Below are 213,421 nucleotides of genomic sequence, written 5' to 3' on the forward strand. Positions count from 1 at the left end.
CGCACTATGGTTGGCATTTACACTTAAATGTACAAGTTATGGTAACAACTATCCCTTTTATCTAATAAACTGACTAATGCATTTCCGATAGGATAATCTTTTTGAACAGTCTTCTTCATTATGGGCTATTGCAGTTCAAATCAATTGTGTAGTTTCCTTAATTTGGCCTATACGATGTGACTGTGCTGTCACATTCACGAGTGTTGCTGCAATCCCATCCATTTCATCTCATGGTTCCAGTTTTCCAAGGATTATAGCTGTCCGATTTGACTAAGCACTGACGAAAGCTAGCACAGAAAATGCATCAAACCGGCGACTTTCCAAGTCCAGCAAACAAATCCAAACTAAAAAATCACATGATAAGCGCGTACCGCTGCACTCTAATACCATTTAGATGAGTTTGACTAATCCTGATCGCTAATCGTTCAACGATACGGTTGTTGCTCGAGCCTTCCACCGCATCGTTGGCATTCCAGCACCGGCAACATCGACAACCTGCCCCCTGGCAGCAACACAACCGGTCCCCGGTGCAGCAACGTGCGCATGTGTATGTGTGCGTGTTGTGCGTATCACGACCGAACAGAACGCCCGTGTGGTAGGTATGAATGAATGAATGGAACATAAACCCCGGTCGACCCTCGACGCTGCACCACTACGTCAGCAGTTCAGTTAAGGGTTCGGCCCTGAGACGGAGAGCCAAAAAGCTCGCCCAGCAAAGGCGAGAGAGCCAACACAAAAACGCCTGTTTGACAGAAAACACACATCAACAGCAACATATTAAACATATTTTGTGTTGTAAGTTAGCTTACGGTTTTGAGTAGTTTTGCTTATTTCGATGGTGAGATCAATCTTCAAATCTGACCCGGCCAGAACTTTGCAAGGAAATGCTCGAATTCAGGCTCAACTCGTAACATCCGGCGGTATAAACTGTGCGGTAGGAAAGTTCAAAATACCTTTCATTCATTAGTTTCTCCCTCTCCCGCTTCCCTTACCCACGTTCCGACCGCCCGTCCCTTCTATTGCCGGGGCCGCACACGCATTCCGGTTCGTTCATTCTTGAACCGAACGGAAGAAAGAAGTGGTGAAAAAGCGAAAAAAGACACACACCAGCAAACCTGCGAATGAAACGGAGGCACAACAAACCCTGCGATGAGCTCGAGAGCAAGCGAGCAAGTTAGAGTGCCAAGTGAAAAGCCTTAGCCAAGAGGGTCAGTGGTAGTCAAGGGTGTGTGGTTGGTTTAATATTTTTTATTAAAATAATTAATAATGCGATGAGAATTAATATGGCGAGGAATTAATAACACGATGAGTTTGCTATCTCAGCTCTTAACCAACTGAAATAAAAAAAAATTGGAGCTTTTTCATAACTTACCAAGAATTAAATGCAAAATGTGTGCTTGGGTTCTAAAATCTCGATGCGCCCAATTGAACGGATTTTAAATGACAAATATGCATAACTATTCAAAAACTTAATATGGAGAAATGTCACTCATTTAATTTCAACGAAAAACTATTAAATTTCGAACGTCACGGGAAGAACGGTTCTAGTAAAATATTTAGCATGTATAGAAGAATATTGGACCAGCTGCTGTCTACCGAACGAGAAAAACTAGAAAATAGAACAGAGAAGCTGGGAATCTGAAAACAAAAATATAGTTCTTTGCCTATATTTCTTCGAAAGTACACTAATTTTTCATAATAAACTAAATTAAATGTAATTCTAATGTAAAAAATGGAGTAGTAGAAATAGAAAAAAGAGAAAGAGTTAGATTTTCCCATCCAATTCAGGAACGCAGGTGAAGCGAAACTAGCTTAAATTCACACAATTTTTTATTCAAACTAATTGAACTTTATTTGACGCTTGGCATAATGAAACGTGCTCTATGTTCAAAATTTTTCATTCAAAATTATCTAAATTTAGTGCAATATTTAAAAGCCTAAGGACTTCGAGTGCGTAATAAAAGTATCATTAACTAAATCTACATTCAAACGAAAACGTAAGGTATAATATATAGTTTAAAATTTTGTACATGGTTATGCTTGATATATTTCATATAGGTTATAATGTGATGTAATCCGTAAAACAGCTATGTCAAATTGACGTCAAACATACATTTATGTTAAGCTCTAAGAAACTAACTTGTTTTGGTGCATTCAGAGAGATCTCTTGTGTTTGTTGAACAATCTACCATAAAGTTTTAACACATAAATATGCATTCAATTACGAATGTTTTGAAAATAACTTTACTACCTATACATCTTCATCCTCAGCTTCTTTCTCAACAACCTGCGCCGAGCTTCCGAGTTACCAACCACTGGCAGCGACGAAGAAGAACGCGTGCAGAAAAGGGAAAAAGGTAATAAAAGAGGGGGAAAAAACAACCACGAACAGCCTCGACCGCCCTGAAGCACACCGAAAGGGAAGCCTCAGCAGCACCGGCCCGGTATACGGCGTGCCAGTTTGAAGAAACACGTCGTCGAAGACGGTCAGTCATACACGTTCACCGTTGGTTCGCGCGAGCAAACCAACCAACTCCGCTTTTTGCGATCGCCGGTCGGTTTTGCGCGTGCGTCTGCTTCCCATTCCCGCATCTCGAATTCGCTTTTGCGCAACACGCGATCAATCGCAATAACCGACTCACACAAACGTATTGATCTCCATCATCTCGCGGTGCTCCCTTCAGTGCAGCAGCAGTGGTGTGTGGTTTGTTCGATTCATTCAATCGACTGTGTGCGAAGTGCTTGCCCCAAAACGTGGGGTGAGATCGTGGTTTCATTCATCGCGCGCTGCTTAGTCATTTGCGGGTCGCGGGACCGCGCGCGCGAGGAGATAGTGATCGCGAAACGGTATTCGATCTGGAAAATAAAACCCGCGGCGGTTCCAGCTTTTTCAGTGTGCAGTGCTTTTAGTGTGGTGCGCAAGTTCCGCCAGTGAGTGAGGTGAAAGATTTAATTGAAAATCATTCAATCAGCAAAGGTTATCGCGTGTGTGCCCCCCCGCGTTGTGTTAGAGTGTGCTTCTGCCCGGAAACGGTCGGTTACCTTATCCGCGATTCTATCGCCGCTCCCAAGCCGAGGTTAAACTTTGCGTGCTTGTGCACATTCGCCTATCTCTAACGCGCTTCCCCCGGCGGCTTCAAAAGCAACGAACCCGACCGAACCGAAACGGAAACGGAAAATGTATCATTTAATGAGATTTCCTTAATTTATGGATTAGAAAAGTCAATTGTTCGACGAGGTCTGCCCTCGAAAAGCCGCCTCCATCGCGTTTGAAGCTTGCGGCGGAGGGGCAGTAAGTGCGTTCCGGTGCGTTTTGTTTCGCGTCCTGCGACTCACCCTCAAAAACACACCCCCACCCCCCTCCCTCCCCCATTTCCGCGGGCGGTTTGGACGCGGGAAGACATCTTGCCGGGAGTGTATCGGCGCGGCTGGAATTTCGAATGTGTACCGCGTTTCCGTCCGTTTCGCCCGAAAACCACAGGCACCACATCGCAACCACCACCATAGGAGCGGGCGGTGCGGTGAATGGCGTGCAGCCATAAAAATTGTGAAAAGCTCATTAAAACAAAAGCTTGCCGGCGCGGTACACAGCGCCAGGCGGAAGCCAGCGTGTGCGTACCCGTGGGAGCTCCCCCGAATATCAAACTCAAGAATCGACTAGAAGCCTAGCCGCCGAACAAGCGTGCCCGGGCCAAACAAGCGAACTATTCGGTGCTGCGTGCGGATAAAACGCGCTTCCCCCAAAACTCCTCCAGTCCGGCTCCCAAAAGATGCTGACGATCGTCCGCCGTGGTCGATCGTGGGGCTTCCCGATGGGGCATTCTTCGGCAACTACGCAGCAGCAGCTGCTGCTGCTCGCGCTACTCACCGCCGTCAGCGTCATCGTGCATCCATGTAAGTATTGCTCCGTCTCTCCAACACAAATCTCCCGCTTCCGCTCGATGCGTCTTGCGTCAAAGCTCGTATCTCGTGCCAGCATCTCATGCATTTCAACGGATGCATAATGCACAGAAAGCCGCCCGCACTGCTGACGTCTTTTCTGCCGCCGACGAGTCATTACTGCTTGCAAGAGCGGGGGGTTTTCCATTCATCTCATGCGAGAATCTACCGCCCCATCTGGCGGTACCGCCAAGTGCACCATCGTCTCGAGCGCCAGTTGACGCGATGACTAGCCCCGTGCGAGGTGCACTCACGCATGATTCATGGCGCACCTTTCCGTCCGGTGGTGGCTTTTTAGTGCCAGCGAAGGGCGATACAGAGCTTCCCCGTTTACTCTTTCCCGCACACAGCACCACGATCGCTTGGCCAAATATCGCTCACTCACGCGTGAGCCAGTTATGACGTTTCACAGCCGCCACCATTTAGCACCTGCACGCTCGAAAGCTTTGGCCGGGAACTACAAAAAAAAAAAAGAAAACAGGGGAACGAAACATTCCATCGGTGCGCGCTGAGAAAGCTAATCTAATCATATGTTTGACATACCGTTTAACGCACAGATGCTTCTGGAGCTGAGCGGAGCTCGTTTGGAGGCCGCTGGCTGCAAGGGAACGTGGAGCCAGGACGAGTCCACGAGCATGTGGAAGCAAACCCGGGCAGCACCATGCTAATGTGCTATGTGCCGATGGGTAGGCGGTTATGGCGAAATATCAAAGCCACTAAAGGCAAACGCTTTGAAGCGATGCCGCACTTCCTTTCATGTTTTTCGGGCACGTTCGGGTGCATGATGAGGGGGGTGTGAGAGCGGAAACTCGCGCTGCCACGTTCTAATTCAATTGCCACGCAGGGGAGAAAAGGAATTCGATCATTGCCAGCGACTGCACAATGAGTTCCGGCTTTGGAACCGCATGAATCATTAGAGCGTATGCAAAATGTTTCCAGAAGAATTTCTCACTCCACTCACTAGTTTCTATGTATTCCTCTGTTTAACACACACTCTCCTACATGACTTTCAAAGCCCTCTTTAAAGGCATGGGATTTGAAATTGATTGTTTTCTATGTGTCAACGATGCCAGTGCGTTCCGGTGTAAATGGTGAAACCCTGTAACTGCTCGCACTTACATCGATCGACATCTCCCCATGGTGTGCGGTCGGTAATCAATTTCCTTGCCGCATTATCGCACTCCCGCAGTGCTTTCAATCAATTAAAAGCTACCCCCATATGTGTGTGTGTGTGCAGCGTAAGGCGATTGGGTCGCGCGGAGTGTTGATATGATTCACGCCACGAGCCGGCAGAGTGTCCTCGTGGAAACTAACCGCCCGAAAGTCAATATGTAAATTCGATCCCGGACATTACACACACACACACGCGGCGTTGCACCGAAAGTGGTTCACCTTCAGGCGATGGCCAAAGGCGGGGGGGGCTCTATCGTTTAAGTAATAGCTTCGTTGCGCTGCGGCAAAAGAAGACTGAAAAGGAAAAAAAGGCATTAGAAGACTTGAGGTGAGTTTGTTTGTCTTTTTTGTAGTCCTCCTCGCAATCCCCCTCTCTCTCTCCCCGTCTGTCTAAGCGGCTGTGTCTTTTCTGCCCGATTCGTCGCCTTCAAATACGCCTCCGCACAGCGACGGCGGAGGTCGGAACTTAAAGCGATCAAAAGTGCAAGACAGCAAACTGGAAATGATGGCGGAGAGGAAAAAGATAAAAATAAAATCCTATATAAACATACACACCCAGCGACACACACACACACAGGGCCGTTGGCGTGCTGGTGGAAAGAATTCATTCCCACGCACCGAATATGCGCTCCGCGGTCTCGCGTGGCTGGAGAATGTCATCCTTGCGACAATGCGCGCGATCGATCGCGAAGCAGGCACGGACAGGCGCACAGACACAAAAACCCACGCGCGCTTCGCAAAGGAATGCAAAAAGTCAGTCTCACTTACAACAACAACAAAAAACAAACCCCCATTCTTTCACAAAAAGCTTTAAGCCAACAATAACAACAAAACTAAACGAAGAAACGCGATAATAATGCATCTCAATGCGCCCCAACGCGAATCGCTGGTTCCTTCTTTTCGCCCGGTTTATCGCGACATCGTCGTCTGCGGCAAGGACCTGTAGGATGTCGCCGCCGCCGTCGAACCGGCTAAAACCCACGCGCGGCAACGCTCACACCAAGCGCGCGACAAGCTTTCGAGCGTTCGAGCTCATTTATCACACGCCACCGTAGTTGGTTGGGGATGATGATGGTGGTGGTGGTGGTGGTGCGACAACGCCTCGCTTAATGCCAGAGTAACGAGCTCAACACCGGTCAGTTGCCAGATTCGCAATGGCTAAAGCACAGCTCCAAGCAAAATCAAGATCCGCCAGCTTCTCCCGGGAAAGTTGTGCCCGAGCGGCTTGTTTCCCAACCCTCTGGAGAGAAGGTATGGCAAAGAGTCGTCGTCGTCTCCAAGACGTCTCGGACATTTGCGGACGCGAGCAGGTTCGGTGCGTAGGTGTCAAAAGCTTCAAAGGCAACGGTCGATTAGCGGTTTGCTGCTGTTGCTACGGTTCGATCAGATTGCGACATTCGGTGGTCACTCGGTGATTACAATTCTCCCCAAGCGACGAACGGATTAAGTGAGTTGAAGTTAAAAAAAACACCGAATCTTCGTCTCAACAACATCCACTGGTGCACAACAACAGCAGCAAAAACCCGGCTACTACGATCATTTTTTCTTTGGTTTTTCGGGGACCCCCATTTCTTCGCTTATTAACGATCCCGGCATGCTGCTTGGTTGCGCTGTTCTTGCGTGCCCGACGCTACGCGAGTATCATTGCACGCAGTCAACAACGCGGAACCATTATTAGAAATGAAATCACACAGCCCTCGCCCGGGACGGGGAATGATAACCCAACTGAGCAGGCGAGGGGAAACAAAAAACAATCGTACATTCCATTCCCGAATTAACGAACACAAAAACCACGAAAAGTTTGGACGTTTTTTTTTTGTTCATCGCCCCCGAGAATTCGTCCCTCGCCCGCGTAATGATTGCGCAAAACCGTGAGCTGCTTACACGTGCGTGCTACCACCGTGTGCAAACCGTAGCACCAGCCAGCCACCGGCACAACATAAGTGCGGATAATGTTGGGCTTCCTTGCGCGGGACTATTGTTTCGCGCAGGTGACAATTACGTGCGATTCGATCGGTTGGGAAACGGGCGCACAACTGCGCAAGAAAATGCCGCATCACTACAAAACGGAACCACGCGAACACACGAAAGACCAAAAAACAAACCCCAACATACGATCATGATCGTGTGTTTGCGTGTTTTGTCGCGGTTTAAGACATTGTCGTCGGCTGTCGGTTGTGGTTTCGATGTCAATCCTTCCTCTCTATCTAAATTCACCCCATCGGTGTGTGGCGCATCTTCACGATCGTGTGTTTTTGGTGCCTCTCAATCTCGGACACACCGAAACGACGGGCCCCGTGCCCGTTGAGAGCGGGGTGTGTTTTCTTTCAACCCCCTTTTTTGTCCGTTTCCATCCAGCTTTTGCTATTAGCTGTTTGGTGGGTTTCCATCTAGAAGCTTTTTGTGTGCGAAGCTTTTAGGCCGCGCGTATTACTGTTATTAAATATCATTACGATTAATTTCGCTTATTATTTCATTCTTCACCTATGCCGGACGAAATACCGGATTACATCCGCATCTGTGCAGAGGCCTGGCTGGCTGGATTTTCCCCCCTCGGGTCAGTTTCAGCAACCGCCATTAGAAGGCTCACGCGGGGAACTCGGCAAGCATTTACCGTTCCCTCACACGCTCCGAACAGTGCCGAACGGCGCTGGCCCGCTTCCCGAATCACGGGCCCAGCGGCTGCCTGCGAATAAAAAGCTAATTCGGTTGCTAATGGGCCCCCGCACGCCCGAAAAAGGGGTGGAATGTGTCGATGCGCTTACGGCGCAAGGGTGGTGCTGTCTTGTCTTGGGGAGTCACTTTCTGGCCCTATTGCGATCGTAAGGCGCATTCTTTCAGCACCCGGGGTTGCGCACGGCCATTACCGAATAAAAGACGCTTTTTTGTTGTTGTTGTTAGAGGTGCCGGCTGCCGACGGACGACCGCGACGACGACGACGATGTACTTGTGTGTGTCCCCTTTCAAACAGTGCGCGTCTGTGGAATTTTCGGTGAACTTACCTTTTTTTAACCGAAAGGGTACCCATTGCCCCCCTCCCCCCATCTCCCCACACATACATACCTCCAATACTAAATAACGATAATTTGCCACCCGTCTCGGGACACCCAGCAGCGGCGGTGATGATGGTAACTGAATTAGGCACACTTCGACGCTGGACCGCGACCGGCTTGGCTCCCTCAGAAGAGCCCGCCCGGCCGTGCTCGCGGGGCTGTGGATAATTCGGGTGCGACTTAATGATACCGATACCGGATGGGTCCCGCGCGACTGATCATTGCTCAGACCGGGTGGCGTTGATGCATCATCATCATCATCATCGGCATCCGTATCGCGGGACGCGACTTTGGCTGCACATTAGTCGCGGTCTTCGCGCGAGATTGATTGAACCGCCACCGCCGTCGCCGGCATCGCCGGGATTCACATGGGAAAAACGGAACGAGATTAGGAAAGGGGAACCGAGCCACGGTCTTCACCGGTGCCTCATCCGATCTCACGTTCGCTCCATTCTATCGGGCTGACCATAAATCGAGGGCGCACTGGACCGAGGAACCATAAGCGATTAAAAACATTCAGCCCGCCCGCATTCCTGCCCACCAAGAGGGGCTGAAGGGGGCCCTTTTTCTCGGTTTGATACGATTCGGTCGATCCGGTTCGCGGTTCGATTGAGTGCTTCCTCTCTCCATTTTATCCAAGCAAGTTCCTCATAGATTAACTCACGGCTTTGATGAGTGGCTTAGAGGACTTGTTCTAAAAATAGAGAACCTTCACTTCCGAAGTAACACCGAAAAAGTCTGTGCTTTCAAACAAAATCATCGAATAGCTCCGATCTTTCTTCAGTTGTCGACATTCCAAAAATTCAAATAAACAACAACTAAGAGCATCTAATTATTAGTCACATCTTCTATGACATCCACTATGGTTCCAACATAAAAACACCCCAGAACAACACACCACCTACAAGGGTTTGCCGACAGACCCTCGGCAGCCGGTCCCGAATCAATCGGGCTTCCTTTGTTCTTCTCCCACCCTACCATCTGGTTATCAGAAGCCGAAAGCACATGAAACCGATGAAACCGATCGCCAGACACACAGGTTGAACCGCGTGTGGTCCCCGTCCGTCCGTCCGACCGGTCGCGATGAGATTGCCCTACGAGCGACCGTCGATCGTCACCGTCTGCTTAGAGCGCCGCCAGATGCCACCCAGCGTCAGTGTCGGCGGAAAACATACAAACGAAAGGTAAACCCGCACCCAAGAACGAGCGAGCGACAGTGTCTTGCGCCCGCGTGACCAGCTGACGTTACGCGACGGCAATTAAAATGTCATTTCAAACCCAACCTGTGTGTGTGCATTTAGGTTTCCTTCTAGTGATATCGAATTCCTGCCATCATCAACAGCAGCGGTGACGTAATTGAAACCAAAGACCTGCAGCACGCGGCTGCAGGACACGCGCCCGCGCACCGACAATCTGTCACAACCGAGCGAAAGTGATCCTTGCGACCTCGCATGTCAAGGATTTTTACGATCTCAGTGCAGTGCACGTAAAAGCGGCATTTTAATTTCCCCCTATCATCCAGACGCACCACATGCTGCCGCCGTCAGTGCTTCCGGAATGGAGGCTTCACCCGGTAATGCGATCGTGGTTTTGTTCTGCGGAAGCCCCTCCAGGGTGAAGATGCCGTAGGCCAAGAGTGGGAACAGTTGGCAGTAATTACCCGCACACACACACATACGATTCACTCATATCAATTCCATTTTGCACCACCTTCTGCCGTTTAATCGTTATCGATCGCATCGAACGATCTAGCATCCCATCGCTCCCGTGCGCCAGCCGGTGTGGTGTTTAACCGTCGACTTCCGTTTGCCACCGTAAATCAAATCCAGCTCCTGCGAGTGAGTTCCTCGCGTACGAGGGGCAACACAAGAAGCCTCATTTCGGGCACCGTATGCATATGCGCAAATATGGCCTCTCCCACGGGCGTTGGCCCTGGGGCTATTTTCGATCCATAAATCGGTTTCCGGCAGTTGCGCAAAAAATAAAAGCAATCGGAAATGGAAAATTACCCCCCAGGCCCCAGGCTGGGCTTCAGTGCGGAGATTTTGCCGCGAGTGCTTTCGGGGTGGTTTCGTGCGTACGCTGACGATGGGGAGCGGCGCGGCGCCAGAACATATGCCGGGCATGTAAATTCCACGCCAGCAATGGTTGGGCGAGGCCAGAAACAAAACAGCAATCACAACTACCAAAGCCATTCTACACACCCCGAGGTGATGGATGAGTCCGGTTAATCAATCCTTGCCCTGGTCGGCGTGCCATTCCAAAGTGGCGTAGAATGCAATCAGCAACCTCCACCTCCACACCGCCGGCCCCCCAATGGATGAAAACATCACTTGTCGCCAGCCGACCCGGAGTGGCAGAAGACGAACCCGACGAAGCATCGTTGCAAATTGCTTTACCACGCGCTCATTCCGCCCGGTGTTGGTGCCTCGGGGCCCAAGAAGCGCCCCACAATTTGCCCTTTTTATCAGTGGGCATGAAATAGTGGCGGTGCAAAACTAACCGCGTCGGCCACTTTTCGCTGGCCGATACGAGCAAGATTTATTACTTATGATCGTGCGAAGACTCGGGGCGAGGGAAGCGAGAAGCATTCGCGTTCGTGCACTAAGAGCGTTGACAAATCGATTCGCAATCATTTACCACTGTGAATGCTGCATTAATTCACCACAACGAAACTAGTTCAGGTGATACGTGCCTATTTCTTTTTCCCAATTATGGAGATAGACATAGGGAGTGTGAAGGAGCGATTTAAATCCACCAACGAGCATAGCATGGAAGGCGGATTTGCAGTTGAAGGAGGGGAAAAGCTCCCTCCCACTAACAGCCATAAATATCATTCCACATCTTTTCGCGCGGGTTTCGTGTTTTGCTTTTCATTTCTAAAATGAATTCCATTACAAACGATGCACCTTCATCGTCGCCCGGCGCTCTCGAACCCGTTGGCGTTGTGCATGGCTATTGTGCTTTGCTCATGCTGCGCTGCTCCCCTGTCCCCTTTTTTCTATCACGTAAAGTGCATTTCGCAGAAAGTGTGGAAACACAAAAAAGGGCAACACACAGGTGCACACACATAGGTGAACACACAGCCACACACGCGGTTTCGTTTTGCACGTGCATCAACTTTGCAAAGCACACACATGTGCGCCGGCCGCCGTTCGTGCGCGGTACGTTTGGTGGTGGTAAAATGGCAACAAGTACACACACACGGGCCAAGGAACAAAGCTGCCAACTAAAGAAATTAAAGTGTGAGAAGCTTAATTATAAGGCTGCACTAGTCCACGGGCGACGCAAATGGCGAGGCGGGGGCAGGCAGGCTCGCGGTTTAAAAGTGTCATTTAAAAGGGAAACATGTCGTTACAGATGACTGACGTATGCAGTCCCAATTATTGTTACAACCAAGGCACGTTACACACACGTTTGCTACGCCAATTTGTACGTCCACGATGGCCGGAAATGGGAAAACCAAGACCGTGGTGGCGTCGGAAGGCTCCACTGCTCCGCTACGCTTGTTTGCTTGCGCTCTTGCCCTGCAACTACAACCACACCACAGTTTGTCATGGTAACATTACTCTGTTCGCGGGGACCCGGGAGCTACTTTGGTGTTCGGTGTGGTTGAAAATTCGGGCAACACCTTTCACTAATTATTGATTGACCTTTCCGTGTCCGTTCCTGTGTTTTGGGTGCTTTTTTTGTCTCTTCTTTTCACCCGAACAACTTCCTCTCGCCCAATTTGGAGCGAACGGCGGTAAAACGGTGTCCCTTCAAGTATGCTGACCGGTGCTGCTCCACTTTCATTGGAGACAGCTACAGGACAGATAGCGTCCGAACCGGCCAAACGAACAGGTTGCATCAGCCGCTGCCGTGCGCTCTTTCGGTTTGGTGTTGGTGGCCCCAGCCCCCCAGGGCTCACGAAATTATGTGAATCCGAACCAAATCGGCCGAGTGAGAGCGAACTTGCGAGATGAAACGGGAACAGAAACTAAATACAAAAAAACAAACCCTCCGAGAAAACATCGAAATTTGATTTCCTGTAATCAATTCCGAACCTTATCTGGTTCAGCGTATCTTCGCACCGGTGGGCTCACCTTCCCTGTCCACGTCCTCCCCCCGGACTGGCGGAGTCCAAAAGGACAGGAAGAGGAGCACACCGCTCCCCTTCTACGATCGCGATGGAAGAATATTAACGACCAAATGTACGCGCTTGTGTGTGTGTGTGTCCATCTGTCGACTGTGTGGTCATTGGCCCCGCAATGCGAACGCTTCCTTGCCCGCCGGGCTCGTCCTATAGAGTCACACACACACGCGAGGTAGGCAATTAATAACATTCCAATTTTGCCATCCTTCTGCACACACACACACAAACAACGGGAAAGGAGGACAGGACACACAGGCCGGTCCGCGCAAAAAGACAGTTCCCCGGTTTGCGTTCTTGCTGGCAGCAGGTTCTCGCGCGAATGGAATTTCCTCCGTTTGCCGTTTCAAAGGGGGTGATGGGAGGAACGGAGGACGGAAGAGGAAGAAAAACGACCGAACAGACGACGGCAACGAAAACGCCAGCTCCACCGGCCGGAGCAAAAGGATCTCGCCACCGGAGACAGCTGCATCTTGCCGTACGCCCTCGGGTGCGCACTTTGCCCGGGCCGGGAACGGGTTTGCTGCCCCCGTCAGTGTGTACAAAATCGAGCACGAAACATGCGTAACGTTCTGGGGAGGGACGGCAGAAGAGGTGGGTGGTGTGGCGTGGAAAGGAAACGCCCTGGCACAGGTGCCCGAAGGCACCGAATGGTCGAAATAAAACGGTTTCAAATGCGAAGCAATGCGTCGTGTGCCCGCGTGCGCGCGCTCTCTCGCGCAAGCAAGTCGTTTCGTGACCATCGTGCCCAACATTACGTGGCTGGACGGGAAGCCCACAAACGCGAAAGTGGGCGGAAGAGGAGAGGGGAAAGGCAAAGAAAACGACACAACCGAGCGACATTTAATTTCTGTTTCTGCATCAAGAAAAATGAACGCAAAAAGAAACAGAGCAACAAAACTCGATCGAATCGAATCGAGTTTGCGAAGAGAGCCCAGCATAGAGCGTGTGCCAACGTGCTGTGACAGTCCCCCTGCCTGATTCTTGCACGGAATGTCGTGTGCGTTTTGGGGAAGATTTTCTTCTCTTTTTTTTTGGTCAGGACAAAATGGGCAACCTCATAGCAAATTGTCGGATGCGAGCGTGTTGTTGCCACCTGCAAACGGATGAATTCCAGTCCAATGATGAATTCTACGAAATTGAGTCCCTCCGATGATGATGCTGTGGCTCAGGCGATGGACCAAAACACCAGAAACCAGATGATACAACACAACACAACAGAAAAAACATAACTATCAACAAAGATGGGCCGTGGAAGGGAATGCCGACGACATGAGACAAAACGAGAGCAGAACTCAATCCAGTAAAACCTGAAAGGGAAAGAGAGAAGCGCAAACGTCGCCTTCGTCTAACCGAGCGACCCAAAACACGCCAAACAACGGCCCGGGCCACTTCGATGAGTATGAATATAAAAATTTCGGAACCATAATTACTGTTATTAAAGCAAAGTAGTAAAGGATACATGGGGAGTGCTCCGCAGGCGCACTGCCGCGGACCTGCTCTCTCACACCGTGTCGAACAAAAACGCGCCGGCAGATCGGTGTACGAATAGACGCGAAAGGTGAGCTTCAGTTGCTTGCAACCGGTTGTGGCTGCTGATGCTGCTGTTGCTGCTGTTGCTGGAACCTAATTATCATAATAATATTCACTCGATCTTTTCTTCTTGCTCGGCCGAGTTTTTTTTTCAGTTTGGGGTTTGTGCTCATGTCGAACTTTATACTGCCGCTTCCCTACCCTTTTTGTGCGCCCGGATGCTGGGCGCGCGCTGGCCGCTTCTTCGGAGAGTTGATAGCTATTCATTTTGCCCACCACCATCCTGCCCTGCATTCTTTCGCACTCATTTTGCTACCTTCTCAATACACTTGGATGCTGTGTGTAGGTTTCGTCCGGGACTTTGCTGCAGATGCGAGCAAACGATGCGACCAATTCTGGCAAGCTTCCGTTTCGACGGATTGGCTTGGCACGCTATCAGATCGGCACAGGGATGTTGTGATACGCGCCTGCCCAAGCTGTTTGCTCGTTAGTCCTGCCCAGCTGTGTAAGTCGATAGCCGCGTGGGGGAAGAGGGACGATTACAAGGCCCCGTGATGTGTGAAGGAAGCTGCCCCTGCACCGAACTCATTCGCTTTGAAATGCTCGCTCTTCGCTCGATCGCCACTTCGCGTGCATGCCAATCATGTGCGCAGAAGCCGGCCACGGCCACAAGGGCACAAGGGCGATCATTTCGCTGCTGCACGGTTGCACCGGCTGCTGCATCGGGCCCAATCCAGCGAGCAGCGATACTTGCTGCGTCATCGCGCAGTGCAAATGAGTGCCAATCGGCTGTCGCCTTACGTTTATGCTGTTTGCTGTGGCGCTCGGCCCGGGCCCACTGACTGCGTGTTTGGTTTGTGTCCTGGTGGCGAGAAGCGAGAGGCGCAGGAAAAGCCTATAATTTCGACGGCTCGATCGCGTCAATTCCGTGCGCTTGATTTATGCTCGCCCTCGTATCGATCATTGTGCCTCCGGCGGGCGATCGACATTTATCGTTCACCTGTGCTCGCATCATTGCCCGGCCCGGTATCGGTGGCGGATGCTGCCGATCGCGGTGAAAGCAACGAAAGATGAAACCCCATCATCAGAGACCCCAACTGTTGTCACAACGCACCCTCCCAGTGCGAGCTCTGCTATCGCTCGCTCCATGCCAATAAAGTGCCCAACTAGAGTGTGCCCCGAGCCGATCATCAAACGCCGCAAAAGGGCGAAAGAAAAACTCGAACACTCATACACGCTCCAAACAAAGCCACCAGCAGGGCGCGATCCGCCAGCGGGCAGGCCGCTACTTCCCAGTCCCATCAATCTCGCCGCCCGACGGGTGGTAATCGGATCGGAGCATCTAGCACCGGGGCCCCGGTGCGGACAGCGCAGATGCAATCGGACATGTTTACCTACTTCGCATTATTGCTTTTATGATCGCTTGATTGAGCTCATAAAAATCGAAGTTTTGACCCTGAATATAGGATTCCCAGCTCCAGCAGCAGCGGACAGGAAGCGGAATAGTGAGAAAGCCAACCCCAAACTAACAGCCATAAACAAAACCAACAACGGCACCCTGAGATCTGGTGTTTTCTTTTCTGGTTGGCGATGGCGATCTGATGTGGAACTGTTCAGAAATAAATCTCTACGACACGGTGAGTCCGCCGAGTCTGACGGCGGGCGAGCGGGAATGAAGTTATGACTTCCTTCCTGCATCACTGCTCGGTGTGTCTTCTTCTGGGTAGAGGCGGCTTTGAAGGATTGATGTGGTTTTGCCACCGTCCGATCGGTCCTACGTACCAAGATGACGTTTCCAAGGGTAGACAAGAGCGAAACCATCAGGCCCATTTGCAGACGTGTATGAGTGTTGTATTGAAGGAAGCAATAACTCGCACACTGCTCTGCAAAAGCCGGAAAACGAAACTCAGAGCCAGAACCATCCCGTAGCCGTACTCGATCGTGCGTAACGAACCGATCCAGTCGGGCTTTACTTTTGGGTACATCCAGAGACTACGAAACTAAAATTTGCGAACCATCGATGGTGGTTTGCATCCGGTGCGACGCCTTCAAAGCACTAATCTCATTTCGGGCTCCGGCTACCATAAGAGCATGACCTCAAATCTTCCCCAAAGTCGAACACCTTCCCCGACACGAACGAGCTCTAATTTATGGAGCAAAGTCCGACGGCTGTCCAGCGAGCAAATCGATTCCCTCGGGTTCTCATCCATCGAACCTAGCTCCTAGGCTGACAGAGGGGCAGTAAAGCGGAATGTAGGCCAAAGAGAGAAACTGGAAGTCAGGCCTAGCTATTGCTACTCCGCGGACGTGTTGAGCGTCCCAAGCCCAGCGGCTCATCAATTACGGACGCAAGCGATTGGGGCTGACCAAAACGCAGCTCTCGCGCACAAGCACAGCACAGCAATTGACGCGTCGCCTAACGACTAACGACGGCGATGCCTGTGGGAATCTCCGGGCGAGGTTCCAGGTCGAACGAATCCGATCCGGGATGAAGTACGCGTCGACCGGGTGCTTCCCGTGCACTAATTTACATGGTTCTCGGTGGACTCGGACAGCGTGTGTGTGAGTGTGTGTTTTTTCATCTCCGTTTTAAACGCGAGCTCCCGCTAATGAAAGCAGAGGCCCCGTTCGTTGCAAGCTGCCCTGTGCCCGGTGTACAAAATGGCCTAATGATAGTTGCGCAAGCCCCCCCGCCTCGAGACAGGAAGACAAGCTTACTGGGCATTTTTGCGCTCATCATCGGTTTGAAGACTACGGGAGAATACAAATATCTTCTTCCCATGAATGGTCGGCAAGCAGCGCACAGCCTCATCGTTGCTGTACTACGTGGACAGAACACCAGAGACACTGGCAATGAAGACATTCTCCAGCAGAGATCCCTCCCTTCAGTCTCTTTCGTCGTCTCTACCTCCCTGTCTCTCTCTCTCTCTCTCTCTCTGCTTTGATCAGACCACATGTGAGGCTACCTATCTTCGGACAGATTGGACAACATTGTGCAGATCGTGGTACTTTGCATACGATTACTGTCGATCAAACCACGCGAAAGCACGCGCCCGCCGAACCTCAAGAACCGGTGGTGCGCATGAGCTTCCAGCTTGTTTGCTTTACTTTGTCGAACGTCGAACGCAGCTCGATCGAAGTCACAATCCACACAGAACTGAGCATCCGTCCCGCTGTGCGACGGATTGTGCCCGTTGCTCACAGCACGGGGCATACTGCTACACACCTTGTTTTGTGTGCAGTGTGTTTTCCCCTTTGGAGGTTTGGGTTCATGGCCCGGATTGTTGCAGTTTTCGCCAACATCGCACACGACACCACGATGACACCGGGCGAAAAGATTGGGGAAAAGAGGTGATTACTTCAGCCTCTGCCGCTCGCACAAAAGCTCATAATGGGTGAGCAATGACCGTTTGCTCGCCTGTTGCCAAGCGGGCAAAACGGGAGTGGTTCCTGTGAGGTTCACACGGGCGGCCGCTACGAAATTTATGACATTTCTAAAGCTTAAAACGTCAAAACATACACCCCAAATCGAGCATTCACCCCTGCACGCCTTTGGCCGGTTGCTGAAGCGGCCTGGGAAGTACGAGGGGGGGTGTGGGTAACCAGTTCCCATTAGTACCCAACGCCAGGTGAAGAAACTACACCAAACCGGGCAACCCGAAAGACAAAGGTAAACACAATAAAGGTGGAATTTTTCCCATTACGGTTGTTTAAGATAAAGCTCAAGCGTACGCGCGCCCACGTAACCGGAGCGGGCGGCCCGCATTCCGATTGTGAAGCCGGCTCTGTGCGTCCCCTGCCTCTGTCACTATGGGCGGAGAGATGTCAATTTTTAGTTTGATGTCTCACATTAAAGCCGAGCCCGATCAACCTTGAGCAAATATTGTAACACGCCGTGAAGCAGATAACACAACTCCCCACACACAGCGGAGATCTTATCGCCTGGGAAGGACACACTTTCCTGTCCTGTATACCGTCACACATTTGCGTACGTGTGTGTGTGTGTGTTTGTGTGCCTCTTGGAAGTTTATTCGCCTGAGAATTTCAACAAGCAACATCAAGCTCAAGTTACAATCCAGCACAAATCAGCTCCAAATGAACCCCATTTTCTGGCTTAATATTTGCACACACTCTTGCCCGACACAAGACAACGCCCAGCATGAACCCTCTGGTACGTGTTTGCGAATTTTAAAAACCTCTCCAAGACCGAAGAGGAGCATATTTAAAGTATGGCCAAAAATCCCTTCAGCTAAAGCGTCCAAAAGTGTCCGATGACGGCTTCCGATCAAATATGAAATCGGATACTTGATGGTTCAGGTTTTTTGTTTCGTCCGCTTTTTTCCCCAAAAGGGACTACCGCACGCCCAAGACGAGCGTTCCCGGTACGGTATTGCACTTCCCAGTATTGTCCCAATGAGCCCTTTCCGTGCCGCCGGGAGCATATTTTTGATGGGTGAAACATTCTTGCGGTCGATTTTCCCGGTCTGCAGCACGTTGGCGGTGATGGTAATAGAAGAACACAAGTTGGGAGATTTTTGTCCCGTGGTCGTCTGAAAAAGGTTCCTGAGTCCTTTTTGGAGCGATAAATCAAAGCGTCGTCTAGTTGGGATCCGATCCGATACCACCAACTTCCGGTAATCGTGCCTTTTTTTTGTATTTGCTGCACAACTCTCAAACAAAAACGTCCCTTGTATACCATTCCACACTTCCAAAGCCGATGACATCCGTTAACGCGTTTCATTAAAATGAGAGGTGCAGGGGGACTTACCCATAAAGCAATCCTGATCGACGACAATCAACCTCCCCATTACATCGATGAATTTTATTTCAATCCTTTCCGTTCGGGTGTTTCCTCAACTACTCAAGCCTCCTTCCATTTATTCTTCTTCGTCGGATTACAGAAGCTTCCTAATAATCCATTGGTGAGGGTATTTTAAATTAAAATCCTTCCACTAGAATCCACCCCCTCAGGGCTGGCGCAATGATTGAAAGATTGATTACAAATTCGTTACCATCACCATTAAGCGAAAGGTTTCTTTCAAGGTTTTTTGTTGGGCTAGCTCGTTGCGTCGTACTTTTCCAACCATTCACACAACCACTTCGCAGTGCCACTCGGTGCCGCACGGGACCTTACCGGAATGTGGTTTTGGTCCGTCTCGTCTACTCGTCAGCGCCTACGCGCTATCGCCAAAGCAAAACAACAAAAAACCGTTGCCGTAAAAGACTTTTGAAGAAAGCTCCTACGCGCACTGTTCAAGTGGTCCTTGAGTGTCAGGGAGCGCACAAGACGAAACAGCAGCATGCGGAAGAATTCTGGTGCATGGGGGGAGGCCACCAAATAACAATATCACCCGCTTTCGATCGGGCAGTGGCGTCAGCGTCGTCTGGAGGATGTCGTTTTTTTTGCTGTTCTTGCGGCTGTGTGCCGTACTACTGCTGTTGTTTTCGTGGCACATCGTACCTTACCACCAGAGTGCCTAATTCGCTACCGCATAATAGTCGCTGGGTACTGCCGCTTCTGCTGACACTTTTGGTGCCGGTGTAGAGTGTTCGATGAAGGCGAGAGCTGCGAGAAGAGCACTTGCGAATGTCAAACTGTTGATTCGACGAAGAGGGAAAGGATGGAGGTGCAGCAGTGCGAGCTGAAAGGGTGAAGATGTCCTCAAGTCTCAAATAGACCGCCAGGGAGCAGGACGAGCGACATCCGGCATCTCAATTGTGCCGCGTCTGGGACGCATCATTTTTATTTTTAACTCATCGCTTCACAGAGCGGACGATCGCATCGTGAGCCTTCTTTTTGTCGTTTCAAGTTGCCAAACTGAGCAACGAACGAATAAATAGATCCCCCTGCGCGAAAACCGGAGATGCTGCAGCAGTATCACCCGTTCGTTGCCTCATCGGCGAGAAATTCGGTACCGGGCTCTAGGTGAAGACGATACCCAGAGTCCGTGGAGTGTTTGCCGAGGGCTAGATGCTGGGGTAATTTAATACGAAACTGCTTCAAGAGAGAGACAGAGGATGTTGCTGCATCCCAGCCCAGGTAACTCTACACCGACCGTTCTGTCCGCACGATGAACGGGTTATTGCTTCGTCGTATGGACTATCGGCTTTTGCGACAAACTGACACCAGCCTGGGGAGGGTTTTTTTTGCATAAAAATACGCATCCCCTCAACCACAAGCAAGCAAAGCCAAACTGCACCAGAAAGCCACAAGGGCACGCACCACCACTAGAATGTACCTTTCTGGTTAACACACAAGCACACACGAAAAAAAGAATACCTTCCTTGCGAAGCATAGTTTTATGTTTCCGTCCGTTCGGCTGGAAGCTGGACCGAGAGCAAGTGCCTGCGGGGAGTGTGCGAAAGTAAAGGGCTACGATCATTAATGCGTTAAACCTCGGTGCTTCTTGTAAGCGAGCAGCACCTGACATTGTCCGGTTAATCAGGGCTTTGGTCCCCCCCCCCCCAAATCCGAGAAGAACGAGCGGCCGGGAGGATCGTGGAAAACCGGAGAGCCATAAAACTGGACCTGTCAGCCTGGAATACAACGGAACAACGGGACATCGGGGGAAGGGGCAGAGGGTCTCCCGGGTACGTAGGATGGGTTTCGCTCTAGTCGTTAATCTTGCGCACTCGCTGTGCTTCCGGAGCGTGTATAAAACTCGCGCAAGTCCGAGAGGCGGACGCAGAGCACGTAATGCGGAAAATGATGAAACAAGCAGGATAAAGGCCGGAATGGCCTGTAAATCGGCTACTTAGATCACGGGGTCCGCATTTCGCGAGCTCCACACCAACCGTGAGGTCGCGAGATTCAACGTGCGCTCGTAAAATGTTATTATCGACTTCCAAGCGAGAACCTGTTCGGCGTCTGTACCACGCGCTCATCCCGGTCGCCGTGCCGCCAGAGCTGGGAAACGTGTGCCCGAGAATGAGATGATAAATAAATCTTAAACACTGCATCTTACGGGGCGGGTGGACGGAAAAGATCCATCGGTTTTTAGCATAGCGAGCGGAGTGCAAAGGGAACCTGCGCTGCACGAGACACACACTTGCCTGCGCCCAAACATGGCTCATATCTGATTCGCATGCAATAAAACGATGGCCAATCGACTGGAGGAAGGTGCCCACGGAACGACACCAATGTGGTGGCCAAGCTTTCGACCGGCATTCCATCGATGGGCCGGGGCCGGGCCGCTCTTTTTCACTGGCCAGTGCAGAAGGCAAAAGAAAAACCACACCACAATTACACGATTTGTACGAACCGGGGGCGAATATGCTTAGAATTTCTGTACCTGAAAAGCTGCTTCAAAGAGGTGCGCTCCAGTTTCCCCTGCACTGGCACTGGCATTTGCTCGCTACCTTCTCTTGACTCTTTTGTTTTTCCCTGGCCAGTAGCAAAGAAAGTAGCATAAAAAGGCGCAGAGCGCCCAGTGTCGCTGGAGTGCTCGGTGGGCTCGGTTGTTCGCGGGTACAAACGATAAATAAACATGTACACCCACCGCAACACCACCCAACCAGGCGGCCAAGGTTTCTTCGACTGCTTATCTTATTACTTTTCCCCCCCACTACGAGAAAGACATTCCACCCAGTTAACCGACCGATTTGAATGCTGGAGTTCCGCTGCAGATCACACACCGCCGGGCTGGAGAGCGAGAAAGCAACTCACCGTGAGATTCGTCGTGGAGGTCGATATGGCGGTCGAAATGTAACATATTAACAGCGACAGCATTCAAGCATAGTTTCGTGGACCGCTCTCTCTCTCTCTCTCTCTCTATCCTCCCACCAGAGCCACACACGCGCGGGCGTACGAGGGCGGCCGGCATTTCTTTCGCACTATTTGTACTATTCGCCCGTTTGCCCGAGAAGAAGCCATAAAGCCGCTCACATACCTCCGGGAGGTTGAACGCTCTCGGCTGCGGAGTGCAAAACGCGAAAAACGGGAAAAGAAAGCACGTTGTTTCCACTTTTTTTTGTTTTTGTTTTGCCGTTGTCGCTGTTGCTGTTTGGACTCCATCTCGACCGGAGTTATGCTTCGGTGCGCAAAACAAACGCAGACACACACACACGTATATCTTCGAATAAGCTCACCTAATCTTATCCGGACTGCGAGAATCCACCCCACAACCACCGAGGATGCTTAGCAATTGCCCTGTAGGCCTCGGAAACGCCACAGGAAGCGCACGTATACGTCCCCCCTCCTTTTCCCTTTCCCCTCCACCTACCCAGCTTGATTGTTTTCCGATTCGGTTTTCGGATGGCAGTGGGACTGGAATGCGATGAGCGAACGAAAATATCGGAGCACACAACGGCTTATACGAGCGACTGCCGCTGCTGGCACATAGAATTGTGACTTGCTGGATCGTATGTTGAAAGGCAACCAGCCCACCACCACAAACCGTGAAACCTTTCCCTTTACATGGCGAGAAAGAGAGAGAGAGAGAGAGAGAGAGAGAGAGAGAGAGCGAGGCCGAATGTTGCCAACCGTGGGGAGGAAAGCTAGGATTAGTCACGCCGTGTTTGGTGGGGCGAGAGCGCGCGAACGCTGCAAAGGAAATACATGCGCTTACCATTTAATTCTATTAATGTCTATCGAAGCATATAATTAAAAAATATTCCAACTGCCCCGCGTTCGCTTCCCATTGAGAGCTGGGATGGATGTGATCGTGTATCGGCTGGATCGGCCATTTTTACCGCATCGATCGATCGATCGATCGTTGGTTCGTTCGCCGCTGGAATAATGGTACCGAGGGGGTTGAACGAGCGGCTAGAAATGGCCGTGGCACTGGACGGATACACACAAAAGCTCCCAAAAAGCGAACGAACGAACAGACAACGATCGCGATCGCTAAGCTCTAAACGGTGTTTTTCGATCATCGTGTGTGTGTGTGTGTGTGAGTTTTTTAAGGAGATTTCCGTTCGCGTCTTGCCGTACGGCGCAGATTAAGTCGTGCGTCATGTGCAGTCGCATGAGTTATTGAAGAAGCCGGCTTGGCTAACGTTCTTTTGCCTTAATTCACCCCTGCGATGTCTTCATCTGAGGGTTGGGGGGGGGGGGGGGGGGGGCAGCAGCAAAGGGTTTGGGGTGGGTTTTTGGGAACGGAAACCACACTTTGAGCATTTCGACGACAACGTCCCGAAAAAGGAAATCGAAACTGTTCACAATGGGCACATTTGCCAACAAAAAAAGACTGCGATCCGAGCGAAAGCTTAAAGCTTGATAGAACGACGATCGATTGTTGACCTTGTGTCGCGATCGCGGTTCATCCCACCGGGCGCAGCTTCTTTTCCCCCGTTTCGGACTCGCTGCTCTTTTGGGAGTGCAAAATTTGGCCCCGAAAAGGAAGGCAAACGAATTAAAGGATCCCCCGGACGCCGCTGCACGTTCGCCTTAACTAGCCCGCCCGGCCAGATGAGCCTTTCAGCACAAGCGCCACAAATCATCTTCCAAATCATAAGTGGCCTTCTTGGCTCGCATTATTGCTTCGCCCGTTCGCCGTGGCCCCGTTAACAACAGGGCACCAGGGATGGACGCATCGATGATGATGATGATGATGAGGATGATGAGGATGAAGGATGAAAGAGCCTGCACGCAACGTCGAAAATTATGTGGTTTAGGCAATAGAATACACACACACGCGCACCAAATCCCAACCAACTGTGGTTCTTGCCTGCGGGCTCCCGAGACTCTCTAGCGTAATTAGTTCGTAAGAAACATAAAAGCACTAGCACGAAACCGACCGAAACCGATCGGAGGAAATGGAAAAAGCAAGCCCAAACGGCACCACCACCGCCACTTTCCTCAGACAGCAGCTGTAAAATGGTTCTCCAATCTCCGCGCAAGTGCTTCAGCCTGGTCGAAGCGATGGTACGCCCAGGCTGGAATGTGGATATGGATTTCCTTTCCGTGCCGTGGTTTCCGCCCGGCGCGTCGCACGCACGATCGAGCCTCACAGTGGTTTGGATGGTTTAATTGTTCCAATCGGCACCGGGCCTGCTCCATTAGTGGGCTCTGCCTGCTCCAAACCGCACATCTTGGGCCGGATATTGATTTTTCGAACCTTTGGCGTGCGTTGCAACTGCTGCTGTTGCTGCTGCTGCGCACCACCCATCTCTAAGCGCTGCAGCGCACGCCATCATCCCACTTGGTCTACTTTCTTCTGCACCTATGATACCTCCTAAAATGGATAGGCAACTGTGTGCTCCGCTTTATCGCAAAACCGCCCCAACAGCAGGGTGCAAATCCGTTTAAGGAGCTGGCCGGGGAAGGGATTGTCGCGATCGCAAGTGTCGATTCGCACACAATTGCTCACGAGCAGCCGAACCACCAGCTCGCGCACCAGCACCAGCGCCTTATTCGGCGTGCACCAGTTCAGCCCAACCGCGATTAGATCTCGCGCCTCGGGAGTTGTGGTTCCAGGCCCGGGCGACCAACCCCATCCAGGATGATGACGGCTATTGCGGGGACTTGCTTTCCCGCCCGGTGGTTGGAGAAGAACAGGAACGGCATAGAAGTGGATATAAGTGAACGAGATCTCGTCGCGATCGTCGTGCTGGACGGCTTTCCTTGGAGTCCGGTTTCTGAGATCTTTTTTTTACTTATTTCAGCTTCAGCTACGACCACTACACGCTCGACACTTTCGACTGGCGTGATTGATGATTCTAATCTGCTCACTTAAATCTAACATCAAATTAAAATTAATCGTATCACAATAAACATTTATTCGTCGAACGAACAAGCCCGTTCGACGCAAGGGGCTGTTTTTGTGAGGCTGCTTGCGAGCGATGGTTATGCCACACCATATATAAGTTCCTTCCAGTTCCCGCGATCCCGAACGATCGGGCGACGACGGTGAGAACGGGCGAACCCGCTGGAGTGGCTTAGAGTGCCTCAGAGAGGATTTTCGGCTTAGCGTGCTCGCCCGCAACATGACAATTGGATTTTAGCCGTGCAAGGTTTTACGCGGCCTCGAATGACAAAACCCTCCAACGCTAGGTGCGACACAGAGGGCCGGCCACGCCACGATTCGCCAACGCATTAGTGCTTTTGAAAAAATAACATGTTCCAAGTACCAGCGCCATTTCGGAAGAGCGCACGAGGATTTGTTTTGTGTGTTGTGCTGTTTGGCGTTTTGGCTGCCTTTTTTTGCTGCCTTTTCATCGCGCGATCCAACCCCGGGGATGATCGCGAATTGTTTAAACTCGTTCGCGCGAGATTTGATCCTCACTAAGCTCTTCCTCAGCCGCTTCACTTGCAACCCTCAAAGCAAACAAGGGTGCCAATCGTTCAATCGCGACCCGATCTGGCGAGCGATTGGCGTGCACACAGAGTTCCATCATCATCATCATAAAAAAAGTAAAATCAACCCAACAACACACCCAAATAGAGAAAGTTACGCCCCACGGGAGGGCAGGAAAGGTGATTTTAGGGTGAAATAAAACCTCGACACACACACACACACGCACATCGTCAGGCATTAGATTCGCTCGGAAATTAGATGATCTCTACCCGAAAATGATGCGCACTAGCCTGCAAAGGGAGCGTAATTTCCCGTGCGACGACCTGAATAACACGTACGTGTTGGTTTATTTTTCTCCCTGCTTTACTTCTATCAGCCAGGAAGAGCATGTTGTGGTAGTTTTGAAATTATTTCATTTCCTTCCCTTGCCATGATTTTCCCTCGCCCCAGTTGGCAGCAACATCCAATTAACAGCATACAAGCATACTTTTAACTGAATGATTTGATTTGGATCTCTTTGGCGTTGGCGCACACGCGTTGGGACCTGGAAGGGATAGTGATCGCAGCAGCATTGCAGCATCGCAGAGGCTTCCAAACGTTTGGAAAGAATTTGGTACGAACAGTGGACGAAGAACGAAACGGTTTATTGCGCTCGTTGACTCGGAAATCGCGTCGTAAAGCACCGCGGCGTCGGACAACGTTTGATAGAACGCTTAGGCTCTATCGGACTGAGAAAGGCGACGAAAGCGACGGCGATGATGGCTTGAACGGAACAAGCATGATCAAGCAGGGAGTTAGTTAGGAGCAGGTAACAGCACTCTCCGCATGTGCCTGTGATTGCTTGATTAGTGGCGGTGGTAATTTTAATCGAGATGTTTTTCAACCTCACCCAACTGACCCACCCGAAAAGCAAAAGTTCACCCCAAAAACTGCAATTTGCGATTCATTCATTCAACAAGCTCGATCGGCGCCCATACCCACGGGTTGCCCAACGCACCGGTTTTACCAAATCACGTGAAAAGTGGCACTTGCTTGCGTCAGTAATTTTCATTATTTTATTCCACCATCCACCTGCTAAATCCGCCCGATTACACCGAAAAGAAGGAAAGAAAAAACAAAACCTTCGCGCGGTTCATTTATGATTGCGTGGCGTAAAGGTGCGGCAAGAAGGGGCACCGGCACCAGCCCAGAGATGAAGGTTTGCACAGAGTTGCAATTTAAGTAGCAGTGGTATAAAACAAAACTCAATCCGGCTACACCAAAACAACAACCAGCCGACTTCCAGCCGACTTCATCAATATTAACCTTGTAGAGCGTTTTTTTGCATTCGACACGAAACACACATAAATAGGCCAAAGGCAGGTTTGATATGCGCTTTCCAAAGCATAATTGAGAAAAATACAACACACGCAACAACAAAATAATAAAAAAATACTCCACCGCGAGGGGCCAAATTTGCAACCGAAACAAGTTTGGGTTTGGCGCAACTTTTGGGAGCGCAAGCGGTGCCACTTCCTGCGCGAGTGCCCGAAAATCCGATGAACCATCAATAAATGGTGGAGATTTTTTATCAGAGTTCACTGAACGCAACCGCTCAGTTCCGATGGCGGAACATCCGGTGGAGGGTCCACGAAAACAAAACAGCCTGCGTAAAGCAGGAAGCAGCGAACTATAACCTTTCCCCAGACCTCGGTGCGCGCCATAAAGCTCGGCTCATTAGCGCATGGTATGCAGGCGCGTGTGTTTCCGGTCGAACGGCTGTGCATGTGGTCGTGATCGAGCGCGGCGCGGGAACTTAGGAAACAGTGTCCTGGGTGGCCACCGTGTGTTTGGCGGCATAATTGCCAGAACGAAATGATAATGCCAAAGACTCTCACTAGTCCACGCTTGCGAAATGAGGTCCCTCTATGACGTCTTACCCAAATGGAAGCATCAAGCGCCTCTCCAGCAGATTCGAACCATCTACCCAATGCTCAGGAAGGGGACGAAGGATTCTTCGGCTTTTCGGCTATTTCGGGACGTTTCTTTTACCGGCATCCAAACCGGCCTAATTATAGAGACGTGAGGGTGCCCGTTGTCGTTCCGCAACGAGCTGCTTATTATCCATTCGAGTCCTGGGCGCTTCCTTACCTTCCTAACATCGAGCCCCAGCATGGTTTTTCTTTTCTTAACATTCACTTTCGGTGCCGCACCACCAACAGAGACATTCGTTTCGTCGGAGGCGCCTCCCATACGTTCCAGAGCGGTTCCACAAACACTGCCGCTGCTGCTGCTAATGCCGCCGCCTTCGTTTGCGGGTTTTGAGCTTTCTGACCGACCCGAGCCCGGGAATCGATCTAATTACCGGGTTGTGCGCGTCGTCGCAGCACCAAACAAAACCCGGCGGCATTTTTTATTATTTATTTCGGCCGCTCACCCGTGCAGCCCAGGAGAGAAGCATTCCGGTTCGGCTGTGTTGGTCATTTTATGATTGTTCTTGGTTGTACTTTTCTTTCTCTCTCTGTCTTTGTCGGGAGTGTTGAGCGCCGCTGCCGTGGGTTTTACTTCCCTTCCGGAGGTCCATGACGATTCCTCGCACGTTAATTGCGATCGTTTTGTTTTTGTTTTTTTAGTTAGGCTCGGTGGAATGCGGTACGGTGTTTGTGATGGCAGGTACAATGCGAGTTAAACCCCTGTGCATGGTCAAGAAGGGGATTGTAGGGTCTAAAATTGAGATATTATTCTAGCATTTAAGAACCATTACGCCGAACGGCCGCCTTTACGGATCGTCTAAGTGGGCTCTGGGGACGGAGTCGTCGGGCAACTTCCGGGCAACATGCTATCAAATGATATTATTATACGGGCTTGAAACACACGCAGGGCAAACGACTTCCATCTCTATTTCGGAGAAGCAAAGTCCTCCAAAATGCATCTCCCAAAAACCGGAAGATCGGCCACGGTAATGTGTGGTGAAAGCAGGTCCTTTTGCATTACCTGCTCAATGTCTCGAGATGACTTGCAGATGTAAGATCCATACCGATCCATCCAACAGTCCGATCGCCGGTAGAAATGCATCACTGCTGCAGGCTGATCGATGAAGAAATAAAGCTAGAAAAACAGCAAAGAGCTCGAAAGCAAATGGGCTTTGATATGCATTTCCTTCTCTTCGTTCCCGCTGGGGTCAAATCACCTTGCCCACGAGGGTGCTCCTTTGCCATCGACCTTTTCTTTCTTCTGTTCTCCCTTTCCTCGATCGTCGGCTCGATTTGGTTTCTGCTCGATTTTAACACGGCCAAGGCGGAGAGGGTTTTGATTTCAAGGTTTTTGTCCTATGCCTTATGAATGGAGAGCATTTTCTCCGCCGCCGCTCGAGGAGGATTGGAATTTGATTGAGTAGCAGCAGCAGCAGCAGCAGCATCAACAGCAGCACAACACAATAAGCAACGAAAGTAATGCAAAGGGAGAAAAACAATCCACACACACTTTAGGAATACAAAATATTGAATGGCAACCAACACACGGGGCGAGAGTAATGCACCACCATCTTCGCCACTTCTGGGATGGTTGCAACCGCAGCACCAGCAAACAAAACATTGCCAGCCAGCCATCGGGCGTATCGTAAGAAAAGAGGAAACAACAAAACTATGCACAAAGCAAAGCCCACGGGAGAGTGAGTGTTTGAGGATGAGTTTCCTATTTTCTATCCGATTGTGATCGGTTCGTCAGCGATGAAGATGTTTGCAAGAAGGAAGATGTTGGCAGGCGATCGCCGCTCGAAAGTCCGCTGTCTGTAGCGAATATCGCTACTAGCGTGAGCCCCAGGTAGCAACCAGAGCAGAACCGCTACCGTACACACCATCATTTCGATCCGATTGAACGGGTCCCGGGGAAGAAACAAACAGTCTGACATGGTTTTAGCTGCTGCTGCTGCTTCCATATCGCGCCTTTTGTAGACTAAACGGAACTCTCGTTTGATCACTCTCACGACATGCACGCGTGCGATTGAGATGCATAATTTTATAGGCAACATGGCCGTTTTGGCTTTTACGATCTGTTTGGTAATTCAACGCTCAGGGGTCTCAGGCTATTTATGTAAGCAATCTTTAAAAACAGATTGCACCAGTGCCGCAACCATGGCCAAATGTACCTTCAGTGGTTGCTTTTTTTTTTTGTTGGTTAGTCATTTGCGGCAACTTTATGATTTATTGTCAACCAGCACCGAGCTTCTGCGTGTCCAAAACGTCTATTCCCATGGGAAATGAACAAAAAAAAACTGGAGGGAGCTGACCAGTTCCTATTTCCATCCGCGCGATACATTTAAAGTGCAGCATTATTTGTACATCTCTTTGCGCCAGGTGGTGCGCGGTTGCGGTGCGAACATTATCCGCAAAGAGCTTACCATTTAAGCTGGGGTCCTCCCGCACGCCAGTTCTCCATTCGCACGACCCCCACCCGACCCAATGCACTTGATGGATGCGAATTCAGCGTTGCAAACGCGCGGCATAATCATCTTCCGGGGGGTCGAGAAGGTGGCTGGTAGTGCCCGAGCATGCCGTGGGGTAGCTCATCAAGGGTTGCAGAAGTCGGCCACTCCGGTGGAACGCAAACTGAAAGCAACTCTTTCTTCAGCGAGAAGGTTGTGGTGTGGAGTTGGAGAGAGAAGAGAAAAAAGCGCAGTGTTGATGATGTTCTGCCGACGGTGGCAGCGATGGTGGTGATGTATTTATTTGCTACTTTGTCCCGATGAGAGGATAGTGCCTCTGCACTTGCTTTTTTTTTGTCCTGCTTTATGGTTCGTTTTTTGCTGTCCCCTGTGCAGTGCAGTCGCAACACATTCCATTCATTTGCTGCGAACTTCAGCCGTTTGGGAAACACCATTCGCATTTTACAACAATTTCCCGAGCTTTTCACGGACTGTGTGTCCCCTCTTCTTGTGGGCTCCGGTTCTCGCAGCATAAATCCGCACTAAAAGTCACTTGGCGGAAGACGGCAGTAGGAAAAAAACAGGGGAGAGATTGGAAACCTCTTCCAAGGTGTTTGTGTTCGTACCCGTCTGCCACCGAATAAAACCGACACAAATCGTACGGTGTCTAGGGGCCCCGGAGAAATAATCATAAAAAAACAACTCCCCTCGCTTTAACTCAAGGGGACTAGGGGGGAAGGGTGTGGCACACTATAACGAAAGATATTAACGAGAAAACAAAGCAAAGCCCCGACTGCATTTAGCACCCGGGCGATCCACTTTTCATCGGTGCCAGCCCTTTTGCACCAGCGCCAGATTTGGATGTAAAGAAAGCCCTTCCCAGGGGGTGCAAACAGGGAGAAATGGCTGCAAACATGGAATGGAATCCGAAAAGAGGTCAGTTCGGGAAAATCCCATACCCTAACCGTCCCATCCAGCTAGCTTTCCCTGGTACATCGTGTGAGCAAACAGCAACCAAAAACGAACAAACACACTGGAAACGAACCTAATAATAAACAACATCTGAATGATTGGTTAATTTTCTCATTTGTCTTCCTGATTTTTGCCTTTTTTGTGTTTGCTCCCAGCCCGCCGGCGTTTCCGCGCGCGACAGTTTGGAAGTAGCGCTTCGCTCGAGAAAGAATCGTGAGCTAAACTCCCGTCGACGGTCTCCTTAAGCAGCAACCGAAAAACCCAACCAATCGTCGATCATTTTCCACTTGATCGACGATCCATCCCGCGTTTGCGTTGGACGCGATGATGCCGCGCGATCGGTAGACCACCAACCAAGTGAAACAATTTGTAAGCCAACTGCACCGGACGTTACCAGCCGCGGAGCACACGGTTAGAGACGGTCGCACGTACGTGGCGTTTGCCTCTTCCCGGTGCTCCATTGGACCGATTCGGTCGGTTCGTTGTGGTTTTTAAATATTCATTGTTTCTACTTCCTACGGTGATCGTAGTCAGTCGAGCGACTCAAATTATGTTTGCTATTGATTGATTTTAGTGAGCCTCACCGCAGGTGGGAAATTACAACTTGTGGCTTGGACGCTTACACAACAGCGGCAGCAAGTGCTCTTAGATGTGTTCTGCCAGACGAAAAGGGTGAAAAACTACATCACCTCAACAGCGTCAAGTATATTTGCAAAAAACTTAACAACGGAAACCAAACAGAGCAAATGTCAAGCGTACTTTAGTTGTAGCCGCGAATTTGCCGCAAAGTGTAACATCCGCACGAAAAAGGAAAGTTAATTAGACGAATTAAACGTGCCGAGAGAGGAAGCTGCGATCGTGTTGTTCGCTTTGTCCGTATCACACGCCATGCTCCTAATCGCCATCGTTCGGAATTCAATGTGCCAATTATTCGGGGCCACGATCCAGCCGGATGGTTTCGGGAACGCTCGCGGCCACCATTAGGTGATGTTCCATCCGCCGGCTCACCGTTATACCGATTTCCTCCGATCAGCCGGCCAACGGAGTACGAACTTTCGGGACGGAGCAGCAGCAGGGAAGATAAGAAGGAAGCGGAGAACCATCAGACAAGAAAAGAAAGGCCCTGCAGCATGGACGAAATCTTTCATCCATATATTTTGGTCAATCAACCTGCCGTGGACTTCCCGTTTTTCTTAGCACCCAGTTTCGGTGTCGAAACGAACGGCTCCGATTCAATCTCTGTTTTCGCCCTTTCGCCCATTTCTCACAGCCGCGCGCTGAGGATCGTCCGGATATTGCCGGAAATTAATTCAGTTCTCAGCCGGCTAATGATGGGAAGCCGCGGGACAATCCGCGAATTCTGCACCCATAAAATATGTCAATGAGTAACGGGCATCCGTGTGCCCGTGTGAAAGGCCCACCATTTTGGAGAGTGGGTTGGTCTCGGGACCCACCCAACCCCGAGGTCAGCATCAGAACGACGACGTTACCTTAACCGCGGTAATGTTGAAGTTGTCTGGAGCAAACCCTACGATCTTGACTACTTGCTCTCGGACTTTCGGCGAAGTGATCCCGGAGTTGGAAAGTTTTAGAATTCCAGCACGTGTGGACATTGTGAGAACGCGAAGGTGCGCCACGCGACGGGAAACAGCGCTCAAACCCATTCGTGTGACAGTTCGGGGCAATGCCTTGGTACGGGTGCAATCGACAACCACTAATTTATCGTCCCGATCGGCTCTTTTACGCAGACCACCAGCCGCGTGTCTTTATTCCCGTTGCTCTACGAGCCGGGACACATCATCCCGAGGTGCTTAGAGGGGTGTGCTTTTATCGCCGCCACTCGATCGATCGCCACATTGCGATGGGCATGTACCGGGCATGTCTCTTCTAACTTTCCATGCTTGTGCCATGTTTTCTGGAGTACGTGCGCGCGCACCCCTGCGTCCCTTTTTGTCGGCTTATCGCGCGACACCGATCGTATGCAGAGTACGGTCGCTTTCCAAGCGCACCAAACAGGAAACCTGGGAATGCAGCACACGGCGTTCCCGGGGACCGATCGTCTCTTCCGCGCCGCCCGAGCAGCACATTTCTTGGAAGACAAACAAGGTCTCGCCTCATTCATATCCCTTCACGACAGCGCGCATAATCTTTTCGGTACCTTCGAGCGGGGCGATGGCGATTGCTGCGGTGCCAGCAAGGCTCGACGAGCGCCTACGCAAGAAATTCCACCTCACGGACGGGTCCCGAACCACGGGCCAACGTTCCGGAAAGGAAGGGCGCACAAAACAGAAAGCAAGCCGGGCAGGAAAAATGTCTTTCCATATCAGCTATTCGGGAAAGCAAACCGAGAGCAAAAGCAATCGTAGCAATAAGAGCGTGCGCGGTGCCGCCCGGTTGGTGAATGCAGTCCGCGCCGGGAATGGGCTTGTTTATTAAAACGTCGTTACAACACCCCCTGTGGCCTCACCGAACCGCGCTTCTTCGCCCGTGGTGATCATGTCGCTCGGCCACGGGCAAAGAGTGAACTGATCGCGCGCCTACGCAAAACCCATCACCACACACACACACACGCGTGACAAGCCGAAGAAGGTGTGTACATCACCCCAAACAAACGCGGAGGCCCACGCCGATGCGCCAAGACCCACTGCGATCTGGCATCTGTGGCCCGCGTGTCCCGGTGAGAGTACGTGGTGGTGAATTATTGTTTCGCCATATTCAGAGCCCTGAACTCAAGAACCAATAATTGGCGAGGCGAAAGCATTACTCATCACGATCGCATTACAAGCAACCAAGCGCGGAGACGTCGTCTGGTACCGCAGTGCCAGATGAGCTCAACTCTTCCTGGTTGCGGCTGGCAGAGCTCTAGTTTGGCGTAGGAGAGCTATTGAATTGATTTAAACTAAATCCACTGTAACCGGTGCGAACCGAGCGGCCCTAGACCATCATCTAGCTGCAGCAGCATTCCTTCACACAACACGTTGGGAGGAAAAACCAATCAATAATCCACCGAACCGAAAGCTCATTGGCCGGGAATCGGGTCTGCCACTACTGTGACGAATCCATAATAACTAAACCCGTGGCCGCGCTAGGGGACAAGCGCTTTTATTTGATCACAAAACCAATTCTCACGCTCGCGCCGCTCCGATGTGTTTGTGAGGCTTATGTAAAAGGGGAGGAAAAATTAAGTAGTTCATCTTGAACCGTTCATCTTTGCTGCCCGCCTGCTAATGACAGCATTTAGAGGCCAGCAAATGGGGAAGAAAAACACAGTAATAACTGTTCAGGTTGGTGCATCTCCGCTCCCTCCTCCGCTGGAGGTCGTTGGCGGGTCGGAATCTAATTAATCGGAAGAGCGGTGCAAAAAAAAATGGAACGTCCACCTCCGAGCGCCAAACTCAATTTCGATCCAGACCCGGTCGCGATCGTCGTTCGCGTTTTTGTGTTGGGCAACTTCGTTTTCGTCTTCGCCCCTGCACATACCGACTTCTTGTCAACAGAAAGGCCTGCTCGCGCGCGCGCACACGATGCAGTCCCGTAAAGTTGATTTAATTAAGCCGATTGCCACCTCCTCCTGCTTCGCGGACGGTTGGGAAGTGCAGGGAACAGCGCGCGATCGCTCCAATGCACTCCCTCTCTGACTTTCGCGGCCTGCGTTAGAGAGCTGTACTGCGATCGGGAGAACGCATCGCCGGGTGGGATGCGATTTACCTACCCAACCCTCCGCCTTTTTTTTTTTGTTGCTGGCTTTGCCGATCTCATTCCGAGCGCATCGGTATCGTTAGCAATTGCAATTCGCAATGGAAAACAGGGGACGAGTTAGGAGTTTAGCGCACCGTTAGTAGCCGATGGCCGCCACCGCCGCCGCTGCTGCTGCCACGGTCGCTGCCAGGTGTATTGGGCCATCAACAGCCGCACTCGATCGAACGATCGCGCAGCCATTCACCCGGGGGCTTTGGGTTGCCGGCGAGCGTGGCGTTCGCTGGGAAAGTAACGAGCCGCGTTCGAAGCTTAGCTCGGCATCGGCATCGTACGGGTGATGATGGTGATTAAGCGGTGCAGCCTAAAAGGCACGGCTTCGCTCGTTTGCATCAGCCGAACGGTGCAAGTGCAACCGGCCGATGCTTTCCATTTCGTTGCACCCAGCACCATCTCCGGCACCCCCTTTGGGTGGTGTGCTCCGGTTAGAAAGAGGATCCGTACCACAAACACTCACTGGACCGTGGGGATGGTAGGGGGTAAGTGGGGGAAAAGGGGCAGTGCAGAGTTGACGCGCATCTCTCTGCAGTCTCTAATTGCCATTGTAGCAGCAACAACCATTGGCTGCCCTGAAACCCTACGCCGTCCGATCGTTCACCCGTGTACCGTCAGCGCCACTCGCAGACGACGAACTCCTCAGACCATGAAATTGGCAACCGAAAAGGACAGCCGATGGCGCTTTTCCCACCATTCTCGTTACGTTTCGCTTGCCAGCTTCCGGTAAGCCACCGGCTCAACGACAACCTCCTGCTGCCAGCTAACGTAAACGATCAGCATCTGCCGGCGAGCAGGGAAGACGCTACAGTTTCAACGCGGATGCATTTCGTTCCGTTCCGCCAAGTGGACACGTCAGCGTGCTTCACGGAAAGCTTCCAAACCACTGCCGTGCACCAAACCGACACTAATTGCGCTTCTTCGTCGCTTTCTTCTTGCCTTTCCAGGTGACGCTTCCTGCTACTTCCCGTTCGAGTTCCAGGGCGGCTACATCACGCAGAACACGGTCACGCCGGAGGGTGCGGTGCGGTACAGCCGCGTCAACATCACCGAAAATGCGATCCCACTGTGGGGCATGTGTCACAAGCGGCGCGACAACAACGTCATCCTGATGACCGGCTCGGAGGAGGCGAGCTGCTATCGCTGCTTTCACCTGAAGCTCGTGTCGAAGAACGTGCTGCGAGTGCTGGCCGCCGACAAGGACTACCTCTCCAAGTGTCACACCAACGAGGAGAAAGCGCTCGCCTCCTGTCTGTCAGATGACGACCTTCTGAACGAGGCGAAAAACACCGAAATCATCCTTTACAGTAAGTCCACCACTGCCAAGCTTCAGCTTAGTCTCCTCAGATCGTTGGATCAAGATTTTAATCCCTTTCCCTCTCTCTCTCTCGCTGCTCCCGTTACAGAATTCCACGAGTGGGACGGTGCAGAGGTACGACAGGAGTACTGCCCCATCCACGGCCGGTATCGCATGACGTACAGCGTCGATAGCAGCGACACAGCGGACGCCATCGAGTGTGATTCGGTCGAATCGGAGGTTGACAACTGTCCGTCCGGATCGGCGTTGAACTTGCGCTTCCGCAACTGCGCCTTCCCCGACCGGGAGGTAACGTTCGAATGTCTCGGGCACTGGCGCGGCTTCGGCAATCGCAACTATCTCGCGCTGCTCAGCACGGGCAATGAGTCGCACCTGGGGCCCAAGTATCGGTGCGCCACCTACACCGAGAACCCGAAGACTGGCGAAATCGAGATCTCGTTCAGTCGCGACTCGACCTGCCGCGCCATCGAACGTCAGTACGTGCGCCATCCAAACTCCCGGTACACGAACGGCAACGGCATCGGAAGCGAGTACCATCACGAGGTCCTAACGCTTCGCCCAATGCCGCTCGAGTTCGGTCCAGTCATACAGTACTGCAGGTAGGTCGCCTAGTGCAATCACTCATCCGTCAGCTAATAGGTAGAGCTCAACGAATCAACTAATGTGAATTTTGTTGTGCAATTTATTCTGCAGCTTTCCCAGCTGGCTAATCGGGCGCTGGGAGCACGTGGTCGTCAATCAGAACCAGCTCATCTACAAAGACCACAACACCTTCAAGACGTACACGATGAAGTGCGTCAAGAACTACACCAACCACGACTCGAACAAGTACATCGTCTACAGCCAAACGCAATGGTAATTATTTCCACCGTTCACTCGCTCACTCTCCCCGAACAGGGAGGGGAGGAGTTAATTGCAATCTTCTCTGGAAGAGATGGGGAAAATCAGTCATCGAGGCTTGCGAAACTAAATTAATTATCAAAATAGATGCTTCATTATTTCAAGCCGAAAAGCTGCTTTTTCTTTTCCCGGACCTTTCCCTAGTTCCTCCCTTTCCATCGTTAGCCTTCATTACACTTGCCGCTGTGATCGGCAAACGCTCGATCGCTTACGTTCCCCTTGGGGCCAAACTCCATTAGCAGCATCCCGCCTCAGGTGCGGTGGTGTGGCCTAGTAGTACACAAAAAAGTAGCATCAAATTACCACCTCCGTTCATTACACGCACCTCATTTCCTTTCATTCGAAACCACCCCACGAAAAACCAGTGAAAGTATACGATCGTTTCGCAAGCTCCTTCGCCCTCGCCGCTTTTGTTGTTTGCTTGCCTTTGTTAAGCGAACGGCATTGTGCATCGAACCAGCTGACGCAGCCGGCCCACGTTACTAATTCTCGCCCGTTACTAATCATTTTGCTTTCCTGCTCTCTCTCTTTCTCTTCCACAGTGGCGAGGAGATGTACCAGTGTTTGAAAATCGAACGGCGCGATACGAATGTGTTCGAGTTCCAGATAAGCAGCCGCCAGTCGGCCAACTACACTGCCACGATCTGTAACGATTTCTACTTCAACGACGACCGGTGGCTGACGCAGGGCCGGCTAGACAGCAACGACATCGTCTCGCCCTGCCCCATCATCGGCGAGTTCTCCGGTATCATCCCGGACGACGAGGGCCTGTGCGCGAAGCTGTCCTCCGAGTGCGAGTCCCAGGACATCATGTACTACCAGATCTCGGCCTGCGATTACGCGAACGAAGTGTATGAAGGTAAGTGTGATCTTCGGAGGATTAAGAATTAATGGAAAACAGCGATACTAACAGCAACTCCCCTATTTCTCAACAGAACGCGAATACCGGTGTCTTGGCCAGTGGACACATCGGAACATCGTGTACACGTACACCCAGCGACGGGACGTCGGCACGTACGAGTGCTTCGTCGGCACGATGCTGTCCGATCGGCAGATCTTCATCAAGGAGGCGGGCGAACACTGCCAACGTGACGTCAATCCGCACCGGTTCGGCATGGAGCTGAACAAGGTAGCGCACTGTACGCCACCGCAGGTGTTCAAGTCGCCCGGCCGGCCCACGCACAAGTACTCCGAGGTGCCGCAGCCGACCCAGCGACCAGGGCTGCCGGTGAATGGCGGTGGTGCCGGCGGGCACTCGGGCGTACTCGCTGGTACCAGCGGCAATCACTTCCACCAAAGTTCCTCGCCGTCCGCGGTGCCCAACTCGACACCTGCTCCAGCGTCGAGCGTCCCCACCGGATACGCCGATGGTGGCCAGCGCGGCGGAAGCAGCAATAGTGACGATGGCAGCAGCAGTAGCAGTAGCAGCGGCAACAGCAACGGCGGTAGCAGCGGTGGAGGAGCTGCCGGCGGAAACAACTATCCTCCGTATAAGACTAATTCCAAACACGAACCGGCCTCGGTAAAACCGGGCACCGTCGGCTCCACGGCCGCACATGTACAGTCGCACTATACCTATTTATTGTTAGCAACGTTTATCTGTGTTATCCTAGGTTGTAAGAATATTAGCTGTTAAAACCAATTACCAATTGTACACAAAAGACAAAAATTAAAAAAATGAACATCGTCCTATCAAAAATCAAACAAGGTCTTTAGACTCTCCTCGGTGATCGATCCTCATCCGAAAGGCTATTCCGCAACGGCATATGCAGTAGCTGGAGGTGTGGGACCAGACTCGAAGTAAGCCCGGTACTGCTGCATACCACTCTCGTTAATCTCCTGAAAGTCCGCCATGGTTGCCTTGCAGCCCTCGTACCACGCCGAAATTGCCGGATACTTGCTCAGGTCATGCTGGACCACCTCGAGGGACGTCACCGTCGACACCAGACTGTAGTCCGCCAGCGTAATGTTCGGTCCGGCGGCGTACGGATTATTGATAAGATATCCATTCAGCACTGCCAGTGCTTCTTCCAACTTTTCGAGCTTCTCGCCGCCGGGCGTGGCACCCTCAAAGTATAACGGATAGTAGTAATCCTCCAACCGAGTACCAAGCGTGCCGTGATCGAAGAACAATCGCTGATTAATGATGGCCCGTGTCTTGGCATCCTTCGGATACAGACGACTGTTGGTGCGTCCGTACTTGTCGACCAGGTACACCAGTATGGCACGTGACTCCCACATCGTTAAATCGTTGTCCACAAGCGTCGGTACGCAATGGAATGGATTAAGCTGAAAAAATGATGAAATGGTTGATTGCGAGCACTCACTCACGGTTTACACAGCTCGTAGTTTGTTCCACTTACCACAGTAAACGTGGGTCGCAGTTGTTCATCCTTCATTAGATCAACGAATTGCAGGTTCAGGTTCAGCTTCAGAGCCTTGGCTACCAGCATCACCGAACGGCAGTAGGGCGAGGCGGGATGGTAGTAAAAATCCATCTTCACAAATCACAACATACACTACACGTCCAGCAAAGATTCCAACACGACTGCGTGCAAAGGCGATTGCCTTACCGGCCGGCGTACGGTAGTGGATCGCCAGAATCTTATCGCACAGGATTTACAAACGATGACACGTCGATATCGATTACGTACAAAGTTAGCGGGAAATGATAAAAGAAATACCTCGAAAACCCTGAATATCGCGGCGACTGCCACACGGGTCAGCTGTGATAGAGTTTCATGAATGTGTTAGCCTTTGCTGTTTTCCTGCTCCATCCATTTTTGGAACATTGTAACGGCACGCTGTGTCAGGTCGGTGTAACCCGCAATCACTTCCTTGCACCGCTCGTACCACCGCCGAACAGCGGCATATGGCGAGAGCTCAAACTTCAGCACCACCAGCATGGAAACGGTGCACACGAGCGAATAGTCCGCCACAGTAAGACAATCCCCGGCCACGAAGGCACTGTGCTGCAGAATGCCATCCAGCACGGCAACCGCTTCGATCAGCTTTTGGCGATCGGTCTCTACCGGTGTGGCCCGTTCCAGCACGACCGGGCTGTAGTACACAAAGATACACTTGTACAGTGTGCCGCACTCGAACAGCAATCGCTGGTTGACGATGGCCCGACGCAGCGGATCAGGCGGATAGTAGGTGGTTCCGGCCGGTGCGTACTGCTCTGCCAGGTAGATCAGAATGGCACCTGGCTCGCAGATGGCCACACCGTCGACGACCAGCGTCGGTACCGTGTGCTGTGGGTTGATCTTCTTGAACGCTGGGTTCACATAATCCTTCCGGTGCACGTCCAGACTGATCAGGTTGAACTTTAGCTGCAGTGCCTCACCGAGCAACAGTATGGCACGCGATGGCGGTGACAGGATGTTGTAATACAGATCCATGCGTCGTAGGAAGATAAAACCGAACCCACAGAAACCTCGCACGCCTTATTTATAGGGCAATGGTGGCCAACTAGCGGGCGGATGATGGATTATTGCTGGGCTTGTTATTAGAGGCTACCGTTATTAGCAATTGTATGGCATGTAATTTCGGCGAGCTGTACAGATAGCGGCTCGGCGTGTTACAGTGCATGTAGCATTTCTGTAACTTTTATGCTGAAAATATCGACTACTTTACGGCCAAAATATCAAATAATCAAACTGCGAAGGATGGCTAAATTCATTTGAAGGCAAATCTCAGAAGTTAAAAATATTCCCAATTTTATTCCATTAGTTGTAATCTACCCATTTCTACGAGTTGATTTGCTTTATGTACATCAGTCCCCCGGACCTAGTTCAATTTCCGGCAGTACCGAATCAAAATCAATCAGTGGCGCGTTATCTCCACATATTCCGCGATAATGATTTCTCTGCCGTTTGTTTGTTTCTCTTGTCCTCTTTATGCTTTTTTCACTCAACCACTAGAAAACTGCTCAACAAGCGCGAGATAGAATGTACGCCGGGGACGCCACTTCACATTGATGAGTTCACAGTCACCAAGATAGGTCCCGGTTTTTCATGTTAAATTTTGTGACCGCTAAGTCATCACCCTTGTAGCGTGTTCGTTAGGTTGCACAGTATTAGTGAGATAACTCATCACGAAACATGTCTTCAAATCAAGATTCGAGCCTGACAAAACGTTTCGCCAAGCATTAGTCAGACTGGGGCAGCCGGCGCTTTCGGTCACTGTGCGAAAATGGAGCTCTACAGCGATATCGTTTCACCGCCCTGTCAGAATGTGCTCCTGGTGGCTAAGAAGTTAGGCATTGCGCTTAACATCAAGAAGACAAACATTATGGATGCAGCGGACGTAGCTGAGTTGACAAAGGTAACCAATTGCCCTCTGCTGAAAGGTACAATAATCAATCAGTGAACTAATGATCACCGATCTTCATTCAAGGTCAATCCGCAACATTTGATCCCAACGTTCGTGGAGGACGACGGGCATGTGATCTGGGAGTCGTACGCAATTGCCATTTACCTGGTGGAAAAGTACGGCCAAGATGATGCCCTCTATCCAAAAGATCCCAAAGTGCGATCCATTGTAAATCAGCGTCTGTTTTTTGATATCGGAACGCTGTACAAAAACATTCTAGCCAACATTGACGTCCTGATCGAGAAGCAGCAACCTTCGGCCGAATTACGCGGAAAGCTGGAGCAAGCACTTGATCTTACGGAGAAGTTTGTTACCGAGTGTCGTTTTGTTGCTGCCGATCATCTTACGCTAGCTGACATCTTTATGCTTGGTAGCATTACTGCCCTGGAATGGTTTAGGTACGATTTGGAGCGTTATCCCGGCATTCGGGGATGGGTTGAGAGAGTAACGGCCCAATTCCCCGATTATTTCGACTTTCACAAGGAGATAAGGGAAGCCACTAAGCAGTACGTTGCAACGCACTGTCCGCATTTGGAATATTAGAATTTGTCATAAAAAGGAAACAAATACTCAAACATGATGTTTATAGATTCAAATGTTCACAATAAACTGGCGAAGTGAAACAAATGTGAGCACTTATACTCTTTTTTAATCGGTTTATAACAATAGAAAGAAGCTAAAACGATGGAAAAATAATAATTTTAACTAGGCCATTTGCAGTTCTGGCAATCTATTTTCTACACAATCCCTCGGTCAGCTATCTATGTAATTAGGCAAAAAACCGATAACACGTCCGATTAAAACATATCGATAGATTACAGACTGATAAAATAAATTGATAAAACAAATCTGTGTAAATGATATGGCAGGCAAAAAACACAACTATTTGGCACAACCTAGGTAATGGGTTTAGGGCAGTGCATGAAAAACTTTAGGGTAAAATGAGATAAAAACTGTGCAAATGAAAATAAAAATAGGGAGCCAATTTATTTTGGTAAACTTTGCATCACCTCTATGCATCTTTGTTTTACCTCTATCTTTAAATATCAAAGCTGCTTAAGAAACCTTTAATGTGCTCTGGTTAGGCCTTGAATATGCTAGCATCATTTAGATTCCTCCCACTATCGATGGCTGTTCGAGAATTGAAAGCATTCAGCGCCTCTTTACCAGGATTGCTTTTCGTCGTTTGTTTGGTGCTGCCTCATTACTTCCCTATGAATCGCGATTGCAGTTATTTGGTCTTAACTCCGCCAAGTGTTTTATTGGTGGCCTTTTAGTTTCAGTTACTGATGCTGATGCAGATTTACTCTCGTCTATCATGCTGTATGTTCGCTTTCGGGCTCTTAGTCCACGTGATCCTCGGTCAATTGAGACTCGTCATACACTATATACAGGCGGTCCCCGAGATACACGGTTAATGGGGACCGAAAACGGCCGCAAAATACCGCGTATCTCGAATTTCCGCGTAAGTCGAATCTCGTGATTTCCAGCTAAAATTTCACTAATTTTCGTGTAATTTTGCAAGTAGGGGGCGGTTTTAGTCACTGTATGAATTATTTGATATGATTCTGACTGAATATAACAGTTTTAATCCTTTTGAAATAGTTTTTAACATTCGATCGAAACGGAAATTATTTGGCAATTTACAATTGATGTGTCAAATCAGTACAATTTGGTCAAAGAACTGTCAAATTTAGAAAACCGTGTATCTCCGAATCCGCGTATAAGAGGTACCGTGTATCTCGGGGACCGCCTGTACTTTCAATGATCCTGTTCTATCCTATTTCAAGTTGTTTAGCCACTTTCTATCTCTTTGATTTCGACTCCTCTCTTAACTGTTTCCGTAATCGTCTTATTTCTTCTAATTTCTCTAATTCTTCTTCACAGTTTTCTTTTACTCTCTTTTTGTCTCAAAGTTTATGATAGGCTCTATGCGCTCTACCTGTGTTTTTTCTCTTTTTTTTCGTTAGGTCAGGCTTAGTTTAGTTAGGCCTAGTATCTTATGAATGATTTTTTTTTATTATAAATAAGTTTAAAGAATCCGTTATTAAGCCTTGATGGCGGATATTGTGTTTAAAGGCCGGGGGACATTGTCCGTACTCGCTAGTGTAATTTCGATTTTCACTAGCGCATCTGGCGGTGGCTGGTGGAAACTTTTTTTGATCATCGAGGGAATAGTTAAGCCGGATCTCAAAAATAAGTAGTTTTCCATCGTTTTTTGTCATGAAAATGGATGCAATGCGTGCAGAACATGTGCATCTACCTTATACAAAACTTTTCTCGTCCGAATTAAGTTAAAAACATAGAAAAATAACATATTTTCTACAGCCGCTCCAAATTGTTTGGTAAAATGCTTCGGTCAGCCGCCGCCAGATGCGCTAGTGAAAATTGAAATTACACTAGCGAGTACGGGCAATGTCCTCCGGCCATTTGAATATTTGAACTTTTAAATGATTTTTAAAATTCAGTCAAAAGGAATTTTACCTTGCATTTGTCAATTGATGTGACAAATTGGTACAATTTTCTCAAAGAATGGTCAAATGAGAAAGATAAATAGTTATTGTTCAATAAATTTGTGTAGAAATTTTGGTCATTTCTGTCTTTTTAGCGATTACACACATTTAACAAGAATACAGGGACGGTCTCGTGGTACAGTCGTCAACTCGAACGACTCAATAACATGCCCGTCTCATGGGTTCAAACCTAGAATGGACCGTCCCCCGTAGCAATGATTGACTATCCGGATGCGTGGTAATGAATTAAGTCTCAAATGCCTGTATAGACCGGCATGTCCGCGTAGAACATTACGCCAAATAGAAGAAGAAGTAGAAACAAAAATACAGGTAATCTCAAAGATGTTGGAGTTTGCACCGACGCCTTAGGCACTGGTCTAATCTTGTTGCGCGCAACATTGTTGCTGGCAAAATGTATGGATTTTGACAGCTAGCGCAACTTTGTTGCATGCCAAATTCAATCCAATTTGATTTTTGTCTGGCAACATTTTCTATTTACCTTGGTCATGGTAATCGGGTGTATCAAATGACACAGCAGCAGTGTGCGTTTTGTTGACATCCACTAAATTTGGATTTTAAGCATTTATAATAAATTTTTTGATGTATATTTTGTTTTTTCAACACTTTATTCAACAAGTGAATGATAAAAAATAAACTCTGAGCTGTTAATAGGCAATTTTTTGACGCTAAACAATGTCAAAGCGAAATGTTGCCAGCAACATTCATAGACCACCTCAGCGATATGTTGCCGAGCAACAATGTTGCGCGCAACAACATTAGACCGCTGCCTAATCTGACAGCAGTGTGAACACCTTACAGTTTATACTAACCTTTGTGTTCACACCTTTCTTTATTTTGTTACCTTGTTTTGTACCATGTAAATATCTTGATCAGACAATAAATGAACTTGGTAGTTGAGCTTAGACCGTCAGCCAGAACGGAACTACTGCGTTTGTTGGATTTATTCCTTTTATTAAGCTTAACTCAACAGGTTATGGGCCCAGTTAGAGGCTAATTGCGTAATTTCTGCTGCATAATATCTTGACCAGTCAGAGTCGAGTACGTGTGTGAAAATTACGAGTGAATTCGGTCGCGCTTCCGAATAGAAATCCACAGTGCTAAGCAGCTACGAGCAGTACCGAATACAAAATGGTGGACAGCAAGATGTCGTTCCCGAAACTAAACGCAACAAATTGGAGCACTTGGAAAGTGCGTATAGAAAACTTGCTACAGCGTGATGATCTATGGGAGGTTGTGGAGAAGCAACCGGAGGCTAAGAACAAAGCAGATGATGTTTGGATGTCCGATAATAGGCACGCTAAGGCAACTATCATCTTATCGCTGGAAGACAATCAGCTCCCATTAGTGAAAAACAAGGAAACGGCACATGACGTTTTCAATGCTCTCAAGAAACATCACGAGAAAAATACGCGATCGGTAAAAGTTTCACTACTGAAGAAACTTTGCGCGTTGAACCTGGCAGAGCATGGTGATGTTGAACAGCATCTATTTAAAATCGACGAATTATTCGATCGCTTGAGTGCAGCTGGAATGGCTCTCGACACCGACACGAAAATATGCATGATTTTTCGTAGCCTTCCCGCATCGTATGATACGTTAGTGACAGCACTCGATTGTTTGTCGGATGACGACATTTCTGTGGAATTGGTGCGATCGAAAATAGCGGATGAAAACCAGCGCAGGATCGAACGTGAGTGTGGCTCAAACAATAGGAGCGACAAAGCACATAGCTCAGCAGAAAATAATCGACACCGTCCTCCCCGTCTTTGTCATTTTTGTAAGAAGCCCGGCCATCTCATGGCAAATTGCAAAAAGAGACAAAACCAAAGTAAGAACAATGGCAACGCGAAGACCGTATTGAGCGATGTTCCTGGAACAGCTTTTGTTGTTAACGGTGGGTGCAGCAACGCTTGGATTATCGACAGCGGTGCCAGTGCTCATATGTGCAACGACAAAGCCATTTTCACCGAATTGAACGAATTTGCTGGAGGTTTTATAACGCTCGCAAATGGTGAAAAGACAAGGGTTCTCGGAGAAGGAAAAGCGGTTATTTCTGTGATTGATGGTAATCAGGAGAAACGGCACATTACCTTCAGTGACTTGAAATATGTGCCCGGATTAGAAGCAAATCTAATCTCAGTAGATCGCCTAGCGAAGAAAAATATGAGTGCGATATTCGACTGCGAAGGGTGCAAAATTATCGACATGCATGGAACCATCGTGGCAACTGGCGTACGGTACAATGGTCAGTACTATCTACAATTGGCGGAGTCGTCCATGAGAGCAGCCAGCGAACAACATCAGAATTGTCAGCATCAGTGGCACCGGCGTCTGGGACACCGCGATTGGGCAGCCATCGAGAGAATCAACAAGGAGCAGCTAGGCACCGGGATGAAGATCATCGATTGCGGAGTGAAACTGGTGTGCGAGTGCTGCCTTCAGGGGAAATCTACCCGAGCCCCCTTCCCAGCTGTGACCGACCGGAAGTCGACGAAGGTGTTGGACATCGTGCACACAGACGTATGTGGTCCGATGGAAACACTAACACCGAGTGGCAACAGGTATGTTATGCATATAGTCGATGATTTTAGCAGATTTACCGCAACTTGTTTACTGCAGAAGAAATCAGATGCCACGGAGAAAATAATCGAATACGTAGAGTGGGTAGGAAATATTTTCGGCAGAAAACCTCGTTTTATTCGTTCTGATGGTGGAGGGGAATTCGACAACACAAGGTTGCGAAAATTTTACGTTGATAATGGAATTAAGCCTCAGTTCACAACACCCTATTCCCCTCAATCCAACGGCGTGGCAGAACGAAAGAATCGATCGATCACCGAGATGGCTACTTGTATGCTGATCGATTCGGGTATGGATAAACGTTTTTGGGGTGAGGCGATGTTAACGGCAACATACATGCAGAACCGCTTACCATCTAGATCCGTTAACAAAACACCGTATGAGCTATGGTGGAATCGTAAGCCGGACTTAAGACACATACGCATTTTTGGTAGTGACGCTTATGTTCATTTGCCGAAAATAAAACGAAATAAGTTAGACGATAGAGCTATAAAGTTGAAATTGGTTGGATACTCCTCAGAGCATAAAGCTTATAGATTTGTGAATCCTGAAACTGACGACATAACAATAAGTCGAGACGCCCGGTTCATCGAACATGAAAATAGAAACAGTTTTGTAGAAGTTTCATTAGTTTCACGTTCTCAAAAGAATGCAAGCGATGACAATGACGAAACGGTAATCGCACAGACAAGCGAAGGGGCATCAGGAGAGGAGGAGATCCAAAACACAGAAACTACAGAAATAGATGAAAATGCTCGCCCAGAAAGAGTAACAAGACCGCCTCCGTACCTTGAAGATTATGTTTTAGAGTACGCAGCTGGCGTAGCTTCGTGTGCTCGTGAAGAACCTTTAAATGTAGAAGAGGCCATGAAAGAAACAGAGTGGCGTGAAGCCATGGCGTCCGAAATGCAATCACATCATAAGATTGGAACATGGGAATTGGTACCCCTTCCTAAAGGACGTAAAGCCATTGGTTCAAGATGGGTATTTAAAATCAAAAGAAATGAGCACGATGAAATAGTTAAGTACAAAGCTCGTGTTGTAGCACAAGGTTATACGCAACGATTTGGCATTGATTATAGTGACGTGTATGCCCCAGTGACAAATCACTCGACATTTCGAACTTTTCTCACTGTTGCTTGTAAACGAAAAATGACAGTACGCCATCTGGATGTGAAAACGGCATACTTGAATGGAACACTAAGCGAAGAAATTTACATGCGTCAACCACCTGGTTTCGCAGTAAATGGGCAGGAGGAGCTAGTTTGTCGGCTTAAACGGAGCATTTATGGATTACACCAATCTGCTCGTTGTTGGTATCGAAAATTAAACGACGTGTTAGCCAAACTAGCATTCAAAGCTTCTTCGGCAGATCAATGCATATATGTAAAGTCTATGTTGTGGGCAGCCGTGCGTGCCGACCCCTGGACTTGCCGTGGCAGTTGCGCTGCCACCGGTCAACGTCCAGGGGGACGACAGTGTGTACACGCACACTGTCGCACACACTAAGCGCGCAAGGCTTAGTGTGTGCCGAGCGCCGAGCAGAGTGTGTACGAAGGCCGATCGAGCAGGAGCTCTCGGCAGGGGCGCTCGGTGCGGCTGGCGCGCGGCCTACGTTTTAAAGTGTTGTACGTTTCATCAGTATTATTATGTATGTTTTAATATGTGTGAATAAAGTAATAAGTGTTTAAGTAAAGTGCAAGGAACACAGTTCATAACAGTGGCGACGAGGATGGGATCCTCCTGCGTAAGGGGGATCCCAGTACGAACCCGCGGACGCCATCGCGATTGGGCACGTCTTTCGCTGCATCATCGTAGCGGCCATCGCGATGGCAAAGGTCCGGGAAACCCGTGGAAGGATTGGGCCGCCGCGACCGCCAAGACCGAGGCCCCCGGCTGCCGTCCCATCAAGGGGACCGTAGAGGCAGCGCTGCACACTCTCGGCGACGTGTGAAGGTCGCCGGGCTGCAGTCCAAGCAACGCCGGCAGCGTCATCGGCGAGGAAGCTTTCCGCCTTGCTGCCGGGCTATAGGCGAGAGCGTCATCCGCCAGGCTGCAGCCCCAACTTCAGCGGGCGAGGGTCAATGCCGCCCTGCAGTTACAACAGCAGTCGTGCCACTGTGTCCTAAGAGGGCGAGGGATCTAAGCCGCCCTGGATGCAGTGTGGAAAAGGGACGAGGACTCATGCCGTCCCGGGTGCTGCTGTGTATTATGGGGGCGAGGTTGTCATGCCGCCCCGGAGACAGCCACAGTGTCTAAAAGAGGGCGAAGGAAAGGCCGCCCTGGATCCAGCACCACGAGCAACAGCAACGCGCAAAGGAAGGGCGAAGGATCAAGCCGCCCTGGCTGCATCGTGACCAAGAGGGCGAGGGTGTCATGCCGCCCTGGTTGCAGCATCATTAGCACCTGCATCAGCACCAGCAGCAACGGGCAGCAGGAACGTGTGAAGGAAGGGCGAGGGTCCATGCCGCCCAGCATCAGCATCAGTAGAAGAGCGCAGCAGCAACAGCAGCAGGAACGGGTAAACGTAGGGCGAGGGTCCATGCCGCCCAGCATCAACAACAGCAGTCCTGGATGCAGCATCGCAGGTTGGAATGGGAGCATCACCGCCGCCGCAAGTAATCGTAGCCGATGATGATCGAGCGCGATTAAAGGTGATGGCGGGGCGGAAAAGGGGTGCCGGTAGCCGTAGGGCAAGCAGAAGCGTTCGCGCCACAGCATCCACCGAATACACCAGCATCGGCCGGGGGGTGTCACCACACCGGTATTCCCTCAGTGGAATATCCCGTGTCGGTTCGACCCCTCCGGATAAATAAAGGGAGAGATGTTGTGGGCAGCCGTGCGTGCCGACCCCTGGACTTGCCGTGGCAGTTGCGCTGCCACCGGTCAACGTCCAGGGGGACGACAATGTGTACACGCACACTGTCGCACACACTAAGCGCGCAAGGCTTAGTGTGTGCCGAGCGCCGAGCAGAGTGTGTACGAAGGCCGATCGAGCAGGAGCTCTCGGCAGGGGCGCTCGGTGCGGCTGGCGCGCGGCCTACGTTTTAAAGTGTTGTACGTTTCATCAGTATTATTATGTATGTTTTAATATGTGTGAATAAAGTAATAAGTGTTTAAGTAAAGTGCAAGGAACACAGTTCATAACAGTCTACAAATAATAATTCAATCTTCTTGCTTGTGTACGTAGACGATATGCTCATAGCCACATCAACAGAAGAAGAATCCTTACTGATTCATAAAGATCTCAGTCGAGAATTTGAGATAGCCTGTTTGGGTGAAATAAAGCATTTTCTAGGCATGGAAGTGCAGCGAGATGGAGGATGCTATAAGCTGAGATTGAAGCTATTTGTCGAAAAATTATTGAAAGCACATGGAATGAAAGATGCGAAATGTTCGAAATCGCCTATGGATCAGGGCTATTTGAAACAACAGTGTGATGAATCGGAACTGCTTGAAAATGTAACAGTATACCGCAGTCTGGTAGGAGGTTTATTGTATCTTGCTGTGACAGCTAGACCAGACATCGCAGCCGCTACAGCCATCCTCGGGAGAAAGTTTGCCGCACCTACCCAAACTGATTGGAATGCAGCTAAACGAGTACTGCGTTTCTTGAAAGGAACTAAAGAGAATTATCTGCGACTTGGTGGTGCTGAAAATGAAGGGCTGTGTGGATACTCTGACTCTGATTGGGCTGGAGACACCGAGAGCCGGCGCTCAACGTCGGGATTCGTGTTCATGTACTGCGGAGGAGCTATATCTTGGGCCAGCCGTAGACAAACGTGTGTCACCCTATCATCGATGGAGGCCGCCCAAGCGCCACAGATTAAGCTTAAACGACTGGAAAATTGAATATCCATAGAAAAAAATGAAAGCTCCACAGCTTCATTGGTTTGATCAATAGATGGCGTATTAAAACTGATTATTATATTGCTATCCTTTTCTTGCAATGTGTTTCGACAAGTTTCATCTTATCATGACCTATATAGCCTTCTAACTTTCTGAGCAAAAATCTATATGAATAGTCGTGTGGTCAGATACGTGGGTATCAACACCAACGACCATCACTCAAATCTCACTTGCTTCAGTGCTGGTGGTTTCCGTTGGAGTTTAGTATTTAAACAAACGTATCGCCGTTCTAGTTCTAGCGATGCATAACTTCAATGTGAAACCATACAACAGTACAGAGGAAATGAGAAAGCTCTCCTCCAAGCGATGAAGCTCAACTGGTTGGGGTATCCCATCGACAGAGAGCGCCACCACCTTTTTCGCTATTTTTAGAATGCATGAGTCGTTTGCCGTCTGCAAAACGAAGTCTTTCTATATTCCGTTTAGGTAGAGAACTTGAGTCGTTTAGAAGCCGTTTAGTGGTCGTTTAGTGGATTTGTGGCACTTGGGCGAGTACGTGGCATTGTCACAAGCATGCCAGGAGACGATTTGGTTGCGAAAGCTGCTTCGAGATTTTGGAGAAAGCACATCAAATCCTACAGTCATCAAAGAAGACAACCAAGGGTGTTTGGCATTCGTGAAGACAGAAAGAACTCATCGCAGATCCAAACACATCGACACGAAAGAACGTTTCGTGCAGGAGTTGGGCGAAAGGAACGAGATCACCCTGGAATATTGTCCAACCGAGGTAATGATAGCCGACATCATGACCAAACCGTTGGGACCGCAAAAGCACGAGTTCTTTTGTAAACTGCTCAATATCGAGTAGTTGTACGATGGAGTCGTCGGTGAGGAGGAGTGTTGGAGTTTGCACCGACGCCTAATCTGACAGCAGTGTGAACACCTTACAGTTTATACTAACCTTGGTGTTCACACCTTTCTTTATTTTGTTACCTTGTTTTGTACCATGTAAATATCTTGATCAGACAATAAATGAACTTGGTAGTTGAGCTTAGACCGTCAGCCAGAACGGAACCACTGCGTTTGTTGGATTTATTCCTTTTATTAAGCTTAACTCAACAAAAGATACCCAGTACCTCTGACACGCGGATTCGGAGTTACGGGGTTTTATAAATTTGACAGTTCTTTGAGATAATTACTGATGTGGCACATAATAGCGAATCGCGGGGAAGTCATATACAATTTATTTTGCATTTAAAAATTGATGGACAACATTGTACGGATTTGTCATATGAACTGTCAAAATTGAAAATTTGCTTTACTCTGGGAAATACTGTATCTCCTTCCTCTAACGACCGTAACGTAATTTATGGAAACACCACATACAAACAAATAAACATAGCATCTTTCATCCTTTCTTTTGTTCATTATTTAAGTGTATTACAACACTCGCTTCAGAAACCAACCATTAGATTGTTTGTGTATTAAATAAAGCTAGTTTACGCTTTGCTTGTTACAATAAAATGTGAAAATTCGTCTCATTTGGTTTCCTATTCGTACGAAGACATTTTGCCGAGCGTTACGAAGCGTTATTGTAGCAACGTACAATGGGCACAATGGTAACGCACGTGCAATAATCACACTGGTCGTTTTTAATATGCGGACTTGCTACATAAAACACATAAACAGTACGATTTAAAACCAGCTGTAAAATGTAATAATGTTCTAAAAAAAAAACAATGAACTGTTTCTCATAACCCTCAGACACATTACACACGTTTTTAATTTGTTGTTCCGATGATTTGAATAAACATGGAAAGCATACAATCTGACCTAACGTCCTTTTGTTTGCAACCTATGTTCGGTACAAGTTATGCGTGTGTAGTGGTGAACGCTTGACAGCATCATGGTCGCGTCAGTTTGTTGGAAAAGTGGTGCGTCGCGTCGTAAAGCATTTTATGACCCGCAAACTAGAGCAGGAAGAGGTGCAATCGTGTTTCAATGTAAAGCAGAATTTGGTTCTGTGCATAAACCCTGCTCATTAGCTTAATTTTGTTCCTTTGCAAGCGGAACAGATCGCGAATCGGTTGCGCCTTAAAACGTCCAGCATACAAGGGGCCAGATTGTTCGCCATTTCGCCAGCTTGTAGGCATCGCTGTGTTTGCCTTCTTTTGTGTGCAATCAGTGTTTGGTGCAAGTTCACTTGGGGTTCCGCTGTACCGGGCGCACACCATTCCCAAAGCGGTACGGGGTAAACCTGTAACAATAATCGACACAACAGCCGGAAACAGCCTTCAACCCGAAACCATGGCGGTGGAATGGCGACGCGATGCCACGGAACAGCTCATACAGTCGTACAAGAAGCATCCGGTCCTGTACGATATGCGCCATCCGCGCTACTACAACAAGACCTTCCGCGGCAAGGCGCTGTCGGAAATCGTGGACGATGTGCAGCAGGTCCGACCGGACACATCGATGAAGGACGTGTTGCGCAAGATACAGACCATGCGAACCCAGTTCGGCCAGGAGCTGACGAAGACGCGCCGCCACTCGATGAACGGTTCCATGTACCAGCCGACGGTCTGGTGGTACGAGAGCCTTAGCTTCCTGCAGAACCACATCAAGCACCGCAGTGTGGACGCCGTGCCCACCATGGAGAACGATGGCTGGAAGTCCGAGCACGACGACAGCAGCTCCTACAATGTATCGATCGTCCGCAACCGTGGTGGCAGCGGATCGCCGAGCGAGATTAACAACGTCGAATACGAGCACTCGACGGACGGGATGGAATACGAGACGGAGGTCCACTACGAAATAAATTCGATCGATATGAAGGACATCAAGGCGCTCGAGCTGAAGCCGATCGTCTCCGCGTCGGTTTCGGCGGGTAGCAAACGCGACGCGCGCTATTTGGATCGCTCGGACCGGAAGGTGGCGCGCACATCCCAAGTAAGCTTGAAGGATGCAAAAATCGTAAATCACCACTCGCCCACGCCCGAGTCGGTGCCGGCGGAGCCGTCCACTGCAACGGTGGTGGAGCTGAAGCCCGTTGCCTCCATGTCCGACAACATCGCCTTTCCGACCGTTTCGCTTTCGAATGCGCGCCATGTGAGCCTGGGCAATTTCGTAGCGTCACAGATGGCCTGCATCAAGGACGATTTCCAGTTCTACGAGACGCAGATGGAAATCTTGAACATCATCAATCGGGGCATTCTTCGCCAGCTGGCAGTGGACAAGAAGAACGCCCGAATTGCCGAGGAAGCTGGCAAAGAAAAGCGGGATGGCCGAGAATAGAGATGATTAGGGACGGCAGGCAGCAGACGAATCTTACGTTTTACTATCGTTAACATTACCCACTGCGCGGATATAGCAAGTTTTTTCGCCTATTCAAGAACTATTTACAGATCCGTAACTTTAGCTGAACATTAAACATGGGACGTTCATAAATCCTTATTTTGGATTTTTGTACAGTAACAGTATGGTGTATTTTTGTTTTTTTTTTCAATAAAGGAATATTCTGATAGTATCACAATCGGTTTCAAATGATAAATCTTTTTTCGTTGGATCGTCTGATGGTAGGTTGTGAGGAGCGGAGGTATCGCCCGGCTCTGTTCAGATGCTTGGTGGAGATAGGTTCGAAAATAGGACGAATAATGTGGCCTCAACCACAATGGGTCAGGGACCGGCTCAGTTCCCAGCACCATTCTTTTCTTCTGCGCCAATCCGCTCCTGATAGGCTTCCCACAGTCGGTCGCGGTAGATGCGGGCAGTTTCCGACGGCGTTTTGGAGGAGAGAATCCCACGCCCCACGACACAGATGTCCGCGCCACGCTCCTTAACGACCCTCTCCGGGCTGTCGTACAGCTGGCCGAGTCCGTCGACGCCTTCCTCCAGCTTGACGCCGGGCGTTAGCTGCAGCAAGCCGGGTGGTGCAACCAAATCCTTGCTCTGGCAGACGATCCCTGCCACAAAGTCGGTGTCCATTTCCGTCGCTATCTTCATCGTTGCCGACGAATACTTCTCGTCGGTCAGTGCACCCTCCGTGCTCATTTCGGCCAGCAGAAAGACACCGCGCGACGCCAGCGGCCGTTCCGCGTGGATCGCCGACTTCAGCCCCTTCAGTATGCCCTGGCCGGGTAGGGCGTGTACCGTCACCAGATCGGCCCAGTCGGCGATCCGGTGCAGGCCACCGGCGTACTGCTGTGCGACCGTGTTGCCGATGTCCGCAAACTTGCGGTCCTCCATCAGCAGAAAGTTGTGCTGCCGGGCGAGGGACTGCAGCGAGCGCACAAACTGCTCGCTAAAGTCGCTGACAATGTCGCAATGCGTTTTCAACAGACAGATGTAGGGACCGACCGCGTCGGCCAGGTTCAGAATGTCTTCGCTGTTGGTCATATCGGCGGCCAGACAGAGCGTGGTCTTCTTCGCGGCCATCAGCTTCAGCAGGTCCTTCGCCAGCGGACACTTGGCCAGGTCGGCCCGGGCTTCGAAGCTCATCCGGGTGCGGCTTAGCTCGTTCACCACCGTCGTTCCGTTCTTCACGAACGATCCGTCGCTGCGGATCTGGCACGCCTCGATGTACTTGGCCACCGCCTTTACCGTGCTCTCCTCGACGCGTTTCGTCTCCAGCATGACCTGCATCAGGTAGGACAGCGTGAACAGCGAGTGCATTCGAACGCCACGCTCTTCCGTGTTCTGCGCACCGCCCTGCTCGCGATCAACCACAACGATCGCGTCCGTCACGACCAATCCTACAAAGGAAATTGTTTAAATACAATTGTTTACACCGTTCGGCACGTTGGTTTTGGCGTGGACCAAAGAGAAACACAAAACACTCACCCTCTGACCGGAGGTCGTCCACCGTCTCCAAGATGCTCGAACCCGACGTGACCACATCCTCAATGATGAGACACTTGTCCCCGGCATCGAACTTGCCCTCGACCAGCTTCTTCGTACCGTACTTCTTCTGCTCCTTGCGCCGTATCAGCATCGGTTTATTGGCCTTAATTGAAATCAGCGTTGCTACGGGCAGTGCTGTGTAGGGCACACCGCACAGATGGGTTCCAGACGTGTTCAGCTTGTTATCGACGATGAACTCCTGCAGCATATCGGCCAGAGTGTCCTATGGATGGAAAGAAACACCGAAAAAAATAGTGTAAAACCTAAACCGGTTAAACCAATTGGCGCCACGCAGCAGCAGCAAACACTTACCATCACATCCGGGTGGCTTACAATCACACGCAGATCGAAGTAAACCGGCGAGTTTATGCCCACCTTCATCTTAAAATCGCCAAACTTGAACGCGTTTATGTCGTACAGCTTGGTCGCCAATTCTTTGCGCTTCGCATCGCTCAACATTTTCACCGCTTTACTTTACACTTCCTTGGGAGAATTAACGAACTGCTTGCTAATACACTCGCCGCACGTGGTTTCTGACAAAATGTGCCAAGTGTGCTTTTCTGATGACTCTTGCTATAAGCGTCACTGGAGGATGACAGTGCGGTTGTGGTGGTGGAGATACCGGTGCACTGGGTTTTTTTTTACGACGGTTGATCTTTATCACTACAGCACACAGTCTCACAAATACAACTCAAAATGTGTGTAATTCTTGTTTGTTTAGCATGGACCCGGATGACAGGGGATACAGATTTTGCTGGTTCTTTCAGCCAACGACGGTGATGGAATGAATGTCAAGACGATTGTAGTACGCCCATAGATCTCCATAGCGACGCGGTAGGACAGGATTGTCCAACTTAACGTGAAACAAATCGATTTGTTTCGCTTGCAACAAAAACGTTCCCGCAACTTTTACATAGACCCGGCCCTTAGCGCAAAACGTGTTCTATATCAAACCGTTCAAAAGATGAACATTTTATCCAACTTGTGACCGTGACTGTAACATAAAAAATTCGTATTATTCGAAAAACAAACATATAGGCATTACAAGAATAATTCCCATCAAATAAAATGTGCCTACCCTGTATGCCGTAACAACGCACAAATACAACCTTTTTCGATTTCAATTCACACACACATACTATCGCGCTTCGGACGCATTGGTGGCACGTGGACGCACCACGAGCCTGTGGCCCACCCCGTATCGTATGCGCGGCATATGGAATGGAAATCGAGTGTAATAAATCCAGAGCGGCATCTACGGCACAGGCAGCGATGAAATGTTTAACTAACCAAGGTGTACTGTAAGCAACAATATGCATGTTCTCAATTCCAAACGCATTTCCAATCTCTTCGTGGATAATGTAAATCATTCTAAATATCTAATACATTGATGTTTGCGGAAGGAAATTTCAGACGTGGTATTATATCGTACATTTGACGTTTCAAACCATTCTACAAGGTCTTTTGATCCCGGAAACCTAAAGCATCACACGCTCACTAATGCGTAACAGGTTAAACCAGTTCGGATATAAAGCTCATCCAGCACATGGTCGTTTTTGGTGGATGAGCAACACAACTCTAAATTTAACATAAAACAAATGCGTTATAAAACAAACATTTTAACTATTTGCCATAATTTCTTTCCTTTCTGGTCGAATAAATGTTTGTTCTTCACGTTACTCCAAAATCAATTACATTACTTTTCAAACGGCAATAGCAATTTTGTTTAAGTTACCCCAATCTAAATGCTTTATTATTTTACACTTTGTGAAATAACCGAATGTCGTTCACTTTTCGCACAACTTTTCAGTTTTTTTTGTTTATTTTGGCGACATTACAGCAGTATCCTCCCCATTCCTGCTGCAAATTATCCTACCCTTACTTTGTTTAAGATTAGCTTGATGTTCCAATCGGCGACATGTGTTGTATATTTTCCTATTTAGTGCACTAATCGTGTCCTCTCTCTCTCTTTCTCTTAGTCAGTACAAAATTATCACTATCGACATGTTGGGTGACGCACAAGTGCATTGTTATATCAACTTACTTAATTAAACGCTACCACACGATATCACAGACAAAGTCGCAATGTGTTTTTGACTTAAGTGTACGATTTAGATTGCATCACTCCCTTCCGAAACATCGTCCGGGGATCTTGGTTTGAAGGTTAGTTTCTCAATGTTGAGCTTCTAAAATCGCTTAATAGCGAACAGGCAGCACAAATCAAACGGTTACCCTGCACCGGGTATCTCATCAGCATCATGAAATGAGCGATTCATCCATCGTTGTTCACTTCTTATCACAATATGTAGGCACAATCAATTGCCTCAATAAAACGTGATTATGAAGGATGTTGCAGTGTGTTTGTAAAATTTGTTTAAAGATTAAACACGTGTGCTTATAGATCAATGTGACTAAAGACTAAACCGGTACAGATGGGGGAAACTATAACGCAATCTTAACGTTGCGTTCGCAGTAAATATCAAACAAGAAGATCAAATAAAGATAAAGTGCATCACTGCTCGCCTCACTATATAGACAACACAGAGGAAGGTGTTAAAAAAGTAAATGTTGCGATAATAATGCTGCACTGCAGCATCCTGCTTCGAAACGCTTTTTGCATTCATCCACATCATGTAGACAAAATCGGTGCTAGAATCGCATCGCAATCGCATAAAGCTAAAAATGGTCACATTTTCCCCATCTACAGGTGAAAAAGGTATGAATAAATGAAAAAACGTAACTACTTACTCATCCCTATGCTCCTTCTGCGTCACCATGGAATCTAAGTTCCACGTCACCTTCGCTTGCACCTCTCGCCGTTTCATTGTGTTATTCTGGTTACCAGTTTGATTATCACCCCCAGTGGGCGTGTATCTTCTTCTCTGATTAGCAGCACTACCTTCTGCGTTCATCGATTCTCTTACTTCACTAGTGTTACCATTTGCTACCGTTAAAGATCGCTGCTGATCGTCCGTGCCCGCTGACCCGGGCTCTACAGGCTCGCGCATTTGCTGGCGCGTAATGAAGCCAACGGCAGTGGCTTTTCCGAAATTATACGTACCTCGCTTATTGGGACCTGCCCCCATTGCCGGCTTTCGTTCCGATGTGGCTCCATCCTGTCCACTGCCGTCCGCGCCGGCAGGCGGCCGTCGCTTTGGACTTTTCGTGGCATTTTTCATCTGCTGAGCATTTTCGTAGTATCGGATTAGCTCGTAATTGTCGTTGTTTTCCTCCTTGAAATAGATCGGTTTGGTAAACTTGTACCCGCTGGACAGGGAAGGGACAGCGCCACTCGCATTCTCCGTTTCTTCATCCTCGTTGTAGTAGGGCCTAAAGATTGGTTCCCGCGAGCAGTCCGCCAGCGCATGGTAGCTATGAGAGAGCAGGCGAGGAAACCGACTGATCCAGTACTGGGTGAATTGGTGCGGTATCGTTCCGAGCGCACTTTGCATGGACGGGGTTAGCTCGTGATAGTGATGTTTCTACAAAAGTGGGAAAGAATAAATAAAAGTTGAGCGATTTTTTCTATAATACACAATTCCCTCGTTACGTACCTTATTCCTTAGTGCACGCAAAAGATCCCGCACGCTGTACCCCTGGTAGCCACGAAACTTTCTTAAATCGGCTGTAATTTCGGCATCCAGATATCGGCTCCAGTCCTCACGCACTACAAAGCGCGCGTTTTTCTCCAGCGATCGCAGCGGTTCGGTCATCACTTCCAGCTTTTCTACCCGGTCGCTGACGTCTTGCAGGAACGCGAGTATTCGGCCGTTGTTCCAGAACAGCGGATGCCTGGAGACGGCTTTGGCGGAGGGTCGCTTGCCCGGTTCCGACCGTATCATATCGGTAACCAGCTCTTCGGCCAGTATCGTGCGGCAGTCGGGTTGCGAGTTTTCTCTCCGCAGCATGCCGAGATCGAACTCGTCGGACAGGATGTTTGCCTGCCGCTTCAGATTGTCGCCAAAGGGATGAAATCCGTCCGATAGCACGTAGTAGAAAACGCAGCCGAGCGAAAAGATGTCCACCGAGGTGGTCGCCCGCTGGCCACGCTGCATTTCCGGCGCAATCCAACCGTCCGTACCGGTCACACCGGACCGGCGGGAGAAGCTCGCCTTGCCGTAGTTGAGCTTTTTGCACAGACCAAAGTCGGATATCATCGCCCGGACGCGCTGCCTGTTGTCGGGCAGCGAGAGCAGAATGTTCTGCGGCTTAATGTCCCGGTGCACAATGCTGAGCGAATGCAGATGCATCAGCCCGCTCGTCGCCTGCCTGAGGATGTCTAGGGCGGATATTTTCTTGCGCAGCAGCCCCACCGTTACCGTGTTGGCGGCGACCACCGTCGAGGTGCCCTTACCGTCCACGTAGTCTTGCAGCGTCGCCGCACACAGCTCCACCGCGATGTACCGGAACTGGCGATCCTGCTCGGTGCAGAAGTACCGCACCACATTCTCATGCGCATCGCTCTCGCGCAACAGCGTCACTTCACGGTCCGCCAGGGTGAAACAGCCGGGCAGGATGCGCTTCACCGCCACCTCGCGCTTCTCGAACATCCCCCGAAACACGAACGTTCCTTCGCAGCCCTTCCCCAGCACATTCTGCGTGTTGAAGTTGATCTTGCCCACGCGCATCTCGCCGTCGCCGAAATCCATCGGCTCGCTATAGGTGCCGCTGCCGCTTCCTCCACTCCCGCCCGAACTTCTGTTCGAGTTGCTCGTTTGCGAACCTTGCTGGCTCTGCTCCTTCAGCGCTTTCATCTGAAGATTGATATAGTAAAAGCCGAAGACAACCAAGCCGAACAGCGTGATGAGCAGAATCGTGGGCAGCTTGTTCGGCTGTGCGTCGAGCCACAGTTTGGTGTCCATGTAGAGCCGGCTGAACAACGCTCTTATAAAGTCTGTGCTGCCCTGCAGCTTCATCGAGTTCGTTTCGTTCGTTTCTCCATATTCGAGCTCATGCTCTCCGTCGTCGTCGTCGTCGTCCGTCGGTACGCCGATAGTACTTTGGGGGCGTTTGGGTGTTTTCAGCTTGGGTAAAGCTACTCCCGGCGGTCCACCGACCAGCATGGTGGATAGTTCGTGATGCTTCCACAAACCTTTCCCCATCGAGGCTGGACCACTTGGCGCGATATCCAGCTTTATGCTATCGTCCGTCTTTGGCGTCTGGTAGTGGCCCAGTATTATAATGTTTTCATTCTTCCCTCCAAGGCGACTGGCTTTCGAAATGAGCCCTCGCCCAGGCCCATCATCTTGATTGTTTTCACTCAATGCAGCAGACGACGAGGGTGACGATGCCGGACGTCTCTTTAGCGGACCACCCAACAAATTGATCGACGGTTCCGAGGGCAGTGTGGCGGTGTTTTTGTCTACCAGCGACGGTATGGCATACAAATTGTTGCCAGCTTCGCCAATGTACACGGTTTCACTAAAAAGATGGAGCTAAATTATACCAAACGAGCTTTGTTATACGCTGCAACGTGTCCAGCAACACTTACAATAGTTTCATGTCGTCAAAATTGCCGCTCTCGGCTCTTTCATTTATCTCCTGCAGCACCTCGTCGGACACGGTCTGAAACGGCACGCTCAGCAGTCCCTCCGAACCGAGCAAAAAAACTGCTACCACTGGGCTGGAAAGATCCTTCTGCCACATCGGTGTCCCTTTGTTCTGCTCAAACGTGGCCGTCAACCCGGACGAGCTGCTAGTAAGGTGTAGGAACTCTGTAAAGGGATTGAGAAAACAAATTAGCTCAGTTTTCAGTTTATTCAATGTATGTACCACTGAGCCGTATATTTTGAACTTTTTTTTTCATATTCAAATAACTATAATTAGTAAACCAACAATTAGGAGTTTAAATGTTGCCTGATTCATTTAATTTGGTTTTGTAATATTATGAAAATTATTCAGAAACATATTATTACAACAAAAAAAACCCCGATGAAAAAATGGTTTCTTTTCGATAAGCCACTCCATTGTGAGCAATAGTACATCTGTGTTTACGCCCCAAAAGATCGATAATAAAGCAATTCAAAATTCATTATGGGAATATATCCACCCCTACCGTTATAAGTAATTGATAAACGCCATTTGCTGCGCCGGCCAAACAGAGAACCTCCATTTCGTGCAAGTAAAAGTGATAAAAGTAGAACAAAAGTAAATGCTTCCATCCGTTAAATGAGCGACTATCGAAACAGCGACACAAACACCAGCGATCGTCGTGCTTCGAGACATTTCTAACGCACATTTCATCGGCGTATGCCACGATGCCCCGATAATGCTGGCATAATTCCACCCCACATTGCCCATTATTGACGCGTGGCTTATGCTCGGGGTGGTTTACACTTTGCGCCTTGAAAAATCCCCCGTACAGTACAATAAAAACACAAAATTCGAGAACACAGCCTGATAAGATGGCAGGTAGGAGCAGCGCGAACCGAACGCGCTTGTGTTTTAGATGCCGGAACAGGCGTTATCGGTCGATAATGGCATCGGAACTTTGTTCGCTTTCGAGAACCTTACCGAAAAAGCGTCTGTATGCACTTTCCATTCAGCAAACACTACTTCCACTCACCGTACTCTTTGGTCAGCTCCGGGGCCATCGAATGAGCCGAATAGTCAAAAAACGTCACATTCCACGGCTTGCTGTTCCGATCGGTAGCGAGACTGTCGTACATCATGACGGTGTACTGCGTACGGCCCAGATACACTGCGCGGGACGTCGCCCAGCCAATCGAGTCCGTGCCGTCGGCGTCTTTGGACGCTGTTTGCGGTGGCGCTCCCCCAAACCCGAGCACCTTCTCCCGCTGGCCTGTTTTGGGATCGATCAAGAACCAGACGTCGCTCTTCTTACCGGAGTACAGGATGCCATCGCTTGACCGGCACGGTGCACTGGCCACCAGCTGGGGGATGGTGTACGGGAGCTTTTTCAGGCCACCCTCGAGCCCATTCATGCGATACAGGCTTCCGTCGCGCGGATCGGGCAGATAGTGGGCGGACGTGTCGGACGGCGCAGGCACACGGATCGCCGGCTCATCTGCGATGGACCAGCGCGTTTCTCCCGTCAGTGGATCGATCGCGGTCAGTCCCCCGCCGAGGGTGGAAAACACCAGCATCGTCTCTTCATCCTTCGCAACGGCTGTGCAGTCCTGCAAATAAGAAAAAAGTGCCTTTAAAAACTGATTTGCCACAAACAGAACGCTGACTGAAGAGAAAATGCTAATGTTTTGATGAAAACACGCCTACTTGGCTAGTTACACGTTGACCTTGCGCCTCATCCGTAGCAGCGATTTTAATCTGAACATGTGTAAAATCATCACGTTTGTTATTTTTGCTTCATTTCGCTTGCACTGCGGCATGGGGCGAAGTTTAGAGTGATTTAAAATCCATTTAGTTGGACTTGCGGTTGGCAATTTCGTCATACAGACTATTATCGTGTAATTTTCTAGAACAATTTTTCCTACAACTTTGTAATCCTGGCAAAATTCATGATTGAACGGCAAACCCATGATGCCGGTAAGCGCATATGTGTGTACAAGTGTGCTTGACACAGCTGTGGCACAGAAATACGTACGGGGCGTGTTGAATAAATTCTTCTACTTCTACCAGCTACCCTACATTACACTACTTCTTCCAGTTTGATATTACGTTTCAACTTTTACATGTTGCCGGTACGACGATTGAACGAAATGACTCATCCGAAAGTGCGTTCACGATTCGGCACTATGCAATCGTGGCACTAGTTTTATCATCTCGCCGTACGAAAACGAATCTTTATGATGCTCCAGCCACTACGCCATAGAAGATTGCGTTTTCGGTGCCAACACAGCAACATCAACTCTTAATCTAGAAGCACGGCATAGCGCAGTCAATCCGCCGGGTTTGTCTGCGTTATCATCGAGCAGTGTGCCTTGGAAATACCCGGCTTGTTGGATTGTCCGGAGATGGGGTAGGTGGCGCTTACCTGCTGCTGAGACAACGAGGAGGGAGACGCAATTTTTTCTTCCGCCGTGGATCCACCAGCCGCCACCAGCAGAAGCAACACACACACTTGCACCTTCCCGTACATGTTGTTTTCTCGCTCTGCCGCTGTCGTTTATCGTATTGTAAGCACTTGGTTTTCTAGATTCTACTAATAAATTGGACGCTTTACAGCGACCTTTGCTTTTACAGTTTTCTTTGCCAATGTTTCCACTGCGTTCGCACGGTGGAGAAATGAAGTCAGTTTTGTTTTGCCTTTGCGTAGGCAGCAGGAAAATAAAGTTGGTCTAAATAATAACACTCTCTCCAGTCTAGAGGCAAAGCACTCGTTCTTCCATTGTTTTCGAGGAAATGTTTCAAGGGCGGCGTTACATGGGGGGCTAGCTGGCCTTTTGTCCCACATTCACACACATTCCCGGGGCAGCACAGTGCGCAATGCAACAAACCACTTTCACGTCAAAACATGCACAATAGAATTTTCGCGAATCATAGTGGCCTGCGTTGTTTGTATCGGACGGCTTGTATTCGCGCACATTGCATCATCCCGCACACAACACAACACTTTGTATTCGTTGTTCCATACTTTCACAAGCCCGCACACCTATGTGAAACGGTCGGACTACACTCGCGACGATTCCGGAGGGTGTTTATTCATGTTCACGGAATAACTGCGTCTTTAAGGGCTTTCGTCTGGCTGTGCCCAACGCACCCACCAGCACGGGAGAATCAAACGGTATGAGTTGGTTTGCTGTTTTGTTGGCTGACACTTCGATGTGTAGATTTTAGTGATGGGCGGGTCGACCTGAACTAGTGATGGGTCATACGACTCCACAAACGGATAGAACCGAGGTCGGGTGCAGCTAGACCGGAATCGATTCCGATCCGTGGGTACAACGAGTTCGGTAGGATCAGTAGGTTCAGCATAGCATATGCTGTTGGGATATACAATGTCCGTCAGTAATACCAATGACGCAACCTGACGTTGCTGTCAACTCACGCGAGGTGAGCGCACCTCTAATTGAACTCATGTATAAATGTACAGCGCCAGTCGCTTCCTGAACTCCGAAAGAGATACATCAAATATATTGAACTCCTCAACCGAAACAAAACTGGTGTTCCACAGCGTTTAAAACTAATATCACATTAGGTTATGGGCCCAGAGCACCTGACTAGTTAAGTTGAGTGATTAATATAGACAATGGATCGTGAAAGTGAAACGGCACGTGTTCCTTTGTTGAACGCGTCGAATTATCCGCAGTGGAAGTTTCGGATGCTAACGCTTTTGGAAGAGCAAGAGCTACGATGCTGCATCGAACTAGAAGCGGATGTAGATTTCGACGAAACAACGGAAGATGCCGCAAATGAAGCAGTGTCAAAGAAAGGGAAAGGCAAATCGCGCGTGAAGAAAGATCGTCGTTGCAAATCCCTGCTGATTTCGAGAATCAGTGATGACATGTTGGAGTATATCCAGGACAAGGCGACTCCAAAAGATATTTGGAATGCGTTACAACGTGTGTTTGAACGTAAAAGCATTGCAAGCCGGCTTCACTTGCAGAAAAGGCTTTTGACGTTGCGACACACTAGTGGTGGTCTACAAGATCATTTCCTTGTGTTTGATCGCTTGATTAGGGAATACAAATCCACCGGTGCAAAGTTGGAAGAAATAGATACGGTATGCTATTTGCTTCTAACGCTCGGATCAAAGTTTTCGACGGTAGTTACTGCAATAGAAACTATGCCAGAGGAAAACTTGACGATGGATTTTGTAAAGTGCAGACTTCTTGACGAAGAAATCAAGCACAGTTCAAAGGAAAGTGGTACAACGCGTGAAACAAGAATAGACGACGCTGCATTTGCAGGGACCAGTACAAAGAAACAGCAAAAGAACAATAAGAAGAAAACCATAAAGTTCAAGTGTTTCGGTTGTCATCGCGAGGGGCACAAGGTTGCCGATTGTCCAGAAAAAGACAAACAAAAAGTGCTGAAAGGAAACAATGCGCACTTGGTGAAGAGTGATGTGTGTTTCTTTGGTGGCGACGCTGTGGAATTCGTGGAAGCAAGTTGGATTGTCGACTCAGGATCATCTGAACACATGTCGAATGATCGGTCGCTTTTCAAAAGGCTTGTTCCCATGAAGCAACCTATGCACATATCAGTAGCAAAAGAAGGCGAAACTATTGTTGCAAAGGAGTATGGCGATGTGAGGTTGTTTGCTTTTTCGGAAAACGGAGAATCAACGGGAATAACATTGAAAGACGTTCTTTACATTCCCGAAGCGCGAGTGAACTTATTGTCTGTGAGAAAAGTGGAAACTGCTGGATTGAAAGTGTTGTTTGCAAATGGAATTGTTACAATAGAAAACAATTCTGGCATCGTTGCCAAAGGTGAACGCCGCGGTAAATTGTACGAGCTAGTGCTTTATCGAGATATTGATAACAATAGTGCGGGTTTCTATTCATGTGGTCGTGTGCCTAAAGAATTAGAGCTGTGGCATCGACGCTATGGCCATTTGAGTGCTAAGAATTTGAGAAATATCATCTCCAAAGGAATGGTAGATGGTATGGAAACAAATGTGAAGAATCCGGGTAACGAGTTTGTGTGTGAAGCGTGTCACGAAGGAAAACAGACGCGGAAACCGTTTTCTAATAGTGAAATCAGGAGATCAAAACGTATTCTCGAGCTGATACACTCAGATGTGTGTGGACCAGTTCCACAGGTGGGAATTCATGGTGAACGATATTTCGTTAGTTTTGTTGACGATTTTAGTCGTTTTACGGTTGTTTATCCCATGATCACAAAGGTTGAAGTGTTGGATCGATTCATGGAATACGAAGCCTTTGTTACAGCTAAGTTCGGTCAATGTATATCGCGATTACGTTGTGATAACGGCGGGGAATACGTTGGACGTGAATTCAAGAACTTTTGCAAGGTGAAGGGAATTCAAATCGAATGGACTGTTCCATATTCTCCGGAGCAGAATGGTGTGAGTGAAAGAATGAACCGTACATTAGTAGAGAAGGTTCGTTCCATGATTAGTGACAGTGGCGTTGGTAAAGAGTTTTGGGCTCCTGCGGTTCAAACAGCAGCATATTTGGTAAATCGCAGTCCGGCTAGTGCACTGGGTAATCTAACGACACCATTCGAAGTTTGGGAAAATCGTAAACCAAACGTAAGTAATTTGCGTACCTTCGGCAGTGTTGTGTTTGTGCATGTACCAAAAGAGCAAAGAAGGAAGTTCGATACAAAATCGTGGAAAGGTGTTTTTATCGGGTATGCCCCTTGTGGATATCGTGTATGGCATTTGGAGGAGAAGAAAATCGTTGTTGCGCGGGACGTCGATTTTATAGAAAATTCGAATTTGAGTGAATTGTTAACATCCTCGCGGTCAAACGGCAACAGTGACGAATTTCTTATCCGTACGGTTTGGGACGGACCTATCAGTGATAGTGATGTTGAAGATGATGTTGTCTCCCAACAACCGATCGAAAATGCCGACGATCCTGATAAAACCCTGGCTGAAAACGTTTACGAAGAAAGTTTCAGTAGTTGTATTGGTGATGGTGAAGATAATTTCGAAGTAAAATCGCCTAAAGTTCTTAGTGAACGAAAACGGAAGACACCTGCATGGCATAAAGACTACAACATGAACTACACAGGCTTTGCATTCAATGCATCAAGCTATGTGGATCATGTACCGACTTCGCTTACGGAAGCGAAATCGTCCGCAGATTGGGAAAAATGGAAAGCTGCAATCCTCGAGGAAATGGATTCTCTTACAAGAAATCACACGTGGACCCTTGAGAAGCTACCACATGGTCGAATACCAATCACTTGCAAGTGGGTGTTCAAAGTAAAGCGCGGGGAATCTAAAAATGAAGATCGATTCAAAGCTCGATTAGTAGCCCGTGGTTTCAGCCAGAAACATGGTTTCGATTACGCTGAAACTTATTCTCCAGTAGCGCGTTTGGATACCGTGAGAGTAGTTTTAGCCATCGCAAATGATTTAAGAATGGTGGTTCATCAAATGGACGTTAAAACTGCTTTCCTCAATGGACATTTGGAGGAAGAGATTTACATGACACCACCAGAAGGAGTTGACATTGACAGTAATCTTGTGTGTCGGTTGAACCGATCATTGTATGGGTTGAAACAAGCTTCGAGAGCTTGGAATGCAAGGTTTCACAGATATGTCGAGAAACTAGGATTTCGTAGAAGTGTGAGTGACATGTGCCTATACATAAAGGGATCTGGGAACAGTAAAGTGATCTTAGTGCTTTATGTGGATGATCTGCTCGTTGTTGGTCATCAGCTTAATGCGGTCAAGGCAGTGAAGCAATCTCTCTCGAAAGAGTTTGAAATGTCAGACATTGGAGAGGTTAAAACATTCCTTGGCATGAAGATTGAACGCGATGTGGAAGGAAAAAGTCTCCGGATAAGTCAGCGAAATTTTCTAGAGAATTTACTTCTGCGTTTCAATATGCATGAGTGCAAGGCAGTCTCAACACCGATGGAGTGTCATCTTCGGCTGAAGAAAGGTGAAGATGCTGAGCGTACAGACAAGCCATACAGACAGCTGATTGGTTGTCTTATGTACGTAATGTTGACATCGAGGCCAGATTTGTGTGCGTCCGTTAGCTATCTTAGCCAGTTCCAGAGTTGTCCTACGGAGGTACACTGGAAGCATGCAAAGAGAGTACTCCGATACATCAAGGGTACGCTTGAGTATGGGCTCGTTTTTCGTGCGAAAGATTCTGCGCCAGTCATCGAGGCGTTTGCTGATGCGGATTGGGCGAATGATCCGACGGATCGACGCTCGTTGACGGGATATCTGTTCCGAGTATGCAGTGCAGCTGTAAGCTGGTTGACAAGGAAACAGTCGACGATTGCGTTATCGTCAACCGAGGCGGAACTAGTGGCGTTGAGTGTGGCTGTTTGTCATGGAAAATGGCTTGTGCGGCTGTTGCGGGATCTGGAGAAAGAACCGGAGCTACCGGTTGTTTACCACGAAGACAATCAATCAACCATTCGAGTGGTCGAGGATGAGCGAGACAGTGGTCGTCTAAAGCATGTCGACGTAAGGCATCGATTCGTGCATGAAGAAATTCAGCGAGGGCAAGTATTGGTAAAGTATATTCCTACTGGTGATCAGATCGCTGATATAATGACGAAAGGTTTGCCTCTATCTGTTTTTCAAAAACACCGAACGAATTTGGGGTTAGTAAGTTCCGAACATTGAGCGGGGGTGTTGGGATATACAATGTCCGTCAGTAATACCAATGACGCAACCTGACGTTGCTGTCAACTCACGCGAGGTGAGCGCACCTCTAATTGAACTCATGTATAAATGTACAGCGCCAGTCGCTTCCTGAACTCCGAAAGAGATACATCAAATATATTGAACTCCTCAACCGAAACAAAACTGGTGTTCCACAGCGTTTAAAACTAATATCACATTATATGCGACTCGGACCCGTGGTTGGAAGGATTTCGTTATGTTCATACGAGTTCGGTAAGGTCGTACGAGTTCGACTAAGGCCTACTGAACTCGTTTGAACCCACTGAACTCGTATGAACTTAATGAACTCGTTGCACCAACGGGTCGGACTTGCATATATTTTGCTGAACCTACTGAACCTTCCGAACCTACTGGAATCAAATTACGACCCAGTTCGCTCCGGTTCACATTTTGATGACTCCGACTCGGTAGGTTCGGGTCGACCTCCCCCCCCCCCCCCATCACTAACCCGTACCTACGTAAACGACCCGGAGTCGTGCAGGTCGAACGTTACAAATAGGATCAGTAGGTGCAATGATTCCGGTAGGTGCAAAAAAGCATAAGCCACTCCCGTTGGTGCAGCGAGTTCAATAGGTTCAATACTCGACCCGAACTCGCTGCACCAATGGGTTGGAGTCGCTTATGCATTTTTGCACACAGTGGCGGATTAAGACGCGTGGAACCCCTAATCGGTCACACAAATGTAAGCTTGGTTAAAGCGTCTAGTAGGGAAATGTTCTCAATCAGAGAAGGATTGAGTAGAAATTGTACTTGCGAGCGTAGTGTGGGTTCCATTTTTGGAGCCCCTCAAGACCATGGGGCCCCATGCGGCCGCTTAGTTTGCTTAGCGCATAATCCGCCCCTGCTCGCCGACTCCAACCTAGCGCACCCGCTGCACAGACGGGTCGGAATCGATTCCGACTGGCTCGCACCCGACTCCGGGTCGGATCGTGACATGAATTGTATGACCCACCACTACTAGATTTGTTGTTCTGTTGCAAGGAATGTTTATATTTTCTGATCTTTTACCAAGCACCGAGTTAGCTTGGACGAAGAAACATGGATCCCATTTTGTATAATTGTAAAATAATTTATCGCATTATTTTAATTTTGCGCATAGTTCTTTCCAACTGTAATTAATTAACTTTTATCTTCCAAGACACAGTTTTTCACATTTTCTTCGTATGGATAATTTCGATGCCTGGGAATTCGCTCCGCACTCAACTCTTTAGCGATGTAGTGTAAACACACTTTTCGCCCCACGCGCTGTCAAATTTCGCTGAGGGTTGTTCTCGGTGGGGGGTGGAAACTATGTTGATGTTGTTGTTTTCCCACTCGCTTGTCGCCGGCTAAAATGTTGCTTCGAAAGCTGAGCACATTTGGCGGCGCAGCCAAAACGTTTGCCAAGGTAGTGCCGACCAACCTGAAAGGTAAAAGTAAAAGTTCCCAAGAATGGCTTACCAGACAGCTGCGCGATCCGTACGTGGAACGGGCAAAGATGATGAACTACAGGTACGGCGTGGATGGAAAAAGCAGCGCCTTTTGCGGATGAAGCTCGGTTTGTAATCGCAATCGCTTTCCCCTTAGATGTCGAAGTGCATTCAAGCTGCTGGAGATAGATAATAAATATGGGCTCGTGAAACCGGGCTACACGGTAATCGATTGTGGTGCATCGCCCGGCTCCTGGACGCAGATTGCCGTAAAGCAGTCGAACGCGGACGGAGGACTGCCAGGCAAGCCCAAGGGCATGGTCGTGGGTGTAGATCTGCTCCAAATATACCCAATAGAGGTAAGGAAAGCGGCAGCGAGGTAACGATACAACTAGCTGACAATTTCCCTCCCGTAGCATGCGATTCTTTTCGGCAATAGTGACTTTTTGCGCAAGGAAACGCAGGACAAGATAAGGGCCAGTCTCGGCGAACGACGGGTCGACTGTGTCCTCTCCGACATGGCACCGAACGCGTCCGGCATACGAGCGCTTGACCAGGAAAACATAACGACCCTTTGCTACGCCGTGCTGCGGTTTGCGATCCTAATGTCCACGCCGAACGCGTCCCTGCTAATGAAGGTGTGGGATAACGGGGACGTGCCCAAGCTGGAGAAAAGCATACTGGAGTACTACAAAACAGTGAAGCGAGTGAAGCCACAGGCGAGCCGGGACGATTCGGCGGAGAATTTCATCCTAGCCCGTGGCTTCGTTGGTATCGAGCGGTGAGGTCAGGTGGCAATAAATAGTTGTTTGCGGTTGTATAAAAACGGACTAGTCATTCTACAGTGAAAACAGTAAATTCGTAATCGTTTAAAAAAACACCAAATTATTTCCAAATTATTTACATTTACTGTTCGAAAAAATCCAACATTAATGCACATGTGTAGCAGAAAGCGCTCCTATCGGGGTAAAACATGAGCACAGGCGCATCGCACGGAGGAAGGATATTTGCACGCGTTTCGAAGCATTTCCCTATTTCCCCTCCAAAAGATGGCTACGCTCGTATATGCAGCGCGCGCTCGCCCGTAGTCCCGGGTAGGGCAGGGGGTGGGTTAGATGGAGGCGCCCGGGCGGCGGTTGCGACGGGCGGTCTGACGACGATGCTGCACGCGCGCAAGTGTGTATGTGACAGCATTGTAAAACTTCACACAGACGATGCGCGTATCGCCGCAGCATAAGTTTTCGGTTGCACGGCGGCGGCGGCAGCAGCAGCAGCAGCAGTCGCTCTGGGTTAGTTTTTCCTCTGTCTCTGTCTGTGTTTTTTCCCGTCACGCAGGCACTTGTGTGGTCTCCATTCTGATTACACCCCAGACAGTGCTAGTGGGTTGAGTGTTGGGTTACGGCGTTGTCTGGTGGCGATATTTGCGACTGTTGTGAGGAGACATTTATTCCACTACCTAGCACCAACCATCGCCGACGAAAACACCCGGAACGGAAAGCAATCACAAACAATACCGAAAATCGCTGTGGCTGACGACATATTTGTGTGCAGTTGGGACGCCTGTGACGCCATCCGGACAAATGTGGTAATATTCGATTGCCGTTTTTTCCACTGTACCAAGGAATAGTGTATCCATCACTAGACGGATTGCTGCGATTGTGACCGTGTGCGTGTGTATGTGTGTGTGTGTTCAGTTTATTTTGGATGTGCGTTACGCGTCACAATCGCGTTCCCTTTGGTTGCCATTGGTTTTCCCACACGACACAACTTGCTGAAGAGAAAACACATTCCCCGTGTACACCACCCTGTGTCGCCGCATTGGGGGGTGATTGGTGATTTTTTGCCTTTGCCTTTCCGTTGTTCAACGACGCACTCGCGAGACGGAGGTGAAACATTGTGAACAGAGTGAAAAATCATTCCTACCGAGGGGGAACCCGTAACTGGTGCTAGCTCTCGCCCTAGTGTGTGTTACTACCGGACACCACCCCCTTAGCTGTACGAGACGCCATTACGGTGCGGTGCTACCTACTAACCGCTCTGTATCTGCTTGAGTGTGTGTGTGTGTGTGCGTGTCTATGTAGTAGTGTGTGTTTGTGGAGCTATTGTTGTATAGAGCAGCGATTACGGAGGAGCGGCCAGAGCCGCCTGTCCCAGGCCGGAACGAGCTGCGATTGAAACGATCCGCTCGTGATGAACTTCTCGGCATTCGGTGGACCTTTTTCGGGCATCCATCAGTTTGCGGCCAAATTTGGCAGCAACGATGGAGCGTTCACCAGCACCAACAGTCCCGGAAGTAATGGGTCGGCGGGACTGGGTGCAGCAGCCGCCGGCAACGGTGTGGGTGGCGTGGCGACGTCGGCCGGTGGCAATATGCAGCAACAGCAGCAGCAGCAGCAGCAGCAGCAAGACCTGAACCGGTACCACGGTGCCACCAATGGAAACCATTTCAATCAGAATGCTACCTCAAGTAAGTGATTTTTCGTAAAAATGTATTAATTTGATTTATGGGATTTTTTGTGGTGGTGTTGGTGGTGGATATAGATGACCCGACGATACACACACCGCACGCATTGTGCATTGTGTGTTAGGGTAGCGGCGAATGTGTCAGCGTGGTGTAATGTGTGGAACTAGGGGGTGGAAACATTAATGCTCGATCTGTGCTGTGGAATAGGGGAAAATCGTAGTGGCGAGACGGCACGATGGTTGTGTTTGATTTTGCTGGGCCCTAATTGCCGGCGGACGGAGATATCGGGTAGTCGAGAGTGAGACGGAGCAACCCGTAGCATGGAATGGAGCATAGTAACCGCTGCGTCTGCAATGGATGGCGGCAACATATTCCGGAGGGGATCGAAGATAGCTAGGGGGATTAATACAGTGAGCGACTGATTTTAGCGAGCATTGGAAGACACCTGCAAGCAGTAGGAAAACGTTAACATAATTTTTTTCTTAATATTAAATTTTTGATATTTTTGGTCAGTTTTTCACAACACAAAATACAAAAATTACAACAAAAATAAATCAATCATTCCATTCAATTACATTCAATTACTTGTCCTTGTCTGAGATTGATGATCTTTATTGAAATGATACAAACATGAAAAGTCATGGTTCATCAAACATGGTTCTTTAATAAGATCTTCAACTTGTACGACATGAATAAAAAAGGGTATTAAATACGCTAAAAATATTTCGTAAATATAGTTGTGGCACCCTGAAGTCTGAAACCTGATTTTGCTTATGCATTACACCAGAACAACTAATGATGGGTGGGTCGACCCGAACCTACCGAGTCGGAGCCATCAAAATGTGACCCGGAGCGCTTCGGTAGGTAATTTTGGATTCCAGTAGGTTCGGTAGGTTCGCCAAAGCATATGTGACTCCGATCCGTGGGTGTAACGAGTTCAATAGGTTCATACGAGTTCGGTAGGATCATACAAGTTCAAAATTCATACGAGTTTAATACAGTGAAATCGCCCTATGATACATCTTCAAGGGACCGTCAGCTTAGAGGAAAGCTGTTGAGGAAAACTAATTAAGGGGTTGCTGTGAAGTATCCAAGAAACCACAGGAAAAATATGGCCTCCTTTGACCAATATTTTTGGTACCCAAAAATTCATTTTAGAGAATCCTTTGCTGAACCTACTGAACCTATCTAACTCGTTGCACCCACGGATCGGAATCGATTCCGGCCTGGCTGCACCCGACTCCGTGTGGATCTGTTAGTGGAGATATATAAAAGAGCTTCGAATTGCTTCCCCACCCACCGTATTCTCCAGATCTGGCCCCCAGCGACTTTTTCTTGTTCTCAGACCTCAAAAGGATGCCCAATTCATGAATTTTTGCCATCGTGACTTTTGCCTCAATGACTTGTGGCACGGTGCGTTGTCTTGGTGGAAAAGAAAATAACAAAAGTTGCTTGACAAAAGACGCTCTGTCTCACAAACTACAGTAGAACGTCGATTATCCGGGGACGGATTAACCGGCGGGTGGCTTAACCGTGCGCATAAATCTGACAGCTGTTCATATACGGACGTCACACGAGGCGTAAACTCAAAAAGTTTACGCTTGATTTGTATGGGAGAGCGTAAACTTCCTGTCAAAAGATTTCAGGGTTGTTTGGCTGAAATCCAGTTTACGCCAAAGTTTACGCTTCGTGTGACGTCCGTAATACGTACGGCGAAAGTTTGCAGCGATAATGAATTGGATATCCAGTTTCTTGTGCAGCTCGGTAGTGTCTAGGGGTATTTTCGAAATTCATTTTTGTTCATGAACAGTTGTTAAATCTACAGTTATTGATTAAAATAATATTCTACTAACGATTAATCGATTGATTCTAAGCGAATTAATAATAAAACTAGTGAATTTAATATGTTTTATATGCGTTTGACATTTCTTGGACCATTATCCGTGCAAATCGATTAACCGGCAACCGTCCGGTCCCGAGCTGCCCGGATAATCGACGCTCTACCGTAATTGACATACAGACGTCAAATTTTGATACGAATCATTTGAAGGTTGGTAGTATATAAAAAAAATGCATTTAATACTAGCGGCGCCATCTATGTGTCAGACCAGGGACTTATCAGCCAACCTGTTACCACTTGTGGGGGTGGCTTTCAGTGACTTTGGATTACCCCCCATAAAAGCTGGATAGTCAGTTCTACGTATGGCGACACGGTCTATTTGGGGCATGAACCCATGGCGGGCATGTTGTTAAGTCGTACGAGTTGACGAATGGAGAAATAAGACTGCCTGACGGCACTAAAGTACGGCTCCGACTGGCTCACAAAATTATTGTTTTTCTCTCAAGTTATTGGACTATTTATAGTGAAATTGTTGCTATTTGATACAAGAAATGTGGTTTTATGTGTCGACATACGTATTGTAGTGTTCTGATTAAGTTATAAATGAATATTCAGCAAAATCAAAAGTGTGTTATTGTTTCAAGTTTCGGCAGAAGCCCACGGCATTGATATGTCAAAAATCAACATTTACCGTGTACCAATTTTCGGCAGAATTTAAAGTAAATAATTATTTGTTTTTCGTGATTTTAAAATTCCAAGCGGACTAGAATAAATTCTGCAACCATAGAATTATTCATAAAAACCACACTTTGATTGTTTAAGTGCTCTGGTTCTCTTAATAATGAAATCTACCGAAAAATTGCGAACACTGCACATTTTCTTTGATATTTTGAAAAATATGCAAGGGAATGATGTGATACTTCGTATATGAATAACAAATGAGCATATCTCTATTTAAAAATATGTGTGGAGACTATTTTCAACGCATTTTTGCGTAATTACACGTTTTTAGTTACCCTGCCGAAAACAGATACACTGCCAAATAATGGTACAGTTACTCTATTTTGCTGAAAAATTTGTCCACAAACTGATGTAATGCCATATCATTGGAAGATGATGGCATAAAACACGGACTTTCATAACATATGAAACAATAAACTAAAAACTTATTGAGAATAGTGACTGGATAAATGCATTTCGCATTCTATCATAGCTCATTATGTATCAGTAAAGTTCTGACTAGATTGGACAAGTTGTCACTTCTGTCGGAAAAGCTGAAAATGCCAAAGCTATAATAGCAATGGAGTAAATGGATATCATAGCCAAGAATGCGAAGACACATAACTGTCCAGAATTCTGCCCTAAATTTAAATTAGGTAAAAATTGGAAAATGTAGGAAAATTACTAAAACAGCAAGTACATAATAATGAAATTTAATTATGGAAATAAAATAACTAACTAACAAACTAACTAAAAGAACATCACCAAAAACTTACTACTGAAAATAAACTAAAGTAGACGATATACTGGTTGTAACAAACTGTTCAGAAAGCCGCAAAACCAGAAAATAGATGAAAATATGAAGTCAGACTTTAGGTTACTGCCACTGTTGAATTCATCTTTATTAGATTTGCTGTCAATTTATGAATTTGTAAAGCTAATTTTTTCTCATATTCTCTCCCTTTTTCTCCCAGTGGTCAATACACCGATGTCTTATGGTCAAAACATGTCCCATCCTTACGGTGGAGGAGCCAATCAGCAAACTAGCAACGATCACACCTTCGGCAATGGAAATGCGTCGATGGGCAACGATCACCAGTCAAAAGTGAGCAAAGGCGGTAACACACTCAAGGTAGATCGGGACGACATGATCAATCAGCAAATTCTGCAGAACGTTAACCAGTCCTGGCAAACGCTGACCAACCCATCGAACACGGTCGACTACTCGTCGCACCTGCTATCGGCCACTCTGCCCATCTCCATCCAGCACTTGCTAAAGTACTCCGACGCGATAAAGAAGGAACCGAACAGCGGATCCGTTGCCGGGTCGGGCATCAACTCGCCCGGCCCGCTCGGTGGTCTGATCGGCGTGGAAACGAACGCATTCAATGTGCAGAAAGACTTGCTGAGCCTGAAGAATGGTTCCAATCTGAACCTGGCCCTCGGCAATGTGGCCGTCAGTGCGGCCGCTGCAAGCCTAGGCCTGAACCACCAACACTTGATGCAGCATCACCAGCAGCAGCAGCAGCAGCACGCGGCCAATGCTAACCACCACACAGATAACGGGTTCGGCAACCAGCAGTCACTGGCGAACAGCATGGCAAACGGGGGTGGCCAAAATGTGGTTAGTTCCGATGCGCACAATTCGAGCAGCAGTACCGTGAACGGTGGACCGGCGGCCAATGGGGAGGAAGCGAACGGCGGGTCCGGCACGGGCAATGGTACGGGAAAGACCAAAACGAAAAAGCAGAAGAAACGCAAACCACCGAAGGAGAAGAAACCGCGCCCGAAACCGGGTCAGATACGGGAAACGAAGGCCCTGGATGGGTCGCCCCTGTTCTGCTGCCCCGAGTGCCAGATGGCGTACCCGGAGCGGGGCTTGATCGAGCAGCACGTCATTTCGCATGCCGTCGAGCGGCGCTTCGTGTGCGATATCTGTAATGCCGCGCTGAAGCGGAAGGATCATCTCACACGCCACAAACTGTCGCACATTCCCGATCGTCCGCATATCTGCAGCGTAAGTTTGGTGCTAAAGCCGGACGTAGACCATTCCAAAGAAATGACATTCGATTTTTATTGCATGTTTTTTTCAGATTTGTCTCAAATCCTTTAAGCGTAAGGAGCAGTTGACGCTCCACGTCGTTATACATACGGGGGAAAAGAAACACATTTGTGGCGAGTGCGGTAAAGGTATGGCCTGTTCCAAAGAATTGATGATGGTTCAAGCGAACGAACGTTACATTCATAACCATCAACTTTAATGTTTCAGGATTCTATCGAAAAGATCATCTCCGCAAGCACACCCGCTCGCACATAGCACGGCGCGTCAAGTCGGAAATGTCTGCCTCGAATGGAACTGGCGGTGGCAGCGGAGGTGGATCGGGAAATGGCAATGCAGCGCAAAACAACAGTACGCTGGCAGGATCCCTGATGGCCACCAACATGCAGGGCGCACCGGTAACAGCCTCCTGAGGGTCGTACAAAGACTTTTGGTAAGGTGTGTGTTGGTTCCTCACTAAATCGATGGGCACGAGCAGCTTCTAAAGGGCACTTGATGATCGCTTAAGTTTGATGAGACGATAAGGAATCTTCATCTTCGTTAGGATTTTGTTTACTACATCTATTACATGATTTGCTGCTTGCCATGCAATTGGACATGTGGAACGCTTTAATTATTTAATTTGCAATATTACTTTTCGTCAAACAATTCATACTCATAACATTATACGAATACATTGATTTATGATTTTTATTAAATTTCGACATCAATGTGCCAAAGAATCGTAAGTGCAATCGAGGAATCAATCACCTAAACCTTACCAAAAGTCACGTACTCCGTACCATAGGGAAATTAATTTCAATATAAAATCTTTTCTATTCGAAGTTCTTACAAAATCAGAAAAGATGATATTTTGAAATAGTTTTCCTTGGATCTAGTCTTGTCATGCTCATGATCAGACGCTATATATTTATGTGGAAACGTGATTCCACGTGTTACGCTACTAGTCAGAGTCGCAGTTCTAAATGGTGTTTCGAAGATTGAACACACAAGTTGACGTGTAAAGCTGAGCCATAAAATGCTCCAAATATTCAGACATTCTGTTCCTATGTCCGCTAACGTACCCGCACATTGCTTTCCTAATCTGCAAAAAATCAAAGTTCTGAACGCGAGCAAATCTCCTTCCATCCCGCCGGCAAGTTGGAAGAAGAGATCCGAGTCTCGAGCCTAAAAGAAGCAGCAATAATTTTTAAATTTGTACGACATTTTTGCGCGTTGAATGCACACACGTTGGATGTTGTGAAACGTTAAATAAGCTACCGGAAGCAGTGCAGTGTATTGGGAGAGCATTTTCTTCGTCAATGTCGGTTTAGTTTTGCGGCGGCACGACTCGGTGAGGAACTCATAATGATGCAAAATGCGATAATGGAGGGCGAAAGACTTGCGATATTGCCAACGGTACAACATAGTGCTGCTGCACCGCAGACAAAGTACACACTATCAGGGAGAGCGAACGCATACAAATGAGATATGATGATAATCGAACGATGAAACGGACACACGAGACTTTAAGGAAGCTGCTGAGCGGAGAAATGTATTTTGTTTATTTTCTTACAGATGATAAACTCGCTAACAGAAGCTAACAGAGCAAACGTATATATTCACCTGTAATGAAAGACAACTATATACATATATATTGTATCTACGTATATACATATTGAAGGTATATAAATATATTTTGTATTCGATATTGGAAAGGAATTGCACCGCAAAGTCAAACGAAGAGAACCGAATGGACGTTGTGCGTTGATTTTTTGTGTTGCAACTTGTCAGAACCATATTCGCACTATTATTAGATGTCATCATTTATCGATTGTATGAAAACTGTACGGAAGATTAGGAGATGTTAAGAACGTATGGTATATTTGCCGGGCAGCAAAGCCACGCGGAATTCAGTTCTGAGGTGCAGGAGTCGTCTGGAAACCTAATTGAACTTTACAAATTATATTGTATTGCACCAGAATTTAAAATGATCCACACGCAGCAACGGTGTTACCAATCGTATCAGCACAAGAGATTCAACAGGTGTTAATTTTTATTTTTCTGCAACAAATACAATTACAAACTACTACAAAACAGTCCAAACAGTGCAAAGACAGTGAAAGGAAAGGCATCGCTTTTCAAGTGAAAATAGAAAACAAAACACACGCCGGTGTGCACATGAATCCAAAGTACAAACGGAACGACTAAAAGAACAAAACAAAATGCAAACATCTCCCCTGACATAGGTACGTCCGCCGACTCGTAACCCATAACCCTATCTGCAAATGCATAAATTATTTAATTACTGTTGCAGTAGTGTTTGACTGTGTTGAATACAATAGATTTACGCAATGACCATATTCCTAAAAGAAAGGTGAAGGCGTAGGATGGCGGATGTGCACGCGCACAGTGAATGGTCCTGGAAAAGAGTATTAATAGTTTCCGTGTTGAATGTTGAATACAGTAGTTCTAGTCAGAGTGGAGGGGAATAAATTCCCAATTAATTCACGTGCTAAAGCTCGTGCTCGAAACTGATGGCAGTATACTACTGAGCAAATGGTGGTGATTTTTAAACAGAACGAAGTTTAACTATGAAAAATGAAACAGTATATACGACGCTAAAGAGGAATACTAAAGATATATAGGTTACATAGGTTTACAGACACAAGTGGCAAGCGGTTGCATTATCTCACACACGGCAGCATCGCTCGGAGGACAGATCGGTCTGTGCGTGTATTTATGTGTGTGAAAACAGCTTAAAAGGAGAAAGTTTACAATCAAACGAATCGAATAAGGGGCGGTAGTACAGCAATGGATTGTGATTAAAGGCAAAAATTGCAACAACAACTTGACAAAAACGATTGCCATACAAAAGCAACAGTGAACGCAAGAGAAACGCATAGATCTGTGCAATATGAAAGGCGCAAACAAAAAGCACTTTATAATATGTGTAGTATTTAGTTAAATGGTGGTACACTTTTTAGTTGATATGTGCATTTTGTGATGCTTTGAAATTAGACCGTCTAATGAAACCAAGGTGTAACGAAAGTAAGGGAGAGTTATAACACACACAAGCTTAGCTTCGTTTTGCAATGAATGGTTCCTTTCGTTCAAGTGAGTTTTGTTTTTATGTTGCAATACTTTTATCCTAGTGTGTAGTGAATATTGGAGGTCGAGCACAAAAAAAAAACAACAAATAAACAAACAAAAACCCAACCCCAAACTCCTAACTTATCAAAAAGACTTCGAAAGTGAATCGGAAACGTAAAAACATCAAACAATCGGCAATGCTTCGTAGCGTCTTCGTGCAAGAGACTAATATACTAAATTTTAATATTAAGGGTGCGTATTTATGCCTATTTATTAGTACATTTTTTATGAGCATTATTCGAAAATGAAACAATCGGCAAACGTGTACACGCGGCCGAACGGCGCGTACAACCATTATATACATACAATAATGATAATAATATAATATATTAGTAATATTAAACGATACACTATATTTTGATAGGCGTCTACCGAGTAAATAGGTTTTACAATTTGGCCCTGGTGTGAAGCGAATACTTCCCAGTCGAGGCTAGTTGCACGAACGAGGATGAGACTCTGAGAAGGCGGAGAAGAAAAACAATCCCAAATCGATTCACCGAACCGGTGGCGTTCCTCGGTAAGAATTAATCAATACTTCTAGTCACGGGTGTGATTAAAAACAAACATGTTTTATTTTATGTTTTTGCTTTTAAAAATTACTTGCGCTTTGCGTAAAGAGACGGCAATATGCAAGCGATAAAGCCGCAATAAAAAATGAAGATATAAATCAAAATATTTTTTTCAACCAATAGAACATAATACACGCGGTTCTGTGTACTATGCATTTACCAATATCAACCTGCCTCGGGAGGCAGATGCGAGGGGCAAAGAACATGTAAAGATTTTAAACTAAATACTAAACACTATCTTCTATTCGATAAAAGAGAAAATATATCTTAACAACAAATGCGCAAACACAACTTGTATCAAACATAAAATGAAAAGGCCACACAATACCGGGCCTTTTTCGATGTTAACATAAGAAGAAACACTACCGTTCGATCGTTCCGCAATAACCCATTCTTCTTTTGCGTTCCGAGTGCACAATCAATCAGCCAGTGTGGCATGTAGCATGTGCTGGAAACGGAAATATCAATAAACGAAAAGGAACAACCACAGAGACAAAGATAAATGCAAGTAAATGCAAAAAAAAACAAGTAAAAACATGTGTAAATCACGTAAGACAGAAAAAGAAAGCAAAGAAGGAATGATATTTTGAACGTTTTACTAATTTATGAACTACTATATTGTACCCGGTACATCGTACTTGTATGGAATGTGAAGCAAAAGTTAAGATCAACAAACACAAACAAAACCAAACGGGCGGAAGGACGAAAGAAAACTAACGTAAAATACATTTGTGCTTTTCTTATAACCGGTTTCTTGTCTTTTGTTGTCTCACGCTATATCACACTTGCTGAGAAAATGGTTTCGGAATTATATTATTTTCTTCTAAATTGATTCAATCATGCGTTCTTTTATATTTTCGTTCATTACAACGTACATGACCCGGGATACTGTGCACTTATCGATAATCATAGCTTTATGAAAGGAGTTTTGGTTTTTTTTTCGTTAGTGTGAATCGCACAATCACAAACGTACGAAACGATGAAATATTAGTTCTGCCAAATAAGTCCAACTTCAAAATTCTTTAGATGGAGGAGATAGCTAATACTTTTTATAATTTGCATGTTTCGATTGTGGTAGGATTTTAAATAGTTTTTTGAAATATTTTAAAGTTTGTTTCATTTCTTTTTGGTGTATTTCGATGACCGTTTGTTTTCTTAGAACTCTATTCTGTGTTGCAGTCAAACTCCAGACAATCTCCAAATTAGCTAGGCAAGGTTAGAAATTGTGCAAGGCAAGAAATTGATAGAGTATGTTTTAAACACGGACAAACCAAACTAGATTACTTTTCGATTCAATTTAGGGCCTATGCTTTTGAAGCACTGATATGCAGGCAAATAGAGATTAACAAACAAACAGTTGTTCACAAACAATTACAATCGCCGTAAGTTAACTCCACACGTATAACAAGTAATAGATAAAATGTCGCCATAACAATGTTTTCCTTCTCTTTTTTTTACTAAGTAACAAGTGCGTATAATTTCCTAAACAATTTGTTCGTTTAGTTTGATCTAATTTACAGCAAGAAGAATAAACGAAAAGGAAGGCAGATAGAGATCGGATAGCAGTGACGTTAACTAGCTATGGCACTACAGAGCAATTTGTTCCAACACGTTTAAAGAGGAAGAAGTTAAGGATCGATAATTGCCAGTAAGTTGTTTTTCGTTTCTCTATCTAAATAAATAGCTTTAAAATGCTTAACAGTTTGATTAAAAACACAATTTAACTAGATCGCCTTGGGACGGGGGCAAAACCGGCATCGTAGATATAGTAGATTATTAGAAACGAAGCGATAGAGAGAGAGTTGCTATCGCGTGGACTGATCTTTTAGACGTTTTGTTTCATTTCCTGCTTTAGACAATGCTTGAATGCTTCCCATCCTTCCGATTTCACGTTTGACTAAAACGAAAAAAATATGAACAAATATTGATATCATTATTTTTTGAACGCTAAAATGATACAGAAAATGGTATTTTTTTTAATCCTTTGCTATTATATACATAACTTTGTTTGTCGTTTTATTTTGTACATGTGTTTACACGTTGTTGTTATACTACATGTACTTCCACAAAGGTTATTTCCCATTTATTTCTAATTATTAAACCTAAATAGCATTTCACTTACCTGTCTTCATATGGTACATTAGCTTTACTTACATTTCCCCCGTCGTTGTGTATACACGAACACGCAATGACATTGTGTGATGAAACAACCAATCATTGTGATATGAGATCGCATGGTGCGTGGAATCGATTCGATCATTCGTGTTCGTGTGTAATTTTGTACAGTGTAAGCTTTCGCAAATGAGGAATTAACAAACACAGAACACCACACAGGTTACAGGAAACGAGTTAAAGTTAAAACAGAACAGAAACTAACAAACAAATATACAATAAGATGGCAGACACATAGGATTGGGGTGTGAAAGATAAATTTTGAAAATGGGGTTTATTAACATAAAATATTGCTTCTATGCGACATAAACATAGAAATGAGGAGTAGGGGTAATAAATCATGGCGACAATTTTGACTTCACTAGTAAACAGCCATCAAAGCATAGGTACTATAGGCACTAATGTACTATTCTAACTTACAAGCCACATAACACATAGATCCTTGGTTAATCTTTTGATGGAAGTCTGGACAGGCGACTGAGTAGCGGAGAAACTCATATTAAATTGTAACTTGTAACATGGCTACGGCTATGTACACAACACAACTCACCAGCATCCATGGGCGTTATAGTTTGGAAAAGGGGACGTGTAATAGCTAAACCCTACGACCAGCCACTAGCGATAGTGTCTCGTGCTATCACTTTGTCCGTGGTCCGGATGATAGTAAAAGTAGAGCAGGTAGCGGCGCAACCTTCGGCAGGCCCGCGAACGCATCTTGAGCAGCTGCCGAAAGTTATCCGCATACACCGTACCCTTCTCGATATCGTCCAGATAGTCCTCGACGATATGCTCGTAGTGACTTACTTTGAATCCACGGTGCACCCGATCCTTCATGATGGCGATGAACTCCTTGTACGAGAGCAGCCCATCGCCGTCCTCGTCGAAGATGGCAAACACGGTGTCGATCAGGTGCGAGTTCAGCTCGGAACCGGTGCAAATTTTCACCGCTCGGGAAAACTCATCTGGCAGGGGAATATGCAAAAAAAGGATAAGATTTGCTTGCCAGCTCGAGCCAAGCGTACCGTTGGCAGCGCTTTACCTTTCGAAATCGGTTGATCGGCGAGCGTGTACATACGCATCGCAATCGAAAAGTCATCCAGATTGTTCAGGAACTGGCAGAACTGTCGGAATTCGTCGAACGATACGCCCTTCTCCTTGGCCTCTCTGTCCAGCAGACGGTCCAGGTAGTTGTCGTACTCATCCGTATCCTTCAAAATACATCCAGAGTTAGTGATTCAGGTTTATATTTCACGGAATGACCCCGGGGGTTGCTTACGAGATAGGTGTAGCGAAGTAGGATTTTCGCAAAGTCCACCTCGGAGATGCGTTCGTGGCCCTTGGAAAATTCACAAAATTCCAGCTCGAGCACCTCGGTCTGTAGGTTCTTCATGAAGTTGTAGAATCCATCGTACTGCAGATCCTTGTCACCCTTTTTTCCGAAGAAATGTATCTGGAGCGTTGTATCGACCTTGTGCTTTCGCTGCAGACCTTGCTCGTCGTCCACGTAGTCATCCTGAAAAGATGGGATAACATTCAGTGATTGGAAATCGCAAATTGGACTTTCCCACCCAGCTGGATGCACTCACATGTTCTCCTGGCTCTTCGCCTTCCTTACTTTCAATGCCACGCTTTCCCTTCCAAGCGAAGCTGAAAATTTTTTCCATCTTTTCGTACCAGCACGTGACGGAGCGTGTGAATTGTAAGCGATGAAAGGAAATAAAAGGATAATTAAATCAGTCCATTAGCAATTCAAAAGCGCGTTCTATTTGTTGCTTTTTTTTGTTTTAGTCCCAAACACACTATACACATGGTTTTGCAGCTTTTCTACGGATTACTTTTACGAATGTAGATATGAGTACGTGCACGCACAGGTTACAGCACAAGGAGGACCGGACGACAGCAATGGACGATCCCGCGACCAATACACATTTCGTACACAACATTTTGGATTTTCCACATGGACGAGGAAAAGGGTGATGTTTTGTACAATAGGCTCGCCACCATATTAAACCCCGGGAACCGATGTCGACATCCGTACACTACACAGAGACCAAACGGACCATATTGCCACACAGGGGGAGGGGGGGCACAGCACAACTATTAACAGCGATGGAAAACCCGAGGATGGGAGCGACACAGCGAACACAAAGGCTTCACGAAACATTCACCACGACGACGACGGGGACAACTTACGATCAACATTTAGCTTTCGACGGAGCAAACGGGAACGCAACCGATGGCTGACTTCAACAAGTGTAGCATGATCGTCTTTCGAGCGAAATCAAGAGATTTAAATTATGGCCAGAAGGCAGGAAAGCAATAAAAGTATGGAAAATAGGAAAATTTTAAATAAAACCAAAAATTATACATGTCAAAAGTGCAAATAATTGAAGGAAAATTCAAAAGGGGAATTATTTAGTTTTTTTTTTTAATTTTAACACTTATTATGCTCGTATAGTATTCACAGATGCTAATATCCGTCTCATTATTCAGGCTTTAGCGTACTAAAAATGATCTTTATACAGACATTAGAAATAGATATTTATAAATCGTCAACAAATAGAAACAAACACAAACACCGGGGGACTCCTTGTACTCATATCGCATGCAAAATGTTCATGCACACAAAGATGTCATTCGTTCGAATGTCATTGTCATTTGTTCGTCATTCACATGATTTATTAAATGTGATTAGTATCCTGCATTTGTATTAAAGCGTATGCATTGAGGGGTTAGTATACTCTGGGAATTGAATTTTTTTGTATTAGAGATAACGTTGAGATGTCTATTCCATCTTAAACATTACCTGAAGTACATAAAAAAGTTATAACCTGTTAATGGGTTCTAAGGACTGAATTTCATGATTTTCAATGCATGGTACTAATGACTTATAGGTGTATCTACCAAGGCATCATTAACAGTATCAATTGTAACTTTCATTGTTGCTTTACGATGCCTATGACAAAAGTAGTAAAGAGATCGGTCGAGTACAGTCGAATTCTGACGAGTCAGGATCTGGATTCATACGAGACAACTTCGCCCCCTTCACCTCTCGTTTGCAAAAGCCGGATTTCATCCAACTCCGAGTAAGTCCGGAATCTGATCGATCCGAATAAAAAAAGCAATTTACCCATCACTAGGTCATACAGTCAGTATTATATCAAATATGTTTAGAAATTTCCACAACTGTCACATGTCTATCAGATATCTACAAGCCAGATTTATTGTATCTTTTCAATTGTCACCGGTCAGTACAAAGATGGCCTTAGTACAGCATCTGGCAACGAAGCCCAAGAAAAGGAAGGACATGTCTTAAGCTGAGAAACTGGAGTAATTTGCTAAACGAAGGAAAACACTCATGTATGTTCAGTAGTGTTAGTTGTCAATGTATTTAAATGAGATAATGTATCAATTAATATTGAGATACATCATATTTTGGCGGATCTCGTGGTACAGTCGTTAGCTCGAACGACTTAGAACATGCCCATCCTGGGTTCAAGCCCCGAACGGACCGTGCCCCCACACGTATGATTGACTATTCTGCTATGGGGGGCAATCAATAAGTCACTGGAAGCCAAGTCCACTAATAACCGTTGTTGTTGTTGTGCCAAGGAAGAAGAATATCTCAGTTTCTATGAGTTCAGTTCTACAAGATAGGGATATGAGATCGTTACCTTATTTTCATCTTGGAAAAGGTTTTAAAAACTTTCCGTGAGGGCTGCCAAGCGTGAAATTGAAGCATTGGTTGTAGAATTGGATTATTCATTAAAGTTTGATAACTTTAGCATACTTTATAAAAATGTATTATTCTATTTTTCCTTAAACGTACATCAACCCAGGTTACATTAGTTTTGATTTTTTTATATCTTAGATTTAATCATAAATTAGGGAGACACTCCCGTTAGTATGCTTTTTGAGGTAGCTATTTACTTTTAAAAGAGTTTTATCTACCACGACAAAGCTAGATACGGAAAACTTTGTACAAAAAGATGTTTCACTATTAAACACACAACATATTAGAGGGGGATCACACACACTCCACACGGGGGACACAGTATTAAACAATTTAGTAAGGAATTTGGTGATTTAGGGAATTGCTTATTGCAAAAGTAGGATTCCTTATATAAAACATAGAATAATAACGAAATAAATATTAAAAAAAAAAACAATATCTCTCTGAGTGACAAAATGTACAAACTAAAATATCAATACATACTTTCACACCATATCAGTTAAAGCGAAAGGTTAAGATCATGTACAAAATAAGTAATAAAAAAAAAACAAACCAAAACGCAAATCAAATCCCAATAAAGGAGCGGAGGCGTGGAAAGGAACTTTGCGTGGAAAACCAAAACACAAAACAATGGCGAAGTAAAACTTACTAATCGTGCCGTTACACCCTTGACCGGCGGCGGTGTTGGTGGCTTTCTTTCCCCCACATTGCCATCATCCCTCGTGCCTGGTTTGCGCTGTTCAGCGACAGACGTTTGTGACTTTTGCTCGTTATCATTTTTCAGTAAAAATCTCGCTTGCGCACTGGTCGAGACAAGGTGCAGGAGCTACGCGACCGCGACGGATTGGTTTGTTGGTTTCACAGCAAGTGTTTGGTTTGATGGTGCACAATTACATGCAGATGCAGATACCGATTGTGTGGGAAAGTTCAAGGAAATTGTTATACACAAAAAGTGCAAGTAAAAACAACATGTGTTCATATCGAAGGTTTTCCGCGGTATGCCACAAGTAAGGCACATCGAATAGAGCGTAGAAAAAAGAGGGAGAGATGAAATTGTGAAGGTGTGTGTAGTTGTGGAAGAAAAATAAAGAAACAAAATTTAATCAATTAAAAAGTGATTTTGAATCCACTCGCACACAGTATTATTATACACTCGATGCCAATTTTTTTTAGTAGAATAGAATAGTAGTAGAAAATCAGTAGTTTTGTCAGTGTATAGAAGGAGATTTAGAAAAACAATAGTTCATAGAGATTTTGAAGTGCATTTGCTGACATGTTATCTAGAAACTAGCAAAAACATAAAGTTTGAATAAATCACCTCACATAGTGCATAGACTTATGCTTGTGATTTCTTTGAATGACGAGAAACACAAATGAGCTTGAGAGCAAAGAGCTTAGTTTATCACAACGAGTAAAGCAACTACATTACATGTACCGGTTCTATGCACACAAAAACATTGAAAGGAAAGGCATTTTGCACAGATTTAGGTTAGAGAAAGGGAAAAACAGGAATAAGAAGGAAAGGAAATTAGAAGTGATTAGGGGTTCACCACAGTAGACACTACAGTATAACAAAGAAATCTCACAGCTTGACGAGTGGCCTCGTCTAGATCACGATCCTTCAGCGATCCTCCGAGCAGCTGTCGAATCTGCGCACGGGTCGAGCGGCCAGGGTTTTTTTTTTTATTTTGCGCGTACCGGATAATCGCGCATACATTGATGAGTGTGTATGTTTCGTTTTTTGGTGCACCGGTTGGTTGTGGGGGTTGATTTTGTTCGGCACGGAATGTGTGAGGAAAGTTGGAGTGGCATACACACAGTCAGGAGCAGTGTTTTTTGTGTGGTTTTGTGCATGAACCCGGCAAAAGGTAGCAACAGGCGGCAACGTGCGAAACAAGTGTGATGCATACATTCGACCGCGTTCGTTGTGTTGAGGTACCACCGAAACAGGATACAATAGACGGAACGAGCAAAGGATGGGTGCCATACATCATTCGAGAAAAACAGTAGAAGGAAGGTGATCGAAAAAAGAAGTGAATTAAATAAAAAGTAAAACAAAAAACACAGTAAAATACGAAAGAATAAAATAAATAAGAAAAACAAATAAAAATATGGCCAATGGAATTTGTTTCCGAAAATCCCAGACGAAAATCACGTATTGTGCACTACACTAGCGCCATCTAGGAGGAAATAGCGAAACCTATCGTTCAAACAATGTGCTCAGCAACCAACGTCGGGAGGGATCGATATTCGGTCGCTTCTGGAATCCCGTTCTGCATCGGATGAAACTGATCGCTCGTGTAACACGAGGTGCTGCAATGATATTTAACGACTGGTTCGACGAAGCACAAATAACTCACCACAAGAAATTCGTCCTTATCCACGCGTTGATTTCCGTCCGTGTCGAACATGTTAAAGGCAATGCGGAAGCCAGAGTGAGGCTCTGTAACGGAAAGAGGTGAATAATGATATGACATACAAAAACAACATAACTTAAGAGGCTACCATCACTTACTTGTGAGCACAGATAGAAGAAACAGATACTCGGTGTACGAAATTATTCCTGGAAATCAAGAGATCAAGTTACTACCAGCGTATAACAGAAATATAAAGTACAAGATAATTTAATTCAAAATATGAAGTAAAAACAATTACAAGTCGCTTGGAAAAAATCAGTTTTTTTTTCCAACTAATTTATTGCAACAAACAGCAAGTCGTCTCCAAAATTTGCAAACGCGACTCCCATTTAATCTTCGTGAGTAAAAGTCTCTTCTTAAATGTTACTCCTTATTATTCTCGCCACCGGGTCAGGTTAAACTAATGCTTCAGCAGTTAATCCGATTGTTTTACATGGCCTGCTTGTGACTAAGGAATTGTGCCGCATTTGAAGGAACGCAGGGAAAGGCAGAAAACAAAACGCACAAGAAGCTTATCGCTCAAAACAGCACGATCGAGAAACCGATCCCGCCCCCACCAAGCTGCTGCTGCTTCCCGAGGTGTGCGATAGCTTATTTTAAAAGTTTACGATAAAGCTACAAAGCTTTTTGTAAAACAAAGTTAGACCCTAACACCCCCGGGAACGCATCGCACCGGCCGTTTGGTTGGCACCGGTGTTTCTTGCTCTTTCAATTGCTTCCAGCTTCGATGTGACACTACTATCGGGGCCACCGAGCGCTACCATCACCGGCTACCATCGCAAGAACCTTTCCAAGCCCTAAATGGGAACATCCCGATAGATGCCCGTGTCGCAGGGACGGCCCACTAATGGCAAGCGGGTTCCGAGTACGGTTCCATCGCCATCGCGTCTGCGGCGTGTTTGGAGCGTTCTGATTAGTATGGTAATCCACTCTCGGAAGATGAAACGCAATCCGTGAGGAGAGACAGTTTGCTGTCGAGTTCGGCGTATTTGTCGTGATAAGGCGACGCGGCGAAGTGACAGGTTGGCGACTCCTGCACTGAACACTGGAAACCGGTGCGCGTTCCTGATCCTGATTGTCCGCTTCACTTGCCATTAGCCGGTGCGAGGTTAAAGAACTCATTAATAGTGATGCCTTTTCGGTGGCTTACCCCCACGAAGCTGTGGTACGATCATCAGGAGCTTGAGGAACTGTTTCACACGTTTTGCTTTTTATGAAGCAATTGTATTTTAAACAATAAAATCCGTAATAAGTTGCAAATAGTCAAATAAATTCCAACAGTTATTACAGCAAAAACAAAAATCCGTGAAGTAGCCGAAAAGCTCTACAACGGCTTTTCAAAGACACCACATTTACAACGCTTGCTGAACGATACACCCCGCATTAGCAAACCATGAAACGAAACGTGTATTATCTTAAAGCGTTCCGATACCTTGCCAATGACGACACATCGTCCTGGTAGGTGTCCGCGGGGCTAATCGACGTTAGCGCGAGGCTCACGACTGTTGAGGCTGTTTGTGGAGACCGACCGACTGTACCTACCTTTGTCCCGAAGGCTGCGGAAAAGCTGCGACGAACCGTGCTTCAACGGTGGCGTGTAATCTTTCAGCTGCTGAATCTCGGCGTGCGTTAATGACTTCCGTTTGAGCCGTGCTGCAAACAGGATGGGTGAAAGAAGGAGAGAAGTGTTGCTGTGAGTGAACAGTGCGATTGCAATGGGCACACCACGCGGGAAAGAAGATGGTGTATGAAATGGGGCGTTGTCCCTAATTAAAAGGACTTCAGGTTGAACAGGCCCCGGCCCCGGCCGTTGTTGAAGATACTGCTGCATTCCGATAGGCAAATAACCCACGCACACATTTCGGATAGTGTGTGTTGTCCTGCCGATCGGAGTTTTTTTTTGTTTTCGACCATCGAAATCCTTTCTAACAGTGTGTGAGGCAAAATTTCGCGACCTTTAACGAGAACACGCTTGTCTAATCTTTGAGGGTTTTTTTTTGTTGTAGTTTTAGTGCGGCGTAACACTTTTTTCATGGCACAGCACGTTCAGACTGCCTGGAAAAAAGAGAAAGGCGTATGCATCGGTAAGGATGAATGGGAATACGTACGTCGGGGCTCCTGTTCGACGACCGACTCCAGAAAGTCTTGTGGTGTCATGTAGATCTGCCCATCGAACTCGACCGAGGCGAACTTGATGAAGCGCCGCTCGCGCGCTGTAAGCTTAATGGCCTTGTCCGCAATTTCATCCTGCAAGAGACGGAGAAGAGCAAATAGTACAACTATTAGAAAACAGTGAGAATGAGGAGGGTGGGAACGGTTTGTTTGGACTTGCTGTTGCTGCACCACAGACCGATGACTTCGTTCCTAGGCGCCACTAGCCGACAGATGTCGACATGTTTACATCTCTGTAGCGCCTTCTTGGGAAGGTGCATTGGAGGGCAAGGTCGCCAATAAATCTTACACTCCTGGAAGAGGTTTATACGCACGAAACGAATTTGTGACGTTCCACCCGGCGCCAAGACTAGAGCCGAGGATATAGAGAGTTGCTCGAGGTACATCGGAGGTTCATGAGGCATTTCTGAATGAACGTCTGGCATGCACGATGAGATAGATTTCTGGCATGCACGATGAGATAGATTAGATTTTTTTTCTTCTCATTCAAGAGTACTAAACGAGCAAATGTGATCGATGTTGGTCAGAAAACGGGAGGTTTCGAATGAGTCGTCATTGATAACTGCGTCATTATCCAATGATGAGTCATACAGGAAAACCCCTCACTAAGAAGTTTTTGCAAAAGCGGTTCGCTCCAAAAGTTTTAAAGGAAATCCATAAATTTACCTTGATTTTTTTCGTTATGGGTAAACCCTTAAACGTTAATAGTGACGCAGACGTGAATAGTCATACGTGACATGCGCCACATCAGCAAATCATACCGTACACTAATTCCTCTACTGCAAAACTATGCCCTTGACACAGCGACCCTGATCTTCCGCAAACCCTTCGCGTTCTGGAACACTTCACTCAAACGAACATCTCTCCCTATTGCGGTTTATGTCTGTTGCCATTACATTATTGCCCTCGGTCCCTCTCTGCCTATAATCTATGATGTTTGCTTACCAAAGGGCCGACCCAACGCAACGATCATATGATCGTGCAGGCAGCATGTGCAATCTATTCTTGCCGATTTCTCTGCCCTATCTACCACCCTTCACCGCTTCCCCATGATGATTGATGATCGATGTAATTCCGGTGATACTCTACAGCACCGTCCAACACCAACATGCAGCACCGTTGGTTCTCGCTGATGGCTTACGTGCATTTTTGCACACATTTATTTTCCGCACGCCGCGTAACACGCTCATGTCACGGGAATTGGATGCGCTCGATGCCCTACTTGAGCGCAGTTTATGGGCGTTTACGATGCCATGGCATCAGGTGAGGAATGTGCATTACAACGTCACGTCACGTGAGGCAAGCATGTCGTCACGAGCCGCCAAATAGTTGCCGGAATAGTTGGCGAAATGTGCCGATCATGTGCTTCACGAGCAATTTTAGATGTACCGTCTGACTCAGGGTTAACAAGGATTTGAAGGAAATTGAATAAACATTTGAGTTATTTGTGTGTATGTACAACACTTCAGAGCTTTGAAATTTTTAAAACGTCTTTTAAAGGCTTTTAATAAATAAATGAAAAAAAAAAAACGCTGCAATGTTTGTCAATGGGCCTCCAGCACTTGGTAATGATGCCCACTCTATTTATAATTAGAGCATGACTTCGATCTACCCCCGTATTCCGTGTCATTGGCCAATGGGTCTGCTATTTGCTACAGATTGTTAATGAACTCCGCATCAAATTGTGGGAAGTGAAACAAGTGGCATTGATTCATGCGGCATTGCTCCCAAGAAGAATGGAATTCAAGCTAGAACCTTTCATTGTCAGCTCTGTACGTATACTCGTACCGACCAAAACCAACTAACCATTCTCATGTTAACTCCTACAGAGAAGGGCGACATTAAAATGAAATCCACCAGATTCGTTCCCAATCAGTAATCAGTGATTGGAAGCGTATCCATCGCAGAGAAATTATCCACAGCAGGTAGTGCACATCGCACGAAGAGCATATGCTAAATCGGTAAATAGGTAGGTGTTGACGTAGAGCGATATAACGATGGAAAAGATCGTCCCGACCATCGTCTACAGCTCCACTAGAATGTCCCGTTGTGCTCTAGAATGTGTACAACGTCACATTCTGCTCCATTGTTCAATTTACTCGATTCGATGTAGATTTAATCAGTACAATAGTTATGTTCATTGCAAAGTGCGCTGATGGTGTATGTTTGACGCCTTCGCGTCAAGAATAAAGGACAAAGGAAGGTGCAATGTATAATAACGTGCAAAATGTATTTGCTACACTATGTTGCTGTATTCTTTAGAACATGACAACATGTCACAGCATTGCCATTTAACAAAGTTTATTAAAAATACGATTCTTACACGTTGCGATGGACATGCTGGACATTGGAGGTCATTGGACAATACAATCTTCTTGCAAAATCGTACCACCTCCGTACAAACTGTCAACTGTTTGATACAAATAAACCCATAAAGCCACACACCTTGTAAGCACGGTCCACCAGCCAGTCAATGTGGAAAATGGCAAAATGGTTAAGCTAGAATTGGGCTCACCAAAACCATTTCTATTCGTTGGATTGCTAATTAACATAGCGAAATTTATGCGTCTGGTCCACTGACTGCGAACCCGAACTCTCGGCCACTTCTGGGCGAAATAGAACCGTAGGAGGGAAATAGATATGTTTTGGCCGAAAACGATGACATGATGACGATGGTGAAGAAGTAGCAAAGTAAACGAGCTTCGGTCGGACAACACATCAAGCGGGCTCCTTTTTCGAAGATTCACGCCAAATTTTCTTTGAATGGCGCGTGGAATACAGGATTTATGTTCGCTATATTGAGTTATTTTTAAAATTACGAACAAATCTTTGATTCTAACCTTCGCCACAACTATGGGCATTGATCAGATAATGCAATTAGGCTTCAAACTTTATTAGCCAGCACCGTACATGGTCCGGCCATTAATTAGGCGTGATACGTCCGCGAACCTGTGCACGAGATTTATTGCAATCCTTTGAACTCGCAAAGAATCTACTGTTTAGTCTGGATTGTCGGGGTTTCTTCAACCAAAGATCATAATTTACACCGCTGCATTGCTTGATGTATTTATTTATCGAACATTTTATGCGCGTTTGGAGACCGCAGAAAAAAACGATGACAATACTTCCTCATCATAAGTTAAATTTATTGCCGAAGCAAAGCAAACCGCGCTCTACAATAACCCTTCTGCCCGTTTACACCCTACAATGAAATCGATGGTTTACATTGCACTTAATATCGCCATTAAAAGTGTAACATTGTCAATAAATAATCCATCTTGCCCAAGAGAGAAAGAGAGTTTGCGTGAGGATGCAATCCTGTTCCGCAATGCCTCCCGTTCGCTTACGCACTCTGACCGTGTTACAAAGGAGCGTAAGAATAATTAATGTTTAATAAACGGTTATTAAATTTAAAATTCCAATTGGAATGAGGCGGAAAATGCTGTGCTGTGAGAAAACGATGTTCAGAGCTAGTGGTTCAGATAGAGACCGATTCCAGCGCTTGAACTTGGTGCGCGTACTTCAGAATGCAATCATTCTTATGCATTGTGCATCGTTTATTGGAGACGATTCATCTACGATACATTTCGCTGTGTTATAGGTTTAATGAATGGCCCAAACCAGCTGGAACCATGTTGTGGTTTCTTCGACAAGGCTTGTACATGGAGTTGTCTTGAATTGAGATGTAAAATCGTTGGTCGATAGTTCTTTCTTCCTTCCTTTTGTTGGACCTTGACACGGGATGCAAACGTGTTCTGCATGCATGGTATATGGCTCTTTCGTTGCCCATTTTTGAAGCCGTCCTTTCACTAGAACTTTCGCTCTCCATCTAGAATGATTTTGCTCATGCAGCCAGCTGGAATGGAATGGTTTAATGTGGATTGTTTGCTATGAGACGTTTAGTTTTTGTGAATTGGGACATGACAGACGTTAGGATGACAGGTTTTGTTTTTTTGACAGAAGGAGTTTGGTCACGTCCAGAGAGAGAAACACAACGTAGGATAAAAATAAAGGAACTCCAAATCAAACATTGGTGCCGTAGTGACCAAGATTGTGAAAATTGTGGAAAATGACGGATTTCAGTTCGGACGAAGAAGCTTTCCTTGGGTTTAAAGATTCATCTGTTAATGAAACGATGTTGCCGGCCTGCCAACCACAGCAACCTATGTCAAGCAAGATGGCGGACAAGTACGATAAGCAAGCGCAGCTAGCCCGTAAAAGTAATGAACAAACGAAAATAGCTGGCAAGAAAGCGCAGAGAGACGCCATCTTGCGTTGCATCGAACGGATCGACAATTTTGCAGAGCGAGCAAACGGCATAACGCAGGAGCAAGCAACGACTCGACTCAATCGATTGGAAAAATGCTGGATGGAATTTGAGGCAATTGCCAACGAGTTGCGACTCTTGGATGATGCATGCCATTCTGATGAAAATGAGCAGTTATATGACGCCGTAGATGAAAATTGTATGCAAATTGCGGATCTCATCAGATTGAAGATTATTAAGCCCCCACCAGTAGAAGCTCCAGCAGTGCGAGTGAAAGAGTCGGCAAGTCAAATGCAAGATAGTATGGGTGAATCAAGCTGCCTTATCAAATTACCAAACTTGTCGCTTCCAGTTTTTTCAGGAAAATACGACGAATGGCTACCTTTCCGCGATATGTTTGAGGCAAACATTCACACTAATACAACTCTAGCGCCTGTGCACAAAATAGCTTATTTGAAGCAATCGTTAAAAGGAGAAGCTGCTAGCCTAATTAATTCTTTTCCATCGACAGGAGCAAGCTATATGCCAGCCTGGAACGCTCTTGTTGAGCGATTTTCGAATGAGTATGTACTAAAAAAGCGTTACGTTAATTCTTTATTGCAGTATCCCGCTTTGAAATCCTCCAGCCAGAAGGAAATCCACTCATTAGTGGACACGTTTGAGCGAAATATAAAGCTTCTGAAGCAGTTAGGAGAGAGTACTGATGAATGGGGTATGCTTATTATCCAAGTTATGCTATCAAAGCTGGATGAAAAAACACACCATGATTGGGAGAAATATGTAGAAAATTCAAAAAAACACAGTTTGGATGATTTAGTGAAATTTCTTCATGTTCAGTCTCGAGTTCTAGATGCTGTTACAGAGGATCGTGTTCAAACCGGCAAATTAAGAAAGACAGTAGAACGACAATTGGCAATGAACGTAACATCCCAGATTCAGATTTGCGTAAAATGTGGAGAGCAACACCTACTTCATACATGCAATCTATTTAACAACATGTCAATTGATGACAAATATCAATTTGTAAGCGAAAAACGGCTTTGCCGTAACTGTCTACGCCCGGGGCACGTCTCTATGGCATGCAAGATGAGATTTCGATGTTCCGAATGTCATAAAAAACACCATACTCTTCTGCATAGAGAACAGCTAAATGGATCGCTATCGGAACAAATGAACGAGTTGAACGTGAACGAATCGAGTAGCACCACCTCGTCAGTGAATGCAGCTGTAACCGCATCGCCAAATCATATATTTTTATCTACTGCGATTATTTTTGTTAAAAATTCTTCAGGAAAGCAGAAACAAGCAAGAGCGTTGATCGATAGCGGTGCACAAGTAAATATTATATCAGAAGCTCTATGTCGCAGTTTGCATCTGAACGGAAAAGGTCGCAGCCAAGAGCTAGTAGGCGTAGGCAAATGCCCGGTATTCACAGCTAAAACCGTTGAAGCGGAAATAGCATCAAGGAACTTCGCCTACAAACGTCGAATGAATTTTTCGGTGCTACCAATGATTACTGGCTACCATCCGGAACGTATCGACACGTCACTATTTAATCGTGATTTTCAATTGGCTGATCCCGAGGCTGGCAATGGCGGTCAAATTGATATTTTGCTGGGCTCAGAATATTACCATGAATTTTTGCAGACAAAGGGCCATGGTACAGTCAAGGTTAGGAAACCTGTCGGAAACATGCCAGCGTTTATTGATTCTGTCTTTGGGTGGTTAGCGACCGGTAAAGTAAAGGGTGAAGCTGATGATAATAAGAGCATCGTTCCGCAGTCGATCATGCATGTTGGTACCAAACCTTCGCTCGAAGAGCTCATTGTTAAATTTTGGGAAATAGAGCAAATTCCAGAAGCCGTTAAATGGACGTCCGAGGAACAAGAGTGCGAGGACAGCTTTCAGCAACAACATGATCGCGATTCCTCCGGGAGATATATTGTGAGATTACCGTTCAAGCACGCTGGAGTGGCTAAAAACTTAGGTGAGTCTAAATCTTTTGCTATGCGACGTTTTCAGCAGCTAGAACGCCGTTTCGACCGAAACCCTGCTTTGAAAAATGAATATGCGGCAGTGATTAGTGAATACGTAAGTCGAGGTTATCTGCAAAAGGCTAAAGGTGATAACGATATATCCGTACAATGTTTCTTGCCTCACCATCCTGTAGTAAAAGAATGCAGCACTAGCACTAAAATTCGTCCAGTGTTTGATGGATCGGCTAAAACAGCGAGCGGCTGCTCGTTGAATGACGTATTAATGAAAGGCCCGGTCATCCAAGATAGTTTGCTGAACCTTTTGCTAAGATTTCGATTGCATCCGATCACTATAGCAGCCGATATAGAGAAAATGTACCTCCAAATAAAAGTCCATTCAGACCACACCCCGTTACAACGAATACTTTGGAGGAGCGATCAATCTCAGCCGGTAGAAACCTATGAGTTGCAGCGAGTAACCTTTGGTTTGTCCCCGTCTTCCTTTTTAGCGACTCGTGTTTTAAAACAACTTGCTCTTGATGAAGGCGATAATTTTCCGGTCGCAAAGAAGGCACTCTTAAATGATTTCTACGTAGATGATTATATAGGAGGCGCCGATACAGAAGACGAAGCCTTGCAGTTGTATGAGCAACTCGTGAAGCTACTTGCGAAAGGAGGTTTCCGCTTACAAAAATGGAGTACGAATTCAAAAATGTTGTTAACGAAAATCAACCCTGCTGCTCGCGCTTCGAAAACTGCTGTTAATTTTATATCTGATGATCCAGTAAAAACTCTCGGAGTCGTTTGGCTACCAGCATCTGATCATCTTTATGTTCAAGCCAACACCATTGAGTACGCGGAGCCTTTAACGAAGAGAAGAATTTACTCCATGATCGCCAGGTTGTTTGACCCGCTTGGTTTGATAGCTCCAATTATTTCTTGGGCAAAAATAAGGATGCAGAAGCTGTGGATTGCGTGTCACGACTGGGATGACCCATTATCGTCAGAGCATGCAGAAGAATGGAAAGGATTTCATGCTAATCTACCCTTGCTATCCGACATCAAGATTCCGAGATACGTCCGTTTGCCAAAATCGACATCGATGCAGCTTCATTGTTTTGCCGATGCATCCGAAGCGGCATATGGAGCAGTCATGTATTTAAGATCAACGGATAGTGATGGACAAATAAAGGTCGAAATACTTGCTGCAAAATCTAGACCAGCTCCGTTAAAGAGAATCAGCTTGGCCCGATTGGAGCTTTGTGCGGCAGTGGTGGCGATAAATTTGTGGAATCATGTAAGCAAATCAATGGGCATGCAAGAAATCGAAACATTTATGTGGAGTGATTCTAGAGTGGTTTTGCATTGGCTCAAATCTCCTTCGTATACATGGGTCACTTTTGTAGCAAATCGGGTATCGTTGATACAGGACATCGGAAAGTGCTGCAAATGGATGCACATTAGAGGTACAGAAAATCCGGCTGATGTAGTTTCAAGAGGAGCTCTACCCCAGGAGCTATTATCGTCCGATTTGTGGTTCCATGGCCCTAGTTGGTTGTCATCACCACAAGAAGAGTGGAAGGAAAGTAAGATGATAGAAGTTCCACCTGAAGAAATGATGGAGCGCAAGAAGCAGAACATAGCCGCAATTTCGATTGATTCGGTGAATTGGGTGAAACGTTTTTCTTGCTATTGGAAGGCACTAAGATTCACGGCATACTGTTTGCGATGGAAAGGGTACAGGCGCCAACAGAATCCCTCCAGAGAAGCATTTATTACCACCATAGATCTGGAGAACGCAAAAATAACGTTCGTCAAAATGCTTCAAAACGTCTACTTTCCGAACGACATGCGAGAATTATCATCCGGAAAACCTGTACGTGCAACTTCTCGTTTGAAATCTCTGCATCCTTTTATCGATGCAGATGGATTACTCCGTGTTGGTGGCCGTCTACAGCAAACTGGGATCGAGTACTCTGGAAAACACCCTTTGCTACTACCAGGAAGTAGTCATTTTGCCAAACTAATAGCAGTCGAATATCACCGCCGATTGCTTCACGCAGGTCCTCGCGCCACGTTGGCTGAAATGCGAAAGGAATATTGGGTGATCGACGGCCGACGAATTGCTAATTCGGTTTGCAAGAGCTGCGTAACGTGCTTTAGAGCAGATCCTAAAACAGTATCTCAACCTATGGGGCAACTTCCTGAATCTCGTGCTACGCCTACGCGTCCCTTCTCGGTTGTAGGAGTTGACTATTGCGGGCCATTCTATCTCAAGCCCGCTCATCGTAGGGCTGCTGCAACAAAGGCATACGCGGCTGTATTTGTCTGCTTTGCAGTCAAAGCAGTGCATTTGGAGTTAGTGGAGGATTTGTCTACGGCGGCATTCCTTGCAGCGTTCCGTCGTTTCGTTTCGCGTAGAGGATTTCCTACTAAGGTTTACTCAGACAATGGGCTAAACTTTCGAGGAGCAAACACTGAGCTAATGGAGTTGCATCGTCTTCTCAACGATCCGCATCATAAGGAGGCTGTACTGGCGGAATGTGCTAGAAACAAGGTAGAATGGCACTTCATACCCCCGCGTGCGCCTAATTTTGGTGGACTATGGGAGGCAGCAGTCAAGTCGGCGAAACGTACCTTGCGAAAGCTTTTTCGCCTGCAACGTCTATCGTTTGGGGAGATGTCAACAGTGCTGGTGCAAATAGAGGCACAAATGAACAGCCGCCCTTTAACTCCCTTATCTGAAGATCCTAGTGAAGTAGATGCCCTAACACCGGGGCATTTTCTCATCGGGACGGCTTTGATGGCGCTGCCTGATAACAACGTTATGGACGTCCCTGAGAACCGCGTGCGCCGATTTCAATTGCTTCAACAGCTAGTGCAGCGGCACTGGAAGAGATGGAGGACCGAGTATTTGTGTGAACTACACAACAACAATCAACGGATTCTTGTTCCTCAGCGTGTGGCTGTCGGCCAAATGGTGATCTTGAAGGAGGATAACGTTGCTCCCTGCGAGTGGCCACTAGCCAGAATCCACGAAGTTCATCCTGGTTCCGATGGCATCGTTCGCGTGGTAACTCTTCGCACACAACAAGGGTTTCTGAAACGTCCAGTGTCGCGCGTATGTTTGTTGCCATTTGAAAAGGAAGAGCAGTACTAGTAGATGTAAATTTAGGAAATTTAGGTGGCCGTAATGTTTGCTATGAGACGTTTAGTTTTTGTGAATTGGGACATGACAGACGTTAGGATGACAGGTTTTGTTTTTTTGACAGAAGGAGTTTGGTCACGTCCAGAGAGAGAAACACAACGTAGGATAAAAATAAAGGAACTCCAAATCAAACATGGATCACACGATCGTTTGATGATCATGTTTGTTTCATTTCACTTTCCAGGATGCATGAGGATTTTTTTCTTGAGTAATTTTATTTGCATATGGAAGAAAAAGAACGCAACCCAAATGTTTCATATCCAATCTTAACTTGGCTGTGTGTCTTTTGCATGCGTTTGAATGAGTTGATTCGTTATTTAAGACAGCAAAGCTAAGTAGTTTTAAAAGAAAAGTTTAGCCGATATACATATTTTTGAACGGAAAACAACAGTTATTTAAATTTTCAATAGCTGATAGATTATGATTTTTTGTTTTTAAATCTTTGTTCTTTGTTTGGGTGTTTCACAGTTTCCGTAAATCCAGTGTTTCCCGTGATAGGTGGTGGAATTGAATTAGGTAGCTTACTTTAATTAATTACAAGATTCTCACGATTGAACTAATCATTGAACTAGTAAATGGGGTTGGAACGTGAATATATCGCCAGTGCAATTACAAATGAAGGAAAAAGCTGGTAGTCTATCAACATTTATTAACAGCCATAAAAATTAAGAAATAAAGAGCACAAAAAACATTGCTGATTGAAACAAGAGCAAGGAAAAAATAATATACAAACAGAAGATGGACCTAGAGATGGCGTTCGATGCAGGGTGAGACAAAAACTGAATCACATCGAAACACGAAAAGGATCGTAAAATGATTCGCTTTTTGATTGGATTTTCTTCCACGTTTTTCAATACAGCCGGCCTTCCTGATTCCATCATTTGCTACAGGGTTTATTACTTATCCAATCACCCCGTGTAGTTCGATAAAACTAACCGAAAGGAAACCGAACACCGAAAAAATATGAAATAATCGTTGACCATTAAAAGGCAACGCAATCTGCCGGTCCGATGCGTTCCAGTTTGATCTACCCACGCACTTGACGGCTAAAATTGACGGCACTTCGAGTGTGTGTTTGCGAATTTTAACCTTCTGTCACTGTGTTTCACATTGATTTAGGTTTTCCTCAACCCATTCGAAATTTTATGTGCTTTATCGGCATTTTTTTCAGTTTCCGCCCCATGGACTCAATCGTAACCGATAAGCCACAGATACTCGGCTAACACAGCTGTTAGTCGGTGACCAAATATCAATAAAACATAAATTAAAGGTTATGAGGATCATCAAGGGGTTTGACCCTTTCGGATATTTCCACTGGTGTCCCTAATCAGTGCTTCCTGCAATTATTAGTGTTGATGCTCAATTTTCCTCGCTACCTTCACCTCCTTCATACAGACCAGCTCGAGCACAGCGTTAATCATGGGTGTTTAAATTAATTGCAGTCATTAGCACACTTTATCATCATCCGTAGCATTATTGCGAACCGTTTAACGTTGATAACACCACCACAGCATCACGCTGAGCGTGGATATCATAATTTGTGATGTGGGACTGTTTTCTCGTTTCTTTTCGAAGTTCCAAAAATTGGAAGTAATCTTGGGTAATAGTTGTTAAGCATTGTTCACAATTAGCACCATTTGAAACGGCCCATTTGGTGATCCTTGTTTTAAGCCGTGCCAGCTTCCTGCTTAATCGTCCGCAGCATCATTAGGCTCGAAAACGAATTGTTTCCTTTTCGCATGGTGCCCACCCGCCCCGCACCGAGTTTCGTTCCTTCGCAGCATGGGATTGCTGAGGCGTGCGCACACGCACCGCCGCTGTTGTCGGTTGGCACGTCATAAATATCCACCAAAGCGGCTCACTTTTGTTGCGTGTTATGACAGCGTTACAATATTTGTTTTTAAAATACGCAGCCCAAGGATCACTGAAGGATCTCTTCATTTTTGCCGAACCGGGGAGAGTGCGACTCATAATTAATGGTCTCACTCCGAGCAGCAGTGCGGCGTCATGCAAAGGGGACGATGCTACGATTAGATAGTACGTACCACTAAAGGGCGTATTTTACACTCCACACGGCGACTGCGTCCCACCACTGGTTTGGACGGAAATAGGATTTTTATTCACTTTTCGTGACCTTCAATTGTTTCGTTCGGGCCCGTTTAATGGATGTCGTTAATGGCACTTCAGTACTTAGGTGTATTAAATTACGCGATGCGCTGCACATTGCTTCGTGTGAGATGAAGGCTGCGCGTGATAAGTAGACTTTACATTATCGATTATTTATGAGCATGGAAAGGGACTTCGGGCCTGCCTGAAGTTGTCACATGAGGTGCTCCGTTCTCTCCGGGCGATCGTTGATGCGATTTGCTGATTTATGTTTTAAGCAGCATTTCCGTCTCTACCGGCCGGGGGGAGAGAAACATCGAGATCTATCCTTTCTCTTTAAGAACAATCTCTTTCCTAATGTGTCGCGTTGCGATCACACGATCCTTCCATTTAGCCAGGATCGAGGTTCCTTCCAGGTAGTTGGGTGCATGGGCAGGCATGGGTGGCCGGCGAAGGATCCGTAGCACTTGAGGCTTTACAGGGCTCAACAGCCGTGTATCAAGGGACGGATGCTGGTTGATGCGGTGGTCATCCATCATTTAAAATTGCTGCTATTTCGTTTCGGCTGCGAAGAAGAGTTATGCAGCGATCGTCTCGCACAAATCGGGCTGAATTTAGGATGAACGACGCTTCACTGGGTGGCACCGTTAATGGTATCCCTTTTTTGGGATGTGCGTTTCGAACACGAGCACGAAAAACGTAAAGCCCTCCATCCGACCGATCAGCTCTGTGCAATCTATCATTTTGTCTCGGTTATGACCCACCCGGAAAGGAAGGATTAAAGAACATGGACCATTAACATAGCGAAACATCAATAGAACGACTTAATTTGTGCATCTTTCATATCGGATAGCGTTTACAATTGTTTACGACGTCCGTTTTTGAATATGTTCTAGGAAGTCAACGATATGATCGGTATTGAGTTGCAAATCCTTTGTTTCTATATTCAATTTGCAGCAAATCTTGGTGGGTGGTATGATATAAAGACATTTTAAGCAGTATTGATAACTTCATAAAATTATCATTAATTAACTATCGCTCGTAATGTTAAAATATTAAATGACTAACATTCAAAACGATATTACTCGTTGACTATAGAAAATCTTTAAATGGATAACTGCCATTGACCTTGAAAACAGTTCCCATGCTTGTGTTCCAAGTATGCCCGACGATTCAACTTCCTAATATCCATTAACGATCTCACAAGCTGCGACAGCTGCACACAATAAATAAACTACACTTAATCCTAGGCTAGACTTCCAGCAACCGTTCCGAATCGATGCGTGTGGAACATCCGTTTTTGCGAGCTTGGGTTGCTCAATTTGCAAAATTGTGCACTGCACGTTTTTTCTTCATCCGAACCACGTCACAAACATCGTCTCAAATTTGCTTAACAAGCTATCAATCAAATGAGTCTAGAGCATATACACAAAAAAAATATTCATTAATTTTAAGAACGACACGTCATCTAAAAATGTCATCAGAACAGTTATCATCTTGCATCGCACACTTTTTGCCCGTACAGGAAGTAGACGAATGTTCAAATAAACCCGTCGTTTCGATGCAAAGCTAGTGGAATTTTGCACCACCGAAAAAAAAAACTAAACCTTTTCTCTTCGTATGACATTGAAACTGTCACACAAATGAGGAACGCGTGACCAGCATGACATCAAGCGAAAGGCTAGCTGTCACTAGTTTTGTGCTATTGCTTTATCAATAGGCGTGCGTTGCGGTGCAAAAAAGAGCACATTTGCTAACCACCATAATCCATTAGCGTAAGTAAATTACGCCTAGCGAAAGCAAGAAGATAGAATGAGTGCTAACTTTTCCCAGAAGCAGCTCTACTGCTTCACAATTTATACGAGAAATTTATGTGCGAAAAACAAAACTTTGCAGTCTGTAGATTGGCGACTTTGCATGTCACAGTGTCTTCAAAAAAACTTTTCTCCTAACGGAATATTCAACGTTCCAATGTCAATGGCAACATATCCAGATGTTTTAGTGGTGTTAAAGTGGCAAAACTGTTGTTTCTTTTTGAAGACCTTGAAGTGACATTGAACTGAACTAAATATGCAGCACAAAACTACAATTTAACGAACATCTTCTACGTGAATAGATCACAAATTGATTTTTTTTAAATCGATCACTGACTCCATTTTTATCCATTTGCACTTCTATTTCCATTTTTATCCATTTTATCCATTTTGCGAAAGAAATAGTTTTATACTCTTACACCCTGTTATTACAAACGATACGCAATGTTATTTCATTAATTTTCCGATAAAATTCTTTATCGTTACAAAGTACAAGGCAAAAAGTAAGACATTTGCTTACACATATTGAAGTTTTACAAACGTGTTTACATTTGACAGAATACATAGAATTTTATTTTAAACAAATAGTAGGTCTATTTTCATTTTTTAAATTAATTTAACGATATTTTTTAGTACGGAGAAAATTTATTTAATGATGGTTCATAAAATTCAAAAAAAAATGTAATCTCACAGGGGGAAGATCCGGGTTGGAATCAAATCCGTCCATCCTTGTATTCAGGTTCGACCTTTTTTTATTCTAATTCATGGTTTGTATATTTATGTTGAAATTCATAGTTGATTCATTTATTCATTAATATAACTGGTAGCGTAACGTAATAAATCTTTAATTATTTATGCAAAACATCGATTGCACAACATTATACAAAGAATCATACTTATTTGGTTACGCATTTTCCACCATTAGAGCAATTAAAATTTGGATGTCATGCGAATTACGCTTGATTATCCGAACACATTGAATCGTAAGAAAATGTTCTTCGTTTCCAAGTCAATTTTCGATTGCTCAAAACCAGTTTCGATGCGATCCTTACTTTTGTTGCATGAATTTATGCTTCGTAGAGTACGAAAGTGTGTTTGATTTCTGAAAATATTATAAATTCAAACATTCAGTAACACGGTAAAGTATAACTTTTTAAAAGAAGATCGCCTGGCTTCAGCTTTTAGATTTTTAACCACAAGTTCTTGCTGCTTCTGATAAACTTTTATCTTTGATTTATAGGAAATGAACAACAATTTTCTCTGCCATTTGGAGAGTAATGGATCTACAGTGTTATCATCGATATTCGTTTGAGTTCCTTTTGTGTGTCTGATTTGCCCAGAACTTACGTTATGCAGCCCATTGCAACCGACACTAACCCGAGGGGCACATATTTTATACGACCAATGGACACGCTACTCAAAGAATTTTCAATTACACCACGGTGCAGATTTCAGTGCCAGGATTCTTGACACTTTCACAACGGGCGACAAGCAGCACCCGGCAAATTAAATCTGCAACCGCAATGGAACGCTAAAGCAAAAAAACTTGAATCGTGATCGCTGTAGACCACCTATTTGAGCAACAATTCTACTTCTCAGGCACGCCCGATCCATCTCCTGACTGTTAACACGTTCCTGGCGTTCTTGATGATTGTACAAATGGTTTACATTCGCTTCAAACCCATTTTGCACAAGAGATGTCTCGACCGGTCTCCTGTCGACAGCTCTGGAACATATCCAGGAGATCTATCAAGGCACTACGATAGGTATCTCGCACAACAGCGGTCCATCCTCTTCCCTGGGGTCAGCATCCAGCTTTTGTACGGACAAAGTGGGATCTTGCTACCAACCATCGAGCCCGCGTGGAAACGTGGATCGTGTCGACAAAATATCCGCCAAACGGTGGGCAGTGGTGGCAGGCAAGAGGAAATTAACATTCGTTATGAGCCCATACATCAACTTGTCAGTGTGCGAAGGATGTGGTGTGCGGCATGGACAAGTGTTGCGAGTCAAATAATGAGTGGAATTAATCAAAAAAGGGTTTATTTTTATTTATCTGCGTGAGCGATTTTTGTCCCTTTTTTTCTGCCAACGCCACCAGAAGAACCATACCTTCCTTCATCGTCATCCGGCTTTGTGTCTCGCGTTTGGGCATTACCTATTGCTTGCGCCGACGCGTCAATATTTTACCATTTCTTTTTACAGGTTTTTATTTTTTCGTCCGGTTCGTAAAATATATCTCGATCATTTCCTGCATAATGCATGAAGCAGAAGCAGTGTAGTGACAGGTTGCAGCCTGCGGTTGGCCTTTTTTCCTGCGCATTATGATTGGAGTGCATTTCGAGTGCATCTTGGTTCCCACTCGGAAACGAAAGGAAGCGCGTTCTGCCTTTTTACTTGCATTTTTCACTGCCTCTTTACCCATTCTACCGGCACGTAGTAAGATTCTTTTGTGGCGCACTGATCGCCTGTGAGAAGCATAGCGCTTCCCGTCCTGCACGGGAGATGGTTGAAATATTTTGACAACTCAATTACGTTCCCGTGCTTAATTAGCCCAGCCCTCGGTCAAATGGTCAAAAGAAATGGGCACACCATCGTAACGTACAGCCGTACTGTTCACGTAATGTGTGAACAGAATTTGCACCTTTGCAGTACAAGCCTCGGTTCTTTCCACGCTTGTTCCTTCCACAACACGAAATGGATTCCTCCACTTTCCCTCGGAGGAACTATATTCACTACCAACTACAATTAATCTTCTTGTAGAGAGCATTTCTCCCGAGGTCCTACAGATGCGGGAATCAAAGACTTAACTAACAACCCATCTGCCCCAAAAGCAAGGCGCAGGAAAGCTGGCAAAGAAAGAACAGGGTTAAAGACAATCAGGGGCTTTGATTAGCCATTTCCGCACCTGAAGAGTGGCCCCGTCCCGAAGCTCACACAAAGTAGTTTAATCCCATTAACCAGTCTGCCTACAGCGCCTCCTGAATGGTATTGCGCGTGTCTCAAATGAAGGCTGAGATGTAGGGAAGTGATCAGCAGACGACGGCGCAAATATTTAGGATGATAGGGCGTTGAGCAAAAAGTGCGAGATCAAAATAATTGGAAAGAATCACTTGCAGACTATTTTTATTTTTTGCAGTAGCTGTTACATTTGAGTTGTTACATTTACAATGGAGTATAAACTTCACTCAAGGAACTATATGTTTGAGCCCAGCACGAAGGTTGAATGTTTAAGAACTTTCATAAGCATCTATTCTAAATGCACCGCTTCCCGACATGGGTCGAATAGCGTCAGCCTGTTTATAGGTCATGAACACTCCTCGAGTTTTTAAGGATTTCTCAGATATGTATCCTACATGACAAGTCCTCTGGCAATATAGTTCCGCAAGAGACAATAACAAAAGGTACCACCCACTACAAAGACCTTGCTGCAGGATTTATTGCTCAATTCTTTGTACAACCTGTCGCTTTGTCGTGTTGTCGCTCCCATTTTATTTCCCTATCCATCTTCGATCTCTGCCAGCACTTAGATAAGCAACAGTTGTATCATTCAATATTTCGGTTTGCTCTATCAACAAGCAACACTAATAAATCTCCGGTGGCTTCCAATTTATCACACGATCCACCATAAATCTATCATTTCCGTGTCATCACCATCGGCCAGACGCCACACCTGAAAGATGGCTTCGCAACCACGTTGGGATGATCATCGTATGGGTCGTGTGATGCCAGCATTTGCCATTCCCATGACGGTATCGCTTTAGCGTTTCGATACCAGTTCGACCCTTCGATGGCTCATTTGGGCTCTTCCTTTTCTCGTATGTCAAATGTCAAACGTGTTGGGTTTGAAACTCGGAATCAAGTGTGTTTCGTTCCGTTCGTTGCCTTCCCGTAAGACCAGCGTTACTACTTCGAAGTCGAAGGAGGCGGACCCACTGGATGGCCGCAAACAAATGAGCTGCTTCCGTTGCGGGACACAAGTGGCCAGCAGGAAGATTACGCAAATTCCTACACATAGAAACAAGCATAGTTGGGCTGTGTGGGAAATTTGACCTTATCCGGCAAGGGCAAGGCGTCTGACATTGAAAGGCGATCATCTGGCAGAAGCGATCACTCCTTGTAGATGGGTATGTGTGTATGTCCTTTACTTCGGTGACATACATCGAAAATAGGCGCGTTCCCGCTGGCAAGTAGGGCATACATGATGCACGCGCTCGGAGCCGATGTTATTTATGTGCCACATGGTTCTACATCAACGCCTTTCTCGTTGCATGTTGCTTGTCCCATTGTCTTCCCTATTGAGACACCCCATGAAGAGCGGCCCATGCCGGTGACCTGATCCTGTATCGTTCAGAATACTGTCATATGGTTTCCTAGTGAAATTGGGGAAATGGAGTCTCGCTGTAGCTTCAAAACCATTACACCAAAGTGGGAAAAAATGATTGGCAGACTCGAGGGATAGACGAAAAGATCCCCACGGCAATGAACTTCCACACCAGGGCAAGTGAGCATGTAAAGGAACCGTATACCCTGAGGTAAGTGAAACATACACATGTGAAAACATAAAAGCGAAAACATTACCGCCAAGGCAACGCCCGAAGGCGCAATGCCGTACCCGGTGGCTTTGTTGATAATTATTCGATTTTAAACTCATTTACACCCTCGCCATAATGCTGACGCTGCTTTCAAGTCTTCCGTCATCTCCCTAGGCCCTTAGGCTTAGTTCTGTCGGTTAAAATACTGCGGTCGCAACTGTTCGCTCGTGTTGTATTCGGTTCGCATCTTAAGTTCCTATTTCAAATTAACGCACTTTTCTCGCTACGCCAGCAAACGCCCTCCAGCTAGCAGAAGCACCTATCAGTCGAAGGACTGGATAATTATGAGCCATGCATTGGGTAATGCATTCCAATGCAAGGGGGAGTTGAGATGACACTTTACCAGACACACCGTAGCCTACTCCTGTTTGGGCAGGGAGAGAATCACAAGGAATTTTCCATTTCTCGATACATTTAGCGTAAATAATGCATGAGAAAGTGTGTGTTTCGTGCGAGTTGTTGGTGTGCTTTGTTCTACGCGACTGTAAACAAACATTGCCACATGCGAAAGGGTGTGATGATACGAAAAAGGATAATTTCTTTGATGTATCAGCTATGAAGAAATTTGGGAAGAGTATCTTATGCCGAATGATTTTAACACATTAAAGTCAGGCGTCAACAAACGCAATGTTTTAAAGCGTTTTTTGAGAAACTATGCTGTAAATATCAGTTTAAACATGTTATTGTAAATTAAAAGCTTATGAGTTCCAGTCACTATAGTTCTAATGCCGTACACATCTGCCATTCTCTCCATTATATTTAGATTATAAAAATGGTTTAATTTCAACAATAATTGAAATATCAAACAAACATCCATAAAAACTCGTCCATATCTAAAAGATACTCGAAATTGCACGCTTGCAACGGAAAGGAATTTTGTGAACTAATCCCGTCAGGGATGAAGAGCATGGGAACACATTCAAATCAACAACCATTTTACGAGCAATTTTTCATCCACAACAACTCAAATATATGTTATTATCAAAATATTTATTTTATTGATCTCATATCTGCCGTTCGTTCGACGCTGCCGAGCCGACCTGCAGCAATGAAAGGTATTTCGCATGCAGAGCAGAGCCCTCATATCTCATAACGCGTTAGTTGCAAAGTTTATCTCATCATACTTTCCGTTCCCGCGGAATGGAGAAGAAAAAAAACCACAGCAACAACCTCCGAAACATCTAACGATATTCCCTTTTTCATCCGTCCCTTTTTGTGTTGCTGCTGCGCCAGGCAAAACTGCACAACGTTGACGATGCGCCGATGGCGGACTATCGTAAAACATCAACCCCGAAACATCGTAAACCTTTGCCTTGGCTCGTGTTCTCCTCGAGCTATCTCCGGTACCGAAGGGCTCCTTTGCATACGTTGCACTTCAAATTTTCAGACATATCTTCAAATGAGTCCACCGTACGGATGTATCCTGCCCCGGATGCACGGTCGTGCACTGCGGCATGTGCACGGACAGGTATGGAGAGCATGTTCCAACCAGCCGCGAGGTCGTGAGACAGTTCGAAGACATCGAAACCTGCCAGCCGCACGCGCACCCAAATCTCAACAAATGAAAGAGAACGGCCGGTAGGCAGATTTGCACGGCTGCTGTGCTCCTTCGCAAAACTACATGCAGCGCCGGGCTGCATTAGATGAAGATGCGCCTCGTGTCGGTGCGAATCCTTTGACGCCCATTCGGCAATATCGAGATCTAACTCGTCTGATTAAGACATCAGAAGCGATTGAGCGCTTCCTCCCCGTGTATGTGTAGCTACTGATCATTTATCTTCCTGCTTCGTGTTGTCTTGAACAATAATGCCGGCCAAGGGGAGCATAGAAAACGCTTCTTCTCGCATGTTTCTCTTAGAAAATGCACACATGCGAACGGGGTGTGCTCTCGTGCACGCAGGCCATCTGCAGATTTTTTTCACACCTCCGAATAAAGATTGCAGCGTTCCGCCTAACGATGTGTGAATACATCGAACGCCCATTTTTATGCGTTTTTTCCTACTACCTGTGGAATCTTACCGCCCCGAGGGTACGGGTAAGTGAGCAGTGCACGAGCTGGCAAGATTTTCTTTGCATAATAATCAACCATCGGTAGGCGTTAATTTTCGTTACTCGATCAGCGCTGCGCGCTTTCCCAATTCGCAAACATTTCCGAGATCTGTCAGGCTGAAGAGCAGCAGAACACTAACTAGTGTGATGCTCTTGTTCAAGGAAGTCTGCTGCTTCTATGCACACGCTTGCTCAGCACTCTCGAGGACCGACCTTGCAATAAACGTAGTTAATTTATGGATGTTTATAAGCATACAAATTACACATTTCTGCCTCTTCACACAAGCGCACGCGTTTCTACGAATTTACTTGCCGGGAAGACATCCGACCTGCACCAGATCACTCTTCTTCGAGACGTTCGTCTGTTGGCGATTGTATGCTAGCACCATTAAAAATCAAGTTCCGCCGGTTTCGCTGAACGGTTCTCAAATTATCTCCACTTACAGCAGAAGCTAACCAGTGTGAGGACTTCTAAACGACTGTTATCGTTAATAAAGCGGACATCGAAATCGAAACTACTCCGGTGGTGGTCGAGGGTTCAAAAATTGCACACCGGTCGGTCGCCAAAATGACTGACCACCAATCACCATTTTGAACGGGACGCCGTTGACTGTGCCACGAAGGCTTTTATATCGTCATTGGCTCCCAATGGGAATGTTCCCGCTTCTTGCCATCAACACAACGATCTGGACTGGATCTCCCGAAACGCCCTTACGGGACGTGATTTCACGAGCTGGGACGAGAGTTTTAAAATTCTCTGTGTGTGACTGTCCCGCTACTAATGGTGATTTCGTTGGCCAATTAAAATATGGACCATCGTAAACAACTCAATAAGCTGGAATAGTTAGTTATCGATTCTTCCTCCAAACCTGCTTGCGATCGTACGAATGTCCAGATCGGGTGATGATGGGCCTAAAACTCGTTACCTTGTTGTTAGTTTTTTTTCTTTTAGTTGCTGTTGGTGTTCGCCTGTGTGTGATACCTTTCCGTTCGAGTTAACACATCTCAACCAATATCATAAATCTGCTCCTATGCATATCGGTGTCGATAGTAATGGACGATGACGGCGGCGGGAGGCAGAAATAAAGATTGAAATCGATTTTTGTAAAGACTTTTTTAATGTTTCGTTCGGTTTCAGATTTTGACGCTATGCAGCCTTCGAGTGATTGTGCGTGTACGTCAATTTTTACCGGAAAAGAAGCCGTGCACGATGTACAACTTTGACACGAGCTGTTGTTTTCTTTTTTGTTCCTTTTTTTGTGAACATTTTTGACCATTGGATGCAAGTGATTTATCTCGATATCGCTCGATCAAACCAGTCTAGACTTCATTTATCTTTTTCTTGGAGTGGAATGAGGTGTGCTCCCCTCTTTTAGCATACGTGCGATGATTCCGGATTGCACGATGCACTTCTGATCTATATCGACCGCCTAAATAATATGGTTTGATGCAGGCTCACGAGCACACCGCTTAGATCGTTTGGTGATGAATTGATAAATGCACCGGCTCGCTTTACACGTCCCAAAAATCGAGCTCAAACTGGTTTACTGGGGCACTTTTTTGGGTGGGTCACGCTTCTCCTTTATTCCATTTTATTTTAGGAGTGCCTAAAATTACACGACACCTGAAATTTGTCAGTTGTTGATTTCGGCAAGGAAGTAATATTTTTTGTCAATGCCAAGTAAAAAATGCCGATATGACAATAACCACAATCGAATCCACTCAACATATAGCCACAAGTATACTTTTTTATGTTTTCAACAGCGATTTAAACACATTGCTAACACCATAAGGCGTCTAGAGCGTAAATGATTGACATCTATATCTATGCAAATATTTCAAAATTGGAAAGAAAACATTTCCACGCCTGGCGCCAAAATATCGTTTCAGGTGGCAAACAACATGTTAACTATGTTTCAGTTCTGCATACTTTACTGTAAAGATGTCAATCACAAGCATGGCGAAAGACTCTAGACGTTGTTAAAAAGAAACAAGTCAAACCACCGCCTTGTTTTTTTTTGTTTTTTGCTGAAACGACATAATCGGATCATAATTAATTGACTTTTAAATTAACCAAACATGTATTAAACGAACTCGTTTGCGCTCGACACGGTGGCATGGTTGTTAGACGTTTGTCTCCGGTTTCAAATTGCTCCAGTTCCGTTTCGATGACAGCTGATAGAAAGGTTGTTTGACGCGAGTGGCCTTTTTACAGCATGCGCGGTGCTGAAAACCATTCTTCAAACATTTCAGCACTTGCGTCTACTGATATCTTGATAATGATCCGTCGCGAAGGTAAGATTTAAGACCACTAGCAGTGAAACGCTACTCAGCAGAACCGGTCATCGGTCCTTCCCTTTCAAACGCACACAGATCGAATGGCCTTCCTTGCTACCGCCAGTCTAGCACCTCTATAGGACGCCTATCTAACTATATCCTCATTGGGTCGGAGCCCTAGCACGCGCCGAACACGGGAGCAGACGGTTCAATTGCGTTTACTTTAATTGAACACCTTTTAACAAACAGCAATTATCACATTATCGCATCGCAACACCGCGCACAATCGATACGAACAACGTGCCGCCTCGTGTTGGAAAGTGAGAAGTGTTGCTAGAGATTGAGATATTCAAATGAGACACGCGATCGGCCCGGCCTATGCACTGTTGGGCCTGGTTGGATTAATTGTGACGGCGTGCACCGCTCGGACACGAAATTGCTATCGAACGCAAAGTACTATTCTATGTTCGAAATACATTTTCAGTAACCTAAAGGCAAAGGTCAATGTTTTGACCTAGAAAAGGATACCAAAACAGTTTCAATGATCAGGTTTGAGTCGATCACCTGATGTAGTTGGCAGTCAATACTCTTTTTAAGGTTTTATTTTCTTAAATTTAACACATAATAGTGCAACAGATAACTACTTACTTACTTATCCGGCGCTACAATCGCTTTGCGATCTTGGCCTGCCTCAGGAGTGTCCGAAACCGCACGCGGTCTGGCGCCGTCGTCTGCCAGTCCGTTATCCTTTAAGGCCGCTTAATGGCGGACGCCTCCACGCCATCTTGCCACGTCAATTTGGGCCTACCACGCCTCGTCTGTCCTTGTGGACGACCTAAAAATACTTTACGGGCTGAGTCGTCCGTTTCTATGCGTACAACATGGCCAGCCCACCGGAGCCTTGCGAGCTGGATACGCTGTACGACAGTCAGGTCGCCGAATAGCTCGTCATTATAGCGGCTCCTCCATTGTCCTTCTACACATACGGGGCCAAGTATCCTTATGAACATCTTCCTCTCGAACGCGATTAAGAGGGTTTCGTCAGATTTAGACAGTGTCCATGTCTCAGAAGCGTATGTGAGTACCGGTACTGTATAGTCCCAGCTTCGCAACAGATTACAAATAGTTATTCTTCATGCAACAGAATTTGCTTTACCCCATGATAGACTACATTTTTTAAGTCCTTACCGGTGTACGAGAAAAATATATACAGAAGGACAACTTCATTGCAATGTGTTATTTAATGTGAAAGAGCAGTTGACGATTTGAAAGCTAATAATTACTCTTCATAATGACATGTTCCTGTGATCCCATTCCATATTTCTAGATAATAGCTATACATAAAACAAAACATATGAATATCAATTCAACGTATAGTAAATAGAACTGTTCGCAGTGCATGATTTTTTAGCCATAAATTAAGCTCAATTATATTCAAGGTAGCAAGAGTCTCGCTGTTGAATGATCAGTTTCAATATTCAATTTTAAACATCAGTTTCTACCAACACGATGTCGTTTCGATCGCATTTAAATCAATCACAATAATTTACACACAAATTAGCGCTAAAAACATTTCGTAAAATCAAAGATAACACGTCCACGGTAGAAGAAACGGTGATCAATGAATAGTGTGTGAGAAACTTTTCGTTCGTTCATGCTTCTATAACAATAAAAAGTTGTTAACAGGAAACAACATCCGCCTATGTCAGATAGCAATCCAGACGAACAAAAAGTATAGCGACATTTGAACCAGACGCGTGTCCCTTCCAAATCGATTTCAAATTTAATACTACTATCAGCTAGCGAGACCTTAAACATATGGAAACATATTGATGAGGGAACTGCATTTAATCTAACACTGCGTTTGACATTTTAAAACCGCCACTTTGAGTCTATTTTGATATCGCTGTCTGCACAGTATAACAAAGCTAACCCAATATTCATTTGTTTTTTGGCCACGTGTATGTGTATGTATCCGCTGGGCTAAGTGAATTTCTGCTTCGATTCTCCGCAATACATGAATCGGAAAGACTGAGATAATAAATCTTCGATTGTGTTTATTAATCAGACGAGCTTACTTCCCCTTATCCACCCGGTTCACCTTGCTTGCTTGCTTGCTGCTCCAGCCAGTGGGTGTGAGAACCGTTGGCTTTGATTGCAGACGACTCCCGAGGGAACCAAGTGCTGTACTGGTGCCAACCACAACGTCGTGCTGGTTTATACAAAACAAAAATTCGAAACGAAAACCAAAGAAATAGTCGACCACCGCCCGCGGTATAACAGTGCGGCGCAGAAGCAAACATAAGTTATAGCGAGTGTCGTGCGGATGTGGAAACATGAGAGAAATTTGATCTCGTTTGGCAAGAGCTATCTCTCTTCTCCACCTGCCATGGGCAGGCGGCTGAAGCTTCGCGAAGACACGCGAACGATGCGTTCCCGGAGCTGCTTGGCGGTATCTAGCAAAAGGAGCAACCCAACACGGCATCTAATTATTGGTCGCTTCGTGGTGGCATACCGTGCCATGCCATATTTCAGCTGCTCAGGTTTCGTTAGCGACGCACGTTTCGTTTATGTTGGTCCGACTCGATCCAAGGGGATCGATGACCACTCCGCCAAATCGTTCGTTATGGCGTTCTGAGCGCTTTATTCTAAGGTAAACGTGTTCGATGATCTTCGTGTGAATCAATTACATACCTGTAACGAGAAAGTAATGAGAACAGGTTGTATTACTAAATGAATATTGAGCTAGAGCTAGAAGTTATACAGAAGAGCAAGTTTATAACTTGTTTTGCGTGACAGTTTCGGTATGTTTAACGAGTAATTTATTCTAGTACACGAAGGACAAGGCTTAATTAGTTGATATCGCAAAATAAATGTTTTATTACTGTTAATTAATGCTTTTAGCGTTGTCAATGCTTTATTGGTTTAACATCGGAGTTTAACGTGTCCCATGTGACACAGAATAAGCTTTGTGCTCAAAATCGATTCGAATTACATGGTTTGTTGAGGCCATGATCGACAAGAAGTCAGTTTGTTCAAGGAACCGAAGTGGCAATAAATCTGGAAACAATAATAACAACAGAATTATGTAGTTTTAATACTATTGATATGCTTTAGTTACGAATCATATCTACCATATGATGTATGAAGTATATAATAAAATAATGAAATACCATACCGTGCACCTGTTTAACATATTTGATTCAATCGAGTGCTATCTATTGCCATACATAGCAAACCCGAAAAATAGCTGGAAAGATAAATAACAGTTTTCATAATTTAAACCGACATTTTTACACAAATTAGCCAGATCTCACTCTAAGGTGCCATCCACTAAACGACGTAAGACACATTCCATTTTCACCACACCTCAAACGACACCAACTTAATAAAAGAGCCTCCCCGTGATCATAGGTCTACCGAAAGGGCGAAACAAGAACCGTACAGGGCTTCCGAGTGTGCCCTCTTCTTTCCGGCAGCCCCAATCGTGCACCATCGTATGATCGTGCCTGATCATCGTATTTATGCGGATCGTAACAATTATGACAGCATAAATTAGCGTAAATTATTGATCATCTTAGACACACACACACTCTCTGCTTCGCACGATGCTAAGAGATCCGCGATGTCAGCTGTTGGTTACGGGTGTGGAGGGCGTAGCGCGATCGGTTCGATCCGGTTAAACTCAAACCATTGACCAGTGCTGAGTTTGGTTTTCCCACTAGTTAAAGATGTCAAACCTACTGCGATCGATCGAGCGAAATGCTCGTGCCGGTAGTATCGGCCACATGCCAGCGAGAAGCTTAACATTGTGGTGCGATATCTGTGTCTTGGAGCTATTTTGGTGGTCTATGGTGGACTTCAACTATCGCGAGAGCTTAAGGGAAACTTTCGGTGGGGCTAGTCGTTCCACGTTGTGTGATCTTGTTTTATTAATCCACAGCTTAAGATATCACCTCTACACTCGTTCGGCCCTGTTTTGCGCGGAAACATTAACGGCAAAATATTCAAAAGAAAAACTGGCGATCGTACCGCCAGCCTTTTGATCGTATTCAGAGAGCTTGCATGTTTCCTATGAGTAAAAAACAACCATAATTGAATTTAAGCTTAAAGTAGTTCAGCGATCACTTTGAATCAATCGGCTGATAAAGAAAAAAAAAACACCTTTCCCATGCTTCAACAACGCCCTCTTTTTCGGTTTCATTTGAAGCCGCGGCTGGAGCTAAAATTTATTGCTTCACATCTGCTTGAAATGCTCGAAAGTGACTTTAGCTGCAGTACTGCCCGCAGCCCTGTGATCAAGTTTTGTTGGTCGGGGAACGCATGGGCACTAATAAATTTGCGTCCTTTTCTATCCATTAGACGCTTAAAGGGCGATCGTTTCCATTTTGTTCCAATAGCATCGAGGTTTGCTGGTGCACTTGCTGCATGATTAAATCAACGGCCTTGTGCAGTTTTGCATGCAAATCTAACGTCAACCGCTTGCAGTTGTAGTGGAGAAGACGGCTCTACTGTAAGCTTCCAGCTGCTGTGCGATAAAGCGATCCTTTCCATTTGTGGTGTGTGTGTGCTGTTGTGCTGGCTATCACTTACCTTAAATAATCTCATATAATACCGCCCAAGGGAGTAATTGCAACACTCTAGCCAGGATAAAACGCGATATCATGGCACTGTCATAGGGACCGACCACGAGAAGTTTGCGTTGGCGTGAACCAGTTTGTTCGTATTTTAATGAGGATATTGTTGAATGGTTTATTTGAAATTTAATTTTAAACTAATTTTAATCTTTATATTTAAGGCCAGATAATTAACATTAACTTTCAATCTTATTTTATTAATTTCGCATTATTTGTAAATCGATGACCATCGTTTCATCAATCGATAATAAATTAAATCCTTTTGGGCAGCATGGCAAGGTAAAAGGAAGATAGTTGCAACAGATACAACAACACAACACGCCGATTAACACCTTAATCATAAACCATCACTACATGGCCACAAGAAGATCTGTTCCATTCAAAAACTTTTTGGAGGAGTGAAATTCTCTTCCCATTGTTAGACATCTCCTTTACTATCGAAGACGTTCTGAGAATATTCTAGTTTCTACTTCCGGAAGTCTGATATGCTATTCAACCATCAACATAATTTCCACAACAATGTAGGGGAAACAATTTTGAACAACATCATATGATCATTTGTCTAGGGCCATGATGCCGTTCGAAAACTTTACACTCAAACTAGCGGCACCCACAAGCCCTTTAATTAACTCTAATTAATTGAGTTATCATTTCCCCTAATCGATCACCGATCATCCCCCAACAGAGCGGTCTAATCGCTTGATCTTTTTTCGGGTGGTCGGTTGTGCCCCACATTGTCTGATCTTGAGAACCCGTGATCTGGTGCGAACCCAACCGAGGGGAGACACAAACATACGCACAGATTGAAAGAAAATAAATCGTGCTAGCAGTCGCGTTCGTTCCACCTATTTTACACCTAATACAACTCAATTGATTCGTCCGGTCACCGGTTCGGAAGACTCGATCAGCCCCAATCGATGCTCGGGTTTGAAAGATCATAACAAATTATACTGCAAACGGGATGCTACGAGCGACTGTATTAGTTGTGGCAACCCAACTGGGGCAACTGTTGATCTATCCAAAAAACGATTGGAGATTTTGGGAAGACATACATTAAGTTTTGCGGGTGATTTGTTGTATTTTCACCCAAAGCTCCACGTCGAAGGAAGTCCATAGGGTCATGCCATATTCCTGCAATGGCTGTAGCAACTGTTCTTCTTGCTGTCTTGCCCTGGAAAGGGAACCTTTTTAACGATTAATACGACAAGGCTGAGCAGAGTTTTGGTTAGAAGGAAAATTTATTGCCACTAATAATCCATAAACACAAAGCGCCAATGATCAAGACCGCGAGAAAAGGAATATCGTTTGGGAGGTGTGCTCGTTTCGGAATCGTTTGATGCCACGATCTGCCTTGCAGGAAGCTGTTTTTTTGTACATCTGGCTTCTTGCGCTCGGGATAGCAGGAAGCCTTTTTATTTAATTCAATAAATAATCCTTCAATCGATGGCGAATCGCGCGCGTGGGCCTTCGAGGAATGCAAAATCGCAACAAACGACCAAAAGGATGGTCATAGCGTGAGCAACTGATTAATTATCATCGCATATTCCGTGCCAACCTTTTCATATGCGTTTTCGGTATACAATGTGAGCGAAGAAGCTGCACGTTTAAGTTCAATATAGGATGCCTGATCCACTATATGTGCAGTCGTGCAGCTGTGGGTGGGATTGCACATTGAAACTGAATTGTGCAATTTAATCTTTTGTATGGGATTATCGCTACTGAAAGCATGAGAAAGCTCCGTCCAGCGTTTATTAACGAAATGCTGTGTCGAAGCTTTATTTTTACACTTTAAATAAATGACCCCTTTTGACTCAAATCACCGATTGTGCACTTTGGTTATCGATTGGAAATGATCTAAATTTGAAGTAACATGCGAGGGCATACATTTCAACTGGGTTGTATTAATACGCCCTGCAGTTGCTCACGACCAACATCACAACATGTGATGCAAATAAACAATAACACCTACACCATTAACCTTCACCCCATGCGAATGCCGTTTTTTTTTCTAATCGATACCTTTCATTTCCGTGAGGCGCCGCTAATTCAAAGGTGATCATACCGACACAACATGGCAGGTTTTCCGAAGGCAGCCGGGAAAAGTGAGGCGATCATGCATGTGCAAAGCAAAGAAAAAGGTTAAACATATTACACTCATTGGTGTGCCTAGTTTTTATTGATTTCCGTATCTGCTTTGAGCATGGAACAATCTGGTGTACCAGAGATAGCTACGGGCTTTCGTGCAGCCTACCAGCACACTTTTTCGACAGCATCAAAACCGATTTTCTCGGTTTCAAGGCTTCCTGGAATATAGAGAAGCGGTATGGAATTCTTTGTAGAGTCATGGACAAGAGGGAAAGCCTAATGTTTTGATCTGGAACCTTAAAGTCGGTAGATAGAAGATCACAAAAATGTAAGTTTGAGGTTGTTGTCGAGTGAAATGGATTAAGATAAGTGGATCGTTTTGGGAGCACATGGTGGGCTTGCAGGGTGAGAAAGATCTTGTGTAACTTACATGTATGTAAATGTCAGTGGCTAGGGGCATATTAGTTACCATCCGCTTGATACCACATTTGCTTTCGTTGCATTTATTAAACGTTAACAGAATTAAGCACTGTGACGGATACCAGTATTAAATCAGTATTAAATCACTTAATAAGGTCATATTGAAGTAAAAAGTATTGATATCTCTTATTCGAATACTTTAAAATAATGACTTTAAACTAAAAATTAAACGGTTTTCGGTGCAGTTTTTCAATATTATTTAAACAAAAAACACCCATCACAATCTAGTCCAATTTAAAGTCAAATAGAAGCCATCCTTCCACCAAAACGCTTCGATCACGATCAATATAATGGAGGCGCTAAGGAGAGACAACCTGCCGAGCACATAAATAAATATTTGGTTACCTTCGATCGGTTCTAATCTGGTTCAAATTCTTCTTCTCGTACCGAACGATGGATCTTAAGCTTTTGGAGGGATGGCACTACATAATGCAAACGAGTCGAAGAAAAAACGAAAAACGATTTACCTTCAAATCCCTGATAGCCATAAATTTAAAGGCCACGAGTCCGATGTTGGTTCCTTTTAAAGAGTAATAACGTTTAGGCACCCAATTTCCAGTCGGTTTTGTTAAGAACAAACAAAATAAATATCAGAACCTTAGGTTGGTCTGTAAGGGCTTCGACTTCGTACCGACATGGGTAAAACAATGCCACCAAACCAGTTCGGCTTGTTTCGATTTACTTCATTAAAATGTTATGACATCCTGCGGTGTTGTTGGCGTAAATTCGTTTCAGCACCTACGATAATGATTGTAAATATGATTAAAACACGGCGGATAACGAAAGACACGGATTAGATCATTCCAGCGACGACCCTTTAATTTTGATTACTTGAGAAAAACAAAATCGATTTGATTCGATTCGAGGATGTGGATGTGACCGAGCGATCAAAAATATACGGAGGAGGGTCATTGACTGCAGGTTTTCTGCCAATAATTTGCAATATTTATATGCTCAATCAATGGATTCCATCGAAATATATTTGCTACCATAAAATACTCAACAAATGCGTTGGTAATGAAACAATGTGTCACGTCGTAAAGATCAAACTGTAGCTTTATTTAACGATCACGGTCGTATGAACACGTTGTACAATAAGATCGAACAAGCTCGAACACAACGAAACATACAGCATCAATCGCAAATCCATACTGTGTAGACTCTTGCCGACAGCTATTCCACGCGGCGAAGTTCTTGGGGATCTTAATACTCAAAACAGCAGTAGCTGCAACGTCTGACGCAAAGAAGCAAGTGAGCAATTGTGTTTCAATCAATTTCCCATTTTAAGCTTGGTTTATTGTCAAACAAGTGGCATATTTTATAGTTCTAAATATTGTTCAAGTTACAGCAATACCAATGCACATGCAGTTTCAGAATCAGGCGAAACACAAAAAAGCCACAAAAAAGAAACATACCAAAAGCTGCGATCCACCCCTGACACCATCACGAACGTGCGCACTTGGATAGACGCTGATGGCGATGTTTTGCCAAGCAAGGAAATTTGCTTCCATCAAAAACCACTTACAAGTAACGACACGCCGCCAAAGATTCGGCTCGAGCAGCGTGCGTGGAAACATGGCTGTAAAAAGGGACTCCGCCGACGCCGACGGGAAGATGGATACGTACACGCGTCGAGAAAGTCCGTCCATTTCAGATGTGATCTTCGTTTGAATAAAATAACGATCAGGCAGCTAACACAGTCCCTCCTCCTTTGCTGCCTAACCGCACGGTTCATCCATTTCGGCCTACGCGCAGAAACATTGGCTCCCAAGAGGATGGTGGCAGTAATGCTAAACCATGAAATCTTTTTTTGTCCGATGCCGCTACGATTGAGCCATTTGGTGCGTGTTTTATTTTATAAAAAAATCAAATTGAACTTGACGGTTTAGATAGCGCATGGAAGCGATGCGGAATGCGCACTGATGAAGTTTATGACACGATGATACGCAATTATGATTCGTCCGCAATGATAGTCCAGTAAATTTTATGTTGTCATAAATTTTGAATAATCTGCGAAATATACATAGATTATAGTTTAAAACATCACACTAAATTTATTTACACTAATTGGAGAGGTACATTCATTCATCTTGTTCTTCATAAAGTTTATGAATGCATCAATTAAATGCAAAAAAAACTTATATTACATTAAAACAAGTGTTAAAAACATGCCAAGTCTTAAAAATATGCACACTCGTTGGTTATTTCCACTTCGATAGGAAATTCATGTGTAAGCTGTTTTATGTACATAATTTCTCTTCTTACCCATAGGATCTACAGAAATTCTTTCCTTACCCATCGGAACTTAACCAGCATCAATGTGCATTAATTCATTTTTAGAAAGAACTTCGATAAAGCCCACTCTACTTACAAAAAATCTAGATCTAATTGATAATTCCAACCGCGCATAGCACAGTCCCATAAAACTTCCACCCCCTGGAGCACTGACTTGCATGTGGTGCATCTTCGGAATGTCCCAATCATTGCGATGCGTGTCTGTTGTCCATGAATCACTGAAATGTATCTACATTCTCATTTCCTTTTTGTCCACCCAGCATCGCACAGGTTCGTCGTAAACCTGTGCACCGTGCACGTTGATCTAGATCTCGCTCTCTTTCTCTTGTTAGACGTCAGATGTCGGAAGACTTGTCCCAGGTTCAAGGTTGTGTGCATTCTCGCACGCTGGTGGGGAAGCCGTGGTTCGGGTCAATAGATTGATCAGTCAATAATAATCCCTTTACGGGTTAGGGATACCAATAGTAGCAGCAGTTACTGGCTCGTGCGGTACGTGCGTTCTGGCTCCGTGTCATTGACATCCGATTTCCAGCAACAGATTGACGGAAGTCGTGACCAACTTTATTCATACCCGGGTTAGATGAGAGTTAAAACCTAAAAAACCGACCCAAACGGTTGTTCAGATAAGGTCAAGTTGATGTGCATTATAAATCTGTCGAGGGCCATCGACAAATCAGTGTCGATCAAAATTACATTTGCGAATTTTTTCGCGGCAACAACGCGCCCAGAACAACTTCTACAAGAATACGCATAAGGATCTTCGTTCTATCACGATTTATAAATTAAGAATAAACTTAATGCAATCCCAGCATCGAGTGCCGTTTTGTGGCCACATTAAAGCCGAGCGGTTTTATCACCTCGAGGTTTGCTACTCACGAATGCTTTTAGTACGCGTCGGCGTTGCACGTCACACCAATCCTGTGTAGCTCACCTTTCGCTCTCAACTCGTTCCAGTTCGGCTTTTTGATACTGATCTGCACCACGATGCATGGCAATAAACAGCATCGATCGTTGTGACAAAAAAAAACTTCCAACTGCTATTCGCTCACCCGAAGGGTGTAAAACTTGCACTTTTATTGGCCAATCTGGTGATACCATTTTATGGGCCCAGTTTCAGAATACCTCTGGTCTCGGAACCGGCAAATCCACCCGCCAGAAAACCCCTCACGTTCTTTGTTGTTGGAGATGACTTTTATTTCGTTTTGCAAAAACATTTTATTTAAAGCACACTTCTTCATTCCCACTGGGAGTGAATGCTAAACGAAGGCGAAAGAAAGCGATCGTGTGTAGGCTCGGCGAGACGGGTAACATGATTCCATTTCGCGAAATTTGCTGATCGACTCGGTGTTGGTGCCAGCATACCATACATGGCAGAGACATGGCAGAACTGTGTCGGTATCGGTGTGCGTTTACCTTGACCATGACCCTGAATTAAAAATGGATTTAAAATCCGCTGCAAACTTGTCTTGAAGCTGGACTTTCCGTTTGAGGGTGGGAACCGTTGTCAAAAATGGTGAACTAACTTATATGTTTTCGACTATTACTATTCAACCATTCCAAATCCTATTCTCACTCCAATTGAGTTTCAGTTCTAAGCTAGCACCTAAAAAAGCATGTCCACCCGAGGGCCGTTGTATCCGATTTCACGGATTTGCACCCACTTGAAAAAAAAATCCTGACTAGAAACCATACGTAGATTATTATTATTTTTTCCACTAGGCTAGCGGGCACGATTATGCAAAAAAACAAACACTACTACTGCAGGCATGTTGCGGGAGTACGAGCAATTTTGCACGTAGACACCATCAGTTTCTAGGCGCGGGTGGCACGGAACAAAGCGGTCAACGACGAAGAGCCAGAGTTCTCATGCAAAAGAGCGGCAATTGTCAAGGGGGCAATTTAATAATACGCAACCGGTTAGTTGCGATCAGTGGACGTATGGATATGATTTATCATCTGCCAGGAAGGAAGGTTATTCCGCGACTGCACTGGCCACGAAGCTAAGTGGACCTGCGGGACGGAAAATCCTCTCCTGACCTTTCGCGGACGTGCGCTTCGTGTTGCGTGCCGAGTACTCGTGTTCGCACCATAGGCGTCTACTTTTGCCATAATCTGACCTGTGCAGCTTCCAAACTGGCAACGTGGTGGATTGTTTTATTTCTTGCGAGAGGGAATGCTCCTCTTTCCATTCCTTCGTGCTTTTATTAGGGAGCAAATTATCCGATTTCGTTGCGTGGGCGATAGAGAGGAAAAACAGGATTAATCGTTTATTGTTAAATTTATGGGACAGCGGCAATGCCAACGACAACGCACGCGCACAAATTGAAAAATTTAAATTAAAAATTAAATACAAACACATTATGATTCAATTAAATTGGGAAAAGGGATTGGCCGATACCCTTATGCTATTGAGATCGATCGAATATCTGTTTATTAAGTAATATCGTGCAATTATGCATTACAATTTTATTATTTCCCTATACGTAACTGACAACCAATTCTGCAACAGTTTATCAACAGTCTATCATGATAAAAAGGTAACGGACACTTTGTTCAATCAAAGAACGCGAAGCTTCCCCATTCGAAAACCAATCAGCGCAAATACATATTATCAGCATGATCAGCAGGAAAGTCGTTATTTATGAACCAGTTTTTACATCCGACACATTAGCCGATCTCTCACAGCTAACTACATAATATCCGAGATGATAATAATGATGATGGCTGATAGTGGGACAGTAATATGCGCTCCAGATATCTCATCACCTCGGCACCATGCTGCTATTGCCACATTCGAATGGAATCCAAAATATTCCTCGCTCGCGGTTTTTACCGCAGACAAGCATAAATCATCGTCAAGTACTTTTAATATCTTCATGAGCCCTTCGCAGCTGAACTAAGCGCACTTGCGAACCACCGAACACACGCGGTCACCCACAAACGGGCCCAATTGAAAGTGATTGAGAGCGATCAATAAATTGCCCAGCGCGATTTCGATCTCCTCTCGTCGCAAGGAGGAGAGCAAGGAGAGACAAGTCTTTAGTCGGGCAGCGTGGTTTGTCGGCTACCATAAATTACCCAGTTGATGAAAACTAGTCGTCGGATCGTCCAGGGCGCCTTTAGGACCTGCCGCGATTGCGCTGGCGTTTGCGCCAAACGTTGCAAGTCAACAGTTTTAGAAGGATTGCACGCACAGCAGCATAGTTTTTCCTCCGTAGTGGAGAGACCATGAGGATGGTCTGGGGGTGATATTGATTGGTGGGTGGTGTTCTAGATAGTGCAATTAAGCTGACCATCCGGGTTTCCCGCTCCCGCAGAGCCCTCCATGGCGAGAGTTTATGGTTTTGGTTCATTGAACCAAAGATCTATAAAGGGATTCGCGATGTAAACCTTTATTTTACCTTCGATGTTGTTCAATACTATACAAATGGGGGTACTTTGCGATTAAGATTAATATGGTAGGTGTTTCTAAAACGATTTCCATAGCATATAATTGAAAAGTTTTTAATGTCATCTCAGATAAGGAAATAAACACCTCCGTAACGTACTACACAGTGCCCGATTTGTGTGACACAACTACGAAACTCAACGGAAACAATCACACCCTAAGGGACTAATCACACAACCTCAGTTGAAGAAAATAGAAAAAAAGACAGCCCTGTGAAAGACTCTCTTTCTCTGCTCACAACCCCGGAGGAGAGAAGGGTGTCAAATGGAAACACCTCCAACCCAACCGATCATTGCTATTTCTCTATTTGCTTCCTTTAAATCAGCGTAAATCATGTCCCCGGTGGGTTTGTTGTGAACGGCGTTAAGAAATTTTGCTTCGGGTCGTGCAACCATCACCACCAACGATCGCTACGATCAAAGACCGTCGAGCGATAACGATCGTGTGCTGCGTTGCAGGGGCGGTTTATTTTCCCAACCTGGCAATTTCCCGGACGCCAGTGAGCTCCTCCTACTTTCCCGCTTCACTTACTGCTGTCGCATTGCTCGCGCTTTTCAGCAACTAGCGAGTGATTGGTAAAGTGGCAGGGAAACGCTTGCAGCACACACGGCGCGTAATAATTTAAAAGGGCCAATGCTACACCCGGCAAGGGGTAATGCATACGCTAGTCGCAACGAAAGTTTCGCAAATGATGGTTATTTTCTGGTGGCGAATAAAAAATGGAAGTGTTGATTGAATCATTAGGAGTAAATAATAAACATAGGAAATTTCACCACCTGATAGTCAATTACTTACTTAAAGTCAATCGGCAAGATCATTATCTTTTTTGAACCGGTTCCGAGGTAGCGTTAGCAAATTTTATTAAATAGTAATAAAGTGTTAGCTCTAACACACCAAATTAGAGAAGGAATGATTTTTCAGGAAACCAACATTTTCACTTTAGCTATTTTGTAACATACCAACTTCTAGCAACTGCATCATCAAATTATGATTTGTTGTGCGTAAATCTATGAAGATAAAAGCAAACCAGTCTTCTCTACAAACGAGGTATTTTTGTATTTTCTTCTTTTTTTTTCAAATTACAATTCGTACGTTCTCACGATCACGACATGAATCTGTTCTAGGTAGCAATTAATTATATTATAGCTTTAATTTCCTCCGGAAGATAATATAGAAGCGTATTAGATGAGCTCCACCCTTGCTAAATAATTGAAAAGGCGTAGCCATGCTGTCCATTATGCATCTGTATTTGCTCACGATTTCAACGCCATTCATTATAATTGAAAATGTGCATCAAAATGACTGAGGCAGACATAGACCTTCCTTAGAGTCCTTCGTTCATGAATCCTTGCGATTACCTTAGACAAATGAATGAATATCAATCTTGACACCAAATTTTATTCGTGATGTTATAAATGAAGAACACCCGCACGGTGCACATGATACAGAGGAAAGGAGAATACGCACTGATGGACGATCTGAAAAGCCACTTTGCACAGGTTGGCTGGCTGTTGCTTGTAAGCTTACCAAACCTAACAACAGCTAGTCACATGTCACGGCTAAACTGCTTGTTCTGAATACGTTACCGGCTGTAGGAGGTGGATGCAAACCGTTCGCCAATGTCCATCCCATAAAACCAGCTGACCAGCATTGCTCCGTAATTAATGGCTGCCGTGGAAAATAAAGTTTTCTATCATTCAATCATAATTGCCTACGCTGCCCGGCCGCGGATTTGACGCAGTCCGATTGTAAATCAGATACTGCGAAACATTCTCCGTGGAATGTTGGAACAAAACGGGCACCTTCAGCGGATAGTTGGACACGCTGAGGAGGTTAGCATATTTTATGATACACAGCACAGCTAAACGACTGAAGGGTGATGTTTTGGGGACGTTTTCGTTACGTATTGATAAAACTGGACAAACTGGTTGGAAGGGAATGTTTCGTGCGGTTTTGCAGCCTTTACTGGTTGATATACATTTTTAGTGCTTGGGGCGATTTATTTTTATATTCAATTGCAAAAATGTATCTTTAAAGAACTTCAAGTGTTGGACCAACCAATATTGTTTAAAATATTAGCCTTTTAAATAAAAACACATATATTACTTATAACATTATATATTTTTGTTAAATCAAGGTGACTTTTGGTAATATTAGGTAAAATATTTAAAAAAAACTACTGCACTTAATCATCCAATCTCCTACATGACACATGCCGCTACAGGTGGGAAGTTCCAGATTGCATCAAGACACCGTGTCGCCAAATACAACGACAAACAGGAAACCTTATTGATATTCTACCAGTCAATGAGACTATATTACTACACTTGGACACATAACTGGAACCCATCGGAAAACCCCAATTAACAAAGGACATCCTGCTAGAAGTGACAACACGTCACGAATATCTAATTATTAATCATTACTATTTGGACTATCCGCATATTGTGTCACACATACTCATGACACATACACATACTCCATGAACAATTTGATTTAATATCACATTATTGAGATTTTTAGAACCTTTTTTGTGAAGAATTCACCAAGCCATTATGGAAACTAAATAAACTGTCACTTACAATTATCATTTCGTTTGCAGTACGCAACAACAAAATGCTTACAAATTATTTGGTTATGCAGCAACAGAACATAGAAGCTCCGTTCCTTTTTGACGGATGAAAAATTGTGACAATTAGTCAAATATCCCAGAACATTCCATCCTAGCGGTAACGACAGTATGGTATCGCGTTGTTGCTCTTACGTATTTTCTGCTCCTGTAGCCCCAGCTTCTTATTTGTTTCTTCTCCCTGCATCTGAAGCGTACCCCTACAAGCCCAATCAGTTATGTGTGAATCCTCTTCAGGAGTTGTTGTTGTGATTGCATTGATCGCTACTATCAGCGATCGTTGAAGGCAGGGATCGGTAGCCAAAAACCCACAGAGTTATTCATGCCATCGGTGCGTAACAAGCGGGAGATACCGAAACCATCACGACAACCGATGGGAATATGCAGGGGGTAGACACAATGAAAACATCGGGAGAGAACACCAGTGCATGATTGATCCTCTGCTGTCAACCGGTTTAATTAGGTGGATTAAGTCGTTTACACAAGGGGTTCCAGCTTGAAACGAGCGGAGGGTAGAAGTGTAAAGCAATCGACCATGTCAGAAATTTGTCACTCTCGTTCTCGATTTCCGTTTCTCGCCATGTCGTGTTGCGGAAACGGCAGCTCAAGCTAGGTTCTGCAGACAAACAACCGGTTGTCTTGATGGTAACCGAACTACACCACTTGTAGCTTTTAGGACGCACACGTCCGGGATGAAGGTTTTAAAATGGAAAGAAATACGCGCTGAAACACACCGGGAGTTGGCCAATGACTGATATGGGAACTGTCTTACGTATTGATCGCAGGAAAGGATAAAGTCCTTCTAAGCAGGAGATGATTTTCTTGTTCAAGGAGCTCCATATACATATATGTGTCGTTCTTGTTCGATAACTTGGCACAAAATACACTATAAGGAGCGTCATAAGGAGAGGGAGGTGGCTAAAAGAAACCACACGACAGGTGTTTTCCACTGCGGAGACAAAAATCGAAGATGAAACCACGGAGGAAAGGAGGTGAAAATGTCGTAAATAAAAAAATGAAAATCTTCTCTTCAGGACTTTTAATCCGATAACATTCTTTAATGGGTGACATTGGGCTACTGTCCAGACATCGATAAATGAGTCAAGTGTACAGATAAAAATCAACAACTGTCAACAAACGAGTTCAAAAGTTTGCTCTTACACTGGACTAACGGCATAACGCTTTGAATCATTCTATGTACATAACAGTAAAATATCTTTACTTAACAATCTTTCCGAATCTTCAAGTGCAGCCTTAAATGAGATCTTTCGCATACCAGGAGAAGCATGTGCCTTGATATTATTTTCTGGTTTATCACCATGCTCATGATAGTTGCGATTTCTTATTATTTCGTATTATTTATTTCATTGCCTTGTCTATATATATTGAGCCCCATTTCTTTCTCTCGCAGAAAAGCTTCCAAACCGCGATTGAAGGTTCGTAACTAAAAAAATAAATAAATCAAAACACCACCGGCGCTTCAAAATTCATATTAGGACTGTTTTGAATCAGGTTCACTGACAGATAAGCGACGCTAGCTATGAATTACTTGTATCTTATCTTATTTGTTTCCACAAACAGCCCTGAGGAAAGAGCGTAAGGTATGTGTTTAGTGGAGTTGTGTTTTTATTTTATGCAAACCGAAGGATACAAAGGTCGATCTGATTATTGGCAGACTGAAGTTTGCAATTCGTACTTCGTCAAGTTACCCAACTTATGTAAAGATAAGAGAATTGGCGCAGTTTGAAGAATGCAAACAAAACTAAAATTCGCTCATTTAAATAGGAAATGAGGTATGTAATGTAACAATAGGAACATTGATTAAGCATATAAGAATTTTGAGAATGTAAGAATTCATTCATCGATATATTGCGCCGAGTGCAACGTTTCATAAAAATAAAAAATATACAACATTTATTAAGCATACCGGACGGAAGTTCATTGACCCATGTAAGTGCACTAGACGTACTTTACATGACTATGCCGAACATAATTGAACCTGACCTACATTAACACACTGTAAACAGATGATTTTTAGAACTATTCCAACTGAGCGACGTCTGTGCTAAGAACTCAATCGCGAGCTCCCCGCGAGCTAGCACTCACTTGCTCACCGCTCACTGACAGCCGCATCCCATACGCGCACACACACCAACACTTTTTCTTTCGCACACAGCTGAGCCAGCAGAACCGTGCCGTATAAAATAACACAAAATACCAAAAATAGATCGAACGGAATCGACATTTACCACTCGGTAACGGAACCATATAAAGCATTAAATACACTTCAACGGAATCAGGAATTGTGGCCGAAAAACGCATCATGAAAGAAATATTCACCAGCCATCACGACCTTTCCCACGATGAATCAGCGAGCAGGTTGTCAGGGCATGATGGGTAAGTGAGGCACACATTCTTTTCCGCACTTAACACTACACCAATGGCACAATTTCTACAGAGGTAACACACGACACCAGCTAACGATTACGGTAAACGACACACGCACTGATAAGAAACGGTTTAGGGATAGCATTGAACTTGACCAGACATCGCATTCCGTCACATTCTCCCCGCAACTTACCTTTCGCAGCTGGAGCGCGTAAACCTTCGGTCGATTTCGGTAGGTCGCTGCGGTGAACGCGAGCAGTCCACCGCTCACCAAACAAATGTACCGCACGGTTGGATGTTGGTACCATTTGCGGGCACTAGAATTGTTACCGAAATTGCGCGACAACACTGTGAAAAATGGATTTGTTTTCGAGCAGCGAACGACACGGTTTGTGTACATCGCCATTTTTTCGCGTTTTTTTTCTCTCTCCTCTTGCGAAAAGTCAACGGGCGGATTGTTTACATTTTTTCTTCAACGTTGCTGTCAATCGTGCTGGTTGCGTTTATATTCCGTGTTTGGCGGAGCAATTCGAATTGAACGTTAAGTGGAACTCATTTACCTCAACCTATGCTTGCGATGTAAAAAAGGTAAAATTTGATAAATCATCAGATTAGAAGCTTCACATGATCTTTGGTAATTTAATTTAATGTTTTCATCAATTGCGTCGTCTTCATGCGCTAGAAATGAGAAAAGAAATTAGCTTTCTTCGTCTTCCACGGGACCGCCTCTAAAACTAGGTTTAATAATAATAATGATATTACCTATTACTCCATTTGCAACATCTATTGTTTAATGCCAATAAACGTCTTCCTCTCATGCTGGGTGTTATTAAAAGATGTTGTAAGTGTGTGTGTGTGTTTTTTTTTTTTCAAAAATGGCAAATAAATTACTCACAGATAACCCCATTGGTCGGCCCTCCAACGAAGTGTGATCGGTTCAGTAGCAGAGCCATAACACTTCCGCTGCCACTGATTTGCGTGAGTGTGAAGCGATGCAAAGTATTTCAACTTCGCTAGGCAATCGCAAACCATACAAAGTAACACTTTCTACCGGTTACAAAACCAGCTTGTTCCAGATGCCCCACAGCTCGTCGGCCCAGTACGGACCACATGAAAAATGATCTCCATTTGGCTGCTATTGACTTTATCAAAATTCAATAAATTAGGGTTTTCAACATTTCTTCCTGCTGCTCTTTGGCGAATGTCTTTGAAAGCTTTGCTTTCCTACAGGAAACAAGCGACTGGCAGCGTGCTAAAAAAATTGGAGCAAACGTTGCGCCTCAACACCTTGGGATTAAGCCAGTTTACTTTATCCTTGACTGCAGCCAATAGCAAAGCATCAGATACGTATTCAGTATGCGACGCTTTCTCAGACGAACCGTCTGTATCGGTTTCTTGCTATAGTGGCTAAGTAATTAGTATTAATTGCTTGACGTTGTATCGGTTTATCATAATCGGCATAAGTAATTAACTATTACTTAGCTTATCGTATTGGAAGCAAGTTTTACAACTCGCGTCATCTGCGTCGATGCGACAGAAAGTGGTCGGGAATGGCAAGTTTTCAAGACCCCCAGGTGGAACGGTACCGTCGCCACATTAGGTGTACTCAGTACCGGTTAAAAACAAGGCACAGTGATCTAGAGATTTGTCGGTTATCTTTAAAGATGCAAATTCATCGGCGATCGTAGAGCTTGCGTATAATAAATAATCGCATTCTTTCTGCATCATTGGAGCACCTCATGGATGGACGTTCTGCAGGGTCCTCTAAATATAATCTGAAAAATTGATATGGCAAAAGGAAGCGGATTATGACAGAGAAATGGGAAACAAATCTGATGCACATGTTTTTTTTTGTATCATCGGCAATAAGAACAGCAATCGCCCGCAAGTGATGATTTACGGTTCATGCCAGCAGGATCGATAACAAGAACGATGAACACCGTGAGAGTTAGTGATCAACACGATATTTCAAGTTCTATGATCATCGTACATCGCCATCGCAACAGGACGAGATGATAAATCTTTCATAGATCTCGAAAATGAGGTGATCTATGTGCAAAACACACCTACACGGTGCTGGTAGAAATAGAAACAAAGAAAATATCGCAGAAAACATGGTTTTTCGATTGTACTAATTGATTTCAGAGAGATAAATTATTTCGCACCCTGGGACACCGTGGCACAGCTTGTTTTGATTGTGCAAAAATGGGTCAGGGGAAAAACAAATGTATCCAGTTTCTATTCATTTTTAAATCTATTGCTAGCATGACTGGCTCGAAAAACATACACAAAAAGCATTAGAGAAAAGGTCATTGAATTGATTTGAACATACTGATCGTATTATTTCATTGATGAATGCGTTTGTCATCAATTAACTAGATTAACTAGAAAATTGCTGCACACCATCATAAGATCTGCACATCCTGTAAACAGTCCTTGAGCTGTTGGGTTAATTAATTATAATGAACCAAAACAAAAAATTACACATTTACAACGTGCATACCGTTATCGCCTGTCGTCGGCGCTTGGTGGCGCATTACTATCCGTTAACAGTTTCGTAACCAATTGTTTCTAAAACACTCACGCACACGCTGAACTATTTTAATCTCTTCCAGCATAAATCACCGCTAATCTAAGGGTTTTTTTGTTTGTTGCGCTTCATTATCAGCTGTTTGTCGGTAGTTTAATTGAAAGCGATCGCATACCTATTTATGGGAGCTAATTTTACGCCCGCTCTGTAGCGAGACTTTGAACTGGTGCACCCTTCGGCTAAACGCCTTAGTCACTGGGGAAGTAAATATGGTATTGTTGTGGAAATATGTTTTACAAGTAATGCATTACATTTCCTGTACAAGCCAGCTGTTAAAGCTGATGATTCCAAATTTCCGTTAAGAAATCATTAACCTTTCAATTTGTTCCTGGTTTCTGCCAATTTAAACTACTACGACGGATGTTGTCTGTGCCAAGTGCTTTCCGCAAACGCTCCTGATAACACCCACAGACGCACGCGTCCCCACTTATCTCTTTCTCCCTTTCTCAATCACTCTCTCTCTCTCTGTTTTTTTCTACACCATTCCAATGTTCATCGTTTGCCAGTTTCTATGGTCACAGTGCTGCGCTTGTGTGTATGCGAGATCGCGTGAAGGTAAGCAACAGTTCGTTAGTGGGTTACGCGAACGTCACCACAAGCTACCGGGAAGAGACGACGTCTGGCACGAACGCGTGATAAGTGGTAAACGTCATAGTGGCGCGAATTTTTCCCCCCACACACACCCTCGTTTCTTCTGCCTTTGGACTGTTTGACCAATCGGTTCGAGTCTAAAATAGGCGTGTGATATTTCAATTTTTACATGTGTGTAATTATAACTTGAGAGTAGTAGTAACAACATTTCCGAAGAGGTAGATGACCAACCAACGCATCTACGCGTTTTGTTGTAGCTCTTAAATTTGCCACCATTTCTGCTGAGGGGATGAGAAAGGCGGGAAAGGTGGATGTTGTTTTAAAGTGTTGATTGAATGTTTAGCTAATGTTATTTGTGTCGATTTCGAGTTAACAGTAAGTTCGTCGGTATCTCGGTTTTGGTTACTTCGCTACATCTCTTTTTTCATCACTCACTTCCATAGCCGGTAAAGAGATCTTTACTTTACGTGCTTTTTTTCTTCCAACCTGCAAACGTACCGTGGGTTGCTATTTGGAAATGATTACTACAGGTAGTATTTCGCGATCTTGACCATTGGGAACCCGGACAAACCGGCATCAGTGGCAGGTGAAGGAGTAATTGACGGGGTAGTGCGTTTATGTGTGTATGTAAAATTCGCACGTATGTGTGCGGGTGTATAGTACCGGTTGGCAGCAGTGGTCTACGTGCCAAACAGCAGCTCCGCCATGGATTCCCTCCCGACGGTGGCTGTCTCCACGCGTTGCCCTGTCGCTCTCCTCACCACACCCCCTTCTTTCTGGGTCGTTTCTACCGTCTTGTTATGATGCGAATCGAAAGCTTGCAGAAACGGCGAAAAAAGTCTCTCCCTGGCACTGTCAGCAAAACGGACAAAATGGCAAGATTATGCGCGCGCGTGAGCCAATTGGCGACACGTGATGAGGGAGTAGTGAAAAATCCCACCACATGACGTCATGGGTAGTTTTGGCAAGTTTTGCACTCAGCTTTTTATCAAAGAGTTGCGCGGTTGTGATGAGTTTAAGCCAGCCGGAAGTACCGTTGGTTGTAGAATGTATTGTGCGAAATTCCAGTTTTGAGATGTTTTTAAAACTGTTGCACGTTTGTGAAAATAATTACATTAAATGATTCATGTGTTCAGCACATGCAAATACGCAAAGTGGCTTTGTAATATGTACAGATTTCCTGTTCTATATAGAGGATATCAGTTGAGCAAGTAGGTGGGTGTATGGTGTATGTAAATTCTATATTTGGTCTTTTTCTCTATTTGGTTTCTAGCGGTCATGTAGCAGGATCTATCTTGCAAGGCAACTTTCGGTAGGTGCGGTTTTTTTTAATATTTCCTTTTTTTTATTATGGCTTTTTGATATATCAGTTCAACGCTAATCCGCCTCAGATAAAGCATACTTACCAGTATATTTCATCTTATTATCAGGCAAGTAAATTAATGGTCGAATGTAGTTGACGGCAACTTTGTTGCTTGCAAGTTAAAATTAAAACAATTTAAAAACACATTGCTACATTTAAAGTTTCCATTCATTTAAATACTCCTAGAATAAACTCTCGCCGGTCTGGTCGGTCTGGTGGTACAGTCGTCAACTCGTACGACGTAACAACATGCCCGTCATGGGTTCAAGCCCCGAATAGACCGTGTCCCCATACGCAGGACTGACTACCCTGCTATGGTAACAATAAGTCACTGAAAGCCAAGCTCACTCCACTAGTGGGTACTGGCAGGCCTTGACCGACAGCGGTTGTTGTGCCAAAGAAGAAGAAGAATAAACTCTTCTTCAAAATTCAATCAATATTTTTAGAATGTCTTAGAACAGATATTATGTTACTTACCGCTTTTAATTGATTTTAAATTTTCTTTCAATTCCAAACATTCAACAAATAAACACATTATTTTCTACCAGATTTCGTATATTTTGTATAGCATTATCGGTCTTCGAATAGTTTTGTTTGTATGTTTTACAATATCAGCATAGTTTAGACTGAGTTTGCTTATGTATAATTTGTTTCTGCATTTCACGTCTCGTTTACGGTAAAGATAATTAGTTAGTTTACATGCCCTTTGACTTCGTGTAGTTTTACAAGCACATTAACTAGGTTTACAAGCTTTCTTCCTTCTTTTCCTTGTAGTGCCTCGCATTTACAATATGATTTAATATTCGTTGTTTTCGTATGACTTTTTTTTTAATTTTTTTTTTAATTTTTAGGTTGCATTTTTATTATGTACAAATACACAAGATTGTTTTCAAGTTGTATTCCATAGATTGTTTGGATTTGTTCGGCATGTAGCACATTTTGCTTCCATTTTCAAAACAATCTTCATCGCTCTTCCTAGCTTACAAAAAGCATATCTTTGTAGACTCTGGTCTAGTGTATGTCTTTTAAGTTTACGCTACGCTGAACGTTCCCTACTTTGTCTATACCGGGTTGGGAAATTACGTGATGTATGAATTGAACGATCTACGACACAGCAGATGGAAACCAAAGCTCCTTTACACGGGGACATTCCATTAGCCGCGTTGACTGTGGTTGTGTGATTAAACAAGTAATGATCTCATATTATCAAAACCATACATTAGTGAACTCTAAAGTCACAATTTATAGAAGAAAAAATAGTAAAAATGTAAAAAAGAGATTAGTATGGTGAAGCAATAACAGATGCATATTTTTTTTATTCTGTTTGCTGAGTGCTGCAAAGTGCTAAGCCGTGTCTCATTCTCTTTCTACAATATTTTATATGGCACTCTGTTAATGGATACTGTTAGGCATTGACTTACACTTGTACTGCATTCATTTCAGCGCAGTTTCTTTTTGATGAAATCTCAAATCAAGATAGAGCTTTTTGGTAGCCCTTTTGAAATCACACAACAAACAAAGGGTAAACAAACGCAACCAAAATGTGCGCAAAACGTACATTATCTACCGATCAGATTAATGTATTGCTGTGATTGGGCTGTGATGATGTGTTAAGCATTATTTCGAGCGACATTAATTGTTGTAAAAGTCGAACAAAACATCTTTCACTATGACTGCTACAAATTAAAAATAAAGCCCGCGATTTCTATAATTATTAAAGGATTAACGTTACTAAATAAGTTATTAATGACTAGAAGAATTTATTATAATGCATTAAAATAGATGAACGAATACGGCTTCGTAGTACGAGCGGGAGCATTGTCGAAAAATAAAACAAATACGGAGATGAAACTAGAACACAACATGTACATGACTGTTTCTGTTGGCAGCTGGTGGATGCGATAGTCTTGCAAAGACTTTGATAATAAATATTATGGCTGGATTTTATAAATTACTTCCATACAAACGTTCGTTTAGCGACCAAGCAATATTATAAAATTGAACGTTCACCGATAGAGTTCCTATTTTTTATACTACCGAGTTTAGGCTTGCAGAAGTGTCGGATTCATTGTTGCTTCCTGAAACTTCGTGTATTATTGTCTATCATTTGTTGAGTGTGGAAACAAGGTCAAGCTTTAAGAATCGTTTGCCTCCTACCACTAGCACTACTAGGACTATTTGGTATAACTTGTTTTCGGTGTCGTGTTCTACTCGTTCGTTATGGGCAGATTTGAGTAGATTTTAGACACTAAATCGAACTCGTTCGACTCGTCAAAACTAATATCTGCGCCATGGGAAAATCGTTTAAATCTTCGTCTAGTCGCTGATCTCAGCTGTCGGTAAGTGTGTATCAAAAGTTGTATGTGTGCGTCTATAGGTTGTCCCTTTTTGTCGCTTAGCCCTCTAATTAGTGTTGTTCGATTTCTGAACTCCTGAGTAAGATCTCGCACAAGATGCTGATTTTGCTGAGTATTGCTACGTCTACGGTGTTGGATGTCAGTACAAAGGTACAGTCCTCTTTAGAACGTTATTTGGAAATATTCTTTAAGTTATACTTTTGCCTTAGCATCTTAATCTGTTGCAAGTTCAAAAGGATAGCCATTGTTGGAGTAAGGCTATCGTCTAGAATCAGATTCATTCGGTTGCGCAGTTCTTTTGTATGAACTGAAATACAGTTCTTCCGAGAGCATTATACGCATGGAAGTTCTGCTACAGATCTGAATATACACAATACGCTTACCACCGAACAAACAAATACAGCATAGATTCTAATAAGTGCTTTGATTTATTTCGAATTTCCTGCTTGCATGAACATATACATCGTGGACATAAAAAATTGAAGCCATTGGGATAAGGACTATCGCTTACTTATAGCGAGTGAGTTGACGGGCAGATGAGTTTGAAATACTATTACATCATACTTATTCGCTAACTATGTACACGCAGTAACAGCAGAACAAAATATTTGCACAATTTCCGTAGGGACACTGGATTGAAGGACATTGGATCATATTTTTTCCTTTGGTCAACCAATCGTTTAATGTATGTTTATCGTGTAACCTACAGTTATGAACGTCATGGAATCCCCTTTTACCAAGGGCGCTGGAAGTTATTATAGCCAAAAGCTGTGAGTGATCATTGTCTCTTGTGTGTGTGTGTTTTGTTTTTTTTTCGAGTGTGATGAGAATTAGCGGCATTGCAACGAAAAGATTGCGTAAAGTAATGAAAACAACAGTGGCACTGTAAACAAAAAGCAAAGCATTGGACATTGGGCAGGTTCTTCGGTGGCTTAAAACATTCTGCAAAGCATACGCAAAGCAAGGTAACAAACAACTTGAATCAGCTTTGGCAGTATTATCTAAGCGATACCGCCAACAATAGGAAAATTAAAAAAATCAGTCTCTACCGTTCCTTAGTGGTTTGTCACCGCGTTTGAATGAGATTTCTCTTCCTCCTCTTCACTAATCATTGCTGCCAATTCGTTCAATGTGTTCATATCACCAATGTTTGTTTGTTAGCGCTTTTTTCCTTTTCCTCGGTGACAAATCATTGCCCAGCTCCCAATATGCACTGTGATGAGGTTTTAATTTGGGACTAGTTCAAGTTTTTTTTTTCGTTTACGTGCCTATTGGTTTGCAGTATACCTCCAAGTCTCCGATCATAGATAGAGCAAATGCACAGTGACACCGTACAGAGCGAGAGGGCTTAGGCTAAGGAAGTTACAACAGGACATTGCTTTGTAGCGGCTGCGTTGCTCGGATACCGAGCTGGTGGGGAGCAAATCATGCCAGGAAGAAGCAGTAGGAGATCCTGGAACTGAAAAAGAAACAGCGGAATAGAGAAGAACAGGAAGGTTTCGAATTAACGCGCGACGCTCATATCCCACGCACAGACGAACAACGGGTACGATAGGTACGATATTAAAATACATACACGCACACACACGTACACCTAAGATGATGAAAAGAAGGAAAACAATAGCACACACCACGATCAATAGCACAGCCACAGGTTATGATGTTTCTGGTGATGAGACATGCGACAATTCATGATGCTACTTTCAAACAGACGCAAGACAATACGACAAACAAAACATGCACAAATCACACAATGTTTTCAACCACCTTAGGGATCATCTTCAGTCACTTGATCTTTGCTTTACGATGTTCCCACATGCTGCTGGTAGGTTGACGTGCGCGAAGAGGAGTGTGTATTGCGAGCTCGTCCCGTTTGGATCAACGCTTTACCAACTTGACGAGAGTTTAGGCATGCTGCTGTTGCTGAAAACAAACATTACTTCAAAGATTACATACACACAGACAAGGAAAACTACTACAGAAAACAGTAGGTTAGAAATAGACATTTCGATGATGAAAAATAAAACTCATGCAAAACAATTATGCAGGACATGCTGGAATTAGATTTGCCTAACGAATGACATATTTCAAGATAGAGAACTTGGGGTACCCTGAACTCAATCAAAACACACATGCAACAACTAGACGACAACTGGTAGTTATGTTCAATATTCCTTTGTCGAGACATCTATCGTGCAGTTGATAAAATAAAAGACGATTCGAACTAACCACAAAAAAACTGAATCCTCTGGAAATTGAATCTATTTGTTGGTTGGATTGAATCTGGTCTATTTGTTTGTATTATGACTTCTTGTTGATCGACGCAAGATCAGGTTAGATGCATGCATGGTGCAAGTTTCAGGTCACAAACGCGATCTTTTACGGACTGATGAGAAACAGGGACATGAGCGGTGCGATTTTTACGTTTCTTAGGATTGTCAAACTTTGGGTAATAAAAAAATAACGCAAGGCAAACGCTCTTGTATCTATGATCGCAAGACGGAAAATGAAGATAGTGGGAGCAAAGACAAAAGAAGAAGAAAATGCGCATTCCGATTTCGCCTCCAGCCGAGGATCATTTCGGCAAGACCATTCGAGTCAAGACTGTCATCTTAGAAGGTACTGTACTAATTCCAGCACACATGTGCCATTCCATAACAATGGCCGCTTTAGCGGAATGCGTCAGAAGAAGTGTGAAATGTAGTTGAGTTTTGCAAAAGTAGCGTCTGTTGGAGTAGTGTTTGATTTGTGTTACTAGTTTGCTTGCTAAAAGTATGATGCTTTTGAGTTTAGTAATCGAACCGCCACGTTTTGTCAGTACTATTCTGGGACATGCATATCGGAGGCATGGTACTGATTTCAGTGTTGTTTTTTTCCTAACTGCCAACGCTACTACCACCTTCCTAAATCACCCACTTGAAGAGATTTTGTTAATATTCTAATGATTTAGAATTTGTTGTGCTTTGTTTGTTTTCGGAGCGAAAGTGTTCTTTGCCCGGCACGCAAATGGTACGATCGGTACGAGTAACTAATGCAAGACACTAATTTGTACGGTCAAAAGAAAGTACTCAAAACTCCATATCATCTAAATCTTCCTCGTCCACAAAGTTGATTGCATGACCAGGAACAGTAAGCATACCTTCGTCGAGGTCGTCCAGCTCATCCACGAGCTCGGCGGACGCTTGTAACGCGTCGTCCATATCGAGCTCGGAGTCGTCGGATTGTTGGGACGTGTCCAGCAGATCGTTGCTTACCGTCGTTGACCCGGACGTCGGCCGTGCTGTCACCAACGGAAACGGTGTCGTGGGCCGCACTGTCCGCGCGATCATCAGCGAGGCTGGTTTTGGATGGCTCAACTTGCTCGTTACTATACTCGCCCCTACCAACTTGATCTTGGCCGGACTGGGTTTGGCCGAATTGCCACCGGTACCATTCCGCTTACCGTTTGCCATTTGCTGCTGCTGATTTTGGGACTGCTGGTTAGGTTTCTTCGGCTTTCGAGAGGGACCACCGCCCGTTGGTCCGGTGTTACCGCCGGACGGGGGCTGTGTTCCATTACGCGGTCCTCCCGGTAGCTTCTTGGTGGGTTTCGGCTTCCGGGCATTTGGTGTTGCTGTGAGTTGGGCGGACGGTTGACCCGGACGGACGGGTCCACCGTTGCTAATACTTGCTATTAGACTATTTGCACTGCTGCTGTTGCTAATACTACTACTGCTGCTGCTGCTGCTGCTGCTACTGCCGGTGACGTTGTTAAGACTGGCTGACTGGTTGGTGCCTGCGCTACTGCTACCTACAGAACTATTGCTACCGCTAGGACTGATACTGCCGCTATCACTACTAATACTACTATTGCCCCGGGATTGTCCCTGGTTGGGGCCTGCCTTCTTCTTACCACTATTTGTACCACCTACGCCCGCGCCTGGTGCACCCGGTCGAAAGCAGTGCTCTCCCGGCACCTCATCTTCCCGACATTTCCGCCGCTTTTTCTTCTTCTTCTGTCGTAGCCCCTCCTTCTCGTCTTTGCCCGCAGTGTTCTGCTGGCCATTCTTCTTACCACCGCCACCACCACCACCACCTGTCGATGTAGCGGCTGCCATACCCTTCATAGGGCCGGCCTGTGCCCCACACACCGGCCTAGGACGCATTTCCTTAGCCGTTAGCTCCACCAACGGTTGGCCCGTTTCGCACAGGTGGTTGAGACCGTGGCGTACGTGGTCGGCACCGAAGAGCCGCGAGATCAGCTGCTCGACCCGATCGTGGGCTACCGTTAGGGTGAGCGCCTTTGTGTAGGTGGCCAGCTTGCCGAGTGTTCGGTTCACCGGGATCTGAATTTTGCGCGGTTGGCCCGTTTTGTTCAGCGCGAGGTAAAGTGTTCGGCGCGCGTTCGAGTGTTGCGTAGAGGAATAGGTGTTGTAGTGATGCTGCTCCATCTGCTCGTTGAAGATACAATCGTCGGTAAATTCCTTCTGTAATGAAAATGGAAAAGAAAAAGGAAATAGTTGCGTTAGATAGAGCAGTTGGCGTATAAAGCTCAATTCAGTGCAAAGTGTGGCGTCAGTCTCGCACGTCTGTTTAGCATCGTAATTAGCCGCATCCGAAAATTGCAGTCCACTTTGTTGTGGCCGCATGCCTTTTAAGTGCACAAGATAATCGAGTTAACGCCATCGACTTAATGTCTTAATATGGCCCACTGTACTGCCGGGCTCTAGCATTGCGGTGCAGTTGACACCGTTTTAATCATTTGCATCATTTCGCGTAGACACGAATTAATTAGAATACATAATTGCTTGTGCGGCAGTGGGCTACGATTGGTGAAGGGGGTTGATCGTTTGCACAGGAATGGAAGGCATATGTCGCCAGTAGGATGCACGAGTGTAGCCGTTAAATGATATTCTTCCGGGATGTTTACTGTCGGTGAAATTCAATCTGCCCCTTTTGGTCAAGTGGCGATCTCGTGGAAGGAATATACCAGAGACGAGACGAGAGAGTGTGATATGACAAGTGCATGTGCGCATGAGAAGGTTTGTTACGAACGTTTGTTCGCTTGCACTTTGAAAACCTTTGACTTCCTTCATGGCGTCTGCTTGTCCCATTCTACGGAACCGACCTTCCAAGAACTCGATGGCACGCTGCTTCGTTTCAAACCAACATGCACTGTAAGTGATGCACGCGTTCCAAGGGCTATCAATGGATTTAAGTCGATTTTCCTATCAGACTGTTCCTAGTTACAGCGATAGGTTTAAATTGTCCCGGACATGCAAGCAACCGTCGCGGACGATAGAATGAAATGGGAACATCGAGAAGAAGAAAGCGAATGGGAGGGAAACCACAAAAAGTACAAATCATCATCTCAATATCCCGTAGCGCATAGGTGTCGGAAGGATCATAGTTTGTGTCCTTCCTTGGTGTGGGATTGAGAGAAAGAGAAGACACGCACTCAGGCGAATACTTTGTCGCAGTACTCGAAAAGGGACATGAGACCGCCCGAAAACCAATAAAATTTGAATGTTTATTGGACAGGTTGATAAAGGGGTTAGAGCTAACACGCAAAGGGAGAGCGAAGTTAACGAGGCGATCAAAGGAAAGTATTATTAACAATCAATATTGGGACATCGATGTCGTTAACGCCACAAAAGGTCGTCACGGGTCCCGAGGACGGATCGTTGCGTATCGTTTCTTTGTCCTTTCTTTTAACGCCATTCCTACACCTTCTCAGTTCCTGCAAGACAGTGTCAAAGCAAGAGCTTAGAGTTAGGGTCCTTGCATTAAGGACTTGTGTTGAAGTTTCTAATCCTGTAGTTTGAGTTTGTGGTGTGAAAATGTCGATTCTTCTCAAGCCTCAAGATCACGATAAAATTGCTCACAAATCGCATGTTATCGAATCTATTCATCCCGCAGAGTGGCATTATCATGTGTCATGATCTTAGATCGGTACCAGATCTTTCGAAATAGTTTTCACACTTTTAAGGACACGTCGACCATCATCCTTTTTGTTGGAGGTAATAGTGATGTCTTATTGAACCGCAATTAATATTATTCCAACCTAGAGTAAACAGTGCAACGCCGACGTTGTTGCTGTTGATCATGCAGTTATTTAACAGTTAATCGAGTAACGAATATGTAGCAGATTATTGAATTTAATTTGATTGCGGTTCAAGATAACCAGTGAGATGAAGATAAGAATTGACGCGTACTAACAAAACATCAATCGATCATGGCGCAGTATTGCTACTCAGCTCTATCATGCCCGGTAGCGCCATCCATACCAAAGGTCAACGTCACCGACTCAGCCCGTCCACCTGATACCGTGCCGGTGGTCTCGGCGTCAGTACAGTTTACAACGCTCGTCTTCTGTACTTCTACTTGCGGTCATTGGTTTCCATTTTCACTTTCAACGGAAGCTGCTACTGTTGCCACGATGGCGGGAGCTAGGCAAATAAGTTAGTTAGTTAGTACGTAAGACTATTAGCTTGTCCATACATAATTGTACACCTTTGTGCGGACTGTGATATCCGCCGTCGTACAGAGCCGAGCGCACTCATTGCGACGAGTTTTATTGCTTAATTTAATTGCGCTTGTTTTATTTGACATCACCGTACGGACGCGGTAGCAAGAGGCAGACGTGCAGGCGGTTATGGAATACAAATTGGTTCTTCTACTGTTGTTCCTTGGACTACCAAGCACACTTGAGCAAACGAATGCATCAGTAGTAATCTAGAATGCATTCTCGACTATCCACCAGCTGTTTGATTGATGAACGCCAGTCGCTTGAGGTAGCCCAGCCGGACCAGTTCCTTGGACTCGGCTAAATACCACTGTCGAGAGGGCGGTGTGCATCGTGCCGGACTCAATCAGGCGTGAAATGATCGAGACAGCAACACATACTAACGAGAACGGCTGGATAGATGGTGGGTCGGATTGACAGATGGTATCGGGTCTGTCAAATGGTCGCATTCTTTTCTCTTTTTCTTTATGACCACCCAGTCTTTGCAGACCACTGGCCAATCGAAAGGGTTGGTGTTGAGCCTTGCCACCGTGTTCCGCTTATGGTACCATGCACAACACATGCCTGTTGTGGGACGGTTAGAAAAAATCCACTACCACCGTACGAAAAGCCTTCTCCTTTACGGAGCAGCATAATGAAGACATAAGCTTGACCGTACCATCCTCGCTAGTTGGGGATGGGAATAAATTACACTCATTTATGATTATTTATTGCGATGCTTTTTCTCGCAGCTAAGTGGCTTAACTACTTTGCGGCTAGAACGGTCAAAAGCGCACAAGCTTTAGAGGCTGCCTAACAGGGTGGACAGGGAAGTTTGTTTTGCGTTGAGTATGGTGCAATTGATGCATCAAAGGAAGACCCTATTGGTTCGTGCAATGCAAAATGCCGTTTCAAGATGGAAAGTAGCATTGTATTGTTTTATTACTATGATGCAAACTATTATCGGTCGATCAACCAGTTACGATCATATACCGAGAAGTGCAAAATAGCATAATAAATAATCGAATGACACGGGTTCTGATTATTGTTTTGTTCTGATTTCTGCACTTTGTGTGCAAATGTATTCGAGAAATCAGTGCATCATTTTGTTTCAGCATTGATCTTTTATTTTTGTGCTCTGTTTGGTCTCTTTATAATGAAAGTTTTATTTGTTCCTTTTTCTATATTTCTTTCGGAACCATTCCTATCAGAAACTAACCCGAAATATTAACACGAAACTACATATCCTTTGCACACCCTTCTATTACAAGCTAAACAGCTTAAAAATGGGGACTTCCGCTGACGCAACTTTCGATGAGAAACAAATCCAATGAGGCAGCTCAATCGAACCGCGTCGTTGATAAAAAAAAATAAAAATCTGTCTTGTAACTGCGACATCGTACCTCAATCAAGATGCATAGAATTGGTTGCCCTTTTTAATATTTTGCTTTGCTGTTTTTTCGCGAACAGCGTGATTAAGATATGTTTCCTTTTTTTGTTCGCAATTTCGAAGACCTTCTGTGACCATTGGGTCTGCTTGCAAAAGGATTACTGGTTGGGGAAATAAACATTGAAATATTGATATGAAATAAATCTTCTGTTGCTTGCTTCTTGTCCGTTTCTTCTTTTGTCTTTGGAGAAAGTATAAAACGACCATCTGAATTGATCAATTTTGGAACGGAATTGGGATTTTATTGTGCTATTCTCTCTTGATTATATCTTCATTACTAAACGAGTCATAAATCTTAAAGCCCTTCAAGGCCAAATGCAATTCGATATTTTTAAAGAAATACAAAAAAAAACAAAAGATTTTACTATCGGTATGCTTTGAGATGCACTTCGCTGATTTCACTCACACCGGATTGGACCTACGAGCCCATGGTTTTGTAGAAACTTGATAACTCCTAAGATAGGAAGGACAAGGTTCACAGGTACTCGGCTAGCTTATCAGCTGCAGTGCGTGAAGCTGACCAATCAATTAGCCACGCTTATGCAATGTTGTGTTATGCGAATGGGAAGATATCGAATATTAGGGCTTGATATTCCAGCTATCACATAAGAGACTTGCTAGGTTTAAGGGCCACAGTTGAACAGACGACAGTGAGTGAAAGTGAATGGGATCAAGCTGAATGGTAGTTTTGTTATGACGCTTACGATTAGGTCAAAATGTTCAAATTTCTGTGTTTAATCCGCTTTGAATACATTATCACGCGACATAGGAGTGGTATGAAATGAGGAGGTAAATTTTCAATCGTAGGACACTTTTGAGAGACTGTAATCTTTGTGATCAAATTAAGTTAACTGTATAGGTAATTTTAAACATAATTTCAACAATTTATAGCATAACCTTTATTTCATGTGATATTGAGGTATTGATATCGGTATACATAGTTATATCATACATATTCTATAATATCATAGAAACTCATTCACGCTTATAGATAAAAAACTACCAGTTTACTAAAAAACTGTCTAGTCATATGTCGAACATTGACTTAGGCTTTCATCTGGTATGCTTTAGATCCCCATCCATATTTGAATAACAAATTTCATTTACGGTTAGCGAAACACAACACAAGAACTAACCAAAACCGTGTAAATGGCCCGTGAAATGGTAACGATCTTTTGTAGTTTGTCCCGCTGATCGAAAACTGGTCGAACGGCTAGCGAAGCGACTCTAGATGCTAATTTACGTGCGTTGTTGACTTTTTGTTTATAATAGCATTTCGGAAAAGGCTAGCGCTGTTTGTTGATAAAGAGCAACAGTGGAACGTAAATAAAAGTGTCACTTCTCTAGTGTCTTGTTTATGAGTTAAGTTTTCCATAGATTAAGGGATTCAAGAATCCGGTTAAAGAAAAGCAAATTCCTATTGCAAAAACGTGTCTTAAAAATGGACATCAAACAAACATGAAAAAATGGCTACCGCAAACTATTGCCACACGTTTCTAACCCGATGAAATTGCCCGACTGCCCAGATTTCCAACCATTGAAAGTACTACAGATCAGTGACGTTTCTAATTGATGGCATACCATTAACGAAGATCGGTACCAGGTCGAACGTCCCGCGATGATAGGAACTAATTCATTTGCAAAACCCGTACTTAGTACAACATGTCATGTTCTGTGTGAGTCCGCAAATACAGTGTGCAGCGAACATTGTTGCACTAAGACTCTTGCTTCATAGATACTGTGCTTGCATAACTTCATACACATTACGCACCGAGGTCTATGTGCCAGTGTCAAGCATCGAATAGCAGAAACATAGGGTTGGTTGGCTGAAATTTGTTGATTCTTTAAATATCATTATTCAAATACATTATTTTATGATTATGTTGTAGTTGGGATTTTCTATTACAAAAACCTCTAGGTTTCATACTCATCAAACATCAAACTATGTCACCATCACAGACAGTAGTTAAGTGCAACTCAAGTTCCACAAAACGTGAGCTGACATACCTGACGCATTATTGCCGTAAATATGAAACCATTCGTAGATGGGGGCAGTGCACCAGTCGATGAGTAAGTGTTGTCGCACATTCAAACGACATCCTAGACACACTTTTTTAGCCAAAAATAGTGAGTGCGGTTGACGAATGGGAATGCCGTGTAAATAGATTATTTTAGGAATATACCAATCGATTTTTGTTTGTTGGTGTGCGATATTTGCGTTTGCTTGTAATTGTTATAATGTGTAAGTAAACCGTTTTTTGGCCTTTTTGGCAAAGTTGATAATGCATGATGTGTTTTATCAATTATATTTAAACATAAAACAACGTATTTCGTTTAATTTCTGACTTATGTTGGTCAAATGTGCTAAAAGCATTTTAACTAGGTTTGAAATGAAATCTACCCAACATACTGAACCTTAACTGATGCCTCTTCAAATAATTTACACCCCAAAGGTCACTTTAAATTTTACAACGCAAACGTAAAACCGCACATTCGTACTAATGGTATCGGAGTCCTCGGCAAGCATCCCGGGTCAACGACCGACACGAGCCGGCGTGCGTAGAAGATTGCGTATGCAAAATCCGTTGAACCATTCTCCACTGCCGGTGCGTATGTCGCCCGTGTTTGTTGTTTCCTTCCCCCTTTTCTCCACGCACGTTTTCTTTTACGACCTATAATACTTCGGGTATTTGGCGGCTCGCGAGTCGCGAAGCCGCACGATGGAGATGCAAAGTGAAAACTCAAATCCTCCACCGGTCATAAAGCAGCGAAGTGAAATCATAAATCCTGCTGCCTCGGTCCGGCAATATATTGGAAGTATCGTTGCGTGATTGGAAAGGTCAAGAATGTGAAGGGGCCTTTTTTCGAGCCCGGTAGATTTGGTTCAAAATGAGGTTTTTATAAAAAATGATAAATAATAGTTGCAGTAACAATAAGTTTTAAAATATATAATGGTGATATCCATGCTATCGGTGTATTTACTGTCATTGAAAAGGCGTGTTGATCCTTTTCCTGTACGATTGCAACAAATAAACAACTCAAGATGTCCTTCAGCTATGTATTTGTTTATGTAGAATACTTCCCTTGGGAAGTGACAGGCTAAAGACGCAACCACTAAATCACTACACACTTCAGCTATACAATTCCTTCAATACGATCGAACGTGTGCGCTTGGAAGTATCGTATCTGAATCAAACGGTCGAATTGACAGTTTGTTTAGATTCGAACCACCACCGAGCAGCGGGAATAGAACGGACAGATGTTTGTTTATATCATTCCTCTGTCTTGTAGTTTGTCTTTGTTGCCACATCTTGCACATATGACAAAACATACACGGCTACCTACGCGATCATGCTTTCTCTGTGGCCATTAGCGATCGGTAGCGCCAATTTTATTGCATGTTTGGTGTGATGACCAGGTCATCGTTAAGTGCTGCCTGTGTATTCTCCCTATCTCTTGCTGTGGAAGATTTGCGTCTCTTTGAACAGCACAGGTGGCGAGAGGGAATGATCTGACGGGAGTGGGTTTAAAAATACATTCATTCTCAGAAGCCTCGAGCTGTTCGAGTGTCGCGTACGGAAAGAATTATGCGGCAACGCGCGTGTCGGTGTTTGCGTACTAACTTGCAGGCAGAAACAAAAAAAAACGCCCACAACAATGCAGGAAGAAAAAGCAAACAAATGACAGATCAAATGTGATGTGGTCTCATGCAAATGCGGAAAAACAGCAGCGACCAATGGGTAGGCGGAAAGGAAACGGACCGCGGGCACAAATTCAAGTTCAATGTCTGGTTCGCGTGCATGCGATAGAAGTAGCGTGGCCGCAGCGTGTAGCCATCGTGGGCTGCTGGCTATCTGGGTTGGTCTCTGATCAAAGCGGGTAGTGTGACATATGTGACCTCTTTGAAGAAAGTACCATCAGAAAGTACCGACATTTTTCTCTCGCTTCATCGTCCACGCAGGGTAAAAGGAGAACCTCCTTGCGCAAGCAACATTTCCTGTTGCGAGTGAAAGACTGCTTACGCAACGGCACGCATGTTTATATTGCGCGTGACTGAATTGTTCGACTGTCGGCTCGTTTCGGCCATAGGGAGGATGGACGGGCGGAGTGGTTCGGGTTGGAATTTGCACAAAAATTTGCTCACACTGTTCGAGAAAACACGCAGTGCGCAGATTTTCATGGGCCAGGAAAATCGAAGATTATTGAACAACTGCTTGTGCGAATTTGCCGACCCACTGCGTATTAGCACGCAAGGTCAACGATCGCATAAAGTGGAATTCGGGGTAAATTGCTATTTTTCTAAACACGAAGCAGCCAAATTATGGTAACCGTGGTTGGTGAGGAGGAAATTACAAACATTCATTAAGCCGCCGGTATGTTTACACGATATATTCTAATTGAATGGCAAATGAAACGTGAATGGTGAAGAGGGATTAATTAGATGAACTTATTTAAAGTTGAATCATATATTCTACGCGTTATTTTAGAAGCCTTTAGGCAGGATTGTGAAACTAGGCTTTTCCATGCTTTCCAATAGCATGATAACAATCAGTATATTTCTTCCCTGTATTAAGTCATCACACCAAACGGTTAGAACGTCACGGTAAGATATCATACCAGAAGCATTCCAGGAGTGTATCAAACCGGTGGCATCTTTTTCTGGGATGAATCGAAATGAGAACGAATAAAAAAAAAAAAAATGTTTAAAAACTTTGATATAATTTATGACTTCAGCTGGAACACGTTGCATGCGATACTTCCCAGGCCACGCGAAGCAGAGAAAGGTTCCGCGCACAGCTCCGCCAGAATTTGTTCCACACTAACGCTCGGCATGGGTTCCTGGAGGACATCGGCTGTTAATTATGCTAGGCGTTTCGTTTAGACGTTGTTTTTTTTTCGTTTTCTACATATTATGATAGGATACATTTTTTTTCTCATTCACTTGACTCAATAGAAAGAATGCAACTGAGCGTTGGAAACTGAATGGTTCACCCATTTCCCCGCACCAGCCCGTCGCTTGCTTCAGCAGCGACAAATCTTTATCAAATCATTTGCATCCCGCGGAAGGCTTTATCCAATGCCAGCCCGAATGGGTTTTTGGGGTTAACCGAGGCCAATGAAAATGGACGGGGTCGCGAAGGGCACACTGCCTTAGAAAAGGAAGCCTGCGGAATGATTTATCGATTCTGGCTTCTCCGGGTGCCAGTGTTTGAGCTGGGCCCGTTGTACCACTGCACCCCAATTCGATGGGCCACCGATGGCGCCATGTACCACACGACGTTCAGGACGTTACAAATGAAGAGAATAAAATGAAATTGAATTTTAATGATGCTTAAAAACTTTAGTGACTTCTGGTACGGCACAGAGCGGAAGGGAGGACGCATAGCACAACTAACAATCTTCCATAGCACGCTTCCCATAGCGTATCAAATTCGATCAACTTCATCAAACCTAGGCTAATGAAATGTTGTTATTGCTCGGGTGCTAAATTAGGTGATGAGTTTAGCTACGATTGGATCGTTTGTCGCTGCAAAAATGAAAAATCGTTCTTTTTTTGAATCAAGGGGAAGGCGGAAAAATAAACATATTCAATAGTCTTGAACATGAAAAAACACACTCACATACTCTCGTTGACGGTACGTTGCATTAAAGGTTTGGTTTGGAAATTGATTAAAGACTCCCTTAAAAAATATCAGATAGTGATGCGTTAATGTGACTGACAAGTTAAACACAGAAACCTCTTATAGCGCAATTCGTTTTCGAAACGAAGAAAACGAAGCTTACGCGAGAAGGCTATAACTTAGGAGAGTAGCAACAACGACGGACAACAACAACAACAAAAAGACAACGTGCCGGAACTGAATGGAACGATTGTATTTGCGGTACATACGCATAAGACTTCGCGCACTATTACTACAACCATCACCGATGCACTTGAAGCGCATCATTAAAACTGGATTAAAATAGGATTACACGTATTTAAACCCAAATAAATCCATCAACATACAGCAGACGAGCGTGCGATAGGGGCCACGTGAAGTGTACCCTACCGAAATGCAGGCCGCACCCTAAGCCTGTGCTTGCCTCTGGGAGTCAACAAAACATGCTACATGCACACACCCAAACCGTAACACAACAAGATTCACCCGGCGAGCCTTTGCACCCTAACGGGCGCTATGAAATGGAAGGGCGCTCAACAAAATTAACATATCAACTTTTCCACTTTTCCCTTCGCGAGGGGCTTTTCCCGGTCCGTTGTGCGATGCATTGCTGTATAGCTGAGGGTCACGGCACTCGATCCCTTCAGAATTTCAATTACGCAGTGTTGGGCGAACAATTCCATTCAAATACGGACAGCGATACGGCTTGCGGTTGCGGCCTGCCACAGGCGCGGAAAGCAATGTCAAACACATGTTTGAATTGTTTAGATCTTTGGCTGCTCCTTAAAAGTACTCGTTTCCCCATTCGATGCATTGAGTGAATTTCGATGGTGATGCTGCGAGCTGTGGAAACATTTCGGGCTGATCGCACCTCGTCCTAGGCAGCCTTTATTTTCTTTTTTTGTGAATTTTTGACTTATAGAAAAACAAACAAATCCTATGTGCGTTGCTCTAGGGGCTGGATTGTACTCTTCAGAAAATGTGGTTAGGAAATGTGTAAAAATCGCTCCCGGAATAAGTTGTATGGCGATAAACTACAAACAAACAAACCGCAGCATTGTAACTGTTCTAGTGGGATGAAAACGAAACGATGTGTTGTTGACTTCTTGTCCTATCGGCACACTTTGTAATGAGAAGAAGAGAGTCTTTGGGCAAGATGAACCCCAAGAGGAACAATACAAGAGTTTAGATTTACGGGGCTATAAAACACCCACAAAAACCGAGTGTGAGCAATCTAAACGGCAATCAAAATTCACTTCTCGGTCTAATTTATCAAACTACAATCCCCGCCGGATCATCACAATACATAAAAAAAAATCTACACAAGGTGGCATTCGCACTATCTTCAACATAAAGCATGAACTTGATACCTTCCCCAGCGAGTTGAGCGTGCGTGTGCGGTTACGTATCGTGTTGCGGATTTGGGAATCTTGGCCGCAGGTCAGACCCAGACGAAAAGCGAACGGTGTGATAAATGATTGAGCGATTGTGGTGGACAGACGTGGTGCGTGAACCATACACTTTTGTCATGACGGCGGCCCAGTTGAGACATCAGTCTGTCAGGATGTGTTAAAGTGGCCATTCGATTGTTTGAAATTAATTGGGCTGTCGGTGAGTCTGTCCAACTTCGCGGTGGTTCGTTTTGCGTGACAGATAGACACCGCCAAGATTTACACACTACACGCACGGACAGTGGAAACGTCTTCATTTGGATTCGAATAAAGGTTCATGCGGAAGAGCGAAGGCTGAAATACTTGCTTCTACGTCATCTACCTTCAAACACTAAACAAAGGCCTCGTCACAAACCTGCGTGTCACGTGGACGTCTAGACGAAATCTGTCTTCGGTTCCTGGAACATAACGGGAGCAAAATTCACTACTGCCTTCTAAGATGCATCATTTTGCATCTTCCCGCTAGCAGCTAGCCAGCTTCTCACCACTTAATTAAGCGAAGATTAATGTGCTTCTTCAGGATGGATCACCGTGTCACGTTTGCAGCACACGCGCAAAGCACGTCCATAGCTAAAACGTAGATCTTTGGCATTTTGACGCCTTTATCCATCGCACCTCCAGCACAGCGTTTGGGGGTTGATTTGATCAAACGGCATGATTAATTGATGCAGATTTGTGCAGGCAGCTCTTGAGCGCCGTCTAACGTATTCGTCTTCTGCACAAAGCCACGGTGCCGGTGGCGTTGGCGTGTTTGACTTAAGGTGTCGCTGTGCCCGGAGCAGTCCGAAAGTATTTTCAAGTCCAAGTCCAAATTGGTCAGTGCTGACAAGAATATCACGGCCAGGTTCAGACGTTTCGCTTTGGTGACAAATTCTTCCCGTGTCGCTTTCAATCGTGTTCGATCGCTGTTGGAAGAAGAAAATGGTGTGTCGCAGCATGCATTCCAAAAATTAGTTTAGCAGCTGTCCCAAAACTGAGCGCGATGCGCTAACGGCCCACGGCATGGCAACCGGCTGGATGATACGGGTGCGAAGGCGTCAACACTCGCGATCGGCTTATCTCAATCTTCTACTTAATTAAATCCATGTTGGGTGTCGCGTTCGATTCCGATCGATTGACACGTCGCAGTCGAGTGGGTTTTGAAGCAGCATCCCATCAATCGCCGTTGAGTGCCTGTAAGCATCATACGATTGTGCTCTGATTCAGTGAACATCCGGAAACGCGACGAACGGTGATCGGTTACCCTTTTTGCTTTGTAGAACATTCAATCAAACTGCCAGCATCACGCACAATGTAGCGAGAGTACCAGCGGGAATGATCGAAACGCGGACGCATTCCGTTGGAAGCTACAGTGTGGACCTGATAAATGTAATATTCCTTCTAATGAACGTAATGGACATCATTTGGTTCGATTTCTTATTATTGCTGGATTCGTGCCTTTGCTTCCAAACTATTCCCGGTGGGAGAGAAAGGTTCTGTCATTCCTTTCTCGCCTTTCGCCGTTGGTCGGGATGTTCATATGACAAGATTAATAACCATTGATTTGGTGGATAGTCTTTCAGAATGCTCGCACACAAATGCGCTCACATACACATCCAACTTTGTGGTTGAAGATGTAACTGGCTGCTGGAGATCGGTTAACCTCGGATGGTTCTTAGCCATCTCTTTTTCGCTGAAAACAGTTATTTTGATAAGCACTTAAAATATGTCCCACAATTTTATTAGCTTCAAACGTGACATGCAAATTTTTTAGCTCATATTGGTGTGTGTGTGTTTTTTTCAGTTTTGTGCTGGCCACTGTCTCATATCATCCTCTTCTACCCAGCCCATACGCAGTGCCGAATCAAACCGGTCCGAACCGACGTTTTGTTATCTTGCGCTGGTGGGTCTTGTCATTTATCAGGCACCATCCGCACGATGCCACTCGGAATCTCGGTCTCAGTCTCTTTCTGTTGTATGCCTCCGATGAGACACATTCTGTGGCCCGTCTAGAGCAGGAACTGGTTCGATTGTCATAATTGATATCGATTACAGCGCGAGCTCCGAACCAGGGCGTTGCGTTGTGATTGCTTTTCTCTCCTTTCACGCGACCGTTAACAGCTTTGTCAAATATTTCGAAGAAAGAGAAAACGGTACTGAACCAGCCACAAACCAAGCCATGGTCTCAAGGTCTGGCCGGTTTGTCCCTGTCGGTTCGTCCTGTACGCATGCGTCCATCCCTTTTGCCTGACGAACGGTTGATCGGCTTTTTTGTACTGTACAGGGGAACAACAACAAAAAACGGAAAAGTGACAGAACTAACGGCCGTGACATGCCGCTCTTGGAGGTGCGGTCGTCGGCTGGCACTTGAAAGTGCTAGAATGTCGCACAAGCCACACTGGGCGATACGGAGCGATAGTGTGTGTACAGGCCAAGCTTTATCAGGTTAATGATGTTAATCAATATTATTAACACTTGTTCCATGTGCAGGAAGTGGATTGATGTCGCGATATGTACCACGCTGGAGCAATTGTCCGCTTCGAAGGTTTACAGCACATGAACGCTTCAATTGCATCGTACTAAATGCGTTTATATTTTTGTGATTTATATCGGCAGACCTATAAAATGTGCCATAGGTTATATATTTCTTAAAATATTACCTACAAAATGTGAGTCATTACAATCACATGGAAACTAAATAAGATGGATCTAATAACCATCTACTGTAGCCCGACCTTTCACTTGCTCTCTGTTTCTTTGATGTGTGTTAAGCCGCCGATGATATTACACAGTGTAGTAAATCAAAGTGGCGAATCGTTCCTTTGAAGCAAACGCATTTTCAGCTTAATTTTGTTCGATCACATGCTGTCATAACGAAGATTTTTATGGTTAAAGTGAAAGGGGCTTAATACATCGATCATAAAACGTTTCTCTTGTTCGTCTGTAACGGGAACATAATGTCCTGAGGAAACTGTGCTACGTTTTGTGCTGGAGATTTCGTCGGTGCCGTGAGCAGAACTTCTTGTTAATCGTGTAGCAAAATGTTAACGTAAAATGTTGATTGAGAATTTTGAGATCATTACTTAGAACATTTAAAAATCAGGTCGATCTGTCCCTGAAAGCAATATCAAAAGGTTTCTTCAATTGAGACCGTAAGCCAAACGGAGATTAATTATAATATTAAATGCTCATTTTTGCCTCTAACCCTCTTTTTACTGTCTTTCGATCGACGTCTCCATTAAGAATATTCTCCATTTTCGATGGCTCTTGTCCATTTCATATGTCTTTGAGAACTGGACAAGGGATACCGATAACCAGCAACCACCGTTGCTGGCTTTAGCCTCGTATTAGTCACGCTAATCAAGTGTAAGCTTAAGGTCCATTTCATTAAACGGTATTCCAAGACGCACGCTTTTAATTGATTTCGATTTCCAGAAGTAACGCTCGCGTGGCAAGTGCCTAACACAATCCGGGACCGTAACATAAGCCTAAGTTTCCCAAGAAACTAAACGATGCGTCGTCCCTTGGTAGTGGAAGGATCTTTTTTTTGTTTCGTTTTGCGGCATAATGCTCACATAAAGATATCAATTTCAATCAAACGCTGGTGCTGCTGCTGCACGGAAATTCTAAGACTAGACATTATGCGCCACTAGCAACTCCAGCACCCGGTTATTGCACTTGTCGCTGGGACACGACTAATGCGAATGAACTCTACTGTTCACCATCGCGCTAGACTACGCTTAGAAGTTGTCAATCATCATTTAAGGGTGCGCCGAATCAAAAAATTGTCACCCTTCGCCGGTGAAGTGCTAGACAATCAGGGGAGGAAAAATACGAAATGCATCCCGTTGGCTTCAAGCGACCACCACCAGAGTACCCAGGAACGGGCAAGCGATATGGCTCATCACACGATTAATATTCTAATCTTCCTGTGTGCATGCCACCAGTTTCCCTCTGCCTTTGGAAGTTACATCTCCAACGTTGATGATCTATGTGCCCGTCCATCCACACGAGAGCGAAAGTTTAGAGAAAGTCAAAGAAGTCGAGCTGGCTGTGATACGAACACGATTAGGCCGTGAAAAAATCAGCTCGATCGGCCAGCAGGGCTGAACCGAAGCTATCTCAACACTAATTCAGAGTGACAGAGTCACTCGACTGCGTTCCGAACACAGCCAGTCACACATTCGTTCCACCAAATGCAGTTTGACGTAGCTGGCGGCATTGTCCTCATCAACGGAGAATTGTTTAAATTAAGCGACTGTCATAACTGTTTCGGTACTTTCGGTGTACCGTTGCAGTCAATCGAGCGAAGCAAATTGATGTGGTATAGCATTTTTTCTCTCTCGAGAAGCCATCGGAAGCTTTAACGCTACAAATTGAAACAAGACATAACAGTGATCATCAGCTAAATTAGTTGTGCAATAAAATTTATAAATTTAATCCCTTTTGCAGCTTAGCGTTCTCAATGGTTCTTGTCGTCGAAAATAACATGGAAATCATCACCGATAGGCAAAGAGAAATATTCATTTATTGCACTTTATACGTCCAAAGAAAGTGAACTCTTTCCACTGAGAGAATCATAATGCCGTTTTGAGAGAATTAGTCATTCACTTTCTATTAACGCTTCATAAAACAGAACCAACGAGTTTTACGATGGCCGTTACTGATTGCCCGAATAAAGCGGTACAAATAATTTCGAGTGTGATGTTTGTAAACGCTTAATTGAATCAATAAAAATGTACATCCCATACGGATCACAGAATAAAATTGAACAGGGCCCTTTGCATGATTTCACCAAACACCAAGCCAACAGTGCATTCGGTTGCATTAATTTATGCACTACGAGGGTGTTCCGGTTGGCTTGCATTAGCTGCAGTTGATAAGGGTTGCCGGAGAATGTTTCCGTGACAGATTTGATTTTTTACGACCGAAACTAGGAGAACGGCACTGACGGTACACATACCGAAGAAAGTATCCCAATTTGTCCCACTCTCAGCACATTTACATTGATGGATTTATCACATGTCTTCGCGAAAGGAGGTTGAGAACCGAAATCAGCTCCGAATATTGTATCAACACCGTTAAGCTGTCTTGACACACGTACCGCGTGTGCGACTGGACCGGAGTTTATTTTATTAAGATGGATGAACTTTCGGACGCTGGAATGGGCGAGAAGTTGAATCGGTTCCGAAATTGTGGCAATTTGTCAGCCACGCGTTGAGTTCGGAAGCATACAAAGCAGAAACCTATCTGCAGCGTAGTTCCCAGCTAGCGGTTCAACAACGATCGAAGCAACTTTCACTTTCTTTCTGCAGTCTTCACCCGCCCGCTGAATGTTGAAGCTGGTACCATCCTACTATTAATGTCCCATTTTTGGACATTAGCCATAAGCTGTCAGATGTTTCACGGTAGTGTTGTGTGAAAATTGGTCAACATGAAGTGTGTACGGAAGCTAATCGATCTTCAATCTGTGTGGAATGTGTTACATGATCAAAATGGGGCTCGAGCAGTAGTCACCCGAAAATCCACTTTTTTTACCTCCCCTTTTAAGCAGAAGTTCAATTATAGTGTACAGCTTGTTTCGTTTGCTACTGCAAAAGATGCATTGTTAAGTCGAACATCACAACACAGTAGAAAAGTGTGTTGACTCTCACGACCACTTATGCAAGACACGCTATCTTTTCGTTTTTTAATGGACACAACATTACATACAACAACACTCATGGAAACTCTCGCCATTAGAAGACATGCTGCTTCTGCAGTAAAATATCTCTTCTTGCATGAATATAAAATGCATGAGATACCAACTACGCACGGCAAAAGGTGTGAAAACTCATTTTCATACCATTTTCCCTCCGTGAGTACCGATAAACAAAGTTTACAAAATTAAATGTCCTTTCCACTAATACCGGTGTAACTTGTGCGCCACAAACAAGACAAGCGCTGTCAAGGGCAGCATCTAAAAAAGGAAGCAGCAAGCGGCTTAACGCACGACTGGGAATTGTGATAGGTCAAAATGACGGTATTAAAAAAATGCTTCTCGCTGTGCTCATACCAATCTCAAACATTCGTGGAAAAGGTCACTGACCTTTCGAGGGGCATGAAACATCCGTGTCCTCTTCGTGTGCGAAAAAAAAAATCGAAGGTGAAAAGGAACCCCGAGAAAAACCAACCTGCAGTGAGGCGGAAAGTGTACCGAACAATCTGCCGACCGACCAGCCGGCCGGCCGGCTTTCTTTTGTCGCCCGAAAGCCGAAACAGGCATGGGAAATCTCGACCTAAAGATAAAGAGCAAAGCAACACGCAGGCGGGCGCCGAAAGGAAAACCGGTCCGATCCTGAATGAATATCCCCAGCGGTGGATGGGTCCTTTGGGCCATTATCTGAAATTAAAACACGCTTCAGCAAGAACCACTCGAATGGGCAGCGTGGCGTTAAGTCGGGTCGGGGACTTCATCAAGGAAGTTTTGGTACGAAGTTGTTACCATTTCTCATGAGTTACTCAGGGGACAGGATCCAAAGTGTAAAGCAGGCTGGGGAAGATGCGCATGGACGTAGAGTGGGAGCAAATTCAGGAATGTCATTGTTTTTTTCTCTGTTTTCTCCCGCTGCGCTGGGATGCTAGCTCCGGCAGGACTCTCCAAACACGGGCCGTGATGTCTAGGGTCCGGAGGCGTCACCAAGGTTTATTGATTTCTAATCGCTCAGGCACGGTATCCTATACTACCGTGGTATCAGACATAAATTAAATCCTTTTTTTTTTTGTTCAAAAATCTTTACAGCCAACAAAAATCAGTGAGATTCAATTCTCAGCTCCCTTTCCCGCGAAGTATCGAATCCCTAAAAATCCCATCGATGAGATGAAAGACTAATAAAGCGTGTTTGGGAGAAAGAATAAACGGGGCAGGTTTGATCAAACATTTAGATTGAAGATAAGCGCCCAATTGATCTCGGGTCGGGAACAATAGAGGCGAATGCGTTGAAAGGCACTTACAAAAACTGTTGGTGGCGCCTCAGCGCGAGGAAAGTAGTCCCGAGGCTGAAACAGCGTTAGTGTCTCGACGGGAGGAATTAATTTAAAGCTACTCAAGTACATTATGTTTAGATACCGAAGCCGTTGTCTAAGTATCTTGATCAAATGGATTTTGCGAAGGTTTTGCAGCAGAATTTCTCTCAGTGAGTTAAACACTTTTTGTACAATCACTTGTATGAAATTCTTCTTAGAAAATATTTTGATTTAAGCGTACTGATATGTTACACAACACTGTGAGATATGCACTGGATTATCCTAACTAACTAGATTGAATATGTACTGGGAACAAAGGGAAAAGCAAATATCCGACAACAGCGTACCATTAGCTCCGTGTAGCGCCACACTTTACCTAATGAACTTCTAATCAATACGAGAACCGGTATGATAATGAAGCCGACTGCTATCGGTGTTGTGTTCCTGCGTTGCATCTTGTCGTACTGTACTTACCGAACCGTAGACGCTACCGCAGGTGTCCATGCAGAGGAATAGGCACGTCGCTACAGCTTGAATTTTGATCTGCCCTATCCCGACGGTTGTCCGCTGTAGAATCGCTGCAATGGTACGGAAAAACGGAGATCAAAGAGGAGTTAGACTAGCATAAAATAAACTGACATCTTGTAACTCATTAATATATTATTCCGAGTACTTTTAGTATGCTACTATATCACCATACCATTTCACTTTTATGAGCTAATCTTATGGTAAATCCAATAAAAAGGTTAGCTTCAATTAATCCCTGTTGAAGAAGACGCGTGTATAAGCTTAGCCTATATAAGCCTCGTCTTCAAAATGTCAGCACAAAAAAGGTGCCGTCTTATCGACCAGTCGGTGTCCAGTGGCAATTCCACTGCACTCTGCTACCGAATACGATTACAGTGCAAAGTCATCAAACGGTGCTACCTGCTAGACGGCACGTTCTCACGGCACTGTGCAAAGTGTGCAGCGTTGTCGGTCACTTGAGTGGAGGTCGTAATTCCCACCATGACGTACTATCCGGATGACGTTGCATCAGTGAGCAAAATGTGAGTGCAGCATGCAGTGGTATTGAAAAAAAAAAACAAACAAACTGCACCAGCGCGATATGGACAGTTACAATAAGCAACAACAAAAAAACTCACAAATACTAATAACCTGCCCCTGTACCGTTTCACACCCATCATTACTCAGCGAACGAATTGGTTGCGACTTTAGGGTAGGTCAGTTCAGTTTACCGTGGAAGGTAGTGTCATTGGAGGATTTTTGGTGCATTGTCTGTTGTTAGACAGCCGGTTTTTATTTCACCCAATGTCACACCCCCGTCCCATGTGGGGTAGAGTTCTTATCGCACGCGTACACAAAAGCGAACAAAAAATGCATTTCCGTGGCGCATGCGCTTGCAGGCACGCGACTTTCAGCAAACGATTGCGCAATCCAGTTGCTTTTTTTTTAAGGGAGGGGAGGGGGGGGGTGAGGGGTTGTAACGAAATGATTGATGGTTTCATTCGCGTAGCACTGGATGTTAAGTGAATTAATCCGATTATGTATACAATGTATAAAATGAAACTCATCACACTCCCATTCACTTTGGGCGGCATAAACGTGACCGAAGTGAAATAATGCAATTGTTTGTTTTAAAATAAAATTTTGATTGATTTGCATGATAGTGTGTTTAATCGTGTCAATCGTCATTAATTGATAACAATGAATCGTAATAATTTGTCCAGTACATCTATACTTTGAAATATTTGTTACTGTTTATCCCTCTTTTTTGGTAATTATGTTTATGTACGACGAATTGCTTAATAAAAGATTTAAATGTTTAATCGATCGAAATTACTAGAACATTCATTTCTCATGGCGTAACATTCACCCACACAAATCCAAAATAATCAATCAATTTCTTAGACGTTCTATTCCTTTTGCTTATCTCATTCGGTACTGCGTGCACCACGCTTCGTTACGTTATGATGCGTTATTTAATTGTTTCTAATAGACAGCTCCCTGATGACGCTATGGCGTCTATGCTCTTCTAAGACGGGTATGAAACTCATGATAAATGAACAACATTTTTGCTGTAAATCAATTGATCGATAGGTCTGCAATATTAATTGTTGTTGATTGATTGCAAATAACCGCAATCGCATAATCGAACGATTCTTTTCAGGAATGTTCCTTCGTATACGCACTGAAAGTTTAAAATAGAAGATCGATTTTTAGTGTTGCTTGCAGAAAGATTCCTCGTTAATCAAGGAGTGGATTTTTTATCGATCTTTAGTGTCATATTTTGAACCATTTAATTAACCCCCGGTGTCACGCACCGATAACCACAACGAATAAACTATGACATTATTAATTTCTTCGTAAATTATTATTCGGCTGTATAACTCGTTTCCCTGCATAAAACATGCACACACCACCCGTTTTTCCATATTTTCGAATAATTATGCGTACACACACTGCACACACTGCATGCACGATCAACAAGCCAAGAAGTCACACACGCACGTAATTTAAAATGTCCACAAATTGATAAATTACTAAATTGCATGTCATTTCATCTCGATCTGAGGCACATTTTTGGACGTACTTTCGCTTGAGTTTCGTGTCGCCTGTCGCATCGGATCGATCGCCAACGGTGTCTGCCTAGTTAGTTTTTTATGGTGGAAACATTTTCAACACACCTTTCGTATGGCTTCCTCCCGTTTCGTTTTAAAATCACATCATGAATCATCAGAACTGATGCATTTTTTTAAAATCCTCTCTCCTTTCACACTATACTCAATTGGTATTATCAGTTGGCTCCATGGTTGGGATATCTTTGCTGTCGGCTGAAAGTATAAGGTCATTCTTCAGGATTGTTTTCGAATAAATCCAGTCCAGAAACATCATAATTAGAGTGCTAATCGATTGCTGCGCTTGAGCTAAAGTAGTTGGCAGCAAATGGCAAGAAATGAAATTGATGACTTCGAGCTCAAGCCTGTAAATCTGACAAATTTATCGAGTTACTTACACGAATCTTTTTCCATTTTTAACTGTCATACCTACAAACTGCAGCAACTAATTTGGAGGTAGCTATGCCTGAAGCAGTTAACAGGTTCCTTTTCTCAAAAGTAAAATGAAAAATATCGCACAATGTCAAAGATCGCATCGCATTCGTTGCTTTAGTGGGCGTTAATTGGTATAAAAGTGCATTAACCTGCTACATCATGTTTAATGTTAAGTTAAGCCTTGTGGCTTGATTCTGTGCAAAGAACTATTGTGTGGAGGCCCAAGGAATGGTATTTTAAGCGTTCCATAAGTGAGTGCATAATCCAAGAATCGATTGATTTGCAGACCTTCAGCAAGCTGGAGGTGAACACTTTAATTTTTTTTTCGCACGATGATACCGACGATTTGTACGATGATGATGATGATGATGAAGGTGCGAAAGATAGTACCAAACAGGGAAACAAAATAAAAGTACGCCTGTGAAACATCCGGAGGGGACGGTGATCAGAGCATACCCAACCGGCCAACCGGTAAATTGATGCCTTCGGCCCAGTGTAAAGGTGCCGTTTAAGCATTTAAACAGCATCGTTTACTGGGTGGAATTCATGTGCAAAAGAAAGCCCGCAACAAATGGAGCGTATCGAAATTATGTAATTATGGCGAATGTCTTACTTCACGCCCAACGAAACAGTTCAAGTTGATGCTGCAGATGCACTTACGGGTGCAATACTTTGCCACATTGCGATCACTTTCCATGGAGTTTATAATTGATTGCTGTCTTTAGTGTAAAAAACAAAAGATGCGTTCTTGTGGAAAGGTTTCAAGTTACTCTGGAGGTTCAAAAATTTCAATTTTGATACTTTACTTTTTTTTATACTTTACTATGTTTCCGAGAACCCCATGTGGGTCAGTAGTTGCTATCAGTTTCAGCATTTCACTGCACTTTCGCACTTTCCTGCTTGATTGAGCAGAGAATCGTAAGATGCTGCTCCTTATCATCAATTCACACCATACACGCGGTGGCAACATTGTTGCAGCAGTTTCCATCCATCCGCTGGTTGGCTCAGCACCTGACCTCAACAGCGTGCGAATGAATGGTGCCAACGGTAGCGAAAACCTACAGTGTACTCATCGTGAGTAATTATAGTGCGATGAGCAATGTAAGACGGAACAGGCACACCGACCAGACACTATAGCCAAGCAAGTCAAGGTATAATGCGTCTTTTCGTACCATAAATCATCGAACCGTGCTTGTACTTACAAGAGACGCCATCGGAGAGAATTCACAATGTACCTCCTTCCCGAACGACGACAAATTTATTCCAGCAAAAGATTTCGCATAAACGCTCAAGTGAGTTGAAAACTCAATTCATGTTTCATCTCTCAACATTGCACCAGAGTAACTATTAGTTGCATCAATTTTCACTGATTCCACATTAAGATTTTTTTTGCGTGTCATCAGTATGGAAGATAAATGATAATTATTTACCACCAATTTCGGTCATGAATTGTTGCTAGCCGCTGGGAATTACGTATTTTCCCGACTTCAAAAGACTTCAAAAAGGTGACCAAAAAGCGATGGGACTGCCTCGTTTTAATAATGTCAATCGGGATGAAGTACTTTTTTGGTAACTGGTGGTGAGTTAACTAACGGAATATCGCGTGAGGTGCATTTGTTTAAAATGTGTTTTTTTTCTTTCTTTGGCTTCCTTCCTGCTCGTTCGCCGATTGATCCAGCCGAAGCAAAGGTGGGCAAGGAATAATTTTCTAAATTACATATCATTTCGCCCAGTCAGTTCCTTTCGCGGCTTGTTTTGTGTACTTTTCCCTAATTGTTCCAGTGCGAGTTCATGCATTAAGGCACGCAAAATAAACAGTGCTACCTGGAAGGCGCTCATTACGTACACCGATCAATTACCGTTGAAAAGAAAGTAAAAAACGTTGTGATCGATTGGTGGGATACAGTGAGCTCGCTAATAATTGTAATCGAAAGGGAAGAAATCCAAATACGGAGATTTGATGTGAGCATCAGTAAATAGGAAAATAAACCAAGCTGGTGATTCTACCAATCGTCAATCTTCGATGACGTGCAAAGTGCGTCTTCACTGATGGTCGCAGATTAATGTGAAGATGCAGCCAGCACCTTAGGCGACAATATCAAAGGTAGATCGTGGTAAACGACCAACCAGTCAGAGATATGCTAATACATGTGAAGGAAATATGCTTGAATACGGTAGGTACGGCGCGATAAAAGTGTATCGGCAAGCATCATCTTCCTCCACATCCGATCAGCACGATCGAGTGCCTTCGAGCATTGTTGGTGCACTTGACCAATTTAACCAATTTACCAAACAAAAACGAGCGTATAACCAGTTCCTTTTCGCTAAGGCTCTTCTTCTCTTTCATTTATTGAGAATTTTTTGGCGGCTCGTTTTGGAAGTCAATAGCTTCGGGGAGCGGGTGTACACTGACCGAGAATGCTTTCAATTGGGTAAGCAGGACGTAACCTTAACCTTTGCATCCAACACTCTTCATGGTCAACGGTAACGCCTGACGCAGCTGATCAATGTTCCTCGTGGACAGATTTTGTCGCCAACGGGTAGCAAAAACGAAGAAGACACGCAACTAGCTGAAGCATGCGCCAAAAATTGAACGCAATAAAATCATTTCACTTTTTATACGGCGCTTAAATATCCTGTAAGTAGCAGAAGGCATTCCAGACCTCAGTAAACCTTCTTGGACGATGCGTAATTGGTCGTGATTACCTTTGAAAGCAAGATTTCATGATCGTGATAAGTGAAATTGGCGCGACGATGGAATTTTCCCAACAGCGGTGGCGGTGATGCCACCATCCACGAAAGGAATTCTTGCTACGTTGTCAGAAAATCTCAGCTGCACGTGTAGCGCATGTTGGCCGTTTATATGTCTGATCTTTTTTCGGTGAGCATCGTTGCGTGTTATATTTTTTTTAAGCATGCGTTGTTTAAGGGGATACAAAAAATTGTTTGAAGATAATTTTAGTGTTTTAAAACACAATAACTGAAAATAAAAATTCATATTGTATTCTTGTTTAACGGCTGGTTTGTTACGACTTTATTACTGATTAATGCTATTTACTTATTCTGGCATATTTTTAACGTTAAAATTATTTTTAACCCAAGCAAATAAGCATTTTATACCGTTTTAGTTCATAAGCCGAAAAATCAATGTTTCATATTTATCCAATATGGATCCAGCCTTCGTATTTTATCGACAAAAAAAATCGTTTTTTTTGTTTTCTTTAAGCTCATAAATTAAACAACTGTCAGTACATTCTCTACGGGGCATGCAATTGATGATGCCGCACTGTGGGTTGAGCACCTGAGACTTAAAGTAAAAAGACTATCGAAAATCGGAGAAATGTAATCGTTGGATTTTTGCTGCCATACAACTGTGAGAAAGGGTCAGCTTGGATTGGATGATTATCGTTCGTATGGAAATCGTAATGAAATAATGCACATTTATAGACATTGCAAATGTTGAGCATTTACAAAATTTTAATTTATTTTATTCCAAGCCATGCTTTTTGTATTTAATTTTTTAGAGGAAATTATTATTTATTAAAATACATATTTACACCGTTTATTTCATGGGAAATAGATTTTAATAACAATACTGCTAAGTCCATCGTGAAAAATGGCGAATGTGTATTATATAAAAATGCGATTAAAGTTTAACAATGTCCATCCCTTTAACAATTTACGTACAAACTTGGATGTAAAACATAAAACAAAACCACAAGATTAATCAAAAACAACGACCAAACGCAATACAGGAAAGAATAGGTACATTAAAAAGAAAACGAAGAATTAACAGTAACAACGACAAAAACAGGTTAAAGAACACTTTCCGTTGTGGACAGGAGAGCAAGGAAATCCCGACCCCGAGTTGGCGTGTTGCAAAATTGAAATTTTAACCAAAAATACCGTTACACAGCATTAAGCCGATCGAAACGCACAGTCAAAGTGGCTTTCAGTAGGAAACGATGCAATCTGGCCGAACAACGTTTCACCGGCAAGGTGTCAGCTGAGTTGTGAGAGGCGTCGAACGTCGTCAAAAGATGGTTAGCATGTACCCCATGAAATGTTACGTTTATTTATTTTAATGCTGCTCAAATTTGAGAAAAGTTTATCGTGTCAGTTATAATGCTATTTTTAAGATTGAGTGTTGAGAATTGTGTTAGTCTAGCGTTTAGCACAAAATTTTGTGCGATAGTCAAAATTCATACAAAAATTTTAAATGGTTTATGAGTAATAGCAGAAATAACATATAATCTTTGGGCTAAGCTACCATACAATCATGACAAAACATGCGCTTAAGACAATACAAAAGAATGCACCATAACATTGTTCTTACGCAAACTGCGCTTTCGCCGTGAGACGCTTATCGGTGGATTATGTTGCTAAATATTGACCCAACAAGATAATCCACCTATGCGCTCAATTATCAACCCACACACCCTATACTGAGCATGCGTTAGCAGCGTAAGGAAAAGAAACGTAAAAGGGTTGAAACGGAATGCACACACAGGCATTCAAAGGGTAGACCGGCGTTTGAGTGGCACTCAACCAGCCATAAAAGGGTCGCTTCACAGACAGCAGTAATTACAACGCATGCAAACAATGCTCAGATTACAGGTCATAAAGCATTAAAATATGTGTCACAACATTTGATGTTTGCCAGTGACTAATATGCACCTTTCGGTTCATGTCAATGGCAGTAATTCGAAGAACTGCGCTTAATTTGATTATGTGTAAATTAACTTTTTACAGAGAGCTATATATATACAAATATTTTGTTCTGGTCAATTACTAACTAAATAGTAAAAGCATGAGGAAACATATGTTTTCATAACTACTTTCAAAACTTACATTTCATGAAATAATAACACTTTTTTTATGTTTCATGGTTTGTTGCAAATATTGAATAATATTTCATAGATCACATTTCACAGCTTAACAAAAGCTTATTGACATCGTGAAGCAGCATGATTAATAATATTATATATTTCCTCTGTATTATACTTCACCCCTGAAAACAACACAAAAACTATTAAATTAATATCATGAAAGATGTCAAAGGGTACCTTCCGTTGATAAACATGTTTTATGACTGTTAGGAAAAGCAGCATTATTTCCGAATCGGGATTCCTTTCTTTTAAGCCCTCTACTCCGATCTGAAATGCCGTAAAGATCATCGCACAACACACACACAAATACGTATAAAGTAGCCGATAATCCAAAAGGCAATAAAATGTTGGATTCTGCTCCCGCGATAACGATGCTTCAAACTATCGTAAGAGGGCTGTTCGTGCCTTCGCGGTTGCTAGTTGATATCACAGCCCGTATCTTGTCAGTGTTTGAAGGTGACCCATGCTTTTGACACCGATCAAGGTTAGGGCAGAATATTATTTAAAGCCAGGCGCCCTCAATTCCCCATCAAAAGGCCTACACCATCGCTACACAACAAACAACGAACGGGACTGCTCCAGTTTTACTCCCGGCACGATTCTACTGTTGCTCCGAAAAATCGACTGTCTTTGCCTGTAACGGTTTAACAACTAATCGACCAATTTACATAGGTAATTAACTCGCAAGATAAATCCCCACGGGTTCAGGTCAGCCCTCCCGGATGGGATATTTTATGGCCGCACAGAATGGGTGGATATCGTTTAACATGCACTTTCGATGCACGGTTCGTCGTCTAGTGTGCAATCGTGGCGAACGCAGAAGTCACCAGAAGCGGCTAGCGTCGCGCTCGTTTACGGTCTACTCCGGAACCGTGAATCAGCCTGTGGTTTGGGAAAGGGGAACTCCGATGTCCACCAATCAATGAGTCGATGAATTTTAAACAGGCAGCACGCACGTCCCCGGATTATGATAGCTTTCAGGTTCGGTTGTAATCGGAAGCGCCTTCGGCTAAGAAAACACGCAAATCGGCGCGTAGCCTATGGTCGAACGGTTCCATTTTGGAAATGTGAGAATCCCACGGGTTCCCGCTGTGCAATCAAAACCCTTTTCCTCAAATGGGCGGCCCGTTTAGGTGATAATGAATGATATTTGGGGTGAAATTAAACAGAAAATTATATCTACTCCCCCATGGCACCATAGTTGGGATTAAGTGAAGGTGAAGGAGGAGCGTTGAAGTTAGAAGCCTTCAGGTGACCCATCTTAAACGGCCAAACCTGAAAATAGACAGAATTGAAGATTTGTATGCAAATCTGCCATTTGATAGCTCTGTGGCCTTACGGCATGGAAAGATGTCTACAACATAGCAATTGTATACCAATATTTGTTCGACAGTTCTTACTTAACTTTCAAAAGATGAATAAAAGATAAAAAATAAAAGATAACATGTAAAATACTGTTGAATTACTAAGTTTATTCTTATGATGTGCCAAACTGAAGAATATATCTTCGTAGAGTATTTCATAAATCTTAAGTTGTGTTTTTGCATTTATATCACATTATTCAAAAACATACGCTCCTATAACAACGAGAAAAAATAAATTATATTTATGTAGATTTAGTGCAATTAGTTTCTTTTACTAGAACCATATCTAATTGATAGCCCATTCAATGCAGCACGTTATCCCAGCATTCTCCTCCAAGTAGATGAACACATTGTCTGTATATTCTTTATGTGCTGATCATTATTTAACATTCCCTGTGGATTTGAATTATATTATCATGTGTGGAGCTCCCTGAAAAAAAAACTGCATCCCAAAAATGGTTTTTTGTTACACGTTATATTTTTTCTCTGAAGTGACTGCCACTTCAAATAAATTCTGGGCTAGGGCAATGAAACGCCAATAACGTAGAACGTACGACGGACACAAGAAACAATTTCTCGCGTGCGATGAGCTTCAAGAACTGGCTATTGCAGGCATCGCAAGTGTGCACGCAAATCGCTGCCCATTTTTACGCACCAGCAAAGCCGCAAATTGAATCCCCGAAAACGCCACAGGACTTTCAAGTGGCCACGAAGGAAATCAATAGACTTCCGATTACCATTCGTTCGGCTCGGTTGATATCGCTTTAGGCAAGCGATAAGAAGGATGCACTTACGATTGTATAATATCTGCGTCTTAACCACAATCGGCTCAAACATCACGTGCAGGACAAAAAAGGCCGAAAAAGATTTGTTGTCCACGTTTTAGTATTATCGCTTCTCAAAAATGCCCCCTTATTTGATTGGCCAGCCAGGGGAAGCACCACAGGCAATCTGGATTGCCGGGTTTCACAGTCCACTTCCTTCCGTTCACATGCGCGAACATTACGGCATAGCAAGCAGGGGGATTATTTTGCGTATTCTCGGTTGCACGCACATGGGTGAGTTCGATGACCAATGGGTCAATTGTGACAAAAAATAATCTCGTCGGAATTTCAAAGTATGTTAAAGAAAAACGTCTCTAAGCCACTCATTGCGATTGTGCGTTGTGTCTCGAAAAATCTAAACTCATATGAAGCCCAGAAGACGCTATGTAACGTAAGTGTCTGGGAAGGTACTTTCGCTATGTGCGTGTGCGTTTACTTTCACGCTGGGAGGAAAGAGTGTGTGGGATACGGAAGCAGACAGGATGTGTTGCCGCGTGACTAGAGAGCTAGGCTAGGAAGAGCAACAACGCAGCGCCACCGAACGATCCGGCGCGTATGATTGACGGTCCGTTGACAGGTCGTCTCGGTCGGTAGGGGATACGACTTCGAGACATGGTATGTGTACTGCTAGAGAGCTGACAAATTTGCTAGAGAAATATGAATACAAACTGGTCGGTTGTTGGTGGGTGGATGGACGATGTATATACAGAACATTTGGAACATATTATTTGGAAAGTTGTAATGATAAAGAGAGGAATATAAAAAAATCAAAGAGTCATGCATGGTAACAACATAAGCTTCGAAACAATATATTCAAACAAACATACTCAAAACTATACAAATATAACCACTGTCAACTGTTCTCCTTCGGCAAAACTTCTCTATACCCAGCATCAAAACTAACTTCTAAGCTCGCACGGACCTAGAAAAGGCCAAATCTCTGCTTACCTTGACGTTTTCCTCACAGATTGACAGATTACATTTGACCAAATAAAAGGCTCAACTTTCATCATAGTACGCCATGCGGTCACGCTAATGATATGTTCCATAACGGAAGTTCCTCTTTTGTGTTGTTCTGAGTGAGTTTGTGTAGTTTTTAGCTAATTTGTCCAAAAATCGCGATCAAATGATGCCAATTCCCTCAAGGTAGGTTCATGTTCATCTCTTCCCTTATCGTACCTCAGTAATCTACCCCACTGCTATACCGTTACCGATGGCAGCTGCAATTGCTCAGATGTTACGTTTTAGACTGAGGGAAGCATCTGAAAATAGACACCCGTTGCACTCAGACTGGCGGAGGCTTGTCTAAAGTTACTGCACCAGTTATGCGCTACTCTTTTGTAGTTACGCATTCTTGCATAACGATACTTTTGCAGCAAGGTTTTGATTTATCGATCCCGCATATTCCAGTAATTTGAGAAGATGTATTTTTGGACCAATTTCATCAATGTTTGCAGTTCCGCATTTAGTTTCTGTCCCTCATTTTCTACCTCCTCATTTTTCATTGTGACCAGCTCTTAAATATCGGCCACAGTTTCCCTACCGCAAGGTGTGACCATTTTTGCGAAGGGAACATAGACGTCGGTGCATCTAAGCTTCTCCGCTTCTCGGAAGCCGTTTTGATCGGGTCGTTATTATCTTTATTTTAATGATGACTGCTCTCATCCACAGAAGTTAATGGAACGTATAATTAAGTTTCACTTTGATCTGCTACACGGGAGTGCAAAGTGCTGAGGGTTGACGGTTTTAATGGAGTGCGATACCCGTTTTTGGAAAGGCGATCGATCGGCGCTGTGGCCTCAAACATTATGTGCTAAAACGATGCCTTTTCGAGTGGTTTCTAGATGATTTAAATTAATTTGCGACTTAATGCGCAGTTAATCGGCGATATCAAAGATTTATAATTATATATATAAAATTGTAATATTACATTATAAGTGTAGTTTGCTACCTTATTTGAATTGATTTATGACCAATAAGTCTATCTAGTCTGCTTTGGTGGTCTTACTGATACTATATGAACAATAATCCAGAACTTCATCCACAATGTCCTTCGACGGGCTAAAGTTATACTGAAACCTTCACTTCAATATAACACAGACCGGCCGCAAATGAGAACATGAACGAATAAAACACAAAATACCGTTACAGATAAAATCGGGAATGTAGTGGAATTTCCATTTCTTCAAATTTTATCTCAAACAGCAATAAAAATGTTAAATCGATCCATCCAAATCAAGCTCGGAAGGGTTGAATGACTTCTTTTTATCGGCGCATTGTCGGCAAGGCAGGTAGGCAGCAAATCTCACCGACCAAAAGAACCAACGTAACCCATAACTTGTTCAGATCCTTTCGAGTCGATTACGTCACGCCAAGAATGTGCGCCATCTAGCGCTGTCAATCGGGCTAACCGGTTGCGATTGCGAAGATCTTGCCCCAATCGCCACTGAGCTGAGTTGTTTTTGTGAGTTTTTTCTTCGTTTATCTAAATCAAACATTTTTGTTTTCGAATGACCCGGATTGATGAAGAGCGTGATGAAAGTGAATTATTACTATCTAGCGTTTCCATTTGATGCTTATGTTTCCCCGCGACGTAAGTCTGTTTCTTTCTCGCCTGCTTCGCAAATCATGATCACATGTGTGTGTTGGAGATTGCAAATTTATAGCTGCCATGGATGAATTTCCGTGGAGGTAGAATTGACTTCGGTGAATGATAAGCATCATCGTGCAGCGTGCTGTGCAGCATACAGCTTATGTCATATTAACAGCAGAAACATTTGGATCATTTAAAAGCATAATCGTTTCACCTGCGATGAACAGGCAAATATTTGCTAATGAGCTGGGCAAAGCGAACAAGCCGGTGAAATCAATCTTATATCCATCACTTAGCGGTACGATTGACGTGCTGATTGATTGGATGGATGTATTTAATCATCACATTTTAAGGGTATTCGATCTGTTCGCATTGTACGATCTTTATAGAGTGAATATTTTCCATGGCAATTAGTAAGCATCGATTCACAATATCATACTTTCCGAAGTCTTTAAATGATCCACTCGCTGAGGAATCGTATAGGCATAACATTTCTAGGTTAATGAGCGATCATGCTTATTTTTTCTTCTCTTCGCTTACTACTACCCTCGCCTATGTCTACGAACTGTCATTGATGCTAAACTGATGAACCATTACACTCCGTTCGCACATCGCTTTCGTCTGGTTGGCCTCCGTCAGCATATGACTATGATTGGAATGATCCAAACCGTCTGCTAGACTGCAGTGCACTTTCGAACGACTGCAGTTCAAAGCTTCAATGCTCCGGCACACATATCGAGAGCATTTCGCATACAACCCCATACTGCTCGTTGTGTCGGGGATAATAATATTTCAAAAAGAATATGATAATAATCTTACATTACGACGAAGCCGTTGGAACAGTGTGGCAGATCCTGAAGGAATCGGGTAAACACGGTGAACGAAGCACATGAGCATCAACTAATACGTTTGTGGCAAACAAGGTGCAACCGTGCAGGAAATTGACTGACGGTAGTAATATCGAGTGAAGACTTCATTTGCAACAATGTAGCGTGAAGAAATCACTCTGGAGGGAACGAGCAGATACACACCGTGTCTGTGCAAGGCAGGAAGACAGAAGATCTGTCTTCTGTCGGAATCTGGTGTGTCGTGTGTGTAGCTGTGTATGTGCATGTGGTGCGATTTTGTGCCTGCGTTCACGCGTAATTAGGTGTGACTTTGGAACGTTACTGCTCCGACCTACAAGAATGGAACCCGAAAACCATATCCTATCTATACTTCCTCTAGTCTAGAGGTGCAAAGTTTAGCCTCACGAAGTGTAACTTTATGCAGATGAAGCTTTCGCAGGCACAAAGATCGTGATCTTGAGGATGGTGTGGACCGGTTCAACGTGTGAATAAATGAGCATCAGTGCGCGTTGCTCGATGTTTGCGTGCTTGCTACCGAACGTAACCTTGAAAGACCGCCCAGCTCACCCTGATGGTGCGATAGCACTAAGAGATTAGCAATCAAGCGATGCGACAAATTTCCTCCGAGACTCGACAGCCCGGCTCGCCGGCGATCAATATCTGTCAAATTAGTTAGTTGATTTTACGTGGGACAATCGAGTTTTACTGGAAGGTAATTAAAACTGTAAACGACCGACCGGATGCGTGAACAGCACTAAAAGAGTGGTATGATGCATAGGAACCGGTAAGTTACCGCTTCCCAAATATGGAGGATAGATGGACCGGGAGGGAGGAATTAACTGTATCCAATAATTAATAACCATTCAACTGTAACGCTGATGAATAACGCGAACGATAGTAAAATATCAGAGTACGAGTGATACGTTTCAGACGGTCAGAATCGAACCTATTTTGTGGATTCCTCCCAACCCAGTCGCGTGCCTATCGCTCGTCTCCGTCTCCTCTTGCACGCGATTCCAATTAGGATGCAACGAATGCATATACATTATTCGGCTTGGCTAATGAGCGCTAATGGTGCCCGAGGTTGGCGCGTTTTAAATGCTATACCCAAAGGTCGTATGAGGTTGCTCGAATGCAGCAGAAAAAAGGAAGAGAACTTCCGGCTGCAACAAAGTTGCAACGGGCGGTAATGCCGACAAAGAGCCTATTTGTTTACGAATATTAAGATCCACTTCACCCAGCGTGAATGTTTTGCTTGCGCTAGGATAATCCTGCCCGATCGCGACCTGCATTTGACAAACGCTTTGCTTTGTAGCACAAATACATGTTTGTCAACTGTACATTCATCCTCCCCGGGTGTGGGAATTTCAATGCGTGATAATCCACTGCCCGTATCTTGGCAAAGCTGCAGTCGAGTCATTGCATTGCACTCGCAACAAACCCCCGGGGGCACCGTTCGCAAACCGATTATTGAGTCATATCTTTTTGTTATCTCAATGCCTTCATTACTAGCGCTTTTTGTACGCTCGGTAGGCTTAAACGACACCAAAAAGAGGAAAAGAAAAAACGTGTATCGAAGCAAATGGAATCAAAACGCCAGGTAGCTGAAAGACTATTGCGACGAGTTCTTAGGCGGATCGGTTTGTGTTTCAAATCACATCCACTCACCGTCACAACGATTGGGGCGGCTTCCGAAGAATGAGATCGTCAAGACCGGTCGTAGGAAAGCATATGCAAATAAACTGCCTCTTTTTCCGCCTTTGCCGTATTTTCCCGTGCATCGTTAAAGCGTCTTTATAATCGATTTTTCAACTGCACCCGCAGATTCTTCTGCCAGGATGTTCAATAACCAGCCCGACCGGGCACAATCTTTGCTTTCGATCAATTTCGATCGATTTGATAACCAAGTGCTCGGCCGCTCGATTGCCGATCACGCGCGGGTCTGGTTTGGCAGACTGGAATTTAAATCGATCCTCATCATCGATCGGATGGAGTCCCAAGCGCTGTAAGCCGAATCAATCGATGGTTATGATTTTGAACCTGAGCGGGTTTCACTTTCCGGACCCGATCTTCGTTTGCTACTTTGTTCCGCAAATGCTTCGTGAGGGCAGCTTTTCCCGCTGCCACCAAACGTTGGGTTGTGAATGAATGTGTTCATGCAGTTGGAGTCGGATTAGCTTGGCACTGGAGTGCGCTGCACAGCGCTGTCCGTTTGGAAACCGATGCGTGGCTTGCGTATGTTTATTTGTGTTTCTTTTTCTTTGCTGCATACGCTCCCGTTCATACTAGCACTGCTCCGACTACCTTGGCTGCCCTGACTGCTGGAATGGGAGGTCATAATGAGGAGCATGAAAAAGGGGACAGGTTTGGGTCCATCAGGTTTCAGCTGTTGTTTGGGGGGTAGTTTGGAAACAGTGGTGCACTGCTCTGCCTGGCGTTCGAGTCGATTGGATAGCAGCTTGCTTTGTCGTTGCATACTTTAGTCTTTCGTTTTGGTGGATGGAATCTCGTTTTTGTACGCGACTGTGTTTTCGAATTGTTTTAAACACAAGTCTCCCTTTCACAGCATCAAAACATACAAGCTGTCTGGTTGCAGGCAAATGTTTTCCGTCACGGGCAAGGTGTTCAGTATTTTTCACCTATCTTAAGAAATACCCAATCGATTGGTTTGCACGTACTTAAGACATTGCAGGGAAGGTTTTTTTCATCACGCAATCGTATATTTTATCGGATTAAATCGCACCATAATCCTATCTTGAGAACCACTCAAAGATGTGTGTGATGTAAATATTGCAAAGCTCGCATCAGAAAACACTTTCTCCAGCTCGCATCCCTCATCATGAAATCACTCATCTTTAATGCCTCTGTTCACCCGAATGCCACAAAGCTCTATCACATTATGCAGACGCATCTTTCAGCAGACCACACACAAACATCAGCGAGCGTGACCCCACTTAGCCTTCCTAAAAAACGTAAGTTTCACATACTCCTACAATGGGAAACATCCTGGGTGGGGATCATCTAAATCGTTCCCAGCTCTGCCTATGGGAAATGACGCTAACAAATGGGTCTCTTTGTTAAAGAATCAAGTAGAACTCTTCACTTCATTGACACTTCTTGGTGCGAGAGTGTCAACTTACCGATGCAAGACGGCAAGGCCCTTTGGGGTGGGGTTTCGGTAAGGTATTTATTATCCCTCTTCCCTCTAGATTAGTTTCGGCTACAGTTACACCCGTCGTTTTTCTCGCAGTGAGTGTTGGCTAGGATGAAGCAAACTATTATCACCTACATCTCACAACTTTGAAATCTTTAGTTACGGAAGTTACGGTTGGATGTGCCCTATGGTTTAGTTACATCGCGTGCCGTTGGGACATTTAATCGGAAAAGGAAATCTATTCTACGGTTTAGTTCGCTGGAATCTTATGTTGGCTTTCAAAGAAATTCAATGTGTCTTAATCGTTCGGGTGGCAATATGAAAATCGATCGCTAATAAGGAAGGCACGAATTACGGTCATCATGTGGATAGTAACGTATTTCAATACGTTACTATCCTCGCTAGATTTTCAAAAACAAAGCTTCGCGTGGCTTTTGCTGTCGATTCTCCCCTGATGCTCTAATCATCCAGCTCTTCGCTTAACGCTTTACGAGCTGTAACCACCTTTTTTTAATAGCCACCTATGAACAGCATTGGGGGCCTTCATCTTATGCGCAACATGGTCGTAAATCAATCAAAACCTATTAAAAAGTTCATACATTTTGCTTCACAAACAACGAGCCGTGGAGTCAAAGACAAAATGCATGCCCAAAATCGATGCATTCCATCGGGAGCTACGACCAACAACTTTCAAACTATATTAGGTGTATTCGACTCCAGTTCCATTTCTTCTGAACTAGCCCATTCAAATCATCTTGCTGGGCTGCTTGCACTTGCTATGCGAAGAGTTGATGACGACTGGTTGGGCTCTGGTAGCACTGTAAACATTCCATCAGTCATCCTAATATCATAACGTTGCTACGAGCTGGCCCATCCCAAGATATCGCGTTACCAAAACGTAGAACCACCCGTGGGGCAATTCGCATAATTAGGAAAGCTATGAGAAAGTTAACCTCACGATCTGAGCGTGCTCCCGGTGCCCTACTAGCGGCAAACAAAGTATAGCTTCTAATAAATTCAGTTTATGCTTGTTTTAATTCATCCGTGGGTCTTAAACAATCGATTCGACATTCATTTCTGTTTTATTAATGTATACGTTGCGGTTGAGGCATTCACGATTTGATATTAATCCATACGATTTGAACCAAAATACCCATTAACCTATGGTTAATAGTCCTTTTTAATTGCTGTTACGATGACTCTAGTCTCTGGTACATAAAACAAATGGTCACAAAAATGAAATGACGCTTGCCTCAAGCTCTCAATACCACCACAAAACGACGAAATAATCACACTTTCACTCAAGCTAAAAACACATGTGCAACTGCACAAACGGCCACTCGATGGATGTGTTGTAAACAAAGTGCAATAAAAAGGACATTAAAGTTAATGGCACGATTATGAGAGCAGACAAACGTTTCGGATGCGCTTCAATTCGTGTGTCTTCCGCGCCACACGGAATAGGCTTTAGGTAAAGTTAAACGGTCCTAGCAAATTCACACCAACTCATTTACCCGGATCGAACTCATGTTTCATGCCTTGAAAACGATTTGTTTTGCATAATGTACGCGTGGGTGAGCGCCCGCCCGACCGCATATTCTTCACTTAACCTAGTGACCTCTGACCCCGACTACCGACTATTTGCATGACCGCAGCTAGTGGTCGGCGGATGGACAATAGAGCTTCGACACTAACGAACAGAATACTAATATGTGATACGAGCAAGCAAAACAAACACCGCCCGAAAGTCCAATTCGGCACACGCAGAGCACGAGAATGAGAGGACGTTGACCGTAGACACTCTTACGTCTACCGCCAGTTGGCAACTAGCGCTATGTGCTAACCACTGGTGCTTGACCGGTCAAATGCTCACATCGGTACGCACAATTTACCCAAACTCAATCGCACACGCGCTACCATCGAACGAACGCGCCAGACGGTAATGTGTGTCATCGAACAGGGATTACTGTTCCGATTTGGGACACGGGTGTACCAGGCCCTCTCTCTCTATTAGTAAATTATGCGGAAGTCATAAATCAGCATGGTTTGCTGGCGTACCGGGAAGGAGGAATGAGTGATGCCAGTCCGGAAGGGCCTGAAAGACGGGATAAAATTGTCCCGCTGGATACTCTAACCTGATTGTGACTGATACAATTTAGCCGGCATGCCTAGGAAGAGCATCTAATGATAAACGTGGTAACAGTTTGGGGCGGCAAGTAATTCGTTGTACTTTCTCTGCATAACAACTGTTATATTCTGGTAGAAAAAAACTTCTCTTGCCAAATGTTTTTTACGTAGCGCATTGACCGATGTAATAAAATAAGTAAAATAGAATTTCTTAATAAACCTATTTATATGGATGGTGCGATATGTTGATCTACCTCATTCAACATTCTAGCAAATCCGATATGAATGAACTAATCGACGACACGCCGTCTAGCACTGCCCTGCGAATCTAGAAATTAAGTGATTGTTTTACGATTTATATCGTTCTAGCATTCCTTGCCCTTGTAGCATGATGCAATAGCTAGATTAATATCTTAAGAATCCCCGCCATTGCCTCTCCATTAACTAACTCACCAGCTCGCGATCTCGTTCTATTCATCTTCTCAAAGTAGATACTCTCTCGTTGCCGATTGAAAGCATCATTATACGATTGAATAAGTTTCACGCGCTCATTTGGCGCATCTCTATCACCATAGGCCGTATGGTGCATCCTGCTGTAAGCCGGTAGCACTTTGCGACGATCGGAAAAGCACACTTTGCGTCTGATCGAAGAAGCGACCGGAGCAAATGTTTGTAGAACAAACAGCGGGTGAGGGATTCAATGAGTTGCTATGTGTGTTTGTATTTGCTAAGAGAGCGAGAGTGGGAGAAGAAGAGAAGGAGGAAGGCACAACAGAGAAACCCAAACAAACTCCCGTCCCGCCACACTATTGCAGCTGTCCGTGATGGATGCAATTTGCAACGGTTGACGATCGGAAGTTCACTCGCTGGAACCTCTCCAGAGATCCGTTTCCGAGGGGATCAGTGGTAGTGGGGGATAAGTGGGAGGTGTGAAAAATAACCAGACAAACAAAAAAACGTGCACACGCGGAAGGAAGGCAACAAAATGTTTCACCCGGCTGATGCACTGTGGACGGTGTGTGCGTGGCGGGCCTGGTGCAGCACGAATGGTGCAACTGACCTACCGCACCATTTTTTCGCGTAGCTATTTTGCATTTCGCGCAACGCGACTCCATACCAACACACACATTCCGTATCCGTTCACTACAAGAAGGGTGTGCTTAGCGGAGGGGTGGTTGCCGCAGATTGTCATTCACACTTTCCGGGCCGCAACGCATATGCAGTCCCGTGCGGGGACAGGGTATGATGCTCTCGGACCGGCAGCGACATTGTGGGGCAGCATAATGCGTGTCTCGATCGCGCTCTTCGTCTCGTTTGACAGACAGAGCGCTGGTGCAGGCTGAGTGAAGCATTCCGTCTGCCCATCAACATAACGCGGTGTCATTTGCTTTGAAAATGGAGCCAGTGCTTTAATTTGCCGGAAAAAAAACCCGGTAAAAGGAGTGGAAAAAGTGTTTGATGTACGAACAAATGCGTTTTGTCACTGGTGACTCCATTAGAGAAGATTCTGGGCCCGGTTTAGGCATGTTTCAGCTCACTCTCACGTTGGTCACGCGTACGGCTTTGCTTATACATTGTAACGGTTTACGGTATGTTTCACCCGCCTGTCGTGCATAGTATGTTCCTTCCAGGATGGTTTCTTTATTCTATCCGTGATCAAATACCGTTCTGCTAGCTCAAAGATCAGCCTGCCGAAAACGGTAATCTTTAGAATGTAATTAAAATTCAAAATAATACACACACTCCATCTTAAAAAGATAGCTTTGCAAATCAGTTGTGAAAACATTAGTGTGAAAGGAACAAACAAAAATCTGCAACCAGCTGCGATGGATGGAACATAGCAAGAAACAAAATTCAACACCAAATAAACTGCACCATCTACGACGAACGAGACACGAGAAATTTGCAAAAGTAGGGAATTTACGAGTCGCTTAATTAACATTGTTTAGCGACCATGTTTGAGCGAAGCTCTTTGCTAAAAACACTGGTTTTTGCGTTGTAATTTAAGCATATTCAAATGCCTTCTTTTATCTCATTGTCGTTCGGCTGTTTTTCTTTTAACTTTTCTTTATTTTGTCAAAAAGGTCGTTGACACAATTTATGCCACATTGCTGGTTTTAATGCAACTGTTCGTGCTGGTCGTATATTCCAGCAAGATCGAAAAAACTCCGGTGTGTTCTCGTTTGGAAAATTGCCTTTAAATTCACTCGTGCATGTAAGATTAGGAACCAAACAACGTGTTGTTTTTTTCTGCACAACAATCAAAACACCTTCTCCTTCTCCGAAAGTGACACCGACAAGATGTCAGAGGGTTGGAAGGGTTCATTCGGTCCTCGCATCACTTTGCCCATTACAAGCAAACCTTTTCCGCATTTCTATCCTCACCTTTCCGGCATCAATCAATTATCGAGTCAGCACAAGATATCAGGTAAATTTCTCTCCATCACCACAAGACATCGAGGGTCCAAAAATCTCCCGTTGCCATTCGCGTTGACAGCGGGATGCAATAATCTGTCCACGATCGGGACTCTGTGTTAAACTATCGCTGGATACAGCGACTAATGCTTTACTGACACTACATCGCTCAAGAAAGCTTCCCTACGTTATCACACGGACAAGATCGCTGTACGAAGTCCACCAGGTACCAGGTCGTGCGGGTGTGAAATAGTTTTTATAATTTCTCACCAAACCACCAAAAACTCCTCGCTGCTCTGGATCATACGCTGGAGGAAACTAGTCTTCCCCAGCATTCCTGGCGCGTGTCACGAGAAATCACAGCTTCAGCCCACCGGGGGGCATTCAGCCAGGCATCTGACTGTACGTTTCGAACGGTAAATCGTTCATTGGAAAATGCATTCCGATCGATTCCGGCCGTCGATCTTGAAGGGCCACATTATTGAGGTTATTTGGCGTGTGCTTTTGTGGTCGATGATTTGAAAACAACGATAACTGCACAACGAGCGGGATCGCTGTGCAAGCAGCGGCAGGAGTGCCGGGACACTAAAACCCGAAAAAGAAACCACCCTGAGCCGGACAGGTTTCACGGCGTCAAAGGTGTGTCGATAAAGGGAAGTCTCACGCTAGCCATTTTTGAATTCTAGTTTCGATGTTCAGGTGCTCAAGGTCTGAGCAACCTGTGTGGTTTAGTGAAAGTTTCTTGGAAAGGATTCTACACTACGGTGGAATTTAGAATTAAGCAGCTCTTGCACGACACCACCAATCCATAAATCAAAACGGTTCCGATTCATGCTGATCCCACACTCAAGGCCAAACAGTTTTACAACCATTCACTCGAAGCCGAGTTCCCGAAACTTAACCCCAGGGGGACGTTGTTAAGGAGGATTTGGGATATTCACAAAATGATGGAATCCATAAGTTCTCGCATGTCTTGTGAAGTGAATGCAATAAAACACCAAACGTCACTAACATCCGTAACCGAATCGGCTACGATCATTGGAGCTGCCTTGGTTTCTAATTGATAACGGCGAACGGTGATCATAAATCACTGGAAGAATCATCTGGTCTCCACAGGAGAACGATGTTGTTTCTCCTCTTCTCGGATAAAATTTGATTCTTATTCTATTAAAAAATAAACATTACTACTGATCTGTATTGAGAACAAATTCAGAAAAAGTGTTAACAATATTGGCGCCATTATTGTTACAATTTGAAGAAGAAAAAGATCTAGTGCACCAGATCAAAACAGATAATCCGCTCGATAGCCGTAAAAACGCTCTTTGGATTTTTTTTAAATATTGCAGCTTTTTGCTAAATAGTATGCTAACGAATCATGTCACCCGAACAGCTCAAATCAGAGTCACCCACCGCCACGCCTTTTGTGCTGATTTAATTCACATGGTCGAACGCCGATCCTCGAACGCAATCGATCGCTGCAGATCGTATCGGATTTGTGTTTGTATTATTTGCACGATTCATTTACATCGCAGCGGCGTGTAGAATTGCTGCACGGGTGGAAAATCATTCCAACCAGTTCCGAGTATCATGAGGCCGGCAATGAAGAGCAATATGATGAAACCGTTTGAACCGTTAGCGAAACAAAACAAACGCTGGTGATCATTTAGGAAAATAGTGTCTTTTTTCTATGCGTCCATTTTTTTTTCGAGCTGTGAATTACGAGTACATTGGATACCTACTGGCTACTGGGTATTGGATGTATCTTGGGACAGGGATAGGTATGAAAGAGTGCCTTTCATGCCAGTTCACGCCTGTAACCCCATTTCACAGCCAGGTGAAAATCAGTCACAGTTAGCAAGGGTGTAGAAATTAACAACCTCCCCGTGAATGGGGCATAGCTCCAAACCGAACTGAAGGTATTTTTGGGGAGAGTTCAACGGTTTAGGGCTCTGCCTTTTCCAAGCGCGTGAAATTCCTTCCAACCTTTTCTAACTCTCAAATGTTATGGGAACGTCTGAGAGGAAGACTTGGAATATGACTTATCCTATGCGCCAGAATGCGGGAAGATCCGCAAACAACAGACAGTGTATTCTGTCGGGCCTCGTGTAGTGATCAAAACATCTTGTTGATGTGTCATTTCAACTTCATCTCGTCTGACAAAGGATCAAGAGCCTTCCAAAACCCAATCTGAACGAACATTTATCCTAATGAGCTTCGCGGAAGCTAACGCTGATTTGTGGATGTATGGTGGATGTTATTTCTCTGCCGCAGCAAAAGGAAAAAAAAATAAACCCTTGACAGCTATAATAGCTAGCAATCACAGGGACAGCGAACATCATCTCATCACACACACACACATACAACAACACCATCCTTTCTCAATGTTGATGATTAGATAATTGATTCCATTTTCATCGGTGTCACTTAACACCGTCAAAAAGCATCGTAAGATTGATGATACCTTTCGCTACAGATGCGTTTGGAAAAGAAACAAATCTGCAACCCAACAACCCCAAAATATCAATTATTCTTCAGCGAAGGAGAAACAGTTGAGCAGCTGTGCAAAAAATAATCGAATTTAATTAAGAGATCAGGGAGTTACAAGAATATTTAAACCATCGCGATCGTACGTTGAACTTTCTCCGTCCGAACAGTCTAACGGCATTCGCTAATCTATCATTCCCATTCATGTGTCGTTCGATTTATTGACCAAATATGAAAAATATTATAAACACAGCCTTAATTCCGCAGATTGCGGTGGATGCGGATTCTTCAACAGCTTAGAAAAGCCTAAACGGAACCTGTTCGCGATAAATGTCTCAAGTGTTGATTGGAGGATCCTCTTTCATTCGTTTCATTTCGTATCGCGGATTTCGCTTATGCACAGTGAACAAGAAACGTTATGCTGTATTGGACAAATTTTAAAATAACAAGCAAAGTATAAATCATATTATAGTTGGTGCACGACAAGGTTGATTTAAAATTCGCCAACAATGGATCGGCAAAAAAGGCAGACAAACAGATAAAACAATCCCAATATTTTAATCACTGTTTTCTTCCGCTGTGCATTAATATATCATGCGTTTAAAAGGTCACAAATCTGTCTGCCTAAATTAGCGCACGGTGAAGCGATTGAAAAGATTGCAAATATATGCAAAAGTGTATAATATTTCAACCACGATTCCGGGCGGCACCGCCCTGGCCTACATTTTAGTGGTACACCAAAAAAAGGGAGAGAAAAGGATACTCACTGTAGTCGCTGAGATCGTCCGACGTTCCGTTGACGGTTCCGTCGGGCAGCAGCTGGATGTAGCGGTTCTTGATGAACAGCTGGATTTTGCGTGTCGCTCCGGTTATGTGCGACAGGTTGGCGGAACGCTCATTGCGCTCGAGATTCGATTCGATGTTCCGGTTTTGTTGTTGCTGCTGCTGGTGATGTTGATGATGGTGTCGATGGCCACCACCACCACGCCGCCCATGCCACACGCCGGTACCATTCATCGGTGCACCTGCGGGCGCAAGCTGATGCTGGTGACGGTGCGGATTCGCCGGCAGCGCCTCTCGTCTACTTCGGGACAGTGCCGGCGATCGGTTCGTGTCATCGAACCTGGCGTGCACACGGACGGGCGCATTATCCTGCGGCAAGTCGAGCGCACTCGCCGGTCTCGCCGATTGGGATTTATTTTTATCGATCGGTTCTATTAAATAATCGCGCGCGACGCGGCCCGCCCGGCTATTTTCGCGCGGCGGTAAATTTAACTGCACTGCTGCACTCACTTCACTCTGTGTTCGTTCGTTCGGTTCAAATGTTGGTCGAGGCTGGGTGGCCGGACTGAGGGCACGCAACAAGCGGTAGAACTCACTGACACGCCGGCTCTTCCGGCTCTCGGATTCCGCCGGTTCCTGTTGCTGCTGCTGGTGTTGCTCGTTCTGGTGCCGTTCGCTCCCCAGGCCAATCGGGACGTGGTGCCGCTTCGGAGCGAATGTGCCTTCGCCGCTCGTCCACGACGGTTGCACTGGGACCGGCATGACTGCGGCGGCTGGATGGGGCCGAGCTGGCGGCACTACATCCCATGGCGCTTGGGGGGACGTGACGGACAGCGGCTTCGGCATCGTGGCGCAGCAGGGAGGCCAGACGAGGATCACCAGCAGGAGGGCGCCCAGCAGGGCCAGGGCCCTCCGACGAATCCTGCCACTGAGCATGAACCTTCACCGGCCTCTCGTGGAGCGACGTCCACGGGCACGTGCACACACTCACATAGATGCGCCTCGCGCCCTCACCCACACACACACACACACACACGCACGCACCCGCACTCCCACGCTCACACTAACACAAGCACCAAAAAATTATGGGCGGCAGGAAGAACCGTGGGATGGTGCGGAGGACAAGCACTAAGATTCACTTTGATATACTTTCTGGGATACGGCGAGGGGTGACACTGGCCAGCATGTGGCACGGCCCTAGATACACCTGCGCGTAGCACTGCCTGCAGCACACTAGAAACGTCCCGTGCGCGACCAGTGCGCGTCCCATCATCCTTTCGCGCGGCCTTCAGCGAGTGTGGCGGGTGCAGTTGCGATGCGCCTCCGGGAGCGGGACGCACGTATGCGCGGAATGTTGTCGTACAGGCCGCAGACAGCACTGCCACCTTTCCCTGCCCCGCGGGACGTTTTGCTGCGGGTGTGAGCGGGTGCTGGCGGGCCTGCTCCTACAGGCCATAGCACATCAGCACACGCAAGCGAGCATTCGCTTCGCTAATCCACTGAAATGGTGCTACCGTTGGGCGAAATAAGGAGTCGGGCGGGATGAATGCTACTACCTACCTACCCACCGGCTATTGTTATGGCCCGGGTGCTGCGTATGCGTTAGTGTTACGCCTTACTGGAGGAAAAGCCCTGTAAAACAGAGAAGGAAAACGGATTGAGCAACGTCATTCGACTAGAGCGTCGGTTTCTGACCGGCAGGGCCCTGTGGCAGGCAAACCAAATAAACTATGCTAATGGAGGAATGGGTAGTAATCTACATATTTTGGGTATGAATAAAATATACAACGCGGGAAGAAAGGCAGCTGGCTTGATGGTTGGGAATTCCTCGAATTTATTTGGAGAAATGGGCTATAGGAGATCGCGATCGACTCGGCTCGCGATCGGTATCGATGCGTAGATGGTTTAGATTTTGCAGAACCGTATGGCCAAAGGGTGTGTTTTTCGAAAACTGGAGGCAAACCAATTGTAATGCTTTGCCCCATCGCTCGGTTTCGCTGGACGCAAAGTTTAACAAGGGATATGGCAGTTCCTTGGGTTCCTTTACAACCACGGAAACAACGTGTGTAAAGTGTGAAAAAACACAAATTTAAAATGCTAATCTGTTCCGCAATAACAAGCGCACGAATCGAGGTTGACTGTTCGAGGAGAGAAATTGATTAAAATTGCGATCAAATCTGTAAAATCCTCATAGTGATATTCATAATCCCTAACAGGTATGATTCATGCGTTTCTAATAAATGTTACGATAGTTTTTAATCAACGCTTCATCAGCAACCAACATAAACCTAGACGAGATGTACGACATTTCGATCGGGTCATATTTTTATGGAAAGTGTTGTATGCTTCCGTTCGTTATAAATTCGTTACAATGTCGTACGTATAGATGGGGTCATTGTTTTATTAATCTTATGTGAATTCAATATGAGTTTGATTTTGATGTAGCACTTGTTTGATGGCATGAAATATTGAAGACAAAGACTAAATTCCATTTTCTATTCATTGTTGGGCCCTTTCCGTTTTAAGTTTGTAGGCTGAAATTTCAGACCGTCAGCAGTTTCCATTGTATAGCAGTTTTCGAGCAGCTATTCAAGTCGGTATAATAAACAGGTGAGCTTATCCCAAGGTGTATGAATTTAGAAGACTGATTTTTATCGCTTCTGGTTCTGAATGAAGATTTTACAAGTGTATTGTGTATTCATCAAGCCTCCAGAATGCTTGTTTGAGCAAAAGTTTTCATCAAGAGTTATAAAATCATGCATTGAGACCACCTGGACAACATACACTTTGATTCTATATTCCTGATCTCTTTAATGTACCTTGGGGTAAATGTAAACAACACCGTGTTTTGCCATTTTTTCGTACAGGTACTCGAATCTAATTCTAGCTTTGAGGCTAGAATAATCTAGACTAAAACTTACAGGCTAGTTTTTAGGCTGTCAAACTCCATACAAAAAGCTGATTAGAACCGCGAAGGGCCCCAATATTTACATTTTTTTACAACACACGGATATAGGATTCGAAACAATTTAAAAATTCTAAATACGAGATTCAATACGTAATAACTATCCCTTGGTTCAATTCGTGTCATACACTATCCCTTGGTATAATTTCTTTGCAATTTGGATTGCTTCAATACTTTCTCTTTCGCTCAACACGGCTCAGTATGCTCTGCCATACCCAAACCATTGCTTTGGTCGCTCATCGTCGAAAAACCAGCCGAAAAGTACGCATCGAAAGGCTACAATTTAAATTAATCACTCCGATAGTAATCTACCGACCCACCGGCGGTGCAGATAAGTAGCGAGATCGCCATTTTCATTACCATCGCCAATGAGTGGCGCTGTCGGCCGATAATTTAGTACATGACGTACGTACGACCCGTCGTCATTCCCCTCTTCTATTCTGCTTCTGCTCGTACACACGAGTGTGTATGTGATGTGTGCATACAAAATCTAGCACTTGAACATTGTAGCCACGATCGCCGCGTGAGGAAAGGATCATCTCCGATCAAGGTACCCGATTTAATGCCGGCCATGCGCTACCGAATGTTGCCGAATGCCAAAATCGCAACTAGGAGGAGCACACGTCCGAGAGCGAACAAAATGGTTGATATACGGGGGAAGACAAAGGGACTGAGAGACGCCTCGATACTGCAGTAGATCGTTTACGCCGTACGGCAGAGAGAGGTCATTGGCACATAAATATACATTTTCATTTATCACCAGTAACGCGTGTGTCACTTGACCGGGTTCCGCTCTCGAAATGTCACATTGCGCGTGCAGTTGCCGTTTTCGGTACACAACGCGTACATACAAACACACTGCTGATATACACTGCTGCTATCTGTTATCAGTTACGCTTGTCTGCGATACACCTGCACGAATGGCCTTCCGCAGCACATGCCGGCTTTACCCTTGCTTCTTCCAGCCCTCGCTGCAACACCCTTCGTCGACCCTTCCAGAAGAAGCGGGTCACCCACACATTGCCAACCGGTTCCCGATTTACCACCTAACTTTGCCTGTATGCTAAAAGGCACTACCAATCCGTCATCGGTAACAAACGGAGAGTAACCGATGCGAGATGAATACGATGAGATTTCGCTCCCTCTCTTTGAAACCCAATTGCAAAAAAGTTCTTGAAAATGAGAAAATAAAATCAAACAAGTAAATAAGAAAACGGTCTATGAAACAAACACTGCGTCTCAATTTGGGTTCACAGTCTTTTCACAGTCTGCGTCACGTACAAATTGTTTGTCGAAATTACACACCTCTGTTTCATGGCGGTGGTGGAGGTGATTTACCACACCAATGAAGGGAAAGCTGACAATCCGCACTTGCCGACAGGAAAATAACGTTCCGATTGCCTCGGTGTTAATTGATGCTGTTTATGTTTGCCAAAAGCGGCAAGATCTTCTCGGACTCTGCGATTATACAGAAGCCATACCAACGTAGTATAAGGTGGTTTAAATACCTTTAAGCTCTATCTCTAAATGCATGCCCATCAATCCTTTCGTTCATCGAAAGGAAAATTTGACCGTGGTACGAGTGAGAATATTCTCATATCACTTTCACTAACCAATCTCCGAATGCGTACAAATGAACTTGTTGAAGGGTGGATGGGAACCCCTTTTCGAAATTACAAGCGTAATTGACATTTAAATTCTTGTCAAGCATTTCTCGCTCTCGGTTGTTACAAACTGTTTGCTCACAACTAACCATGCTACCTACAGCTGATAGAGGGGTGGCCGCAGCGACAATCTTCTCGCTCGATTGCATAATTGTTGCGAACGGTCTGTCTCGGTGGGGCAAACATTCGACTGTTGCCAAAATGTGGAGTGTAGCTAATGTAGTATGAGCGCTGCGAGCAGTATTTGACAGAATGATGTCAACTAAAACTGCTGACTGTGGATTGCGTGAAGATGAGTTAGGTTTCTCGCAAGAAGGATTGGCCCTTTAGATAACGGTTTGTTATGTTAGTATGCTTTTTATCAAATCACATTTTTAACACATTGTTCAGTAACGAAATTGCGGGCAATTGCTGTCATTGAATCTTTATTGCGTTTTAAGCTAAAAATGTTCGTAAGATTACAGTAACACCAGAAGTATAGTGTTTAAGCATTTACAAAAATGGAGCATGAAACTTTTTCAATTTTTCATCTCTGGACAATGTCTTTATAATCGCTTGCTAAAAGCAATTGGAACGAAATCCCACAAAACTGTCAAAGCCCATTAGTCGAACTTCGTTGGGAAATGTGTTCAGTTTTGCTCGACTGTTCAGATAGCTACATAGACTGTTATGTCCACAGTGTGCCTTGCGATCTCTGCACGCCATCGGAGGTAATGTTGGGATGAGGTTCTGGTACAGCAACCACACACAGAAACGACTATCTCCTGTCCAAAAATCCAACGAAAAAAAAAAAACAGTGGACACACAAACACGCAGCGGAAACATGGTTAAGATGAAGATGCGGTAAACATGCCACTAGTGAAATGTAAAAGTGTCTTCATGTCGAGCAAATGGTGCCAGCGTCTGCGTTCCCTTCACTCCCCAGAATGTACCAGCGTGCACCATGCAACTCCAACTGCAAAGGGCGCCGTCAGCGAGTTGCTTTGCAGCAGCAAAAAAAGCATAAGTAACTTCCAAATTCGTTTGGAAAGAACTCAGCTCGTCTCCAGCAGAACATACAAAAAAAATCTATCATGACCACTGCTTTCAACCAAACGGGGGACGATGTTGGCTCGCTCACAACGAAATTTACCCGACAAAAGTCACCCAAAACCAGGCCCAAAATGAAATGGTTTTGCAAATCTTTGGACAGGAGTTTGCGAAGAAAATTACCAATGCGACTGCAAAAAGTAACAAGAGAGTAACAAAAAACAAAAGATATGTAACAACAGCAAGTAAAGAATCGAGAAACGTTCCGCAAGAATGGGAAGCAGTGGGGTAGCATGCTGCTACGACTTTTGTCGACATTTCTCCGGAAGGATGTGACCCCAAGCAGCAAGCGAAGGTGCAAAGGCACAACCAAAGTCACGCGCACTCGGAGCGACCTGTTCTACGGGCGTATACGGCTTAATAATCTCGCAGTGCATCCCACTAAGCGATGAACTTTCGTTTTGCATCTTCCGCATGGGTGAGCTGAGAAGATGCGTATTTGCTGCGTTTGGAGATGCGTGTTGAAATTAGTCGCAATGCATCAGGCAAAAAAGGGTGCCTCTCTTCACACCCGGAACAGGGCGAGTTGCGTGATTGTACGCCGTAACAATACCGTTCGTGAAAGATCTCACACTTCAAGGCAGGTCACGAAAATGCAATGGGCTGTGTTGTAGCTTAAGTCGAACGAGGTGGACGTTTTAATTGAGTTTTAATTACATTATTGCATCTTTACTGGTGTCATTTGCTACACTCTTCCAAACGTTGGCGTTATTAATAGAGTCCTAAGGTGAATCACACAGTCTTGCTGAGAATAATATCACGTCTTTACCTTTGATTCGCTCGTTTCGTTTGCCGCACTGCCGCTGATAATAGCGCTGATTGCTCGAAGTAATCGTACGTTTTGTGCTGTAATTCGTTTCTGTAACAACTTGATGGATGAGATGTTTTTTTTCCTTAGAATGTTGGGCCAACACTTTCACACTTTTCAAAAAATCTTTCTCATTTGATTAAAATTCGATGATTTCTGTTTCACTGCCTACGGTTATGAAAAAGATTAGCAACCACAACGCATCATCACTGGGTAATTTCTACTCTTTTGTAATATATCTTGAATATATATGATATTATTACACTATAAAATTGCTTATGCCATAAACACACTTATTCACAATTTATGTTGTCTTGGTTCACGCAAGCCAGAGTTAGGGCATATCACAATTTTCTTCACTCTAATTACACACTTCCAATCACACATCACTCTCTTACACATACACACACAAGCAAACACACATACACACACATCGTCATTTTGGCATTGATGCCTATCACGTGAGTCGATAAGTATGACAACGCGCCGTACTGCTTTTCTCATTCGGCACCGTGATTGTGCCGAATCCACGACCCAAACCTACCCAACGTGGGGAAGCATGCGCCGCCATCGGTCAACAAGGGTAACGAAATCAAAAGAAACCCAAAATGATAAGTGATAAGATCATGTTTGGCATTCATATAAGACTGCAGAGGGGTTTGGCTATAAAACCCCATCGATAGAAAAAAAAACAGAGCCCGATACACAATTCCTGCTTCATTCAGATGCATTTAAAATCAACGACAGCCGTAACAATGTTTTGCATACATCTGTGAAAGGTACTGTCTATGGTTGCCGAATTCAGCCCCCCCAATGTCTGCGTGAAAAGAACACTCACCACACGCTGGTAGAGCAGGCGAAATAAAAAAAAGGAGAAACTCAAGACATGCTCACGCCCGTGGCTCGGTCATCTTGCCGGCTTACAATGGGAAGGGAGGAACCGGCGGCGAAAACCCGCGCGGAAACCACAACCGAACCGACACTTATTTCGAAAATATATCCAATCGGTTTTTAATGAGCCAAGCGGCGGCTCGGGCGTGCGCGTAATGCTCGCGGTGGCTGTCTGTCGATCTCGTCTCGTCGCGGCGCGCAGATCGCGAAAAAGTGAATTTTTGCGCGAAAACCGTAAGCATCCTCTATTTTTGCCTGTATTTTACGGGCGAGCGGACGCGGAAACACCACACTCTGTGCCACACTGTGTGCGCTTGTCTAGGCCGTGCAAACTCGTGCCGGTGTATGCGTGCGTCCAACACACGGGGCCCCGTGTCTCGGATGTGTCGGGCCTCGGGCCCGAATCATCTGTTTTACATAACAAACTGACGGTCTCGCGCAGCAGTGGAAGCAGTGAATTTTTGCAACACTTTTGAGGTGGAGCGTAAGTTGGCCTTTCCGTTTCATGTTTGTAGGCTGGTCGTCGCGTCTTTCCCTATTTTCGAGGTCATCTTGCCGGATTGACCAAGCCCCGGTAAGAAAGTAGACACCAAAACTGCTGAACTTTGGGTGTTTCGTACGTTTTTTTTTACCTTCGCAATTAGCTATCTACCTCTCTCTCTCTCTCACTCTTTCTCAGACACATACACACGAACAAGCATGGAAGCACGAGAATCCATCTCCTGGCGGCAGATCATCCACCGAAGATTCCCCATCCGGTAGCGAAAGGCTGACCTCGATCCGCGAACGATCTCGTTCGTCTTTCCGTTGGTTAACACCACGTACGCAACTAACGTTCATTCACATTTTTGCCACTCGATTCGTCTACTGTGTGCGACGAAATGTGAGAATGGATGGACGGGCTCGAAGTGGAAATCAATTTCGCACCGAGCGCGATCGGATCACGTATTATTACAGCCATGATTTGCCTATTTTAATGAAGGGAAGCCAGCGAACAGTTGCTAGCCCGGGTGCAACCACTAATTAATTCACTCGTCCACAATTAAGCAAGCGGGCACGTTGTAATTCAAACTTAACTTGCTTTTCACTTCTTTCATCTTGCTCGTCTCGGCTACTGTACGAACCTCCTCTCATAAAACCTTCGCTTCTTGTTCCGTTCAAGAAGAAGTCCTTTTACGATCGCACACTTTCCTCGGCTGATGCTGGCAAAATCGCTTTGCACCACCAGTACTGTTAATATTGCTCTGGAACCATCACTTCACCGTGGGAAAGGGTTCGTTCAACACAGTCGCGATAACTCGCGCTTCGTTTGTGTGTCAACCCGTCCCAGCCTCCCGGTGATAAAATAATCTTTACATGGCACAACTAAAAAAAACACACACACACACACACACCTCTCGACACAAAAACGCACACCTTTCGGCGAAGATGCAGTCAAAGTTGTTCGCGCGACAAATACTACACTCAGACAAGCAGGGACACGAAAATGTCGATCGCGACCGGTGAAGCAGTGACGGTTGCTGTTCGAAAAATGCTGCTGACGATATGACCACCGCACGCGCATGCATCCAGCTCGGCTGAAGAGTTCAAGTGATTTAACTTGTACGTTCACGACTTTCGTTGAATGAAATGAATGGAATGAACGGTACGCACTTCATTTTTACGGCGCCGAAGGAAACCCGAACCAGCGACGAACGGGTGCTTAGGCTGTGCTCTGACATTGCTGCATGGCTATAGGTGAGAAATCTAGATTGTTCGGCGTTTCGGAGCAAGCGCATGCTGCATATAGAACATAATAGTTGTCTGATGTTTGACTTGGAAAGGATCTTTTTTAAATTTAGTCATACACTTTTGAATAACTTTTCATCAAATATCAAGATCAACAGTGTGTTTGAAATATGTTTTTTTTGTTAAATGTACAAAACATAAGAAAGATAAGCAAGTATAAAACATTAATTCAGAATCATATTTATAAATCGCTTAACAAGTATATATTCTTAGACTTATTTTACATGGGCTATAACAGATAATACTTATCAAATTTGTGGTGCTACAATGGGTATCAAACGGTTAGTAACAATGAGTTTCGTTAAATCGAAAAGTGTTTATTGATATTTATTTTTTTATTTCATTGATTTTATTTTAACTAAACTAACAAAAACTATTTTTCCTAATGTTACTCTCGTTTTCTTTAATTTGATTATTTAACGTCGTCTTATTTAATTTGAAAAGCTATAAAACGATTACTTATCGTCAAAAAACACTATGAAGGTGTTTCACATCCATAGTGAGTATCTCAAATTCATCCCATTTGAAAGAACTCATTTCAGATTTGTTCATCCACAGCATCTCACGCTTGGTCAACCTTGTGTTGCGCTGTCCCATACAAGTGAAAGCTTATGATTTTGTCTTATTACTTGCATGATTTTATTCTTTCAGATAGAATATGTTACAATTTTTGTTTTAACTTAGTTGTGCATCTTAAAATTTTTTGTGAACCATTAAGAAATATGGAGGTATTGTTGATTTTTTTCTTTTTTTCGTTAGTACATGTGGTTAATAGCATGATTAATTATCAATAATTAAAAGTATTAATCTTGGCATATTCTCATGAATTTATCACCTTTTTATACTTATCTTTGATGAAAAGTGTGTAAAAAGCTGAGTGATTAAAAAGCTTGTTTCAGTTATTGTAAACGCAAGAAGTGCGATCCCGTGGTACGACTTAACATTCTCGTCTCGGGTTTAACCATCTACAACCATTTCAATCATTGCTTTTAATTACTCTTGCTCAGTGGTGTACATATTTACATTCATTGTTTAAGAGAACCGAATAATATTGTGTTTACATGAGTGCTCCGAGTGCTTATCAACTGCTTAGCATAACTCCTACAAGAATAACTATTGTTAAACCTTCACCGGTGCACCAACCGCATCCGATAGAATAAAAAGCATGCACGCAACTGGCTTGGTGGAAGATTGAAAGTGAACTGACTATGAATGAAGAAAATTAAATGAATGAACCTAGGTGTTTTCAGTATTTCTGCGCTGCACTCGATTGGTACCCGAAGATTTCCCGAAGGGATGCTTAGGCCATGCTTTGTTTAATCTAACGTAACAACTCTTTGTTGCTTTAGAATATTGCATATCAAATTTTAAAATGAAATTTGTTAATTTGTTGTATTGTATTTTTTGAATAATTCTTCGAAATCTATAGATTATATAAGAACGTACGGTATTTAATCTTATAATTTAGAGTCACCACGATAAGGTCCATTCACACATGAGGTCCAAACCGAAGTCATACAAAATCATGAAAAAGTCTGCGCCCCTGCGTTCTGGCGCCCACCCGACACCCAACCAGCAAAACCGAAGCTATTGGAAAACTTTCCTGTGTGCCAAAGCGAGAGAACATGTCTTCTCTCTCTAGATTATGGATGGTACAACGCCGCACGTGTAGCCTGGCAAGAAATGATGCACGAAAAACGGGAGAAGGGGAAACCGATATCCTTCGAACGACACGCATACATGCATTGCATTACGTTGAAATCGAGCAGTTCATACCTTACATTGGAAGCGTGGCAAATGGTGGATATGAGATCAGTTATATGGCGGGGGATTGTGATAAATTGACAGAATCGTAGATTTCTCCAAGGCGTGTTAAACTCGATCGAAGTAAGCGAGCATCTATATGATTATTTAGTATTCCCGATATATAGGCACTTTGCTTCTTCTAGACGATAATTAGAAGTACATCAACGGTCTCCCTTTTTGAAGATTGGTACTAACCACTCGGTCTTCCATAAGCATAGGAATTTGCCGACTTTCGGTTAGCAGTAGTGCAAGCGATTTCCAGCATTTACTGATTTTGAAAGCTGAAATACCCTGTGGTCCGGGGATCAAGGATGGTTTGAGATGTTTTAGGCATTCATCCACTGTACATTCAGTGTAGGTCTCGCTCCATCAACAATGTTTGATGAGGTGTACGATATTGCAATGTATATTACTAATGGGTCATGTGTTGGGCCGGAGAAAGCATCAGAGGATCATTGAGCGAACAGGTTACAAATATCTTTAGGTGTTGTGTCCATCGCTCCATTGACGCACTTTGATAGGGATTGCATTTGAGTGTCGCCTATTAAAGTGTTTACCAGTACAATCAACAACTGTCCATTTGTGTATTACAATCGTCTCATTGAACATACACCACAACAAACTGTGCCGAATCTGACAGTTGTGCAATCGAAGATGACAATTGTGCCCACACCCGCTGACGTTTGATGAAGTGGTAGACAGCGGTGTCTATTAAAATAACAGTTATTTATTCGACTTATAAACTGTTTATCAATGAATCGACGACTATGCGAAGTTTCCAAAGGACGTACCTTTCGATGGAAGACATTTATTGATTATATTTTAATCTATTATATAGACTGTACTCATTCGTAGTGTGGAAAAGATGTGCCTTAGTATTGGTGTTTTAAAACAGCGGTGACAACGGAATGCGGCATTTTTTGTTGGTTTGAGAATGAGTCTGTTATCGCTCCAAGCCAAATAGTGTACTGGATGGAAGTGCATCATTCATTCAGAAATTGGCATATTTTTACTAAGGATTATTTTTGAGGCCATACATTTTTAATTTTCAATTTATTTAAATTTCAAAACAAATAATTTTATTTTTATAAATGCGTTTTGTATATCTACATTGCACAATATAGCGCATTTCAATTGTCATTTGTTAAATGATTTTTTTACATTAAGTTTAACTATATTGGTAGTACTACTATTTTACATTATTATAATAATGTGCATGCCTGAAATATTTTTACAATGAAACTTTATACTCCATAAGGCGTTTTTATTGTAGAAATTGTAAAAATGTAGAAATAGAATAGTATTAATTTCAAACAATGAACGAAACTTTCACCATATAGCAATGCTTCATATACCTTCCTTACACTCCCGTCGCCCTACTATAAAGACCATCCCCATGAGTGTAAATCCGTTCGCCAGTAGTGCATCCTTTAAGGAGGATACGTTCAATATTTGATTACAACGTCTTGTCCATTCTCCTGCTTACCACAGAATGACTAACGGGCTCGTTTCACACATGTTGGTCCACCAGCACGTCACTCTTGCCGACATGCGTGTCCGTAAGAATTTCGGCAGAAACGACTCAACATTCCTTCCGTCTTGATGTTACAAACAGGCCTTGCTGCGAAGGGTAAAACAACAACAACAGACCATAACACTACACCACCCCGGACCAAACGCTACACCTTCAACCGGAGTGTACCCAACCCGAAACCCTTTGACCGTACCGTTTGCTGATGGGCCGTTTGTTTTCAACAACAGCTGCAACGGTAGACCATCCCCAAGGTTACAAGGTTTGAATTCCTTACTCAGCGCTTGCCTGTTTTGCTGTGACCTTTACAAAATGTAACAATTCGTCTAGCTGGAGCTGTACTTAAAAGCTACAGTGCAACAGGATTGGAGCATCAGTTGCGAATGTGCCCAGCAAGAAGTGGCACCAGAGTGCAGTGAGGTGAAGTTCTGTGAACTGTGATAGTGTTAATAAGTTGTGTGTGAAACCCTGTGAAAGTTGTGGACAATCATTTCCAAAATGGTTAGTTGATGGCTTAATAGTAACGCCTTCGATTGTCACATCTATCTCTCTTTCTCTCTTTGTCATTACTCTATCCACAGTTGTTCCTCAACCGTTGGAGTATATCCTTGTTGGTTGCTCTACTAGCGTTGGACGCCGGAGTCGATGCTTTCAAATACTACAAGCGCATGGGCCCACATCGGTTTAGGCCCGTCTTTACTGGACCGATTCGTGGATCACGGTTTGGATTTGTAAGAGCAGAGAACCCCAACGCCGATGGAGCGATGGACGCGCCCAAGTCGGGTGAGGAAAGCTCGGAAACGGTACCAGCGCAAGCGCCCGCAATGAGCGACATGGCAGTTCACGACCCGAATGCACCTCAGATGCGTGAAATGGTTCACGATAGTCCGCATCCGGTCGAGATCGATATGGGTCCGGGCATGCAGGCACGCGTCATGGGCTTCGAGGGAGAGCTGGATGAGGGCAACTTTGGCCGAGCGGCAGAGGACGACGACAACGAGGAGGACGGTTCTTCCAAGTTCAGACATTTCAAGAAACACAAGAAACATAAGCACGTCATCCACACCCATCATCACTATCACCACAAGAAGGGATACGGTGGACATGGAGGCGGCTACGGACACGGTGGAGGATATGGACACCATGGACATGGCCACGGATACGGCAAGCATGGGCACGGTGGTGGCCATGGATATCACGACGACCATGACGGAGGCGATGATTACGAGCCCACCTATGGTCATCACGGACGGTATCGCCGTTCGCCGATTAGTGAGATATCCGGGCTGGAGGATGGGGAGGAGACCCCGGTTGCTCAGGTTAGTGATACGCCACTACGATGCGTTTGTGGTCGAGGTGCGCTGTTTCATAGTCAACTTCCCAATTAACAGGCGCCGGTTTTTAGGCTTTAGATCGTAACGCGCCAACACATTCATCCCAGGACCATCCTGCCCCGGACGAGCCAGGCAGCCCAACATCGCCGCTGGCCGAGCCCGGAGCGCCCGTTTACCGACAGTCCGTCAGCCGACGGCAGCTGGTGCGCACCAAGAACGAGCGACTGGCACAGATTGGACGAGATCGAGCACAACGAGCGAACAGGTATGCAGACACAGAGCACGATTCCGACGGACCTTGTCCGGCGGAGTACGCACAGGCAGAGGTTGGGGAGATAGTAGGGAGCGCACAGGACGCAGATCCCAAGGTAGCTGCAGACAAACGGGCCAATCAACCTTTTGCAAATTTGATGCGAAGATTATTTGGGCGCAAGAAAAAACAGGGCCCGGTAGTGAGCGCTGATCCTCAGAAGCCTCCCGACGCGAATACTGTCGCCTTACGCGAAGAGATAGGGCAAAAGGTAGCTAAGGATGGAGGTTCCACCATTGGAACGGAGATGAAAACCTACCTTCTTAGCAAGGGACAGGGCATTGTAGGGGGGCCGCAAGCGGTCGACGTGCGGCAGGATGGCGGCGGCGGCTCCAATGTGACGACTCACATTGCACCTTTGCCTGGGACGTTCTTTCCCGAGCTGGGCACCATCGTAAGTGTCCGGTTTGTGGATGAAACGGGCCGGGAACGGACTATACCGTTCGAGCTGACGTCCCGTCAGCTGGCCTCCAACGGAACCACGTATAATCCATCGATTCCACTCAATTATAACTTTTTCTACTTTCATTGCCTTTCACCCACTCCTCCGGCAACCGCGACCGATGGCACTAGGTTACGATCGATGGCGAAGCGTATGATTGCAGGGCTGGGCGAGGGCGGTGGTCGCACGGGTCGGACGACGGGAGAGGAGAGTGCGGGCGAGGCTGTCGATGGGTCTGTACCGCAGCAGCGTTGGCTTCACAGACGCCGCACAAAGTCGGAATGGCGTCGTCGGGATGTGAATCCGGGTCGACGTCGTAGACCCATGCCGGCCGACAAAGTAATCGAAAGACGGGCACCGGAAGATCTAGCTTCCACGATCACCCCTGTGACCTCAGCTCCAATGGTAGTGGAGGAGGTGGAAGTACATGAGCAGGAAGCGCAACAAGAGTCGGACGAAGATTCAGAATGTGAGATTTGCTCCAACTTTTACGTTGATGAGCAGAAGCTGACCACAACCTCGACTACACCACGGGCTCCCGAGCATCGGTTGGACGAAGTGCTCGAACCAAAACTAGCCCTGGATGGTAACGCAATTGAAACGGAAGAAAGCATTGAAGATCCCGAAGCTAGTCTGGTCGCACAGCGAGATGATCGCAATGAAGCTTCAGCTAGACCCAACCATTCCGGCGGGCGGAATGCTCTCTGGCGTGGCCTTTCCAAGCGACTCAGTGCGTTTCGTGAGCGACATGCAGGCAAGAGTGCGCACAGGAAGCCGCTGCCAGAGACGGAACCTCCATCCACTAGGACGTCGACGATGACGAACCTAACCGATGACGAAGCGGTCGATTCGAACGAAATCGTCGAATACTACCAGCAGGACCTCGGCCGAGTACTCTACCGGATGGCGAATGGACGCGTTCTCGAGGAACCACAGCGCTACCATCTGCGCCGTAGTTCTGACGACGAAGCGGACGTTTCTCCCCGTCAACGACGGCTCAATCGCATCAACAAGCGCCGGAAGCAGTACAAAGACGCACCAGCGACGGAGGATAAAACTCCCGCCACGAAGCCTACACCCATCATCAACATAGGCTCGTTCGGTATGCCAAACGGAGCTGCTTCGGTATCGAACATGGAAAACACGGGCGCTTCCCGCACCATGGGCGGACCTGAAATGGACAACTACATCATGCAGAAGGTGCGTGAATACTGCAGCACGTCGTGCGGTTCTGGTAAAGTGGTCCCACCGCCAGTGATCATCGTACCCGAGAAGCCTTCGTACGCGATCGCATATCCGCCGGATGCGGTTGCCGCACCCGCTGCCACAGGCGAACAGATCGTAGGTAGTCAGCTGATCGTGCAGCCTGCAGGCACCTACAGCCAAAACGAAGCGCCCACGACCCGCTCGCCATCCGACCCCGGTACCACCCCTCGCTCCTGCCCGACCAAGATCGTCAAGTGCATCCCGCGAGCGATGGCCAGCAAGAGCAAGCAGACGCGCAAAGCTGGAACCACCTCGAACGACGAGGAGAAGGACACCGTCGCCGGCCCGCTGGTAGCAGCGTTCAGACAAAGTACGGTTGCGTAACTGCCCGGTGCCGATGGTGATCGGTGGCCGATCATTGCTCCGATGTGTGTGTGTATGTTTTCTAACGAAACCTAACCTCCAAATCCCTCCTCTGCCGCCCTTTTCAGAGCGTCCTTTTCAGCTTAACCCGTTCAGGGGTTTCTTCCAGCGGTTCCGCAGGATATAAGAGGTCGCTCTGTACGCGGTTGCCCACAGTATCCTGCCACCGATCTCCCTCTCTCGTCGTTGTTCGTGTGACCTGTGCCGTTCCTCCTTGCGGCAGCAACAAACCCAGCCTCGTGTAGATTAAGAGCTCGCTTGTATTTTTTGTTTCTGTTTTGTTGTAATTGTGTCGCGGCGCACCTTGGCGTCCGGGGCCAACATTGGTTGGGATGGGAAATGTGAATGTGTAATGTGCCTCCCGGCTGCGCGAAGAGCTTTAGAATAAACTGACCGATGTCGTCCGTGGGCCACGGTTCACGGACGATTGAAGTTGCATTTTTGTACCAAACCAAACTAATGATTTGTTCTTTTTCTTCTCTTCCCTATACTCGATCGACCCGATGACCCGATGGCCCCCTCCCTCTCCTTCTTTCGCTTGCTTTCGTGGTGCCTGGTTCCGCAGTCCCGGTGAACCGATCGTTCGTGCCGTAAGAAATTTAATATTCAACCGCTACGATCCGCGTATGACGGAACCGTTCGGCGGACGGCAACCAGCGGCCAACGCGGGCGCTAGGCGCAAACAGCGGCAGGAGCTGCGGCAGCGTGTCCAAGACCCACATGCAAAAACGCGCCCAATCGAAGCGTTCCATAATGCGATCAAAACCATCCGTTACCGGATGATGACAACGACCACGCCCGCCCCGACGACGATGGCCAGCAGGCGAATGGGAGGCAGACGCATAGGAGGACGCCCCAAGAATAACCGTTCTCCGTCCGGTATGGTATCCGCGACCTTCCGGCCACCGGCTAGTGCTGCTACACCGGCCGCACCGCCTCCGCCTCCACCGCCGCCAGCACCGATCAACTGTGAAGAGTGTCGTCGGTTGTGCAATCCCCGGGGACGGGCACGATCGCGACCGCTCGGTGGACAGCGTCGCGGAGGACAAGCCATGGTAGCGAGTGCTCCTGCCCCGGTCGAAGGGGACGTTGTTGCCAATGCAGGTCCCGCAGAGGGTGGTTATTGGTTGCCAAACCTTTTCAGCAATTTGTTAAACGAACCGATGGTTGGTAGCGCCGGCCCGGGCGGTGAAGGTTCCTATCCAATCGCAGGTATTTTAGATAACTTGTTCTTCAGTACAACCGGTGGCGATGGGATGGTAGCGGCGGCTCAAGATCAAAACGGACCGTTGACATCTTTTTGGTCGAACTTGTTCAGCAACAATGACGACAGGGTGTCAGCAAAGCGAGACTATGGGGACGAAAATCTGCCGTACTGTGAAGATGTATAACGAAGTAAACGGAAATGGAAAACCGGGATGGGAAGGTCATGGGGAATGATTGTTAACGTGGCGTGAAATGCCTCACATTTGTTAATAAATATACAAACATTGAATTAAGACAAAAATTAAACACAATGTTTCGCATTATTGTACATAAAATTACATCACACCTGCTTAGCGCTTAACATGGATTGTTGCCAGCTCTAACCATTTCGAGCACTACGTTCGTGATTCGTGTTTATAACAGTAATATGTTGCTTGCAATATAGACCAGAAGCGGTCATCCACAAGGGGACCATCCCCGAGCTGTCCTTCAAACGGTGTATATACGTTCCTAACAATTGTGGAGTAGAAATATTAAGAAATATTATTGTTAAGCTAAAGACCACGGGACATATGTTTTTGTCAATGGCAATTTTAACGGTAAGCAAAGTAAGCAACTGCGGGACCCCGTCGATGAGGGGCCCCGTGTATCTTTAGTCCAACATCTATAACAGTTGGTAGAATATGGCACTGTATTAGGAAGGAGGGTCTCGTGGGTAATGAACGTTGGGGTCTCGTGCTAGACGAACCCAGAGCCACTCCCCCGGCAGCAACAAAATTTGAGATGAAATGTTACATTATCCAATACGGGTATCCCCCGGTAATCATGTAGAGCCTCAGCTATTCTTACTGCCCCCGAAACTGTAAACCCGTCACTGGTTTTTGCAACATAATATAAAGCAACCATCCAAACATCCTAATTATTCATCGAAACCCGTTTTGATTGAATCAATCTTCTTTTAAATGGCGTTCAATTTTGAATTTTATTTTATCTGAGCTGATGATGCCTATATTTTATTTTACTATCAGTACTTTTTGAGAAAAGAACATATCATAAATCTAGCTCATTGAACGCAATAGTTATTATTCTTCTTCTATTTGGCGCAACGGCCTACGTGAACATATCGGCCTTTGCAAGCTTTCGACACTAATTTAGTAACACCCATCCGTATACGTATTACTACGGAGGGACGGTCCATATAAGGCCAGAAGCCAAAAAGGGGATGTTATTAAGTCGTACCAATTGATGACTGTTCTTTCAAATTCGGTTTACATATGAATGATTTAAAATTAACCACCAAATTGGAATGCAGAACAAAATAATTTGTTCTTTTTAGTAACAATTGATTTTAAAGTAAAACAAATATTCAAGCAGCTACGGAGGGACGGTCCATATGAGGCCTGAAGCCAAAACGGGCATGTTATTAGGTCGTACCAATTGATGACTGTTCTTTCAAATACGGTTTACATATGAATGATTTAAAATTAACCACCAAATTGGAATGCAGAACAAAATAATTTGTTCTGTTTAGTAACAATTGATTTTAAAGTAAAACAAATATTTAAGCAGCTTACTAAAGCCTGGATTCACACTGAACTACAAGATTGGAAATTACAATTTGCAATTCCTAATAAATGAAATAATAATATATTCATTTCCAAAATCATAAAAAACACTTTTGTAAACATCGTTCAAAAACTCAAATGTTGACGAAAATATTAAGTGTGGTACTTTAACATTTCAAATATTATTATTATAACATTGCCTCCGGGCCGGTCTCTCAGTACTTTCGTCAACCCGTAAGATTTTAAGAACATGCCCGTCATGCGTACAAGTCCCGAATGGACCGGAATGTGCGGTTCATACGGTACTACTGACTATCCTGCCTATGGGTAAACCAATACGTCACTTGAAGCCAAACGCTTGTTGTGCATTAAGAAAATTAAGAAATATTAATTAAGAAAAAGATTAAGAATGTTGACTCCATTGCTCACTATCCGCCACTGACATTAGCCACTTCATTAAACTTAAATTATTTTTAAATACTGTTTTTTTTTTGTTATCACATGGAGGTAGATGGAGGTAGAAAAGCGGGGTTCCTTTTTATGTGAAAATAAAAATATTCATAATAATTATTTCCATAAAATTTCATTACATTTTGTCGAATTTCTTGTAAAAAGTTTAATACCTTAAGCTGGCATTTGAATCCGTAAATCCGAACTTCTTCGAAGTTTTTATTTTTTTAATGAATGGCCGATCCACTGGATCGTTTAGAGCAGTGATCTCCAACCTGTAGTCCGTGGCGTTAACAGATGTGGTCCACGAAAGAATTTATTTTTGAAAAAGAAAATCCTATTACTATACATATCGTGCATTATTTTGTCGGCAATCAAGTTACAATTTTCAACAGGCATGTCCAGAATAAGATTTAAACATATGTTTTATCAAAAACTTTAAACTAAGTTAAAAAAATGTATGTCCTCGATGGATGTGGGACACGGCAAATGCATTTTCAAAGCCAAGTGGTCCGCGATCCTAAAAAGGTTGGAGAGCACTGGTTGAGAAGATATACAAAGCTTCTAAATCCTACATCCACTATAAAACTTGCTCCCATACTTTTAAAACTTGCAGTAAAAATAATAATTATTCTACACGCTTTGACATAAGTTTTGTTTGAAGCTTATTGGATGGTGCCTATGGCTTTTTCTTAAATGTCAGAAATCAGGGTTTTTTTTTTTGAACTTATAGCGATATAAAAGATGGGCTGATAATTGTTTGACTTATGATGTTTTGACACACATGTTTGAAACTAAATTATTTGTTGTTTTTTTCAGGATATTTCAATTCATTTGGTGTTTCCAATTGGTTTTCATTATTTTGTTGATTTTTGTAAGTTTTTGTCGTTAACCACCTCTTTTGGACGCCCTCTGTGTTCAACGTCTTCAATACGCTTTTCGTCACGTTTTTTTTAACTTTGCACGTTAATACTTTAAGGTTGATTTTTAGTTAGATAGTGTCCTCTTCATCAAGAAAATTGTTCATCAAGACAAGGTTTAGCTTGGACTATATTTTTGCCAATTAAAAAGTAATATTTTATCAACATGCCATTTTTTCATGGTTTTTAAAAACACAAAAGTTGCTTCACACAAAATGCTATAACTCACGAAGTAATTGTCCGATTGCTGTCACCATTTGACACAAATCGTTTTAAGGTTGGTATAAAAAAGATTGATTTAATTCTACTAGTGCTATCTATGTGTTAGGCCAAACAAGTATCAGCCCACCTTTGTCTTTTATTAATTTGTCTATCTTTTTAAGGAACATAGGGAAGCAAAGTAAAGCTCTCTTTTAAGCTGTGGAGATGTGGCTCCCGAGTACCAGTACTTGAGCTGCTCTTCATAACAGCTTCCGGACAACGATTATGCATTCAGCAGATGAAATCCAATTTTCTTACAAACAGGCTTTGATTTCACATTGATTGAAAATAATTTTCAGTAATATAATTAGTGACCTGGATAGGAATAAATCGGTGTATGTGACCATTGTACAATATTGTACTGCTACTCATGCTATACATTAAATGTCAATAATTTATCATAATCAAATGGGATTCACCTGTTAAAAGGAGTTAAGCAAAGAGGAACCGAATAACTCTCTACTAATGAGTTCTATTGACAATTGGTTTGAATTTCTTAAACTTACTACTCTTGCTCATTTAGATTCTTACTTCTTGTACCCTATTTGTGATATTGAAGCCAATTTTATCGATGTACCATACAAAACAACAACTTTATTATACACTTTTTTGCCTTATATACATCTGAATGCTCTAAGAGCTGTATCACTACACAACTGCTGTTCATTAAATAAATCCACAATATTTTAACAGTTTACGCATCTTCAATGGTAACATTCTCCGTCCGGATGCTTCCAGCTGCTGCGGCAAGTAAAGCAATCCCTGGCAAACGTTCTTTGTCGGTTTTCGCACTTGTCCTTGGTGTCGCCAGTTGCGCGGAAACTGTTCCGATCCCAATGGGTAGAAATGTTTCCGTTGTTTCGGAAAACCCGATCGACCAGCGATCGGAACAGAGGTAGGCTTCTGGGACAGTTTAGGGGCGGCTAGGATCACCGGGCTCGTCTCGTACACATCGTGGAAGGGATAGCGCGAAAAGGATACCATCAGTGGATAGAATGCGCGATCGGATTTGTAGTCAAGCGCTGGCCATCGGGGAATGGCATTGGACGGTTCACTGGCGTCGATGAACAACACTTTCTCGACGAGCTGCACAGTTATGAGTAGCAACAGCAAAGCCCTCCAATGTTGTGCATATGCTTGTGTCGTGGGTTTATGGGAGGGAGTCGTTGTTGCCACCATGGTTAGGTCGTTGCGGATGGTCTGGAGCTTTGTAGTAGTCTAAGTTTTGCGTCGTCTAGCCACTCGTACTTTCCACGAAACCTTCCTCCCCACGCGACGGTACACTGCGGAGTCGGAAGTGAATCGTCGCTGAAGATGGTCCGCATACAGCGGTACAGCGCTGGCTGGACATTGACATTGAACTATGTCGCGTACGGAAAGTGTACAGTCTGTTGGTTTACCCCAGCGTGGCACGTTTTATTGACACTTTGCTAGCGCTAGCGCGGGAAGTCGGCGCGCTTTTGGTTCATGTGCCGCACCAGCGAGTGCGCATTGGGTGGAAGTTGAGTAAGCTTTAATGTTTTGCAGCGATACTCATGTCCGCACGCAGCAAGCTTGGAAACAAATGTTAGCGGTGATTCTGTTTGGGTTAAATTATGTGAAGTGCTGCTTTAATGCTCTAGTTAAGATGATTCAACTTGAATTTCGATAGGTTTATTTCACTTTTTAAAAAATATGTCCCAATTGCTTTGTGAAAAAAGTCAATTTGATAGAATTTAAGAAAGTATAAATTGACACTCACTGATTAATATATCCGTAACTTCATCGAGCTTAGCGACCTAAATTGATCAAACTGTGTTAGCTTGAACGATTAAATGCTTTTACTTATGTTTTGCAAAGTAATAAAGTAGCGTGATAATTCTCATTGACCAGGGATCCAGATTTTACAGACTTTATTACAGACAGCTTTTATTCAGTAAATATGATTTATGAACAGCTACTATGTTCTTCTTAGAACTTGATTTTTAATTGTCATGTTTATCAAATTAGATAAATACATAACATGATGGTTTAGTATGCTAACATTCTTCAACGTTACGATCTCCTTGCTTATGCATATTTTCTATAGTTTTATTTTACTACGTAAACAGTTAATTGAGCTTAGCTATGTAGCAAATTGGGTAATTCAAACCGGTCTTGTATAGAATGAACAAAATTCACACAATAAATTTAGGCAAACAACCCCAGCCGCAAAATCCGGTTTTCGCCGCGATTTTCGACCAAGCGAAAATCAAAATTATGCCATTTGTATGGGGCGAACACACACACACAAATTATAGTGGCTGATTATGGATGCGAAGATTATGGTTCTGTCTTCTGTTTCACTCTCGCTCACAGACGATGATGCCCTGTCACATTCTCACAATCCCATCGGCTCTACTGTTTGGTTGTTGCTGCTCTTTCTCGCACGTGAGGGAGTTTTCTTTCTCCTTGTTTTTCCTGTGTATGGCATTGTCTGCGAACGATCATCTTCCTCACGATCTTTTGGTTAGTTAAAGGGAAATTGTTAGAAGCAATGTCTCTGGCACACCAAATTCTATACAAATTCGTGCACGTTGATGTGCCACACTGTACGGAAAGCGTTTTGTGACTAACACAACCACAAACACAGTATTATGTATTATGTATATTTGGGACACATTTTGGTAAACTTTTTCTTCGGTCGAGCAACAATTAATTGCCGAATATTGTATACAGACTTTAAACCAAAAGGCAGAATGCATTTTAATCCTAATTCTGCTGCTCTCTTCGACATGCGTCCCGACGACTCATTGAACGCGTGCTGTGATTAGAGTAATAGATTATAAGTTAGTTAAGTGCCCTGTAAATAATTTTCTCCTTTCCCATACAATTCGGTAATATTAACCGATAGAGAATTGATTTCAATTCACAAGGCTCAAAAGCCTTGTAATATATTGCGAAGTACTGCGTGTTCTTCTGTTCCAACGAACTATAACGATACATCTCATGTAACATGTACCTAGTGTAAGCGCCAAAACGGTAGGAAACCTAGCGAGGATTTAAAACATCTTGTCTTTCAACAAATTTATATGAATAAACCATAACATCTTTTTGTGCTTTAAAAAAAAAAAGTCCTGTGATTAGACCGGTTCCTACGAGGCCAGACGAGTTCGATTCTCATCCGGACCATTCTCCAGGTATCAAGAGCCGACTATCCTATAACGTGGTTTTAGTAAGGTAAAGAAGCCGTTACGGCTCGGTCCTTAGTATTACTCGTTACGTCAAAGAAGAAGCAAATTTGTACGGGAAGATGTGGGCTTGAGTTGCTGCGCTCGGCCTCGGCACGTGGGGAGCTGTAGGGTCTTATCAACCACGGGATGCAATCGACTACGTGGTTCCACGGAGCGCTAGTATGTGGCCAGCTGGAACGCTAGGTAGTTCGACAGCTACGACGACAATCGTGGGGGCATCGAGTTCGAGTCAACCCAAATGATCGGGATCGTTTGCGGATGGTTCCGACCCGGTAGGTCGACCCGCACCCAGTGGCGGATCAACACAAGTGGAGACCCTAAGCGGTTACACTAATGTTAGCCATTCGGATATGTCGAGCGAGAAGTTGTATGAGGAATTTTAAACCAGAGACAGATTGGGAAGCAATTTTAATTGTGAGCAAGGGGGGGGGGGTCCTTTCCTCTAAGCCCCATGCGGCCGCTAAGTTAGCGTACTGGTTAATCAGCCCCTGCCCGCACCTTACTATTGTTTTTACCAAATACAGTTTACATGTTGTATACTAAACTATGCTGGCCTTATTGAAAAGCATCACGAATTAAAAGGAAAGAAGGTGAAAGGGAGAAAATGGGGGTAAAGGGGGGGGGGAGGGGTCAAACAAGAGCGGAAGTAGGAGCGGGAAGGGTGATAGTCGAAGAGGTGAGATGAGAAGATGAAGGCGTGGATTGCGTGTAGTAGCGTTTACTGTTCCGAAGCGACGATGTGTTCTAAACAATGGGGGACAAGAGCGAAGCGAACTGGAGGGAGCATACAGGAACGGGGAGGACTTACAGGAAGGGATCAACATGCATTTTTTGAAAATCGATGTTCTTCCTTCTGTATTGTCCACATTGTCCACATCAATCTTATGAGCTGCGGATCGTACAAAGCTTCTTCATATTTTTGTTATTTGACACAGTAACCATTGCTTTTCTGCCTGCCTGCCTCAGCCACTTCTTCTTCTTCTTGGGGCAACGACCTACGCGGTCATACCGGATAGTTAACCGTTGCTACGATAGACGGTCCATACGAGGTTTGAACTCATGGCGAGCATGTTGCTAAGTCGTGCGAGTTGACGTGACCTGTTACTAATTGGTTTACCCCTAGCGAGATAGACACTCCTGGGCCAATAGGATCGAATGTGGCTTGAACGCAGGACGGTCATGTTGTTGTGTTGTGTTCGGATAGTACGACAACGAGGGGCAGCCAAATCTAGCCAAGCCATCCATAAAATGCGGGGACGCTTGGAGCAGCTTTGCGCGTGAAAGGACCGGCTGCATCACCGGCATTTGAGGCTCCCGGGGGCCGGTCGCCACAGCCAATCATCGAGCGCAGCCGCAGCGCTATCCACTATGCATGCAGCATAAACGCCACTTACGCAATCGCCTGTCAATCGCCAGGACAGCGACGGGCTAGAACACAACTTTCTATGCCATCCTCCAAGCAGCGACATGGCCGCGCAGCACCATCCGCAACGATGATGCGTCTCCAAAAAAGGCGAGAAAAGGAGCAAGCCAGGCAAAGCGAGCGATGCATGCGTCAGCCAAGCCGGGGCGGATCGCTCTTCGCTTACAGCATCGAGCGAGAGGCGGGGGAGACGTTCCTTTTTCTCTTCCGAACAGTAGACCCCGGTAAATAGAATTAAAAGGGTACACCATGGTGGGTAAATCCTAACCTTCAATCCGGTGGGAGGGAGGGAGTGAGGGAGGGAGAGGGGTGGGAGAGGATTGGAGGGTTTGTACATTATTAAAGAAAACATATAATGGAAAGACAATATGTGTTCAATGCTATCCCTCATTTTAATATTTGACCTTCCGTTGACTTTAACTAAGCATTGGTTGGCTTAACTTGAGCGGACTAGTGCATTGAATGATCTGTTGTTTGAATTGTTTTTGCACAAGCGCAACTAACTGCACTAACAAATAACATAAAACCAGTACGAAGCATACATTCAATCGATCCGGCAAATAGCTCGAACGGTAAATCGATACCATCCACACGACAACTTGCGCGTTGATCGAATCCAGATTCGAACGACGGCGCGAGCCAACGCGCAATGCATCAGCAGCCAAAAAAACGGGAAGGAAAAAAACAATAACCCCAAGCCAAGCGCGCTCACACAAGGTCAAGCATTCCCCAATAACTGCTGGGAAAACGAAGGAGGTGGGGAAGGACGTCACTGAAAACGCGTATGATCTGGTAGAACGGATAAAGAAGACAGCAGATAAAAGCGATATCACTCCCACCACCATCATATGAACAGCTGGTGTGATCGCAACTACCGACCAGGAAGGAGTAAGGGGGAGGGCAAGATTCATTTTTTCTAGCCATCCATAAATTAATTTTTTGTGGCTGCTATTCGATACAACAACCCTGGGAAATCTGCCACAATTTTTGCCATAAAACCCGTCTAAAAAAGTTCGCTTGGTCGAGTAACCTCTTAAACCGGACGTCGTGTGGACGTCGGGTGGACGTCCACACGACGTCCACTCGACGTCGGAAATCTTCAATTTTGCGGCTAGGGAAGATTCGAAAATCGATGTTAAAATTGTAATTGAAGTCGACGAACGGGCAGCGCCATCTGTTGAATTTCCATAGACACAAACCATATAAATTAGATCAGTTTCGAATCCGTCCCAACAAGCACATTACCCTAGCCGCAAAATTGAAGATTTCCGACGTCGAGTGGACGTCGTGTGGACGTCCACCCGACGTCCACACGACGTCCGGTTTAAGAGGTTACTCGACCAAGCGAACTTTTTTAGACGGGTTTTATGGCAAAAATTGTGGCAGATTTCCCAGGGTTGTTGTATCGAATAGCAGCCACAAAAAATTAATTTATGGATGGCTAGAAAAAATGAATCTTGCCCTCCCCCTTACTCCTTCCTGGTCGGTAGTTGCGATCACACCAGCTGTTCATATGATGGTGGTGGGAGTGATATCGCTTTTATCTGCTGTCTTCTTTATCCGTTCTACCAGATCATACGCGTTTTCAGTGACGTCCTTCCCCACCTCCTTCGTTTTCCCAGCAGTTATTGGGGAATGCTTGACCTTGTGTGAGCGCGCTTGGCTTGGGGTTATTGTTTTTTTCCTTCCCGTTTTTTTGGCTGCTGATGCATTGCGCGTTGGCTCGCGCCGTCGTTCGAATCTGGATTCGATCAACGCGCAAGTTGTCGTGTGGATGGTATCGATTTACCGTTCGAGCTATTTGCCGGATCGATTGAATGTATGCTTCGTACTGGTTTTATGTTATTTGTTAGTGCAGTTAGTTGCGCTTGTGCAAAAACAATTCAAACAACAGATCATTCAATGCACTAGTCCGCTCAAGTTAAGCCAACCAATGCTTAGTTAAAGTCAACGGAAGGTCAAATATTAAAATGAGGGATAGCATTGAACACATATTGTCTTTCCATTATATGTTTTCTTTAATAATGTACAAACCCTCCAATCCTCTCCCACCCCTCTCCCTCCCTCACTCCCTCCCTCCCACCGGATTGAAGGTTAGGATTTACCCACCATGGTGTACCCTTTTAATTCTATTTACCGGGGTCTACTGTTCGGAAGAGAAAAAGGAACGTCTCCCCCGCCTCTCGCTCGATGCTGTAAGCGAAGAGCGATCCGCCCCGGCTTGGCTGACGCATGCATCGCTCGCTTTGCCTGGCTTGCTCCTTTTCTCGCCTTTTTTGGAGACGCATCATCGTTGCGGATGGTGCTGCGCGGCCATGTCGCTGCTTGGAGGATGGCATAGAAAGTTGTGTTCTAGCCCGTCGCTGTCCTGGCGATTGACAGGCGATTGCGTAAGTGGCGTTTATGCTGCATGCATAGTGGATAGCGCTGCGGCTGCGCTCGATGATTGGCTGTGGCGACCGGCCCCCGGGAGCCTCAAATGCCGGTGATGCAGCCGGTCCTTTCACGCGCAAAGCTGCTCCAAGCGTCCCCGCATTTTATGGATGGCTTGGCTAGATTTGGCTGCCCCTCGTTGTCGTACTATCCGAACACAACACAACAACATGACCGTCCTGCGTTCAAGCCACATTCGATCCTATTGGCCCAGGAGTGTCTATCTCGCTAGGGGTAAACCAATTAGTAACAGGTCACGTCAACTCGCACGACTTAGCAACATGCTCGCCATGAGTTCAAACCTCGTATGGACCGTCTATCGTAGCAACGGTTAACTATCCGGTATGACCGCGTAGGTCGTTGCCCCAAGAAGAAGAAGAAGTGGCTGAGGCAGGCAGGCAGAAAAGCAATGGTTACTGTGTCAAATAACAAAAATATGAAGAAGCTTTGTACGATCCGCAGCTCATAAGATTGATGTGGACAATGTGGACAATACAGAAGGAAGAACATCGATTTTCAAAAAATGCATGTTGATCCCTTCCTGTAAGTCCTCCCCGTTCCTGTATGCTCCCTCCAGTTCGCTTCGCTCTTGTCCCCCATTGTTTAGAACACATCGTCGCTTCGGAACAGTAAACGCTACTACACGCAATCCACGCCTTCATCTTCTCATCTCACCTCTTCGACTATCACCCTTCCCGCTCCTACTTCCGCTCTTGTTTGACCCCTCCCCCCCCCCCTTTACCCCCATTTTCTCCCTTTCACCTTCTTTCCTTTTAATTCGTGATGCTTTTCAATAAGGCCAGCATAGTTTAGTATACAACATGTAAACTGTATTTGGTAAAAACAATAGTAAGGTGCGGGCAGGGGCTGATTAACCAGTACGCTAACTTAGCGGCCGCATGGGGCTTAGAGGAAAGGACCCCCCCCCCCCTTGCTCACAATTAAAATTGCTTCCCAATCTGTCTCTGGTTTAAAATTCCTCATACAACTTCTCGCTCGACATATCCGAATGGCTAACATTAGTGTAACCGCTTAGGGTCTCCACTTGTGTTGATCCGCCACTGGGTGCGGGTCGACCTACCGGGTCGGAACCATCCGCAAACGATCCCGATCATTTGGGTTGACTCGAACTCGATGCCCCCACGATTGTCGTCGTAGCTGTCGAACTACCTAGCGTTCCAGCTGGCCACATACTAGCGCTCCGTGGAACCACGTAGTCGATTGCATCCCGTGGTTGATAAGACCCTACAGCTCCCCACGTGCCGAGGCCGAGCGCAGCAACTCAAGCCCACATCTTCCCGTACAAATTTGCTTCTTCTTTGACGTAACGAGTAATACTAAGGACCGAGCCGTAACGGCTTCTTTACCTTACTAAAA

General features: G+C 45.0%; 10 protein-coding genes and 1 pseudogene across 18 annotated transcripts; 5 read left to right on the forward strand and 6 right to left on the reverse strand.

Annotated features, from left to right (window-relative positions):
• The first annotated feature begins 2,444 nt into the window (after positions 1-2,444).
• LOC120949487 (uncharacterized) lies at positions 2,445-38,116 on the forward strand. The gene is made up of 6 exons (XM_040366815.2): positions 2,445-3,894; positions 35,139-35,498; positions 35,598-36,108; positions 36,203-36,364; positions 36,952-37,268; positions 37,345-38,116. Exons 1-6 carry the CDS (start codon positions 3,771-3,773, stop codon positions 38,043-38,045), a joined length of 2,175 nt encoding a protein of 724 aa, XP_040222749.2. The 5' UTR covers positions 2,445-3,770; the 3' UTR covers positions 38,046-38,116.
• Positions 37,969-38,916, reverse strand: LOC120949488 (glutathione S-transferase 1-like; annotated as a pseudogene).
• A 221-nt stretch (positions 38,917-39,137) lies between these two features.
• LOC120949491 (glutathione S-transferase D1-like) lies at positions 39,138-40,051 on the reverse strand. The gene has a single exon (XM_040366818.2). It carries the CDS (start codon positions 39,808-39,810, stop codon positions 39,160-39,162), a length of 651 nt encoding a protein of 216 aa, XP_040222752.2. The 5' UTR covers positions 39,811-40,051; the 3' UTR covers positions 39,138-39,159.
• A 310-nt stretch (positions 40,052-40,361) lies between these two features.
• On the forward strand, positions 40,362-41,748 carry LOC120949489 (glutathione S-transferase D5-like). Its single transcript, XM_040366817.2, has 2 exons — positions 40,362-40,735; positions 40,808-41,748. Exons 1-2 carry the CDS (start codon positions 40,604-40,606, stop codon positions 41,324-41,326), a joined length of 651 nt encoding a protein of 216 aa, XP_040222751.2. The 5' UTR covers positions 40,362-40,603; the 3' UTR covers positions 41,327-41,748.
• Positions 41,749-51,636: 9,888 nt separating this feature from the next.
• On the forward strand, positions 51,637-53,220 carry LOC120947232 (uncharacterized). Its single transcript, XM_040362385.2, has one exon. The coding sequence runs from the start codon at positions 52,054-52,056 to the stop codon at positions 53,038-53,040; it is 987 nt and encodes a 328-aa protein (XP_040218319.2). The 5' UTR covers positions 51,637-52,053; the 3' UTR covers positions 53,041-53,220.
• Positions 53,194-55,554, reverse strand: LOC120947231 (uridine 5'-monophosphate synthase). The gene is made up of 3 exons (XM_040362384.2): positions 54,958-55,554; positions 54,586-54,868; positions 53,194-54,497 (listed from the first exon to the last, which is right to left on the reverse strand). Exons 1-3 carry the CDS (start codon positions 55,102-55,104, stop codon positions 53,434-53,436), a joined length of 1,494 nt encoding a protein of 497 aa, XP_040218318.2. The 5' UTR covers positions 55,105-55,554; the 3' UTR covers positions 53,194-53,433.
• Positions 55,555-56,336: 782 nt separating this feature from the next.
• Positions 56,337-63,373, reverse strand: LOC120947230 (serine/threonine-protein kinase/endoribonuclease IRE1). Its single transcript, XM_040362383.2, has 5 exons — positions 62,600-63,373; positions 61,211-61,784; positions 60,137-60,359; positions 58,200-60,066; positions 56,337-58,127 (listed from the first exon to the last, which is right to left on the reverse strand). Exons 1-5 carry the CDS (start codon positions 62,702-62,704, stop codon positions 57,390-57,392), a joined length of 3,507 nt encoding a protein of 1,168 aa, XP_040218317.2. The 5' UTR covers positions 62,705-63,373; the 3' UTR covers positions 56,337-57,389.
• A 5,802-nt stretch (positions 63,374-69,175) lies between these two features.
• Positions 69,176-70,213, forward strand: LOC120952423 (rRNA methyltransferase 2, mitochondrial). The gene is made up of 3 exons (XM_040371743.2): positions 69,176-69,403; positions 69,479-69,680; positions 69,738-70,213. Exons 1-3 carry the CDS (start codon positions 69,246-69,248, stop codon positions 70,104-70,106), a joined length of 729 nt encoding a protein of 242 aa, XP_040227677.2. The 5' UTR covers positions 69,176-69,245; the 3' UTR covers positions 70,107-70,213.
• Positions 70,214-70,266: 53 nt separating this feature from the next.
• LOC120952422 (zinc finger and SCAN domain-containing protein 25) lies at positions 70,267-80,851 on the forward strand. Its single transcript, XM_040371742.2, has 4 exons — positions 70,267-71,788; positions 75,320-76,362; positions 76,439-76,535; positions 76,615-80,851. The coding sequence occupies exons 1-4, from the start codon at positions 71,512-71,514 to the stop codon at positions 76,815-76,817; spliced, it is 1,620 nt and encodes a 539-aa protein (XP_040227676.2). The 5' UTR covers positions 70,267-71,511; the 3' UTR covers positions 76,818-80,851.
• An 86-nt stretch (positions 80,852-80,937) lies between these two features.
• Positions 80,938-131,292, reverse strand: LOC120952424 (calcium uptake protein 3, mitochondrial). Of its 5 annotated transcripts, XM_049607169.1 has the most exons (12): positions 131,047-131,291; positions 90,536-90,674; positions 89,970-90,080; positions 88,526-88,573; positions 88,371-88,453; positions 87,597-87,659; positions 86,660-86,836; positions 83,864-83,941; positions 83,554-83,790; positions 83,317-83,485; positions 83,082-83,239; positions 80,938-82,002 (listed from the first exon to the last, which is right to left on the reverse strand). In XM_049607169.1, the coding sequence occupies exons 1-12, from the start codon at positions 131,257-131,259 to the stop codon at positions 81,931-81,933; spliced, it is 1,548 nt and encodes a 515-aa protein (XP_049463126.1). In that variant the 5' UTR covers positions 131,260-131,291; the 3' UTR covers positions 80,938-81,930. The 5 variants fall into 5 exon arrangements, with proteins under 5 accessions (XP_049463126.1, XP_049463124.1, XP_049463125.1 ...); XM_049607167.1 differs by lacking the exon at positions 80,938-82,002 and having other exon boundaries at positions 82,518-83,239; positions 131,047-131,292; XM_049607168.1 differs by lacking the exons at positions 80,938-82,002; positions 87,597-87,659 and having other exon boundaries at positions 82,518-83,239; positions 131,047-131,292.
• A 6,871-nt stretch (positions 131,293-138,163) lies between these two features.
• On the reverse strand, positions 138,164-193,528 carry LOC120952420 (uncharacterized). Of its 5 annotated transcripts, XM_040371740.2 has the most exons (7): positions 193,129-193,528; positions 190,805-191,011; positions 184,302-185,949; positions 160,258-160,361; positions 140,894-142,220; positions 139,522-139,677; positions 139,125-139,213 (listed from the first exon to the last, which is right to left on the reverse strand). In XM_040371740.2, the coding sequence occupies exons 3-6, from the start codon at positions 185,251-185,253 to the stop codon at positions 139,556-139,558; spliced, it is 2,505 nt and encodes an 834-aa protein (XP_040227674.2). In that variant the 5' UTR covers positions 185,254-185,949; positions 190,805-191,011; positions 193,129-193,528; the 3' UTR covers positions 139,125-139,213; positions 139,522-139,555. The 5 variants fall into 5 exon arrangements, with proteins under 5 accessions (XP_040227672.2, XP_040227671.2, XP_040227673.2 ...); XM_040371738.2 differs by lacking the exon at positions 139,522-139,677 and having other exon boundaries at positions 138,164-139,213; positions 193,151-193,527; XM_040371737.2 differs by lacking the exon at positions 139,522-139,677 and having other exon boundaries at positions 138,164-139,213; positions 193,129-193,527.
• Positions 193,529-213,421: the final 19,893 nt, after the last annotated feature.

This window comes from Anopheles coluzzii, chromosome 2 (assembly GCF_943734685.1).
Source record: "Anopheles coluzzii chromosome 2, AcolN3, whole genome shotgun sequence".
In the NCBI taxonomy this organism is placed as follows: Eukaryota; Metazoa; Arthropoda; class Insecta; order Diptera; family Culicidae; genus Anopheles; species Anopheles coluzzii.

Coding starts and splice junctions, on each gene's coding strand:
- LOC120952422 (XM_040371742.2), top strand. CDS start 71,512: ATGAACTTCTCGGCATTCGGTGGACCTTTTTCGGGCATCCATCAGTTT. Junction 76,363..76,438: donor ATCGTCCGCATATCTGCAGC/GTAAGTTTGGTG, acceptor TGTTTTTTTCAG/ATTTGTCTCAAATCCTTTAA. Junction 76,536..76,614: donor TTGTGGCGAGTGCGGTAAAG/GTATGGCCTGTT, acceptor TTAATGTTTCAG/GATTCTATCGAAAAGATCAT.
- LOC120947232 (XM_040362385.2), top strand. CDS start 52,054: ATGGCGGTGGAATGGCGACGCGATGCCACGGAACAGCTCATACAGTCG.
- LOC120949487 (XM_040366815.2), top strand. CDS start 3,771: ATGCTGACGATCGTCCGCCGTGGTCGATCGTGGGGCTTCCCGATGGGG. Junction 36,109..36,202: donor CCAGTCATACAGTACTGCAG/GTAGGTCGCCTA, acceptor TTTATTCTGCAG/CTTTCCCAGCTGGCTAATCG. Junction 36,365..36,951: donor GTCTACAGCCAAACGCAATG/GTAATTATTTCC, acceptor TCTCTTCCACAG/TGGCGAGGAGATGTACCAGT.
- LOC120952424 (XM_049607167.1), bottom strand. CDS start 131,259: ATGGCGATGTACACAAACCGTGTCGTTCGCTGCTCGAAAACAAATCCA. Junction 83,942..86,659: donor AGGGTGTAACGGCACGATTA/GTAAGTTTTACT, acceptor TGGTACGAAAAG/ATGGAAAAAATTTTCAGCTT. Junction 83,486..83,553: donor TACTTCGCTACACCTATCTC/GTAAGCAACCCC, acceptor TGTATTTTGAAG/GATACGGATGAGTACGACAA.
- LOC120949489 (XM_040366817.2), top strand. CDS start 40,604: ATGGAGCTCTACAGCGATATCGTTTCACCGCCCTGTCAGAATGTGCTC. Junction 40,736..40,807: donor ACGTAGCTGAGTTGACAAAG/GTAACCAATTGC, acceptor TCTTCATTCAAG/GTCAATCCGCAACATTTGAT.
- LOC120947230 (XM_040362383.2), bottom strand. CDS start 62,704: ATGTACGGGAAGGTGCAAGTGTGTGTGTTGCTTCTGCTGGTGGCGGCT. Junction 60,067..60,136: donor TTTGACGACATGAAACTATT/GTAAGTGTTGCT, acceptor CCATCTTTTTAG/TGAAACCGTGTACATTGGCG. Junction 58,128..58,199: donor TGCGTGCACTAAGGAATAAG/GTACGTAACGAG, acceptor CCACTTTTGTAG/AAACATCACTATCACGAGCT.
- LOC120947231 (XM_040362384.2), bottom strand. CDS start 55,104: ATGTTGAGCGATGCGAAGCGCAAAGAATTGGCGACCAAGCTGTACGAC. Junction 54,869..54,957: donor TAAGCCACCCGGATGTGATG/GTAAGTGTTTGC, acceptor TTCCATCCATAG/GACACTCTGGCCGATATGCT. Junction 54,498..54,585: donor GGACGACCTCCGGTCAGAGG/GTGAGTGTTTTG, acceptor TTTCCTTTGTAG/GATTGGTCGTGACGGACGCG.
- LOC120952420 (XM_040371738.2), bottom strand. CDS start 185,253: ATGCTCAGTGGCAGGATTCGTCGGAGGGCCCTGGCCCTGCTGGGCGCC. Junction 142,221..160,257: donor GCGGTAGCGTCTACGGTTCG/GTAAGTACAGTA, acceptor TTTTCATTACAG/AAGGAATTTACCGACGATTG. Junction 139,214..140,893: donor GCTGGACGACCTCGACGAAG/GTATGCTTACTG, acceptor TTTCTTTTTCAG/TTCCAGGATCTCCTACTGCT.
- LOC120949491 (XM_040366818.2), bottom strand. CDS start 39,810: ATGGATCTGTATTACAACATCCTGTCACCGCCATCGCGTGCCATACTG.
- LOC120952423 (XM_040371743.2), top strand. CDS start 69,246: ATGTTGCTTCGAAAGCTGAGCACATTTGGCGGCGCAGCCAAAACGTTT. Junction 69,404..69,478: donor GCAAAGATGATGAACTACAG/GTACGGCGTGGA, acceptor CTTTCCCCTTAG/ATGTCGAAGTGCATTCAAGC. Junction 69,681..69,737: donor TCCAAATATACCCAATAGAG/GTAAGGAAAGCG, acceptor TCCCTCCCGTAG/CATGCGATTCTTTTCGGCAA.